We start from the raw sequence: 288,358 nt of genomic DNA, 5'->3' as shown, positions 1-288,358 counted from the left end.
TGATTTTTTATTATCTTTGAATATATTTCATATGAGTCACTGTATTTATTTATTAATCCATTTATTTATTGTACAATGTTTGAGTCTAAATATGCATTTCGAGACATCAATGTTTAACGTTTCGGCCCTTCGCATCACTGACAAGTGCTAGATGGACGAAACATCTGTATGATACAGTTTAATTCATTGTTTGGCTCTACTGTATCTTATCTAAATTTGTGTTAAATGGTGCTATTTTCTGTGTATTTTGTGTACAATCGTTACGTGCCTAATTTATTAAAGAAACATTCAATTTTGCAAATTCCTATTCGAGTGGAGTGTTTTCGGCACTTCTTGTATTTTTAAATGTGTCAATATTTCAAAGCTCTTATACCGTGAAGGGAAAAGGCAAGCATTTCAATTACTAAGTATGTTTATTACATTTTTTTGTGTGGCAAAATATGATTCCATAGCTCAATGGCAATTTTATTCTCAAAAAATAGAGAGAGAGATGATGAAAAAATGTTTGACACTCTTGTCGTTAAATGGCTGCTGCACCTCCTCGTCTTGATTTTGACGTTTCTTTCGATCACTTTGGATTTTTCTCAGTCCTTAGCATCACTGACAAGTCCTGGAAGGACGAAACAGCTGTATGATGCCGTTTAATTCATTTTTGGCTCTACTGTATCTAACTAAATTATTGAAAAGGTGCTATTAATGTTTGTCTTATAGTCTTATAATGTTGACACTATAGAAATTGTCTTACACTGTGCTCATCATAGTTCTAGTTAATAGTTGCCATAACCATTAAGAACAGGACAGTTAAATTCCTATGGTTAAAAGATCTTGACCAATTCTTAAAAATTACTATTTTAACAGACTAAATAAAATCTGGTGGTCCGAATTCATTCCATCGACTTTTTATATCGGTCGTGAGTTAATGACTTTCAGACCGATATCAAAAAGTAGACGTATACAACGTCAGAGCTATTCGGACTCATTCTTATGTTGACATCTAATGTAAAGATGGTCCAATCAAGATGCATATCTGTACCGAAATATGTGTTACTCTAGCTGAAACTATATAAAATATATATTTCTAAGTCACAGCCTAACGACCTACAGGTGAATTATCTATGTGATACATTGCGGTAAGAGAGTTGTTATGATGCATTGCGGAGAGGGAGCTGCTTATCTTGGTTTTTGGTATAAATTCTAAGCATAAGGTATTCCATAGTTTACAAACACTTTAATCACTACTCAGCAGGATGAATTAAAACAATACATTTTCATTCCTTCTGGTATGTATTTATTAACAAGAATTTGAGTTACATATTTTTCACTCAGTCCCATTGATAGCCCCGCCCTCATATGTATTCATGGATACTGAAGAATAAGGACAAAAAATAAACAGATCATAAGTGTTACAATTTTTAAATCTTGAGAGAAGATGTTTGTAAGCACCCATATATATCTATCACTATAGACTCCTACACATTAAGACAACACCCTGAAACCACGCAAAAAATGTTTCAATACAAGCTAGTAAGTGTTTAAAGGAATACATTTTTGTATCATGTGTTTTCTTCTAGATACATTAATACAAGTTTTGAGATTGTTGTCTGAACGACAAGTACCGGTATGTTTTCATTCCAATTTAAATCCGATTAAGCTCCGACAAGGTCAGAAAAAAAGAAAGGTTTACACAAAGAACCATGAAAAAATTCAAGGCGAAAAGACAAAAACAGCAAGCAGAATCAGGCACAGCTTTTCCCATTGTTCAAAAAAGAATAACACAAAAAAAATTTACAAAAAATGAAAACATTCCAACTTGTCAACATAATCATATCCCGGACTTAAATTCAATAAAACTAGGGCAAAATTATACGAAGACTCATGAAAAAATTCAAGGGGAATAAGATCAGGTGTTCTGGAACAGTAAGTGTTTTTTGCTTCACTGACGACACCCATCACGTGCATCTTGGTTAATCCAAATAAATAATGTCGTGTTCCTAAATGAGAACAAGGTTAACATTAAATACTTCTTATCAGACAAGGCAGTAGTATGTTTCTTATAATGATAAATATGGCTACTTTAAAAATCCCCTTCATCAACCTGCATCTCCCGAAACCGTGTTATGAGTTAGTTGTGAGTGTATCTCTCGCTTGTCGATATTTTGCACGAAAATCATGATATTGGAGAACAAAATTTCGATATCAAACCAGCTATCAAGAAATGGAAAAATCACAACAGAGTTTAGCACATCTGTATCTAGAAACTTATCTGAGACGACTTAATTCTAAATTTAAAAAAAAGAAATATGCATACAAAATAAAGACAGATCAATTGCCAAGGGAATTTGAGTTCACTGCATTGATATATACCGTAATATCTATTTTATTTTATTGATAACTTGTGACAAGTTACAGTTATATAATGATTAGATAATTGCATATATTAATTATTGTATGATAAATATAGACGTATATTCTAAACACATAATATTTATTATGAGAAGATTATAAGAAAGCTTATAAAACATTCAACATGTTAAATCTGTATGAAATATTAATGCTGCTTGATCAAGTACTGTAGGCACCGTATCATATAAATGATAATTGAGTGAAAATCTTTTTGGTTGTGTAGAATATTATTTACATTGCTAAGAAGGCTCTGCACGCATTTAAATTTTCGAACGTTTAAGAGTACAGCTTCACACAAGATTTTGAACCTGGCAAGTGCATTATTAGGCCATCGCCTTCCTGGATAGGAATGACATGTCAGCCCCTAGCTGTTTGTATACTACAAGTATTCAGGAGCGATGCACACGTGTAGATGATAATCCACGTGAGCAGTGTTTTACGTACATAGTACTACCCAGTGTCTGCCTCCCCCGGGAGCGCTGGAACCGGAGAAACGAGCGCTGCAGGGGACCCCACAATATCATACTTGTACAATCTCTACCAAATTACTGCCAGGGAAAACTGTAACGGGGTCAACACATGCCAGGGACGTTTTAGCTTTCCATCCTCTCTGATGACTTTACCAACACACCATTGGACGATTTGACAGAAATGTACGTCGATTGTGCGAAAAATGTGATCAATCAAATATGTCTCTCACGGAAGGTTAAAACCCTGCCACACAAAATCTGATCATGTTTGAGTTGTCTTATTTTTTTACGTTTTTTTGTGGTGGGAAATTTTTCATTCACAAATTACGTAAATAACCATGCTTTTGTTTCATTAATAATGTCTGCTATCATTTATCATTCATAAATTGAGTTGTAACTGTAACAGGAAACAGTGATCGTATTACAGCGTATCCTTACCTGCAATTAATACAGCGTTTACAGGATAGGTCGACCCGGCACATTTCCGCTGTCAGTCAGTGTTCCTTAAATGTGTTAAAGTACAAAATCCATGCAAAATTTTCAATTAACAACCTAAATAAGATATTTTGCTTGATTTAAAACTTGTTCACTCTAAACCGAATATAAAAGTAAATACTATGATAAATAATAATGATAAAGACTGGAAACGGATGGGAAATCTGCATTGAAGTTTATCTTCATTTCATCGTAAAATTTTCATCTTTATGATTACAAGAATAATTACATATTGATAGCATTGTTCTCTAAAACAATCGAACAAAAAAAACCTTTAATACAAATTTGGAAATAGATACATCAGAGACAAATAATTCATTTAACTGGATCATGCAGATGTTTCGTCTATCTAGGACAGTTGTTAAGGGATAAAATTTTTATATATAGCAGATGACTTAGAAAGCCAAAATTGACCGATAGAAATGTCAAAATCTATATGGAAAGGTGGAAGTACCCCGAAATTTAATACATTGCGTAATTTACATTTGATAATTTATTCTTAACCTTTCATGGCAATATTCTTATTAATTAAAATGTTCAGGAAGAAAATTATATGTATATGTTTGATAGTGTAAAATTTCAATAGTTGCAATGTTTAAATGTCCATGATAACGGTTTTAATTTAAATATGTAATTTATGAAAATTTTAATTTAGCACAAGCAAATTGAAATCCGTTAGAACTAAATGCTTCTTAAATAGTATTTTGTGTTGTATATTTGACAGAGTATCGAAATTGCCACTGAATCCTCGATATAAATTACAAATTAAGATAAAATTCCCACGAGTTATATTCCTCAATATTACCGTTATAATTGCGATAATAAGAACACACCCAAATCCTACACAGGTATGCTATATATAATAGTGATAATACGAACGCACCCAAACCCCACACAGGTATGTAGATGTTTAGAAACAAGCTGATCTCAACAATCCCCATTTAGCTGGTAACAGCTTGTCTTCATAATGCCGGTATTTTCTAGATGAAAAGGAGAGGGACTATGTTGCCCTACAGCTTAAGGCGTAAGGATACATCCTCCAATACAAACTATGCTGTTGGCCCGAGAAAAAGAACAACAAATGCCAATTGTCAATATTTTAAACACATTTACTCTGAAAGTAAGTTATGTACTGACTCGTGATGGACAGATTTATTGGCGAGAAGCTCGTGAGCACTATTCCTTAGCGGACTGATCTTTGGGATAGATGAAGTAATTAGTCTACCCTTGTGTGCAACTTTTTCTAATTAATACGCGTGAAACGACTTTGGTTCGGAGATCAAAGACCGCACTATACACATTTCAAGGATTGATCGTAGGAAGTTTTCAAAACATTTCCACGCGGACGGTTGCCCAAACTCAACATTTTTTCAGAGCTTCAGCGTTTGTTGCCATCTGATGTTCTTGTCATCAGAAGAAGAGAACGTGGTTGTTAGAATTCAAGCGCGGATGTAAGAGCTGGATACCTTAGATAATACACTCATTCGGAAATGTGTGATTTTCCGATAAATTACTTCTGATCATTTGATATCGAAAGTGTTTATATAGGTGTTCGTGATGAGAAAGACAGATTAAATGAGTATATGCCTTTCAAGTCATTCTCAAGTATGCCACAGGGATTAGTAACGAATCTACTTGCATTTACTTCAATAAATATACAATGTATTTTAATGAAGAAATAAAATGAGAGTTTTAGATACCCATGAAGAACCGAATGGCATCAGCTTATTATACTTTACATATTTTTATTTTTTATTTATTTTCGGCTGAAATAATAGAAACAGAACCAACGACCATTGACCAGAAGCCAATATCGTATCCGTTAATAAAGCTCCCTCTTCTAACATAATAAACATGATATTGTTTTAAAGATAAAAAAAAACCTGCAGTGAATACATCCCCCCACACACACAATATTTGCAATATCAGCAATAGATTAAAAAACGGATCACACATGATAAAGAATCTAAATTAACACATTATATTAAATTATAACAACCGATTCAGAGGTATCAGTTGCCAAGATTCGAAAGTTTCATCATTGCTCTTAGACGCATCTAAGTGTGTAACTAGAGAGCATACAATAAAAAACATATCCACGACGAGGTAAAGTGATTGTATATAGTACAAATATACACTAAACACATACTTATTGCTTAGTCGTTTCAAAATATACACATATATCTGACGTTCTTCTTAAACTATCAGATATATTAAATTTTCTGAATGATTGGAGTAGTGTTCCTCCCTATCTAGATGTTGACATTTCTTTCGATCACTTCTGATTTTCCTCGGTCGCCTCTTAGGTTGAAAATTAGGCCCTTAGCTTCACTGACGAGTCCTAGAAGGACGAAACAGATGTATAGTGTAGTTAAATTTATTATTTGGCTCTACTGTATCCTACCTGAATTTGTTTAAATGTTGCTATTCACTTTTTCACAGCAGGCATTGCAACACAGGAATAATATTGTGTATAGTTATATTGGGACTAGCAATAACAACTCTATAGAAGGTTGTACAAAAGAGAAAAACACTCCAGATCACATATTAAAATTACCGTACAACTTCTATCAAAATGCAATACTGTTATTATTTAAGGAAATTAACATGTATCACACTTGACACCCATCCGTTACAAGCAACGTACTGAAAACAACAGTAGCATATCCTTATAGTACATTCGAGCAGTGTTTTGCACAAAAAGGTATAAATTGTATAAGGTCAATGACGCTTATGATTAATCTACATGTATAATGCACATTAGCTACACTCATCAATCTCTGCAGCACTGTTGTATGCAAACCATTAAGATTTCATCGATTTGATGAATTTCAAGAATTTTCAAGAATATTTTAAGAAATTATCTTTCATTATCTCCCAAGGTTGTGGGACCTACTTCAAACCTAATAATATGGCGATTGAATATTGGATATCGTTTCATAAGCCTCTGTTTGTTAATTAGGCAGACAAAAATCCATACTACCATATATCGAAAAGCATTGAATCATTGTTGGCTGGAGTGAAAGGCCACAAACTTAACAACGAAATATTGTGTGAAATAGTAAATAAAATATATGCTAAATGGTCTATGAGCATTATCTTTTTTACAAATAACTTCTGAAAACAGCCTCATTCCCGAATGGCTTTTTATATTTCTCAAGTTGATTGTTGCGATTCAAGCCACTTATAAACATGATCTCTGTATTAATTTGTTGACAGAGTAGAGACTATCGCATATTCTAGCGGAGTTTACATGTATATGTTTCTATGTGTAACATTAACATGGTTGACTGTATTTAATATTTAAATATTCGTCTTCATAAAATACACTATATATTCATACTAATGAACAATTAATATTTCCTGAGGTTGCGTAATGTATTATGAAAGTTGTCTCTTTGAACCTGGTTTGGGATATGGAGCATATCAGTATGAACTGAGAGTTATAACGATGTCATTTTCATTTCTAGGTAATAGCATGTCTCCGCTGATGCATGACTCCACAACATATACAAACAAATATTATTTATTTTTATTGGCTTTTCATTGATCAATTTTTTTTCAAATTTGGGCGAGAGTTCCAAACTTCAGTAAAGTTATCTTCTACTGAAATCCAATCATCAACATGGAACTGAGAACACTATGACGCAATTTTTTTTTTGTGTCTCTTGTGGTATCTTTGGTCCTGATGTCTTTTTCCCTCTTGGTGACTCTTCTGTTCCTGTTGCTGGCGTATGTTTCGTTGTAGTTTGTGATCCTAGATTACATATCCTAAACATAATATATCTTATACATTGCATTGTGTTTTTTTTTCTAAATGTTGCTGATGCGATCTAACTGTAATGATTGTACTGTTGCCGTAGCGTGTTTTTTTCACTACAAATATTTTATTGACTCCGACAAGACATAACATTAAAAATGTGTCCTCACACAGGAGGGCTCTCATACTTACACACATCATTCACACTTCTCATAATATCAATATTGATATGAAATACATGTACACACATCGACACACACAATTTTAGTATAACATGTTCATATTTCCAACCAAATAGTGAATTATAAGCACTTTCTTGACTAAGAATTAAAATGGCATTATCAATCATTTCCCAGATCAGTAAAATTTGATGATGTTTAAGAACACAAACACACAAATAAGAAACAAAAAACTAAATAAACAAACCAGACTAACTAATTAGTACAATTTATAATAACGTATCACATTAACAATAATAATTGAAGTCGGATTTTCTTATTATGTTAAATATGCCAACATTTTTTTGTTCGAACACGTGTAATATAACCTATCATGTCGTCAGGATAAGATAGAAAAATGACGTCGTGCATTCACAGATTAAGTCGTGACATTACAATGGAGACCATAGTTACCATAAAGTTTGAAGTAACATAAAACATCTTCTATACATTTCGCAGAGTAAATAATTAGAGAAATATATTATTGAATTCGTTTCCAGTCCTTAGATGATTAATGAAACTCATCATATACGTCATACATTTTATTTTAGATCGTCAGAGGCTCATTAAAAACTATCCAGACACTTTTCACATGTGTCATATGAAACAGAATCTGATGTAGGACTCTAAACCTATATATCTGTTTTACTCGTTACAACTGAACAACACTGCGTTTTTAATAATATCAAAATGTTGTGTTAGATCTTGATAACTTATTGAAATAACAGTCGAGTGTTTTCTGAATATTCGTTATGTATAATACCAGGTCTTAACCGCTTTAAAATTTAGAAGCCTAATTAGGCAATAAAAATAAGAGTTTTTGGGACCAAACTGACTTGCTTTTATCGTTAAATAGGAAACTACATTGGAATTATATTGGTATTACAATTAGAGTAACTGTTCTTAAAAGTGTCTAGTTGAATATAGATTGACCCCGCGGTAGGAAGCCTAGATAATGACGAGTTATGGTTTTTACGTATTTACGTAACGGGCAATAACAGGTGAGGACTCACAGAACAGATGAATGTCAATATCAGAAAGTTTAATTTTGTTGCTTAGAAGTAACTTAAAGACTTTCTTGTTAAAGTGCTTTATTTTTATACTTGTCCCGTAAAGAGATTCATTCATTCATTTATCAAATTTAATTGTGTTACTGTTAACCTTTGTTTTAGGTAATCAATTAAATGGTTTACCATAAACATATGTCATGTACATTGTATGAACAAATATAATGCATTATAATTTCACATATTCATGATAAGTCCAAACATCATACTGTATCATATTAAAATATTTGTGGGTATTTTTTCATGATTTAAACCCAAATCATTCTTTCGTGGATAAAACATTTTTGTGGATGTCACATAAATATATATACATTTGTAGTTCTTTCATTTGAAGTCTTGTTCGTTACATTTTATTTTCGTGGTTAGTCTACAATGTAATCATGAGGTACACCACAAGGCTTATTTTACAGTACTTAACTTTTTTATAAGATTTGTGTGCAGGATTGTACCAAATTTTTACATTTTAGCAAAATATATATATCAAAGTGTGTTTGCAAAACATCAATTCATTAGAGAATAGCATACATCGATGCATTGAACAGTATGACATAAGTGTAAGGACAAAATACCTTCACACAGACAAACGAGGGGGAAAATGCCATATCAATAAATAAAAGCATATCTTAGCGTCAACATCCAATCCGAAAACACTTATTAGAAACAAAAAATTTTAGTGTTGACCTTAGATTTAAACAATCAATATGAAAAACTATAAGATAAATGTATTATGAAGAGAATTTCTAGACATCGTAATTATGAATGGCCTCCACGAAAGACAAATGTACATTATGAATGGAAATGTTATAATGGACACGATACGACAATATAAAAGTTGATATTTTCATTCTAATTATTTCCTAAGCAATAACAGTTATTAACACCATCAATGTTATCAGAATTTAAACACTGCTTTAGAACTGTTTCCTTGTACTTTTAATATAGGCTTCAAATTTCAAATTTCGATAAACTTTTTGACTGTATAATTTAACTTTTTATTTAAGAAATTTGATGTAGTGTAATTATCATTCTTTAATGAAATTTCCCTCTCAGTTGTCTGGATACAGACCGTCTGATTTGGCTCTGGTTACTAACGGAGTAGGCGTTTAAAAGAATTAGCAAATAGCGTTTCCTGTGTACAATATGTTACCATACAGTGACTTTTTATCGGATGTAGGTCACTCAACAGGGTTCAAAACAATGAATTTCGTTATTTTGAATTTCACCTGGAAATGACATTGATTGGATCTTTCAACAGCTCGTAGTCACCCTTAACCGTGTCGCTGCTGGGACGGACCGGATTATGTAACACATCATCACGATACCTTCGACTTCTATGCACCAAGTTAAGGGCCATCTTAGTAACCTGTGTTTTATGACAATACATTTCTATATATTATATAATTTTAGTTTACAGTTATATGTAAAGCATGACAAGGTACTGTTATTTGATGAAATTGCTTCACTGTTAAATACTGTTGAATAATGTTAAATGATGCTCATCCATGTACACAGTTGTTGAACAGAATTAATTCATTGCTAATCTGTGTTATTCGCTGAAGTAAAACACTTTGTCAAAACATTGTATCGTTTCAATGCATGTTGACTCTGCGACAATAATGTCTTGTAAAACCTTTAATATCTTACATGTATATATTGTTATATATTGTACATTTATCATTGATATACAATCGTAATACAATGATAAACTATCGTAATACAATTATCTACTATCGTAATACAATGATCTACTATTGTAATACAATGATATACAATTGTGATACAATGATATACAATTGAAATCCAAAGGTATGCTGTTAAATGTTCTACCAACTAAACATTTGCTATGGTCTGTAATTTTAATCGTTACACAATATTGGTAATTAAGTATACGCCCACGTTATCACGATTTCTGTCTAAAACTGTGTAAAAGATCACCTTAAATTGTATCCGGTTTGCCTACAAGCCAACAGCGAGGTGTAATCGAAATAAGATGGCTGGAGCAGAAGATAGTTGAAGATATCTCAATTTGTTAAGGTTTTCAAGTTCGTTTACTCTTGTCTCAGACTTTAATTGACCTTTACCTGTATTGTAACGAGCAGTAACACTTTACTATTAAGCTTGATGATACCATTTGATGTTTTGAGATTTCCATTTCCTTATGGCACTACTCCTGTTTCCTTAAGGGATATGGCGCTGGACATCTTTGATGCTCGTTCATTTGTCTGTAGGTTCCGTTGTTTTATACCTTGTTCTTATTTGAGAATGTGACATTACCTACCTGGATTGACCAAGATTAACATGGCGGGTGTCGTCGATGAAGCAAAAGACGATTACTCTTCCGGAACACCTGGTCTTACTCTCCTAGTACTTTTCAAGATTCTCCGAGCAAATCTTTCTTTTGGTCATATTTTGCCCTAGTTTTATTGAATTTGAGTCTAGATTATGATCATGTTGACATGTTGGTAATTTCTTGGGCTTTTTCATCGACCCATAGAAAGTAAGTGTCACAGTTGTTAAAATGTTCGGGGAGTTTTTCTTTATAACACGAATTCGACTGGTTACAAACAATGAATACAATGATAAACATGAACGGTATCTAATCTATTCTCACTTTGATATACTCTTTTTTCCTGCGCGATTTAAAAATCGTATTTAACTAATTAGAGTTTGGTGTTCTCGTTGTTTGGAACTCAATTATCATATAAACATGGCGTAGGTCACATAAAATATCTGGATAACTAGTGCCGTTAAATATGTTTACCGTTTCACAATACCTGATCTTATTCTAACTATATTATGCATGTACTATACAATGTGATTTTCTTTATCATACCTTTTGACTTTGTCGCGTTTATTTCATTCATAATTATATTTACGGGTATTTCATGTTTCACGTTGTCTCCGTGCAATTTTTTCACAATATCTGTCTTATTGAACAATTAGCATTGTTGGAAAGTGAACATAATCATGGAACAATTTTGATGTGGTGTTTATAGCCGATATAAATGGTACAGATCTGCGAGCGAACATTTCACGAATGACTGTAGTATCATTCAGTGTCTATCAATGGCATAACAGTAAGGTTAAGAGATAAAGTAATACATTACTGGTGAAGATAACGTATCCGGATTTTGTTTTCAGTGATGAAATACAATATCAATTAAGAAGTTGATTCTGACGGTAAGACTCTATCAAATCAAGGGTTGATCGTGATTTATCATGTTTAATTAAATCATTGGTGTAAAAAAGATAACTGATTCAAATTTCAGGATGTTTAATTACAATATCGCTGTAAGAAAACTGATCCTAATTTCATCATGTGAATTTAATTACCGGTGTAAGAGAGACAATTACTTCCAAATTCACTAATGTTTATCTTTTAACAATATCTAATATCGAACCATTGTGTAAAGGAGTTAATCCTTTCCTCATGTGAAATTTAAACTTTCTGTAGAGTCTATCCTTATTTCATGATATTGCATTATAACATCGGTGTTAGATATTTAATTCTGTTGATATATTGTCAAATGTAGTTGTAAAAACTGCTACTGGAGAAATTATTTTGTTTGTGTATTACCTACCATTAAGACATTATAAATGTATTCTGACAAATCCTAAATATTATCGTTTAGCGAAGTGGTAACAAAGCTAGTACTGTTACAGACACATGTACTTACTAGTTCGTAATAAATTAATTACATGTACAGTTCCTTATTATTTTTATAGAAACAAAAACTAGTCGATGTAGAATATAAAAAGGACAATTTGGTAAAATACCAAATTATGAAGATGTAGCAATGTGGTAATGCTTCATTAACAAAATTTGCCGCCGTTTGCGTGTAACTATAGCAATATGAGCAGTTAATCAATTGCCTTTTTCATTTACTGAAAATTTCGAATACAGTTTGAAGTTTGAAGTTAGGAGACATACAGATAATGCAAAATAAAGATTATTATTCTAGTCATAACTATTTTTCCAGATATCTTCTGATAACTGTTGTATTGTTTACTTTGAGTTTAATTAATAAATATAATATGTTTTTCAGAACAGTATACAGAAACTGAACAGCAACCCCATTGTATAAAAACTTTATCTATTCAACCAAGAATACACACTAGGTCAAGAGGAAACGGGGGTTATACATGTACCTTTATGAAGTTTCTCTCGTAAAAACATGTCTGAACGGGCATTTCCTTTTTTGGGAAACAAGATTACGAGGAATTATGTATTTCTGTAATTTAGAATGAAGGTCGATTGAAATCACTTTCTTCTGTTAAATCTTCAATCATGTAATTTCTACATATTTTCAGAAATATAAAATTCATTTTAAACCACCTGGTTTGTCATCTTGTTTGAAAATTTCCGATATTTCATGGTTAGCGTTGGTGACTCTACAGCATAACAGAATTGCATGTAAGTATATTGTTAAATATTCATACGATATCATGCGTTATCATGCAGTATACTAGAGGAAAGTTTCCCTTCCAGGTGGAATCGGTTTGTGATCATGTGTATTGCATTTGCATAGTATTTGGGAAGCATTTCGGGTTTGGGCAATCATTAAGAACTATGTTGGCGAAGTCGCTTCTCTAAAGTCTTGATGCTATCTCCATTCTTCTACCGAACATGTTGGCTATTAAGATCTATCTTGAAGTCCATCGTCCACGCGTCCCAGACAGTGAAATAGGGTTGTAAGACGGAAACGGGGTTATCGTGAGTTTATCGTGTGTCTGTGGGTCGTAACCTCTCTTGAATAATTACTAGAATATCCATAATGAATTTTAACCAACTTAAGCACATACTTAATCCAAAATTGTTTAAACAAGACGGTCAACAATCACCTCCCATTTTAGTTTACCAAGTGAGATGAACAATGAATTCGAGTGTCCACAAATTCGCCAACTAAACACTTTAATACCTACAGAATGGCGACCGTGGATCAGAATTGACAAGGCTGGACATTGGTCATCTATCGTTCGTCCAGCCTATGGACTGGAATATCTCTTTAGCTCCGGACAATACATCTAATTAAAGTGGTTAAATTGACCACTGTCCAGTGTATGTACATATCCCCAAGGCTGGAGTTACGGACAGGAACCTTTGACGACTAAACAATAGCCTTATGTCATTATACACCGCGCACCTGTACAGAAGGATTCGGGGCAAAACTACCAAATTAAATACATTAAAAATCGTATAATCAGTATACTGATTACTGTTGGAAGGTGCGATGTACGTGTAATACACAGAGTGAGGGGTTGGGGTGACGGTGGAGCGGGGAGGGTGGCCGTATTATCAAACCTATTCGTCACGTGTCTACGCTATATCACTAAGCATTCTCCCTTAATTATGCATTGCTTGTATTTTTCATTTTGTCATTGAATCGAACAGCACAGATATTGTCAGTAGGCATTTATACAGGGGACACATGATACACTTAACTGACATTTTATTTAATGGTATTCTTTCAATCCGTATATTGTACACCATTAAATAAAACGCTGGATGCTTTAAGTGTCGACCAAGTTGTACCCCATAGTTACAAGATATCGATAGTTCACTAACCCTGATTGGACCATTATATGTTGAGATGAACTAAATACAAACAAAAAGTTCATTTATTGATAAAATACGTTTTTTTTAAATCTATCAATATTATTTTTACCGCTTTGAATATTACGATATTAATTAATTTCTGTTGTATTACGAGTCTCGTAAAACATTTGAGTGTTACACTAAATACCTTTCCCCTGATTGGTCAATACATCCGAACGTCTAACGACATTTTCAATTTCTTTAATCAATTAACATTAATATGTCTATATATTCACGATATAGCTGAATCTGGCCAAGATGACATTTCTTCGCCTGAAAGTCATATTGTCAAATGGGCGTGTTGGTTTATATGAATCGAACCAATTTTGTAATAGGTGTTTTTATATATTGGAATGCATGAAATTAATCGGATTGATTAATTAATTGATTTTTATGAATCCGATTTAAGACGATAAGAGAGCATCTTAACGTTCCATATAAATATTTCTCTTTGAAATAGGAAAATTACAGTGAGAATTATCGTAAAAGATTTAACCATTGAAAATAATATTTCCCTTAAATAGTATTTATATTAGAAATAATTTATCCTTAACTCCTACAAAACAATGACATCATATAAAGCATCAATTATTAATTTTTAATTGATATACATCTAAATAGCTTATTTTCATAAATAGAAAACTGGTTCTTAATTAGTGTTTATATAATCTTACATCTGAAATATAGCTGCAATATATAGCAATATATCTTATAACAATATATATAGCAATAGAAATATTCATATTGATATATCCGAATTAAATTTTCGTCTTGTTAAGGAATTATTACAACTTTACTTCAAATAAAGTCGTTTTATTTTGTCATGTCTTCTGTATTCAAACAGTTTATAGGACGGTTTTTCATAGATGTTAATTCATCCATATATATATATATATATATATATATATATATATATATATATATATATATATATATATATAGCTTTTAAAGATAATATGTAGGTTTATGAGTATACAATTTATTTCGTGTTGAACTTTTGTTGTCTCCATTGTATGTTAGTAAACAGTTATATCCAATGTACAAATATACACTTTCAAATGCATATACTTTAAATATGATGTAATATAATGATTTATTATCAATTTCCGTATATTGTAGTACATAATTAATGTGTATATATATTGTAAGTGTCGATCACGTGTCTGATATGATCACTGTACTGTTTTACACGCACAGTTGTTCATTTTATGTACTTTCTGGGATACTCATTATTCATGCTTTAGTGATATTTAACAAAGATTCTACATTAATTATAAGTTGTAACAAACTGATATCAAAGATATGTTTTTCTGATGTAAATCAATTAGAATTGTTTAGGAATTTCTAAAACGTGCTTCTTTTCAAAATTCGGAAGTGATTTTGTCGCTCCTGATTTAAGTCAAAAGTAGTAATTGGTCTTCCCAGCCGTGAAATTTTATCGCTGTTAAATGGAAGTAAAACGGGGAAAATCCCGAATAAATCTTAATTTATGTACCGAATTTTTAGGAACATTTTCCATATCTTATTTTAGTTTAAACTTATTTCATTACTTCTAAAATAAGCAAGAAGATTTGGCATAAGTTTTGACAACTTAAAGAAACCCTCTCCTTAACAATTTAATTCAACAATATGACGGCAACAATAACCAGATATGTACATTTTATACATTACAATGAAATTGGAATTTAAAAGAACGAATGCGTTATTTTAAAACAAATATTACTTAATTTAGATTTTTGATAGTTTTTGTCTATAACTTAACATATATTTCATTAGAACCACAAGCGTCCAGTGTCATTTAGTAACAATACCTCTTTATAAGCTACAGCTATTTGGCTTGTGTATGGTATATGTTTAATAAATTAACCAAAAGCTGTACCCTTATGCATAGTATTTTTTATCATATGAAGAACGATATTATAAACATGATAATAGAGCTATATATATATAGCTCGTTTCAACATATTTTCAGATTTTTTTTTACATATTTATAATGTTACAATTTGACGCTTCAACGACTTCGTTTACCATTTTTTGTTCATTTAACAAAGGAACGTGTCAAAAACGCACCAGAACTAAGGAAGGGACCCTCACATTGACTAAGTATAAGACAGGACACTTGTCTAGGGGTGTATGACAGAACACACAGCGCCAGGCTTTCAAGTAATTTGTGTTATTGACAAAATATAATGGTTCATCTCCCCATGTGCACCATGTATATTTAATAAGTAAATTGTTATCTTTTATAAAGTTTATTTTCATTACTTTTATGATTTAAATATGAAAATGAGCTCTGTGTTTGTGAAGAACATGTTTAGGAAAAACAGTAATCTGTTTACTGAACAAACACACGAGAAATAAAATCAATATTTACGATAAATCGGCGATTCGAAGCCAACAACGCCCCCGGTTATGTACCTGAGTGTTAATAACGAGACATCACATTACACATTCACTAGAATTACTGCGGACGAGCTCAGCCTCGCCAGTCGTCACTCAACATTCTAAAATTTGTTTCAGTTCAGCTTTTGTTTTGTTGACAGATAATTTTGATTAAATTATTATTTATATATTTGTATTCACATTGTCATTTCAACTTTATTTCATTTTTATCTATGTAAAAAAATATTTACTAGATAAACAGTGAAATTACTTAACGTATGTGATGATGATGCTGATAAAGTATATCTGTTTTCTTTTCATATTTTAATTTCATTGCGAAAAAAATATTCATAGATCTAGGGCTAATTCAAATTAAATATTTCCACGAAGATTGCAACGTATCCATTATGTTTTAATAACGACATTTTCATACATAATATCACCAGGGTTTCTCATCAAATAACCGACAAAATTATTTAATTTCAGAATATGCATAAAGTATGTTTATTTGAATAGAAAGTTCCCGTTTTTCGTGTCACTTCTTGCAATAAGACAGAAAAAGAACTGAACCGGAATTTGATTACATAAACATTATTTGTCGAAACGTTCAGTTTTTTTCCCCAGCGAGTCCTAGGTTGAGTCATATAGCCTTGTTTTCGTTCTTTTTTTAGGCTTATTTTAGATTTTCACACACTGACAATCAAAGCGTGAATCTGTTTTTAGCTAAACCATGTTTCCTGAATAAGGGTATCAACAAATATCTCACTATAACACGCCCACACGTATATAACATCTTTGTATATGCCAGTGTAAATCTTAGCGCGTAAAAGTCATCCGTAATTCTAAATTTCAAACTTCAACAGAATATAACAAAACTATCTAAGGGACTCCGAATGACACATCTACCAGTAAATGACTCTCAAACGATAGGAAATACTTGTGTTTTATCTGTACGGACATATTTTGTTAAGAATATGCATGAAAAATTTTATTTGTGTAAATAAGTAGATTTTAATCAAGCATTGAAATGCTTTAAAAATACTAAAATAATTTTCGAAATCATTTCTTTCATTTTTTTTTCATTTGAAAAGAATAGAGTTTAAAGGAAGCATTGTGACTGAACATTTACTCCATTTAACAATAACTTACACAACAAACAAGTTACACAATTCTTAAACAATGAAGTGTCAATGTTTCAGTTTGCTCGACCAACTGTTTAACACGTGTGTAACTGTTATTTAGCATCTTTAAATTAAAACGCGGTTTTGAAATACGCTGGCAGTTGTGCATTTACGTAAAATGTCAAACTAAATTAGATTTTTAATTTAACTTACAGATTACATGAGTGTTTCACTGCAGAATGACCATGGTTTAGGTCTCGTTCTCTTTCAGTTTAACCTGACACCAGAAAGGAACGGCCTAACACGCTGGTATGAACGAATGATTTGCTTCTAGATTGATATCTAACAATTCAGTAATACCACTTAAACATATTCAGTAAGTTTAAAATTTAATATATTTCTGCTGTAACTATGTGAAAATACACGTTAGAGTCATGTATCGTAATTAGCTTTCCCAGCATAATTAAGTTTTTCTAGATTCCAACTCTGAACAGAAAACCATCGACATAGATGTGAATGAAAGGAGTATATTGAAAAGAACAAGATATCTCCATGAATATTTTAAATTGTGAAATTTATCTTATATTCCATACAAAATAAACATATATATATATATTTGTGCTACAACTGATATTTTCTTATGTAATCATATTTTTTTCTATAAGGAAATGTCTTGCACACACCATACCTTAAAGCTATCTTTGAGAACCACGTTATATGACCAGGAGGTCAAACAGTTCATTCACTGCTCCAGTAGTCTTCTGAAAACAGTACACTTTTTCCCGTCACTTTTAAAAGTCACTGAGATAAAAATCACGACAGTCAGATATTCACTTTAAAAGAAACAACAAAAAACCCTAACAAATCCACATTTATGAGTTATTTTGCACCATGAACTAGCGTTAAAAACTCTAGGTCAAAACTTACTATATTCACAAGTATACGAACTTGGGGACTTATAGGGCGTCCGAAAGGCTGCTAGTTGACAGCTCGCAGAGGTCTGCCCCTGGGACCCGGGCTGTCCACCCAAAAGTCTCTGACTGTCGAACACATCCCGAACCGTTGAGAAGGGCGAGGCAGATGAGAAGTCCGTACTATGAGGAGAAAATTCGCTCGAGGGTGGGGACATGTACCATGCACTTGCACGTCCGTAAGTCTGGTTCTGTGACATGGTGAACATGGCAGAGTTAATTCCATTGGTTTGAGAAATTGTTCCATGGGCATGGGCATGGGCTGGTGCTGGCTGGGGACTAGCGCTTCCCGTGCTCCCTTCATCAGCCCCGGGGGAGCCAACCTGAAGAGAATGTACCCCCGGGTTTCCAAGAGCAGTCTGTCCCAAGAGAGACTGAGCACTGCCGTTCGCGGGGTAAGAGTATCCTAAGGGTGGTGACATATTTTGATTACACGTGGACACGTTCCTGTAAATGTCAGACACCCGCGTTCCCGTGTATTGTAGGACGGACGGACTGATGAGCGGTGTCTGTCTGTTTGAAGCGAAGTTACAATTGTTAGAAATGTCACAGGGCACGCTTGTATGAGTATTGGTCATCAGGTTTTCCACGGAGAAACTGCTGGACGGAGGGTCCAATGGATCGGTAGGAATAGGAAGCGAGCTCGGACTGTGATGAGAATGTCCGGTGTTCATACATTCCGGACTGACCGGGTCCAAAGGCTCTAGCTTGGTCCCAGTCATTGGAAGCATCCTTGTCCCGGGAGAGTTTGGAGGAGTCTCCAAGCCGTTAGTTGTTTTCTTGAGATCGTATTTTTGGGGACTCGTTGAACTGTCGGAATATTCTGAGGTCACAGATTCCCCATTCCTTGGAATATCATTGTCGGCATCGGACTTGTGGTCATTCGAACACTTGCGTTGGTCCTTGGTATCTTCGGGGTCGCGGTCATGTTTTTCCTTCAGAGCAGTCTTCTTTTTAAACCGTCTCCTACGCCTGAGGTAGCTACCATTATCAAACATATTGTAACTATCTGGATCCAAACTCCAGTAAGACCCTTTTCCGGGCTTCTTGTCATCCCTTGGTACCTTGATAAAACACTCGTTTAGGGACAGGTTATGGCGTATACTGTTTTGCCATCCCTGTTTATTTTCCCTGTAGAATGGAAACCTGTCCATAATGAACTGATACACTCCATTGAGGGTGATTTTTTTATCCGGTTGACTCTGAATTGACATGGCGATGAGAGCAATGTAGCTGTAAGGGGGTTTTACCATATCCTTGTGGACCTGTTGTGGTGGGCCGTACGGATTGTAGGGGTTTGAGCGCCCCATGTGGGGATATTGGTCCGCCGCTCCGTACATAGCGGCCATTCCACCCATGGTTACGGAAGTGTATCCGCCGTGCCGGTAGTAGTTCTGGTCCCCAAACAGAGCGGGTACCACACTGAGTCCTGTCCCGTTTCCGATCCCGGGGACATTTGTAGAATGATGGTAGCGATGTTGAAGAGGTCCTGGTTGCATCTCCCTGCTCCCAACAGTATAAATATTATTTTTGAAAATCACTTGTGTATAGTAAAGTCCACTTTCAAGTGATAAAATGTCTTTTCCACCAAAACAATTCCAGCTCGTAAATTTCGCCTGTCGTTTTCTCACACGCAAAGCATGTGTTTATGCTGTGTGTGTGTGTTTCACGCCGGTCTCGTCCTCGTGATCAAGTGTCTGTTATTACAAGCTAAGATAGACGTGATCCCGATGGCCTTATGATCAACAACGTTAACTATCGAGTGATTTGTTGTGACTAATAAGCTACAAATATGGAACAAGTCTCCGCCTACAATTTTCGCCGAGCCAATCAGAACGTGCTGTAATCTTATCTGCGAATCTGCTGGCCACACACAGGGGTTGACGGGATACGGGGCCTGTCCGCGTGGGGAAAGGCCGTCATCGACTTGAGTAATTGACAATTTTAACAGAGATCTTTCTCTCGTCTGTATAAGTACGTATTCAGACGAACACAGCCGGTAGAAAGGGAACCAGTGAAAATTTAAATACTGTGTAAATTTTATTTGAATCCCGTGTGTTGAAGGGAAGCACCTATTCTTGTTTATAACATATCCCATGTTTTTATTCAGAAACCTGTGCCATTGTTGTTAGATCGACACACATTCAGTAGTTTAATGAAATGAACACGTATGCCTGCAAGCAAATTGGATCTAAGAAAATTGTCTCTTTAACGTACTGTCAAGTTCGGTAAACTTCAGCTGAACGGACCGGCAATGACATATCATATCAGAAATCACAGCATTACAACAGTGACACCTTCCGATCTTGTCAGTCCTCATCTGATCATACACAAACCTATTTATTTACTTTATAAATACTCAGGTTGTTTTCTATAAATATTTTCAAATTTAGCTCAATACATGTATAAGTGTTGGGCAGGTTTTTCTACATAACATAACGGCAGTAAACGGATTTACAAATACTTCTCAGATAGCAGAATAAATATTGACCGACAGCAAAGTGTTGTTAACAAGTCAATGTAGCAGGTTGATATAACGGTGTGACTCAAACACAATAAATATACAAGCTATTTACATTGAACATTATTTAACATTAAATGGTGTTGTGGCGTTATAGATTTGTTATTAGGGCACAGCTCTACTGTTCCTGTACATTACTATAACTTACAACAGTTGACACAAGGAATTAAAGATACCCAACTCCGAGATTTAACGAGAAGTCAGTTTCATCATTGTTTAAGACAATTCTGTGATATACTTGTTAGCTGTTATAGCAGGCTCTCGTGTATATATCACGGCTAGTTAATTAAATATATTCTTGTTTATTTTAAAACTCTTCTGATGTTTATTGACATGACCAGTAGAAACCCTGCACCACACTTTACGTTTTAAATAAGGAATATTTGTCTTATTTATAGAAAAATAATATGATTTTTGCTTACTTAATGTATGAGTCGTGTAAAATAAATAAATAAATAAATAAATTTATAAATGAATAAATAAATAAATAAACAAAATGACAGTGCCGAAACCGGTATAATTAATAAAATGTACAGCACACTATCCCTTTTAATGTATAAGGTGCATATGACACCATTGTAGTCTAAAGGCAAATATTTTTATCCTGTTCACCAGATGAAAAGTCATCTGGTGAATGTGTTGACAACTTCATAATCAAGTTGTAATTCTAGAAAAGTTTAAAGTGAAATCTACACAAGTTCAAAACGGAATCCATCTTATTTTAAAACTCTAGAATTACTCCCATCTGAGTTACGGTCATTAATCATAAATTTGAGAAATGTACTTTTTTCCTTTGTACAAATTTCTTCTATAATTACCGCGGAAATAGTTAACAGTAGTTCATGAACAATAATCACTTTTGAATAACTTGGTAGTGGTCATCAATCACTTAAAGCGGGGGGCCTTGAGAAAAAAAGTACAAATATTCACTATTTTCACACTAAATTTCACAACGTTATGAATAATCCAGAAATTGGCGTTTTTCTCCCGGTAGGGGTGCCATTTTTCATGAACAATCGAAAATACAGAATCAGTTGTGGTCGGTCACTAGCATTTGCTCCCGTCGAGTCGACCTACAACAGGTGGAACACGTTAGCGTAGGGTTACCATCACCTCGGCTCGGGATCTCTCTCGGCAGGGAACGCCACAAATGTACACAGTCTTAAGATTGGGGACCCCCACCAATCTGACGTCTGATAAGTTTCTTGGAGAGTGAGAAACGCATGACGCAGTCATGCACGTGCATGGGTATATTTTTGGAACACAAAAAGAACCCAAAAGAATTTTAAAACAAGACAAGCTCAAAAGATTTCCCGCCGAGAAGATTGGATTACAATTTATAGTTCAACTGCAAAGAAACACAATTCCCAGACAAAACAAATTTCATATAATGTCAAAATGAAAACCTGTACATTATGACACGTGTCTATGGATTTCGTAACCGATCACAGTCAATTTTTCCTGATTTGAAACCATCCCTGCTGTTATTATCTTTATTATCTTGATCCAATTAAATACTTAAAATAATATGTGTTGTTTTTCGTGAATATTCTAACAAAGTACAGAAATGCATGTACAACGTTTGTAGTAAGTTATACAACACTAATTACAGAAACGGTCATTAAGGAGATCCGATAGAAAGGACGTCTTTGTTGAGACTAAAATTAGATAAAAAAATTAAAAAAACAAAAAAACAAAACAAAAACAAAACAAAAACAAAAACAAAACAAAAAAAGGTGAAACCATCAATGCCGTTTAAACATTTTTAAAATCAGTTTTTAATTTTGTTACATATTATTCTTAAATTTAATTTCTAAATAATTATTTCTAATATGAACACGAAACATCATACTTAAAAACCGGAAATAAAACATGGATACTAATTATTCCGGAACTACAATCTATTGATATCAAAGGTCAGATTATTTTGGACACAGCTGGTCACTAGGGTGTGTTGTCCAGGTGCTGACCAGTCGGATAACTGTGTACTGCACACGTGTTAGATCCAACCGTATTCAAACAATATTTATACAACGCCAAATTTTACCAATTACATAGATTTGGTTTCAAGCGTATCGATGGTGTAGGCCGGAAAAAAGAGCAACTCATTTTTATCCGGAACGAGTCACAGATTTCTAGACATAAAAGAGAAAGTGATTGCTTGTGTAAATTGTCTATAGCCTTCTCAAGTAAACCAAAGTGATTCCTTTAGATGATGAACAAACCATGGTAAACTGTTTCTTAATCTTGATAACAAAATATCACTGAATTAATTCGTATCAAAAGTACGGGTCGGGGAATACCTTGATGCAAGTAAATAGTTATATATATACAAAACAAAAATATCAATGCATAATGATAACAGCTATTGTTCTGCAACTTGTTAAATTATGTTGGAAAATTAAAAAAATTAAAAAAAAAATCGTAGTTCTTTATATAAATATCTTGTGCTACTGAATAAATATTTCTATAATTAACGTTAAAAAAATTATGGAGGTACTTAACATTTGTACGCACCAGTAACATAAGCTTAAGACAATATCGATATTTTCTTATTATCGAAGGAATAGCACCATTCTATATCGTAAATTAATAACACAAATAGCTTCACCAAAATGCCAAAATTTAAAGATGGCCTATCGTAATAGAAAGATATACAAGAATAACTTAAAAAGAATTACTCCGAGAAATTCTGCATCACCTGGAACCATTCTAGATTGCGTAAAATTCGTTGTGGTGTGCAGTAGAATGTATTCGTAGTTATGCCATTAAGCGTTTTATTTTTATTTTGGTGTTTTTTTAATTGACCTTGTTGTATTTCCTTATGTTTTGGTGTCGCCGGAGTGTTTTAATCACTCGAGGTCTAATTGGGGCAATTTCCAGGAATTGGCCGCAGGTTGGTGGTTTTTTTTCTCTTGGAACTTCTCCTTTCCTCTACCAACCAAATCTGACACATCCTTAAATGATCCTGGCTGTTAATTGGACGTAAAACAACAATAAACCAAACTAAATTAATTTGTTGTCGCCAAAGCTTTCACGTTGTCTTCCCTTTTCTTTTGGTGTCGTTTACGCTCATATTGTTGCCTTTGCTTATATTTTGGTGTCTCCTTAATTCTAATTGTTGTCTTTATTGTTCTTGTTTCTCCTCAAGTTTTGCTATTGGGTTTTCTTTCACTTTTGTTTTTTTTATCTCATATCGAAATTGCAAACAGATTTTGTCCCTGTGTTAACTGTGTGGTATTGGGTTTTTACATTCAATTACGTTGTTAACAATTAAAGAAAAGATCAAGTAATGAAGATTTGGGGGGATATCTAAACGACTCATGTTTTGTTAAAGAAAATAAAATTTTACATTCTGAGCAAGGTTACTAAAGAATGATTACTTGTGTATCTGCAAAAATCAAAAGCTACTATTGAAGAAATGGCCACATTGTCCATTGGGATCTAAACGATCGCCGTGGTTAATACGTTATCATTAATTAAAGTCAAATTATCATTAATACTTCTAAAGTTATACTACAAGGAATAATAAGGTTTTTGTTAACAGGTCTGACAAAACTCTTTGGTCAATCCATCCTCTGTCGAAAGCAAACAACAGTTGGCCAAGACAGGGGTGTAGTTTGTTCTATGGCTTTCTGTAAAATTTTCTTATCAGCTGAACAATAATTCAATTTCAAAGCGTTCCTTAAGGTTTTTGGTTGAAAGTTTACTAGAAACAGATATATAGGTTTAGTTAGAAAAGTCTATGGAGTTTTGCATTTAATTAATTTCACTTATTGAAAATCATAATGTAACCTAGCGAACGGAAATCAGCTATACTGATTTCCTTAATCTTTCATAGTACTAACTATAAAACGTTAAAATGTGATGTATCCTTGAATTCAAAACATTTATGCTGAATCAATACTAAAACAACAACAACAACAACAACCCTTTAAAAAACAAAAAAAAAAAAAAAAAAAGTAAATTATCATACTGATGTTGAACACCAGTAATTGCTGAAATGTGCTGTATCTAGTATTTAAAGTCCCTCTATCACACATCAAATCTGGCCGACGGTTTTTACTTTTGTGTCAAACAGTAGGACGTAACTATAAATGAAATAATTGTTTATGGAAATTAAATATCATTGCATCAATCGATATCATTAATTCAACAAGACTAAAGGAGCGGGTATTGGGAACTAAATCAACAAGACTTAAGGAGCGGATAATAGGAACTAACTCGATAAGACTTAAGGACCGAATATTAGGAACTAACTCAACAAGACATAAGGAACGGATATTAGGAACTAACTCAACAAGACTTAAGGACCGAATATTAGGAACTAACTCAACAAGACTTAAGGACCGAATATTAGGAACTAACTCAACAAGACTTAAGGAACGGGTATTAGGAACTAACTCAACAAGACCTAAAGAAGCGGGTATTAGGAACTAACTCAACAAGACTTAAGGAACGGGTATTAGGAACTAACTCAACAAGCCTTAAGGAGCGGGTATTAGGAACTAACTCAACAAGACTTAAGGAACGGGTATTAGGAACTAACTCAACAAGACTAAGGAACGGGTATTGAGAACTCACCATGAGTAGATTTACTGCACAGCAATAAACAATTACATAACATAAAACATTTTGTTTTGTTTTTTTGCTTTGTTTTTTGTTTTGTTTGTTTCGTTTTTTTAATTTTTTGTTTTTTGTTTTTTTTTTCTTTTTGTGGGGGGGGGGGGGGGGTCTGATTATTTCGATGTTTAATTACATTATCTCAAAAACATGGGAAAAAATCTACATAACAACTGTTATAGACCACTATCATGTACAGCAATATCGTATGTTTTAAATTCGACGTCACACCATCATTGTGTCTATCTTCATAACAACAATCTGAAGACTTCTTTACACTATCATCGATTTGCTCCCCAAGAAATTGATCGCTGTCATTGATTTCCCGTCATATTAACTTTACATCTCTAAGTAGGATGTCACTCAACGCTAAGTACAGACATTTCCACCCAGACAAAGCCTTAAAGCGGTACAGAGTATCACAAACGGAAACACAATTGTGAAAATCAAGAAGAAAATTGGACATATCTAATTTCTTTCCAAACAAAATTAAGATTTCATAATGTTTGTGTAGGTTTATTTTAGAAATCTTCGGTCGTTTGTTTTTGTATCTTATGTATCTGTATATTCTAGTGAATTTATCTTTAAAGCCTATTACGTAGTTTACAGCCCGTCATCAATACCAAAATAGCAAGTGGTTTATTGTGTGTGTAGATTTCATTTCATGCAAGTAAAATACGAAATAAAACTAAATAATGTTCAATATTAATCTATCTACTTTCGGTTTATAATGTAAATATATAAATAAATAAAAAATAAAAATTGGAAACAATTACAGATAGGATAAAATTATACATATATTTCTATCACATTCAGACACATTTAAAATCCGCGTTTTTTGTTTTGGAACACCTGGTCCTATTCTATTTGTACAATTTTAGAAGTCTTCGTTCATTGTTTTCTTTTGTTCATATCTTATCTAAGTTCCATCGAATATAAGTTTGAACGGAACCTCTGTAAACACGTCGGTCGTCGATATTTTCTTTGCGTTTTTTATAAGTCGTAATTGTTTATACATTTTTGATTGCCTAAAAGCTCAATAATAACCCGAAAATTATAGAACAATATGCATAATATTATTATCTCCATCAGAATAAGTGGTTTACCACTTGAGCTCTGTGTCTGGGTATATTATACATCAAGGACGAAGCGAAAAATATATCTAGCATTGTCATTTTATCACAAGAGAAATAGCATTGCAGACATGGTAACAACAACGTCCACGATGTTGTATAAACATTTTTATAACATAAACAATATCTTAAATGATGTATAGGCAATGAGCACGAAAATACGCCACAGGACTGCAGTGCTGGTAATTATAACTCTGTCCAGCACCGCCCATAATGGCTTTGTAATAGAACTGCATAGCATAGCGTAATTCATAGTGTTGTCATTACGTAACAATAATCTTACAAGTTAATTGTCATTCGAATTAATGACCTTTAACAACGTTTGTAAAAAATAGGTTAATAATAGAAATAATGATATCAAGTTTATTTCTAAATTCGGTTAAAACATGGAATATGATAATGTATAAGATTAACACTGATAACGAAAAGAAAACAAATAACGGTTTATCGAGAAACATGTGATCTTTGGTACTAGTGACTTTCAGCTTCACTACATTAAGTCACGGACGTCGTCCACTATATTGATGATACAGTGTCAGTTGTAAGTGAACATGACTCATAACGAGAAATATGTGTAGATATGAAGGGGAAATTCAGGGTAGAACCGTGTCTTATAACATTGACAGGGCTGACATCTCACACTGATACAGCGTAGGCATTTTACAATATAATCACCCGTGTGGGAAGCCTATAGTGTTCGACCTAGCCTTGAACATCTCCTATTTTGAGAGAAATTGATGTGGATATATGATAATGTGTCATACTGTGTTACTTCATATATATATACTGTAAATACGTTAAATTTAGCGATAAGCATATTTCCGGGTGAATGCTCGAGCAAATCGAGAAAATAATGAAGTATGTGACATACTATGATATCCCGGTGATAGGTGCTTTTGTTGTTTTATATACCAGAATATTTGTAAATATCTAAAGAAATGAAAGGTAACATATATGTAGAGAAAAAACCACAGGTTATAAGGACTATGTTTACGTTCAACATTTATACCCCTGCTACAGTACATTTGTCAAATAATTATAGAAGTACATTTAAACTCCGTCCTTGCCAGGTATACATCAATGGTGATCGATATTTGATCCAAAGGTAAGTCTGTTCCAAAACCAAACGAAACACATGTAAATTCAAGATTACAATTCTTTTTTTCTTTCTTTCTCTCGTTCTTTCTTTCTTTAATTACAATCTATCCTGAAAATGTCTCTCTTTGATGTACCACATTTCTTATGTATAATCTTTATATCATTAATTATTGTTTATTATTTTTTTGTTTTTGTTTGTTTTATTTATTTTGCTTTCCCTTTTCATATTTTTGTTTCTTTGTTTGATATACATTGTTCCATTTCCTATGGCTAAGTTTGTATATAAACTAGTAAGGTATGTAAAATTTCACTTATTATTCAAGTCAGATGTATCAGCTGGTACAAAAGTTCTATTTTTATTAACAGGTGTTTACTATATGTCTTTTATTAAGTGCATTTTCCCATCTTTTCTTGCAAATTTGACGGGTATTGTGTTAACATTTTATTGCATCTATTTGAGAACTTCAATAACAAAATACAAGTAAATCGTTCCATTTAAGAATTTTTTGGGGTCATATGAATAATTGCCGTTTAATTCATTCAATGTATTTGCTGTAGTTGTGAAATAGTGTATCTTTGGCTAAAAAGGCCTTGCATCTCATTTCTGATTACTATTTAAGTTTAATACCGACATCTGTATAATTTCGTATCTGTGTGTGGCAGAACAAGGTAATCTTAAGTTTCACCTGTCCTATATGAAAATAATTCTTCATCATTCAAATTCTCACCTGTAACGTTCAAATGTCTACCATTGTATATAATGGTACACGGGTCGCTTGTTTCCTGTTTATAGTCATGCCTCAAATAGCTAGATGAGCTCGCACGCTGTACGATAAACACGTCAATGGTTTCATTTTGTTCCAAATTAAAGTTCTCTGAAAAAAAATATCCTCGGAGATCGAGACCAAAAGTCAGGAAACTGATACAATCGTAATTTCCAATGTTAAGCCCTTTTAAATCGTCTGCCGTGTGAGATAATAAGTGTTATTTGAGAGTCGTTTTCATTTGGATTCGTAAAAAAACAGATAGCAGTGACTGGTTTTGTATAAGGTAACCCGAGCAGTGTATACCATACCTACCTGGCTGCCCTAAACGGCATACATGTCGCGGCCAATAAAACAGCCATTATCTAATAAATGAAATCACGGGAAAATCCGTAGGGAGCTTAATGAAAATAATTTCATAACAGTGACATGTCACGAGGCCTGGATCACATTGCTGTCAGAAAACGACGAACAAGTGGACAAATTCGAAATGAAGAGTTTATGAAAAGAAATGGTTTTATCATTAAAGTGAGCGTCTCGTACTGTCAGTACCGAGTCCGGTCCGGCATTTAGAAACGTATGAATGAAACCTGAGTGTTGTAGATTTCATACTTGAATTGATTGACACTCGAATCATGTAGATGCCATTTCACAAAATGTCAGTGTGTAGCGATTTTGCGCTCTGCCAACTTGTTCGTTTTACACTGTACCGCCAGCCGTGTCGGCATTCTTGCCCGCAGTCTGTTTGTTTACCCCTTTGGCTATCTTCGGAAATAAATAGTTTTCTATGCAGATGCGATCGACAAAGGTAGATACAGGTAAGAAGAATATATATACTGATGCGAGAAACAGGAGGTAGGCAGACAGTATATCTGAATCATTCGTTTGCTATTTTTAATTATTTTATATTGCAAACAATCTTTTTCACATTTGCTTTATATCTAACAAATTAGCAGCAAATTAGTTTGATCTTTCACTACTTTTAACTAGCAAAGAATCAGACTGAAAATATCGATATAATTTGCAAAATTGATAATTCTCTATGCAACTTGGATATGATTTAATATGACACTGAAATGCTTCTTTATAAACCATACCATTAATCTTATTTGTCTCTTATTAAACCTGTTATGACCTTCTCCTGTCTTGATGGTTTATCTTACAGAAGTGTCACGTAACAGAAGTCAATTAAAACAGTTAACTGAAATCAGATTACCTGAAATCAGGTTAAGTTTAGTTAGTATTCAAAATAGACATTGAAATGAAATCAGATTTTTTTTTTTTTTTACTTTTTCAAGAGCAATTTACTTATTTTTTCTCTATCAGTAAGAACAGTAACTGAAATCAGATTAGTTTTTTTCTTTTCAATATGAAATGTTAACTGTCATCAGTTACCTTTTTTGTTCTTTTTCTACATCAATCGATTATTATATTTAATAAGCTGAAAACCACCTTTGCTTAAGAAATAACTTTCATAATCATGTTTCTTTCACAGTACTTCTGAAAATTGATAAATATTTATTTGCCCTATTTCTTATATATAAACAAATTGGAAATAAAGAAATGTTTTCAAATCGAATAGAAAATGTGCCCTTTCGTAGTAGCAGATGAATTATAATTTTTGTTATTTTTATTTGTTGCTTAGCAGAAGAAAACATATTATAAACAAATCATTATATTATTATTATATATATTTTTTTTTAAATATTTTTTTATCTTCGTTTGATATGTTGATATCCCAAATAAATACATAATATGTATAGCATTTTCATTTTATAATATTTTTTCAGTCATTTGTGGTAAAATCAATATCATCAAAAAATGACAAAAAGGAAAACGAAAAGTACATTTTAATTACCAAAGGTTATATGGATTCATCTTAATTTGCTGTACATAAAATCATTATATAATTTGTGTGAAATGAAGGCTTCCAACACCTTACCACCCGCTTAGATCTTACCAGTTTTCCTGAGGTGTAGGTTTAATCCACCTGCCTTTCTTGTCTCAATATTATCAATACGGCTGATGAATTCCCCACCCCTTCTATCACAATCTTCTAAAGTCTACATTGTATTCACCGTAACACAACACAGGTTTCAAAACCTGTTTCCATTCTTATAAAAACAAAACATTTCATGTAGATCATAAACCATTTAAGGTTTGTTTTCATTCAATCATTCTTCTTTGGAATTTCCTGTCAATTTCAAATTTGTCAATGTGTTTACCAAACCATAATAACCCTATTTCTTCGGTAAATAAAGTGAAAATAAAAGTATAAAATACGGTTATATGGTTGTCCTACAGCGTTCGTCTTTGACGTGAAAGGGAGATCGGATTATTTTTTGTTGATCTAGGCGGGGACACGAGTTCCAAACTCAACGAACCAGCAATCTACAGAAGATATGAACGCCAACTTAAGTAAGCATATAATTGCTTTAGTTTGGTGATAAAAGGAAATGAATACACTAGACTATGATATCAAATGAAGTTTATATACCCTCCAAGTGGAGCCTACTTATCTCTTGGCCACTGAAGAATAGGGAGTTAGCAATAGATCACGAGTTACGCTACATCAACATAATATAACATTATTTCTCAAATATATACATTTTAAATAGCGTAAAATGATGTTTGTTCGACTTTATTGAGTAAATAAATATATCCACTGGTGAAATAAATAGTCAGAAAGTGTCTTGTAGATGATCCCCGTGCTCGAGCAACACGGGCTGTTTTCTCAAACAATAATTCTGTGTTGAGAATCAACCTTTTAATTTAGTTTTCCAACAACCTTGGTTTATGTATGCTGTCTACACAGCCATAGAGGCACTTTGCTCCCGAACATACGTAAGTATAGCAATGACCCTAGAGGGCCCCCTTAATGCTATTTTCTCTGTGGAAAGTTTCACACCTTTATCCTCATATTTCTTGCAAAGACCTGAACGCCGAACTCGTTCCAGATGCGGTTTGTATATAAAGTCGCACTCCGGTGCCAATTTATCAGATATGCAAAAGCCCCTTCCCAGAGATTCTGCTCGTTGTATATAGTCTAATATACAACAACCACGTCAAAATAATGTTAACCAAAGAACGATGAACACCGAAACTTCACGAGGTTTTCTTGTCTTTCAGATATGCATAGAAGCATAAAAAGTGTAGTTTTGTCTATCACTTTTAGGTGTTTTTTATTACGATTTCAGATGGGGCAGTCATTTTCTGGCTCATTCCCCAGATAAAGAGAGACGAAATAGACATGTTTATTCTTGATCCAAGACAACTCTCAGTGTGCATCCGAAACCGAGTACATCTAAAAACGTTTAATTTATCATTAATTTTTAATAAACAATCTCATTCATCTTTGTAAAAGAGTAAATAATATGTAAATGGAGTTATTTTGTGAAATATTGGATTTCTTAGATGCTAAGTGCACAATCTAATTAACACAAATACGGAGATTGATTAATTACAATAAATAGTACATGAACTTAATCGAATCTCAATTATCCTTTACAGAGTCTATATGATACCTTTCTCTTTCTGACTTCAGATATTGTGGGGTATGTATGTATGTATGCATGCTTTTTTTGTTTTTTTTTTTCAAACAGTCATTAGAACCGAGGAGGGTTGACTTGAATTCTGTGTAGGTCTATGCATTGATGAAATAAGTTATTTTATTTATTTATTTATTTATTATTTTCCTTCAAGTGACAATGTAACTACACAAGAGAATTCAAATATTTGAATTATTTTTGTCCATAAACCTGTTGTAACCAAAGCTAGGCAGATGTTTTGAAAACAAAAAATACTTCTTAACTTTTTTTTTATCGAAAGCATTCAGTGCTTCACGTCCGTTTTGTCTATCAGAAATTTAGAAAGATCGGATAACTTCAACGGAGACAAAGTAAAAGGTTGGCCTCATCTAGGAGATAGGACCATTTTAATTAGGTACAATATCACAGCCAGTAATGCCCATATAACAACTCACCACCACCTGCATACGCTTCTTAACAGTCTATCACGTGATAAGCCCTAACCAGTCCCTTGGGAGTCAGGTCGTTTCCTACTTCTCCGAGTGTGAAACCTTTATTTTTCTTTTACCACACTGGCTTCAAAAGGCCCCATCATGAACCCATCACGACTCATTTCAACGCGCGCTACTTCCCGCGTTTTTGTTTTTATCTCGATTTGTCTCGCGGGATATGAGATGATGATTATCTCGATTTGTCTCACGAGAGTCAGACTGATGATATTACAACACTACAAGGCAGCGTTTGTTTACGTTGCAATTTAACTGACGCCCTGCAATGGTGGACAATGGGGTAATTTAGAAGTTTACTTCTCAGAAGTCGGTCTCGGTTGAGTTGAACATCTTTAAAATCAAAGACGTTTGGGTTGTGAATGTTCTAGTTTTGATTTTCAAGAAAAGGGGATAGTTACTGAATAATAGGGACACTATTTTCAAGGATAGGAATTATAATCTACAGTGCCCTTATGTCAGTTTTGAAATGTGCACAGCTTTTGTTTCGCAATGCTCTGACTGCTTAATTAGATTTAATATGTTTCAAAAATAAAATAATGCAAAATAAATATTTTCTTTCCTTGCGTTATCTTACTTAAACTTGTTAGATGATAAAATAACGCCCCTTTTTATAAATAACGTTTTTCATTTTTCTAAATTGTAACAAAAACATACCTTTGTTTCACGAGTAAAGAGCATTCTTAATTGTTTGCAGTTCTTTTTTATTTATATTTTTCATTTCATTAATGAATTAAGTTTTCATTTCTAATTATGAATTAAACGACACCTGTCATTTTATAGTGTACCCAGTAACATTTATATAAATAAGTTTTTAACGATTGTACAGTAATTTATTCTTCCCGGTCTAGATTTCAAATGACACAACTGTCACCATACTGTTAAAACTGTTAACAGGTTTTTTCGGCAAATTTTATTTATTTTCTCGGTTATATTGACACATTGAAATATCTCCATTTCGCCAGTAGATGTCTTGCTAACACAACATTAGTTTCTTTTTATAATAGATTGTGATTAAAATACTGATATTTCTGTCGTGATGCATTGTTCACTTCAGGTCGAAAGAAGACATTAAACATTTGAAGCAATTTCTGGTAAATCATTTCATCGGAAGAAAATATACTATAACATGAACGCTATAATTGATAACAGGCTGCTTATTTGATTCTAATACTTTCTGTAAAATTTATTATATTCGCGAGACTTTAATTTTGCATTCTTCATTATTTTGTAGGCGTTTCTAGAATAAACCGTGCCCAAGAAAACAAACGATACTAAGAATGTGTGTAAATATTCATGAGAATATTGATATGATAATTACTGAAATCAACGAAAATAAAAGTCCTCAAAAATAATCGTTTCACAGTATGTATCAACTATAATGACGTAATGCAAAAGATGAAATATTATATTTGTATGTACATTTCTAAAGTTAAATTTATAATTACTCATGACTGATTATCGTATGCATTGGAACATAGTCAGTATATAAATTATAATACATCCAAAAATTATATCCAACAAATTTTGTAAATAGTATTACTATCAAAGACGACCCGAATAAACATTTCGATTTATGAAATAATATTCCATGGTGTATGTATAACCATATTACCCAGTCAAAGATAAACATTTCAACACGTCTATGAGATAGCATGCGTTTATATACTTTGCTTTGCTTCAAATAAATTATTTAAATCATTGTAATTAATGTAACCTCATTAGACCCTGAGCGGCCATGTTGTCAGGTACTTGGCAGAAGAGTCTGAGGACGAGATATCTGCTTGTGTGGCACTTACGTCTAACACATACATTTCAGCGTTACTAGAACGATATCCATTTATTGGTATATATAATATGAACTATAAGCCAACAAATCTTGTGTTTACTTTGGAGTTGGAGGTGTAACTCACCCAATCTCTCACATGAGCGCCGTCTGTCGTCAGGCTATTTCAATCCCAGTACGGACAACGCACGTGCAGGGTTGACGTGGCAACAGACTTGTATATATTTAATGATAAAATGTGTATACACGTCTTGTTGATTCAAAATTATCAAATATATCATCCGCTAATAGGTCTGTATCCATAATGGGTAGGACAGTAGTGTCTCATATTTTGTCTTAATTTCGTTTACATCAGTAACGGTTATTTCATGATACTAAATGCAATAATATGAATCTATTGTTATGAAAATCATTTGAAAATTGAAATCTTTATAGAAGTTTTTTTTTCTTTTGTAACAAAATGTATCTGGTGTAATGCTAAGATTTTTTGAAAATGTGTACATGTAATGATATATTTGACTCGTGTTGGCTAATTAAAATTTAATCATTTATAGAGAAATTAGTCCCTTCGTTATGAAAATGTCTTTCTAATCATTCGTTCAAATTGTGAAAATGTTTTTCAATTATTCGTTCAAATTGTGAAAATGTTTTTCAATCATTCGTTCAAATTATGAAAATGTCTTTCTAATCATTCGTTGAAATTATGAAAATGTCTTTCTAATCATTCGTTCAAATTATGAAAATGTCTTTCTAATCATTCGTTCAAATTATGAAAATGTCTTTCTAATCATTCGTTCAAATTATGAAAATGTCTTTCTAATCATTCGTTCAAATTATGAAAATGTCTTTCTAATCATTCGTTCAAATAATGAAAATGTCTTTCTAATCCTGACGTATTGACAGTGCATTAAACTAAATAAAGATTGCTATCAACATGATGATCAATATAATACAATGTCACTAATCAGTTTTGTTGTGTGAACAGACAAGTACTAGTTGGCAAGTATAATTATATAACAATATTAGTTGATTGATGAAAATAGCATGGGGATATTCAACATGACATTTAGACACCACAACATGTATTCAGCGACTTCTGAACTGAGGTAAATTTAACAGTAAAAAATGACAGAGAATACAGGCAAATCATCGAAATGGTAATAGAATTCAAATTCAGTAAAAAGAAGCGAAATGTTGACAAAGGTACGTGGAGAATAAGTGAAACTTGTTATGTTGATAAAAACATTTGCAATAATGAGAGAATATCCTTTTGGTTCCCGAAAAGGAAAATCTTCCTTTAAATGTGAATTGATAAGTACATTTAAAAAATAATTATACGCGAGTAGTATTATGTCGGTTGTTTTCCGAGTATAATGTTGAAAAATAATTGCCTAACTTCTTTTCTGTTTTTGTTACTCAAGATCCTAGTTTCTCGATTCTCTTTCAAATAAGAGTAGTCGATCGCTGATATAATTCATCCTCGCAAAACTTTCATGATTCTTCTTCGGAAACTGACATATTTCGTGCGGATGCAATGAAAAAGTTCTAAAAATAGTCTCGTTTCGAGTCATTTTACAACTTTTTCAGTTCTTTCTCAATGCATTAATATTCTTATGACAAAACTACAAAGTTGTGTTCATTTGGTTTTGAAATCAATATCGATTCACATTTCCATGAAACTTCCATAATGATATTTCTTAAAAATATTTCTGTCTAATCTAAACTTTAATATCAATGCTTTACATCTTTGTAATTCAAATCCATAGGATCTCTATCATTTGATGACTGTACAAATATACAAGTCTACTATTCCTCATCGACAATCCACATTTTTCTCACGCTTAGACTTACCTCTTGTGTTTGCAGTAATTTTTCTACATGTGATAATTATCTTGATTATGACGTCACTGTAAAATAGTCAGACAACCTGGTAAAATCAGGTTGATACATAAAAGAAAATACATTGGAAGATTGTACAAACACATACACCTTAATAACACCTTTCAATGTAAATTTAAAATCAGATACAGTGAAACGTTTTGATAAAGTAAACTACATGGATATTATACAGCTGTTTCTCCCTTCGTGGGTTCGTCGGTGATGACAAGGGCCGAGTTGTTGAAACCAAAGAGGCGATTGACTGAAATACAAATTGGTTGAAATAAATATCAACATAAAAACAAGGTGAGGAGCATTAATACCAAAACTGGATGACAATGGATGGATACATTATGACTTATTATACTTCAGATAGGTCATGAACGATTCCATAGCCAATATATCGAAATCAAGGGTATCAACAGGACATATTTACCATATTATGATTCCAATAAATCAGATTATGGAATTATTAGTGTTTCTGATATTTTTTTCTTGAAAATAGAGATGACTATAATGAAACATAACTTATGGAATTAAACAGCAAAATAAATGCATACAGATAAAATGAATTAACGTTATAAAGTAAAGTGATTGTAAAACAAAAAGAATGAGATTAAACTTATATTAAACCTCGATTTCGGTAAGAATATCCTAGAATACAATCATAATTTGATTAAAACATTCATAAATGCAAGTTCAATTGATTTATTCGGCAAAAGAAACAACGACAAGAGAGACGTCAGGAAATATCTCCTCGTTAAAAACTACAACAATAACACCAACAATAACAACAACTGTAAAGAATATAAGTGTCAACAAACAAAATTAAACTCAAAGAAGGATACACGTCATCATCTGCTTCATCGACTTCACCCTTCGTGTAAATCAGGTACCCTCAGTCCTCCAATTACCTACCTGGCAAAAATCAGGTACCCTCAGTCCTCCAATTACCTACCTGGCAAAAATCAGGTACCCTCAGTCCTCCAATTACCTACCTGGCAAAAATCAGGTACCCTCAGTGCTCCAATTACCTACCTGGCAAAAGTCAGGTACCCTCAGTGCTGAAATTACCTACTTGGCAAAAAACAGGTACCCTCAGTGCTGAAATTAACTACTTGGCAAAAATTAGGTACCCTCAGTCCTCCAATTACCTACCTGGCAAAACTCGGGTACCCTCAGTGCTGTAATTACCTGTTTGGCAAAATTTAGATACCCTCAGTGTTGTGATAACCGATTTGGTAAAAATCAGGTACCCTCAGTGCTTTAATTACCTACTTGGTAAAACTCATGTACCCTCAGTGCTGTAATTACCTACTTGGCAAAATTCGGGTACCCTCAGTGCTTTAATTACCTATTTGGCAAAATTTAGATACCCTCAGTTCTGTGATAACCCATTTGGTAAAAATCAGGTACCCTCAGTGCTGAAATTACCTACTTGGCAAAAATCAGGTACCCTCAGTGCTTTAATTACCTACTTGGTAAACCTCGGGTACCCTCAGTGCTGTATTTACCTATTTGTTGTGGCCCCGTGCATGCTATATTCCACTATTGTGTACCCTGTCATAACTAATTACGATATCTCACTATGTTACCTTGTTATCAAGAAATTAATATAGTTGTATTTTATTAATATTTTGTTTCTTTGCAATAATTCAGATATTTTTTTATCTCGCTACTGTATAACATAGGTATAATATGTTATAGCTTCAATGGAGGCGACTAAAAGGGAGGCAGTTGCAAAGGATTGAGTATGTTTCATAAGGTCTTTTCACAACACATAGTGGTACACATTTCCCACATGCAGGAAATTGATTAAATCCCGAGACCGATGCACTTCCCAGTCTTGATTTTGATATTTCTTTGACCAATTCCAATTTTATCCGTCGTCTTCTAAGTTTCAAATTAATGTTGTTTTATTCCCAATTTGCCTCTTCTGTATCTAATTCTAAAGGTGTTTTTTTCCTGATGAGTCTGCTTCACACGCCCAGAGTTCTGAAGACACAGAAAGTGTGTAAGATCAATCATTTTTGCCTTTATGAAAAATAGAGCAACGTGATCCTGGATCATAATATAAAGTTTGACATTACCTAGAAGGACCTAGCGTCGCGCTAATGTAAGCAAGATTATTTGTTTGATATGGCACTTACAGTTAGTAAATACTATGTTCACAAATTCAATATATACACTCTATAAAGAAAAGAAAATTCAATATCAACAGTAGGGATTTTTTAAACAACACCAAATCTATGTCACAAAGTCAGATCATCAAATTATTTCAATAAATCCAAAAACGGAATTCCAAAGTAGGAATATTTTCGCTCTCTGAAGGGTTTTACAAAAGGATGCTAGTTTAAGTATGACATTTAAGCATTAGTGACAGGTTGGAAAGCAAATTTAAGGCATTATTTAAATCCGATATTGACTGCATCTTTTAACGATGACTGCACCTCGTTTTCTACAATGAATTATTTTAATGGCAAAAAAATATTACAAGAAAACACCAACATGTGACCATCATCATAATCCAAAGTCGAATCCAATAAAACTAGGACAAAATATGAACGAGAAAAGATTTAAAGGAAGACTCATGAAAAAGTACAAGGAGAATAAGATCAGGTGTTCCGGAAGAGTAAGCGTCTTCTGCGTCGACGACGAAAACGACCATGTAAATCTTGATCAATCCAAGTAAGAAATGTCACGTTCTTAAACAAAAACAAGATATACAACAACAGAACCAATAGACATGCCAATGAGCATCAAACATGTCCAGCATCATATCGTACAATGAAATAGAATATTGCTCAATGAGATCTTTCAACAAACTGCTCCACTTTTTAAAACACTGTATAACGAAGTTGATAAAATCCTACACGAAAATAGTGATATTGAAAACAGGGCTAAAGATGTTTGGTTGGGGATGCGGGAACGTTGCTATCCAGGATTGGAAATATCACAATAGCAAAATGGAACCATCATGTTTATCATACAGCTTGGTGGAAAGTTGTCTGTGTTGGTTTCGTTGTAGGAAACGATCGATATAAGCGGCTGATGTAGAAGACACTGTCATTTCCCTTACCCTTGACAGGTAAATCCACGTTGTCCCAGTGTAAAATTTCCTTGTCTCACCCAAGGGTTGCTATTTGGAAATAGAAATACTTTTATGAGGTCACAAAAATACATTTGTTCGTCTGCTACTGAAATCTTGTGTTATCTTCAAAACATTAAATCTAACGTTATCATCATGATTGAAAACCATCTTAATCCGCAATTTATTATATAATATCAGTATAATTTTGTTTTGTGTTGTATTGGTCCTTGATTTTACTTTTCATGCAAATCTTGATAAATCCAATAAATTAGTGTCGGGTTCTTAAACGAGAATACTGTGAACAACAACGGTAGAGCCAGGCATTCTAACAAGCATTTAACACATCTAACTTAATACCACACAATAAAATAGAATATTTCTCAACAATTTTATGATGGCGACCAGAAAGCTTAGTCAATTTTCCATCAATGGTTGTTGTTAGAATATCAGAATCTGACATTCAAAATACTATTACCTGTATATACTTAGAAAGGAGATGATAATCGTCAAAGATTGAGCTGTATCACTTAATGGAGATGTTACAGATATATAGAACTTACAAAGAGATGGATAGAGTGTGGAGCGACCACACAAAGAGTAACTCTCCGAACCATCAGCTGTGCTGGTATCATCAAACCACCTCACACGTATATGTATTGTTGTAGTCTTAAGATAGTAGTTTTACTTTTGTTTTAAGCAATTTGGATTTACCTACTTCAACGTAGGATCGCTCAAGCTTCTTAAAGATAAAAATAGAAAAAAAGATATTGATAAAAAATCAAAAACCTTTTCAGCAAAAATCAAGAAAATCTTTTAGTATGATAAGCAACGCCCGTATCGCTGTGAGGGCACTATCTGATTTTTTTATCAATTACATACGATATGGGCGTTATCGGGCAAATGCTATCTAAATAACACTTCAATTGTACTGTTGGTAGATCTTTTTTTCCAATTTATTCCTAATCATAGTACATGTATAAACGTGTGTGATTCTTTACTGGTGAGGATTTAAAAGAGTTCGTACAGGACAGGAAACGGAAATTCGGTAAAGAGCAAACATCAACGTCACTGCCCTTATCATATAAATGCAGTTCAATGTTTAATTGCAAAGCCTTTCATCATGAACATTGCTGATGTTTAAAAAAAAAGATCGGCCGTCATGGAGATACTTTCACTACTACGCAACAATGAGAATAAAAATAATTATTATTTGTAGTTATGATTTTTCACAGTTTAAGTAACAGTCAGTGTGTGTAAAATTAGATAATGACAGATATCAAAACTGTCAACCCGAATAATAAGTGTACAAGACTTACAAGTGTTCAATACAAAGTCATATTTATATATATATTACATTGAAATATCTTATTTAAATGCAGCTGTTTCGCCCATCCAGTGAACGTCAGTGATGTTAAGGTCTAGATTGTTGAAACCTAGTTGGCTTTACTAACGAGTTTGGTCCGAAATAGATGTTGGGGGTTATAGAGGTCAGAATTACATTATCGTGCTGTGTTTTGGATTCAGAGATGAAGATACTGAACCAAGGGTAGGTCGGTAATCGTGTGTGACATTCCTCAGTAATGACCAGCGCTTAACACGTGTTTGTGATGGAACAGCAGTTCTGACCATCAGCATTGGGAAGGTCTCAGAAAACATATTGATATCTATAGTAAATAACATTACCGTACTCCAGTGTATGGATTATATACATGTCTTAATTAGACAAAACATAATTCTCACCAGACGAAAAACAAACCCTTATTGTTTGCAGAAACTTGGGCCAGACAGAATAAGTACAAATTATCATTCATTAATTACAAGTAGGGGTCTCAGTCACTTTCCCATTTATTTCGAGCTGGTCACCGTTCACAGACTTAGATACTGCTAATATCTTTTTATTATTTTTTTTCTTTTCTTTGTTTGGGTTAAGACAAGGAAAGATGCATTTCTAACTTTTCCTAAATTACTGGTTTGCAAAAATGAAAATATCGATCATTGACGATATTTTTTTTTCAAATTTTGTGCAAGGTCAACAAAGAATCATAAACACGGAGAAAGAGAGAGAAATAATAATCACGTGCCTCTTTTTATTGAAGGATGCACGCGCATCGCGTTTATATTCATGATGATATGTAGCGTTTTTGTTGTTTGAGCATAACGCAATATGATTGATAATCAATCTTATTTTATAGGTTTGAATGGATCACGTCAATTTGAAACCACTCGGCAATTTCCGTTGTTATTTGTGGCGTCCAGTTTTGATAATTAGTTGAAGAAAATGACAGGAAACGTTACCTGCCTCCGATTGGGAAACATAAATGGGAAACAGTTTTTGCTTAAGCATTAGACTAAATGGCAATTTCGCTTGTCGGTGTTGTCAAAAGGCTCTAAAACTGAAGCATATATAATGCATACATTTATCCATACACAATATACATACCCCCTAAAGAAGATGTGCATGCTGTAGTGTATAAAACAGGAAAATATTATGTCCTCTTAATTCTTATCAAGATGTTCAAGACAAGAATAAAGAAAATACAAGTATATAATGAAATTTGTGGTGACAGTGGTTACTTTGTGTGTAAGCTTGTTTGTTTGTTTTTTCGTTCCCTTCGCTACCCAATATATCCAATATCCAGCAGACGATCGGGAGTTGCAGTTGTACAAGTGAAGGCTGGTGGTTAGACCCACCCTTCCGATAAGTGTGCTAATATTTTGATTATTTACGGCCTCGTGCATGAGTCAGAACAATCTTTATTGAGTCCTGTCATTCTCGCCATCCTACTTCTGCTTTCGATAGTCTTACCCCCAGCCACTAATCCTTAGTAAGTCGTCGACTACGTATAGACAGATAGACTAATCTCTTGCTCCCCCTCCGGCTCCAAAAAGCCGGACTATCTTCGTGCAAGGTCAATCATTAGTATAGTATGACTACTGTACAGTACAAGATAAGAAACATCTACCCGGGGGACGTACATACGGCCATCACTTAGTTCACGCCTTTTGAGTATCTACATATCGTCAGTCCAGTGTACATAATATTTGTGGGTGATAACGAACGGGTTGTTGCGGTTAGTGTTTGGGAGGGTGTCAAACGTCTGATTGTAATTGAAAGAGGCGTGTCTGAGTGGGGATGAGGGCAGTAATTACATGCAACAGTTCGGTTAATGAGCCGTGAATGTGTGTATAACCCGATACATACTGCTGACAGAAGATGGGCCTGTAGATATTTGCTTTACCTTTCATGACAACTGCCAGCGCTAGCTAGGTCCAGGCTACCAACTGGACACAAGACAATCATATGTATGTAACACAACTCGGCACTCTGTCCGAAACGGCTTCAGGGCTTAGTGTAATATACAGAAAAGAATTCAACCGAGTTCCGGAAATTAATGAAGCACGAAAATGACATGTCTTAATCAGAAAAATCTATAAGTGTTTTCATTACTATCATGATGTAGGTCGGTGACACCAAACAATGTGACAAACATGTTAAATTCTCTTAAATATTCATGTAACATGTCAATATAATACAGTATATATATATACAGATACATATATACAAAAATGCAAATTTTATAAATTATCATTGCTATCATCATACATAAAAGTGGTGGCAGACAAGAATGTGTTTTTCGTAAATTTGATTTCAATAATTCTGACAAAACAGCAGTTGTATCTAAAGCCCCGAGTACAAACAGAGGAGTTGTTTAATATGTGTGTTGTTGAAGAAATTCATACATGACGGACACGATCTTCGAAAATCTTTAGTCATAATTACCCCACGATCGAGGTCTGGGATGAAAAATGTACTGAAATATCTTTCAGATAGTTGATAGATAAGAAGCTCACACGCACGTGTAAATAATGTGATGAGTAAACAAGAGCGCACGTGTGTTTATTTGTATTTGGTGTAAATATATTGAGCACAAATACAACTATTAATAGTGAAAGTTATAGTAAATGTATAACAGGACAATGATGACAGTCTGATTGAGTTATAAATGTATCTCGGATGATCTCAATACAAGCTTACTACACGTGCACGCGCTATCATAACATACAAGCAACTTCAGAATAACACATACGGATTAATAATGATGTGTTGACGCTGAGATATTTACAGATATCGTGAAAACGACACTTAATGCTCATCACAAACTTAATATATAAAAATCAATTAAAACAATCCAAATGATATTAATTTAATTTTATATTTATATCATCTAATTAAAACATAATCAAATCTAAATTATCCTAAAAGATTGAATAAAAGACACAATGTAAGTAAGACTGTACAAAAGACACATGGGTGAATATCAATTAATTATAAAATAGTGAAACGAATCATATAAGTAATTAATTAAACTGGATCGTACAACTGTTCGTCCTTCTAGGAGTCGTCAGTAATAAGGGCCTATATGGTCGAAACCGGTGAGGTGAGGAAGTACAAAGCTGATGTGATGGAGTGGTCCCCTAGCCCATAATTCAAGAAAATTGTAATTTTTATATATCTGGTTGTTTCAGAAGAATTTTGAATTATGTATTCTGAATTGTGACACTCTTCAATTGAAAAAGTGACAACCCCTTGGTGTTACTAAACGTCCAACAGCACTGACAACATCCAGCCCCCCCCCCCTAATTTTCCCCCATCCCCCTCCCCTGGTACAAAGATTAGGTAGGGAGAAATCCTGAATCTACATCTATGACAAACGGTTGAGATCGGAAATCATGAAAGAAATAGGTTGTACATGTTCGTGGTTAAGAAATATGTAGATTAGTATCAACATGGGGGTATGATCCCCCAAACTGTTCTGGTCCGTCACTGGTAAAGGAAGAAAAGGGGGGCAGTGTCCTAGGTACTTAGTGTCGCCGTGACTGTTTGACATGCATCTCAGAGGGATGCTAAATACATGATCGAAGGAAGGGGTGGGGCGGGGGGGCTACTTGACAAGTAGATGTTAACAGCATAATAACCTACATTGATATAGAGATGTCCTGCTGAGAACACAGTGGCTCGTTTTCACTAGTGCCGAGTGCAGGTGTTCGGTTATTTGTTTTAAACAACATTAAAAGCGCTAAAATGCTAATTTCATGTGTAAAAGAAAAACCAAGTATTGCTTAATGATCGGAAAAGAAAAAAAAACGCACCAATTTCTTGTCGGTGGCCATTTTGTAATATGTTATCATGGGAACCAGAAGTATACAGTGTTGTTAATCGAATCTATCACGCTTCGTATAAGAACAGTGCTCAATTATGTGTACATAAATAGATAAATAGATTCTTACACTCTTGTAATCATTCTAATAGGATAATGGTTGTTACGTCAGTTGACTCGTGTCAGCATCCGCAACTCCTTGGGATATGGCGGCGACAAACGTAAATATTATACTGTATGCACGCACTGGTTATTACTCAATGTCACGGTTCGTTTAACGGAACATGTCAAATAAAACACATTACAGTGTCTACAAAACAATAAAGAAACTTTCTAGAAAACAAGAGGTGATTAGTTTTGTTGAGTATAATGTCTCGTCCAGATGCAATGCCTTTGTGCTAGAAAAAAAATTATAAGACATGAACGATTTGAACGTTAAAGTATCGGTTCGCTGCACATCATTGATTTTAATTTATACGCATATCCTTAACAGATCGAGACATATTCAATGTGTATCTATATATGTATCTCCGTTTGCTACACGAACCCGATTAATCTAAAATAAGCTATGTACAAATGTATATGAATATATATGATTAATGAAGTAATAGCAACAGTAAGGACAAGCGAATTAAAAATTTTCGAGGCAACCTGCCCCTTTATCAAGACATAATTATTACATAAATTACATCACATACATAGAACATGAAACAAATACAAAGTTATAAATTTAAATCGAGAATGGTGGTGTAAATTTTTGCGTCTCGATAATATTTTCTGCCGATGGACACCGAAGGACCTTTATAGCGGACAAAAAACCATCCCAAGTAGTTGTATGTATGGTGGTGATTACAATATCAAAAATGTTTTACATAAATCTAAGTATGTTTTGCACTCTAGACACTGAACATATATGAGATCGCTACGAAAACAATTGCACGTCACACTCCGAGGAAAGTGGTCTACCAATACATATATATGTATAAATTTAAATGTGGACGGAGCAATTAGCACCGTCAACGTCGCGTCAACGTCACGTCAACGTCACGTCAATGTAGTGAAATTAACATCACAGATCCGTCAATCACTATGAAGAAATAGTATACATTCATTCATTAAGTAATGACTTTTTCGTGTTCCGAAAGGCTTTGTGGTGTTCTAACAATCATTGTATATGCACTTCATACACAAAAACAACTGAGCATTTTAGACATACGATATATTCCTAAACTTTCCAGATAGCATGCGTGGGAGTTGTGTGTTTACACTGCCTGCGGCTAATGTTTCAGGGACGTCTCATTTAATAAATTAAATCACGCATATATCATATTAGTTGATATGATAAGATCGTCAACAAATTCAAACATACATATGACCATGATAAGATCGACGTTCATCGCTGTCATATAAACGCATGCTTTAGTGCCGTTTCACAAGTTGTCGTTAGAAGTGATGTCATGATTTGTAGATAGCTTATCTTAAGTAAATATTGAGTTAAGTGTGCAGTGTTTATACAACACACATATGCCATTATGAGATACCCAATTTCTAGTCATGAAACACACACTTTTGACCAAATTCTAGATTTCAGTTTGTCTCACCAAAGTTCCATTCGCTTCTTATACGTATCCAGTCTCTGAAAAATATTGCATCTATTAATTTATTAATATTATGAGTTTTGTTTTTAAAGAAATTAATTACAGTGTGTTAATTATTTATCTAAAAGCACGAAAATGGGTATTGATAATGCATCTGAATAACTTTATATCTTTTTTTTCTGCTATGTACGCGTGTATCAAACACTAAAAATCTGGTTTCTTTCGCATGGCTATGTCGTTGTGTGTCAAATTCAATCTGAAAAAGACGTACTTCACATTTCATTTCAACAAGAACTTTATTTTTACGAGCATCCCTTGATTATGAGATTCTGAACGTCCGTTCAAGCTCCAAATTGTCTCCGCGCGCTGTTCGGGACCGGTGTCGCGTTACTAATATCACATCCATACTGGCGTCCCGTCCCACCCCTCGGGGCCCGCGCAGCCTCAGACACGTTGTCTGGGGGAAAACTGGCGGACTATCTTATCTCGTGTTACACTGAAGTTGATGAAACATTGCTAACCAAATTTTGCGCAGAATTAGCTCTTCAAGCAAAAATGTTTGGGATGTGTAAATTGTACAGTCAATGAATTAATTACAACATCGGGACGGTTTAGACTGGGTCGATTGCAATCCCGGAATAGTTTTTCGTGTGTTTGCCATCAGCAGTTTGGGATTTTCCTGACAGTCACCCTAATTCAATCTGATTCTTTCAAACGTTTGTCCGCGACCATCCCCTAGTGCATTGTGGGTAATTAAATTGAACATCTTCACGAATTAAAGTGATCCGTTGGTGACTTGCTTTGAAGGTGTACAGGGCTATCATTACATAAAGAGTTGTTTAGTAAATCAGCCCCAGGAGTAAGTGACACTCCAGTTCTGATGTCAACATTAGTTTAAATCTTGAATGAAAAGCCGGAAAAAGTAGGACTGGGTATTGTAGTGTAGGATATCAGGAAGAACTACCCCATATTATGATAAAAAGGTTTGAAATGCCATTGAAAATCTTCATTTTCAATGTTTATCGGGGAGAGTGTCTCAAAAATATAATAAAAAGTGACTATTCCATCTTCATCAATAAAAACACTCCATCATCATCATTGAAACTATCGGAAGTATCCCCCTTTTCGTCGTTCTTTTTCGTCATGGTACGACTGTATACTTAATGAACGACTGTAAAAGGTTACAACAACATAACGCATGACATTTTTGGCAATATCTTAACCATATGTACTCTACTGTGTCATTAAGGAATCCCAACGTCGCCTCTCCATCGCACGTGCAAATCGTTAGTGTGCTAATAATTACATTGATATAAGATACACCGGTCCCTATTGCGATATATATGTACCAAACGATGTCACCCAGTGAACCCGCCTGAATGCACCTGAAGCCATCAAAATACGTCCAGTGCGCGTATACCACGTGACTTCTGCTTTGACAATCACGCGCTAGAAAACCATCTTGCTTTTCTCGTTAAGAATATATGAATTTCAACACAAATTCCAACGTAATAATTTCATCATTTCTAACATGTCCTATTTTCGTATGACCAGTCAAGCGTGAAATGTTTGCATTTTATATACAACTAATTACTAATAGCTACTACACACATACCCAATTCGTGAACAGCAATTCAAAACAAACTCGACAAAAATCACCTAACCATATGGCATTAGCAAACTTCTTAAAATAAGAATGGAGCTGTCATTTTTATTAGGCAAATGTTTTCTTTTCTTTCAGCACGCGCAAGGCACGGGCAGGAAGCTCTTAAAAACCTATAGCCAATCAGCAGGAAGTCCCTGTCGTCTGCAAAAGCCGCCTGGACGTGCTGTGATCTCAACCTGGAGGGATAGATTTGTGTTTTCCTACCTGAAATACAATACCATGTAAATTCGAGATTTTCACTTGTCCGAATATTGGATAAATAAGAAAAATCCTTCCCTCAAATTAACTTTCTTACCTTCTGTTGTCGAAAGTTCTTTAAAGGGAAAGAGATGTCAAATGCACTCGTAGAAAAAACAAGAAAGACAAATTAGAAAAACAGTGTTTAAACAGATGGAACGTGTCCCCACTCTCCTCTCTCACCTTATAGCTTAAGTTCAAGCCAATAATACTTTGATTTTTGTTATTTATTTTGAAAAATATGTTTTAGTGTGTCGTGCAGTTTGTATTGCAATATGTATGACGGTACAGGGAAATTTTCCCGTGCTTTAATTATCACGTAGAATCTCTATTTCTTTGTGCGATTTGAAACTGGACGTATTTAATGCTCGTTAATTTGCCTGTTGGTGCCGTTGTTGTATACCTTGTTCTCATTTCAGAACGTGACATTACTTACTTGGATTGACTAAGTTTTACATGGCGGTTGTTGTCGGTGAAGCATAAGACGCTTGCTCTTCCGGAACACCTTGTCTTATTCTCCTTGTACTTTTTCAGGATTCTCAGTGTAATTTTTCATTTCTTCCTTTTTCGCCCAAGATTTATTGAATTTGAGTTCTGATTATGATTGTGTTGTCATGGTGATATGTTCATGTTGCTTTTCGATATTTTAGTAGATATCAGAGTGATTTTGTGCACATCTTCTCCAGTTAAGATTTTATTAAATATTTTTCTACATTTCCACACTTTCATTTCCTAGAATTACTGAAGGGTTTCTAGAAGTTCAAAGACAGCTCTATAATACATTTTAAGTAGTACTAAACTATTAATTATCTATCACAATTGTTCTCTGTTCAAATTCACAGATGTTGTACGAGATTTGGGCGATGCGCTGAACTGCTGTTGGACTTTAAAATCTCCAAAGTCTCTCATAACCTATACTCTATGTCATGTCTATTGCATTAACGAAAGTTGAGACGGGTTTAGAATATCAGTGTATTTTTACAATTCTTTTTTTATTGTCCAATATCCTAAATCATCGTTTTTATGAAATATCATTTTTACAGTACTCGAATAAGGATTTTTTTTCTCTTTTTTATGTCTTGATTTTAAAACTTCGCGGTTGAGTACTCGACGAATGAAACATCTGCACGATACAGTTTATCTGTCAAACGGTGGAAATTTCGATAACTACATGTAGAAATGGGCCGTAATTAATTTTATATCTTGACTATTAATTACAATTGTATAGTCTCCCGGTACAAATACGCTTCACTTTGGTGCTTTGTCTAAAGGTGACAGTATAGTCATCGAAACATCACGTAATATCTTAACTGGATGTGATCAAAATACTTTACAACCAAACTGACGAAAATGTTCCGAAATCTTTTAATATATGATAGTTTATTGTCCATTGTTAGTGGGAAAAGATAGCCTACAAACTTTCATCAGAAGTAGGAAAAAACCTCATACCCGAAAAAAAAAGTTATCAACTGGATAATTCCAGTAAAACCACACTTTCCGATCATTGTATCTTTGTTTCTGTTAAATATTTTTCCTTTAGTGAAATTAAATACTTTCATGGTACTTGTCTATTCGTGTGAGAAATCCGTTAATCTGTGATTTGGGATGATGTAGTGTATTTTTTTCCCGATATTTCTGTGTTATTTCTCCACCTAGTTTATTTAAGTTCAAATGAGTTCATGTCACAAAAAAATTGCAATAGGGATCCTGATTACCACTACAATGATGGCAAATCTTAATGGATCTTAAGAATTAAATGCTGATTATCACGTGATCCTGTACGCATACGTGAAGAATAAGGTAGCATACATCCTTAAGTTTCTTTGATGATCATAAATATTCATTACAAATGTGGAGAAATTGCATTGAGTTTCGAATTCAATTATCCATTCAATAGACAAAATATCTAGTTGCTGAAATTTTCTAGAAAAAAATCCTTTGTGATTGTGTCATTGTTTGGTGTAAAAGTACAAATTCTGACCTTGACCGATATTTTTCTTGTCTCGTGTTTGAGTTGTTTAATCACAAAGGAAAAGTGCAACAACTTGTTTTAAATGACGTATTAAACCATTGATACTGTGTTACATAATTCCTTTGACCACACAAAACGTTCTTTCCTGTTAACAGCTGACGGTGCTGACATCCCGAACTCCTCGCAGCTGTACTGTGACATTAGAAACTTTCGGAACGTCATGTGGATACATAAACAAAACGATCATTGCGCACACCAGGCACACTGTGCATCAACTGATCATGTCACACTCCGACATAAGAAAAAGTCCCTTGGGAAAATTGAAGCAGACATCCCAGTTAAGACAAACATCGACTACGTGATGATTCATTTGGATATGCTTTGTAATCTAATAAATTTTTTGAGAGAAATTGTTGAAGCTTTCACCTCAAAGGTCATTCAAACTGATTTTGATAAATATGTCGAACGTGTCGAAAAACCCTGATTATTACATTAATTAATGAAAAGTAAAGAGATATAAAACAAGACAGAAATAAAAATGAATTACAAAAATTAAATCTAAACTGTTCTGTTATATTTCATAGGCATACATACTGAATTTTCAGCGAGTTCTTGAAAGCACGTACCGGCAAATTTCTGAAAAGCGATATTGTTACATCTCCCTGAAATGGTCAGTTGATGATACTCTGACAGTTCCCTCGAGTATGAAACCTGATCAGTCGTTGGTATAAAATCCTATACCAGTATTACGCCGAGGTGACTAAAATTTGTTGTCATAAATGCGCACCAAACACATCGAGTAGTCCCCGGACGGCAAAACATCAAAGACAACGTGACAAGGTAAATAAACCATTAATAACTCGACTCCCCTCCCGCGTGGACTGGCCCCTAATTCTCCTGTAAATTAAAACAACTAAAATAAACAAAATGCAGACCGTCAAAGATAATTCGTAATAAATCTACTTTGAATTGCTCAAGGAAATTGACCCCGAGTGTAGAAGGTTTACTAATGAGAAGACCTTTGGTATTAAGGTTGGGCAAGTCATCAGCTCAGCTCTAGTGGTACTACTGCATCACCCTTCCAGTATAATGTACAACATAATCTAAAACAAAAATACGTGTTTATACACTAAAAAATCGCTGATTAGATAAATTAACTTCCCACAAGCAAAATTTGAACAAAATGAAAAAGCAATAATGAAGAATATGATACGCTCCTTTACAATATGTTCTTTAACCCATAAAGATATTTATCGGATAAATAGTCTTAAGTATTGTTATTTATCAGATAAATTGAGGATTGTTTGTGATTTATTAGATAAATCAATGTATATTTGTAAGTTGGCAGATATAACGATACTTATTTGGAGTTAAGTAGTCATGTCTATGCCGTTGTCTATTCCATCAGATATACAAATACTTATTTTTATTTATTATATAATCCCACTGTTATGCAGTTAATTCACCTATGTGATAATTTTGCATATACTTTACTAGTGTAATATACCCGGCGTCGTTTCCCTTGGTTCTGCACGAGTCAATAACTGATTGTGGTGTCATGGCCTGTCGAAAAGTAACATTTAGTTTTTGAGTTTGTGGAAACAGTATCTTAAGTTTGATGTCATTTCACGAAGTTTGATGGAAGTCGTTTCGAAGCTTAAATTTTTTGTTCGTCGTGACCAAAAATAAAAACTGTTATGACAGGCTTCAAGAAATCTCACACGACAGGAATACTTATCTAATTATTTATTGAATATACAGACATATCATCTTAACTATTAGCTAGTCAAATCACTATCTGTAGATAGTAGGTATGCCGGTACTTATTAAATTTTAATTAATATAGATATTTATACGTACTTATATATTTACCGATGCTGTTATATTGTATTGAATATACTAAATATCCAGTTATTTTCATTGGTCAACCCAAAGTCTTAACTCAATCTAGTGACGTCACATGACCGAAAACAACATGCACGAAAACCATTAAGGAATGCGTACTCAAAATATGGCTCTCGTATTTCTCGTAGAAACAGTTCCAAATAGTAATCACAGAGAAACACCTTGTCATATATTGGAGAAGAATTCGGCTGGTCGTTATTCATTTACAAATAGATATAATTAACGGCCTTAGAGGGACCTCCAAACACTACAATGTTTCCAGTCCAAACACAAGCTCCCCCTTCTCCTGCCCAAACGTTTATTTGTTTGTCGCCTCGCGATGTTTTCACAAGCTTTCGATGTGTTTTCCTTGACAAAATATTTACTTTTTGTTCGTTTTTAAATGATTCATGAATAAGTAAAGAGGGTATTTTTGTTTTCCGCTTTCCTTGCTGAACCTAACATATTTTGGTTTTCATTATCATATCGTTATGTGTTATTTTGACATGTGTGGTGATAGAGCCATCTTGTCGTCTGCTTGTCGACGTGATAACCACATCAGAGAGCAGCATTACCATGGACTATTCCGAAAAAAGTTACATTTTCGAGAATAATGTAATTATGTTTATTTTAGTATTTTTTTAGATAAAGAAAACTTTATAAGAATTGCTCAAAAGAAACAAATTAGTGGTTTATCGTTTAACAATCATTTACGCTATGAACGTGCCAAAATTAAACACAAGTTGAATTACATGAAATATATTTACTTCATAAACAAATTCAAGAATACAGCAGTTTTCCCCGGTAAACAGTTAATGGTTGCCGGTCATTTTCAATATCAGTTGATAAATGTTAATAAAAGTTATGATATAATAGATTTATTTTCGAAACACGTACTGATTAGAAAACTCGTGTCTTAACAAACAAGGTCATCACTTTTGTTAACGTTATACAATATCCGCTAGACGCTGACGTAACAGTCCAATTAAGTCCGTTACAAACAAAATGTCCTTGAGGTCGATAGACACGACTTCCGGTTTTATAATTTACATGTTTAGTGTGATATAAAAATTATGCAAACCCCACGAGGCGAAAACGTGAATTAGTATTGAATGTTGCTGAGATCAGGAGCGCATCACGCCCGTATCATATGTATACACGCACAATACACGGGTTTTACTCCAAACAAATGAAAAAGGTGACAAAATATTATCATGAAGAATTTTGCAACACGTTTACACTTTCTGCATTAAAAATTAAGTTAAATTTGTGCTCATGTGTTTTCCTATTATTTAACTGACGCCAGTATTTAAGAGGGACATTTTAAACTGTTTATTTTGTTTCAGATTACGAAAGTCATCGATAAATGTACTTATAAGCTTGCAGGTGACATTCTTTATATCTGTTATCCTATCAACTGTACACTACCATAAGGTACAGTTCCTTACGTAAGTATACTTGCCATATGTTTTCCCTACAATTCTGTTTAATATATTGTCGAATGGTCTAGTTAAGGTATTCCTTTGCATGTAATGCTTAACTCGCAGTTTATAATTTTATATAAAACACATTCGAATTTCGCTCTTCATTTAATCATGAGGCTGATGCAACTCCTCGTCTTAATTTTTACTTTCGATCATTTTGGTTTTTCTTCAGTCGCCTCTCACACTTCGAAATTTAGACCCTTGTCATCACTGACGAGTCCTAGAAGAACAAAACAGCTTCATGATGCATTTTAATTCATTGTTTGGCTCTACTATATCTAATTAAATTACTAAATGTTGGTAATCACTTTTGTTTGCGTTCTGTACAATCTTCTTTCATACACATTGGTGTAACACAACATTCTATTGAAAATCTAAGTGAACCGTTAACAAAAAAACATCATCTCACCGAGAGATGATTTTTGAACGAGTAAACTTCAGGTGTGATGTCCAGGTAATATACATTATCCAGCACTTCATTGGTCAGATCACCAAACAGTTATCATTGAGGAGTATTGATTCTATCTCAAGGTGAAAAAACCCCAATATGTCTACACAGTCATAATCCAAACCCAATTGCAATAAACCTAGGGCAAAATATGAACAAAAGGAAAATTACACAGAGACTCCTGAAAAAGTACAAGGAGAATAAGACCTGGTGTTCCGGAAGAGTAAGCGTCTTCTGCTTCATCGACAGCACATGTAAACCTTGGTCAATCATGTAAGTAGTGTCACGATCTGAAATGAGAACAAGGTGCACAACAACAGAACCAAAAGGCAATCTAACGAGAAACAAACATGCCAAGCTTCATATCGCCCAAAATATTAGAATATTTCACAATGAGATAACTATGACGACAGTAAAACTTCTTAAAGATGAAACTGAAATCCTCACGTTTTCGGTGAACATTATTGCCAGTTGCCCAGTCAGTTACGTTGAAATTAAAAATTGCAGTAAATGTCTTATCTATAAACAAGACTGTATTGTCATTTATGTCACTTGAAATGGCTTTATTAGATGGAAATCAGGATTTTTTTTAATCTGATAATGTCTTTGTTATTTAGTGTGATAAGTTGTTAAATAAATCAATTTAAAAGTTCATGTTAAAATTAAAACATATGATCTGTGAATTGGGATGGCGGGGCACAAAGTTGAAGATTACACATTAATTTTTAACAAAGACGTTTTCTGCAAGGAATTCAACCATCCTGATGATCCCTTTTTAATAATGTTATGTGGATTTTCAGAAAATATGACCCAGTATACAATGTATATAATTAGCATATATTTCTAAATAATATTTTATAGTCGTTTTAGTATATAGTTATAGGATGTCTCAATATTAATCGTGGTTTTCATTTATTTGCGCGGTTATCATTGAACATTTACAGGCAGTATACGTTTTGATGGTCTGTGTGTTATATAAGACAGACGTTTTGATTAAATCTGTATACATGCACCGAAAATCATTTTGACAGTGTTAAGATTGTGCATGATTTCATATCGTTCCATATCTAATGTTAGATCACAGACCGATTATACATCTGAGTGATGTAAACATGTTATTATTGGTATATAAACAGACGTAATCATTCAGTATGATCGCGCGCGAGAGCACGTGAACATGCGCGTAATCTTCACTCGGATATTGTTATAATGAAAGTGATGAGCGCTTGTTATTGTTCAAGACAAAACCTCTCAAAATATTATAAATTTGAACATAAACATTAATAAAACATGAAAATAAGTTTAAAACTCATTATTCTCATTTTAAACATTTCGTGTAAACATGTCTCTGTGTTGTATACAACAGCAGAATTTTTCTTTCCTAAAATTAGATTTTACAAATATCACACATGGTACATATGCACCAACAAAAGTTTTTTGTACAATATCGAGCAGCATCTCATCGTCTGTACATACGTTGTTAAGGGTGTTGATAGTTCGGATGATATGTTTTACTCTGTGCCACATGGATTGTATAAGCTAGCGGCGCTTGTACTTGGGTGTCGACTGAGAAAGGGCATACGCTTGTTAATACCATTCCCTAGAACAATGAAAAATAAATTAATTTTGTTTTGTAGGTTTATATAATGAAAAGTAGAGTTTATGAGAAAGCATTTTTTAAAGCTAAGTTGTTTTTATTCAAATTTCATTTCCGATAAACAAGCATAACAGCTTTGTAATTGCGGTGGTACGGTATAGACCTGATAATGGTTACGACACCTAATAGTCACTCTGAGTTTCCATGTCTGTCAGAGCCAATACGTGTTATTTATTCCTGGCGATGTTTCTGGGTGTGGATAGGTTTTGTTTACTCTCTGTATGTTAAAGGGCAATTACAATATGTCTGACTGTACATCTTTGTAACTACTTTACAACCTTTTTTTTCAATTCGTCCTCGTGCTCTCTTGCTGTGTACAGCTTTATGTCTGTCTTTGTTCAGACTTTCGCTGTATATTGATTAAACTCTGCACCATATGTTCTTAAAATTCGCAAATCTCAGTTTTGGATCTTCAAATTGAAAATATTATTATTTTTTTTTTTTTTTTTTTGTATTTTCCTACTGAATTTTAGTTAATCTCTTACACATTACCAACAATTCGGTTCAAAAGAAAACTTTGTATCTAATATAAACGACACAGTATTTGAAATGTTCATTTACTATTTTTACCATAAACAAAAAGCAATCTTTCATTTATCTATCCATCCTAATCAAATACCAGTTTTTAATTATTGAATAGTATGTATCTATCTAACAGTTCCGATCTCAAAACTTTCATATGCTGAACAATTCTTATCTAGATTTTGACAACTCTTTCAATCAATTTCGATTTTCTTCAGTCGTCGTTAAGGTTTCAAGACGAAATAAGAAAGACATAACATATAACTGATATAAAACATATACTATCTCGTTTATTTCCATCCTATCATCTCATCTTTTCTTCCTTCTGACAAAATGATTTAAACAATTGTACGTCTGCGAATTACTTATCTTCATATTTATAGTATAAATATGTGTCACGTGCAGTATATAGGTAATTTGTCATTTTATTTATGGAGAAGAGTTCATAAGTTGCTAGAACTTGTCTCTGATCCGTTTATATAATACTGATCATAAAATATGTTTAAATCGTTTATGAAAGACAATGTACGTTGCTAACAACGGATAAGTCTTCGTGTCTAAATAGTGATCTCTGATATCGTAAAGTTCCGTCTCCCTCACATAATCACTACACAGCTAGCTCTTCTCCTCTGCAGGATGAAGAACTCTAACAAAGTCCTTGTTTATATTTCGCGAAATGCACCTCCTTGAGTTTTCGTTGAATCACGTGATTCTTTGACAAAGTCTGGCAAAGCTCACGTTCGGATCTGGAAAGTTTTGCCGAACACAACAGGTGCGCTAGGTCTTTCGACTGTGATTTAAAACACTTCACACATCCTAGATTCCGATCATTTAGTTAGTCTGGAAATAAATGCACGAAGTTTGATCACCTGTGACGTAATCTTATCGTATTGCGAGGGGTATTTTAACGGCACTTAAGGGAGATAACCAGTGTCGGTTCACTCGATGTGTTTACTAAACAATACCATGTTTACAGATTGCGTAAAAACATGCATTAAGATAAGAAAGGAAATTTAAACCAATGCCTGTAAAGTATTTATTACACATCGATAGAAAAAAAAGTGGAAAGGAAATTATATGTTTGGTGGTCCTAAACACGGTACACGCATTCCAAAGTTTCCTGTAACACATTGTACATTTAATCAGATAAAAAATATCTATGCAAAAAATGCGTCGTAAATTTTTGCCTTTTTCTACTGTGCATTGTCTTCGACATATGGTTGAATTTCTAAGAATTAAACTGGCATTGAATATCTCTTTTTTTTCAAATTGTGCATAAGGTAATTTAAACAAAAAGTGATTTGTGTTCAATCAACCGTCGTTAATTTGATCACATTGCTATTAGCTATCATTTTCTCTAATTTTCATTTTCTTTCTTACTGTTTAAAACGAGATTTTTATCGCCCCTGTCCAAGAGGTTTTGTTCCCGTTATGGTGTAGAACGAAAACCGATATTTTTTTGGTGTCATAAGACCAAGAATTCAACTTACCAAACTTCCTCTGCTTACCTGTGTACTTACTTTAATTCATAAATTGGAAACGCAGTTTGATTTCCCATTAAAACAACGTTAGATTACAATGAGTTCTGACAAACTCCACAGTCTCTCTGTTTTGTTGAATAAAGTTACTATTGTACCCCACCTTAGCGTACTTTGTTCATCAGTAAGACCTCGGCTCCGTGCTTTAATTGACATTTTATTTTTGGATGAAACATATAATTATAAACAATCCCTTTGAAAGTGGGTAGTAATTATTACCTATAATTAACTACCCTCGCGATGCTTCCCTTAGTTCCTATGATTTCATGCGCAATCATTACTCGCCTTTAAAAGTGATTTATTTCCGGCGTTTGATGCCGATTTCAGCACGGTGATGACACCTAGACCAATCAACGACCGATCTTCAAAGCGAGGCCTGCCAAGTTCATTACGAGGCGTACTCCTAGGAGACTGCTTCAGTCGGGCATAACTCAGTCCCAAATATCCTTGATGAGGGACGGATGAAAATAAGGGTCCGAGTTTAAAGGAAAGGGAGTTTCGTGTTAATGAACCCTGAAGTGATACAGCCATTTGCCTCCAACCAGATCCTTTATACTAGGTGGTGTTGCTCACGCGTGAACACAAATCGATTGTGTAAGGAATGTCCTTGTCCAGCTAGTACAAAAACTTGGAAACTTATATTTTATAATTATTATTATTGTCGATCTATTCGTTTGTTGGTATTTAAACACTTAATTTAGTACAATTATATAGGAAAAGGTTTTGATAACAAAATTTGGTTTACACTCGTTATTCATTTAATTTTTAACCAATAAAATTTGTTTATGTTTATGTAAAACAAAATGGTTTGATTTAACATTTTTCATCAAGGTATATAATATAATAAAATAATTAAATAAAATCATTGAAATTCAAATGCTTGTGTATTACACGGAAACAATCTACAATACTCCTGAAGGAAATTAAGTGCTAAATAAAATTGATGTGTAGTATGAATTGTGTTTTCTTTCTTTCTTTATTATTGATATATGTTCAATTATTTATTCTAATTAGGTAAACAAATAGTTCAATTTTTTAAAAAATCTGTTCAGAAAAATACATTTGGACATAATCACCTGTCGCTACCTTTACATATAACTTCACATCCTATTTTTATATTTATTCTCAGACGTAAAGTGTTCTTGTTGGTGTTTTTACATCCTCTGTATTTATTGATATTGAGTGGTGCGATATACGAATTAAATATATTGACGTAGAACACATCCATGCCTACGTCATAATTTGTCGTGTCCGATTTCGGACGTAAATTGTAACATTTCTGTCTATTTGTTTTGTCGCTACATATCGTAGTTGGAAAATGTTAAATATCCACTGTCGAGACTAAACTCATATCAATTTAAAACTATAATGAAGGTGAATATTTTACCAAACCTGCAGTTACAAGAATTTTACATTGATCTAAACACAAGTTTTAAAGGTTAAAATAAAGTAAATAAAATACATATATGTATAAGAGATTATAAAAATATTGAGCTAATTTGCCTTACAGAGATAAATAAAGAAAACTGATAAATGTATTACGTTTATCAATATAAATTTAAATTGATGCATAATTATAAGTTATACTATACATCGAAATAAAAAAAAAATGATTTTGGCACCCCTACTCCAGCTAGGTGATATTTTAATATAGATTTAAATATTCTTGAAAATGGTAAATATAGTAAATGGGTTATTTTCTTTCTAGTACTTAAGCTAAAGTACTACGAGAGCTTCTCAGTTTGTGAGATAAATTACAGTGACAAAAAATCATAATGACTATTCTCATTTTATCTGTTCGAGTTTTCTCGTTAAGACTGACGAAACACAAATACGTGGAATTAATGCTTTTCCTACCGTTGAATTAAAAATATGATGTTTTAATAAATACAAGCAGTTTTAAGGATATCAGTAGGATATTTATAATCAGTTCCATTAGCCTGCTGACACTGAATCTATTTTCACAGATGGTTGATACGTAACAGGTTTGCCGTTTCCGTGAACTCTGTCGCGAAAGTCAGATTTCGTGCGAACTTTATTTTAACAAAAAGATGTCAGTAATATATTCACTATTTCATTAAAACTAATTAAAATTAGTTTATCTGTTATTGTTATGAAATATAAAATAATTATTTGATAAAGAAACAGTTAAAATGAAATAATTTGTATTTGGTTATTTATATATAATATTTTGATAGTATGATTTTGCTCCCTGTATGGTAAAACAATTAAAAAGTAATCTCCCCTGAACGATCATTATATCATCTAATTGAATTAATTAAAAAAAACAAATGTAGATATTGTCGTTTTAGAAGCGATAACAAATTTTCATACAGATTTAAATAAATTCAACATTCTTTCAATGAGATCACAAACTGTCGAATATATTCCTAGATACACCACTTTCTCTCATGCCTTAGATATCGCTGTATGTACTTTTTCCACATTTTATTACCTTTTTGATTTACGATGAGAAATTAATTATAGACAAATAAATATATTAAATCAAAACCAGAAAGACTGAATAAAAGACCAAACATCTTTTAATACAAATTTAGAGTTAGAATCAATTAATTAAATGACATCATACAACCGTTTCCTCCTTCTAGTAAATAAGGGATTTATCTGTAATTTCATGCATGGACTACCGATTTTTTCCTTTATACCTAGTATTGAATGATTAATGACAGTAAAAAAGTAAACAAAATCATTTTTATGTTAAGTGAGTTTAACATCCAAAAAATGCGAAGCTTTACATGATCATTAAAGTTTCGTTCAGCAAGTATCGATGTAAAAACAAAATAACATTCTAGCTTGCCATCATTACAAAAGATCCGGAAAACAACCTTTTTTCCGTTTACAATTCTCAAACTTTTTGTCACGAGGACTGGTGCTAATCTATAAATAGAAATGAAATAGACTATCAGATAATTATATATATATATATATATATATATATATATCAACTAACATATAACATATGTATTATAATAAAATTGGTGTCGTGATCTCAGGTATTTACATAATATATCTACAACCGGTATGCCTATAAATTAATCCACGAATTTACAAATTATATATAAAAAAAAAAGACAATTTAAACGTAAACAAAATATTACAGACTTTTATAAACATGCCTCAGTGCTAAATTTACAATGAACGATAAAAAACTGTTTAGCACGGGGGAAATCATACCTATGTCATGCTCTGAAGGCTCTCGTATAACAATAAGTGGTCAGCCATCTGTGGCCGCATCACACACTTCCGTTTTCAGTCCACTATCTTTCTTATTATCCGCAGATTTAAAGGTCGTGATCATTGCGATAAGATGATATTCAGGACTCTGTCCCGACAAATACGCCTGTTTGTCGGGTCAAACAGTGTTTAAACTGGGGGTCAATTTGGGGGGTCTTCAAAGTCTTAAAGAACATTATCATTCATTTTTATTGAAAAATATCAGAATTGAAAATGCTAAATAATTAATATAAGAGAAAGTTGACACTGAATCAATTAGACTACTTGATACAAGGGTACATCCGCTATTGTCGTCGGGCGCGAGATTGACGCGTGATCTGGTTTGGACTGTGTCCAGTCTGAGTGACACTGACAAGGGGATATGGACCCAAAATGGACTGTAATAAGCACCTATTGTGTCCGGAGAATGACCATGCCAAAATACGGTTGTCCACACAATGTTTGCCGCAAGTGCGTGATGCGTCGAACAAAAGGGACTATTTTTCTTCTCTGAATGACACCCTGGCTCTCCTCCGCCCTCGGGCTCGAAAGTGATCTGTACTCTGTTCAGGTATGAACATCCTAAATACCTGTAGAATAGAGCCTAATCATGGACATGAATTGAAACATTTAAAACTTTAATTACTTGTCCAACTGGTGAAATGGACAGTCTTTGCGATGTCCAGTCACTTGGACATTGACAAGGACACTACTGACCATCGCCCAATTTGTATCGTATTGCTGTAGTGGACACCTGATGTTGTGGTCAGTAGGAAGGAATGTCCAGTTTCATACATTCCACTACCTGCCAAGAAAAAACTGCGTGGTCATTGAATACGTTAAGTGACAGGAAATTAATTCTGTAATCTACCTATTCTGATGAGGTTTGGTAGGAAAACACCGTATGGTTTATTGTGTTAGATAAAAGATATTTGTGGAATCCGGGAGGGACTATTTTGTGACAGTCATAAGGTAGTAATCACCGGGTTGGTCAAACTTTGTTGGATAAGAAACAGATATTCAACAACAGAAAAAAGCAAATAAATTTAATTACGTAACTCACGTGGTACATCTTTAGGAACGTTATGTTAACCATCCAAAATGATCAACTATCTCTCCTTAAGCCAATTTTGTCCTGTCAATTTTGCCAAATGTAAAAAATTCGAACAATTAACGGACTCTTTATTTATACAGGTTTATCATGACAAGCCTGAAGTTATATAATATTGTACAAACGATTCAAATGTGAATTGCACAAATGAATACAAACTTTGAGTCAGAGACATGAATTAAACTGCATCATAACACCTAGACCCCGTCAATGATGCTATATCATATATCTGTTACGTCCTTCTAGGACTCGTCAGTGATGCTACATCATACAGCTGTTTCGTCCGCCTAGGACTCGTCAGTGATACTACATCATACAGCTGTTTCGTCCTTCTAGACCTCGTCAGTGATGCTACATCATACTGCTGTTTCGTCCTTCTAGGACTCGTCAGTGATGCTACATCATACAGCTGTTTCGTCCTTCTAGACCTCGTCATTTATACTACATCATACAGCTGTTTCGTCCTTCTAGGACTCGTCAGTGATGCTACATCATATAGCTGTTTCGACCTTCTAGGACTCGTCAGTGATGCTACATCATACAGCTGTTTTGTCCTTCTAGTTCTCGTCAGTGATGCTACATCATACAGCTGTTTCGTCCTTCTAGGACTCGTCAGTGATGCTACATCATACAGCTGTTTTGTCCTTCTAGTTCTCGTCAGTGATGCTACATCATACAGCTGTTTCGTCCTTCTAGGACTCGTCAGTGATGCTACATCATACAGCTGTTTCGTCCTTCTAGGACTCGTCAGTGATGCTACATCATACAGCTGTTTCGTCCTCCTAGGACTTGTCAGTGATGCTTCATCATACAACTCTTTCGTCCTTCTAGAACTCGTCAGTGGTGCTTAGGGCCTAAATTTTGAAGTCTAGAAGACGACTGAGGAAAATCCAGCGATCGAAATAAGGTTGAAATCTGAATAGGGAGTTGCACCAGCCCTATCAGTCAATAAATTTCCTTATTTTTATATATATATATATTTGATAATGTTAACTATATAAGGACGCGAAGAACAACCCAGAAATGTAAGGGACAACAACAGCGCCAATGAAACAGAGACCCCTATGCGCTGTAATCGTGGCCCAAATCGATTTGAAATTATTGGACAAGTATAATACTCTCTATTTGCTGTTTATAAAGGCTGGCAGCTTTGATTTGGTCACTGTTCATATTTATTAAGAAGCGTTTAAGTGTGGTCAACCTAACAGCTAAATTTTTTTTTAAAAAATGGATCTTGGCAAAATTATCCACTATGGAAATATCTACGAAACATGAAAAACGTCGTTCTGGCATAGCTTTCGAAAAAATAGTTGTAATTTATCTGAGTATCTATAGAAAGCAGAGAATTTCAACTTGTAAACAAAGGTGTACGAAAAATGGTAAATTGAAGGATAAGGAACAAATATCGGGCCTACGCTAGGTATACAAAGTAATCACTGGAAAAAATCGTATAGGGTGAAATAAGTTGTTTTAGAGATAATACCGCACACTAGAGATCACAAGGAAGAAAATGTTGCTGTTGGTCATTTTAAGGAACTAAATGGTCAGTTTTCCACGATACAACCAACGGAATCTAACCATTTAATCCTCAATTATATGCTTTTACAAATATTAATTTTCATATTGTGGAATGTCAATTTGAAGAAACAGTCAAGAAACCTGGATTCAGTAGATAAATAGGATCTTCATTCTTTCCCCTCTATCTGAATGACAAAGTGGAATACAAGTCACTCGCGAAAGGACTCACAACTCACTCGAGAAAGGACTTGTCTCCAAGGCTATGCCAATCGACGCATTAGCAATATGGTAGGCTAGGAGTTCAACTATTTACACGAATTTGCCATTATGATTTTTCATCTTGACCTGTGCGTGCTTTTCGCTAACCATCCTTTTTAATTGTTTACGATAGCTTCGAAGTATTTACCATGTTTCCCTCGAATAAAGCAAAAAAGTGAAAACAATCGCGTTTCATGTAGAATAAGAAAATATTTGGACAGAGGAAACATTTTTGAGGGGAAATATTATAGGACTGACCAAATATTTTTTTAGTTATCATACTCTTTACGTGGAAAGTGTCACAGTACAACTGTAGCCCAGATTTAATGGTACTTTTTCTCAGCCTCCATCGGCTGTCAAGCGTATTTCAAAAGAGTGAAACAAAGGGAAGTAACTGTAGGAGATCAGAATGATGGTAATAAGAATTATAGTCAGACTAAATAAACATATGTTTATCCAGTACAAAACAGATAGTTTGGTATCCATAATAATCATTTCAAACGTTTCGTATCTTACAACAGCCTAGATCATATGACGACGGTGTGTAGAGATGATGGGCACCCCTCGGGACTCCTAGAAAGGGTTAGGGCTAGGGTTAGGGTAACACCGTTACACAGCATGACACCAACACGGCAGCAAGGTAAGATATTTACTAGTAAATTAATTGCTGAAATGCGTACAGGTAGCATAAGGTACCATTTTAAATCACAAATAAAAGTCTTCTTCCCGTGGGCGACAAACTTGAAAGTAAAAATTACAACGGTATGAACAACAAAGATACAAGGAATAAGAGATTTCATCTCAGTTTGGGTCGGAACTTCTGCATTATCAATTACAAATATAATAATGTTAAAATAATATATTACTAATTGGTTTTCTTTCCCCACTAGTCTCTTTTACTGATATAAACATCGTGTCACCGTCTTTTTACACATATACTAAATCCCCGTGTAATAGGCATGTTTACTAAAGCTATCACGCAAAACACTTATACACATATCTTTTTTGTTTGGTTTTCATGCTCAGTCAAAATATTGTTTTAATAAGATTACGTCAAATTAAGTGTAAAAATTACTTCCCGCTGTTATAGGTAACAAACACAGTTATCCTTAGACGAGGTTGACGTTTTACTCTCAACTGCGTTGCTATGCAACAGCGTGTTAATGCAGTATTATTCCACTACTGGAATCAAAGATGGCGGCATTAAGTGATTATTTGTCATGTTCCACTTTATTTTGTTTCAAAACATGTCTTCCATTAGAAGGACAAGAATTTGACCATATGTTTTGTCAACCATAGACGGACGAAACTGAGCTTCAGGGTTGCCTACCGAGAACCGCGACATCCATATGTTTTCTCAACTCTCGGAAGATATCGCATGCACGAGATCTTGTATTATTTTAACCAAGACACCATGTGAGTTGGCATGGTGCGATGAGATATGGTTCGCGTAAATAAACTTATTCAGTTTATTGAATAAATAAGACAAGGGATAATTTATATCTACGGAGGCACGTGATTTTAACACTGTACGCTCCAATAATCGGTCAATATAACTGTTCAATACCTATGAAAAATAATTTATTTATTCCTAAAAAAGCAACAACCATGAATTCTCCAACAAATTTTGATGAGATTTTTACAATATTCTACTAGCTTTTGATAAAGTCCGTTATTAAAAAATAATGGTTCCAACCTCTTCAGCACTTTTGTGCCATTTTGCATTCGTTGTTGGAGACAATGATTATTTAACTTGACTTGTGGTGTTAATTATCATAAAAGGTCATGTTTTCTCAAATTATCGCGTTCCAGTTTCAAGACTATACTGACTGGATTATCAAAATATGCCTTCATATAATTATATTTATTATCTGTGTACAGTGGAAAACCTGCTGGATGATGGGTTTAATTTTGTGTATCAGAGAATTTAGAATTCTTTCCAAAAATTCATCAGCTCATGATCAGTTGGACGATTTATAATACAAGCGTTTCTTAAACCCTGATTACCGTTTTCTGGAAAAATTATTGGTAAGGGGAAATCTTGAAGAATCTTTAACTAAAATAAAAATACAAATACAGGTGTGCATGTATAAGCCTTTCAAAGGCATTTTCCACTAAGTGTTTGTCATTATAGTATTTCCAGTCCAAACATACTAGTGTTAGAAATTGGCTAGTTAAACGTAACATCAAAAGACCTACCCTGAAAGGTCATTCAGGGATACGTTTTCCTTTCGTGTCTATTCGTTGAGTTAGTTATTTTTTCTATTTATTTAATTTATAGAAGAAAAAAAGATCCAATTTTGTGAGATATGCAAATAAGCTAATATACAGGTGTGATAGGTAAGATAAAGTTTAATGGGTATGAGTTGAGTGAGGTGAAGTGAAGCGAATTCAACTGAATACAAGTCTTATTCCGATAGCTATTGAGAAAATTGTTTGTTTGAACTGATATTGACCTACCAAATGGTTAGACATTTTACGCAACCAAATCGAAATTTTAAACTTGGTCATCTAAGGGTAATGACCAAACCAATATATCGGCTGCAAATAAATATTATATATATCTCTTTCATATTATGATAATTTTATCAATTTGATTAAAATGAATTTGAAGACAATCTTGGCATACGAACATATTCCTACACGACTGACCGTAATCAGATCATATTAGCAAGCTGTTCCTCGGCTTTTCAATTTAATGGAAAAAATATATCGTCTGTCTAAAATATCAAATCTGTTTTGTTTATTTAACTTCACAGATAGCCAATATAACTCGATCTGTATGATTACAGACACCTCTACAACTGACGAGTTCGGTACTTCTTCAAAACGGCGGTATTTATTTCTTTTCCTCCGTCCGATAAGAGCGGAATCCAGGGGAGATAATTAGTATCTGAACTCTTGGCATGCTCCTCAAGAGAGTGCCCTCTTGGTGCGTTTCCATAAACATGGAGTACAACGCATTATCATATTTCCTACTTTTAACATTCTTTGACTGGAGGAACTTGAAAGTATCGGGTTCGTCAATCTTTCCCGATTAGCTACCTTTAGTAATAAATATTGCCATGTGACCTGTGTTCCAGATATTATTTTCAGGTCATGATCCGGTTTACTCAGAAAGTGTCATTTTGTGATATTTTGTTATTGAAAGTGTATTCATAATTCGATGACACTTTACAAGGTCTGAAATCCAGCGTATGATCTTGAAACAATTACAGTGACAACATATTTAAGATTTGAAATAATTTGCTTGTACTATCATTCCACGAAACAGTTGATCTCCGCGCAACTTGTAAAGCAACTTCATTAACGCTAGAAAATGCTGAGACAAGTAAAGCCTAAAGTTCACAAGGAATAAAGATAAGCTTAAACATCTTGATATATATATATGAGTGAATTTCATCTTCACTACAGATTTTATGAATATTTCCATCATTCAGAGTTTCAGCTTCTCTACAACAAAATCTTTTAAATTACAGTGTACCAGAACCCAGAAAAGGTAAATCATGTTCTAGTCTAATTAAGATAATCAATTATGACAATTAAAAGAATAAATACGATATACATATTTATATAACAGAATGGGGTGATTTATTTTATAGAAAACAAGCTCCCTGTTTTGTCCTATTTGGGACAAAGGTAGATTAAAGGTCATCATTGGGATGGTATAACAAATTCGTCACCAAAAATCCTTTATCATTACAATCTTAAAATGTTATTTATTTCAAATTCTAGCCATTCCTTAAAACTCGCCTCCATAGGTATCATATTCTACATTTGTAAGTGTCGTCGTGTCATAAACGGACAGGTGTCATATTTGTGGTATTCGGTTTAAATTGACCCATGTTTACTTCCGGTCAACGTAATCTGACGGTCATCTGAAATAAATAGTCTTCAAGGTCAGCCCTGTTTTGTGGGTAACGATGATAAGTGATAATGTTGAGTTGAGCAAATCAAGCCTCTAGCTTTACACTAAATCGACTATCGTCTATAGTCCACGCACTCGAGCGCAATGCCACCCATTCTGCTCGATCCTAATTGATTTTTGCGTTCTTTGAATTTGGGTCTTTTTTCCCCAATCTTGAGATACGATGGCTTTATGTGGGGTGTTGGTATGTAGGTCTGGTAAGCCCCGTGCCCAGGTGCGCGAGGCGCGTTGGCAGGGTGCAATCTAATATATGTGTGAGGTCCGGACTTGGAAAATCCGGCACACGTTTCAACATAGATATTACACTGATTTAGTTGTATACCAAGTGCCAGGAAAATTGAATTCAACAGCTGTGAGAGAAAGATTTCAAAACAAAGCCATGATCAAGTTAGGCGTTCAAAAATAGCGAGATTAAGTGTTGAAATGATGGGCCTCCATAAAAAGTAGGTCGTTCCATAGTAACATTTCCTCAATGGAAATTGCAGCTTTTTATAAATATCAAAATTAAGATTATTTTCTAATTGCAAGCGGTAAAAAAAATTCACATCCTAAGTAGCAACAGAAATCGTTCGGTTTACTCTTTTTAATTCAATTCGGAATCAATATTTTGGACATTTTCGAGGGTACTCATTCTGAAAAATATTGGACCTCAGAGCCCCTACCTTCATAGTAACTATATCTCTTAATGTTTCGAGACACTGGAGTTTTGATCGTGTCTCTCAATGCTTTTTTTAATAAGAGTATTAAAATTAGAACTTTTTCGTTGTTATCATATTCTTTGATACAAAATTTAGAAATCCCTTCAGTTTTTCAGCTTCGCTGTTTTCCTCGACGAATTGAAATTTATATCTATTTATTTATTCATTAATTTATTTATTTGTTTATTTATTTATTTATTGTTTTGTTTATTCACTTATTCCCTTAGTGTTTTGATTTTTCTGGGTTAAGCAGTTTAACTTACATTTTGATATCCTTTCATTTCCTTGCATTGCAGTCAATTTTTACAATACCTCTTTTGATTGTGTTTTTTATGTATTTTTTTTAAACTTACATTTGTAGCACAAACTGTTATTACGTTCAAAAATTATGCATTTCCCATGGAAATTTCTGTAAATCATGAAGCCTTCTGTTTTTGTTGGGATCGACCCACCACGTACGAACCTATAAAGGGATATTCTCGCGCTCACAACTCCCTGGGAAGTTTTAACGAAACCCGACAGATATCGTGTCGGATTTCTCCTGCAATTGACATCTCGTACCCAGAAGAAACTGACAACTGCTGACTTCCAATCTTCAACCTGGCCAAACTGAACACTAAACATGTGCCGAAATATGTTTGAAATTTCTCAACAGCTGCAGCGTGAAAAAGTGTCAATAGTATTATATAGTCAGCGGTGGTTCTCTTCTTATCCCACTCCTTCATTTACACTCTCTTTCCCTCTTTCCCTCTCTCTCCCCCCCCCCCCCTCTCTGTCTCTCTCTCTCTCTGTCTGTCTGTCTGTCTCTCTCTCTCTGTGTCTGTCTGTCTGTCTGTCTGTCTCTCTCTCTCTCTCTTTTCTGAAGAGTTCCTCACCAGAGACGTATTGAAGAATTTACTACACAAGTACAATTTTTACAAAGAAAAAAATTCTTGAAATTTCTACATAATCAATTTTCTCTACATTCCAACTAACGTTGTATTTCCTGAAAATATTCATGCTACATAATAAATATGATAATATGGTAATTTTATTTCTAAAGAATGATTTTAGTGTTATAGCTAATCAATAATGATTTGTCAATTTATATCATTCAAAAGATGAACTTAATTCTTGAACTCACTGAGAACAGTAAATGCTAATCATCATTCGTTATATCAACTCATGTCAGAAATAATTGGAAAACCCGTACATTTCAATGCATTCCTTATTGACTAAAACAAATTAATGTAAAAAATCACATTTTTACCCGTTTTTATGGTTAAGTATTGAATAAATTACATTGTATTTGATTTCAATAAAAACAAACAAACAAACATGGGTTGTTTGCCAGGGACCTGCATTTTAATCTAAATTACACGTTGACTTAATTTTCAAAAAAAATAATTGAAATTTAACATAATTTAGAGATTTTATAAAGATTTTCATCGGGGCCGTGGAGCGAATTGACTACAAGTCAGTCAAAATCATAAAGAGATCTGTCGCATGTCCGTCAGTTTTATGACAAGATGAAAAATTACTTTTTTTGTCATGTAAAATCCTCTATCATCTCCTAAATCAAATACCAGATTTAAAGTCAACAAAGTTAAGTTGCGGGACTACAACAGGCTCAGTATTTAACCATAGTTGAGGTTCATATTATCCAAAGCTTATCATAACATATCTCCTCATAGTTAGGGGATTAGCCTTGTCTGTGTATTGTGAGCGGTTATATATAAAGAAATAATGCTTTTCTAGCTTCACTTTGTTCAAATATTTTCCTTGGAAATTGACCTGGTGTTGTAAAAGATAAGAAAAAAATGAAGAAAAACTACATCACTGTTTAAAGAGAAATGTGAGCTTCTCTGGAGTGTGAAATTGATTTCAAATTTATGTCCGAGTTAGCCGTATGACGTTCTGACTGTGTTTTAATGAGAAGTACACCCTTGCTCCGATAGACCTGGCCCCTCCTTAACAGCAGTTCTTGCTGTGTATATTACTGAAATAACGGCACTTACATCGTGTAAAACCCATAAACAGTGACATTTTATTACGTTTATCGGAGATTTTAGATATTTAGTTACCATAGCAATCAGAAAAATTTAGAAACATTCTTTATCTTCCGTTAAGTAATAAAAATGACAGTTGATAGGGTTTTCCACATTGTTTAAAATTGTTTAGTATAATTTTACAAGAAACCGGATGATATGAAGTACGGATCCACGCCCATTGAAAGAAAAATTGGACGTCCGTTTTTTTTTTATTACTTTAATTTATTTACTTACTTATTTATCTGTTTGCTAATTTGTTGATCTATCTTATCTGTAGTCCTTTTAATTCTTACCTGAGAGAAAACAGCATCACCAACGTAAGTATTGCAACGTGTTTTAAATAGACATGAATACATACACTAAGTGTTATAATGTACACTTAAGATTAAAAACATGATTTACATAGCATATCTATTTTTTATTTCCAAATTGAACCTGGAAAATATAATTTTTTTGAAAACTCAACATAATCAAGTTTTTACAAATTAGTAAATGTCATGGTAACCGTTACCTCATATTTCCAAATCATTATCTACAGAAACGAACTTGATTGTACTTTGCTCTTTAATTCAGACAGATCAAACGTTTTTTCAGATCCTTCGATTTAGAATATTCAGTAGATGAAGTGAGATATGAGGACTGGACAAAAAAAGATATGTTTGTTCAAGGCTGAAATTATGAAGAATGAATTGATTTAAAGATGAAATAACGGGGTCTCAATGTCGACATAACGACTTTAATTGATTTATTGTCGATATAGCGGGATTACCTTGTTTTAATGACGAAACAAAGGAATGTTTTTATGCTGTCAAAATATTTTACTGAAATTTGGTATTTTTACTAACTTAATAAAACTGTTTAATTGGTTACCGTTTTAATGTCACACGGCACGTGGAAATTTTTCTCTTTTAATGACTTAATTAGAAAATTAATCGTTTTGCTGTCTATAACCGTTATACTGTCGACAAGACAGGACCTGACTCTTTTACGATCACTACACGGTATTTCTCTTCTTACCACCGCAAAAAAACGAAGGGAAGTAACTCCGTCAGTCTTCTCTAGAAGCTGTTCTTTCAACTACATTAAAGGATAACAATATCGCATTTTATGTCTTCCTTATGAAATTTAAGATCCATAATATTATACACATATGCAATAAAGTAAATAAAAAAAGTACTTATAATATAGTTTAAACAATTATACTAACACGTGCAGCGTTCTCAAGAGTGCACGTGATGTATAGGCACACATACAATATAGACCACAGAGCCATCAAAACGTATCCTGCTACTCTTGTATTATCTGAAGTGGTTTGGAAAACATTTTTTAATAAAATAAATGAATTAAGTTACAATATGTGCATTTTCTGGTATTTTTTGTCTCAGGTATAATTCCCGGATAATGACATTAAATGATTTCTGTACTCCGGTTATAATAATTTCTACTAGAGCAATTTACACTTTTTATAACGTTTTTCTATATTCAAGGAATTTACATATAGTTTTGCAGCAGTAATAAAACTGATGATATATAGGTTTCCAATCAAAAGTTCAGAAATGATGCATAGATACCTATTTATCATAGACAGATACTCAAAATGAGATATAAAGTTATATACAGGTATTTAAAGAGAAGAGTCACGTTAGTGTAAAATCTGGTTCAATTTCATAATGAATTACAAACTAGTATTTTAAACTGAAGTGGAATTAAATAGTTCGCGATAGACTTGCTGCAGTCCCCGATCGCTGGTGTAGGTAAATGAGGGTCCGAAACGACTGTACAGGTGTGCTCAGCTGTGCTCACCTTTCACTTTCCTCACCTGGTCAGAGTTTATATTTCAAATAAGGAAAGGTAAATTCTCATTAGGGACGATAAAGATCGCGTCTCCCTATAAAGGCACTACTGTGTGTACTCTACATCATTTGTTGACACATTCGTCAGTATTATGATCCCCTCACACGCACATGCGATCGAATTTCGTCTAAGGTCTAAGGGAGCTAACTCTGTCGACCTTAATAAATTCTGATATCATAAACTTATAAAATTTAAATAAATTTGACATTTTGACCAATTTTAGTATGCAAATATAATAATTTAATGCTAGTTACGCCGCAGTGTTACAATGTACTTAAACAATGCCCCATTGTAATGTCGCGAGTGTCAGGACAAGACGTATGTACATGTACTTTTTCATAAGTTGTATCTCCAGTGGTGTACGTGCAGTGTGTTGATTGATGTAGGCATATTAAATACTTTTCTTGACCCACTAAAACATGGCCTCCATTAATAACCTGTTAATTAACAAATATGTAGTACTATATTTATATAAACTTTAAGGCGAGGACGGAGAGTCGATTGGGTTTTATTTTTCAAATTATCCCAAAAATCCCAGCTGAATATAGGGTACGCTTTAGAATCATTGATTTAGGTTTGATAAATTACACCCAAACTAAGACGAAATCTGAGCTATCATCGACATTTATAAAGGCGACGTTCTTTACAACAGTAAAACATTTAAACAATTGAGCTCTTCACACGATTTTTTCTGTAATTACTAAAATCAATATTGGTTCTTTTTTCCTTCTTTTCTTTTTTCTCCTTCTACATTTGACAATTTTTGCTTTTTTCTTTTCCTCTTTTTCCAGATTTCGCTTTTAAACATTGCACCAATCAGCTGTTACCTGAACCGTCATCCTTGGATTATTGGATCACACCAGCTAAAAGCTTCATCTAGTCGGTCGATATGCACTTCTTTCTTATTTTTCCTGAAGCAATTTTATATTTGTGTTGGGGATGAAAGTTATTTTACATTTATAAAAAAATTCATCGTAACATAAATCCAGTTTTGATACAGGAGGATAGACTGTTCAAGTAATGTTTTAATTCTAATGGTCGCGATTTGCACTCTGTAGGATTGTATACCGCAATGTCGGCATTGATAGAAATAAAGGTAATACGCGTTTAGATGCAAGCAACGAAATTCAAGAATAGGGAAACCTTACTTTTTGAAAGATCGTTTCCTGTTGAATAGCAGTTCATACAGGTTTTAGGGACAAACCAACTAAAGTGAAACTGACTACCCGATACCGATCTTCAGTAAAGTGTCGTTATAACGAGACTCAAACTTCTTATCCAAAGTGGTGTGAATCTGTAATAAAAGTATTAATGAAAAGTGAGGGAAATTATATATCACTATTTATTCGGAATTTCACATAACCACAGTTCGTCCTGTTTGTATTGTATTTCTCTGTACGTCATGAATGTTCGTCCTGTTTGTGTTGTATTTCTTTGTACATCATGAGTGTTCGTCCTGTTTGTATTTCTCTGTACATCATGAGTGTTCGTCCTGTCTGTATTTCTCTGTACGCCATGAATGTTCGTCCTGTCTGTATTTCTCTGTACGCCATGAATGTTCGTCCTGTCTGTATTTCTCTGTACGTCATGAATGTTCGTCCTGTTTGTATTGTATTTTTCTGTACGTCATGAGTGTTCGTCCTGTTTGTAGTGTATTTCTCTGTACGTCATGAATGTTCGTCCTGTTTGTATTGTTTTTCTCTGTACGTCATGAATGTTCGTCCTGTTTATGTTATCTTTCTCTGTCCGTCATGAATGTTCGTCCTGTATTTCTCTGTACGTCATGAGTGTTCGTCCTGTTTGCATTGTATTTCTGTGTCCGTCATGAATGTTCGTCCTGTCTGTGTTGTATTTCTCTGTACGTCATGAATGTTCGTCCTGTTTGTATTTTATTTCTGTGTCCGTCATGAATGTTCGTCCTGTTTGTGTTGTATTTCTCTGTACGTCATGAATGTTCGTCCTGTTTGTATTGTATTTCTGTGTACGTCATGAATGTTCGTCCTGTTTGTATTGTATTTCTCTCTACGTCATGAATGTTCGTCCTGTCTGTGTTGTATTTCTCTGTACGTCATGAATGTTCGTCCTGTTTGTATTTTTTTTCTTTGTCCGTCATGAATGTTCGTCCTGTTTGTAAAGTATTTCTCTGTCCGTCATGAATGTTCGTCCTGTATGTATTGTATTTCTCTGTACGTCATGAATGTTCGTCCTGTATGTATTGTATTTCTCTGTACGTCATGAATGTTCGTCCTGTTTGTGTTGTATTTCTCTGTACGTCATGAATGTTCGTCCTGTTTGTATTGTATTTCTGTGTACGTCATGAATGTTCGTCCTGTTTGTATTGTATTTCTCTGTACGTCATGAATGTTCGTCCTGTCTGTGTTGTATTTCTGTGTACGTCATGAATGTTCGTCCTGTTTGTATTTTATTTCTGTGTCCGTCATGAATGTTCGTCCTGTTTCTAAAGTATTTTTCTGTACGTCATGAATGTTCGTTCTGTATGTATTGTATTTATGTGTCCGTCATGAATGTTCGTCCTGTTTGTAAAGTATTTTACTGTACGTCATGAATGTTCATCCTGTATGTATTGTATTTCTCTGTCCGTCATGAATGTTCGTCCTGTTTGTAGTGTATTTCTCTGTACGTCATGAATGTTCGTCCTGTTTGTAGTGTATTTCTCTGTACGTCATGAATGTTCGTCCTGTTTGTATTTCTCTGTACGTCATGAATGTTCGTCCTGTTTGTATTTCTCTGTACGTCATGAATGTTCGTCCTGTTTGTATTTCTCTGTACGTCATGAATGTTCGTCCTGTTTTGTATTGTATTTCTCTTTACGTCATGAGTGTTCGTCCTGTTTGTAGTGTATTTCTCTGTACGTCATGAATGTTCGTCCTGTTTGTATTTCTCTGTACGTCATGAATGTTCGTCCTGTTTGTATTTCTCTGTACGTCATGAATGTTCGTCCTGTTTGTACTGTATTTCTCTTTCCGTCATGAATGTTCGTCCTGTTTGTATTTCTCTGTACGTCATGAATGTTCGTCCTGTTTGTACTGTATTTCTTTGTCCGTCATGAATGTTCGTCCTGTTTGTATTGTATTTCTCTGTACGTCATGAATGTTCGTCCTGTTTGTATTGTATTTCTCTTTCCGTCATGAATGTTCGTCTGTTTGTATTTCTTTGTACGTCATGAATGTTCGTCCTGTTTGTACTGTATTTCTCTTTCCGTCATGAATGTTCGTCCTGTTTGTATTGTATTTCTCTTTCCGTCATGAATGTTCGTCCTGTTTGTATTGTATTTCTCTTTCCGTCATGAATGTTCGTCCTGTTTGTATTGTATTTCTCTGTACGTCATGAATGTTCGTCCTGTTTGTATTGTATTTCTCTTTCCGTCATGAATGTTCGTCCTGTTTGTATTGTATTTCTCTTTCCGTCATGAATGTTCGTCCTGTTTGTATTGTATTTCTCTGTCCGTCATGAATGTTCGTCCTGTTTGTATTGTATTTCTCTTTCCATCATGAATGTTCGTCCTGTTTGTATTGTATTTCTCTTTCCATCATGAATGTTCGTCCTGTTTGTAGTGTATTTCTCTTTCCGTCATGAATGTTCGTCCTGTTTGTAGTGTATTTCTCTTTCCGTCATGAATGTTCGTCCTGTTTGTATTGTATTTCTCTTTCCGTCATGAATGTTCGTCCTGTTTGTATTGTATTTCTCTGTCCGTCATGAATGTTCGTCCTGTTTGTATTGTATTTCTCTGTACGTCATGAATGTTCGTCCTGTTTGTATTGTATTTCTCTGTCCGTCATGAATGTTCGTCCTGTTTGTAGTGTATTTCTCTTTCCGTCATGAATGTTCGTCATGTTTTTGTTATATTTCTCTGTCCGTCATGAATGTTCGTCCTGTTTGTATTGTATTTCTGTGTACGTCATGAATGTTCGTCCTGTTTGTATTGTATTTCTCTGTACGTCATGAATGTTCGTCCTGTTTGTAGTGTATTTTTCTGTACGTCATGAGTGTTCGTCCTGTTTGTACTGTATTTCTGTGTCCGTCATGAGTGTTCGTCCTGTTTATGTTATATTTCTCTGTCCGTCATGAATGTTCGTCCTGTTTATGTTATATTTCTCTGTCCGTCATGAATGTTCGTCCTGTTTGTATTGTATTTCTGTGTACGTCATGAATGTTCGTCCTGTTTGTATTGTTTTTCTCTGTCCGTCATGAATGTTCGTCCTGTTTATGTTATATTTCTCTGTCCGTCATGAATGTTCGTCCTGTTTGTATTGTATTTCTGTGTACGTCATGAATGTTCGTCCTGTTTGTATTGTATTTCTCTGTCCGTCATGAATGTTCGTCCTGTTTGTATAGTATTTCTCTGTACGTCATGAGTGTTCGTCCTGTTTGTATTTCTCTATACATCATGAGTGTTCGTCCTGTTTGTGTTGTATTTTTCTGTACGTCATGAGTGTTCGTCCTGTTTATACTGTATTTCTCTGTCCGTCATGAATGTTCGTCCTGTTTTTGTTGTATTTCTCTGTACATCACGGGTGAAGATCCGAGAATCGACTCCCTCTACACCAGTCAAAGTTTGCCTTCCACATATCACTCTGATTCATCTTCGTCTTCCATCTTCAAATATGTAACTTAACATCATTGTATTTATTGTATGAAAGTCAGTCGCATAAAAACCAAAACTAATGCTAGTACTACGGTTTAGCATAAGTCATTGCTCTTTTTACATCTGCTATTATGGAATACATAACTGGAAATTGTCTATAATTTGAGGAAAAACTGTTGAATAACGGGAAAAGATCGCAATAAAGCGGCATTCAGGTGACGATGAAAAGTCTGCATTTCGACGGTTCCTTCTCGCGGGCGGTTTTTTTTCTTTCTTTTGAAGCTGAGTGACGAACAGTCAAGTGGTGTTGTCCTCCGATATGACACTTTAAATAATTTACTCTGGATTGTATGGAATGGGCCTCCCGTATGTTGTTCACTGTTGTAAGAAGTCACCAGCTTTTTATAATTCTGCTGCGTCTGAGATAAATAAACCTTTAAATCATATCTTTTTTTATTTATTATGTTATTTTTAATTAAAAAACGACTGTTGAAATGAGCACTTCCTTATCTTCAAATGTTTACCCGTAAGGAAATTATATAGTTGAAATAGACCAGGGCCACAAAAAAGATAAACTGACTTTTGCATTAATTTATAAACTGAAAATTTGAAATGAGTCTTTTCGCCATTAATGCACTCTCTATGTTGAAAGTTTTGTTTGTAAAAGCGAGAATTATCCTTCTTATATGTAAGATCGGGTTTTTGTTTTATTTATTTATTGATAATTAAAATAAATATCTTGTTTTTCTTATTTATCACGGAATAGGGAAGATAGTCATTCCATTGTCGGTCGTCAATATCAAGTTATGCAATCATCTTAAGTGAATGTTGTATTGTATTATAGATAATTATATCTGTTATTTGTGTAAGAGTTATCCCCCTTAAATTTGTGTTGCCATAAATACGCGTTAATAAGGACTTTGACGGCGTTTGTTGGTAGACGTGAAGTAATTCATGTCTCCTATCTCTATCAGGTCTCACACGTTGATAGCGATGTTTCGTTAGGGCACACAGACAAAGTGTTGACGTCAGATCGTGCAAAAACATGTGTACAACACGGATATTGACACTTAAGGGTTTCGTAGCCCCGGGCTGTGTCTGGTAAGACTACCGACCCCGTCGTGTACGAGAAAGAGGGGAATATGACATTCGTTTACACGTGCTTGTCATCGCTGGCCCCTTACACGGTGACGGACTGGTCGTGTTAGGCATGTGTAAATCACGGTAAAATTCATTCATAAGTGTTAGGTAGGCATGTACTATAGAACCAGGTGATAGTGAACGTGGATCGAGACATTCCACAGGCTACAGTCTGGGTTACGGAGTGTTTGCTTACATATAACGCTCCTCCATTCGCCCCACACATCAGAAAACAGACGTCGATTTTATAATTGGATTTTTATTTGTGTAAAATATCTGGTTTCTATATATATTAGACTAGACCCGCTCCTTGACTTCCCTCAATCACCCCTGTGTATGCCTTCTCACATCCGGAGTCTTTTCTCGCTTCTGTATGTTCCTTTAAACATCAACGGAGCCTTCCCACAATCACTCCTATGTATACCTTCTCACATCCCCGTAGCCTCCCCCAATCACCCCTGTGTATACCTTCTCACATCCCCGTAGCCTTCCCTCAATCACCCCTGTGTATACCTTCTCACATCCCCGTAGCCTCCCCCAATCACCCCTGTGTATACATTCTCACATCCCCGTAGCCTCCCTCAATCACTCCTATGTATACCTTCTCACGTCCCCGTAGCCTTCCCTCAATCACTCCTATGTATACTTTCTCACATCCCCGAAGCATTCCCTCAATCACCCCTGTGTATGCCTTCTCATCTTCCCGCAGCCTTCCTTTATTAATCCTGTGTACGCTTTCTCACATCCAGGGCACTTTCTCACTGACTTCCGTGTGAGCCTTCTGACATCCTAAGAGCCCTCACTCACTAGCCCATGTATGTACATTTATTTTTAATTCATAGTGTGTATTACTGTATGAGTGGGAAAAATTTGAATCGGTTCCTCCCATTATCAAGAGCGGGGACGGTAGAGCGTTGGCCAACGTGACCTCAAATTCAGATCGAAGTGCGCATTTTAGTGACGATTTGTATTTCTAGAATCTATTAATAGAACTAAATGGTATGCGATGGGCCTCCCGTATGTTGTTCAGTGATGTTGTCAAAAGCTGCTACAATATACACTAATTAAAAAAAACAAGAACAGGTAAGTTGACCGTACGTTCCCCTTATTATGACGCGAAACATCAAACAGAACAAACATTTTACTGAAACGAATCTGAAGAAAAAATATTCATGAAATCCAAATCAAATCGATTAACTGAACCGAGTTCGTTATCAAAAAATACCTTTAAAAATATAATTTCGGATTTTTCGCTATTTACTTTGTTTGTAGTGAGTGACCTTTGTAAACGACCTCACCGAATAGTGATAGGCTTTTAACATGAAGCAAGCGAACTGAACATCCTAATTTTACCACTGATAAATGATCGCTGGAATATAATTCGATTGCGCATGCTCCAACCATGAACCACGCTAGAGTCCAGTTTTTTCGGACTTGACATTTAAATAAATCACAGCTGACATATCCTGTCTGGTAGTGACCATTTGTACTATTTACATTTACTGGACTTTCTGATGGTCAGTCAACATTCCGGACAAAAGCTACTTAGTGACCACTGATTGTTATAACTGACCAGTCCCCCAGTTAATAATACTTGTATTGCTTACTCGAACGTCCACATCAAAAGACACCAGCTGCTGAAAGATCTATATACAAATAAAATTGCACCTTGATAACTTTATTAAATGTTTTCTTTCTAAATCTTATTTACATATAATGAAACAGACCTTTCACGATGACTACATTGCTGGTAAAACCAACACAGATTTCTGTAAAGGTCGAAATTCGATCATCTGCAAACACAGGTATGTCAATAGCGAGGTGAGAAAGCTGACTGGTTCTGGTGCTGACAAACACGACATATTATTCTGAGATTAAGATGTATCTAGAACATGTTTACCAGGCTAACATAAAACTGTATTAGTTTGATACACCTAAGGATATAAATAAACATCTATATATATATATAATCACACAGATGGCGCTTCAGTAGCTGTGTTTAAGATGTTTTGATAAGACCAGGTTCCCCATCTGTATTGCTTTGAGACTTCCTGTTGTACATAATGTACCCGGCCTGATTTGGCTTTATCTGATTACGAATTTCAGACAAGTTACACAATCTTCACACATAGCATGATTACCTCTTAATCCGTCTCCTTGTCAGTTACGAATTGCCAATAGAGAAAATCCTGATTAATGTTACACATCAAATACTATGTATGTCCAAATATCTATAATTTAGTGCGATACTATAAAATAAGACATCTTGAGGAGTATTTTTTTTTATTCAATTTTCATTCAAAAATTTAACACATAAATATGATACTAATTGGATCGGAAAATAAGCTTAGAGCTTATATCATTTCATTTGGGAAAGGAATTAATATAAGCTTTATGCTTGTTTTCAGTCTGTCTCCTAGTCATTTGTGAAATGCCAATAAAACAGCCCTAAAATTACATCTCACAAACATCCAAATATCTTCAATTCAGTGCAATTCTGTAAAATTAGACATTTTGAAGGAGTAAATATTTTCACGCCCATTTATATCTACATGTATATCTAAACTCAAACGTTTAAAATATAGATACATTGTAAGTACACATACATATATGGGATATGAAATAGTAATTATGGAAATAAAAGATTCCAAGTTTCAATATACCTATTGCTGTATATCTATCAATCGTTTAGGCCAAATACATGAGGTTTTTTTTTTGTTTTTTTTTAGGATTAAATGGGAATTGAAAAGAATTTATTTACTTAGAATGTAAATCAGACGGTTGCCTAGAGACACGGTATAGCTTCGGACAGCGTACGGTATAAAAATGAAAGAAAAATATTATAAAATTCAATTTTAAAAGTAATGTCTTCATTACTCCTGTGAAAAGGAGAACTTATATGTCATCTCTTAATTAAGAAATTGGCACTTTTGAAATATCTACCATAGAGTAAGCTATATTATTTTCCGAGGTGACACAACATATAATTCTATTTCCTTCAAAAATGTCATTTGATAAACCACTATGTAATACGAGAATATTAGGCGCGAGAACAAAAAGTGACATCGTTCACAAGATCGTCAGACGAGAGAACAACATGTGACATCGTTCACGAGATCGTCAGACGAGAGAACAACATGTGACATCATTCACGAGATCGTCAGACGAGACAACAACACGTGACATCATTCACGAGATCATCAGACAAGAGAACAACATGTGACATCGTTCACGAGATCGTCAAACGAGACAACAACACGTGACATCGTTCACGAGATCGTCAAACGAGACAACAACACGTGACATCGTTCACGAGATCCTCAGACAAGAGAACAACATGTGACATCGTTCACGAGATCGTCAAACGAGACAACAACACGTGACATCGTTCACGAGATCCTCAGACAAGAGAACAACATGTGACATCGTTCACGAGATCGTCAGACGAGAGAACAACACGTGACATCGTTCACGAGATCGTCAGACGAGACAACAACATGTGACATCGTTCACAAGATCCTCAGACGAGAGAACAACACGTAACAACGTTCACGAGATCGTCAGACGAGAGAACAAATAATGACATTATCCGCGAGAGAACAACCAGCAACTTTATCCGAAAATGAAGAGTCTACAAAAAACGAAAATGTTAAAAATGCTGAAATTAGCAAGTTTAGTCATTGCTTAGTGAAGCAAGTCATGTTCCCTTCACGCCTCGTCAAGCCTATTAGCTTCGCATGGAAGCTGCACGATAGTCGGTTAGCGCGAGTGGTCAGTCTACACCGCTCCTTCTGCCAGCCTGCTGACGTTTATGACTAAGTTACACCCATCAAATTCATGCGACTGTAGGTAAAAATTGCCTTCGTAGTTAATCATAACAACATATGACAGAATAAATAATGATATAAAACAGAATGTTTTGTTGTTTAAAGTTCACTGAAAAAGACAAACTCCCGAAACACGTTGGAGCATTAAATCACAACTTCTCTATTTAAAATAACAAAATGTGCTGACATATCGGGGCCATACGGTCCTATGTGACATGAGCCGCTCTTGAAGCAAACTTAATCAGCCATTAACGTAACTCTTCAAAAAGGAGGTGCGTTGTGGTAGTGGAGTCATGTGATGTCTGCATCATTCGTCAATGTCAGAGGTTACGCGATGCGGCATGCTCCTTGACCAGAAAGGTCAGCTTCTTGTCGTAAGTTAGTACCACTTCTAAATACAAACATCCTTCATCTTTCTAGTTTAGCTTTTTTGTTGGAGATGTACACACTTTTCAAATTCCCTTACATAAAAATACGGGAGTGATTTCATATTCCGGTCCACGCTTGCCCCCTGAGATGAATGTGTTTATAAAAAGTAGGGACACCATTTGATATCGTCTTTTTTTGTGTGACAGGGGCACGAGAAGATAAAACGTTGAATGACCTTGTCGTGGATATTACATGTGTTTATACAACCTTCTCATACTTACGTTATACTAAGCACGTAGTGACTCTGATTAGGTTTAGTCACTGAGATGACGTGTCAGCAGGTTGCTAATTATTATTCGAGATTTCTTGATTACGCTAATTAACCACCGTTTAGGTCGTGGCAGAAATGTCATGTGATTACCCAGGTTGAAAAATAGTTCGGTTATTTTAAGTTCATAACGGAAACTCTTTTTTCAAGAAAACATACAGTTGACAAGTTTCTGAGCTGCTGAATATTTTATACAGGAAAAAAAATGACATTTTTATTTATTTTCGTAAACTCAACTTTACAACATAGAGACGTATTTAAGACTTATATATATATATATCATAATGAGTTTTGTTTAAACATATATTTTGTCAAGTTTAGAACAAGGGATAATTATGTACAATTAAGCGTTTTTCTTATATACATCGGCGTCATAAGATGATTGTGTTAATTTTTTTAGAATACGATATAATTTTAAATTAAAGTAAATTGCAGGATTTTGACGATCGTTTGAATTTTTCAGAAATGTTTTGATAATATAGCCAAGTTTCCATAAACCCACGCATAACTCTCGAATTTATTATGACGTCAGCATTCTATTAAAAAAAATCAATATCGATAGGGACAGTTACATCCCATAATCTTTAAACATTTGTCCCCGCTAGCTTTTGTATCCCTGGCACGCCTTGTCGATTCCCACAGTGGTTTCCGTTAATATTACTAACGAGTCCTAAATTGACGAAACATGTTGTAGTTTAATTAACATTGAGATATAAGGCTATACAATATCAATTTCAAAATTTATATTGAAAAATACGCAATTCACCTGTGGACCAATGAATGATCCCACACATTTAGAGGAGAGGCTAACTTTTAATTGTCTTTGAAAGGTCTGGAATAAACTAGATAAAGGTTGTGTTTTAGATAGTATATAAAATGGTGTTACGCTTTTTTTTTTTTTTTTTTAAAAAGTAGTACAATCATCCCCCTACTTCTCAAACTTGCCAAATGAATTTCCAAGACAGAATTATGACCGTTTTTTTATCTCCAGACACGATATCAGCGGAATTTAGTGAAATTTTATTGTGTAAGTTGTTTAAAGTACAATCTGAAAATGTAACCCATGACTTATCATTCTAAACATTATGTTATTTGACTTACACACTATGTTTAATTTACGAAAGCAATTAACACAGCCGTTGCATCAATCACGCTTACTAACCAGATGTTAGTTCGCGTGAACTTAATATTGAATATTAGTGCCAAATTCACCAAATACACGAGTTTCAGTGTTTCACTTGCAGGAATACATTTGCATATTTTGAGAATTTTCTAAAAAGACGCACAAGTACACTGCACCTTTCAATCTAGTGCAGTAAAGTTAAATTTAATTTCCTCTTAAAATTGCTTACATATTTCACATTCATTTAGCAGAACAAGTTAGCGCATGTAATGATAGTATTAATGTGTCATATCCTTTGCATTTCATTATGACACATGTCATTTGTTGTCGTCCTCAAATATGAAATTTCAAAATGTATCTTAGACGAGAATTTTCTTTTCTATTTCATACTCTCCCTTTTGTTGAAAAGTAAGATGCGGTGGAGAGTTTTGTTAATATATTTATTGAATTTTTCGTATGTACAAAAGTGAACTAAAATAACCCTCCTGAACTGTGAATTTTAGTACATTAAATGTAGTAAGGACAGGTAGCAATTGCCCCTTTGAACAATATTTTTTTTATTTTTTTTTTATTTTTAAAGAATTTTCATTACATATGACAAAAACACCCACACATATACACCCTCATACATACCCACACATCATCATCATCATCATCATCATCGTCATCATCACACACACACAACACACACACACACACACACACACACACACACACAGAGCGAGAGAGAGAGAGAGAGAGAGAGAGAGAGAGAGAGAGAGAGAGAGAGAGAGAGAGAGAGAGAGAGAGGGGGGGTGGGGGGGGGGCGCGAGAGAGACACAGACAGAGACACAGAGAGAGAGAGGGGGAGAGAGGGGGAGAGAGAGAGAGAGAGAGAGAGAGAGAGAGAGAGAGAGAGAGGAAAGAGAGAGAGGGGGGCTTTGAGTATAATACGATTTTACCAGAGAGAGAGATTTCACTTCTTGATTCATCAATGCGCGTAACTACATAAAAAGATTACTGTAGATGAGTTTTTTCCGGTTTCAACAATAACTTCAGCAAAATATCTGCATTTTTCACAGGGCTATTGATTTGTTTATCAATTTTTGTATTGAGAGATGTTATTATCCTGTGGTCTCACTTAATAAAATCACGATTTATCTTATCCTTTAAAACGGCGAGATAAGAATTATTTCACTCAAAAGATTATTTATCTTACAACAATTGTGGAACGAGTTCTGCCAACTTACATTCATTACCCTTGTTGGCCTGCATAGAACAACATTTAAATTACTGTAAAATCATCAATTTTCGTGGTTGGTTTATTTTCATTGGCCTTATGGTTATTCTTAATCCACGAATTTATATGTCCATGAACTGTTAAAATAAGAAGATTAACCGAGCAATATCTATCTATGAAATCAGATGTCTGGGAAAATGCCTTTATCTAGAAAGATCGCGAAATCTGAGCCCACGAAAAGGTATGATTTTACAGTATGTATGATGTTTGGACAAATGAGGACTTCGAATGGATTTACCTGGGATATAACACTATATTTTTACCTACTAATGCAAAAAAATGTAAATATTGTACCGTGCGATTAATGTACTGTATTATTATTAGTTTGCGTGGGTAATTTATTTTCATTGAATTCGTGGTTACTCTTTATCCACGAAATGATTACAAGATAAAATATATTTGTCCGCGAAATCAAAGGCAACGTTCTCCTTTTTTTTCAAAAACCACGAAATTTGAGCCCAACGAAAATGTGTGTTTTACAGTAGATGAAATGCTGAGTTTTTACAGCACCGGATAAAATTATAGACAGTATTCTTGAAAGAATTGTAAACTTACCACTGCCTAATAAAGTTGACAGTGTGTACAATAAAATCCGGCAAATTGTGACTGTATCAAAATTAGGAGTATATATTACCAATAAATTCTAATATTACATGCACTTCAACGCTAAAATAGTTCATTAAACTCACAGAATGATGACTGTGTAATAGTTGGTACACACTATATCAATGATTGTACAAAAAAAAGCACACACACACGAGAAAATAACAGTTGTTTGTCCCTGTAAGAATCGCCTGTGATGCCATTGGCCTAAATTATGGTGATCTAGGAGCTAGTACAATGTGAAAAAAACGAAACAGAAAAAAACACACACAAAAAAAAACAAAAAACAAAAAAACGAAAACAAAAAATGCACTTACACCATCATCAAACACATTTCCTCATTAAGATATGTAACACATTCCCTAATTAAGATATGTAACACATTCCCTCATTAAGATATGTAACACATTCCCTCATTAAGATATGTAACACATTCCCTCATTAAGATATGTAACACATTCCCTCATTAAGATATGTAACACATTCCCTCATTAAGATATGTAACACATTCCCTCATTAAGATATGTAACACATTCCCTCATTAAGATATGTAACACATTAATTAAGATATGTAACACATTAATTAAGATATGTAACACATTAATTAAGATATGTAACACATTCCCTCATTAAGATATGTAACACATTCCCTCATTAAGATATGTAACACATTAATTAAGATATGTAACACATTCCCTCATTAAGATATGTAACACATTCCCTCATTAAGATATGTAACACATTCCCTCATTAAGATATGTAATAGCTTTAAAAAGAAGATAAACCAAGATGATACTCCTTGATACCTTGTCAATATGATTAATCATTAAGACATGACAGGTTAAAGTAAAACTTCGGTGACGAAACCATTATCATTACTCCTACAAATATCAAAATGACAATGATATCTTATTTTACATATGAATGATAATTGTGTAAAAAAAGGAAAAAGAAAACAAAAGAAAACAAGATAACATCAACATGTCAACACAAACTTAATCGCAAGTAACATTCAATAAGAAAACGGCAAAATATGAACAAAAGAAAAATTTACACCGAGACTCCTGAAAAAGTACAAGGAGAATATGACCAGATGTTCCGAAAGAGTAAGCGTCTTCCACTTTAGTGACGACACCTGTCGTGTGAATCTTGGCGAAAAACGAGCATCAAACAAGCAGAATATTTTTCAATGAGATCTCTACGACGATCAGAAAACTTCCCCATAATTTTGGTCAACTTTCAAATCTCAGAACCCCCGTGTACTGCGACATGTAATCACGAAAGGTTAAGAGTGCAGGCATGTTGGAACCCAGAAATGGAAAATTCAAAATAAGACAATTTATACAAATGATGGTGAGACCAATAAGATCATACATGTGAAAAGTAACGTTGTGTTGTACTCGTGGAGCCCTTGATGTGTTCATTCTTTTGTAAAACGATGAAAATATATGCAAGACAGAAAAAAACATAGTTTAGCTCTAAATCGAGATTGGAAAATTATCTGATTTAAACACATTTTATTATCTGTAGCAGATAAATGGATCAGAGACAGGTTCTAGCATTTTATGAACTCTTCTCCATAAATAAAATTACAAATAATTAATATACTGCACGTGACACATATTTATGCTATAAATATGAAGATAAGTAATTCGTAGACGTACAATTGTAAGTTTAACTAATTTTGTCAGAAGGAGGAAAAGATGAGATGATAGGATTGAAAGAAAAAAGAGACAAAGTGAGAGTATAGATTTCATATCAATTTTATATCATTTCTATATCAATTCAAATTCTATATCTATATGACAAGGAATAATACACCCGAGTCTAACACTCCAGGATAACATTTCCCAGGATGAATCCAGCCCTCTACTTCACAATCACAACAAAGATCTAGGGGAACAGACAAGCTCCATTTGTAATCAGGCACGCTTCGAAAAGCGCTTATACTGAGCACACGTAAACATCCACTCAACGGTATGGATATTATACATCATCTTGATTTCTGCAACAAATATCAGCTTAGTTCATATTCATCAAGGTAAGACAATACCATGTTGTAGAGGAAATTCAATGTCAGACAAGACATTGTTCAAATATTTCAAGAGATAGGAAAGCAAAAAAAATACTGACAGCGATTTAGTATTGCCCGTTGTGGTCAGAAAGGTAATTATTTACCAAAGTAATGAATGAACTCACATTTATCAGCCTCGATGGCAGTAGATATATCAATCTTCATGACTATCACTAGATGTAGATATAGTTCACTTAGAACTTAAAACCAAATACCATCGAACCCAAACTTTTGTATTCCATGCCGAGAGTTTTATTTCTTGCTCAGGAGAAAAGTATTCATGATAATTATTAGTGATATTTTATGTTAGTTTGGACATAATTTCTGTTGAACGTTAATGTTGCCATAAGGATTTTTAAATATCTGTTTAGTTAATTGAAGATACAATATGTCATTGACACTATCACGTGGGTGGTCACGTGATAACGCATGCGTATTCGCCTTCAGTCACCTAGGCGCTTCCATCCGGGGCCATCAAGAGTGATTAATACAAGCTGACAGCTTGTTTCGCAATTGTTGTAAAGTAAATTCAGTATGTATTTGTCACTGTCATTGCCCGCATGAATTCATTGGACTTGTTGGAGCAAATATATTGGTTTTTAAAATGTATAAAAAAAAACTATGCATTCTGTTAACAAAACCAACTCTGCTCATGGTAGAAAACAGATGGGTTAAAGTTTAAATAGTTTATTCATAACGAAAGATTAATCAAAAGGACACATTGAAAACCACTTTTATTATGCGTACGTCTGCAATTATGTTACACTTGTTTGTACATAACGAAACCTTTTTCATGTTGTTATTATCTTACAATAGTTTGTAGAACGAATGTATGACATTTTGCTGTCAGCTTCAAAGGAACAGTTATGTGTTAATACTAGTAGATTTGTATGTCGCGTCTGCCTACATTGGCTTAGTTTCAATTGGTTTTTTTTTCATTAATTCGAAATAATCTTGGCAATAAATGGGCTGGCATGAACTTTACTGACTATATCATTATGTACAGTTCTCTGAACTACCAGTGAATTCTGTCGTAACTGCCACCTGGTGTTATAGCGGATAATTGCTAGTCTCAAAATCGGTATTTCATATGCTTTGACCAATTTCTTTTTTATAAAAAAATTTAATAAATAAATGACGTATATTGTAACAATGTCTTCACTGTTGTCTCATCATAACCTTCCTGTGTATTGGTTTTACCCTTACACACCAATTGATTGATTGATTGATTGATTGATTGATTGATTGATTGATTGATAGGACACGACACCAATTCAAATTAAGACATATCCTGATATATATAATCTATATCGTGTCTACGCATGCTCATCCGGAAGTGCTGATGTAGATTGGAAGCTGTATGTAGATAAAACAGCAGTACTTATAGAGCCCTTATCGATGGCTCTTGTCTACAATTGCTGACAGAGATTGAGGGAGATCTGGCGTTCTGACAACCATCCTCACCTGCAAGGCAAACGGAAAAATAAACAGAAGGTCGCAAGAATAACTAACAATATTGAAAAAAATATTGCTGATGGCAAGCTGTTGATGGGAGAGGAGATAAAGACAAAATTATTTACACAACGTTCCGCTGAATTAAACGGCACATCTTGCTAGTTATTGTATATAGTACAGGGATAATATCTATATATACTCAGATAGGTTAAAAGCTCCACATTCCATGATAGGTGTCCAGTATGGAAACAGTTAAGCCGAATTTTACTCACGTATTTTTAACTTACAACACGTCTATTAAAATTGAAAATTTATGTTTTAAACTTAAGGTTTCGACTATTTCATTTTTTTATGTTTAATAAAAAAATTTATTTTAAAATGCTATTTGATTCAATATTCATAGAAATGTTCCGTCATAATCATAAAACGTTCTTTACATACACAATCAGACATATATAAGCATGTGGTATGAAAATATAGGGACTGGATATGTTCAAATAATTAGACAAGGTAATATACATCTTTTACAATGGTAACACTGCATACCTGTATAAAATTAGAAATCGGACAAGAAATACAATGTATGAACTTAATATTTCTAAAGAATCAATGTCATTCTATACATTAACATGTAATGTTGACAATCATGAAGTTGTTTACATCTTCCATTTTTTTATATTTACATCAGACGATTTCAACCAATAATGAAATTGTGCATTTGTATTCTGACATTATTGAACGCCACAAAACTCCAACGTTAATAAGGCACAAAACCATAGCGTTAGAAAGACACAAAACCACAGCGTTAAAAACACACAAAACTACAGCGTTAGAAAGACACAAAACCACAGAGTTAAAAAGATACAAAACCACAGCGTTAGAAAGACACGAAACCACAGCGTTAGAAAGACACGAAACCACAGCGTTAGAAAGACACGAAACCACAGCGTTAAAAAGACACGAAACTACAGCGTTAGAAAGACACGAAACCACAGCGTTAGAAAGACACAAAACCACAGCGTTAAAAAGACACAAACCACAGCGTTAAAAAGGATACAAAACCACAGCGTTAGAAAGACACAAAACCACAGCGTTAAAAAGACACAAAACCACAGCGTTAGAAAGACACAAAACCAAAGAGGCAAAGAACTGAAGGACAAACCAGTGAACACAATAATCACACCGCATTGTCATTATACAAAGACGAAATAGCCTCAGCGTTCAATACACAGTCACATATCATAAACAACGACACAAACAGAAATGAAAAAAAAAACTCTTTAATCAAATACTAATCTTTAAGTTCCCGAACTTCCATAAAACGAACTCCAAAGCTAAAGAAAATGTTATCATGATATATGATTAATTCGAGATATCAGGTTATGAATTAAATATCATCACGATCTAGTTAGTAAAACTCTTTAACATCCCACTGTACATTTATTAGAACAGGCATTACCTATGCCATATTCAGAATTTCAGTTTAATGTTGTGATAACATCAATTTAGTCATGTGGCTGACAATCCAAAGTATATATATTTATAATCTGTTATCATAGATAACGAAAGTCATTTAATCAAACATATTTCGGAGAGATAAAAATACCATGATCAATTATTCATTAAATTTACACTAATTTCATGCTAAGCAGAAATTTAAAGCATTGTTGAATGTAAAATCATGACATGTAAAATTACAACTCATCTAAACAGTTAACATTAGAACATTAGGTAGAAGTCGATTTTATATCATTAGGGTCTCATTTATATTAGGATTTCAAAGCCATCAGCCAATATTTAGACCAAACTTCCTTTTAATTCAGATTTTGTCTCGTTTTCAATATAGTTTAATCATAAGATGAGAGAGAGAGAGAGAGAGAGAGAGAGAGAGAGAGAGAGAGAGAGAGAGAGAGAGAGAGAGAGAGAGAGAGAGAGAGAGAGAGAGAGAGAAACACAGAGAGAGAGAGAGAGAGAGACACACAGACAAAAAGACAGAGAGAGAGAGAGAGAGAGAGAGAGACACAGAGACAGAGACAGGGAGAGACAGAGACAGAGACGGAGAGAGACACGGGAAGGGAGAGAGAGAGAAGGGGGTGGGGAGGTATCATCAGCGGAATATCGAGATTTAGAGGCAAGATTACAGGAAATATCATTCATGTATGTTAAGAAAAATCAGGGCCCGAGAACAGAACCTTGTAGACAGCCAGCATTTATACAAAGATAACGAATCCGTGATAAAAAGTGTTTGTCCACTGTTACATGGACAACTAGCTAGACATCTACCGAAGTGGCCCTGAGATACCATGATTGTCTACTGCTACCTGACAACTAGCTAGATATCTACCGAAGTGGCCCTGATATACCATAATTGTTCCGTTTATGTAAGACCTGTAGGCCATACTCGAGCGAAAGCGATAGATCTCAATAAGCTGATGCATAATGAAATGTAGGAATCCTACATGATATTTCATAAATAAGGTTATTTACAGTAAGAAACTTACATGAACCTATAAACCACGCGCTCAAATAGTTTACTTATACAGACGAAATCTAATCATAATTCAAAACTCAAATTCAATACAAAAAAGGAGGGGCAATCACGAACAGATTCTGGTGTGGTTATTTCCTTTATCAATGTGTCATGATATTCAAAAGTAGAAAAAGAATTATTAGATATAAGAGCTGTCCAGAAAGTTCATTTGATAACAGTGTAAGCACTTTATCACTTATACCAACAAAACCTGATACCCTTTTCTTTCGCTGTCGTGATTTTTAATTTTTGTGTGTGTGTGTGGGGGGGGGGGAGTGTTACTGTCTCTTATAAAGAGGGATACTTCTGTATCTGTTGTAACTTTTAAAATATTGTGTAGAAAAGTCCATCACACTATCCAATTGCTCTATATGTTTATCTTTAACTGCATCTGTGTCAGCATAGAATATTTCTGTATCGTTTTTGCAACTTGGCACCTGGTATATTTGTAAAGTTGTCTAACTAATGGATACTGTTCATAATGACCTTACGTTCATCAATATAAACATGATCATAAAACCACTCCTTTTTTGTTTAAAAAAACCTTTTTTAATTTTACAAGAACATTAATACTAAAAATGCAGCATCGTGGTAATTTATGGTTCACGTAGTTTCAATGACGTCAGAAAATTTCATATCATTGGTATCGTTTACTATAATTGGATTAGAAAATGAGGAAAAACTAATGATTTGTGTCTTTTTTTTATCAATAACATGTTATTGAATTATAATTTGTTAAAATAATTCTTAGCACGAAAGAGATTTTTCAAGAATTTTCTATCAAACCTGAAGTTTGTTCCATGTTCTAAGTTCCGTTTAAAAAAGGGGAACCGGAAAACATATCGTAAACCCGTTAAAGAAAAATATATATGTTGGGAAAACGAAAAGTTCTGATTTTGTAACAAATAATACAGAAATACTATGACAGTGTTGAACAACACAGCGACAAGTGTCACTCAATTAAACCTACTGTTAAGTACTTATTTAATTAATGGCAATCAGTCATAATTGAGAAAATTACATACGTATTTTGTAAATAATTTTATTTTAATTGATCCAGTTAGATTTCTCATTCTGTAATTATATTAAGTTAATAACTTAATATGGACAGCTGGTTTTTGTTCTTTCACCAAAATGATTGGACATAAATTATTTAAACTCTGAATGAACAATTAAGATAATAATTTACCAATACAAGAGGTTTGGACCGCTGAACAACTACATGGCTAAGTTGATTTTTCTCTCTGTCTGATCTATATGATAAATGATACTTACATCAGTATATATACACTGATATATGATACATCTTTTACCTATTTCATTTCTATTTCCTCCCAGTTGACCAGTCAAACATCACGGAAACTCAAAAGTTTGAAAGTAATTTTAATCGCGACCAACAGGAAAAAGTTAAGGAGTATCTCTCTCAGATTTCACCAATAAATAGGTTGATATTTTACAAATTTTTTGTTTGCTTTTTAAAAAAAATGTTTTGATTTTATAACTTTATAAGTCGCGATCAGAGAAAGTGTATATTTTTTAACTATTACAATAATGTTTTTCGACCTGGTGAAAAAAAAACTCGACGAGACCACTTACTAAATGATGCGGTTTTTACTCAGAAAAATGGTAACTATATGTTAAAACCTGAACACCCAAGTTTCGTTGGTGAATATTAGTGTATATTGTTTCTAGTATATTGATAAATTGAACCTGCCTTAGGTATTAATTTTAACTTATTCAGAGATTTTATTCCATGTTATCGTTTTATTCATCAGTGTTTATATTTCAGATTTATATAATGGGACAAAACACACTAATTATGTAATATTCTTTTTCTCTGGGGTTCAGGAAAGTTACTGTTCAAAAGTACATCATAGATCATATTTGATGGTGTTAAATTTACGCCATAGCCCCAACAATACAGGTGCCAGTTCCAGCTGTACGTGGCTGATTCTCACCCAACAGAAAGACACTATTTTCCCATCAGATTACCCTGTTAAATCACATTAATTAAGGGGCTTTATGACTGGTGATAGTACAAGAATAAGATCCGGACACCTTTTCCCCCTTCACGATTGAATTTCCGTGGCTCGGGGACAGGAGGGGCTTTAGAAATGATTATAAAACAAGTACATTATATCCTCTAAATCCCATGTAACACTTTAACCTTCGGGAGAGGGGGGATCTCCGTGAGACTGTAAAAACAAAACTTGTGTAAAATATCACAAATAAAACGCTATATATCAACTGATTGGATTTGGGTCATTACTTAATCTTGGTTTCCGGCTTCCGTCTCATCTTCACAGGTGGATAGTGACGATACACTGACCAGTGTCCACTCCCGGCTTAGGAGTGATAGCCGAGGGGGCAACACCGGTCAAGCGGCTAGTCCTGTCGGACCGTAGTGTTTTTACAACAATTTCTCAGTAAAAGGGAACAGATTGTATGTGTGGAAATCGACACACCGACACAGTCAAAATTGTTATCATATGGTTTACGTAATAACAACTTATACTACGTTAACACTAATAATTAAAAAAGTGCAATTTATATTTTAAACTCAATTCAGAAATAACCTTTTTATCATCTGTTTATATCGAAATCTTGCAAAAAACATATTTCCTACTTATTAAAGACTAAAAATGAAATAAAAAAATGAAATTTGATTAAAAATCTGAAAAATATCTATGATATAATTCAGTATCACAATTGTAATTATCTAGAATTCTGTTATTCTTCATTGAGCCTGGTGTAGAGGATTTTAAAGGTTCAATGTTGGAAACAAATTTAATTTAAAATAAAACTGAGTATAAATGATGTAAAATTGCATATAAATGCCTGTATAAGTACTTTGTGTTCTACGTTATCGAGAGGAGACCGAAATTAAAAACACACCCCTTGGATATCATGAATTCATTCAAAGGGTACATATATTCAGCCTTTTTGTGATGTAGCAGAGTATCGGTAGTTGAGAATAAATAAATAAATAAATAAATAAATATATATATATATAAATAAATAAATAAATAAATAAATAAATAAATAAATAAATAAAATTGTAATGTCTTCACGTTGATAAATACAATGCGCCAAATTAGGTCAATCATCAAGGAAATGAACAGCCTAATATATAAACATGTAATATATATATATATATGTCTACATATTTATCGTTGTTATTATTCATTTTTATAATTTATAAAATAGAATATCACAATCATAACAAAATGGAGTTAAGGTTTATTGGTACAGCTGAATTCTATTGACGGATTCATGTTTTTAAGTCCGAACAAATTATTGGCAGTTGTATTTCTTTATATCAATCGATATGTATTTTGTTTTCATCTTGTAAAAAGGAATAACATTATTACAGTTTGAAAGTAAAAATCTGTCAAATACACATTTTTATATTTAAATTCGCCAGGATATATAAGTTAAACAGTTTAATTACCTTTAAAAAGACATGTATCTTCAGAGAAGTTGTCTTCTTTTAAATGTTTTCAAACTTCAGTAATTTTTTACTTTCCGTCTAGTTAAGAACACAATATTTTAAAATTTTGATTTACTTGTTTCTTATAATATCAATAAATACTTTTGACGATAAACCCAGTTCAAAATCGCGTATGTGTGAATAAAAATTCGTTCCAATATTTCCACATTACTTCCACCATATAATTTATACGTTTATCTTTTATTTCATTTCCTCTATAATTTTAAAGTTAAAATGTGCTTTATTACAAAATAAATGATAAAAGTTAATACAACTTGTAAGCGCCAATATCTTGGCAAATAAATATAATGATATTTCAGAACCTGTCGCTGAGAAAACAACAACGAAATACTCAATTAACGTTGTATGAGGTGTTTGTAATGACGTAGGTGTAAAATCTATAGAAAACGGCGACTGGGCAGTCGGTGTGTTTTTTGCTGTAGACGTTTTGGTCGCGCAGACAATTAGCAAAGAAAGGTTGTTTAAACAAAATATTTAGACAGTAGAAAGTGGCCGAGTACACCTTGCTTACAGTGGTCAAAGAAAGGTGTCCGGAGTACTTGGACATTCGCACATCATTGATACACAGATTGACCACACTGATCAGGGTAATTGTATTAGTGTGATAACAGATGAGCCGGATATTTGGTCCGGTAACCGGGGTGTCTTTTATATAATCCCCCGATCAATGACCAGGTGTTTTGTTTGCAATTTCCCGAAGGGAAGGGTTAAATCTCTTTAGCGCCCTAGTGTAGTAAGAAAAACAACATGGAAATTGTGGGAAAATAAAGATTTTTTTTTCGCATCTAATTTTTTTTTTTTTGTCTAATTAAACCAGAAATGAGTCAATGTATAACTAAATATATTTCAAAACAGATTTTAAAGTACTAAAAGGCAAAGGCAAAACAGAAGGTTATTGGTATTTTTTACGCTTTAATATAAACTGTGCCAAGAAAAACGCCATATCCGCAAAAATGTCTCTTCTAAATTTTTTTTTCAACCGCAAAATGTTGTAAAAAAATATATCAAATTCCTTATGATTTCCAAAACACGCGAGCCAGGTTTTGCAACAAACTCGATTTAGACAAAGATAGATATAACATTTAATGTTAATTTTACTGGTCAAACAACAATACTCTGCCAGACAGGTCAACACTGGCCGGACACTTCTTTTACAATGTTTATTTCATTGGACACATTTTTTAAAATAATGAAAAATGATTTGCAATGAAATGCGCAAAACGTTAAAAACTTTTTCATTTTTGTTTTTTTTTTTCAATTAAAAAAAAAATATTGTTAAATATCATTATATCTAAAATATTGGTAGTTAATATAATCAGTATTTCATTTGAAAAGTATTCTATCAAAAATCAGTAATACTTTAAAAAGTCAAGGAAATTATCAATTATACATACTTATTTACAAGATATATGCAAATACAACCTACTGAACTGAAGCAAACCGTGACAGATAGAAATGATGATAAATAAACACAGAATAATATTTACTGGCAGTAGAAATACTTACTATAGAAATGTGTATTTTCCAAATGAAATTTCACACATTAGAAGCTGGAAAATTCTTTACAGACCCCGATCATGCGTTTAAGTGAAACAGACACCTCGTAATGGCAATAAGCATCGATCGAGCGAAGAAAAGTGAACATTCTTACATGGAATTTGTATATTAAAGTAAACTAAAGCATGCATGTATATTTTTTTTTATTTATTTTTTTACTACGTGAAGCTACAGTGCTGTTTATATTGTGACAAACGAGTTTGCCTGCCTCCAGGACGGGACCGCTTATGTCTGATTTATGTCCCAGTAGCCATTACCATACTGTAGTAAAACATACTTCAGACCATGATGTACAGGGGGGATCATAGTAAAAAAAAACGAGAGAAAAATGGTCAGTCGTGTTATGTAGAAACGAATGGGAACGTACCTTGTAACACCGTGAAAAATAATTACGTATCTTTATAATGTTTTTTTTTAATCGGTAGATGGAATTTCATTTAAATTGTGAAATAAAGAAATATACAAAATTTATTTTATTACTGAAATCATGTAAGATCACATTCAATAAATTTGAAAACGTACCGAAAAACTTTAACAACAAAAAGAGCTAAAATTACAATAAATTTGAAAGTAAAAGAAACAAGAGCTGTATGTGATTCTAAGTATTATTTATCTGAGAAAGAGATTTGAAATGAAACAGTAACAAGTGATCGTATATCTGCGATTAAATATGTTCACAACAGACTGGCTCTTGTGAAAATCAGTGTAGCAAAAGATGTGGTAGATTTTATAGCGCTTGAGTAAGGTTTTATCAGTGTGTATATGCGGGGAGTATATCGTGATAAAGATCGTTTATGTTATAAGGCCCCGCTGTCTCATCTCACCCAATACCGTGGTGTGCTGATACTATCAGCGTGAAATTCGATTGTTAATTAAATAGCAGACATGCGAGACTTAGTGTAAAAAACTTCCAACTGCGTGTTTATACACATGGTGGTCAATTTCTCGTTTTGAATTTTCAAAATAAACACTTGTAAACCGTCATGGGTGGGCACTAGTTTTGTTAACAATGTTTTATAAACATTTTCTTAACGTACGCGGCTTCTGATTGGCTGGGACGAATTGTGTGCGTCTATCTGTATGGCTGACTGACAGGCATCGAGCCTCCAGGACAAAAAGCTACTTTACAAATGTTTACACGCTGTACGATTTATTTTAGTCATCAGTAAGTCAACTTACTCGAGAAAACAATAACATACAACAATGACGGTATGTGGGTCGTACTGAGCCGACTACACCCCCGGCACACGCCTCACGACTCCTCACTTTCACGGCTAACCTCCACGGGAGCAGACGTTTATGTAATATAGTACATTGTGATGGGCAGATAATTGACACCGAGACAAATTTGTCGTGATAACCACGTCAACATTTATCATCGTCAGTGTGAAGACGGTTTTTTTTTCACTGAAACCACCTTTCTATATTTAAGGACAATAATTTTTATCCCATCGACTTTTGTGTCCTCGCCATGACGTCTCCAAATGATCTTGTTCCGACCCCACACCATACATCACCAAGCCTTGCTCACCCGGGTGTTGTCGGAGGATTTTACAGCCCATTTGGGGCCATGGGACCCGGTGTGACCCCTTATTCGCATCCATCCTCAATGTTCTACCCACCATTGGACTTCAACAGAGCTTATGCTCTAAGGATGATTGAAGAAATGCAACGACGAGAACAGCCACAGAAACCGCCGTTTTCCTACATTGCACTCATCGCCATGGCCGTCAAAAGTGCACCGGACAGGAAAATCACCCTTAATGGAATCTACCAGTTCATCATGGAGAGGTTTCCATATTACCATGACAACAAACAAGGATGGCAAAACTCTATCCGACACAATCTTAGTTTAAATGATTGCTTTGTCAAAGTTCCTCGAGAAAAGGGCAAACCAGGAAAGGGAAACTATTGGACCCTAGACCCTAACTGTGAGGAAATGTTCGAAAATGGCAACTACAGGCGACGAAAGAGACGTGTAAAATCATCAGGAAAGGACGAAAGGGAAAATGGTGACGAAACGTCGGGTTTAGGGGACGAATTCGGGGATTCTGATGGAGGCGAGGATCGTTTATCCGACGTTGGAGACGATGCATCGAACAACGGTGAAGATGATAGTGGTATTAATATCTGTTCGGAAGACGACAATTCGCGAGATTCTTTGGACGCTAGGACGGATGTCACTAGATGTGTTCGGAGTGAACCAAATAACAATTGTAATATCAGAATCGGCCAGTGTCCGGAAACTCGGAAAAGCCTCTTTACTATAGACAGCATCATAGGAAATGACAACCTCTCCGATCGGAAGGATCCGGAAATGGGATCTATGAAAAGGAAATCTTCTACTTCCGACGATGATAACGGTAATGAAAACATTAAAAAGAAAAAGTTTGATATATTTGATAGAATTCCAAGTCCCCCTCCAAAGATTATTGATTTGAAAGGACAAAATCCAACATCACTGCAGCTATCTTTAGCAACAGCTAGTATGTACGGACACGGAGGTCTCATTCGAAACACGCATCAGGGAATTCCGGCTAATATTTTGTCCCTGCCAGCATACGGGCACTTAGGGGGGTATTCCCACCGTCCCTCCCAAGAACTGATCATGCGACCCCCGGGAATTACGCACCTTCCTGTGAACATGGCTCTTACTTCTCTGTGTGACAGTGAATGGAACCAACGACAGACAGGACTTTCTCTCAGGTAATGGTAACATTAATAGTGATAAAAAACGAGGGAAAAAACATAAAATATTTTATTGTGGTGTTTCCGAATAATGACTCTGTGATTCAAGTGTAAAGCTGACACTAGAAAACACATGTGTGTGACTAAGGTGTATGTGTTGACTCTGAGCTGTGACAAGACAAATGGATGTTTCGGGTTTCAACATATGCTGTGATATTTCAGGAAAATCAGAAATACATGTATATTTTTCTGACAATGGTATATATCCACGATGGCAGAATGTAGTGCTCGTTTTGTAGCAAAAGTTCATATTATAAATAAGAAATCTAACAAAAACATGCAAAATATGTATGGTGTTATTTTTTTTTCTTGAAAATGTAAATATGCAAAATTTAATTGTCGCTATAGAAAAATCTACTGACTGATATATCAAATATTGATAAACATATGTTGAAAGAAAAAAATAAAAAGAAAATCATTTGAAAAAATATCTTTTCGTGTTTTTTAGTATTGGGAGATTTCCTGACACGTTGCATTTGTAAGAGTTGTATTTTGATGTTAGATATGTTACAAGTTTTCAATCGGATTCTTTCGGAATATTATATGGTGGAAACATCTCTATCACTGGTGATTTTTTTTCATCTCCAGTGAGATGTGTATTTTTTATTTTCGGAAAATCATTGTGGACGAAAATAAGAAATAAAACAACGAGTTTTCAATATTCCTTCACACAATATTTCACACTTCACTTTCAATCAAATAAATGACTATCAGATTCTAAATGAACTTACCGAGAATATATATTTATATTTCACAGAATTTGTTTAAATCATCTATGCACACGTGACATCTTTTTCAGACCGACACTAATTTTTTATTATAATTTCCTTCTTTTAATCGATAAAGAAACCCGCCTTAATTATACCATAATGATAATTGTTTTTGATAAATGTGGTGTAGAAATGTGATTATATTTCATTTCAATTCTATAACAGGTAAACGTTATTTTAAATACCTGAAATATGTGATTAGTATTATCTCACCCTTTCTTTTGGCAATATTTGGTTTTTAACTTTCCCGTTTTAAAATCTGAGATTAGAAGAAAATAAAATTACACGTAGTTTAAATTTTATTGAATTTCCAAATAAAATTAAAAATTAAGAAATTCAGAAATATGAACGTACACCAATACATTTTTAAATATATATATAATATCCTATTGCAAATATGTACATATAATTATTTTCTTGGTCACACCCGAAACAAATATATATAATTTATGTTATCACTAATATTGAGACTTGGCATTTAATTTCTTTAGAATTCACCATTATGTATATCTCATATGCTGTATAAGTTAGGCTAGTTCCTTATTAGTAGGAGTTTAATTTCTAGTATCTATACAACAAATTTTATAAATAATTCTTATCGTTCAGAATCTAGGAATTTTGGGATAGGGGCGAGGAATATGACGTATTTATTCATAAATTAAATAGTATACTCAAATTCGTTCTATTGTATAAAAAGTACATACAAATTGTTGCTGTAACATTGGTGAATTAAATTGTGGTGGAGACGGTTTCTGTAAATTGTCATAACTTGTGCCCAGTCTTCTTACTTATTTTAGAAGCAATGAAATATGTAAATATATATATATATATATATATATATATATATATATATATATATATATATATATATATATATATGACTGATTCTAATTAATATAACAAAATACAAAAGTATTTTATATAAATTATAATGATAACATATTATATAGATAAAATTCACAGTATAACTGATATCTAGATTATTTCATGTCCTATACAGTTGGCACCAATGTCTTCCTGAAAGTCTTCTTTAACTGTTCAGAACATGACGTAAGTTTGTAAAAAGACAGACCACATAACATTACACAGATACTACATATCTTCAAAGTTTTCCCCTAAATCACACATCGAAATTCAAAAAAAAAAAAAAAAAAAGAAAAAAAATCTAACAAATTCACACAAATATAAACGCACGAGATTAAGTCATACATTTTAATTAGAAAATGTTTCAATGAATTTATACAAATATTAAAACATTAGAAAACAATTTTAAGTCTCGGATGAATTTCTCCCTAATAATACAACCAGACAGGTACCCTTGTCTACTGTCTGTGATTTAATCAGAGGGTCGCTATCAGTTTACAAAGAAACTTTACACCATTGTCAATGTTACCAATCTACCTGTTTTATCAGGAAAAATGCTCCTAAATACTCGCTGTTTTCTCGTATCGCTTTACACAATAAGTTAAAAAAAAGTTGGAAATTCTTAATTTTGATAAATGCAGTTCATCAGTTCGTTAAGTTGTTAAGGCACGGTTAAGAAAACACGATTCCAATTTCAAATAATCCGAACTTAATATATATTTAACTCAGTACTGTAATGAGCTGCACACTTCAAATACCTACTCTATGTAACACTTTTGGTATTTTGAAAATCTGCAAATTCAAATGTTTTAGAGCAAAGTTTAAGTTAGATATATTACAGATTGCTATTGAATTCCACCTATTTTGAGTTAATTTTACACAAAGAAAGAATTATTTCACTTAAAAGAACCTAAATATCGCCATGATTTTGCTTGAGTTCTTTTCTTATAGTATCTACAAGAACAAGCATACACAATTATGTATCAACACGTATTGAACAGAACTACAAACTAATTAGCAACAAAGAAACCCAGTCATCTAAAAGTCAAATACATCGTTTGTTATCTTCTTCGTCGTCTATATTTCATATTTAATTAATTAAGTAAAAAAGGCAAGAAAAAACACTCAAAGAAATACGATAAAAAAGAAACTTTCAAATTCAGTTAAGTATGAAGAATATTACAAAGGAAGGAAAATCACTTGCTTCTAACACAGAGTTAGGACTGTTGACTGTTACTTCTGATAGAGAGTTAGGACTGTTGACTGTTACTTCTGATAGAGAGTTAGGACAGTAAACTGTTACTTCTTATAGAGAGTTAGGACAGTTGATTGTTACTTCTGATAGAGAGTTAGGACAGTAAACTGTTACTTCTGATAGAGAGTTAGGACTGTTGAGTGTTACTTCTGATAGAGAGTTAGGACTGTTGATTGTTACTTCTGATAGAGAGTTAGGACTGTTGAGTGTTACTTCTGATAGAGAGTGAGGACAGTAAACTGTTACTTCTTATAGAGAGTTAGGACAGTTGATTGTTACTTCTGATAGAGAGTTAGGACAGTAAACTGTTACTTCTGATAGAGAGTTAGGACAGTTGATTGTTACTTCTGATAGAGAGTGAGGACAGTAAACTGTTACTTCTTATAGAGAGTTAGGACTGTTGACTGTTACTTCTGATAGAGAGTTGAGACTGTTGACTGTTACTTCTGATAGAGAGTTAGAACTGTTGATTGTTACTTCTGATAGAAAGTTAGGACAGTAAACTGTTACTTCTTATAGAGAGTTAGGACAGTTGATTGTTACTTCTGATAGAGAGTTAGGACAGTAAACTGTTACTTCTGATAGAGAGTTAGGACAGTTGATTGTTACTTCTGATAGAGAGTTAGGACAGTAAACTGTTACTTCTTATAGAGAGTTAGGACTGTTGATTGTTACTTCTGATAGAGAGTTAGGACAGTAAACTGTTACTTCTTATAGAGAGTTAGGACAGTTGATTGTTACTTCTGATAGAGAGTTAGGACAGTAAACTGTTACTTCTGATAGAGAGTTAGGACAGTTGATTGTTACTTCTGATAGAGAGTTAGGACAGTAAACTGTTACTTCTTATAGAGAGTTAGGACTGTTGAGTGTTACTTCTGATAGAGAGTTAAGACTGTTGATTGTTACTTCTGATAGAGAGTTAGGACTGTTGACTGTTACTTCTGATAGAGAGTTAGGACTGTTGATTGTTACTTCTGATAGAGAGTTAGGACTGTTGACTGTTACTTCTGATAGAGAGTTAGGACTGTTGACTGTTACTTCTGATAAAGAGTTAGGACTGTTGATTGTTACTTCTGATAGAGAGTAAGGACTGTTGACTGTTACTTCTGATAGAAAGTTAGGACTGTAGATTGTTGATTGTTACTTCTGATAGAGAGTTAGGACTGTTGACTGTTATTTCTAATAGAGAGATAGGAATGTTGATTGTTACTTCTGATAGAGATGTAGGACTGTTGACTGTTACTTCTGATAGAGAGTTAGGACTGTTGACTGTTACTTCTGATAGAGAGTTAGGACTGTTGAGTGTTACTTATGATAGAGAGTTAGGACTGTAGATTGTTGATTGTTACTTCTGATAGAGAGTTAGGACTGTTGAGTGTTACTTCTGATAGAGAGTTAGGACTGTTGATTGTTACTTCTGATAGAAAGTTAGGACTGTAGATTGTTGATTGTTACTTCTGATAGAGAGTTAGGACTGTTGATTGTTACTTCTGATAAAGAGTTAGGACTGTTGATTGTTACTTCTGATAGAGAGTAAGGACTGTTGAGTGTTACTTCTGATAAAGAGTTAGGACTGTTGATTGTTACTTCTGATAGAAAGTTAGGACTGTAGATTGTTGATTGTTACTTCTGATAGAGAGTTAGGACTGTTGATTGTTACTTCTGATAAAGAGTTAGGACTGTTGATTGTTACTTCTGATAGAGAGTAAGGACTGTTGATTGTCACTTCTGATAAAGAGTTAGGACTGTTGATTGTTACTTCTGATAGAGAGTTAGGACTGTTGACTGTTGACTGTTACTTCTGATAAAGAGTTAGGACTGTTGATTGTTACTTCTGATAGAAAGTTAGGACTGTAGATTGTTGATTGTTACTTCTGATAGAGAGTTAGGACTGTTGATTGTTACTTCTGATAAAGAGTTAGGACTGTTGATTGTTACTTCTGATAGAGAGTAAGGACTGTTGATTGTCACTTCTGATAGAGAGTAAGGACTGTTGATTGTCACTTCTGATAAAGAGTTAGGACTGTTGATTGTCACTTCTGATAAAGAGTTAGGACTGTTGATTGTTACTTCTGATAGAGAGTTAGGACTGTTGACTGTTACTTCTAATAGAGAGATAGGAATGTTGATTGTTACTTCTGATAGAGATGTAGGACTGTTGACTGTTACTTCTGATAAAGAGTTAAGACTGTTGACTGTTACTTCTGATAGAGAGTAAGGACTGTTGATTGTCACTTCTGATAAAGAGTTAGGACTGTTGATTGTTACTTCTGATAGAGAGTTAGGACTGTTGACTGTTACTTCTAATAGAGAGATAGGAATGTTGATTGTTACTTCTGATAGAGATGTAGGACTGTTGACTGTTACTTCTGATATAGAGTTAAGACTGTTGACTGTTACTTCTGATAGAGAGTAAGGACTGTTGCCTTTAGTATCGTGACAGGCAGATTTGACTCACGTTTGAAGAAATAAGTGCATTCTCTTGGAAATTGTTGTAGAAAACTACCGACGTAGCGTGAAATACTTTAAGAACTGTTTTTTTGACTGACAGAGAGGTCTGTGGCAGTGATATATATCACCTTCTGTAATTATTAATGCTTCTAAAATTAATATATCTGGAAATTTCATTGTTACCATTGGTATGAAGTAACTTAAAACACAAAGCCTCAACACTATGTCCGACCGGATCAATTTATTTAAAAAGAAACGAGATGAAAAAGCGGAAGGAGTTGGTGTAATAGTGAGCATAATTATGTTTTCCTCAGAAATGAATTTCTTGAAATGATTGGTAACAAAATTTGACAATTGAAAAAAATGAAAAATGTTTTAACCCATATTCATCTTGGGCGGTACGAAACTCTATATGAATTCATATTGCAAGTTTGTTGTAAGTTTGCAACTATTTATTATTTCTCTCTTGATAAAACGATAAAAATGAAAATTGATATAGTTTTACTACATTTTTTAGCCGATTGAAAAGAAAAATGTATCTTTGTTGTGCTGTAGAGAAGTAGAAAATACTGCCTAGTATCAAACTGTTTCCGGATGACAGCCCACCGGTGAACTAGTCCATTATTAGTATTGCATGTTAGCCTAATCGGTGTGCACGAAGGGTTCCAGTGAAGTGTAATGACTGTTAATTTATAATTCATTAAAATTCCGCCCGTTCAGACTGTTTGTTTATATATACACATATATACACGAGAGGGTGAAATCTGACGAAGGAATAAAACGACCGAGGTTATATTTATAAATATATATACTAAATGATTTATCTGTTTAGCAGCCTGGGAAAACGGGCTGTGGGCATTGTGTTTTGTACAGAAATATAAATAATCATTGTTTTTATTAGTATCTTTGAAGTCTACAAATAGAGTTTTAAGTATTTCATCACGAACATGGAGCACTCGCGAACACATCGACTTCATTCAACGCATCACGCTACATAGACAATTAACAAATAGCTCTCTGGTAGGCGCACGCTACGTTGACAAGGATGTACATTTTCATAATAAGACTCACACTACGTTGACAGGGATGTAAGTTTTCATAATTAGGCGCACGCTACATTGACAGGAATGTACGTTTTCATAATTAGGCGCACGCTACGTTGACAAGGATGTACATTTTCATAATAAGACTCACAGTACGTTGACAGGGATGTAAGTTTTCATAATTAGGCGCACGCTACATTGACAGGAATGTACGTTTTCATAATAAGGCACAAGCTACGTTGATAGGGGTGTACGTTTTCATAATTAGGCGCACGCTACGTTGACAGGGATGTACGTTTTCATAATAAGGCGCAAGCTACGTTGATAGGGGTGTGCGTTTTCATAATTAGGCGCACGCTACGTTGACAGGGATGTAAGTTTTCATAATTAGGCGCACGCTACGTTCATAAGGACGAACATTGTCATAACTTGGCGCACGCCACACGCGTATAGGGAATGATGCCATCTTAAGAACAGCAATACCAAATTGAGCAGAAACAGGTGGTTTTATTTTCACGACGAACAATACGTTTACAACATGCACGTGACGCCACTTTAATTAAAGACATGCAACTCAATCTAATTGGGAAAATTTGAGCACGGAATTCAATATTTTAATTGACATGCTCTATTCTGTTCCAACGGCAAACAACATAAAATCCCATTCAATTCATTTTGCATCGTTTTAGTTTTCTTGGCTTGCATGTGTACACTAATCAGGCTTACACTGTGTATGACAGGACGTACAATGAAGTTTCATCAAGTAAAGAGAACTTAATCCAGCTCTGTTGTATAGTTATCACAATTATTTGCATACGTACACAGTTTCGTTGCTCAGGGAGTGTACAGTTTCGTTTGTCAGGACGTGCACTATTTTCATTAACTTGGTGTACACTGTTTCGTTTGTCAGGACGTGCACTATTTTCATTAACAGGGTGTACACAGTTTCGTTTGTCAGGACGTGCACTATTTTCATTAACTAGGTGTACACTGTTTCGTTTGTCAGGACGTGCACTATTTTCATTAACAGGGTGTACACTGTTTCGTTTGTCAGGACGTGCACTATTTTCATTAACAGGGTGTACACTGTTTCGTTTGTCAGGACGTGCACTATTTTCATTAACAGGGTGTACACTGTTTCGTTTGTCAGGACGTGCACTATTTTCATTAACAGGGTGTACACTGTTTCGTTTGTCAGGACGTGCACTATTTTCATTAACAGGGTGTACACTGTTTCGTTTGTCAGGACGTGCACTATTTTCATTAACTTGGTGTATACTGTTTCGTTTGTCAGGACGTGCACTATTTGTCATTAACAGGGTGTACACAGTTTCGTTTGTCAGGACGTGCACTATTTTCATTAACAGGGTGTACACAGTTTCGTTTGTCAGGACGTGCACTATTTTCATTAACAGGGTGTACACAGTTTCGTTTGTCAGGACGTGCACTATTTTCATTAACTAGGTGTACACTGTTTCGTTTGTCAGGACGTGCACTATTTTCATTAACAGGGTGTACACTGTTTCGTTTGTCAGGACGTGCACTATTTTCATTAAAAGGGTGTACACTGTTTCGTTTGTCAAGACGTGCACTATTTTCATTAACTAGGTGTACACAGTTTCGTTTGTCATGATGTACACTATTTTCATTAAAAGGGTGTACACTGTTTCGTTTGTCAGGACGTGCACTATTTCCATTAACAGGGTGTACACTGTTTCGTTTGTCAGGACGTGCACTATTTTCATTAACAGGGTGTGCACAGTTTCGTTTGTAAGGACGTGCACTATTTCCATTAACAGGGTGTACACAGTTTCGTTTGTCAGGACGTGCACTATTTTCATTAACTAGGTGTACACAGTTTCGTTTGTCATGATGTAGACTATTTTCAGTCACTATGTGTTTCGTCATCTTTATATATCATAATTTGATGCCCTCTAATCACGGTATTGTGATAGACTAGATGTAAAGTATATGAAAGCGCAGTGGCATACTCCGTCTATTGTTTGGGAACTTATCTATACCTCGTGTCTATTGTATTATAGTGTATTTCATACCATCGCTTAACACCGCGGGTGTTTTTGGAGTAATGCTGTACTACCCCTGAACACCTTGAATGCTTTCTGGGGTATCGTAGTTCAGTGTACAACCCTGAACACCATGAATGCTTTCTGGAGTACTGCAGTACAGTGTACAACATTAAAACACGATGAGTGTCTTTGGTGTACCGCAGTACAGTGTACAACCCTAAACACGACGAGTGTCTTTGGTGTACCGCAGTACAGTCTGCTACAATTAATCACCGTGGGCGGTTTTTTTTTATTCAATTACACGATACAGTTACTAATTTAGATATATCTTACCGAACAAAAATATTTAGATTTCATTCACAGATGCATATGTTATCATAATGATGACTTGCAAAATGTTCTTTATGTTTACTTATTAATAAAAAATAAAATGAAGAGATATTTGATCTGTACTCCATCAAAGAAGGAACATTTTTGCTCGGGTATGGAGTTTCTGTTCTGCACCAGAGAGCTAGCCCTGCACCGAGAGGCTTTCGTTTTAATGTTAGTTATTAAGATATAGAGTTTGATACAGAGTACCTTGTGCCACCCGACTGTTAAACAGGTAGTCAAGACCACATATCTGGTTAATAATTTTCTCGTTAATACTGTTTGGTATTTAATCTGGTAATAACATTGTAGTTTTCGTTCCGCATAAACAATAGATCTTCTATCAGCTCTGATTGCTTGATAGGTCGAATTGGTAATTTTTTTTTGAAATGGAAAACTCGTTTTCCGATTGATATACGTGAAAGATTGTAGAGTTCTGTTTTCATCACTGTACATTCTTGTTTAGTAAAACACATTTCTGACTATTTCACACCCTTCTCGTGTTGAAACCTATTAGTGTTGAGTAGGCCTCTGTTAAGGTATCTCAGGCTATCACTTACCACGACCTCGCCACTGTTTCATATTCTGTCCTCAGTGTTGAAAAAAACACTAGGTTTTGTTTGTGCACTTACAGCTCCATTGATTTGGTGTCAGAGGTGAAAGGAGGGACTTCTTTTTCCACTGAGACAGATAGGGAGTAATGCGGCGTAACGCAAGGAATTCTTCCGCTCCAGGAAGCGTTGTTGAGAAGTATATTGGTTTCGATTTGATACACTGTGGTAGGCTCATAGTTACTGCTTCTGTGGAATGTGTAAACATTTGTAAACTATAAAGGATAAAAATCTGATTTATATAAAATTGAATCTAACGAAAATCTTCATTTTTTTACGGTGTGGTAATACACCGGAAGTACATATTTATAAAAGGGAGAAAATTTAGACAAATAAAGATGGAAGCATAACTTTAGTTACAAATGTTTAAATTGTCAGTTTTACTTGTAGACAAAAAAGTTTACTCCCTATCAAACCTAATAATTCGACGTGCGCCAAGCTGATACAACGGCACAAATTTTGTCATGTTTTTTGTAGATAGCTTATGGAGTTGGAGATTGAGCTGTTGAGATACCCATCGACTAGAAAGAAAAAAAATGTAGAAACAGATAATAGTACTAAACCAGTGGTAAAAGGAGTCCGACAGGGTTCAGTACTGGGCCCGCCGATTTTTAACATTTTTATTGACAATATCTTCATTTTCACACCATCTTTCGAAATACATAATTATGCTGACGGCACTCTTTCTGTTATTCATGACAAAAAGTCAGTTATTGTCGATATATGGGGAATGGAGAGAAAAACACCGACGAAAAGGTTGTCAGATATTTAGATAAAAGAATGTGTAACTTTCAAGTGGGAACTATTTTAGATAAACCCATTCAGCAAAAGAAGTTAAATCCTTACATATTGGTGAAATAAAAACCCATTATGAAGATGTCACGATATCACTGATGAATTTTGCCAAATATGTTTAGCCTTTGTGCACTGGAGGATGGCGGTGGGGGAAGGGGTATGAGGGGGAGAGCCAAGGTTTTATTGTCTGTTCACTAATTTAGCAATACCAACAAACTTGAAAAAAACCACTTCAAATTATATCTTTTAAGATTTAAATTCACTGTATGAAGAGCTCCTAAAAACTGTATGACAGTTCTGTCATAATTAAGTGTTACATATAATAGATGTAGGAACTTTTAAAATGACCTTTGCAATCTACAATAGTTTACATATCTCATACACATACATAATCTTTTTCAGATGTACAAAGTGCTAAAACGGTAGTGTGGAACTTGGATTTAAATTTCTAGCTACCATGTATGGTATTGGATTCATTGTCGGCGAAAGTCAGAACAATTGCATGTTTGAATGATTTAAATAAATATTAAAAATTTAGGCTGCAGATTTTTTCTGTATAACGATATTAATAATTTTGATATTTTCTAATCCATTGTCCTGTCTTACTTACCGTTTTCTGCGTGCTTTGGCTAACTTCTAGTTTAAGTCAATGCCTAGTTCATGTTATCAAACTGCGGTAGGGAGTTGCCCAACCGTGACTTCTGAATAATTCGTAATACATATGAGGTAATACCACTGTGTGGAGTGATATATATGTGTTGTAATGTGATGTATGGTAGGTTTGTAATTCTTATGATATGTATTGTTACCCTCGTGATAAGCGTGCATGTTCAGAATATGTGAAACAACTATGACATTTTCTCTGAAATTCCCTAGCAAATTCTTCCGGAATGGACGAGTGACTCACGGCACTGAGTCAAGATCTTCATGGCCGACACGGAGACCGACCCGTTCTCAGTAGTCTATAGGTAATTCTATCAACCCTAGTCTTAAATTTCAAACTCTATATTAAACTAAGTTAATGTGAAAGAAAGTTCGTTACTCCATTTACAGTCCCAAAAGCTTTGCACTCATGCAATATATGCACTCATCTCGATTCCCGCGGGAGATTGTCCTTACACAATCATAGCTGTTGATAGGACGTTAAAAATATAAACAAAACCAAACAAAAACAATTCCAAATATTGAAGTAACCAGTGTTATGTATTTAAACTATAAATGTGATTAATCAAGAATTACAACATAAATAATAAACTTATATTTATCATTTTGATGACCCGAATGGAATCGAGCATGTGTCTAACAACCAGAAGGGCACCAAAGGGAACCGGAGTGCTCAGGAGAACTCGCATGGCAGGACTGTTGACCTAATGCCCTTTTCCTTTAAATCTGAGGGATACCGCTATAAGATAAATCATCACCAACATTAATTTTCACAAATGTTGAGATGACGTAATTGTTGAGTGAATTCTGGAAAGATGTTTGCATGATAAACATTTGAGTATTTCTAGGCACTATATACTGACTTTAAATATTTAGTATCTCTCCTTCAATATATTCTTTATTTAGTATCTCACCTTCAATATATTCTATATTTAGTATGTCTCCTTCAGTATAATCTATATTTAGTATCTCTCCTTCAATATACTCTATAATTAGTATCTCTCCTTCTATATTTAGTATCTCTCCTCCAGTATATTCTATATTTAGTTCTCTCCTTCAGTATATTCTATATTTAGTATGTCTCCTTCAGTATAATCTATATTTAGTATCTCTCCTTCAATATACTCTATAATTAGTATCTCTCCTTCATTATATTCTATATTTAGTATCTCTCCTCCAGTATATTCTATATTTAGTATCTCTCCTTCAATATATTCTTTATTTAGTATCTCACCTTCAATATATTCTATATTTAGTATGTCTCCTTCAGTATAATCTATATTTAGTATCTCTCCTTATATTCATATTTAGTATCTCTCCTTCAGTATATTCTATATTTAGTATCTCTCCTTCAGTATATTCTATATTTAGTATCTCTCCTTCAATATATTCTATATTTCCTATATATTCTATTAGTATCTCTCCTTCATTATATTCTATATTTAGTATCTCTCCTTATATTCATTATATTCTCCTTCATATTTAGTATCTCTCCTTCAATATATTCTATATATATTATAATCTATATTTAGTATCTCTCCTTCAATTATATTCTATATTATATTTAGTATCTCTCCAGTATATTCTATATTTATCTCTCCTTCATTATATTCTATATTTAGTATCTCTCCTCCACCTCTCCTCAATATATTCTATATTTAGTATCTCTCCTTCATTATATTCTATATTTAGTATCTCTCCTCCAGTATATTCTATATTTAGTATCTCTCCTTCAGTATATTCTATATTTAGTATCTCTCCTTCAGTATATTCTATATTTAGTATCTCTCCTTCAGTATATTCTATATTTAGTATCTCTCCTTCATTATATTCTATATTTAGTATCTCTCCTTCTATATGTTCTATATTTAGTACCAGTATCAGGTGATCAGGAGAGGAAAATTCACTTGGTCATCATTTAGCGCCCACATACCTCTTCCTGTGTATCCATTGTCAACATATATGGACGAGAGTTTATGAGAAAGTCCTCTCAGCAATATGTATCATTTCCTGTGAAACCATTGAATGGAGGATTAATATTTTGTTTATTCCACGATTATTCTTAATCCATTAATTCATATGTCTACGAACTGCAATAATTAGTTGAAGAACCTTTATCTTTATCCACTAAATTAAATGGCGAAGAAGTAGTTTTTTTAACCACGGAAGTTGAAACCCAGGAAAATATATAATACTTATAGTATTTTATTAGATAGCAATACCCTAATAGGTACAGGTACGGCTAACTTTCATTTTTTTTTTCAAAGCAGAATTTCTGTTTTTCTCCCCGCTTCTCCTAGCCTCCGTTTTAGCTCTATTTTTTATTTTTTTATTATTTTTTTTCTGTTATTTTATTTATTTATTTATTTATTTATTTTTTGTTTTTTCCCATATACTAGCTTTGGTATTTGTTTTTTGTACATGGATATGAAAACATGATGTAGATATTAGGAAGTTTGTATAAAATACACACAAATGAATGGCACAATTTTATACAAATTTAGCGTTAGATACAGAAGAGCCACAATAATGAATTAAACTCCAACATATACAGCTGTTTCGTCCTTCTAGGACAGTGATACTAAGGGCCTAAACTTTGAAGCCAAACAAGCAACAAAACGGATGTTTTTGTAACTGATGTCCAAACCTTTTACTGGGAAGAGAACATACTGTTGTAGTTACAATAAATATTTTGTTAAACTTGTCACTGTACTAGTCAGAATTACATAGAAAACATCTATCATCAGTGGCCGCGACACAAGGGACAACAACATTTACGAGACTTCCGACAGGGTCTCGTTACCGCGAACAACACACAGTATAAATCATGTGGAGTATTTGTAATCATATAAAGTATACAAATATGTGATCGCGCGACTTTATTAAGTTAAAGTCACGCAATCCAACACATGATATTACCGCGTGTTTTATCTTTCTCAATACGACTTAACGATGTTTAGACATATTTCCTTCTGTTAAGTGATGAAGTTTTTATCATCAGGCCCCAGTTGCTTAAAGCTTGATTAGAGTTAACCAGTGGTAAGTGTAGATATGAATTAAATAAAACTGGGAAAAAAATCTTTATAATTTTACAGGTGTAGGTTTGTTGAGACTGATCAGAATGATATTTCGAGTGTCACTTTTGATTTAAAAGTACTTGTTTTTTCCTTTGGTAACAAGTAATCTTTTTCACAAGCCAATAGTTCAAATTTACCATGTTTTAAACAACTGATGTCTGACTAAAACAAAAACATGGAGTTGTAAAACGCAATTTACATAAGCCTTGCTTTTTTATCAATAATTCTTTTGAACAACGTGGAATTAAACTTAAGGAATGTCATCAGACATATAAAGGCAACGATGTCTGACACAGTTTATGACACCGATGTTTCGTGACAATATTTATCATATAAATGCTTTTGGGCATTTACCGATACAGATATAATTTTAAAACAGCTATGCTGTAAGACTTAAAGACAACAGCGATGTTTTAGGACGTAGTTGATAATAGCGATGTTTTGATACATTGTTGATGAAAACAATGCTTTAAGACATAGTTGACGACAAAGATGCTTTAAGACATAGTTGACGACAACGATGCTTTAAGACATAGTTGACGACAACGATGCTTTAAGACATAGTGGACGACAACGATGCTTTAAGACATAGTTGACGACAAAGATACTTTAAGACATAGTTGACGACAACGATGCTTTAAGACATAGTTGACGACAGCGATGCTGTAAGAGAATGGTGGTTACCGAGTTACTTTAATCTTGTCAATAATAACTGTTTCGTTACATAGATAAATATAGAATACTTTAAGACATGGACAAAATCAGACGCTGTTAAGACAGGGATAGATAAAGGGTTGTTTAAAGCCTTGAGCAAAGACAGCGATACTTTAAGACTTGAGTGATTACAGCAACGAAGAAAGGCTACAAAACATGTACATTTTGTTTTTAAATTTAATTTTTTTTTTACAAAATCTTGTATTATTTGCTACATCATTTAAATAAAATGTAAATATTTGAGCATTTAACGTTTCCACTGCAATTTTACAGAAATTTTAATCATTCTTTTTCCTGCAAATATTTTGTTTTTCGTAAACAAAGTTTTATTGCCAACTAACCAATTTATATTACATTGACACACATGGAGTTATTTCTAAGTGGATAAATTGCGGACCACAGGGGCACGAAACAATTTTGAAAAATGTCTCTGTAGATGGAGTAAAGGATGATCGATACTTAAACCACGTCCTTACAGATATCTAAGTCCGTGTAGGCCAAGTTTCGACTATTTTTATATTTGTGTTCCATACTTACCATTATGTTGTTTATGCCTGATCTCTGATTATCTTTTCGTCTGACAAACCATTTAGAGTGACGCGTTATTAAGATGAACTGTTTTCCTAAAACCACCCATAGAGATATGTCAACATATCTTGTACGTAATTTTAATAAATTTTTGTCGGTGACTGTTTTACATACAACATATATCAAAACATAATTTTATTTTATCACCAAGGTTGATGCACCATTCGTTTGCTACTAACGTTGGACTAGTAATAATCCCACATTTGTAACTAAGTGTCAAGCGAAAAATTAAGTGACTTCAAAATGCTGTGTGTTCTTGACTTTCTGCGGGAATCCTGTTAAGATGTCAGTTAATTATGTGTCGGTTTTAGGGTCGTGGCTAACGAATGCGCTGTTAGAACTGTATACAATATGTAGCTATGTAGAAAATCATCTAATGACACTTAAAGACATTTTATTACGGAGTGTACCGGTAAATTTATCTTAAGCTGTACTGTTCGGACAAAAGTGGTGGGTTATTATATAAGGTACAGTCACATCTAGCCTGTCAGAAGTTCTAATCTAGACCATATTCAAAGAGAATTTTTTTCAGATTTTAAATTCAGTGTTCGTATTAGAAAAACAGCACACACAAAAAACAAACAAAAAACGGAAAAGTCGACTTCATAAAGAAATCTACAGACACGGAAAATTTACGCTTTCTCCATGGGATTTTCATTCATAAATTCGATTTAAAGCAAGAGAGTCCTTTTAAGGAAATCGAAACATCATAAAAGTATCATAAAAGTATCATGGATTATTGGGAAAGACTCAAAGACTGAAACGGACTTAGAATCAGTGGACATATCTATTCATCGCTTTTTAATCACCTCCTCTCCCTCTATCTACTTCTGTGCTGGTGAGGTTTGACATATACATATCCATGTTAGAATTTCAATATTTTGTATAATGTATTTTTTGAGTCTGGTATAGAGGACTTGTACATAAGTCCTGAACCGTAAATAAACTTATATTATCTTATCAATAATAATGCGGAGAAAACCGATCAATTACGATTCTTTACCGAAATATACATTTAGTTTTGACATATATTAAGTAAATATCTCCATTTCAATTGAACCTTTTCTATTTTGTATTCAATTCTGTGGAATAATGATGAAAATGATTTATATAGTGGTCACAATTAGAATCTACCAAAAGCAGCAGAAATCAATAACACACTGTCAAATCAACTATGAAAGGCAAATATTTCTAATAGGAAACGACCATCGGTTGGCTCTTTAATCTTCCATCATATTTACTCACCTGTTTATAAAATACCTCACAGTCAATTTCATATGCTTTTAGTGTGTATCTTGGGTGTGATGTCTTGTTCCTGTGTTTATAACAAATGGATATTATGAAACAAAGCTATAAACATGATCAATTTAAATGAATGAACAATGACTTTAAAGCTAACGAGTATTTCGACTATGTCCCGCTTAAAAGGTTTCGATTTTTTCTAATTGACACGGGGAACAATGTGTCATTGTCGTCAAAGAATTACTAATTTACTTCCGGAATCATGAAGTCAGTCGCTGGACCAACATTTAGTTTGATTGTTTCCGGTTTTGACCACCACTGCCGACCTCTTCGAAGTTTGTTGTCTGCTGATGTTTATCTAAGTCAAAAGTTCAATATTTTGTAAATCACATTTCAGCTTCAAAATACAAACAATATTCTGTGGTATAAATCCGAAATACGAAACCTCTTTATCAATGAAAACAGATTTGTATATAAATTTTCCGTTTTATTTGATGTGTCATATTACAGTTTTTTTGGTATGCGCTAGCGTTTGGTTATATCGACGTTTCAGCTACAAATACAAGTACCTGTCTTTTTTGTTGTGATTTTTTTTAAAGCAGCACATATGTATGTAAGAGGGTTGATTGTCGGTTCAGATTCAAAACACACCGGGACATTGCTCTATTACAAATCCCAATTCGAAAAGTCCCACAGTTGTTACGGGGCACAGAATAAAAGACGAGTTGCTGCAACTGGAGTTAGATTAGTCTCTATTCCAGACCGAAATTTTCTGTCTCTAAAATGATAATTTGACGTTAATATCCACATTTATAATACTTTTATTGATATTTAATAATTTGTTGATACATTTCCACCATTTTTATAAACAGCTCTGGGCGGTCTCTCATATCAGAAATACAAAAATGTAACTAACAAAAACAGTACAATAAATGAAAATACTGACATTAAATTATCATTAAAGAGAGAAATGTTCGGTCTATCTCTATTTATACATATGGATAAGGAAAAATCCACATTTGATCTACTTTAGTCGATATTCCGCTAATTTTAAGCAGAATTTGTAAAACCTTTATTTTAACGAATCTTCACTGTTTTGAAAATTAAAAAAAAAAAAATACGATGGCTATTACAGACGACGGGTTGACTTATAAGTACACAACGGTTCGTGTAACAGACAACAGAACATAGATTCCATATCTTATCAATGCCGAATTCCCCTGTATAGTCGACACCGGCATCCATTGTGAGATAACGGGCAAGGGGAAAGATATAGCCTGCCCTACACCATTCCATTAGCGAAAGAGAAAATCTGCGTAGGTTCACTGACTTGGTTTTCTTCTGTGTCCTTTTGTCTTCTACTAAAGGGAAATTAAGGACAAACTAGGGAAACTACCTTTTCTCGAACTTCACTGTAAAATGTGTTGTATGATTTATAAGTGCGGCCTACATTGTTTCTCAGTCTCGGGCTAAGATCCCGTTACATCCAAACCTCGACTAACGCCTCGGGATTATGTTACAGGATCTTAGCCCTCGACTTAAATACTCCGATTTCGCTCGGTTACAGGTAACAAATTTTATTAATCTCATTGCATGATTTATTTCAGAAGAATGAGGGCATCAAACAAGGGACAATTTTGTTCCTCCAGTAAAGGGACGGAGTAGCTGGGTTAGCTGGGTTGATAAAGCTGCGTCTTGGAGGAATATCTCTTCTTATCGGGCAGTGTCCTTCCTTAATCATCTTCTCTGTATAAATATGATGTTGTGATGAAATTTTACTCGGAACGAAATAATTAAACCGATACAGAGTCTGACCAACAACAGCGTTAGATCGATCGCGGTGTTTGGAATATCACAATACTACAGCGTATGAACTTCTATAGAGACTGAACAACCACAGCGTCAGAGCGATCTCGGCGTCATAAATATCACGGCGTAAGATTGACTCCGCAGCGTCAGAAATGTTACAACGTCAGAACAGCTACAAGTCAGAAGTACTACAGCGTCAGAACTTCTGTACAGGGATTGCACAATCACAGCGTCAGATTAATAATAGCGCTTCCTCGATCACGGCTTCAGAACTATCGTAACGTCAGAACTATCACGGTATTAGAACAGCCACAACGTCAGAATTGACCACAGCGTCACGGCTAACACAACGTCATTACTATCACGTCATCGACATGCAGATAGGCCGTATAACCTACCTGCTGTTGCCATTGTATCATTCGCAATAAAAGACAAAATTTTGGTTCAAGTATTTTGGGTTTTTTTTTTGTTTTGTTATGTTTTCTTATCATATATTATGTCCTTGGACACTCTCTCACTTTTTGCTGTTAGTTTAGCGTTCGCCTGCGAGAGAAAGAATTCTCATTGTCATGGTACTGTAACCACTTGCCTACCTATTGTAATTCAGTTTGGTTTCACGATAAAAATCATCATCGTTTTCGTATTATCACAATGAGACAGCGTATGACAGTTACTGTAAAACATCAGTACTCGGTATACACTCACTTCACATACACAGAGAATAGTCTTTAAATGTACCATATATATTGATAGGACGTTTGTCAATGTCAATCTTACCAAACAATCACATATTCAGAACCATTATATACTTAACAGGAACTATCATAAACTAGAACGATCGCAGCGTCAGATCTGTCAGAACGACAGAACGTTCAAAGCGTCATAACAATAATCTAGATAGATCTAACAAAGTATCAAGCGTCGGAATGGTCGCATTATCAGATCTGTCAAAGCCTCATAACAATTACAGCGTCAGAACTATTTACCGTCAGAACGATAAGAGCGTCAACTCGTCATCAACGTCAGAATTACCACATACAATGTAGTAAGAACTATCATCATGTCAGGCCTATTCAGGATGGAAATGATTACAGCGTCAGATCTATCAAAGCGTTTGAAAGATCACAGCGTCAGATCTATCAAAGCGTTTGAAAGACCATAGCGTCAGATTTATCAAAGCGTTTGAAAGACCACAGCGTCAGATCTATCAAAGCGTTTGAAAGACCACAGCGTCAGATCTATCAAAGCGTTTGAAAGATCACAGCGTCAGATCTATCAAAGCGTTTGAAAGACCACAGCGTCAGATCTATCAAAGCGTTTGAACGCTAGAGCCAATCACAGTGTTAAAACTGTCGTTCCTGTTCAGTGTCAGGACTATCACACCATCCGCATCAGAACACTGTCAGAACGATCACAGCGTCATAGCTATAACACCATTAGCATCAGAAGGGTTACATGTACCAAAGTGTCGGAAAACTTGAAATTATTTAACTGACACAACTATCCCGCGTCACCGTGCCGGAACGACTAAGGGTCAAAGATATTCAAAGTCAGAACAAACACAGCACAATATCTATCACAGCGCCAGAACGACTACAGCGTCAGAGATATTCAAAGTCAGAACAATCACAGCGTCAGATTGATCACAATGTCAGATCGATCACGGCGTTAAATAGACCACCGCGTTAGAACTATCATCGCCAGGATCCGAAATATCATAGTAACTTACCAAGCCATAGCATCATTAGTGTTACAGATAGGATGTTCAGAATGAACTTACAATTAATTTTCATCAGAACCATACTTTAATATCAATGTATTAATCAACGTGTTTCTCAGTCTAAAATAAATTCTCATGAAACACGTTTAGTAAATAGGCATGACACTTTCATAGCCGTTCTCTCTCTGATTATACCAGAGGAACTATAAACTAGCTGGCGTCTGACACGGCCATCAGATATGGGGACGTTTATCGGGAGGGGCGGGGGTCCGCCAGACTCAACAACCTAACGTGACGCAAGCCAGAGACACTTCACTCTTCAAAAATCAATTAATTTCTGTTATGTTTAAATATTTACTTATGTCTAAAATGAATTACAGCGAAAATAAATTATGTTTTATTTAGAGATAAAACCAAGCAAAATATAGTCAAACAAGACAGAAAAAAAGTAATTCTCAAAAACCAGACAAGCTTATGTGAATGATATGAAAATTTAAAACAAATATTTGGTCTTCTTTTTAATTAATAGTTTTGACCCAAAGTTTTACTGTGACATGTATAACCGTTTATCCCACGACTCTGTTTATGTAGCTCGCTAAAGTCTTTTTTATGGCAATTATGGCCCCGATTGCATCAAAAGCTTCACAGAAACACAGGAACTATGGGCGTTTTTATGTAAACTGATAAACTGTTTTATAATTGAGAATTAATGTGTTTCTTTTAAAGATATGATTCTCAATACACAACAATATATATATTTAACAGATTTGATATTTACTAGAAGTTGTAAATAAAAAAATGAGCGGAATGTCACGTACATTTCTTATTTTTGTTTACAATATATTTGTCGACTTGCTTGTGTTCCTTATTTCATTATATGAAAACAAAAAATATTGCAAATCACCAAAACACCCACGCGAAAAGCCGTGAGGAACAAAATGATCACGATCGTTGTGATATTGCGTCGTAATGACACAGACCTGACTCAGACGGGTCCACAGTTCCCATTCCATAGCTACGAGAGAGGGCGACGCTATCACCAACACCTCCCCAGGCCTGTGTTAGAACCCTGCTGTTTGAAATCTGAAGCATTAAATGAAACAATAGAGTTTATTTCTTCTTACATAAGAACGATTAGATAAGTTGACATTTGTAAATAATCAATTCCGGTGAGCCGAGAACACCGGCGTTGCGTGTAAACTGTATGGAATCCAAGGGGCGCCATATGTTTTACGAAGAAATACCATCAGGAAACATATACAGCACATAGTTCGACTAGTGTAGTGGAATCTATAGCAAAAGGGCTGTCGGAGATTCCAGAAAATGCCAAACCCGTGCCAGAAATCAAACAGTTGTCGCTTCAGGTGAGCAATTTGACCAAATTAGCACATACCCGGAAGCTACCTGAAACACATTTTGAATAACACCTGTGTTATCTGATAGCGTTCAATGTCTACAGAGAACTATCTCCCGACAATAGAACACCCGTGTTATCTGATAGTGTTCGATGTCTACAGAGAACTATCTCCCGACAACAAAACACCTGTGTTATCGGATAGTGTTCAATGTCTACAGAGAACTATCTCCCGACAGCAGAACACCTGTGCTATCTGATAGTAATCAATGTCTACAGAGAACTGTCCCTGAACAACAGAACACCTGTGTTATCTGGTGGTATTCAATGTCTACAGAGAACTATCTCTTGACAACAGAACACCTGTGCTATCTGATAGTAATCAATGTCTACAGAGAACTGTCCCTGAACAACAGAACACCTGTGTTATCTGGTGGTATTCAGTGTCTACAGAGAACTATCTCCCGACAACAGAACACCTGTGTTATCTGGTAGTAATCAATGTCTACAGAGAACTGTCTCCCGACAACAGAACACCTGTGTTATCTGATAGTATTCAACGTCTACAGAGAACTTTCTCCCGACAACAAAACACCTGTGTTATCTGATAGCGTTCAATATCTACAAAGAACTATCTCTCGACAACAGAACACCTGTTAGTTGACCTATCTAAAGGCAGGCTGAAAGCATGGTCGGTGGAGATTCCATAGATTGAAAAATATAAAAATAAAAATTCTCACGACTTAACTTTAATGAGAAAAAGGTCACATTTATAGGGTTCATAAACACAAAAATTCTTCAGCAATTATTAATGTATGCTTAGCAGAAAAGAACAGACAAAAAGGACTTAGTGTCAAGTTTATTTTTAACTTGTTATGTGTGACGATGCGAAACAATACAACCAGCGTGAAATATCTGTTGTTTCAAAACCTGCAGTCACATCAGATCACACTTCTGCTGAGAATGTCGTTTTATCATGGATTGACGAATGTTACGTATTGACAATATAAACTGTTATCCTGACAGCAGTAGTGACCGGATATGGCTACATCGTGCACAAATTTAGACAAGGACGATACCCTAATCCCGGATCACACAAAAGAGCGCCTCCCTTCCGACGGGGCACATTGCAAGAAATTCCAATATATTTTGGAGCATTCAAAATCATAAGATGAATTTCTTGATTGAATTCTTAAGGAGAGGGTTGTCAAACGCAGAGGATGCTCATCGTGTCTACACTTCCGGTATTTGTTTTTATTTGGGGTATATCATTAATATTGTTCGTATTGTTATTTTCCAAGTAAGAAATATATTCTTGTCCAGTTGAATGATGGCTATCCTTTCAAAGTATGGACGGAGAACCCAAGCATCACATCATGTCCATACGCCATTCTGAAAATTTCAAGACGTACAACTGTACGAAACAGAAAGTTAAAAATCTTTAAACCGAAAGAAATATTTTACATCACAGAAATGTTTTTAGATATTTGTATGTAAATGTGTCCGTTCAGATTTTTTTTTTTTTTTTGCTTTTTCGTATTCAATCTTTTAAATCCAACATATCTAAAAGAGAGAAATATTCCGAATGCGTCTAGCAATGAATAAATTTAAATGGGGTCCTCTTCCAAAACGCAAATACTCGTAAACGAGACAGCTGTTGGCTTTATAGAAATAAACAAACAGTTCATCGTCCATTTTTATCTTTCCAAAAGTATATATTTATCAAAGTATGTATTTGTGAAAAAAGTGACAATTATATTTAACAATCAAATGTGACATCAGCTGGCTTAGGCAAGGTTCCGTAACGATCGTGACGTCAGCCACCAATCGCATAATTTACATAAAAAAAGAATCACCCTCCTCAGATTGGGCGGTACACCACCTAAAGTTATTTATTAAGGACCTATCCAGTATATGTGAAATATAGCGTTTCAATAGAGAAAGAAATGTTCTGTTTATTTTCGAAACATAAAAAGATAAATATCTTCCCTTGAATGAACGAGTAAATATGTCTGTTTCTCAGTCTCCGGCAATCTGTTTTCGTCTGCGATATCAGCCTCTGTGTGTAGCCATTGACAGGTATGATGTGCGTGAAGCTCTGTGTGGTCTCAAACCGTGGCATTTATAATTACTATGTCGGTATCGTTATAATGAAGCTTTGTTTCGTACTGCTATCAACGTCTCTGGAATATGTTTGTAAATAATCCTACTTCTAATATTGTAAATCTGATAGATAAATAAAGATCGCTACAATGTGAAAGTATCTTTTTTATTTGAATATTTACGATGTTATGAATTTTTTTTAAAATAGATTAACAAAAAGTGTGCACGTCATCAACGGTAGACTCCAGTTCGTGGGAATATTTCCTTATTTCATTGAAGTAAATTCTAAAACAATAAAATGTTGTATTCAAATTTTGAAAATGATTTATCAGTTGAAAAAAAAACGAAATAAAATTACTACGTTGAAATTGATATGTAAAACGAAAGTCATTGGTGGGTATGAATAAAAACGCTCCGCGATATTAAATTAAAACCTTGATATATTGAAAATCAGCCATTTTGGATGAAAGCATGACAAATAGAGGTAATACAATGATGAACTAATGCGCATGCCTGAAGTAAGAATTTTTTTATTTTTTTTTAAAACTCATAGAATTCAAAAATTCACATTTCCATAATTTTCAGTAATTATCAATACACGATAAGTCCTGTATTTAACACATATTGCGCTGAATTTCGAATACATTTCAATTCAACATGTACTAGTGTATTTTCACAAGTTTGTTTTAAAACCGATATTTTATTTAATTATACCAAGCTAAGTAAACAATGATTATATTGGAAATCTTTTTTATTTGAAGTTACAATTGTAATGCTGATTGGATGATCGACTTGATTATATAAGGTGACATGAACTTGAACCTATGTGTAGCGGTGTTTGAGTCATGTTCTTGTTTTTTTTTTTATTATTATTATTTGAAAAACATATCATCGAATATCATGTGAATAAATAACGTTTTAGCGAAATGGACTTCAAGACGGACAATTACAGTCATATATTAGTATACACCTTTTCACTGTTATGTGAAGTTAACAAATGTAAGTTTTGCTTCCAAAATTTTAGGAATTTAATTATAATATCAGGAATAATTGGGGAGGGTGGGGGAGGGGGAGTTGTCGTTGTTATATACAGGTATATATAACAACCTGAACTGTAACTTGGTACCGTTGTATTTCGGTTACCTGTGTAACTATAAATAAACAAACGCACTTTCTGATAATTTATTTTAACTCTATAACTGACACGTTGTCAGACAATACGTCACTGTACACACATAGAAATATGTTATGTTGCATATTTAAAACTACAGATGTACTATTAGGCAATGGTTATTTTACATATGTTATTTAGCATTCGACTTCCGTTGGCATAAGATCGATGGAGTCATGACAGGAACAAGTGAAAGCGAATTCTTACGAAAATATTTAATGGACGTCAGTTGGTCGTAAATATTATCGAATGAAAGTGTTTGTTGCTACAACCAGGTAGCGAAAACGTGGCATGTAGATGACACTTTTCTTACCAACAATGGCCACGTTTTTATGTGTTCGCGTCAGAAACAGTTGAGTCAATATCCTGTTCCGTGTCATTGCGCATGTCAACAGATCAATGCAGTGAGATAAATAAACGATGATGGTAAATAAACGTTTTGTTGAAAAGCGACGTTTGACAATATTATCGCTGGGACGTTAAACTTGGCGTTCTGGTGTGAATCTGTTACGAACACACGAACGCACCGTTTAACTCAACTTCCCATTGTCCGATAGTATTAAGTATATGTAAACCGAAACCATTTCTTCCTAAGTAGCAGTAAATAGCGACAATATACTCAATAAATCGACACTGGACTCCGGATTGGTCAAACAAGCAAAGTAAATAGAGGTAAATAAGCTTCTCGTTAATTCCAGTGTGCAGTGTGCATTCATCAAAGACTGATGTAGATAATGTGACCTACCATTATCACACTAGCAGCAGCAATTTCAAACCAGCAAACTGGGAAACCTACCTCAGAGATTTTGTAATCTTCTTTCGATGATATAACGATGGACATATCTATTTGCCTCTAAAACAATCTGAAATACCTGATATGATAAATAAACAATTGTTGTTTCCTCAAATTTCATTGAGGATAAAAGAAAAAGAACGCCGGTTCATTCCAGGTAAGAGATAATTTTATTTCGCGGTAAGAAATGTAATGCGAAAATAAAATCTGTTAACATTTTATTAATTATTCAGAAAACGTAATCATAATTTATCCTATTAGTTAATTACCCACAGACTATTTTCGTCAACGCATCTTTTCAGCTGGACAAGGCGAGCCATTAATTTTACCACACAGACATCGCCTATTTCCTGCTGAAAGGGACGTGAACTTGAAACAAGATAATTTGATGATGATTTATTATTTAAAACTTAATCCATTGTATGGAATTAAGTTTGTTTTTATCATTTCAAGACAATTGTCACCTGGATGTTTTGTTGATATGACAATAGTACAAAAAGAGAGGGAATCACGTTAATTTTGCACGTAAACAAATCATTATTACAACAGATAAAAGAGTCTCGTTTGGATGAAAATATGATAAAGTAAACAATGTGTAACTCAACACTCAGACGCGGGCCATTTTCTATTTCATTTTTCAGAGGAATAATTACATTTTATGATTTGTAAGCAGGAAATGAATATATAACATATATATTGTAGGAGAAAAGCTGTCGCTTTATATAAACAAGCATTTAATGTTTTCAAATCATGTGATATTGAGACTGGTAACTTCAGTAAAATATGTACGGTAAACTTTCAGTAGGATATGTACGGTAAGATTTCAGTAGGATATGTACGGTAAACTTTCAGTAAGATATGTACGGTAAACTTTCAGTAAGGTATGTACGGTAAACTTTCAGTAGGATATGTACGGTAAGATTTCAGTAGGATATGTACGGTAAACTTTCAGTAAGATATGTACGGTAAACTTTCAGTAAGGTATGTACGGTAAGATTTCAGTAAGATATGTACGGTAAACTTTCAGTAAGAAATGTACGGTATACTTTCAGTAAGATATGTACGGTAAACTTTCAGTAAGATATGTACGGTAAACTTTCAGTAAGATATGTACGGTAAACTTTCAGTAAGGTATGTACGGTAAACTTTCAGTAAGGTATGTACGGTAAATTTTCAGTAAGATATGTAAGGTAAACTTTCAGTAAGATATGTACGGTAAACTTTCACTAAGACATATACGGTAAACTTTCAGTAAGATATGTACGGTAAGATTTCAGTAAGATATGTACGGTAAACTTTCAGTAAGATATGTACGGTAAACTTTCAGTAAGCTATGTACGGTAAACTTTCAGTAAGATATGTACGGTAAACTTTCGGTTAACTTTCAGTAAGATATGTACGGTAAACTTTCAGTAAGATATGTACGGTATACTTTCAGTAAGATATGTACGGTAAACTTTCAGTAAGATATGTACGGTAAACTTTCAGTAAGATATGTACGGTAAACTTTCAGTAAGATATGTACGGTAAACTTTCAGTAAGATATGTACGGTATACTTTAAAGATACGTACGGTAAACTTTCAGTAAGATATGTACGGTATACTTTCAGTAAGATATGTACGGTAAGTTTTCAGTAAGATATGTACGGTAAACTTTCAGTAAGATATGTACGGTAAACTTTCAGTAAGATATGTACGGTAAACTTTCAGTAAGATATGACTCATGAACTTGGCCCGATATCAAATTGATTCAAACAAATGTGTATTTAGTTAGGAAAATATTAATATTTCTTCGTTGTATCACTCATTCATCGTTTACTTAATCAATTATTTAATCCAATGAAAACTGTTCAAGGACTTTGAAAACGATATTCGATATTGATGAAAAAATAGAATTACGACCAAAGCATAAATATTTTATACCTTGTGGCATGAAAACGTCCACTTGATGTGCCGACAAAGGAGTCTTAATATCATATCAAAGTCCAATTAAGTATAAATATTTCGAATTAGTGTTAATGGTCATATGACAGAGAGTCATTGTTAAACGTTAATCTTAAACATTTAATTAAACATATACTTTAAAAAGTCGAAAATCGGGAAGATCAACAGCTAAGCGAACAGTAAAACGACACGTGTTTTATAAAAGCAAGCTTACAGGCACAATTCTATTGATAAAAATAAAGGAGAGAGTGTATTTAAGTATATATAATATATTCGTGTATATTTTTCACTCTTACAAGTTAATGAGAGAGATCAAGATTTAATGGGCATAACACAACATCGATATGTTTAGAATACAATGGCCTTTGGTCAAGATTTCGTGTTGATATATTTGACCGGTGTGTCCACTTCCTCTGTAAGACTAAGGGGACTTTTATGCCTTATTTAGGTATTGACACGGAGACTTTTACAGTACCAACAACCACACGGTGTTTCTTTTAGCATTACAATACCATGAAAAGGTCTCTGTGAATTGGATAACGAGGTTTATACAACTGAGCAATTTATTGTACAAATAGTTATCCAACGAAAACGACAAGACGATCAAGTCCTAGATAAATACTATGGTCAGTTTGGATAGTTGAAATGACCGATGTGTCCGAGAATCGCAAGATCGAGCACGTGTGGGATTAATCAAGAACGCTCATAGTGCGTTTCTCAGGTTTAAACAGAAATTTGAATAAAAACCAATGAAAAAACCCGTAAATATGATTTAAACAAACATCTAACATATTTAGATCTCGGCAGAAATCAGAACTTTTAAAATCAAAATTGAGACTTTTTTTTATTTTTATCAATTTCTTTCAATTAGTTAAGCACAATACAGTCAAATATGAACAAGATTCAAATTATCGTGGTTTTAAATTATTTAGGAGCACTTCATAGAACCGATATCATCCAAGAATATGTATTTATATTTTCTTATTAGATTTAAGATAATTTACATTCTTGTTGACGACAACAACAATGAAAATAATAAACAGCTAAAATAATTGTATAAACAGTCGACTATGATCTTTCGGATTTTTAAAAATTATTTTTTTATGTTACAATACAGAAAGAATCGAAGAGATGACGTTGAGAGTTAAACATGACTCTGTAAAACAAGTAGAAACTGTCCTTTTAATTCTAAACAACGATAACAAGAAACAAATCCTGTATTCCAAACGTACAGACGTCCTAAGATTCCATTTTTATATATCATGTTATTATAACATATTCCAAGAATTAAAGAAAAGTTTACATATCATGTTAAGCTTAACAGTAAGTGTCTCTTCTGTTTGTTTCATTTCAACGATATGATACTATGGTAATTTTACAAAGGCCTCAATGCTTTTTTTTTCTTGTTTTTTTCTGTATTGAAATTTTTTGAAATTTTTTGGAAATTTTAAAATGAGTGAAAGCTTGTTTACTAATAAGTAAAAAGCATAAGTATTTATCATTTTTGAGATTTAAGTTATCATTGTAAGGAGTCATCGTTAAGTGATCAACACCTGGATATCACCTGTAGTATATACTGTATAACTTATATCTTCACATTTACACTGACGATTTGGATGTTGGAGGCTCTTGTTTGAGACGTTTTGACTGTACGTGTGGAAATATCCTCTAGCGATAATCACATATCACCTCTTAGATTGTAACTCTTAGTCAATACCATGCAGAGTGACAGAGATTACGATGTGCCGGGAAAAGTAAACAAACTGACAAATGTTTATCTAGGGACTCAATTACCAAGGAAAACTGCGGACCCCACGTGTGTGCTGGGGTTACTTCCGGTTGTTTGTATTACTGCGCGAAATTCAACACCTACCAAGCAAGTAGAGGGCGAAATCTTTGGCCTTCATTGAATAACCCTACAAACTGTTAATTTTTCAGGTTATGTATACAAAGAAATTATATAAAACGATATTTGATTTCAATAATTGAAAAATGAAGAAAAATAGTATTCCTTGTACTTTGTTTAAAGAGAATAAGTGTAATTTGCTTGTATGAACACATTACTATGTCACAAATGTTTGGTGTTGTTCGTTTAGAATATGCTAAGTGTATTGACATTAAGCGAAGTTAAATATATAAAGCGGATATATCGGAATGAATTGAATTCTATAGTAGTTGATAATTTGCCTCCCTAAACTTGAGTAGTTCCCAGTGTTATTTACAGTTATCAAACAGTGATATATTTCTTGTTGATTTGAACTGTACGGTTACAAAAATAAATTTTCCTCAGAAATTCGAACCGTTTATATAGATATTATTCTTTTCTTCGTGAAATTATGAAAAGTAAGACATTTCATATATCGGAAACACAGATAATGGCGTTAGGATATCATACCACAGGTTCAGTGTTAGTGTTTATTGTTGTGCATTATATGATATTGTTTAATACGGCTTTGGTGTACTAGATATTGATAAGACAACAACGTCAGTAGTTGGGTATCCGATTATTACGAAAAACACAAGAAAGTTGCACAAAAGATAAAAAAGAAATAAATCTGTCATTCTGTCTTGATTTGTTCTGTTTATGGTTCGACCTGCTTCGATAATGCCAGATAAATGGTTTCTCTTTCATCCCAGCAGATATGAATAAATAACTTTTATCAGAATGAAATAAAATACACGAGTATTCAAAAAGGAAAGCAAAAATGACGTTTCTACATCTCTCGCAAAAAAAGGTAAAAGTAAGTGCGAATATAAAAATTCAGGAATCTCAAAACAGAGAAAACGTTTACGTTGACGTTGTTTAATTGAGCGAAGGGAAAGATTCTGTATCAAAACGTATGTTTCTATAGTTATGCTGAGTTATGTTTTAGAACGAAATATTTTTAAGTTAATATAAAAGTAGTTCCGATATAGGGGGGGGGGAGGGAGGGGGGGGGCGTTGTCATGTTGAAAAAAACAACAAATAAATTCGAAGTAAATAAATATAAATACTGAAATGGAGAAAAGGCCGTGAACATATATTCAATATATTTAAAGCTTATTGTGTATTGACCAAATTTTCAAAATCTCAATTACATTTTAAAATTTTAGATGCAACAAATTTAACACAGGGTTCATTTTTCAATTATTTGCTCAAAGTGTCCTAACTACACAGCCTCAATTTTCTTCATGTAATTTTGATCTAAGTTCAATACAAATTGCTAAAGATTGTACAAAAACGACACAAGTGAATCGCACCTTTTTGATAATCTAGAGCTAGGTACAGTAGTAACAAGCGATAAATTAAACTGCGTTAGTGATGCTAAGGGCCTAAATTTTGAACCTTGGAGGCGATTAAAGAAAATACAAAGTTATTGAAAGAAAAAGCCAAAATCTAGACAGGGAGGTGCAGGATCGAGTTATCGTGCGAGTTATCAAAGTTTTCATTCGAGCTATCAAAGTTAACATGCAAATTATCGAAGTTCTCATGCGAGTTATCAAAGTTAACATGTAAATTATCGAAGTTCTCATGCGAGTTATCAAAGTTAACATGCAAATTATCAATTCTCATGCGAGTTATCAAAGTTAACATGCAAATTATCGAAGTTCTACAAATTGCGAGTTATCAAAGTTAACATGTAAATTATCGAAGTTCTCATGCGAGTTATCAAAGTTAACATGCAAATTAAACTGCGTTCTCATGCGAGTTATCAAAGTTAACAGTTAACATGTAAATTATCGAAGTTCTCATGCGAGTTATCAAAGTTAACATGCAAATTATCGAAGTTCTCATGCGAGTTATCAAAGTTAACATGTAAATTATCGAAGTTCTCATGCGAGTTATCAAAGTTAACATGTAAATTATCGAAGTTCTCATGCGAGTTATCAAAGTTAACATGCAAATTATCGAAGTTCTCATGCGAGTTATCAAAGTTATCATGCAAATTATCGAAGTTCTCATGCGAGTTATCAAAGTTATCATGCAAATTATCAAAGTTCTCATGCGAGTTATCAAAGTTATCATGCAAATTATCGAAGTTCTCATGCGAGTTATCAAAGTTAACATGTAAATTATCGAAGTTCTCATGCGAGTTATCAAAGTTAACATGCAAATTATCGAAGTTCTCATGCGAGTTATCAAAGTTAACATGCAAATTATCGAAGTTCTCATGCGAGTTATCAAAGTTATCATGTAAATTATCGAAGTTCTCATGCGAGTTATCAAAGTTAACATGCAAATTATCGAAGTTCTCATGCGAGTTATCAAAGTTAACATGTAAATTATCGAAGTTCTTTGGAGAATATCAAACACACACGCAAATTAATAACACTTTTTAATACAGTTATCAAATATATACATGTAAATTATCAGCTGTTCTCATGCAATGGTATTTTTTGTGATGCAATTATACAGCTGTTTTCTCCTTTAGGAATTCACAATACATGCTGCTTCATACACTTTTTAATACACTTGAGAATATATACATTAGATCAAAATATCAGCTGTTTCCTCCTTCTAGGACTCGTCAGTGATGCTACTTCATACAGCTGTTTCGTCCCTCTAGGACTCGTCAGTGATGCTGCTTCATACAGCTGTTTCCTCGTTCTAAGACTCGGTAGTGATGCTACATCATACAGCTGTTTCCTCCTTATAGGACTCGCCAGTGATGCTACATCATACAGCTGACAAAAAAAAAAAAAATACGAAATGAAATTGTCCCCAAAATTGTTAAGCATTCCACCTTTTTATCAGCTGCACTTTTAATCATGCTTTTTATTAAACCTATGTCATCTTGTTCTATTTCTTTGTCCTGGAAATCTACATAAATAAATGCTAGTTACAAAAGTAAGGGTAATGAAAAATAAATTAGAATAACATGTCGGTTGTCGTCGATGAAGCAGAGGACGCTTACTTTTCCGTAACACCTGGTCTTATTCTCCTTGTACTTTTCAGTAGTCTCCGTGTACATATTTCTTCTTTCATATTTTGTCCTAGTTTTATTAAATCTACGTTTTTGATTATGATTATAACACACCGATTTTTATGTTGTTCGGGGCTTTTTCTTTGAAACGAAATATTTGTGTGAAACTCTAAAAGTGTTGTGGTTTCTTTATCGCATGTGGACTATAAAGTAAGTTAAGCATACCATTGTAACAACGATAGAAGTGCCCCAAAACTACCAGCGACAATAACATATGAAATTACATAAACGGGTTTTAGGAGTCCTCGCGAGATACCATTACATCTCTGTGTGATGTCATCGGGGACCATCAGGATAATAAGAGTATATGGTTACTCTACATCAAAAGGAAATCAAGCTTTTAATTGGGTCATCATAAGTTAAGATGCATGTCATTTTATTTTGCTAACAAGCGTGATATATGTGATTTAAATTATATATATGCACTCCGTGTTTAATTTGAATAAAAAAAACGAAAGTACTAGAATCTAAATCTTAAATTCTTTTCTTTCAGCCCTTTTTCACATAATTTAAATTTAATTAGGTTGTATTAAACAGAGCGGAATGACATTGGTTTTTGCGGTTTGCAAATCGTTTTGTATTTGCTTCATAACATCTTTCCTTTTGATATTGCTTATCATCATGTGAAATTCAACTAAACGTGAAATTAAATTGTTGAATGAATTTCAACATATGTTCCTTAATCTTTTAAATTGTGTTCATCATGCAATTTCTAAATAACTACAACAGTGAAAGTTCAAAATGTAACAAAGGTTAAAAAAAATAACAAAAATAGCAATCGTTAAGCATTTCAATGACAGCGACTGAACAAAAAATATTTAAATATTGAAATCTAAACGTTTTACAAAGGTAAAAAATAACAAAAAAAACCAATTGTTAAGCATTTCAATGACAGTGACTGAACAAAAAAATTTAAACCGTGAAAGTTAAACGTTTTACAAAGGTAAAAAAAATAGCAAAAAAAAAGCAATTGTTAAGCATTTCAATGACAGCGACTGAACCAAAAAAATATTTAAATGTGTCGGTAGGTTCAATATACACAACACGTGTCGGTTGAGCGATATATTAGTAATACACACGCCAGTGGGTGACTCATGCATTCTTCAGAGTACATCATAGACACTACAAGTCTACATATCATTTCATATATACAAATAATTATGGGACGGATTAAGATTAAATGTGAAATAAATGGATTTCTAATTTTTATCAGAAATAGCGGTCAGATCAAAGCGAATATCTGCGGTGGATTATATAAAATCCAACTACTCATATCATATAGTTTTAAAACGTTTACCTGTGAATTGTTAACTGACTCATAGAACTCCTTTTGTAAACATGTATCAATTTTTAATAACCAAGAACAACTATTTGGAAAAACCTCGAATTGTCCATAGATAAATGTTGACGAGAGTGTTATTGATAGTAAATTTGTAAGGGCGAGCTTATATAAGACTATAGATGTTGATAATAATGAATTCATTGTCCGGTATTTCAGATTAAATGATTGACAGTGTCCAGCTGTAATCCCGTTTTGAAGACTATTTACACTAACAAATCCCTGTACATGTAGTTGACATTTCGTCTTTAAGATTAAACGTCGGTGCTTTGATGCGATCCCTATCTCAAAACGATACAGAATGGGGAACATGAAGAAGTTTAAACTTGTTTAGTTCAATTTAAAATAAATATTCACTTTCGAAAGTTTATTTTCAATTCAGTTTTAAGTCCTAACAAAAATTCAATACAAAATAAAACAAAAATGAGTCTTTCCAGTGCTTTTCAAATATTACCCCGTGGGTCAAACGGTCATTGTGAATGAGCTGACCATCGCATTTGACCACGGGATGAAGAGCTGTGCTCACTTGAACACCACTTGAGTTTTAATTTAATATGCTCAGGTGTCGTATATAAACAATTTGTGTTGCCAAAGGGCATCCTACACCGGTAGTTAAACAGTGGCAAATACAAGGACACTTTATGTTACTTTTCACCGGTGACAAACAGGAAAATGCAAAAGTACAATTTTAAAAAGTCTGGACAAAAGACAAATAAATAATTGAAAATAGGGATGATAATGGTGATATTTTCTAATCACAAATTATGCTATTTAAATACTAAATGATGTTATATTACTTTTACATAGAACATAAAATTATTATTTTTTATATAAAAAATATTGTACATATATTTCTAAGTAATTAATTCGAGCGAGAATTACATATAATATTGATGAAAATAGGACAATAGAATATAGAATGTATTTATGGAGTTATAAAACCAGTACTATCAATTATATTGTAGTAGGGATTGGAGACAATGTATGGTATGTGATCAGAATATTGTTTGTAATGAGAAACCGTGTGTGATGAGAAGTTTGTGTATTATGAAAGATCGTGTGTGATGAGAGATATCTGTTATGAAAGACATGGGTTATGAAAGATATGTGTTATGAGAGACATGTATTATGAGCGATATGTGTTATGAGAGATATGTGTGATGAGAAACGTGTGATGAGAGATTGCGTGTAATGAGAGATTGCGTGTTATGAGAGATATGTGTGATGAGAGACATGTGTGATGAGAGATTGCGTGTAATGAGAGATTGCATGTTATGAGAGATATGTGTTATGAGAGACATGTGTTATGAGAGACATGTGTGATGAGAGACATGTTTTATGAGAGACATGTGTGATGATATATATATATAATGAGAGATATGTGTTATGAGAGACATGTGTGATGAGAGACATGTGTTATGAGAGACATGTGTGATGAGAGACATGTGTTATGAGAGATATGTGTGATGAGAGACATATGTTATGAGAGATTGTGTGTGATGAGAGATCCTGTGTTATGAGAAACATGTGTTATGAGAGAAAATTATTATGAGAGACATGTATGATGAGAGATCGTGTGTTATGAGAGACATGGGTTATGAGAGACATGTGTGATGAGAGATATGTGTTATAAGAGATATGTATGATGAGAGATCGTGTGTTATGAGAGATCGTGTGTTATGAGAGATCGTGTGTGATGAGAGACATGTGTGATGAGAGATCGTGTGTTATGAGAGATCGTGTGTGATGAGAGATCGTGTGTTATGAGAGATCGTGTGTGATGAGAGATCGTGTGTAATGAGAGATCGTGTGTTATGAGAGATCGTGTGTGATGAGAGATCGTGTGTAATGAGAGATCGTGTGTTATGAGAGATCGTGAACATTTTAAAGTGTTCGTATTTCCCAATTTTTCATCCTGTAACATATCTTAAAATGAAACCATAAATAACCTTTATTGACGGTAATGTGCCCAATCACATGAACTGATAATTTATAAATTTTACTGCGATAAACAAAGCGTGTTTGCTGTGGATAATTCTATTTATGTATTCTTATGTCTTGTGCCTATTTATAAATGTTATAAATTCGCGCCAGATTCTTGTTACATTTTCCAGTGGTTAGTAACCCTCTGTTGTCATCTTCTTTGTCCGGAAATTAATGTATTCAATTAATGTGCGGTACCGTAATGTTGTTGTATATGGATACATAACAAAAGAAAGTATGGAAAACATGAAAATATTGTATATATATATAAGTATGGAAATGTAGAGGTTTTAGATTTATAAACAATTTTTTTACCTATCTGAACGATCCCCCCTCACATATGATATTTGGTGACGTGTGCTGAAGAACTTAATAGATTTCGTCACAAAATCTTTGATCAACATAATTAAAAGAAAAAAAACATAACCATGACACTTTTTTTTGTTTTTTTTTTTTTGTTTTTAAGATTTGAGATTTTTTCCAGTTCTAAGTATATTTACTTCAAGGATTACAGAAACTGATCTCCCTATATATCAGCTGATAAAATTTAACTCCGTTTTTTTTTTCTGGTTACAATATCAACTACCACGGTTTTACATTTTCTACTTTTCTTTCTTCACTGACTAAGAAGTGATTCATATAATGGTGTGTAAGAAAAATATGAAGTTCTGTGAGTGATCCAAGTCCTGTTGGTTTACACTCAAGGTAAACGCTTTCACTCACTTACGTGTCTCTATTTTACACTCGTTGCAGAGTGAGCATTTGAATTTCGAATTTCTGAATATACGTTGGTATTTTTTCTTCGTGTTCTCGGCTTTAAAAGTTATAACGTTTCAGTCCGATTAATTTCTCGTCGATTTCTTTTTTTCTTTGATCTAGGGATGGTTTTCATTAAGAACTATATAAGCACATTCATATTAAAATTCTTTATTTTTCTGTGGCTGTGTTACAAGAGGTCAATTTTACAAAACGATACGCATAGCAGATAGAGTTTTAAAAAAATGAACATAAGAAATACTTTTCAGCATATAAATAATTATAATTAATGGCATATCACTTTAAATATTAATATTTTTATTATTTCACACATACGAGGGCAATAAAGTAGTAATGCAAATGTATAACGAAGATGATGTGGAATATTGATACAATCATTTGAAAAAGTATAGGTTTCCGACTTTTTACGAAAATAACTCTAACTACAAAGGGTCGGTTGCAAAATTCAAACATCCCTCTAAATCTTTCTTTTGTTCATATTTTGCCATAATTTTATTGAATTTGAGGTTGAATTATGATTATGTTGACATGTTAGTACTTTCTTGATTTTTTTAATACCAAAATACCCATCGATAGGACGTAAGAAAAAATACGAAAATTAAAGTACATCATACAATTGTTTTGCCCTTCTAGGACACGTCCGTGATGCCAAAGGTGCCAATTTTAAAATCCTATGAGGCGACTGTGGAAAATCCAAAGAGATTTGTATTGTGACAAGTATTGTGTCTAGTATTAGATGTTCAGACGATTTTCAGTCGTCTCCTGTACAATCCGTTCACGAGACAAACAAGTAAAAATTGGAACTTCGTCAGATCCAATATTTGGGAGTTTCACGTTTTGATAATGTCTTCAAACATATGTAAATATTTCTTCACCTATGTAGTGGGCTCGCAGCGTTTTTTAAAGAATATTAAAACATGTTATGCGTGGAGTTAAACCGTCCAAAGTCTTTTTCTGAAGTTTAGGAAATTTGTGTGTATTATCGTCTGTTACCAAACATTGGCGACGGGTAATGTGTTCAGGTACCCTAACATTCTAACTGCATTTACTGACTCTGATTAATTATTAATTCATGGTTTTAGATCCAGAGAGAAGTAGCGATAACAAACTTCAACTGTCAAAAGCCAACATGGCAGCCCGTGGGTCATTTAGTTTCACTGACCGAGACTCAAAAAATTAATTGATACAACCAGGGACATGAGAAATGCCCCTCCAGTATAGCGATAACACACTTCAATTGTCAAAATCCAAAATGTCTACTAGATGGTGACACTTAAAAACACAACACAACTGGGGACAGAGAAGAACCTTCAGGTAAAGCTTGAGAAATGTCCCCCTCGTACGTCTCAAGAAATGCCGATAAGTACGATTGTTTACCGACAGACGGCGTAACGACGAGAGACGTTGATTATTTGACAATCCAACCACTTGATGACGGTGAGCTAAAAAATAGGATTTCTCTAAGAATACCGAACTTGATGATAACAATTTCATGCAACATAATTTCTCTGACAATAAATTGAACATTTAGTGAAAACACGTATCACAAATGTAGCTTATGTAAAAATTTATTTCCAGAAAAAGAATAGAACCGAGATACATACATTATACATCCCACATGTACATGCCCATTTTCCTAGTCAGAAGTGACTGCAATGATAATAAACTTGTGTCTGTATTGTACTATATAATGGATTTCATTCACACATAAAATACCTACTGGTAATTCCTACATCACGTTGGTAAATGGTGTTTTATTTACAAACGTGTTTCATTTAACTATAAGGCATTATATATTAATATAATTATTACAAATAAGATATTTAAATATTTTTTCCTTTAAGAATAATAACAAAATATTCAGTATCTATATTTCTCAATATTTCACCAACAGTTATATATTAATATGATTATCATAAATCAGACATTTTAATATTTCTTTTTTTTCCCTTCTGAATAATAACACAAAATTCAGTATCTATATTTCTCAATATTTCACTAACAGTATCTGACAAAATTAAGACAGGGCATTATTTTTCCCAATTAATGAACACATCAGATAATACTTTTATAAGCATATTTTCGTTCACATGTATTTCTAAATTGAATATTATGAATGATCAGTTTGTGATTGTCAGCACACAAATACAAAATGAGGACAGTTAGATAATGACTGGTTGGCTACTGGTCTTTTTCCTTTATTTCATGGAATACTGTAATGTGCAATGATTGTGAAATAGAGGTTAAAGCTATTTCAGATGGTAAATAAACATCAGGGAGCAAGTCTATTATTAAAAAGTTTTGAATACATACTGAATAACTGTGCCACCTTTTCTTCAACCATTTGTTGACTCAAGCCTCTTTTGTGTAGCCATCTCTTTAACTTTTTTTTTGTCATCAAGTATAGTCACTCTCGATTTAGAATTACAATCTCATTAATTACGATGGACACCAGCAGATTGTTCTTTGTCTATCAACAGGCATAAGTTTCCTCTCTCTACCTTGCACTGAGTTAACTACATAGCCCATTTATACACTAGTAATATCATCTAAATTAAAAGCCAAGCATTTGTGAATAGCAATACTAATCAATATGGCGGCATATTTATAAACCTAACTATGGAAGAGAGAGAGAATTTAATTCATTGTTTGGCTGTACTGTATGTAACTCTAAAAATATTAAAAAAAAAAAAAAAAATACGAAATTTATTTAATTTATTGGGCTTGTGCACCTTAATATGTAGAATTTTACATTTCATTTGATAACTTGATTATTCCCGAAAACCTTCATAATTTAGGCACTTAGAATCACTGAAGTGCCCTCAAAAGGACAAAACAGCTGTATGATGTAGTTTAATTTGATGTTTATTTTACTCTAAATTTGTATTAAAATATGCTATTCACTTGTGTGTCTTGTACAATCTTTTAGATAAAAATTTCCCTACCAAATATTCAATCTCCCTATCAGCTATCCTTACAAAACAATTTTACATCATCACATGAAATCTACAGCTCATGTTAAACTTTTGAACTCCCAATGAAAAAAATTATCTTAATTTCATATTCTAAATAAAAAAAAAATTCACTACATGATTTTTATGGAATGTTGTTCAACAATTCTTTGAAAAAAAATTAATTTAACACCCGCTAATTGTTAATATTGAAAAAATTGGTGAAAATCACAGATTCTAAGTCATACGATATATTTACATACATCAGCCATCCACAACCTGTATATTTCTGTTAGTTTTAACAAATTACATAGACAAACAAAGCACTCTGTTGGGACACACATCAGAAATTATATATCCTAACTGAAATATGTTTACTTGAATATGAACACTATTGATAATTGTATTCCGTTGATAAGTGACATGCAGCCATATTGCTATGTGTGTCACAATGAGGACTTATAAACACTTCATTGAATATTTCATAGTTTTATGGTATTTTAGTTATAGATAGGATGTTAAATTACTTCAATTTTCAAAATCTTTGTTGTCCAGAAAATTGACATTCACCATAGTACTTAAAAGTGTTTCTTATTTCATGTTTTGTTGTAAAATTAACTATTGATTCAGGACAATATTTTGTTGTCTAATTCTGATTGTGGAAAAAAAATCTTGTGGTCTAATTTTGATCCCGGTCAATATCTCAGTCTAATTTTGATCCTGGACAATATCTTGTTATCTATTTTTGATCCTGGACAATATCTTGTGATATAATTTGAGGTGTTTTTTTATCCTTGTCAATACCTCATGGTCCAGTTAAGATCCTGGACAAAACCTTTGTTACTTGTAGATCTAAATGTTAAATGAACTTAGGTATCGCCCACCTAAAACATCTACATTGATGATATGTAACAGACATCTAGAAATGAACTTGTGCAGGAATTGGACCAAGGGACTCTTTCACTCAATAAATGTGAACAGTCAGTGATGCCCAATTCATATCTATTTCTTCAAAGCGTAAATGCTGATAGCAAACATACACTTGCATGTAAATAAAAATAAAAAGTACACAATATCACACTTAATTATTTCATACCGTAATATACATAATAAGTTACTTGTACTAATAATACAAGTTTTACAAAAACAGGGATATTGAAATCAAATGAAATCTTCAAAAGAGCTGATCACATCAGTATTTTGAATCTGAAAATATTACTTCATAGATTTAATCAACTTTTATTATTAAGACATAAACTCGATTGCCAAACAAACGAAAATGGTAGAAATAAAAAAAAAAAAAACAAGTTACTAAGCACTGAGACGTAGACAAAGGAAAACATATTCTATAAACATTACCATTTATTTATAATTGTGAAGATTTTAATTCAATGCATTCCGTTGATTTTAACACACCTATTCAATTTGCATGTCAATGGATTTTGTAGTTATTGTACATAAAAACAACCATATCATCTTCAGGTGTGTATATATTATGCAAAATATCTGAAACACAAAAACAGATTGGTCCTTTAATGAAAAACATTATCTTAATATCGAGATTCAGATTAATGAGAAATAATAACGATTTCGTTTACAAGTTATTTGATCATATTTTATCTTATGTCTACGAATAAATAAAAAACGACAAGTACTAGAGCCAGATTATTTACTCTCTAACAAACGTTACACTGTGTTGATCAACATGTTTCATCCGTTTTATACTGGTATACAAACTTAACAAATGTGTTGGAATCCCAAAAATACTAGATTCTGTAAATGAAAAAAATTATGGTGCTACATCACACCAAACTGGTTAATGTTAATGAAAAAATCTTAATTTTGTTTCAATTCCATCCGAGGCATTGCTCTCCCAACAGTTTTATGTTGATGATAATATGTAGTTTTCTAGATAAAATACACCTAATGCAATACCATGACGTTAGAAAGAAATATTTTTTGTCTTCATTGATAAATATAAAAAGGTAAAGGACCCCTGTAACTTCTAGAAACTTCAAATTTGACTAAAATGCATATTTTTGTAGAGAATATGATTTTTTTTCAAACTTTGAAGATCGCTTGGTCAATACGAGGATACATTCAACACAAATAATATATATATTGGCAGAAGTGGGTAGCTTGATTTATATAGGAATGTTGAGATCACAGGGAACTTTTTAACTTAGTATACAAAATAATGGGACTCTTTAGGTTGTCTATTCTGTGTTTACCTTATTTATTCTGCAATAAGTCCATCTTAGCAATAGGCCCACTGGTGCTTATTTGTGTTTCACAGTCCTGAGATAACCCCATCCTCTGATTTGAAGTTAGAACGTTGTGTTGACCCGTTTTTTTTTTTTTTTTGCAGGATAAATAAGGTCACACCACCCAAAATCTCAAAATACATGAACTACAGTGAATCAATCTTACAGACATGATCTAGCCTCTCCCTCATAAAACACTACTTCCTATGGCATCACCAAGGCCTCATATGTTGAAAGGTACATATATATACGAATATTTACATCTATAGATTCAAATACTTAGAGAGGTAGAGACTTAAAGTGAAAAGATATATTATAATGTAATTTCCAAACCTTAAGGACAATATACGCCATCATGTGTTCCCAATGGACAGGCCATCTGTATATCATTGTTTTTTTTTCTATTTGAATAGTGTTTAACGTAACTTTCAAAGAATACAAACTTGCTTGCAGAATATTAAGTAAAACAAGTAAATTGTTTTACAAAGAAGCTCCACAGGAATTTAAAATAAAGCTTCTCGCTAAAATGTAAGAGCTGTAATGATGCAGTTTATCTCTAAAATAATGTGCATCATGATACAGACCCTTTGATTCAAAGATCTTCAATATGATGTACTCGCTGTAAGTGATATCTAAAAAGCTGACTTTAAAAGGTTAAAAGGAGCCAATGTGACATGCATTTTCAATATTTGTTTAATATTTAACCAACAATGCTAAAAAGTAGAGTATAATTTAAGTCTTTCTTGCTTGTTATTGAGAAAAACAATACAAAAACCCTTGAAATGAAAGTCATTTTGAAATGATATATAGAGGGAGTGGAAACATTGTGATACATATCAAATCCTGATGAATTGTTTACATACACTAAAAAAACAGTAGCACTAAAAATTATATTATGCAAGACAACCTCTTCAGCAGCTATGAAAACTATACCTACAGATAATATCTCGTGTAATTACTACAAAAAAAACCCACAATATCAGTTTAACATTTATAAAACTGTTACGGTTAGTATTGTCAATTTCCATACAATTTGCAAATTGATAGCTCTAATCGCAGCCATGTGTATTACAAAGATGTTTCCAAAATGGCACAGAATCTGTCAAAACTCAAATGCTTCATTCTTCTCATCATCTCATCTCACACCTGCAACTGAAAATATTGACAATGTATTGAGTTAAAGGTACATTTTAGTTAGTAATGAGAAAATAAAGTCACTGACAAACTTCAGAGTGAATTCAAAATCCTAAGATTTCCTTGAATAAACACTTTACTAATTGTATAATTTTGTCCCACAATCTCAAGATATAAAGCAAATACTTTGTACAATGTGAAATTATATTTTATTATTTTTTTCTTGAATTTTCAAAAACCATCAAGAGCCGAGTGAAGGAATTCAAGCTGTAGCATACACAAAGGGAGGTAATCCCTGTACTGAAAGGATTGAAACCTACTGGAAAATCAATTTTAATTTAGAATTACAAGAAGTCTTATGTCTTACTTAAAAACTAAATTGTCTCTCATTCATCATGCTGTTGGATTGGATTTCATTAGGTCTATATCACTCTTCACCATCTCTTCAACAAGCATCTGTGAAACGTAAATTGTAAAATGCAACACAGTGACAAAATAATAGATTTTATGATATCATTCAGATGAAAACCTAGTTGGATATGCATAACTTACTTTAAAAAATAATTCCTGAAACAGAGTCCATATTCACAGTTATAAAACTTATATAAAAGTTTGATAAAGAAACAGTTCTTATATTCATCACATGTGTACTTACATCAAATGAATACTTCGGCTGCCATTTTAGGTTTTCTTTCGCCTTTGAACAGTCTCCTTGAAGGAATTCCTGTAAAACAGAAAATACAGTATTTATCTTTTGTAATTTGTATCCTTATGCCAAAGATTATACAATCAACTTAAATAAACAGGAAATATTTAACAAAGGTCTGAATCAATGATACACATCTTTAGGGTTTAGGCTACTTCAACCATCATCAGGGACAGGGTTTAAAGGGGGGGGGGGGGGGGAAATTGCATAATAATCGGAGTTATTACAACCTTTATCCCATCTCTAGTTTTTTCCTATTTAGGTAACAGATATAATTACTGCTATTTTTTTTGGTCTTTGCAATTGATGTGCGAAAATTACAGACAAAATAGATAATACATGTTCCAGGATGTGCAGCATCATTACTTCCTAATTATTGCACACGATCATAATCCCATCACTTATAGAAGATATCTAAATCTGTAGTCTCTGTATTTCAGGATAGATCTACTTCTCTTCGACACTCCAGTGAAACTTGAGATTTGGACACATTAATTCAATCTTCATCAAGACCCACTTTACCTGTTACTGGAGATAACAAGGTGCTTTGCTAACGCGACAGCTATTTATTGGTGAAGACACTGATATTGTTTTCTATCAAAACTCTAAAACATTAGAAAGTCAGATCTTCCATTGAGTGTTATTGTGTTGCCATGGTGATGCAGACGTGTGTTTCCTGTAATGTTGTTTGTTCTCACAACATCAGTAATGGCTGGTCCAGACAATTACACTGCAGCAGTAATGGGGATTCTAGCAGGCCTAGTGATGAGAAGCATCCTAATACTGCACGTTCACACCATTAGCAATATGTTCGTATTCACTTTCATTGTCACGATCAAGGAAAACTATTGTTAGCTAGGTCAACCAGTGTTGTCCAGACTAGCCACTGATGTCCAGGCCAACCATTGCTACCTAGGGCAACCAATGGTGTCTAGGCCAACCAAAGTCATCAAGGACAACCAGTGGTGTCAAGGTCAAAAGTTGTGCTTCATAAAATTAATAAATTTTATAAGTACAAACATATTTTCCCTTAACTCCACATAATTTTGCATTTGATCTGCGAGAAACCATACCAGATTGAAGAAAATAGCAGAACAGGGAAAAACACATTGCTGACAGGAATTAAATGAAGGTCACAACCTTATAATCAATTATTATACTAGCTCAGCCAAAGAAGCAAGCTCATCAGCTGAGTGACATAGACCATATTTAACACCACGTACAAGCCACATCAACTTACTACCACTATATACAAACACAACTATGCTCATTTTTCTTGAGATTTCTTAAATTTCAGCCCACTCCTTCCCCACAAGACTCTTAGTGCCACACCCTGAGAGACTTCATTCTGGGTCTCCTGCATGATAATCCATGTCTCTATCAACTCTATCTGACTTTATATTTATATCAACACCTATATTCATAAAATTCTTGTATTAGTGGCCGTTGATATGACCATAATTCCCTAGTCAGTATCTGTGGATATCAGTATGATATCCACCGTTGGTGTCAATATGATTCCTACATCAGTCGTCGTTGATGTCAGTATGATTCCTACGTCAGTCGTCGTTGATGTCAGTATGATTCCTACGTCAGTCGTCGTTGATGTCAGTATGATTCCTACATCAGTCGTCATTGATTCCTGTCAGTCGCCGTTGTTGTCGGAATGATTCCTGTCAGTCGTCGTTGATGTCAGTATGATTCCTACATCAGTCGTCGTTGATTCCTGTCAGTTGTCGTTGTTGTTGGTATGATTCCTGTCAGTCGTCGTTGTTGTCGGTATGATTCCTGTCAGTCGTCGTTGATGTCGGTATGATTCCTGTCAGTCGCCGTTGTTGTCGGAATGATTCCTGTCAGTCGTCGTTGATGTCAGTATGATTCCTACGTCAGTCGTCGTTGTTGTCGGTATGATTCCTGTCAGTCGCCGTTGATGTCAGTATGATTCCTGTCAGTCGTCGTTGTTGTTGGTATGATTCCTGTCAGTCGCCGTTGTTGTTGGTATGATTCCTGTCAGTCGTCGTTGATGTCGGTATGATTCCTGTCAGTCGCCGTTGTTGTCGGTATGATTCCTGTCAGTCGTCGTTGATGTCGGTATGATTCCTGTCAGTCGCCGTTGTTGTCGGTATGATTCCTGTCAGTCGCCGTTGTTGTCGGTATGATTCCTGTCAGTCGTCGTTGTTGTCGGTATGATTCCTGTCAGTCGCCGTTGTTGTCGGTATGATTCCTGTCAGTCGCCGTTGTTGTCGGTATGATTCCTGTCAGTCTTCGTTGTTGTTCGTATGATTCCTGTCAGTCTTCGTTGTTGTTGGTATGATTCCTGTCAGTTGTCGTTGATGTCAGTATGATTCCTACATCAGTTGTCGTTGATGTCAGTATGATTCCTACATCAGTCGTCGTTGTTGTTGGTATGATTCCTGTCAGTCGCCGTTGTTGTTGGTATGATTCCTGTCAGTCGCCGTTGTTGTCGGTATGATTCCTGTCAGTCGCCGTTGTTGTCGGTATGATTCCTGTCAGTCGCCGTTGTTGTCGGAATGATTCCTGTCAGTCGTCGTTGATGTCAGTATCAGGTTTTCGAGTGTACAGGTTTCCTGTGTTACTAATCTACATGTGCCTCCACTTTGATCCTATATCCTGGGCGAGTCTTTTGAACCTCGAATGTACATCGAGAAAAGGACAAAGAAGGACACTAAAAATCGGGATTCTTTTACATATGGATAGTATTGAAACCAAAGGGAGATAGAAAGATAAGGAAAACTTTGGGCTGATAGTCAGTCTATGATCATTTGTAATGTAGGTTAAACTTGGAACTGCCGGTCTAAGATGTTTGGCATTATCTCCCAGGGAACACCATTAACTGAAATCTCAACATACCAATAGCATACAGTTTCACTTGGCAAACATTTCCTCTCCCTCTAGCCCTGTGCTATCAATTTTCACACAATTAGCTGCCAATTCTACATGGCTGGACATTCCTACCAGCATCAAATAATGCTTAGGAGATGTGTGAAATGTGATTCACATGTTTCTAATAACTTTGTAAATCCACAGACAGATCAATTAGCTTCATTAGGTCAGTGCCATGTACAATCTGATAAACCATCAACAGACTTGATTTCAGGCACAGATTATTTGCACACATTTACTTATTTGATGTCAGACAAACCACATTGTGTTTCATTTTCTGTTCAACATTTTACACAAATCTGTTCTTTCAAATATTTTTGTGTTTATAGCTAACCCTTTCAAAAAGGAGGGTAACAAATCAAAGAGTTTATGTTAATCATTTTTAATAACAAATATATATATGCTAGATAAACAGTCTTGTCTGTATAAGCCACAGGTCTGAAGTCTTGATATTTGATCCTGATGTAATCACATGCTAAGGCAAGTACTATCAAGTTTGCTCAAAAATTGACCTTGACCTATCTACTTATTGGTCAAAATATAATTATATGTTCAAACAAATGAAACATTTGTTTCCCTAAAATTTCCTAGGTGTAGAGTTGTTATAACTTGGGTGCAGCCATCAAAATTTATTTTCAAACAAAAGCATTGATAGTAGGTGCCTAAACCAAGGATATATTATGTAGTTCTAAATAAACCTATCTTTCTGTAAAACTGTAAAAACTCTATTTTTCAGAAATTTGAAAACAAACAAACAGCTTATGTTGATCATCCTCATTGTACTGAAATGTACAAGGACACTAGCTGAGGGAGAAAGCCAAAGTAACTGTGGAAAAAATCCATGCCATTTAGTAGGTGATTTCACAACTTTTCACTTCCTATTGGGAATCAAATCTGTTGCCACTGTGTAAGGCAAATGTATTACCACTGAAGCAATAAATCTTCCACCTTTCTAACATTCTAAGATATAAGTAGCATTAAAACTGATGAACGTTCCCCAAAAAGAACTTACCGGTAACTAGAAATAAAATTTTAACAAAAGGCAATAATTTGTTATTAAGGCATTGCAGACCTTTCCTTTGAAGTGTATCATTTCAGATCAAGAGCAAGCAAAGTTATGATCCAAACACAAAAATTTTACAAAAAGGCAATAATTCTATAATTAAGAGGTTGTCAGCCCTTAACTTCGGTAAACTGCACATTGTGTTAGTTTGACAATGTATACATCAAGTTTCATTATACCAGTATAAATGCAAGCAAAATCATGCTTCAGATAAGAGATTTTACAAAGGGCAAGAACTCTTTAATTGAGGGGTTGCAGGCCCTGACTTTAGTAAACTGCACATTGTTTTAGTATGACCAATAAGTACAGCAAGTTTCATTATCCAAATTGAAATGCAAGCAAAGTGAAGCTCCAGACAAGCAATTTTAATAAAGGGCAATAACTCTGTAATTAAAGAATTGTAGGATTAAAAATACTGAACATTGTCTCAGTGTGACAAATGTATTAACTAAGTTTCATGGACCTTGCCTAAATGTTGGCAAAATTATCCTCCCGACACGAAAAGATGGACTGAAAGACAGATGGAAAAAACGGCAACTCTAAACTTCCCCGAAAATTTTTGAAAATTTGTTTACCTCAGAGTTATGATATGGAAAATGTTTTGTAGGTGCTGTAATCACATTGCATGACCATCCCAGTGATATTTTCATATACCTGTAATTACCTTATAATTGGTCCTCATTATCTACATGTGAATTACAACCAATTATTGCCAATTCTTTCTGATGATTTTACATTTGTGCTCCAGATGGAATTGTTTTTCAAACATACAAAAAATTAAACTTAATCCTTTTAACATGTTATAAAACATCACTGATATAAGAGATGGAATCTTACCATTGGTGTAAAATAAAAATCACTCCAAAAATCTCACAAAGTCTACCCTTAAAATAATTGTTAAATACGATATATTATGTTTTTGAAATGATATCGTGTTTGTTGTATCCTTTCTGGATAGATATATTAATATTACTTAGATTCACAAGTGTTCTAAATAGCCAAGCTAGAAAATGACATTTCTAAAGCTTCGTTAGAAATAGGTGTTAAAATGTTTTACACTAGTCGTGATAATAGCCCGTGAAAAGAGAAGTGTTTTCGTGTGATATATCCCGTGGTAAATGAGTTGTGAAGACTAGAGTAAATAATCTCACTCCAGCAACATAGTCACAAAGCCTTCCCTATCATCTCAAATAAATATTTCCCACTGCGGACCAAACTCATTGGGAGGGTTGAGGCACCTGCAGACTTAAACTCCAGCATATTGTTCTAATGGATATAACAGAAGCCTTTCCCTCACATCTACCGGGTCCCGCTAAATGATTCCACAGACTGGTTTACTTCTGTCTAGGAACTAACTCTATTCTCTAGTACAGAAAGAATATGGTATACATGTATTATATATTACGACCGTCATGCTAAAGTTGCAGTATTTTGGTTTTGTGTTGATGTGTATGTGTTTTATTAATATTATAACTCAACAAACATCCTTAATGACAGTGTATACATCTGTATTTCTTCAGAGCATGTTTTCTGAAATGGATTTTTATTTCTTTAAAAAATGCTATTTTCATTTTGTTTTTTCACATTTTCAAAATACCAAGATTTTAAAATCAGGTTTATAGAAAAAAATTTAATAATTTCAATAAGCTGCTGTCAGTTCAACGGTTTTCTTTTTTTTAATTTTCAAACCACATATTAATAGATAAAAACTAGGCATTGTACAATACATCATTTTAATAGCAATGTAATGTCAAGGTTTTCGTGACTGAAACACTACATGTTTAAAATTCCTTTCGTGTGAGAAAAATTCAAGATATCTTTTTCAGGTATTTGTTTCATCGCTTTAACTCATGCATTTCAAGGAAATTTCTCCACAGCGCGCCAAGATCTTTCAAGCGTTCACCAGTCCCCGATTCACATGTCAAAAATATACATCACTCAGACTAGAGAAAAGTTAATCTACCAGTGACAGAGTGTGTGGAAACTGGTGGCAAAAAATGTAATGTCTGTCAAAAACCTGCTCCCATCATTACGCTCCAGCATACACTTGTATATTCTATCAACCTTTAAATTACACAAATCACACCTATTATGCTTGTTACATAACTTAACGGGAAACCCATCAACCAGCTGCTCCTGAGGACATCACACAACAACACCCTACTCCGTCCGACCCCTAACTAGCCAAGCTTCGCTATCCCAGATAAAGACATCTATCAGCCCCTACCAAACGTCTTGTCCAGGCTTCGTTTACATGCACTCTTGTCAACAAGTGCAAACAACTTGCTTTAAGCTTGTTTTTCCTTATTTTCTCGCTTGTTTTTCTTTGTTTTTTCCCTTTTCCTTCGTGTTGCTGATTAGTCTAACATCTCTGTCTGTTTTCCGTGTGCCACGCAATTTACGGCCGTTTTTTCAGTGTGTGATGCGATTTAAATGATCAAAGACTAACTCAGTTTTCACGCACAATCAGTGGCCTCAGAATTGGGTTGTATTTCATAATGACTGATAAACCATGTGTTTCAGGAGAACTAATTTTACCATGTTGGTTTTTTAAACCAATGATGACCCGTTAGAAAAACTAAAGAGATTCAGTCAAATATTGGCATTACCCACGATCACAAACGTTACATCTCTTTCATCAATTTATTATCCATCCTCTTGAATCATTAATCCTAATGATTGAAAACTGAAACACATTGTTCATAAAAACAAGTGACTTATAATATTGATTACAAATGGTAATCAATTGAAACAGTCTTCGGAGAAATTGATTTTTCGATATTATTTCGATAAGATAATCAATTTATCCCAAGCTTTTTGCCATTTTTAAATTGTACCATTATTTCCACCACCCCACAATTATCGTGTGGTATCCAGGCAAGGAATATAAGCAATAAACCCAACCTTTGTTAAAGTTACAAAGCCTTGGTTCTATCCTTAATATCTATAGAGAGACTTGATGCTAACAATGTCTATAACTTATGGTCAAGGGGAAGTAACTCCTCCAGAGCACCATCTCAGGTATGCTGAATTGCAAACCACATCAGTTTCGAGAATTGTTAAATACGGTATTTCTTGAACAATATCTGCATGAAACCACAGAAGGGCATTACCATACTTATCCTACAATCAGCCCGGGAGGGTAACAAATTAGCATTGTGTCATAAGGTGGGCATGTTGCTCAATAAATACTGTACCCACGGCCTTGTGTTCACCTTGTGTGAAATGTGACATATAAAAGACTATGACTTACCACTTCTGTAGGTCTGTAGTACTTAGGATTGATCCTTACTCTGACAACACCAGTTGCCTTGTCTTTGCCGACCTCTTCAACTCCATTGCCTTCCCATCTATAACACATGAACATCAAATATGATTTCTTTACACCTGGTAATGCCACCAGATCAGGACCTGTTGTCCAAACTTTGTTTTCAAAGATCATTTAGCTGTCAGAAAATATCCAGTGTCATGAAACTCTATATGTTAAAAGTTTCCCAATTTTTATCCTGCAATAAATCCATGGAGCAAATGCCTTACCACTTACTAGTATGGGGCAGGATTATCACAGGACCCAAGGGAGTCAACATATTACCACTTACTCAAAGTATGGGGCAGGATTATCAAAGGACCCAAGGGAGTCAACATATTACCACTTACTCAAAGTATGGGCAGGATTATCACAGGACCACAAGGGAGTCAACCCCAGGGAGACATATTACCACTTACTCAAAGTATGGGCAGGATTATCAAAGGACCCAAGGGAGTCAACATATTACCACTTACTCAAAGTATGGGCAGGATTATCAAAGGACCCAAGGGAGTCAACATATTACCACTTACTCAAAGTATGGGCAGGATTATCAAAGGACCCAAGGGAGTCAACATATTACCACTTACTCAAAGTATGGGGCAGGATTATCACAGGACCCAAGGGAGTCAACATATTACCACTTACTCAAAATATGGGGCAGGATTATCACAGGACCCCAGGGAGTCAACACAAAACCACTTACTCAAAGTATGGGGCAGGATTACTACAGGACCCCAGGGAGTCAACACAAAACCACTTACTCAAAGTATGGGGCAGGATTACTACAGGACCCCAGGGAGTCAACACAAAACCACTTACTCAAAGTATGGGGCAGGATTACTACAGGACCCCAGGGAGTCAACACAAAACCACTTACTCAAAGTATGGGGCAGGATTACTACAGGACCCCAGGGAGTCAACACAAAACCACTTACTCAAAGTATGGGGCAGGATTACTACAGGACCCCAGGGAGTCAACACAAAACCACTTACTCAAAGTATGGGGCAGGATTACTACAGGACCCCAGGGAGTCAACACAAAACCACTTACTCAAAGTATGGGGCAGGATTACTACAGGACCCCAGGGAGTCAACACAAAACCACTTACTTAAAGTATGGGGCAGGATTACTACAGGACCCCAGGGAGTCAACACAAAACCACTTACTCAAAGTATGGGGCAGGATTACTACAGGACCCCAGGGAGTCAACACAAAACCACTTACTCAAAGTATGGGGCAGGATTACTACAGGACCCCAGGGAGTCAACACAAAACCACTTACTCAAAGTATGGGGCAGGATTACTACAGGACCCCAGGGAGTCAACACAAAACCACTTACTCAAAGTATGGGGCAGGATTACTACAGGACCCCAGGGAGTCAACACAAAACCACTTACTCAAAGTATGGGGCAGGATTACTACAGGACCCCAGGGAGTCAACACAAAACCACTTACTCAAAGTATGGGGCAGGATTACTACAGGACCCCAGGGAGTCAACACAAAACCACTTACTCAAAGTATGGGGCAGGATTACTACAGGACCCCAGGGAGTCAACACAAAACCACTTACTTAAAGTATGGGGCAGGATTACTACAGGACCCCAGGGAGTCAACACAAAACCACTTACTCAAAGTATGGAGTCAACACAAAACCACTTACTCAAAGTATGGGGCAGGATTACTACAGGACCCCAGGGAGTCAACACAAAACCACTTACTTAAAGTATGGGGCAGGATTACTACAGGACCCCAGGGAGTCAACACAAAACCACTTACTCAAAGTATGGGGCAGGATTATCACAGGACCCAAGGTTTATTTTTTGTTGGTTTTTTAATTCACACAAATAGTTCATTCTGTACAACTTATAACAACACAAACCTGTTATGACACAATCAGGGCTATATGAATGTTTGTAAATCAATCTTGCTAGATCAAGAATTTCAGCAAATTAAATATCATATGTTTATTTAAATGGTAAACTGAGATGTACAAGTTTTGTAAGACCATATAAGGAGATGCTTTAGTGCATTTTTCTTCAAAACCATCCTACGAATTCCAAACATGTGTGCCATACCCCTTCAGCATCGCATCAAAGATGGCGAAGCTTATGACAGTGTAAAACATAGACATATCTAAGCAGATGCTATACTGTATATATGATGGTTTACATTGGCACACTCAATTAAATCATCAATGAATTCAATATGTGTGGAACTCTTTTACAAAAAAGATGCATAACATGTGACAATGAAAAGGTAACATACCTCTTTAATATCTACTCTTAGCCTAAAACACTCTTTGCAAGAATAATGAACAAAGCAGTATGACAGATAAATTTATTTACCATTTAAAAGTCAGCATTTTAAGCTCCGAATTCATATTTTCAAATTTTTGATAAAAATTTAATATAAAACACATCAATGAATTCCATATGAAAACCACCTGTCTTAATATTTGGTTATACATCCCCTGAGAAAACCAGGAAACTTTGTTTATTTTCCCATAACATTTTTTCTGTTTTAATAAAATGTTGCCTGTTTATTGTGAAACAGGGGTCACATCACACTAAATAACTACACACATGAGTCTATAGCCTCGCGATCTACTGCCACAACTCGGTCTCAAATTTCCCAGGACTTTGTAATATAGCTTTCAGATATGTATACTTATTGATACAACCAACTGTGTGTTATTCATATGACTGTATAAGCATGAGGCCTTCTTTTTTAATCACTGCAATAAATTAAGCCAATCTCTGTGAGGTCCCAGAATTTGAAAACATTTGATATCCATTGATACCTTATTAAAGACATCCATTATTGCGGCCATTTGCTTCATATATGTAAACATTTAAAACCTTTTTGGATTTTTTTTTTATTATGAAATAGTGATTTATTCATAACACTTTATAAACTTTTTGAAACTTTTTTTTTAATCTTGAAAATGTCTGTTCTTTTTCAAACAATAAATCAAATTGACATGGATTTAATAAATTCAAATCTGTACTTTGACAATGATTTATCATGTGTATATCTTGTATGGAAATGTTACCTGCCCAGTAATACAAATCCACAAGCAAAAGGTTTTATTTGAATTTTCTGTTTAAACAACCATCAATGATTAACACGTATTACATTATGAAGCATAATTTCAATTCATTAAAATGAAGTATGTTACCTAGATAAACATTTCATCAACTTAAATCAATTAGGAAAATTCCAAAAGTTACTTGGGTTAATATGTATGACAATTTCAGTAACCTAACATTCTTAGGAAATATTCCAGAATTTTTTTTTGAGAATTTTCAACAACTAAACTAAAGTTACCCATAATTTCCTGGGAACTTTTTTGATACTTACCTAAATGTTACCCAAAATTTCCTGAGAACTTTTTTGATATTTACCTAAATGTTACCCAAAATTTCCTGAGAACTTTTTTGATATTTACCTAAATGTTACCCAAAATTTCCTGATAATTTTCTACAATTTACCTGATGTTACCCAAAATTTCCTGAGAATTTTCTACAATTTACCTGATGTTACCCAAAATTTCCTGATAATTTTCTACAATTTACCTGATGTTACCCAAAATTTCCTGAGAATTTTCTACAATTTACCTATGAATTCTATCATTTACCTTAGAATTTTCCCGAAAATAGCTAATCTTGTAATGACATACAACTAATCAAGTGAACATTTTCTACAATTTCCACAGCTTTCACAAATATTACATCATTAATTAATAGTATTTTTCAAGCCCTTAAAAAAAAATAAAACTACGATTTCACAAATAAATTAATCATATTCCAAGTGCTAAAAAAATATTTCGGAATGGAAAAGTAAGAGCATTCCACTGTAAATTGCAAAATGCAGCAAATCACCTTCTAAAACTTACCCAATTTCGATACCTATCACTTTGAATGCCTTTTCTACAAACTCCCGTACGCTGTGACTTTCTCCAGTTGATATCACAAAGTCTTCTGGTTTTTCTTGTTGAAGCATTAACCACATAGCCTAAAACAGACAAAATATTGAACATTTACCGACACGTTTTGTCTGTAATTAATCACAAACTCTAAAATATACAAAATAATGATGAAATTTATTTTCTTGTTTTTAGTAAAGATATGGTTTTTTATATCAAGATTGGCTTATTTCCAAGGTCGTCATAATTTCAAGAAGTTTTGGATATTGTCTGTGATTTTTTCAAAAGACTGTTACCATATGAACTATATAACTTGTAATGTCCCATTTCGTCATTGAAAGCATCTATTTTTTTCCTGCAATAACTTCATGGCTGAATTTTGAAATCAGTTTATTTTCAAAACAGCAATAATTTATGGCTTAAATTCATAGCTTATTTTTCAAACTGGCCAAATTCTCAGGCTCAGTTTCAACACTGGTTTGTTATAGGATTTTAGAGTATTTTTCAAATTTAACAATAAACAAAAAAATCACAACACAATGAAAGGAACATGTAGAGAAAACCTTATAGTAAATCAGTTCACCTTTTTAGCCTCAATTTTCATACAACTGTCTTAAAGTTTCATATACATGAAGCCTATTCACACTGAACACATATTTTCTTTTTTATCACCTTTTTCATATGAAAGTTGTTTAAACAGAAAAAAATCACTTTATACGGTAAAGGAATGGACGATCTTCTTTTATTTGAAATATATATTATCTCATTATCTCTCACTTTAAACCAACATATCTTAATTCTACTGACTATCAATTCATAATACTGACTTGGTAAACAATTCTGCAATGATCAAACTCTGCATATTCCATCATTTATACAGTAAGATATGCCATCATTTCATCTGACAATCAGATTTTTCACAGCAAAGTGAAAGAATTGTTAAAACAATTCAATAGTATAGTTACTTTGCTGTACAGAATATGTTATTTTTCTGTTGTTCATGTTTGTTTCAATTTCTCAACACAAAAAAACTAAATCATAAAATTTGCAATTAAAAAAAAAAAAAAGAAAGAAAAAAGGAAGAAATTAAAATTGAATGCCTTTATTTTTCTTCTCTTTTAAAATTATTCTGATGAAAGGTGCATCACAAGGATTAATTTTGAGTGACCCTTCTGCACTCATTATCACTAGATTGATCTGTATAAATATGGGTCAACCCAAATGTGTTGGTGATGACACAATCAGAAACAGGGTCAATTAACTGGAAGTTAACTTAAAGATCAACACATCTATCAATACTGAGTCATCTTCTCTAGACAACGTACAATGAAAATTTCCCAAAGCTACTTATGTAGTCAAAATTTCAAAATATTGATTTAAGGATTGAAGAAAGTTCAAATATTTATAAGTATCATTTTTTCTTTTTCTTTTCTTTTTACATACATTCTAGGCACTTGAAAAAAGAAATTCTTTTCGCTTCTAAGACTGAAGCATCAACTTGAAGTTCTGGTCGAGTGATTAAGTTCGCCGAAAATTTATTATGATAGAATTGATATCGGATTGGATAAAGTTTTGTCTTCAACACCAATTAACTGACTTAATATTCCACTTCAATCAATTACTTATTGCAAGTCAACCGTAACGAAAATATCTTCTTCTGTTTGTGATGAAAAATTGCAGATTGCAAGAATTATGTATGGCTTAGGAGGACAGCTGGATCTTGTATACAGTACGTATGCACTCCAATTATCATGGGAAATTAGAAATGAATAACTAGCTCTATCGCATTTTTTTATAAAATGATTTCCTAAAAAAGACTGCAAATATTAAACAAGTTTTTATTTTTCTTAATAAACATTAAATAAATTGGAAAAATAAAAAATATCAACAACTGCAGAGTAAGCACAATATTTTCTTTAAATAATTAAGCAGAGATTGCAGCTACAAACCTCAAATTTAAATACCGTGTAAAATCCATTTAATCCAGAAGAAACAAATTCAACGTATGATATAAATATTATCCCATTATGAAAGAAAAACTTTGGTGACACTATTTGAATCTGAAATTCCTCAGAAATTGTAACATATTGGCTTCATCTATTATTCACTACATATTTCTTTTAGAAATATCATTATTCCCTTGATTTGCCTGTTCACCACGTAAATTGAACAAGACCTGGAAAACTGTGTGTCTCAGATTTTCTCTTGCTTTATATACTCTCTTTCAATGTTTATTTATGAAAAAAAATAATAACTTGATTCTGTTCTGTACTGGTAAGGATAACAAGGATAAAAACGTGTCTATTGTTGGTGTAGCTTGTAGGGTGTTTGGGTTGAGGGGAGACTGTTTTGTATGTAAATGCTACTGTGTATGGAATAATGTTTACTTTGAAAGGGTGACAATGTTTATTCTAATAATAACCTGTGCAGGATCTGTATCACAGAAACTGAAGAAGGAGAAAAAAAATTAGACACCATCCCATCCTAAGTCTGTGTTCACTGCCTTGTAAAAATCACAAGACTGTTGTTGCAAGTTATTAAATTCAAATCTCCACGGTTACATGACATGCTAGTCTTCTAAAATCTGATTGGTCTGTAAACACAAGAATGTGAGATAAGCTGATTTGGAAAACACTGACAATCGTTTTTTCTGTACAATGCAATATTTTTGTAACATATCTGCTTAAACCTGTTGTTGTAGCGAGACTGTTTTTCTCAGGTTGTCTCCAACCTTATACTTTTGTATAAAAAGGCAAGGATTAAATGTCTTCCCTGAAGCATAACACAATTCTTATAATTATGCTATTAATTTCAGTTCCAATAACAATAAATCAGTGATGCATGAAACTCTATCTTTATATGCTAAATAAAGAATGGTTTCGCTACTTTCAATATCAATTACATGTGCCTGAAATAAGCCCAAACAATAGTCAAATCATCACCCTAATAAAGTCTGATAAATATTTACATAAGATAAAATATAATTGTAAATATAACAACATTTCATGACAACACCAGTAATATAAAGATATTTAATGACAGACAGTGTTAGTCTATAAATGGTACAATGTACCAGTAAAATAAAGACATTTAATGACAGACAGTGTTAGTCTACGAATGGTACAATGTACCAGTAATATAAAGACATTTAATGACAGACAGTGTTAGTCTATAAATGGTAGACTACAATATACCAGTAATATAAAGATATTTAATGACAGACGGTGTTAGTCTATCAATGGTACAATGTACCAGTAATATAAAGATATTCAATGACAGACAGTGTTAGTCTATGAATGGTACAATGTACCAGTAAAATAAAGATATTTAATGACAGACAGTGTTAGTCTACGAATGGTACAATGTACCAGTAATATAAAGACATTTAATGACAGACAGTGTTAGTCTATGAATGGTACAATGTACCAGTAATATAAAGACATTTAATGACAGACAGTGTTAGTCTATGAATGGTAGACTACAATATACCAGTAATATAAAGATATTTAATGACAGACAGTGTTAGTCTATGAATGGTACAATGTACCAGTAAAACAAAGATATTTAATGACAGACAGTGTTAGTCTATAAATGGTAGACTACAATATACCAGTAATATAAAGATATTTAATGACAGACGGTGTTAGTCTATAAATGGTACAATGTACCAGTAATATAAAGATATTTAATGACAGACAGTGTTAGTCTATAAATGGTAGACTACAATATACCAGTAATATAAAGACATTTAATGACAGACAGTGTTAGTCTATGAATGGTACAATGTACCAGTAAAACAAAGATATTTAATGACAGACAGTGTTAGTCTATAAATGGTAGACTACAATATACCAGTAATATAAAGATATTTAATGACAGACAGTGTTAGTCTATAAATGGTAGACTACAATGTACCAGTAATAAAGATATTTAATGACAGACAGTGTTAGTCTATAAATGGTAGACCACAATATACCAGTAATATAAAGACATTTAATGACAGACAGTGTTAGTCTATGAATGGTACAATGTACCAGTAAAATAAAGATATTTAATGACAGACAGTGTTAGTCTATAAATGGTACAATGTACCAGTAATAGAAAGATATTTAATGACAGACAGTGTTAGTCTATAAATGGTACAATGTACCAGTAATATAAAGATATTTAATGACAGACAGTGTTAGTCTATAAATGGTACAATGTACCAGTAATATAAAGATATTTAATGACAGACGGTGTTAGTCTATGAATGGTAGACTACAATATACCAGTAATATAAAGATATTTAATGACAGACGGTGTTAGTCTATGAATGGTAGACTACAATATACCAGTAATATAAAGATATTTAATGACAGACAGTGTTAGTCTATAAATGGTACAATGTACCAGTAATATAAAGATATTCAATGACAGACAGTGTTAGTCTATAAATGGTAGACTACAATATACCAGTAATATAAAGATATTTAATGACAGACGGTGTTAGTCTATAAATGGTACAATGTACCAGTAATATAAAGACATTTAATGACAGACAGTGTTAGTCTATGAATGGTACAATGTACCAGTAAAATAAAGATATTTAATGACAGACGGTGTTAGTCTATAAATGGTACAATGTACCAGTAAAACAAAGATATTTAATGACAGACAGTGTTAGTCTATAAATGGTACAATATACCAGTAATATAAAGATATTTAATGACAGACAGTGTTAGTCTATAAATGGTAGACTACAATGTACCAGTAATAAAGATATTCAATGACAGACAGTGTTAGTCTATAAATGGTAGACTACAATGTACCAGTAATAAAGATATTCAATGACAGACAGTGTTAGTCTATAAATGGTAGACTACAATGTACCAGTAATAAAGATATTTAATGACAGACGGTGTTAGTCTATAAATGGTACAATATACCAGTAATATAAAGATATTTAATGACAGACAGTGTTAGTCAATATACCAATGTACCAGTAATATAAAGACATTTAATGACAGACAGTGTTAGTCTACGAATGGTACAATGTACCAGTAATATAAAGACATTTAATGACAGACAGTGTTAGTCTATGAATGGTACAATGTACCAGTAAAACAAAGATATTTAATGACAGACAGTGTTAAACTATAAATGGTAGACTACAATATACCAGTAATATAAAGATATTTAATGACAGACAGTGTTAGTCTATAAATGGTAGACTACAATATACCAGTAAAACAAAGATATTTAATGACAGACAGTGTTAGTCTATAAATGGTAGACTACAATATACCAGTAATATAAAGATATTTAATGACAGACGGTGTTAGTCTATAAATGGTACAATATACCAGTAAAATAAAGATATTTAATGACAGACGGTGTTAGTCTATAAATGGTACAATGTACCAGTAATATAAAGATATTTAATGACAGACAGTGTTAGTCTATAAATGGTAGACTACAATATACCAGTAATATAAAGATATTTAATGACAGACGGTGTTAGTCTATAAATGGTACAATGTACCAGTAAAACAAAGATATTTAATGACAGACAGTGTTAGTCTATGAATGGTAGACTACAATATACCAGTAATATAAAGATATTTAATGACAGACGGTGTTAGTCTATAAATGGTAGACTACAATATACCAGTAATATAAAGATATTTAATGACAGACAGTGTTAGTCTATAAATGGTAGACTACAATATACCAGTAATATAAAGATATTTAATGACAGACAGTGTTAGTCTATAAATGGTACAATGTACCAGTAATATAAAGACATTTAATGACAGACGGTGTTAGTCTATAAATGGTAGACTACAATATACCAGTAATATAAAGATATTTAATGACAGACAGTGTTAGTCTATAAATGGTACAATGTACCAGTAATATAAAGATATTTAATGACAGACAGTGTTAGTCTATAAATGGTAGACTACAATGTACCAGTAAAAATGAGGAAGAACACTTGGCTCTATCAAGCTGATGTTGAATCAGTAAACACTGGACGAACTCAAGATAATTATCAAAAACACTTCACACAGAAATATGACAAACAAAAATGTTCTCTACAAACACTTCCAGGAAATATGACAAATGCCAACTAATCCTTGAAGATATGCATAGTAATCTTTTTAGTACCCTGGAGTCTGTAGCAGAAGGATGCTCAACTTTCAATGGAAGGACTATTTTTCAAATCCAAACTATAAATCTGACGACAGAAGTGTATTTATGATAATTTTACGATATCTACCTGATAGCTGATTCATAAGAAAAAAAATACAACACAAAAATCTGAAAATATAAAAATTCTAAAACGAAAATTGATAAATATTCATTATAACATGTCAGTAATATGTTGGTAAAGTTAACGAGACTTTGAACACCTGTACAACCACGTAAGTACGTAGAAAAGGTGAGGAGGAAGCTGATCTGGAGCCTGAGAGAGAAAGATCGGCTTACCTCAACATAATCCTTAGCGTGGCCCCAATCTCTCTTCGAGTCGAGGTTTCCGAGCTGAATTTCTTCCTGCTGACCAAGCTTAATTTTGGCCACAGCTCTTGTTACTTTACGTGTCACAAATGTTTCACCTGAAACAAAAATAAAACATTTTTCATTGGTTATGCCAGTCAGACAACAATAGCAATGTTATAAAATGGACAATGACGATACATCATGAATTGAAGATGGCGCAACTAAACAGCTGCATCCATTTCATTTTACCCCCAACATTTTCACTTTAAAACCTGTCAAAATGTAACTTTCCTGGGTTACATGATAGAATGTATTTCAGATTTGTTTTCATTTTCTTCGAGATTTTCTGAAACACACCTCAAAGTCTTAATTTTTGTTCATAAAAAGTCACAAAAATAAAATCTTTAATCCTTGTTGCCTAAAAGTTTTCATATAAAATGAAACTCAGTTGAGATCCAATGAATAACAAGCTGACACCAATTTTACATTGATCTTGATATGTAATTTTCACACACACACAGCAATTAAAAGCAAATACTTTCCATTAGAAATTACTGTGTGAAGCTTGAGAACAATTGGCCGACAGAACCTCGGGATATTGTTGAAGATCAAACTTCAAATCATAGTACATGTAACGGTAAACTTAATCTTGTCTTTAGCCTTTTTAATTTAACTATAGCCAACAAAAACATAAAAAGATGAGAGGGAACTAAATAAACGCCCTGCAGGACACAATCGTATGGACACTTTGTATCTCAGTGCAAAATGAAAACAATTTTACAATGAAAAGCATCCCATCCTAGGAGCCATCATATTGCTTTTGTCTTCACACTACATTGTTCCAGTCAATGATACATGTATATTTATAGTTTGAAGCCTTATTGTACATCTCTTACAACATTCTGTCTATAGATTTTACACACCAAAATTTGTACAATTTTTTACATTCTACAAATTTTACAAGTTCAGATTTCAGGTTCATTTTGGGAAGGAAATAAATGAAAGAGAAAAAATTTCAGAACCCAGAGTAGATTTCAAATTTTGGGACTTGGCTTAAATTTCAATTGGGAACGGGGCCCCATTTTTGGCCCCTTTTTTGGCCCCATATAGCCCTAAATAGAAGCTCTGGATTTGTACAGTTTTCTTCGACACTGGAAGAGTTTTATAACACTGACTGTACACAATTTATTTCTTATGTTTACAGCAGTATAGCATTGGATGTTCAAAAGTTCTATAATCCTTATGAGCTTTGATAATCTGTACAATTATTGCCAAGTTCTATAATCCTTATGAGCTTTGATAATCTGTACAATTATTGCCAAGTTCTATAATCCTTATGAGATTTCATAATTTGTACAATTATTACCAAGTTCTATAATCCTTATGAGCTTTCATAATCTGTGCAATTATTACCAAGTTCTATAATCCTTATGAGCTTTCATAATCTGTACAATTATTGCCAAGTTCTATAATCCTTATGAGCTTTCATAATTTGTACAATTATTACCAAGTTCTATAATCCTTATGAGCTTTCATAATCTGTACAATTATAACCATACATTAAAGTTCTACATCAATATACAAATGTTTCAGACAATTTCATACAAAAGACAAATTAATCAACTGCACAGAAAAAAAAACCAAAATAATTCCACATCCCCTGAAATCTTTCACTGGGATCATTTCTGACATATTTCACATATTAGTCATGATTTAAAAAAAAATTTTTTACACCATATTATTTTGTAATTTCTAATCAACATTTCTCACTCCACCCAAATCCGATCCCTTCTATCTCTCGAAAAGTACAGAAGCCATCATGACAACTTAGTAGGTTATCAAAGTGACCTTTGACCTCTCTTAATAAAGACTTGACAATGTATAGCATTGGATTTTGTCACAGAAATTATGTCTCAATCATTGCTTGTTACTGACTGACAGAGATTCGTCGAGCTCTAACACATAGACCTGCGGTATTATTACCGCGGTTGTTATTGCGCTGTCAGAACCGTCAACACACCCAAGGCTCTAACACCCTTGCTGTGTACTCACATCACCAATCATCAATACCTTGTTTTTCTAAGCCGACAAGTAGCAGGAAATCGCTGTAGAGCTGTGCCTGATCGGGATACCAAACACTCTATAACATATTAGGCAATGTCTCCAAACACATATCAAAGATACAGTCTTTTGTACAAAGGCTTGCTTAAGTGGGTGAGAGGACCAGTATCAAAGACACAAAGCCTTTTGTACAAAGGTACGTAGGAGTGGGGCAACAAAACCAATATCAAAGACACAGTTTTTGTACAAAGGCTTGCTTAAGTGGGTGAAGGACCAGTATCAAAAGACACATAGTCTTTTGTACAAAGGTACGTAGGAGTTGGGCAAAGAGACAAATATCAAAGACACAGTTTTTGTACCAATATGCTTGAGTGAGTGAAGGGATTAGTTTCAAGAACATCTATTGTCTTTTGTACAAATTATGATGGAGCCGGCAACAGAAAAAGATTTTTGTACGAAAGCACATTACTTCTTTTGTACTACGTAAGCTCGAGAGGATGGCAGAACAACAATAACATACAAACAGTCTCTTGTATACAAGGACATGCTGAAGCAGAGCAAAGGGACTAGTAAATTAATTAATACAATACAAAACTTTAAATTAAATTAAATACACTATAATACACTGATATATTTAATGGACAAAATGGAATCAGGGCACAAGTTGTACACTGAAGTATAATTATATACATATTATCAAAATTATATATATATGTCAATCTTTGATGCCTAAATGCTCAACAATGATAAGAATATCATTGATTCGGTGTTCCTAAATGCAGAATATTTATCTCGCCTACACATGCATTCATGACCTGAGTCTTGACACAGATTGAGCAAATTAATTGGAAATATTACAAATTATTAATTTCTTTGGCCTTCTGGTTCAACGAATTCCTCTGAGCTAGCTGGTATTTTGTGACAAAAACTACACACTCAGCAAATCAGGGGTAAAAAGTCAAACACAACACAACTGAATCTATAAAAACCTAATATGGCTCGGATTGTCCAGAAAGTGATCAGTGACAGATGAGATTCCCAAAGAAAACAGAGTTTGTCAAGTAGATAAACATTCCAATGTGGCTGTACAATGGGGACAAAAAATGACAGCCCAGATGGAGAAATGAAAACCAATTACAGCAATCAGTAATTCACGGCCACAACTTGTCACAGACGACAAGGAGATCATCATACTAATAGTGTCAGGTGGACACAGTGACCAGAGGTCAAGCGTCTGTTTCATGTTTCAGTGGTCACTTTAAGACAGGTGATAACATCCAGGAGTTAAATCAACAGAATTGATTCTTGAAATCAATCTTCCTTTTCTGTACTAAGTAAAGCCCTTACTACTTATCCCTCTTTATACATCAACACTTGATAATGAGTTGACGAGGTTTCAAGGCGATCAAAATATAATTCATTATGATGAAAGTTACAACTTGAATACCAAATTTGACAAAATATTTTGTCCTTTTTTTCAACATTTTGATAAAATATTTTGTCCTTTATTTAACATTTTCTAAAATTTCATTAATTGATCTTTTTGCTATAAAAATATATACATAATGTTAAATATGTACTTATGCTTTGGCATGTCAACAACGCCAATTTTTCTAATTTACAGGATATATCTACATAATAAAAGGATTTCCAATCAACATTTTTAAGAATGGCTGAGAAAACAAAGAGAGTTCCTATGAACAAACAGTCAACATGTTTCGACCACGATTTATACAAATAATTACATTATTTTAAACAGGGCTGAATAACATTAAAAAACACATTAAATGATAAGTTTAATTCATTATTGATTTATATTTTGAAATCTGACCTGGATATATTGTTAATAGTTGGTGATTACGGTACATGTAATGAGGTTTCGTTACAATCACATGTAGGGGAAGGATACCTGAATATGCAGGGAGTTCATAATGGGTGCAGTTTTCCATCAATACCATCAATATTCTACAAAATTATTATTTTTTGTGGGGAATTATTGTTGTTAATTTCTCATCATCATTTCATCAATGAATTTAGATTAATGAGATAAAATTTCCTTAAAATAGTGATATTTTGATAAATCATGAAAATTTTATCCCCACAAAAATAACACAATTTTACAGTATGATGAGTGCATGCAACTTATAAAAAGCTTACCTCTCCTGGGACTTTCGTGGTTGAAAAGGATTCCATTACATGCATACATGTCATATGCCTCCCTGTAGTTCACAACTATCCAGTAGGCGTACACCTTAGCCACACCTACAAAGGGCAAGGTCACAAGACAGGGTTACGGTCAAATAATTTCTTTTTGCTCCCCGTTAATCACAGGTTGCCAAATATACTTCGCATATATTTTTTTTGTTCCTAAATTAGCAACAATGAATCTTAAATTGAAAATTATCATAAACTTGAAATTTAACAGCACATTCTGAAAATTCTAAAGTCATTATTCAATTGCTCATTAAATTTCCTGTAAACATCATAAGTTAACAGCTAGCACTACAACCCTAAAAGTAGGTTTTCACAAGAATTAGCTAATTTACTTACTTATAAAGTAGATTTAGCAAACATTGAATTTTTTCATCATCAAGACAATAATTTTTCCATGAATGCTCAGTATTTGTATTTACCATACGGGGATCGTGGATAAAATGGCGTGGTCTCTTTCTGCGGGATTTCCTGAACTTTGCCGAACATTTCGCTGGTGGATGCTTGGTAGAACTTGACATTCTCGGGTAGAAGTTTCTTACAAGTACGCATGGCATCTAGTAACCGAAGAGTTCCCACAGCGTCAACGTTAGCGGTGTACTCAGCAAGTTCAAATGACACCTAAAGAAAAAACACCATTTAAAGGTCATAATCAAAAACCAATCTGTTTACACTTATACATACAAACAAACAACAAATGCTTATTTTGTTATTCTGTTTTATCCAGATTTTGTTTAGAAAATAAACACTGCAGTGCAAATATGTAAAATATGTTTTGCATACCCCGTTGTTTTTAAATGTAATTAAAATTTTCAAGTTGTAAAGAAATTATGTATACACATAAAATGAGAGGGAACAAAAGTCGAATAATTAAATATTCTGTCCCTTCTATATCTAAATATTTTCCATAAAAATTTTTATGCACAGAGTTAAATTTCGACTATTAGTTTTCACATATAACAATGAATATTAACCAAAAAAGAGACATATTGTGTTATAAATGTCTCTGACCGAAACAATTGCTTTTTTTAATCCAATCAGAAATGAAAAAAAAAAAAGACTTAAAGTGTATATTCTTTCAACCAAATATTTTCAACCCTGTATCAACTTGATTATTGGTGTCAAAAAGTAATTAAGTTTTAACAAATTCCTTTCAAAGCAAAAAAAAAAAAAATGCAATTCACCACATAATCTGAACTAATTTGTATTAGTTACACCTAGAAACAAAGAGCAGGTTAAAGAAATGGATATCAGATGAAATCGGACAGTTTTAGCGATCTCACTTAGTGTTTTACTGAAGGGGAAGCCATGTAACGAGTCTGCTTCAGACCAAATCTTCCATTACGTGTTTGAATGCAGCAATTTGAGGGAAGAAAACTGCCTAGTGATGAGGACAGTTGTGTAAACATTGAGACTGATGGTTAATCAGCAGACTGACAGTAGAAGTGACACCCAGAACCCACTCTATTATCTCTCATTCTCACTACCAGTGGGATATCACTTCTTCTGTTATAGATACCCTACAGCAGTGTCCCAAAGTCTCCCCGCTACCACAAAGGGAAAGGGCCAACACGGCCCCTACAGCTATGGTATCATACCAAAGTTAATTTGAATACATAATGTAACTCATTGACAGTATGATAGTTATCTTGGCCAGTAAGAGAATCACAGTGGGAGACAGGACAGCAGTATTTAAACCTATTAATTAAGAATTTCATTCACTAGTTTCATATCTCACCAATGTATATAGATAAATTTACTGTGATAAGCAGACTATTTTTATAACATTGAGAATCTGCACTGATCTTGTACAAAAATATAATCTTTTATTAATCCTAGTTATTTCTGATTTTCAGTAGCTCACTCGCTAGCAGATGTCTAGATTAAGATTGAATAGTATTTCAAATGACCCCCTCAGCACACTGGGATGGACGCTGTTCAAACTAGCCCCAGTAGAATCAATATCTTTCTGTGTATACTATATGTATAATGAGGACAATGAATAGAACATCCAGATTCTGCTGTCCTCACAAAGGACTTTCTTTTCTTCTCTTGTGATCTTCCTCAGCACCAGTCCACATTTGAAACACATCGTCTGATAACCAGAAACAACTCCAGGCATTTGCTTAAACTCTCTTGTCACTGCAGGATACATATCTGGCCACTAGCAACTGTCATTGAGAAACAAGTATTTGGTCACCGAGTCCAAAACTGTCTGGTGACTGGGTGACAACTTTCTAGTCACTGGGCAACAAGTGTCTGGTCACAGGGTAATAATAACTATTTAGTCACCGAGTGACAACTGTTTGGTCACTGAGAACAGCTGTCTGGTGACTTGGTAACAACTGTCTAGTCACAGGGCAACATATATCTGGAGACTTGGAAACAATTATCTGGTCACTGGGCAAAAACTGTTTGGTTACTGGATAACATATAAGTGGACACTTGGAAACAATTGTCTGGTCACTGGGCCAAAACTGTTTGGTTACTGGGCAACATATAAGTGGACACTTGAAAACAATTGTCTGGTCACTGGGCAATAACTGTCTACTCACTGGGCTTATCTTCTAATTTCTAGAAACATGACATAATATTTTTAATCCTTGATCCCCATAAGCAAAACCTCAATATCTGTATAAGGTAAAACACTTCAGGTAAAATGGTGGTGCAAGCTGTTTCATAACCTTTAGATTTGTCAATACAAGGAAATAAAGTTGTCAACGTAGGCAATACAAGCTGGTGTGCAATGACAATTTGTCATACACAAAAGGAAATCCATCAATAAAGGGATTTACCAGACATACAAAAGTACGACTGTTTTTAATGTTGGTCGATTATAAGGACCATATGTTGCCTACAGTATCATATAGTATGATTCACAACAGCGTAAATAGTGTTTTATGTTTGTTCAAAGGTTTCAAAGTACCATTTACAACAAATTATACTTCTCAGTTGTATGTTCCTACAAAGCTTATCCATGTTTAAACACAAGTAATCCTCACTTATCCAAACAGAACACATTGTCATAAGCTTGATGGTTAAAGGGAGATAACTCATACATATACATAAAAAAAATGGAAATTTGCCTTTGTATTTTTTCCCCATTTTTAATAACAACAATTGTAACTTTATCTGTAGTAAAAACTAGTAAATACTTCTTTTATATTCTATCATCGAAGAGTTTAAACAGTCTCTCCGAATTCTTTATAATCACAAAGAGTTCACAAAACTTTAAATTAGGAAATATTTCAATCAAATGTCCTCAGGTGGTTGAGGATGAGGTATCATATCCTGTAGAACATGGAAAGCGTGTCTTTAAGTCAAAGGTTTGGACAAAAGTTTTGTAAGAGATAGATCATTATCTCTGGGTGATATAAAAAATAAATTTGATAACCATACTGAGATTTGGAATGGAGACCAAGAGTAAATTTGAGTTTTATACCCATTAATACCACTTGCATATTACATGATAATTGTTAAAAAGCTGATTGGATAAGATCCATAGACATGTAGTGACAGTTTCAAGTCTTCCTTAATTATGGGAAACTATACCAAACAACAGAACTTTGAAAACTAATTCTAATCAGAATTCTGATTTGTCATCTATGGCAATCACGGAGCTGAACAATGACGTCGTTTCACATATCTCGTCATTTTCAATTTGACTAAATTAAAATTCTATGTTACTTATTTAAAATGTCATGTGACATACTAAAATCTATTGTGGCCTTTTTCTCGGAGAAAAGTTCATGGAGGAAAGGTTTATAACAGACAAATACAGATTTTGATATCCACATCTTAATAATACCTACATATATAATATTCATGTACATAATATCATATATCATTATATTGTCATAACTCAGTAAGGTTATCTCCCTTACCTTCACATGACTTTGCGCACCAAGATTGTAGATTTCGTGAGGCTGGACTACGCTAATGATCTTCACCAGACAGGTACTGTCTGTAAGGTCTCCATAGTGCAGATGCATGGCTGAAATTAATAGTGTATACTAAGGTACCATGTCACAAAAAGTTACTTTCACTTTACAATATATATATATATATGTATACTTATATAAAGTGATAACTTGATTTCTTTATGTAATAAATAATAAGGTGCTGAGAACTATAATTCAATGCTTGATATTATTTAAATTGAAACGTATTAATATAAAACAAAGCAAAAAACTTTGGAAAAAAATGGAAAACACATAAAGCTTGAAAAACAAAGCATACTGACATCACAAATATGGAATGGTGTTAGTATATTTGATAATGTACTACAAAATGTGAGACTGGACTGATATTGTCAGTGATGTTAGGTATATATTTAACATATTTTTAACAAATTTCACCGACTTGTATATTGTATACACAGAAATATCATTTCATTGAAGTTATCATTACCCTAAAAATATTAAATAATTTCAAAAGTTTCACTGTCATTGTAATTACACAGATCACAATCAGAAAGTGAACATGACTTTAATCTGTTGCCTATATAACAAGAAAACAATTAGTTTTGACCCCAAAGAAATCTTTTGTGAAATATTTTAATTTTTGAGTAAGTTGTAACAGATCATCACTAAATATACATTCTCTGACTCTTGGTTAAATATGAATAACAATAATGGTCATCTGAATATGAAACAAAACTGAACGTAAATTTCACATTGTTTACAATTTTAACAGTCAACATCAGCTGGGTATTATATCTCATGATGATAATCCTTACCAAGTTTGAATTTCTCCTCATAGAAATGAAGCAATGTACCCCAAGTATTATTTTCCTATATATCTGGCCTAACTTTTTTTATGATATTACATCCAATAGCATGGGAGAAATGTGAAATCCTCGAATCACAAAATTCACAAATTTGAAAATTACTTTCCAAGAATGGGAATTGTTTCTTATAAATCTTTGTATAAAGAAAAGTTCTGAAATTTAAACCAATTTTACCCCTTTTCCGCCTTGTCCCTGAGTTTTTAAGGGTACAAATTTATCAACCACCAGTATTGGTTTACCTTTAGGCATGGTAGATTTCCAAAAAAAATTCATCATATATTAATTCAAATTTCATTGGTTCTCTGAGAGACCAGATGTGTTAGACAATGCCACATAAAGGCAAACACCGGTCATGTGAGACTTTGTCTCAGATGAACTTAAAGTATAATCAGGACCCAGATTTATCTTCTTTCATAACCCTTCCTATGGACTAACTCTCACATGTTCTTACATAACCCTTCCTACAGACTAACTCTCACATGAATTTAAGCATAACCAGGACCTAGAGTTTTCTTCTTACATAACCCTTCCTATACACTAAGTTTCAAATGAACTTAAAGCACAACCAGAACCCAGATTTGTCTTCGTTCATAACCCTTTCTACACACTAAGTTCCACATAAACTCAAAGCATAACCAGGACCCAGATTTATCTTCTTTCATAACCCTTTCTACACACTAAGCTCCACATAAAGTCAAAGCATAACCAGGACCCAGATTTATCTTCGTTCATAACCCTTTCTACACACTAAGCTCCACATAAACTCAAAGCATAACCAGGACCCAGATTTATCTTCTTTCATAACCCTTTCTACACACTAGGCTCCACATAAACTCAAAGCATAACCAGGACCCAGATTTATCTTCTTTCATAACCCTTTCTACACACTAAGCTCCACATAAAGTCAAAGCATAACCAGGACCCAGATTTATCTTCGTTCATAACCTTTCCTACATGTCAAACCTCACATGAACTTAAAGCATAACCAGGACCCAGGTTTATCTTCTTTCATACCACTTCCTACACACAAAAAGTCTCACATGAACTTACAGCTCAATCAATAAACAGATAAAACTATAGCTATGGTGACAGATCCAGAGGGTTTCCTCAGAAGAGGCTGCAGTAACCTGCCAATCTTTGGATTAGGATTACAGCACCTTAAAGCTATTTGGCTAGGGAACATACCATACAGGATTTTCAATTACCAACTTCTGGATGATTTTTATTTTAAATTATGGCACGAGTCACATAAATTTGCAAAATAAAGATGCCAGTACCCTATTCCCAATATAAGGAACGATCTGATATATCTATTTTGTTAAAAACACTCTCTTGACATCTTGAAATAAATGATGTTTTAGTAAAAGTTCTGGGTGTAACAAACTACTATATCACAAAACGTGTTAACAGGTCTATTGACTGACACTAGCTAGCTAATTAGCATTTAATGAAAAATCTACAATTAGGTAGTCAACAGAACAGATTCCTAAGTTTTGTCCAAAACTCAACGACATGACAACATTCAGATTTGTATGATTAGAAGCTATCTGAGGTCAGTTCTCATTTAAACAAATGATGTCATCCTATTATTATTACACAATGAGAATTATAATCTACTTTTTAGTAAAAATCATACCAGCACTGCCACTTTGAGATTAAATTGAAAGTAAGGTAACAAGACATTCAGAAAAATGAGGCATTTCTGAACAATGAATCCCATCCCAAAACTGGTAACTCAAAATCATCCCACTCCAAACCCAAAATCACCTGTGGCTCCACCACTGGCCGACTATTGCTATCCAATGGACATTTTGATATACAAGTGCACAAAAAACAGGAAAACTTCCAGTGGTAGCTTCTTGGTCAGCAGCACTATAGAAAATGGCTAAATATCATCATACAGGCAGCAGGAAAATAGAGCAATCTATGAAATACTGGTATCTGCTTAAGATTTTTTCCTGACAATTTCCAAAATGAATTTGCCTTCCCAAACAAATGTTTACATTTTAAACATCAACATTCTGGTTTTTCATTCTGATTTTCATTAAGAACCACAAAATTTAGACCAACATAAAACACCATAATGGCATTCATCAGCTATCCCATGATACACCATAATGGCATTCATCAGCTATCCCATGATACACCATAATGGCATTCATCAGCTGTCCCATGATACACCATAATGGCATTCATCAGCTGTCCCATGATACACCATAATGGCATTCATCTGCTGTCCCATGATACACCATAATGGCATTCATCTGCTGTCCCATGATACACCATAATGGCATTCATCAGCTGTCCCATGATACACTCCAACCAAAGTTCATCATTTAGACATGACAAAAACAAAGTACATTATCAGTACAATATCAAAATGAAATCATCATGTACTGACAAAAAATCATTTTGGAATATCTTTATTTCACTCTAACTACATTAGTGTGTTGAAAACTATCAAAACAAAAAAAAAAGACTAAGACATTTTCAGACTGAAATGTTTTCTTTAAAAGTTGTCATGTCTTAACCTTAAGATCCTACCTCATGGAAGATTAATGTTCATGCATGCAAAATGTTTCATTTACGATAGAATGGTGATCAGATAAATCTATCAGTTTATCAAACTAAGAATATTTTATACCAACCATTTATCTAAACAGTAAATGGTTTGATAAATAAATTTAACAATTAGTTATGACAAACGCTCTGATCAATCTACAATTTATTTCCATGAGTGCTTTTCAACTTTACTGCTAAAAACAACTGGTTCCACAATGTAAAATTCTAGTATTTCTTGAAATTCTATGAGTCTCGTTAAAATTCCACGAGTACAGGGCTTAGGACTCACACATAAGATTTATCACTGCTATGGTAAGTGTTAAATTTAGTTCTGGTAAGTTAAAAAGGGACAGAGGGCAAGACAAAGAATAAGATGAAGTGTGTTAGAAACATCAACATATTAGTATAGAAAATCATTCACTCATTGACTTGGCCATATTTCATTGTTAATACAAGTAAAAAACAAATTTAGATATGTGAGAAAGGTGTTAGAATTTGTACAACAATTACACCGGTACTATCACCAGATCTGTCAATACTAAAACCAAAGACAAACAAGCAAGAAAAGAATTTCTGGTTACAGAAGGAGGGCGTAAAGTGATGTCTATTTCGTTTGCCATGACAACCCAAAACATTTATTTGCAACAAGAGTTTGTTCGTTAAAAAATGCAGTTGATGAACATCCTACTTTGTCTTTATTCATTTTTTTTTTGTTTTTGTTCAGGTTTATATTTTTTTTTCTTGCAAACTAATCTGTTTTGTTAATCTGTGATATTATAAAAGGGATCACTATTATTTAGAGGTATACTTTTACCCAAGGAATCCACGGTTTTATTGGAGTGGTATCCTCATAAAAAATGTTTAAAAATCTAGCAAATAGCCTACATATGGTATGCATTATCTAACGTTCCATCTCCTTCTTTGTACCTTTTGTATATGACATCTGAATGTGAAAAAATCACTTTAAGCCCACAGAAGTATGTAAAGATAGAGCTACAAGTAAAGTGTACAGAATTTATCATATATATATTGTTAAGTACTTACTGCCTCTCCCCACTGTGGAGGAAAACAAACACTACATATATATAATCTGTATGACAGGCTGACATGATGCTTTCTAGGTCACATGATCACTCGTGAAGGATACAGGCAAATTAATACAAAGTCATTTCACATGATGCAACATAAGGTAGATCTACTAATTACATACAGAAAAAAAATGATCAGCACACGATGCAAGATGCAAAACAAAATTATCTATCCACATGTATACCAAATTCAAGCCCAAGCATTTGTTTAAATTACTTTTGATAGACAAGCTTATCATTCCTATATTGCCTCCTAATCAAAGATATTTTCATGGCAAAAATCTCTCTTATCAACTGGAAATATTTTAACGACATGCATGATGATTATTCTGAAGAATGTAATAAAAGTGTGAGGTTAATGATTTTATACCAAAAATGGGCATGAAGAATTAATTTCTAACCAAGACTAGAAAATATGACAAAATGTCACGGGATGGAACTCTAAATTGCCCCCTGCCACAAAATGACAGGGCATAAATATGTGATCAAGGGAGATAATCTTCAAATTTTCAGGAATCCCTACAGGAAAGACGTTTTCATGTTTTAACACATCATGTTTCTTGGGACCAGCTAAGTAAATTCATATCTTATAATTTGATTACACCTACCGACTCCATGGTCCAATTTTTAATTATTTGTCTCCAATCAAAAAGATTTCAAAACAAAATGTTCTGATAAATCTGAATATCATTTAATTTCATCACCGATACTACAAATGCAAAAGTAGATATAGATAAGTACTTTGGTAAATATATACGATATACAGAATATAACAGCAAAATGCACTCATTACTTTGAAATATATCAACTGTTTACATAATCAATTAGAAGACAATGCTTAGATATTTCCATCCTTAAGAACAGGTTATAAAATGAAATTTTTTTGTAATAATGTACATACAAACAATACTTATTGCCAGAATATATAACAGTAAATATTGGAAAGTAGTCAATCTATGTGATTGAGCAAGCACAATCTGTTTTCGTTCTAAAAAATAAATGTTTATACTTACACCCCTCTGTGTGACATTTTGGGTCGGCATACAAGTGTTCTATCCTTGAAGTGTTGAATGTACTTGCTCTTCTGATGATACCGTGCACCTAGAATTAAAACCATCACAGAGCATGTAAATTGACAAAAGTCATCCAACATTGAAAATTCAAAAATCCATGTAATGTGTGTTGCTTTTTACTATTTTTTTTCAAGAAATTAAAGATCGAAAATGGGGGGTACTCAGAATTTACCAATATCCATACACAGGTCACTTGTAACACACCATACACAAGTCACTTGTAACATACCATACATAGGTCACTTGTAACACACCATACACAGGTTACTTGTAATACACCATACACAGGTTACTTGTAACACACACAGGTCACTTGTAACACACACAGGCCACTTGTTACACACCATACACAAGTCACTTGTAACACACTATACACAGGTCACTTGTAACACACCATATAGTCACTTGTAACACACCATATAGTCACTTGTAACATACCATACACAGGTCACTTGTAACACACCATACACAGGTTACTTGTAATACACCATACACAGGTTACTTGTAACACACACAGGTCACTTGTTACACACCATACACAAGTCACTTGTAACACACCATACACAGGTCACTTGTAACACACCATACACAAGTCATTTGTAACACACCATACACAGATAACTTGTAACACACCATACACAGATAACTTGTAACACACCATATAGTCACTTGTAACACACCATACACAAGTCACTTGTAACACACCATATAGTCACTTGTAACACACCATACACAAGTCACTTGTAACACACCATACACAAGTCACTTGTAACACACCATATACAGGTCACCTTTTACACACAATATACTGGTCACTTGTTACACACCATATACAGGTCACTTGTTACACACAATATACAGGTCACTTGTAACACACACAGGTCACTTGTAACACACACAGGTCACTTGTAACACACCATATACAGGTCACTTGTTACACACCATATACAGGTCACTTATAACACACCATACACAAGTCACTTGTAACACACCATACACAAGTCACTTGTAACACACCATACACAGGTCACGTGTAACACACCATATAGTCACTTGTAACACACCATACACAAGTCACTTGTAACACACCATACACAAGTCACTTGTAACACACCATACACAGGTCACTTGTTACACACCATATACAGGTCACTTGTTACACACCATACACAGATCACGTGTAACACACACAGGTCACTTGTAACACACACAGGTCACACACCATATACAGGTCACTTGTACACACACCATATAACACACCATACACAAGTCACTTGTAACACACCATACACAAGTCACTTCACTTGTAACACACCATACACAGATAACTTGTAACACACCATATAGTCACTTGTAACACACCATACACAAGTCACTAGTAACACACCATACACAAGTCACTTGTCACACCATTTTACACACAATATACTGGTCACTTGTTACACACCATATACAGGTCACTTGTAACACACTACACACCACACCATATACACTTGTAACACACCATATAGTCACATGTAACACACCATATAGTCACTTGTAACACACCATACACAAGTCACTTGTAACACACCATACACAAGTCACTTGTAACACACTATACACAGGTCACTTGTAACACACTATACACAGGTCACTTGTAACACACCATATACAGGTCACTTGTTACACACCATATACAGGTCACTTATAACACACCATACACAAGTCACTTGTAACACACCATACACAAGTCACTTGTTACACACCATATACAGGTCACTTGTAACACACCATACACAGATAACTTGTAACACACCATATAGTCACTTGTAACACACCATACACAAGTCACTAGTAACACACCATACACAAGTCACTTGTAACACACCATATACAGGTCACTTGTAACACACCATACACAGGTCACTTGTTACACACCATATACAGGTCACTTGTAACACACTATACACAGGTCACTTGTAACACACCATATAGTCACTTGTAACACACCATATAGTCACATGTAACACACCATATAGTCACTTGTAACACACCATACACAAGTCACTTGTAACACACCATACACAAGTCACTTGTAACACACTATACACAGGTCACTTGTAACACACTATACACAGGTCACTTGTAACACACCATATAGTCACTTGTAACACACCATATAGTCACTTGTAACACATTTTCCCTTTACTCAGTCAGATGATATGCTCATAACAGAACAAAGAAATAGGTTTTAATTATAAGTTTTCTGAACAGTAAGATATTTGATGACTTTTATTGGCCAAGGGCTTATAATTATTACTTGATAAATATATTTTACAAATGTACATGTATATATTCATTTTACCAAAGTTTAAAAACTTTTTACCACACATTCACATAAAAAAGACAGATTTTATTAAACAGTTAACATCAATAAAAAAATTCCACACTTTATATTATACAAAAATCCATATAACATAGATGGAATTTCTCAGAGTAAACAACATATGGTACAGACCATAGCTACAGTCATATATCAATACTGACTGCATTGATTTGACTTTCTTAACTAACATCAAAATATGACAGGCCGTTTAATGTTTTACAGAATCCAAAAAAGACTCTGTAAAAGGACAAAGCCATTCGTAAATAATTCTTTATTTATAATATATATTTAAATTCATTTTTTCAAAATGTCATGGATGACTTTAATGTAAAAATATCAAAATTCAATTTTTTTTAAAATGTCATGGACGTCTTTAATATAAAAATATCAAAATTCAATTTTTTTTAAAATGTCATGGACGACTTTAATATAAAAACATCATCTAATAAGTTTTAAATACAATGTTTATTGATAAATGGATGATGATATTCATCTATGAAGGCTAATAGTCTGTACAGTCTTCATTAACACTGTGCTGTAAGTACCTACTAGTAAACAAAGCACAAGTATATCAGACATAAACTTGATGAAGAAATTTTTGTTAACAATAAATGAAGGCATTATTGAAATATGAAATAGGGATCAGTCTTGATTTGATACCCTATTATGTTTTCAAAATTCTGTGTGAAATCAGAACTGATTTCTGGACTAATGGTGCCCTCTAGGACATATGGCCCACAGGCAAACATAGAAAATCCACTGGTCAAAGAAAATATACAAAGACTATCAGTGAAAATAATGAATCCTCTCCAAAAAATTGGACAATAAAGAATGGACGGACGGACAAAGCAGTGACTATATGGGGGGCATAAAAACTGTAAATACATTGTATTGTTCTTTCAGCATCGTATTTTTTTCCTGTCTCAAAACATTACCTCATATCCTTTACCAATCAGGAACTCTGCCAAGTAAGACCCATCCTGTAATAAAAGAAAGTATTTATGAAATGTGAATACCGGTTTTTAAAACTTTACCATTAAATTTTGTAGAAAAGAATCAACACCTAATATATCACATATGTACTTCAAGATTTAACAGAATATAGGTTTCAATCACCAATTTATCACTAAAACTTACTATCAATGTCTTTCATTTTAGTGTTCTACAGAGTTAACTGGTCTACACACAATTTTATTATCAAAAATATCATCGAATGTTTCCATGCACCAATCACTTTCACAGAGTTTTTCAATGCACTCGGGACCTGAGTCCTTTTCTTGATCAACACATGCTACAGTGACGTACCATAAGTATTTCACATTTAAAAAAATTTTGTGATATATTCTTTATATTTCTAAATTTTTTCATTGAATTTCCTTGTCTTTGTTTAGGGATGAATTTTGGAAATATTTAGCCATTTTGTACAATAATATCCATACTTTCTTCTGATAATATTAATTTAATTTTCCATGCTTCATTTCAGGGGTAATAATAAATTATCTACGCTGCTAATTTCCATGCATTTTCCTATCTGCCGTTACCAAAATGATGTCAACATGGCATTCTGAAAATCGCATGTCGTAAATAAACAATCATTTTCTTGGTATTACAGAACAGAAAACAATGGAAACAATATTAAATGAAGCATAAAACAATTCTCCATAAGTGTACAAAATTTCATTAAAAATTATCCATGAACGAAGTCAAGAAAAATTCAATGAACAAGTTAAATACAAAGTAATATGGTAAGATAAAAAATGTGAAATATTTATGGCACATCACTGTATATAGTTTATTACAGGCAAACGTCATGTGACGGTATGGACACTACTAGCAAACTGTTGCAACCTGAAATTGTATAGAATGCTGATATCTTTCTCAATTTGCTTGGGAATATTACAATAGGATGTAACTTGTATGGTCAATTTATACACGTTATTGCCTACTATGAGTAATAGTAAACTGATATCAGATTCTTTGTAATCATAACAGTATTTTTTTCTTAATATTTTCATATTTGAGTTTTTATTCTAAAACCTACTGAATAAAGCTAATGTTTTTGCCTATGTTAGTAAAACCAAGTCTGGTGACCATGGTAACACACTTGCTTTTTACCTAGTCAACCTGGGTTCAATTCCCAAATGGACATGAAAACTTAATAGTGGCACCTACCCGGGTATATGTGTTTTCCAGGGCTTCCATCCCAATTAACAAATGATTAATTTTAGTTGGTCTAACTTCTTTCATAATTGTTGTTTGAAAAATATGTAACATATCTAATATTTCACCCCAGTGATAGGGATGGATGCCAAAACAAAACACAGAATTGTATGGGGTCACCTTCTTAACTATGCGTCCAGGTATGTTGGTGTCCCCCCAACAGCATGCCCCATGGCAATTACAGTAGCACGCTTCAAATTCAGTTCCAGAGCAGTCCCAGAAAGCAACTTATTTTTCAAAGGCAAAGGTGGAATTGAAAAGAGGTAGAAGGGATTAAGTGTAGTGTTGGAGTCAGGCTCAAGATGACCAGAAGGTTTTTGAGACGAAGTCACGAAGGTAACGGGTACATTAGGCAAGAGGTATTCTAAATGCGATTGTCAACACCTCCACGGGGTAGGTTTTTTGTTTTAAGTTGAGCTACATGCCAAAGGAATCGCAAAATATGCAAAAGATATTAAGAATTGAATAAATTTATTATGTGCTACATTACCTGTCCAGTTATGCCTGTGATAAGGGCAATTTTCTGCGAAGAAGCTCCGGTCGCCATGCTGAAGAGTGTAAACGTGGATGAGGAATTCCTGTCAACGTCAGGGAGAAACCGGAAATGGAATTGTAGGCATTTCATTGGTTTAGAATAGAAGTGATACTAAATGCCAGTTTGACATACCAATTTTACCGGTAGCAACAAAAAATTCCAAGTATCTGTTTACAATTCGTGGTTGATAACTTATAGAAATGGTTAATTCATCGATTGTTAATAAGAGAATCTCAATCTTATTAATAATATGACAACATTAAGGCATATTTGTCGCCAGTGCGTAAGGAACACAGAGTGCCCAGAAAAAAGCCACAGTGGTCAAGAAGGTGACCCCTTCAATTTTAAGTCCGTTTGGGGAATCCAACTGAAGCCAGCTGGGTGAAAGGTGAGAGCGTGACCTAAGCGCCACTCGACCATCCATGTACCAACAATTTACATCCCATATGAAACACTTTGAAGAGGGTCATCGAAGCAAAATCTTTAATTTGTGATTGAAGTCAATGGACAATGCTTCAGGATATATCACAGGAAAAACTTAGCTAATTAAGTGAAAACATTTGTAAACGGACGAATTCATCGGATAACAGGCGGATTATGAAATATTATCAAAATTCACGCGATCAGAAATAAAACAGAAATAAAATTTAGAAGTTTCTTTAATTCTTATGTATCTTCAAGGCATTTTTTTTTTAATTTGAAGACATTGATATTTTCTTCTGGTGTAAATTAAAAGGGAGTTAACTTGTCATCGGCTTATGGCATCTACAAAATTAGGAAAACGCCATTCCTTGATCTACATTTTAAAAAAGAGAGGAGGTGATTTAAACGCAAGGGACGCAACTCGAGTATTAATCAATTGTTTAAAAAAAAAAACACTTCTCCGATCAACCTAATAAAAACACTTCTTATCATTAAACACAATTATCTGACTGTGGCCGGGAAGGGAGTCAATAAATTGAAATATTTCTTTTCTAATTGAATAGAAATCAATTGGAAAATTTTTCAGCTTTCTACTACAGTTAATTTTTTTTTAAAAAAAATGCTATATAAATGTGACACGTTAACTCAAATTAATTTGCTGCAGCTTTACAAATATATATAGACAATATCTTAACCTTAATTATACATTCCTGCTGGAAACAAAATAGAGTTTTCGAACGCAGTAAAGGAAAAGAGAACGACACATGTGCCCCAGCGCTTCCGTTTCTCCTATGACAGCATCGAAGGCATTTAGTACACCTCGGTTATTTTTAGTCAGGGGAAACACTTATCACAAGCTATAACAAGCACATAAAGCTCAGTCGTCATTGGATACTATGAAGCGTCCCGATAGCATATTAGCCAATCAGATTCACACAACTTCGTACACATACACAGAGCTACTGACGGAATGCACCTTTACAATATGAATGGCGTGTGATTACCTGTGTTGATTGTAGGACACGATCCGGCTGGTACCTGGATGTGTTGATCTGTGGGAGATAGATCTGCTATACAATGGTGTAGATATGTATAATGGGACTAAGAATGAGAATTATGTGACGATGACGGAAGGCGTACAAACATTTCTCGAAGATTTGGGGTTGCTGCAATATTTTGACATGTTCGTCATCAAAGGCTTTGATTGTGAGGACGATTTATGTCATATTGACAGTGCCGACCTAGATTCCATGATGGTATCGGACCCCGACCATCGTCGACAGATTCTACACGCAGGTGAGTACCCGTTGTTTAGAACAAGTGCACCACACACGCCCACAAAGCTGGTGTAAACAAGTAGCCACGTGCTTCAGGGGAAGTAATTCAGGGGTATGAGTCTGTCAAAGTTATTGATTCGAGCTATGCTCATTTTAGGATCGATATCACGTGTCTGTTGCTTATCGCGATTCATAATTAATGGGTTTAATAACAATTGTAATTGGACGGATACTGCACATTCCCTGTAGAAATAGCAAAGCAAGTTCATGTTTAAATTATCATTAAGCATTTTTTTCACAGATCATGTTTCACCATTAGCTAAATTATCATACGGTATTGTTGCATTATATTTTAACACAAAAGTCATTGCAAGCTTGTGTAGTCCTGTGATATCTGACATTTTTCTTATTTATTAATTTATCAGCAACCTACTTTTCTTCAAACATTAAAAAATACCAAGAAAACACAAGGCATGGAAATTCTCCCAACTCACAAAATGAGAATATTTTTCAATGTTTGATTAAATGTTGTAGCTCGTCGTTTCAAACCCAGCCCCGAGTACAAGTTGTTGGAATGGCTCAAAACCAATGGCCTGGATTACTATTTCCCAAACTTTGTGAACAGCGAGTCTGCCAACGACTTGGACCAAATAAAGACTCTAAATCTACCAGACCCAGACGTTTTTGACGAGCTAGAAATCACACTACCTGGACACAAACGGCGACTCGAGCGAGCAGGTGGGATTATTATAATCATTTTTTTTTTAATTTAGTTTTTAAGAATAGCAAAGCAATGCCATAACATTTAAAACAAACACATTAAGGCATACACATACAAAGCGATAATGATGTACAAGCGTGTTATTATTACACAGAAATTAAGTACATGTACTTATACTGAATAGAGTATGTTTGACTATACTGGATGTCGGCAAAATGAAAGTGTTAGAGAAGACAGCTTTCACAGTATCAGTGTATGGGAAATTGGTTTGAGCAGGAAAGTTTCATGGTATAAATGTGTAAGGAAGGGGTTAGAGAAGACAGGTTTTACGGTATCAATGTGTAAGGAAGGGGTTAGAGAAGACATGTTTCACGATATCAATGTGTAAAGAAGGGGTTAGAGAAGACAGGTTTTACGGTATAAATGTGTAAGGTAGGGGTTAGAGAAGACAGGTTTCACGGTATAAATGTGTAAGGAAGGGGTTAGAGAAGACAGGTTTCATGGTATAAATGTGTAAGGAAGGGGTTAGAGAAGACAGGTTTCACGGTATAAATGTGTAAGGAAGGGGTTAGAGAAGACAGGTTTCACGGTATAAATGTGTAAGGAAGGGGTTAGAGAAGACAGGTTTCACGGTATAAATGTGTAAGGAAGGGGTTAGAGAAGACAGGTTTCACGGTATCAATGTGTAAGGAAGGGGTTAGAGAAGACAGGTTTCACGGTATCAATGTGTAAGGAAGGGGTTAGAGAAGACATGTTTCACGGTATAAATGTGTAAGGAAGGGGTTAGAGAAGACAGGTTTCATGGTATTAATGTGTAAAGAAGGGGTTAGAGAAGACAGGTTTCATGGTATTAATGTGTAAAGAAGGGGTTAGAGAAGACAGGTTTCACGGTATAAATGTGTAAGGAAGGGGTTAGAGAAGACAGGTTTCACGGTATAAATGTGTAAGGAAGGGGTTAGAGAAGACATGTTTCACGGTATCAATGTGTAAAGAAGGGGTTAGAGAAGACAGGTTTCATGGTATTAATGTGTAAAGAAGGGGTTAGAGAAGACAGGTTTCATGGTATAAATGTGTAAAGAAGGGGTTAGAGAAGACAGGTTTCATGGTATTAATGTGTAAAGAAGGGGTTAGAGAAGACAGGTTTCACGGTATAAATGTGTAAAGAAGGGGTTAGAGAAGACAGGTTTCATGGTATTAATGTGTAAAGAAGGGGTTAGAGAAGACAGGTTTCATGGTATAAATGTGTAAGGAAGGGGTTAGAGAAGACATGTTTCACGGTATAAATGTGTAAGGAAGGGGTTAGAGAAGACAGGTTTCACGGTATAAATTTGTAAAGAAGGGGTTAGAGAAGACAGGTTTCACGGTATCAATGTGTAAGGAAGGGGTTAGAGAAGACATGTTTCACGGTATAAATGTACAAGGAAAGTATACAAATCTTGTACTACAATGCGTATGGGCATTATAATAAATACTTACGTCTCGCCATTTTCCTCTACTCTACAACAGGGAATTAACAACAAACATCAGTAAATATGAATATCTTGAAGTATACACTTTGTCCTGGACTATCCAGGTACGTGCAATGATGGATCCCTGTAGGAACACAGGTTATTGATCATTAACAGCAACCGTCAATTAGATCTTAGATAGGTAAGAAATGAAGATTTTCTTACCTTCGACGTTTGGTCGGCACTTTTCCACGAGGCATTTTACTCTTCTTTCATGCACAGGACTCTGACAATCAAAATGTTCACACAATATCAATGTACAAGTATGTGTACTTATATGTCAGGAAACGGTATCCGGAAATATCGCCGGGACTTATCGTATGTCTCGTACAACAGAAGAATGGATACTTAATATAACCGGTAGATGAATGCGATATATAATACAGGGACTTGTGATGGGTTTTTATTTTTATTACTTATATACACAGGGGCTTAAAATAATCTATACTTGGAATATATATTGATTTTCGGGACCTCGTGTTATTGGTGATCTGATTTGTGATGTGAAATAAGTCAAGATAACGACGAAATTGCTTTCACAAGTTAACATGGCCTCATATTAATTGTCTTGTTCGACTAACCTACTGTAGGGTATTTTATTGTGTTAGAAAAATAGCTAACTAGAACACACACAATAAAAATCTGTTCCAGTGTGCAAGTTTCCCGTCGGTTGTTTTCGCGATCAGACGATGGTCCCGTTTACGCGTTGCCCATAATATAGGCTGTCGTGCCGTCGTACGCGCGATCGATTTACACCTGCCGGCATTTCGTGTGCTGCATGTCTATGAAACCGTAACGTTACTCCGGTGATAGATAATTGATGCTGCTAGGTCCTCCACCTCCCAGCTCTCCTCCCGCACCCGTCTAACAACTAAGGAATGGCCGGGACACGTACCTAGCGCGGAGTTACATTTACCGTTAGGTTTCATATATAATGCAGGTTGGTTATTTACATGAAATCAGCGTCCGCAACTAACGATAGTCAATACAGAATTATCGATGAAATAAACAGGTGTTTTACCTGTGTTCCGTAATAACGACCTTTACCAAGGGGACACGCCTCAGTGATTTTATTACTGTATCGCTCTCGGTCAAACACACGTGCACATGAATTAATCAATTTTACAAGTTACTACAGCAATAACGTCACGCTAAGTACCAGACAAAAGCGGATTGTGAAAGGCATGTGCCCGATCGGTTATCAAGTCTTATTATGAAGTGGAGAGAAAGGGTGATGGTGGTGGGTGTGTGGGAGGGGGAGGAGGTCGGAGGTCAGCCAACTCAACAGCTGATAATGAAGCAGCATACCTGTACGTTTTCATTTCCCAAGACTGAGATTTGCTTAAATTGATTTTGAACTAATTAATGATGTGAAATCTAACCCCAAATACAATTCGATTCAATTTAATCTCTATTTTATAATTACACAGTAATTTGAAGCAAAAAAAATAAACAGATAAATAAATAAATAAATAAAACTTCATATTCGACACACACACACACACGTAAAAATTATATGCATGTACCAGAGACATATATAACACGTTATATACGTCTCTGCATGTACTTATTAACCCCGATTTATTATCCCGGACAATATTACAGCTCTCTTTCCTCCGTGTCTGTTTTATTAGTGGTGCCATTATCAATGACAGATTGAGATGTAGTCGGCGAATCCGTGAATCTGATCTCATATGCAGTTTTTGGTTGCTTGGTTGGTTATGTTTTCTCGTCTCCTTGACTTTCTATCACTAGGCGTTGTCTCACTGTCGAACGTCAGAGGTAGCCACCAGCTACTAAAAACACGCTTGAAAATGACGCTGACTGCTCATTGGGCGAGAGACACATTTTCATACACATCAAGTCCTCGCTTTTCATATCGAAGTCTGTGTTATAACATGATATATGATTTTTACGTAACATATTGAAAAGTATGTATAAGTGACACTCAAATGAATAATTATGTGTGGTTTTTTTTTTAAAAAAGTTGACTGTCGTACAACATGTTTAGCTATTTATGGCCGATATTGCTAATGTATATTATCAAAGGGACTCTGAGCATGCCGTGATTCCATTTGTTATGTATGTGTTATACTGGTCGGTCAGGGGCGTATCTACCTAAGGCACGACTAGGCACGTGTCTATACATAAATTTTACCATGCATGTTTTATTCCATTTTTTCTGTGTTTTTCTCTTCTATTTTTCAATTGTAAATTTTCAATTTCTACATCAAAATCGTGAATGTTTCCAATCAGACATATAATTTCAATGCGGATTTTATAGGAGCCGGATACTCAGTACCCATGTCCGTATCCGTATTTAGTTTTCGCAAAAAGTTCGATAACTTCCTCATTACAAACTTCCTAGGCCAAGATGGATAAATTTGTCGTCCGCTACAAGTCAGGACCTAGGGACCCCAGACCCCTCGCCTTTAAATGTGCCTATTCTTTATTTCAGTTGTAGCTACGCCCCTGTCTGTGATATATCTAATTAAATATTTTACAACATAAGGGGAAATAACTCCATTCCGGAATTTAGTTTTTTTTGTCAATAGTTTGTACATAAATCCGGATAAGTTTACCGGGACATGTTTTAAAGTCATAATCCAGATTTGAAGCTAACTAAAATGGCGTCTAATGTACTTTGATAGTTGCATTTAACGTTTTATTTTAAACAAGGATATAATTTTACATCCAAAGTTCACAACACTCTTAAAACATCCTCCCGCGATCTTCTGAGCCTCCTGCGTGACTTAATGGCAATGCCTGAGTTTACGGTCATTGATCAATGCATATCTAGATGTGTGTGGTGTGAACGACATTTTTAAGATATGTCCGACTCTAATGATGAAAAACAATTTTTGATATCACATTTGAAATGAATACAAACATGCATGTAACAATACACAGACCGTGATAAAAAAGGAGGCCTGTTGTATACCAATCTTCTAACCGACCATCGACGTGGCATTGGTCACTATACAAGGGCATGTTGGACACGATAAAAAATCCGCCCGTGTCGAATAACTCTGACCTTGAACACACACACTATTGGTATCAGTGTACATCAAAACACATTAAGTTTAGAATACAAATTCGCAAGCTAAAGGTTTGCATAATAAGATACTTTCCCTTCTTGAAAAGTACAGTACTATGAAGCATGCGCACCGTTGGCTTGCGAAGTCGATACATCGTAAAACATTTTTTTTTTGTTTTAATATAGGTTCTATGCGGAAAACAAACAAAACAAGCAAAAGCAAACATTTTTGAATCTGTTTTTCTTCAGTTAATACGGAAATAAAAATCCACGTTTTCGAGCTCATCTGAATAGCATATGAATCATGCTTGCGAACAATATTACCATTTCCGTTTTGATTTACTGGCCATAAGAAGAAAAAAAAACAACAGAATTTAGAGTTTTATTTATAAACATGTCTATATGTTTTTATATACGCTTAAGCGTGACACACTACTTAAGATTTATAAGTGCCTTTTATTACCAATTTTTGAGTACGCTTGTGAAGTATGTGATGGCTGTACTGTATATGAATATATATGAATATAATTTATTAGAGAAAGTTCAACCTTAGACTATGCGTATTATTATATGCTGAATCTGGATCAGAACCACCCTCTGGAAGAAGGCAACGACGAAAACTCTATCTTTTATATAAGATGAAAAATAATTTAACTCCAGAATTTCTAAATTCCATCCTGCCACATACTGTTGGTCAAGACATCCGGTATCCATTACGAAATCGGTCCAACTTTTCAATTACCAACTATAGACTTTCTAGTACAAATTCCTCCTTCCTTCCCTCAGGTCTTCGTGCTTGGAACGAACTGGACATATTAGTCAGATCATCCCCTACTTTAAGTAGTTTTAAACATTCTATCAAGCCAAACCAATACCAGCCCCCCGTATATTATAATTTTGGAGACAGGAAACTAAATATAGTTCACACTAAATTGAGGCATAAATGTAGTTCATTGAACCATGATTTATTTCGTGCTCATCTCACAGAAAGCCCAGAGTGTGGTTGTCACTTCTTTTTTAGCTGTGTAAATTATAGTAATCAGCGGCGAATTCTATTTCAAAGCTTAAACACACTGGATACAAACATCGATTTTAATCTAAATATCCTCCTTTGTGGAGATCAACACTTACCCGTTGACTTTAATGTGGAAATATTTAGAAATGTACACATCTTCATCAAAACCAGCAATAGATTTTAATTTAAGTGAATAATTTAATGTTCATTTTGAATGAACGAGGAGAGCAACCTTAGGTCAGGACTTGAAATATGTATGTTTTGTGTCTTCTTATTTGCCTTAATTTTTACTTGTTATAATGTGTAAAGAGGGCTTAAATAATGTTGTAATAACTTGTGCCCGATCCGTTTGCTTGTTTGTTGGCAATAAAATATGTTTAAACTAATGTTTTAGTCAGCCGATTGAGGAAACGTATCAAAGTAATGGACCCGTCACCGGAAGAGCCCCTTGCGCATGGTCGGTGGGCGAAGCCAATGTCATTGCAAGATGGGAAATTTGATTTTCTGGTGTTGGATGCCACAGTATTTTCTACAAGAGATCGGAAAAAGTCTCATACACTGGGTAAGACATTCCTTCCTTCTTTTCCTTCATCCCTCCCTCCCTCTAATTGCAAAATGTAATGGATTTTCTTTTCCTAAACTGGAGAAAATACATACACAGAAGTTCGATCATCATTATTCAGCTTGTGATGTGCCATATATACCATATTCTACATCTGAGATTAAAATCGTGAAAACATTTTGTGAGCTCAATCTGTGAAAAGTTTGGTGTATGTAAAATGGTGGATATTAATATGTCTTTCACTCTTTATTTTTTCTTTTTTTTTGTATAAATTTTAGGATTGAAAATTGAACATTTTCTTCTTCGTCAACTTTTATTAGTTTTTTCTCTCTTCTTGACGTTCATCTTTCTGTCCTTTTCTTTTTTTAGAATTTATGATAGATTCTGGAAGTGACGTCACCACTATACGAGAAGAGGTTCTGGAGAACCTAGATTTGGAGTTATTGGGCAGAATACACAGTAAGGGGGTTCACGGATCCAAAAGTACCAACCTGTACAAAGCCTTTCTCCGAATAGGCAACCAGGAACTTCAGATAGAGGTGTGTTAAAATACGATAGAGTTCTAATGAGGATGATATTGAGATCTCAGTTGTTTTAAACAATCAGCATCTTCATACAGTGATTCTAAACGACGTACAGTAAATAAGATTGAATTGGACAGCTTTGTATCCAAATGCATGTGTTTTCCTATATTTTCTTCTAACATTAATATTTCTGTGACACGGAAATCATAGTATATTTTATTTACTGATAATTTATTGATAATTAATGTGTATTTTAGGACTGGCTTTGATTGAATTTCGCCGTAATCATATCACAGTTTACTTTCTCGTGTCGACGAAGAGTGCAAATGATTTTGATGAATGTTGGATTTGGAAATTTAAAAACGTGTTTATATCATCAGTTGATAAAATCTTTTATTACAATCTTAATCTATTCTCAAAATCTGTCAAAATTTTTAGAATAGCCATACAATGTATGTTGTAGTTTTCACCAAGACGCTTTTCCAATCTTCGTCTCAATGAAGGAAGTAGTTTTAACTGCATTAAAACAAAAATTAACTAAATCTGAATAACGAATGTTGAGTAAAATTTGATTTCATTTTTTAACCACTTCTTGAATAACTCCCCCCTAGTGGCAACAACAAAACCATGTGTTGGCTGTTCACAACGCACTGACCTGAAATGCGACGCCATTAATGTAATTTTGAAACTGATTTCTATTGTTTACAGGTTATGGGAGAGTCTTATGACTCGCTTGGAAGTCGTGTTGTTCGCCACTTCAGACATTTTATCGACGGTAGCCGTCATTTGTGGTTGAAGGGAGATTACTGTGATCCGGATATGACGCCACCTAGGACCGTCACGCCCTCTCCGTCGGATTCTTCGGTATCTCATCGACTTCAGACCCAGTCTTCCTCATCCTCATCATATCTGCAATCTACCTCATCGTCTTACCGAAGTACATCAGATTCACTTTCCTCATCGTCACAAAACCTCTCTCAAAGTCAAAACGGTTCACAGGACATCACACTACAACCGGAAACGGAAGTGACGGATGAAATAGCTGCAACGGCAACAGATAATTCGCAAGAGATAGAGGAACAGTTGCAGGTAGAACTATCTCAAGACAGCGATGAAGAATTGTGAACGATGGCGTGTCTGAATTCTTACGTATATTTATTTTATGTATATTGTGTATCGAAATAATTTTATACTTTATACCATTCCACATAAAGTTATGTATTTTTGTACTGAATAGTGTATGCAATAAATTGCCAGATAAAAAGTGTGCAATCCGTCCGAACACTGTAAAGGGGACATTTTACTATATACTAGAAGGAACCACGTCCTCAACCAGTGTCTGTGATCAGTAGAGTGTCGCCTTATGTGGAGAAAGTAAAGACACACGTGAAGAATTTGTTAATTTCTACAAGAAAAGATAATTAAGACTTTCCGGTTGGGTTACAAGGTCTACACTATCAACCAATAACAATGTTTGTATTTGTCATGTTGCTAATAGTTTGATAGGAGGTGAGGATAATGAGGTATGTTTAGTTACCTTTAGGAATTTTATTAGTCTGTAAAATTATATTGTGTTAAATTATACAGTTACAATAGAAACATACAGTCTACAACATCCTCCATGCTCCCCGGGTTACTATAACTTGCGCTCTCTGCACCCCTGGAACGTGTCCTGGAAAAATTGAGATTCCACGAGCGACACATTGTGGACAAGACAAAAAGTCTAGTTTGATCCTTTATTGTACAACAAACGAATCTCTGGGTCGCATAAAGGTGTATTACAATGGCTTCGAATTGGGTGTCGCTCCTTTGTAATCTTCAAAAGGATCATATCAGCATGTGATTGGTCAGTTTTCTCTTCTGGAACAAATCAGATTACTTCATTTGTGCCTTCAATTTTGCCATGACACATAATCCTTGGAATATCGAGGATGAACCCCACCATTGTAAAACTGAAATCTCAATAATAGAAAGCCTGTACCTACCTACCACTACAACACAAACGAAAATGGCTTATACCTACCTTCTACTTACAACAAGGACAATAAAGAAGGTCTTATACCTACTGTAGCCATATTGACCTACCTTACCACGTTTCTTGAAATAGATACACTCTGTTATCTTGCGTGAGTATTTATTTTTTGTATTTATCATTTATCTCTATTGGGGGGGGGACTTAACATCTCATGTGTGTAGATATATAGTATATTCAACTTACATTAACTGCACTAGATGGTCGTTACCATTGCACCATTACCGGCAGTATCACCCCTACAAACTAGTTCAAATCCCACATCGTTTTGTGTCTGATTCTCGTGTTTGTAATTGAAGATATATGTTTGTTGTGTATATTTATAAAATATATATATAGTGTTGTCCATAATTTCATATATTTATTAAATGGTTACAATATATGTGATTAACCGATTATCTTTGTTGAGAATATAACATCAAAATATAACAATATTTATTATCTTTATCATATAAACACTGTATATATAACTATCATATGATATTTATCATAACAATTGTTTTATACTTCAGTGTTATTTACCTGTAGGTGTTGAATACCTGTATGTGTGATATGTGTAATATTTACCTGTTTGTGTTGAATACCTGTATGTGTGATATTTGAAATATTTACCTGTTTGTGTTGAATACCTGTATGTGTGATATGTGGAATATTTACCTGTTTGTGTTGAATACCTGTATGTGTGATATGTGGAATATTTACCTGTAGGTGTTGAATACCTGTATTTGTGATATGTGTAACATTTGAGATTGTTGTGTACAGCTATATTTAAATTTGGAAGTATTTAATCTTTTTTTCGTAACTACACGGACAAAAGTATCTTTTTCTGATGAACAAATACCAATTTTTAAGCTTTTATTCTAGTCACCAAATACATGTGAAAGTTCATTCATGTTCCAAACTTATTTTTATGACTGACTTCATACGATTGCAAAATGAAAGTTATCTACATTATTAATATTGGTTCAGGTAAGATTTAAAGATTTTTGCTTTTTATTGTTGGTTTTTTTTAGGGGTGGGGGAAGGGGGTTGGGGTTGGAGGGGGTAGATTTACACAATACAACTTCAAGCACTATGCAGACAGATGTACTTAGTATTCTGTCAGAGTTTCTCTGTTTTATGGTTTTGCTCTTAATACCAGGAAGTTGTCCAGAACTTTTAAATATGTATAATTACTATTTTAGACATTTATAATTATGTCAATTTGTCTGTTTTGTTTATTTAGAGAAGTGTACGGTATGCGACTGTGCGTGTCCATGTTTACCATGAGTTTGGTAGAAAGTGTAACTTTTAATACAGTATCATGATATGTCACTGAACAAACTAGTGTGATTTAAGCGTGTGTTATTTATGTCTCTGATCTTAGTGAAAATTGAGGAATGAAATTTACAAATAATCCTACCGGGACCTTCATTTCTTCATTAGTTAGATTTGAACTTACGTAAACATCCATTACCAGACTTTTTAATTTGATGTGTGTTTAATGTTTTGTAAAACATATATAACGATTCTTAAATAAAAGCTCTGCATTGACCATTTGGTATACTTTGTTGGTTTTGTTCTTGTCTCGGCTCATCCCAAGTTTCCGGCGTTATGAAGTGAAATAAGGGCAGTAACTCGTGGAGATCAGAATGGACCCGCCCTGAATCCAGAACGTCGCCAGAACACCGACGTTCATTGATGAGACGATACCTGGCAACGGGAGGAATCATGGAAACGGAAAACCCTGTCAATCAACCAACCAGCGACGGACTGTGATGATGAAGACAGGCCTAGTCACAGTCCTAGTAATAGTAATTAAGACGCTGACCAAAAAATTGGACGAGGTATTCTACACCAATGAACTTGCTTTTTTACCCCCATGATAATCTGGCTTTAGACCACGGATGAATCCACTAGGTGCCACAGCAGAGGCAGCTGAGAATCTGCACCAATGCAAGATGGCCACTAAAAACTAGAGTGTTAAAGACAAAACTAACCCTTTAAATTAAACAATCTGACAAGTATCAATACATCCACAGCTGTGAAATTATGAATAATTTCCCAATTTTGTTTGATTCAGTTTGAAAATTTTCACTAACCACTTGGTATCTCTTAACTATCGTTTGAACAACGTGAGTCAGTAGCTAAGGTCTCAAATTCATTTTGCTGCTTTTTTTTCGCGCCGATATTTCAAAATTAAATAACTTGTCTCTGTCCACGACGTTGAGTTGTTGCTGTGATAAAAATTCAAACGAATAGACTATTATTCTCGATTCAAATAGTATTTAAATACATTGTCAAGTAAGTATGTATACAACATCAGTAAGCATAAAATACAACGAGGTCACTGTGTACAGTGTGACGAGATATTAATGAGAATGTGTACAATTTCAAATATTTGAGCATATTAAATTAATTCATTTCTATAAAATGAACTTCTACGTCGATCTAAAATTTGTTTTACGTTAGGTTTGGGCACTGTTGATAGATATATCGCTGTCATGAAGTATCATCACAAGAACACTAACGTTCGTCGTTGAGACGATACACAGAAACGGGAGGAGGCGGAGACGGAGACGGAAAATCCGTCAACCAACCAACCAACCAACCAGCAACCAACCAAAGTATGAAATATATTTCAATAAATACACCGACATGTGAACCTGTGATCTGTCAGTACTGTCAATAGAGCTCAATGTACGACAGGTGTGATCTACGACATCCATTACGTAATGGTGTTACTGGCACAGGTACCTGAACCAGTAAACAGACTACGAGACATGTCCCTTTGAATCAGTGTATTGCCTGCATGGGCGTATGGTACATACATTGAGTAATGTGCGGCACCACTAAAACTATATATATGTTTTCGCTGGGAAGATCTGTTCAACTGGTATTTTTTTTTAGTTAAATAGTCATTAAAATTGACTAAAAAAGAGGGTTGGTCAGATTGCTGAAACATAGTTTTTTTGGACCGAGATATAATCAGACTCATATCAAAGTGACTTGTTTCAAATGTGGTCATTTCTCACACCTTTTCTCAAAATCTTTGATATCAAATAATCACGTAACTGAACTTGATATGTAAATCATTACCTATACTGAACTGTTATATTATCTATTCCGTCACAAGGCAAACTTTTTTCATTAATTCATTCATTCGTTTATTCATCCATTCCTCTTCATTCATTCCTCTTCTTTCATTCATTTATTCATTCATTCAATCCTCTTCATTAATTAATTAATTCATTCATTCATTCATTTATTCAGTCCTTTTCATTCATTAATTAATTCATTCATTCATTTATTCAGTCCTTTTCATTCATTCATTCATCCATTCAGGTTCATTCATTCATTCATTCATTCAGTCCTGTTCATTCATTCATTCCTCTTCATTCATTCATTCATTCAAGATGAAGAGTTACATTATCAGTATAATTACAGAAAGGAAACACATAAGGTACAGAAGAAGGCATTCAAAGTAGACAAAACAAATATATATATATATATATCTAGATCTTCTGTAAGCTTGTGAACGATAAAAAAAAAAGAGTAATGATTTAGTCACACAGTCGAAACAGACTGTGTTATATACGTCTCTGGGTACAGGAAAAAGATGTTTTGCACAAGAGGAGAATGAAATGATTCAAGCAAGATTACCTCTGGTATTAATGATATCACACATAAATTAAATGATATCAAAAATTTAAATAAATAATATCAGGGACGTATATATCACTTAATATAGGTCCCTGATAATATCAATGAATGAATAAGCGATATTAAAGTGTTATTCCGAACAAGCTGCAAATCTTCTGGCTTTATGTTCTGTAAATTTTAATCACTCGCTCTCATGATTTTTAAAACTATGGTTAACGTCAACATAGTCTCTCCTAGTCAGTTGGGACAGCCTGAGGCGAAATTGGCGGGAATACTCCCGGCCAAACCGTCTAAATATAGCGCGTAGGGAAATCCGAAACAGAAAACAATAGGATCGCGGATATTATGCAGAGTACTTGGTAAATATAAAAGTTTGTATTCTGTTCACTAAAATTTCGGCTGGGATTAGAATTTTGTTAATTCCGAAAGCTTATTTTCTGTTGATTTTGTAATTTACACAATTATTTCATTCTGTCCGACGTATACCAACTCCAAACTGTGTGTGCCGCAATCAGAGACGCGCGAACGTTGGTAATCGGATCCAGATAGATCTATGAAGAATTTCCACAATTTAAATATCATATGTTTGTTAAAATGGTAAATTGAGGTGGACGATTTTCATAAGAACATCAGTAGATAATTTTGTATAGTTTCCTCCTTAACATCCCCTAAAATCACAACGTCTCTGGTGTATGGAATAATTTAGATAAGTAATATCACATTTTATAAATGCTAAAACTTCCACTTGTTGGGTGAAATAGAATTTTTATATTCAAAATTCTATCTTTGTTTGAAACCTTTTTAAATGAATTTCATTTCAGTCAGCACATTATTTTTATCTTCCCCGATTCCGGTCAACAGATATTTATGCATTGTGCACGCATTTAGTAAAGCCCCAATTCTGGCGGATAAAAAGTGATAAAATCAAAGCTTCTCCGAAAAGGTATTGAAAGGGAAAGTACCCTTGGAAGCGACATGCTAATGGCAGCGGGCGCGAAAACAATTATGTAAGTTCCTTATTTTGGTAATGCCATGTCAGTAAAGCAGTAACAACTTCCATAAATATCAAACTCATCGAAGGCATAAAAAGTGCGCAAATGGGCAGTCACACTGTCCCGATCCAGTCGATCTCTGCACCAAAAATATGGCGTCAAAAAGTTTTTAAGCTCCATGTTTATCTTCATTGGTCATGCGACTACTACCCTAAGGAATACATGACCATTTCTCTCATTTAGTCACCGTAATATGTCCCAGCTTTTTATACGCGATCATGCGAAATCTTAAACTTCCTGGACAGCTGGATACACATATATGTTATTTAATGAACCATAAGGATAAACATTATTTTCAAATATTGTCATCAATTCATCTATCAAAAAACTGTCAAGAAGTGACCACAAGCATCTTAAATTGTCATCAGAATAACTATTAAAAGAAAACTGTAGAACACTCAATAAAGTTATCGACATTAGCAGACATGTTATAATTGTAGAAGTTGTGAGCACAGGTGGCCTTACTAACCTCAGCTAGTAGGCGTTTCCCTTTAGTCGAGCGGTAGAGTGTTTGGCTATAGACAGAGGGATCACTAGTTTCAAACCTCAGGGGTGGCAGAGTGTTTTTCATTACTCCTTCCTATTGAAGATTTGGTCTAGTTGACCACTCCAAGGGTAGAAGCTGTAGGAGATTGAGATGCTGCCTTGGAGATATTGAACTTGGGTTGTTATTGTCTTCGTGGTCGAAGACTTTGTGAAGGAGGGAGTAGTATAGAAGTTGAGAGTACAGGTTGCCTTACTAGCCTCAGTTAGTGGGAATTTCCTTTAGTTGAGCAGTAGAGTGTTTGGCGAGAGAGGGAGGGTCGCTAGTTTGAACCCCAGCGGTAGCAGGGTGTTTACTCCTTCCTATTACATTATTATGTCCATAACATACCAATGTACTAGGTGTCATGTCGATATTTGAAAAATTGGTTGAGTTGATGAGAGTGAAATAATGTATTGTGTATCACAGCCTAGGCATACTTTAGATTGTATACGAAATACAATTACATACAAGAAAAAATCATTTCGAATAATTTAACTTTCCATAGCTCAACCAGTTCTATAAACATCAACATGAAACTTTGTACATCGGATATGGCTGACATTCAAACATTTGCTTCAACCAAAAGAATAGTTGTCAATCATCCCATATTACTCTGGGGTAGCCCCTGAAAATCGCCAAATTTAGTAATTTCTCTAGGTTTGGTACATCCCCAGAATTGAGATAAAATCTACCCCGGATTTCAGAAACGAAAAAAAATCACTAATACCCTGGAGCATGACCATTTATGCCTGAGTAAAGGTGTGTTTGACACTGCTGTAGTGTTGACAGGTGTAAGTTCAACACAGGAGCCTATTATTTGAGGTTCTGGTTTGTAGAGGTGTATCAATGGGTTGACTTATAAATGTATTGCAATTGATAGCATATTGTCAAGTTAATAACTATCGCAATAGTTTGGTCAACTATTGATTGTTAACGATAGTTTCTTTAACTGAACAAGAAAAAAGCTACTCGAAAGCAAGATTTTTCACAAAGTTATTGCCAAATGGCTGCAAGCTAGCCTTCGTAAATTTATAAAAGTCTTTGGGACCTCAGTCAAGGGTAGCACTAAGTACAGGAACAGAACAGTTACCTACTTAGAATGTAAATAAAATTTTAAGCAGAAGTTGTTTCATTGATGAGAATTTCTTTTCTAAATAAGTGTTATATCCTTGTTTACAATATGATCTAATTTCGATAAACAATACAGCGTAAGGTAACAGCATTTCAAAAGTAGTTTCCAATGAAAAGGTAAAGAAGAGTGATAGGACAGCATTTTGGTAACAAAGTGTCTTAAAACTTATCGCAATTAAACTCCCATTTGTGAAAGAACAGATATTTTTATCAGGTAAATAAGTACCTTATATATATATATATTTCCTACCTTTACTAGTTAGGGCTACTGACATATATATATATTTTTTTTTTTGACAAGGTTCTGCTAACGATGTATGAAATGTGTCAAATTTTTGGTCAAAACGAAACAGTTATATCTTTGTTGAAGTAATTAATCACATTTTAAAACATAAAACAAGTTAATAAAGAGGAAATTTTTAATAATAATAATATTGTACAGTCTTGAGTCCAGCTGTGTATGAGTTTTACAGCAAGTACTATCGGTTAGCATGATTATGTATAAAAGAAACAAACATAGAAATATATTAAAGTGTTACAAATATCACATAGCAACAAAGGAAATAAGTTTTAAAGGTAAACAATTTTTGTGATACTAGTATCATGATAGCGGTTTTAGCCTCAATACTGGTACGTATCTGGATGCTGAGTCAGTGTCACAATATTGAGAGGGTCTTAATATCATTTCTAACATGGATGAATGATCAAGGTAGCAAGACTGAAGATGTGTAGCTCGTCAAACATACTAGATATAATGATATTATTATGAGCAAGTCTTTGGTGTCTTCAAACATTTTTTATGTCTGAGACAACCATTTTTGAACATTTAAAACAAGGTGAAACACCATGATGTGGTAGATTTCATATCATAAAATAATTACTTTTTATTTAAATATATTGCCATGAATATATATGTTCATTTAGTTTTAGGCCATCAAATAAGTTTTAGTTACAAAAATAATTTGTGGACATAACAGGACATGAGTTTGCAATCAAAAAGTTTTTTTTCATGTACAAATAGATGAAGATGCATTTTTTTCAACAAATGTCTAGAAAAATTTTCGAAAGAATGTTTAAAGAATTTTATCTCTTGACAATGCTTTTATTCACCAGTTGCAATTATGGTGTCCTGTGTTACATCCAGTTCAGAATCCAAGTCCGTGTTGCATTCAGACATATTTAAAAAAAAAAAAAAAAAAATAGATACACCTGTTATACACCAGAAAATTTTAATGTTAAAAGTAATGTCATGTAGAGTTGCTTTACATAGAGTATCTACATTTCAATCATCATCAAAAAAGTAAATATATTGCAGAATGGAAAGACGTAACGGAGACCATGATTCATGTTTGGTGTCCTGTGCGTCCAAGGAACAATTAACTAGCCATATAATCTGCCACTTGATTCTTACCCACCACTTGTAAAATGTGAAAAGGTCTTTCTTTTATATTCTATCATTTCAAACAACATTTTCAACGGTTGGCCTATATATTCATCTAATGTCATGGATGTAACATTGGACATGCATCACTGCCTTGCCATTATATAAGTCATCTTTTGCATCCTGGTAGTGCAGACATGTATTAAACAGTTGGAAACCGATCAGTGATATACACCTCTAACATTATATCTTAAGATATATATACCAACGTACTCGTTTTAAGAGATATAATTGTTGTAGTTTCAATGTCTGGGATCTAACATAATGACATGATTTACACAAGCACTGAATGATTTGATTTCTTTAAAACATGTTCAGAGTTTTCCACTGCATTCCCTATTATCAGGACACCAATCACTTCAGGAAGGATATATGCACAACCACAAGGTGGAAACACAACACAAGTTAACATCATTCTAAGTATATCTTGGAGGTATCATGTAAGACATGAAATGTTAGTCCAGGTGCTAATTTTTTCAAGATGTAAATGTAAATTAATGTACATTTCTGAAAAGTAAATATGTTTCATTGATCTTTTCAATCTTTATCCTTTCAACTTGTCTCATAACATTGAACAAAACGTATATGTTAACAGTTACTTTTGCTTGTGAAAACACCCTCCACTTGACCATGGACACCAAATAATGGCTTGGTGTCGATACGAAATGAGATTTAAAATAGAAATTGTGATTTAGATATTTCATAAAATTACAGAATGTTTTGGTAGTTATATCCTTGTTTAAGGAACTTACAAACTATATAACTGATGTTTCATTCAGCAAACAAGATTTGAAGATATATTTACAAAGAGCGGATGTACCAAATATTTTTTGACACCAAAGACTTGCATGTATATATATATCTATTGTATCAAACTGTTTCAATTTAACTAGGCAAGCATGAATAAACTACATGTATAAAAGATCAAGCTGAATCACTGTTTTTATTTATTTTCATGTCACCAAACTGGACAGCAGTTTTCCTTGGAGAGAAAAAATGCTGCGAAAATTGTCATGCATTTTTCCCCTGCTTTCCTATGTGATACAAGGGAGATCTCCCTGATAGGTTTCAGAGGGACAAACCTGTGCAAATGACCAGTGCGAAATGTAACAGCACTAGTGTATATATGTAATGAATGATATAGTAGGAAATCGAACAACTTAACACCATTTTTGTAGTTCCACTCCTGTTGATTACAACTAGACTTTGATCAGTTTAATATGAAAATGGATAAAATCATGAATTGCAAATTTACTTTACACCGTTTTCTTCCATCAAAGTTTCCATTGTCCCATGGAGGGAGTGCCTTCGGAAGAAAATCACTTTGATGAACTGATATAAACCGTAAGTTTTGTGACAACACTGATGTGAAGAATGTCTGGGGAAGGACGATACAACAAGAGTGGTCTCCCCATGTTCCATCTACGGCGGATAGGGCCACCTGCCACAAAGCCTGGGGTAGCTGATATTATGGAGTATGTATTTCAGACTTTCATGTTTACACTTGTACATTTGATGCCATTTTGATGACGGTCTTGTGCAATTTAGTTCACGTAGCAAAGTAGATACTGTCGTGTAAGACCCCTCAAATGCATTATTACGTTTAGGCTAATGAGTGATAAGAGGAAATAATGCTGTTTTGAAATTGTTGTGAAATTACTTACTTTTTTTTTTTTTTTTTTCGTAATTCGGGAGTCAAATACTACGAAAATGACGAAAATGAAACAACCTCAGAGTTTATGGTTTTCCTTGAAAATAGCATTTCTTGAGTACTTGATTATCGTAGATTGATTATCATGGTACTTGAAAAGACCCCGGTCATTATATCTTAATCGGAAAAGTTTAATGAAATTAGTTGTAGAAAGAAGAACATGTAGATTTGTACTCATAGAATGAAATTGGTCATGACAGTGTACAGATAAGTTAACTTTATTTTGAATATTGTGTCCTGTACAAATATGCTAATAACAGCTTTTACACTGAAGTGCACATATTTGAGTTATTTTATCTGTTCACAAAAATGTGATTTGATTTTTAGAAAATTTGATGATAAAACCTTAATTTATGTTTTTTTTCTTCTGTGTTTCAGCTTTTTTGAAGTTACCACAATGATAGGGAAAAGTGCTCAGTCCATGTACCAGATAGATTCAGCGTCGGAAATGCGTCGTTCATACATTTCCCGAAATCATGCCAGAGTTGTGATAAGATCGCCGAACAATGACCACATGATGTTTGATGACAGTATGAATGGGATTTTTATCAACAATTTGAAAATTCTTCGTTAGTAGATTTATTAGATTTCTTTTCGAAGTACATATGTACCAATATTTTTCGTGAAATTGTCTTTTGCACTAAAAGAGAACGTCATTTATGCAATCCATTCTCTTTCATTTCTTATCTCTACAAAGAAATTTATATGTGTGCACTCCCTAATCCCGGTTTATTTTCATCCTATATAGGCTGTTGAAATAGCCCTTTATCAGTGGTGTGTGATTTCATCTTCTCTCAGAAGACATTTCATATTATTGTTATTTCTTGAGAAGTAGTAGATCTATCTATTTCAAATTTCAGTCCTATGCTCTCCTATATGCCTTTTGTGCTTGTCCAGTTTTGGGATTGATTTGAAAGCAAAATGGCTCATGGGTGGCCATCTTGAATTTTGAAATAAAATTTTGTTACAACTGTTTATTTAGATGTATGGGATAGATCTTTCTCAAATTTCTCGAAGACACCCCTCTTACTATTGAAAAACAAAAATGGCTATCAGGTTGCCATTTTAAAAATTTACATTTTGAGAAGTACCACATAGATCATTTTCAAATTTTGTAAGTAGACTTACTATGATCTGCTTTCATGTATGCTTGATTTTTTATTCAGAATTATGAAAACAAAATGGTTGACTAATAGCCATCTTAGGTTTGTCCATTTAAGTTAGTTGATGATATTTTGCTCGTTTCCCTTGGTCCCTTATTGTGCATGTTCTATTTTTGAATTGACAGATAAAAGAAAAGACAAGTAAGAGGACAAATTAATATAACAGAAACAAAGACTATAGATACAATAGTGAATGCCATGATCCTCTGGTAATCTCTGTCCATATTGACTAAAATCTGCATAAAATGACTCTCACCATCCATGATTGTCGCTATGGAATCATGCATTAAGTAGGTATTTAGAAACTCTTCTACACTCCAGGTTTTGTAGAGTTATGTCTGCTAGACTACATTGCGTGTTTATTCTTTTTTTTATGTCGTTTTAAGAGACAGGGTCATTTCTAGACATGCCAGATTTGGTATGGTGATGTCCATTGTTTGAACTGAAGGCACAGCTAAAGGTGCCCAGAGTTATGCCTGTTGTTTACAACATGTGTCATATATCAAAATGAAAAGATGATATAATTTTTTGTTGAATTTCAGATAATGTTTTGTTATGTGAGGGAGATAAGGTAACATTTGGCCATCCACAAGGTGCCAAAATCCCATGTGGAATGCGGAAACTCCAACCTGACTCGGAATATCAATTCTTGGTACGTTTGATAATCAAGGGCAACTTTCATGTAGCTTATTATATTACTGTATTCGATCCAATAAGGGCCCAGGGCACTTAAAAAAAATTGCAATTAAGGGGGGAGCTTATTAGAGACCATCTTAGATGTAAAAGAAACACATTCAGTACTATAAAATCTGCTGTACGGTTCATGTATTTATAAAATCACTAGATTTTTTACATGCAATAAAACCATCTTAGATACAGGGACATGGGCGCTTATTGGGTCGAATACGGTATCCTTCACTTCATTGCGACATACAGATCTAAAAGCATATTCCTGAAGATTGCGTTAAGGTAAAGATAGGAATAAGGAATGGAATGTATGTTAGGATTTTCTGTTAAAAAACAATAATCCGTACCATGATTATAATGTATCTAATAGTGATGTTTATGTTTCAGTTTGAAAAGTGCAACTGTCCAGGTCAGATGATAGTATGTCGTGTAAGTACAGCAGAACCCTATCAGTCTTAGTTAGATGGTAGTGTGTCGTGTAAGTACAGCAGAACCCTATCAGTCTGTAGAATATTTCTAAGGCTATATGTTCACGAGACAAAAGACCAGACACAGTTTGAAGCCTTGAATTATTTTCAATTTTTCTGTAGAGAGAGTATGTAGGTAGACCTACCTTTTGGAAAAAAGGGAATGTAAATACCTCCCACTTTCATTACAGTCCCGCACGAAAGTGCAGGTGCCCTATAGTAATCACTGTGTCTGTCTGTTTGTCTGTCTGACTAAAATATTAATTAAGTTTATGATTTATGTTCCTCTACATTGGACTCAAAATATAAAATTCCAACAAGTTATCACAACTGGGATGAACATTTTATAACATAAATTTCAATTTCCAATGAATCTGTGACAAACGGGTGTTTAAAGTTCTTGTCCAGCCCAATGGTTATCTGATCTGATAAGATAATTCTGAACTAATGCAAGTTTTTGTAAACAATATTTAATGGTTCTAACTGAAACAAAAATGAATTCTGATCAATTCCTTACTGGTTTTGCAGAGATCTTCTGTTAGTGGAACCTTCGTTGTTCCGGAAAGTCCAGTGCATGCTGGGAAATCCAGTTCCAAAAAGCGGGATAGAAACACCACCCAAATACTCACTGCTGAGGATATACTCAAACTTGTAAGCATGGTAATATATATCTTCAATTAGCTTATCTGGTAGAAAGCAATGCCATGAATTTATAAGGTGACTTAACATGCATCATTTGTCTGTTGTCTTCTTACAACCGGCATCCATAGTTTATTTTTCTCGATTTTAGTGAAATTATTGAGCAGGATTTAACTTCAGGTTTGATGATAAATGGTTTATACCATTTGGTTTATTCAAAGATAGAAGTTGCCCCACTCAGGCATTGAGATGACAGATTTGAAGTGGTCAAATTTAGTTACAGGCTTCACAAGGAGTTTTGTAATCTTTTAATCAGTACACTTGTACAGTTTTCTTGAAATTATTTTTCAGAAAGAAGAATTGGAAAAGAAGTCACTAAGTCAGTCGTCTGCTACTCCATCACAACCTAGCACTGCTAACAGTCATAAGATAAACCAATCAGAACCAGACCCACCTGCCCTTCAAACTGATGACAATATCACTACCAGTGTTGTTAGTTATAAAGATGAAAAAAATTGTGATCAGATGATATCTGCTCCAAGTGTTAGTAATAGGGAAGGTTCACAAAGCTGTAGAGATGGCACAACTGCTATTCACAGTGGTAGTGACAGCAGAGGTTCACAAAACCATGAAGACATGACAACTATTCACAGTGGTAGTGAGAGCAGCGGTTCACAAAACCATGAAGACATGACAACTATTCACAGTGGTAGTGACAGCAGCGGTTCACAAAACCATGAAGACATGACAACTATTCACAGTGGTAGTAACAGCAGAGGTTCACAAAACCATGAAGACATGGCAACTATTCACAGTGTTAGTGACAGCAGCGGTTCACGAAACCATGAAGACATGGCAACTATTCACAGTGTTAGTGACAGCAGCGGTTCACAAAACCATGAAGACATGACAACTATTCACAGTGTTAGTGACAGCGGAGGTTCACAAAACCTTGAAGACATGACTGCTATTCACAGTGGTAGTGAGAGCAGCGGTTCACAAAACCATGAAGACATGACAACTATTCACAGTGTTAGTAACAGCAGAGGTTCACAAAACCATGAAGACATGACAACTATTCACAGTGTTAGTGACAGCAGAGGTTCACAAAACCATGAAGACATGACAACTATTCACAGTGGTAGTGACAGCAGCGGTTCACAAAATCATGAAGACATGACAACTATTCACAGTGGTAGTAACAGCAGAGGTTCACAAAACCATGAAGACATGGCTGCTATTCACAGTGGTAGTGACAGCAGCAGTTCACAAAACCATGAAGACATGACAACTATTCACAGTGTTAGTAACAGCAGAGGTTCACAAAATCATGAAGACATGACAACTATTCACAGTGTTAGTAACAGCAGAGGTTCACAAAACCATGAAGACATGGCTGCTATTCACAGTGTTAGTGACAGCAGCAGTTCACAAAACCATGAAGACATGGCTGCTATTCACAGTGGTAGTGACAGCAGAGGTTCACAAAATCATGAAGGTATGACAACTATTCACAGTGGTAGTGACAGCAGCGGTTCACAAAACCATGAAGGTATGACAACTATTCACAGTGGTAGTGACAGCAGCAGTTCACAAAACCATGAAGACATGACAACTATTCACAGTGGTAGTGACAGCAGCGGTTCACAAAACCATGAAGGTATGACAGCTATATTAAGTGGTGGTGATAACAGTAGTTCACAAAAAGGTCAAGAGAGCATGACAGCTATTGGTGGTGACAACAGAGGATCACCAATCAATGATGTGGACACAACAGCCATTCCCAGTAATAGCAAAACAGCAAAGGAAATTAATAGAGACACTCCAGACCTACACATACCTGAAGATTCATCTAGAGTGTTATCAGAGGACAATGGTACAAAAGTTAGTGCTATCGGAGAACAAACCATTGTTAACAAATTAGAGGTAGAGAAGGATGTAAGGGAGACAAGCTCACCAAGGGAGAGAGAAGTATTCTTCGGCTACAAAGAAGAAAAGGGCACTGCAAATCATTCTGGTCCTGCTGAAGAATTTTCTATTAATAGTACTAATCCTAAAAGAGAAGACAGTTTTGAAATTTTTGAGAATGTTCCTGATAAACTCTCTAGTTCTGATGAGGAAAATTCTGTAGAGAGATTTAGTCTATCGGAAGACGACAGTTTTGAAGATGCTAATATGCCAACTAACACAGGGAGTCAGTTATGTAAAGTAATCCATTCACACATGCATCCATGTCTAGCTAAAACAAGTACCCCAAAGCCGAAACAGACAGGATTGAAAGGCCCAGGACCAGTTGAGGTTTGTCAATCTAGAGGTAATTGTTCACAGAAGTCCACAATATTAAAGAATGTGTCACAAGCAGGGCAAGCCGATAAAGTCTCGCAACAGGATGCAGCCATTCAGACCTCTCCTCTTGTCCCACTTGTTGAAGAAATCTCTTCCACAGATGCCCAGCAAGAAGGGCAGTGCTCGGCTGATACAGAGCATTATAAGGAAGAAGATCCCATTGTACAACCCATCCAAGCTGATACCACACGACAGGCAGGCCATTCACAAACCACGAAAAATGATGCTGATCATACAAGCACATGTAATCAAGATTCTGAGCCAGGACTTAAAATTGATCCGGAGGTTAAGTCATGTGAAAGTCGGTCAACCGATTCTGCAGAATGTCCTACAGAGGTCATGATGTCAGACACCAATGACTTGGTTGGTGTATTTGATGATTTGGACATGGAGGATGTTGAATTTTCAAGTGATAACATTCATTTGTTGGGTTGTGACAACTTTAATGAAACTGTTCAGTATCAAGAAGGTGGAGTTAATGATAAGACAGAGACTAGACACAACACTAAGGAGGGGTCCATGAACATGTCAGATAACATGGGCAAGACTGAACTTGTTTCTGATGATTTGGATGAAATTGAACCATTACCCGACAATGTTGACAAGACTGAACTTGTTTCAGATGATTTGGATGAAATTGAACCATTACCCGACAATGTTGACAAGACTGAACTTGTTTCAGATGATTCGGATGAAATTGAACCATTACCCGACAATGTTGACAAGACTGAACTTGTTTCAGATGATTTGGATGAAATTGAACCATTACCCGACAATGTTGACAAGACTGAACTTGTTTCAGATGATTCGGATGAAATTGAACCTTTACCAGATTTTGGTAACAAGACTGAACTTGTTTCAGGTGATTTGGATGAAATTGAACCTTTACCGGTTAATATTAATAAGACTGAAACAGTTTTAGTGAGAGATTTGAATACTACAGATGACCATGATGAAGATTTGAACAAGACAAAAGATATTTCATATAGAGATGTTGAAGGAGAGGTTGATGGTCAATTAGATAATACAAAAACTGAAAATATTCCAGAAAATTACGCTTGTTCAACGGAACCAGGCAAAACTGAAGACATGGATGAAAGCAACAATGTAGAAACAGAACTGGACAAGACTGACAGTGATGATAGAACTGTTGTGGAGCCACATGGGGTTATCACACCTGACAAATGCATCTCTGAAGACAATGAAAAGAACATTCCAGAAAGTACTCTGTCACATATTATGGAGATGACTTCAATTGATTCTCTTGAAACTGTTCCAAACAGAAGTGCAAAGACATCAGTTGTAAATCAAGACTTAGAATTTTGTGAGAAAAATTTTCAAAATTCTTCAGAAAATTTACCTAGAAAAAAAGCGGGACCTGTATCTTTGGTTTCTGAATCTGCCTGCAATTCTGCTGAAGTTTTCTTTTTTGTTGAAGATGGTGAAGCTGAAACAGATAATCCTGAACAGAAAAGTGCAGAAAGGGCATTCAGCAATGAAGTTAAACAACAGAAGGTTGATGAGCTACCTGAAGAAAATAGCAGTTCCAGTGGTATCAGTATGATGGAACAGAATTTAGATGAAGATGAGGAAACAAAAAACAGCGACGATTTAGTGGAAGAAGTCATTGTTCCCATTCAGATAGCCAAACAGGTCAAGACTGAAGCAATTCAACTTAGTAATGTTGATATCAATTCTAGCTTTGCAGATACTGAACAGAATTTGAATTCTCATGCCAATAAATCTTACATTGTATTTCACAATTTGTCTACTAACATCTGTGATGTGGAGAATACAAGTTTCAGAAATGAAGACAATGAAAACAATGATAATGACAAAGATGGCATTGACGGATTCCGAAATGCAAACAAGAGAAGACTTGTAATGGATAGTGACAATTTGAACGCTGACTTCAGTTGTTGCCCAGATCCAGAAAAGAGAAAACATTCAACTGTTGATATGATAAAAAATGAGGAAAACTTCGGTTTGACCTGCAAAAATATTAAACAACAGGAAGAAAATGGAGGCGTTACATTCATTCCCAGTTGTCCCGATGTGGAAATGGTTAATACCAGTCATACTAGTGATGGTCTTTCGCAAACAGATGAGGTGGATGGAAGCGAATTGGGGATTTCCAAAGACAGTGTCTTTGTCACTGCGAAAGATGGCACCGTCAAGCCAGTTACAAATCAAAATCCATCTCTAACGGATAGTGCCTCTGTAACATTTGATAAACAGGAAGGAGATGAGAGCAGTTTATGGTTGGGGGAGGAACTAGCTACAAATGTCAAGCAAGTTGAGGAGACCACAAATACAAAGACGGTGAATACAGAACAGATTCTGAAAAATTGTCAGGGTTCCCAGCAAACCGATTTTGGAGCTGAGACAAATAGCGTGATTATAACAGAACAGATACCAGAAGTTTCTTCGATAACAGGGAAAGAGAAAGCTGTGATGGATGGTTTGACCCAAGTGGAACAGACACTGAACCGTCCAATAACAGGTGTCAATACGAACACTGTGACAGATAATTTGTCACCTATGGTACAAATACCAAAGTTTTCAACATTAGAAAGGAAAAAGGACTCTGCGACAGCTAGTTTGTCTCCTACAGAACAGTTAACAACAGGTGTGAACAAGGATGCTGTGACAGATGGTTTGTCCCCATCACAGCAATTAGCAGAGCATTTAACAACAGGTTTGAACAAGGATGCTGTGACAGATGGTTTGTCCCCATCACAGCAAATAGCAGAACATTTAACAACAGGTGTGAACAAGGATGCTGTGACAGATGGTTTGTCCCCATCACAGCAAATAGCAGAACATTTAACAACAGGTGTGAACAAGGATGCTGTGACAGATAGTATGAGCCTCACAGTACAAAAACCGAAGGATTTAACAACAGGTAGCAATATCAACTCTGTGACATATAAATTGTCCCCTTTCGAACAAATAACTAGGGATTCAACGACAGGCAGCAATATTAACTCTGTGACATATAAATTGTCCCCTTCCGAACAAATAATTACGGATTCAACAAGAGACGGTAATATGGAATTGCCAACAGATGGTTTGACCTTAACGGGACAAACACCAAAGAATTCAACAACAGGTGCGAATGTGGGTGCAGAGACAGATGGTTTGACCTTAACGGGACAAATACCAAAGAATTCAACAACAGGTGGGAATGTGGATGCAGAGACAGATGGTGTTACCCCTGTAGTACAGAGACTTGAGTGTTCCGCAACAAATGGTTGTAGGGAGGCTGGAACTAATAGTTTGTTACCCATGGAACAGATCCTGCAGGGTTTTCAGTCAGTAGATGGGAATATGGAGATCTTGGAAGATGATAAGAGTCCTGTTGAACAGATACAAACGGGTTGTCAAGCAGATGGGAATGTGGCTGCTGAGGCGGTTGGTCTTACTGGATATGCAGAACGAATGCCAGCATATTCTCCAACAGATGGGAATATGGAACCTGTAAAAGATGGTATGAACTCCGAAGCACAGATAATCAAGGGTGTTCCAGCAGATAGCAATACGGAGAATGCAGATAGTTTGATCAATACGGATCAAACACCAGAGGCCTCTTGGCCAAAAGATCGGAGTAGAGAGGTTGTGACTAATGATATGGTCTCTGGAGAACGGATATTGGAGAGTCCTGTAGGAATTGTGAATGAAGAGTCTGTGACAGATGTTACGACCACAGTAGGACAGCTATTGGATAGTTCTCAGCCAGAAGATACAAACATGGAGGCCTTGACTAAGTATATGCCTACATTAGAACAGAAACCAGAGACTTCTTGGGCAGAAAATGGGAATATGGAGGCTGATGACAATATTATGTTATCCAAGGAAGAGATATTGGAGAGAACTCCAGCAGATGGGAATATAAAATCTATGGCAGATAGTCTGGAGACAACAGAAGCAATACCAGGAGACTTTTTGATTGAGAAGAAAGTGGGGTCTATAATAAATAGATTTATCCCAGTGAAACAGATACAATGTGACTCTCCAACAGGTGAGAATATGGAGGCTTTGACTCCAACTAAACTTATACCAGAGGATTGTCATACAAGCAGGAATAAAGATGCTGTAACGGATAGTATTACCCCTGCATTCAAGAGTCTGGAGGGTTCACAAGCTACAGATGAGAATATAAATATTAATGATGAGAGTGTTACTCAAATAGAGAGTAGTTTTACAGAGGCAAGGATGAAGTTTGTGACAGCTGATATGACTCCAAAAGAACGGGTTCTGGAAAGTTCTCCTACAGGTCAAATGTCGAACACGGATGAAGGATTTGATAATTGTGTTTTCACTGAAACATGTTCTGTCGGTAGTACCTCACCAATCTCTAAAAATATACAGGCCATTCAAGACTTCTGTCAGAGTGTCTCTCCCCTCGTCAAGACAACAGAAAATAACAGAATCGAAGATGTATATACGTCTCCTGTTAGCAAAAGGCAGCAAGATAAATTGGATGCTTCAGACATGATCACTTGTCTGGAAGATTCTATAACATCTGTTGACATTTCCGACCAGGAAGATGTGTCTGTCTCTTTTCTGGAGATCAAAGATATCCCTCCAGTGTACATATTAGACAAAGAAGCACTTGAGGAGGAGAAAGATCACGATGACAGTTGTACAGACCAAGTGAAAGAAAAGAAGAATTCTACCAAGACGCCTATCTCTCAACACCTTACAGAGGGCCACCGTTCAGACATTACACAGACAGAAACACAAGTAGGAGTGCAAGAAAGTGTTTCTGGAAATTTTCCATCAAAGGAAGGAAAAATCTCCTCTAGGGAATGTACCCTTGAAAGTTCAGTGACTGATTGTGATGGTTCCATCCAGAACAAAATTTCTGATGCAATATCGGCAAAGAAGGACTCATTGCATCAGGAAAATGATCTTAAGGCTGATGTAAACAAAGAAAACGTTGTAGAGAGTAATGGAAATATGGAGAGGTCCGAGATGACTGAAAGGAACAGTATGGATTCTCATCAAGAAAGTTCGTTGGGCATCAGCAGCTTGCCACTTACAGACAGTTGTACCTCACAATTTAGTGAGAGTGACCTTGTACGTTTCTGGGAAGTGGACAACCGAAAATTGGATAGTGCCAAGTCAGTTGAAGCGATTGATGTCGGTTCTCCAACCAATGAACCTTGTACTGCTGTTGTCTCAACTGCTGATTATCTGTCAGCGGTAGTGTCCACTGTTGCTTCAACTGAAATGCTTGTTGCTTCACTAGATGTGCCATCGGCCATATCTACTAATGTGTCTGCAGATATCTCAAGTGATTTTTCGAAAGGTTTACCAACTCAGATGTCTTCAGAGATATTGGAAGATGTTTCAAATGATTTGAATATTGATGTGTCCAGTGGAATGAAAGCTAGTGATGAAGATATGAAAGAACCAATGCAGGACGTGGAATCTAGGTTGCCAATAGAAAGGGAGGCTGAAGATAGGCTTGATGAATCGGAGGAGATAAGTTCTTCAGACCAAAGAGGTCTGTGTTTAAAAGACACTAAAGAACAACCTGCTTGTAGTTTAATTGAGAAACTAAGCAATGTTGTCACAACACCATATACCAATATCGAAGCCTTGTATCAGTGTTCACCAGAGACAGATGACGAACCTGATCAGCAATTGGACAAGAATTTTGATGATACTGTCTCTGGTAGACATGCTTCTGGAAAGAGAAAGCGTAAATTATCAGATCGCACCTCTGAGGAGGATGAGATACACTCAGCAAAGAAGAAAAGGACCGCATGGTATCAAAGTGTGAAAACTACATTGTCAAACTTTTTTAACATCAGGCACAAAGTCGTATTCTCCAAAAAATCTCTCTCTTCTAAAAAGAGCCTGAAAAAAGAAAATATTGCCAAGATAGTGAAACGTTTCTTTGTTCTTAATGACAAACGTGCAGAATCTGATATGATTCCAAAATATGGATTTGATGATAATCAGGACTGTGATAGTGTTTCAGACGATAATAATGACAGAGGCGATATGGAGTCTTCAAACATGAGGGAAGATGTGACCAAATATTCTGTGCAGAAGACTCCTGAATACAACAGTTATAGCTCTGGTACAGACTCTGTTTTAACCAAACCATCAGAGCAGATCTCGACTTGTTCCACGGGTCAGGAGCCAAAGATAGAAAATGAAGGACTGTTCTCCGCTTTCCCAACAGATCTGACTGATGAAGCAGGAAGTGATGAATTCGGTGGATTCACATCCTTCTCAAGCAAGCAATGTGAAGGCTCAAAAGTTCCTGAGGAAACTATTGTTCAACTTAGCAGTCTGGTGAAGGAGGATGTATCTGTCAATGATAGTAATGATGGAAACACATTCATGTCTACAAAAGTTTATGGTGCAGCAGAATCTCCGCAAGGAACAAATGAGGCTACGGAAATACAGACTGAACGGGAAATCTATAATGAGGCTTCCATAGATGAGATTCGCTGTAAGGACAGTAGCCATGGTGATGTGGATGAAGATGATCGTGATGTTTCAGGAGAATCCAAAGGATTCCATCCTTGTTTAGATACTCAACACGAAGATCGCTCTGTATCAGAAACAAGATATGTAGCTGAAGAAATTGCTACCCAGAAATCAGTCAATGAATTTGAAAAAATGGAGACAGTTTTACAGAAAACTACAGATAGTATGGCATGTAGTGCCGTTTCTACTGAGAATGATTTGGAAAGGAACCAACAATCACCAGACTCTGTGAACAGAAATCAGGATTTTACCCAAGATAGAGCTTGTGCGAATTCAGAATCTTCAGAACTACCTTGTATTGATACAAAGGAAAACTTGGAGTCATTGCTTGGCCCAGTGGAAGACTGGCTATCTTCAGCAAATGAGGAAGAGACTCCAAAATCTAGTGATGAGGAAGAACAGGATTTTGATTCAGATTCTGAATCAATCTTAGCTCCAAAATGTACAGTAGAAATTAAATCATCTGGAGATTATGAAAAGCATACAACATCTGATTCAAATCAGGAGAGTTTGTCGGAACTTTCGTCAAAAAGTCAAGATACAGAAAACACTGAGGATGATCAAGTGCAATCTACTTCTGACAAGTCAGTTGCCAATATCAAAAAGAAGTCTACCAAGAAAACAGAAAATCTTAAGAAAGACTCTCAAAATGTACCAGAAAAAAGTCTTCTTAGCAACATACCAATGCTTGATCCCATGGCAAAGACATACAGTCTCAGTGAGATGGATTCCTCTGATATCTCAATCATCACACTCCGAAGTTCTGATGAGCTGGAATATTGGGAAGGTAATGATTTGAATGAAGATGATATGAAAGGGATAAGTACTAATGACACAGACATTGTCCTTAAAAACAAAATTAATCTTAAACAAGAAATGGAAGAACCACCAATACAGGTTCTAGCATCGAGGGACAGACATGTGTCAGTGTCGTCAACAGATAAGGTTAGTAGTCAAGAGAAAAAATTACATGATTCTGAAGATTACACCCGTGATAGTGAAAACTTTAGTGATCACTGCGATCCAATGAATTCCATGGTAACTGTTAGCAACTCCGAAATGACAGAGCAGAACACCGATTTGAGCTCCATCAACTACTGTCCTCTGCCAGATTTCGAGACAGATTCCTCAGTGGATGACACCAAACCTGCTGTTGATTTTATCAATCAGAAAATCTCTCCACGTCAAAACGAAATAATGATATCAGACTCAAGTGATGAATTACCTGAAGTTGTGTTCTTGAAAGAAGAAAGGAGAAATCCAAATATCCAGATAAAATCGGAGTTTACAGATGTGTTTGTAAAACAAGAGAGAGTTACCCAGGAGTGTGGTTCCAGTGTATCTTCTACACAGGAAAAAGACACAGACTATCGGCCCGTGGTACAGAAAGGTCTGAACTTACCATCAACAACTCGTAGTACCAGGTCATACGTGCCCGAAAGAGGTTTAAATTTGCCTGCCTCCGAGATTAGTTCAAGCACTAGTAAGTCTAGTTTTGAAGACCAGGGGGAAGAAAAGAAAGGTTTGTCAAGGAAGAGGAGAAAAAAGAAGTCTCCTGTCAAAAATAAAAACAAAATACCAGAAAAGAAACAAACTACACCTTCCAAATATAATCGACGACCTCGAAGAAAGAAGAAAAGTGGAAAATGTTGTGATAAGGAATTGATTGAGTTGATTACGGACAGTGATTCTGATAGCGATGGTCCGTCAAAGTCCAAAAGTCCAGCCAAGTCAGTGGAGAAAGAAAAGGATAAGGTAAAAAAGTGTGAAACCAGCTTGTTGGCCCGACATCCTGCCAAAAAGTCTGATGATCTTCAAGATGATATTCAGGTTGACCTGGGAGATAACTTTGTGGTTGACAGCCGAGGTGAGCATGAGGACGACCCTGGCATGGCTGAGGAAGATCACAACACTGAACCAGGTTAATATAAATTTTGTATCTGATAATCTTATTGTAAGTTAGGATTCTGCCCTGAGATGGTTCAGGTTTGTATATTATAATTCTACCCTGATTTGAGTACTAGTTTTTACAATAGGATCCTGCCCTAAGTTGGGTTCAAGTTTGTTCATTCCAATCCTGCCCTGAGTTGGGTACTAATTAGTACTGTAGGATCCTGCCCTGAGTTGGGTACTAATTTGTACTGTAGGATCCTGCCCTGAGTTGGGTACTAATTAGTACTGTCGGTTACTGCACTGAGTTGGGTGCTAATTAGTACTGTAGGATCCTGCCCTGAGTTGGGTACTAATTTGTACTGTAGGATCCTGCCCTGAGTTGGATGATAATTTGTACAGTAGGATCCTGCCCTGAGTTGGGTACTAATTAGTACTGTAGGATCCTGCCCTGAGTTGGGTACTAATTTGTACTGTAGGATCCTGCCCTGAGTTGGATGATAATTTGTACTGTAGATTCCTGCCCTGAGTTAGGTGCTAATTAGTACTGTAGGATCCTGCCCTGAGTTGGGTACTAATTAGTACTGTAGGATCCTGCCCTGAGTTGGGTACTAATTAGTACTGTAGGATCCTGCCCGGAGTTGGGAACTAATTAGTACTGTCGATTACTGCACTGAGTTGGGTACTAATTTGTACTGTAGGATCCTGCCCAGAGTTGGGTACTAATTAGTACTGTCTGTTACTGCACTGAGTTGGGTGATAATTTGTACAGTAGGATTCTGCCCTGAGTTAGGTACTAATTAGTACTGTCGGTTACTGCACTGAGTTGGGTACTAATTAGTACTGTAGGATCCTGCCCTGAGTTGGGTACTAATTTGTACTTTAGGATCCTGCCCAGAGTTGGGTACTAATTAGTACTGTCGGTTACTGCACTGAGTTGGGTGATAATTTGTACAGTAGGATTCTGCCCTGAGTTGGGTACTAATTTGTACTGTAGGATCCTGCCATGAGTTGGGTACTAATTAGTACTGTAGGATCCTGCCATGAGTTGGGTACTAATTTGTACTGTAGGATCCTGCTCTGAGTTGGATGATAATTAGTACTGTCGGTTACTGCACTGAGTTGGGTACTAATTTGTACTGTAGGATCCTGCCCTGAGTTGGGTACTAATTTGTACTGTAGGATCCTGCCCAGAGTTGGGTACTAATTAGTACTGTCGGTTACTGCACTGAGTTGGGTGATAATTTGTACAGTAGGATTCTGCCCTGAGTTGGGTACTAATTAGTACTGTAGGATCCTGCCCTGAGTTGGGTACTAATTAGTACTGTAGGATCCTGCCCTGAGTAGGATCCTGCCCTGAGTTGGGAACTAATTAGTACTGTCGGTTACTGCACTGAGTTGGGTACTAATTTGTATTGTAGGATCCTGCCCTGAGTTGGGTACTAATTTGTACTGTAGGATCCTGCCCTGAGTTGGGAACTAATTAGTACTGTCGGTTACTGCACTGAGTTGGGTGATAATTTGTACTGTAGGATCCTGCCCTGAGTTGGATGATAATTTGTACTGTAGGATCCTGCCCTGAGTTGGGTACTAATTAGTACTGTAGGATCCTGCCCTGAGTTGGGAACTAATTAGTACTGTCGGTTACTGCACTGAGTTGGGTACTAATTAGTACTGTAGGATCCTGCCCTGAGTTGGGTACTAATTTGTACTGTAGGATCCTGCCCTGAGTTGGGTACTAATTAGTACTGTCGGTTACTGCACTGAGTTGGGTGATAATTTGTACAGTAGGATTCTGCCCTGAGTTAGGTACTAATTTGTACTGTAGATTCCTGCCCTGAGTTGGGTAATTACTGTATTAGTACTAATTAGTACTGTAGGATCCTGCCCTGAGTTGGGAACTAATTAGTACTGTCGGTTACTGCACTGAGTTGGGTACTAATTAGTACTGTAGGATCCTGCCATGAGTTGGGTACTAATTAGTACTGTAGGATCCTGCCATGAGTTGGGTACTAATTAGTACTGTAGGATCCTGCCCTGAGTTGGATGATAATTTGTACAGTAGGATCCTGCCCTGAGTTAGGTACTAATTTGTACTGTAGATTCCTGCCCTGAGTTGGGTACTAATTTGTACTGTAGGATCCTGCCCTGAGTTGGGTACTAATTTGTACTGTAGGATCCTGCCCAGAGTTGGGTACTAATTAGTACTGTCGGTTACTGCACTGAGTTGGGTGATAATTTGTACAGTAGGATTCCTGCCCTGAGTCAGTTATTAATTAGTACTGTGGGATTCTGCCCTGAGTAGGGTACTAATTTGTACTGTGGGATCCTGCCCTGAGGATCTCGCCCATCCTCAGAGTTCACAGGGACACCCATAGTGACTTCTAGCACATTATATTGTTATATTGTAAAGAAATGAATAAATCTATTTTAGGTCAGGAATCTTCTGTACAAGACATTTTCAATTCTGATGAGGAATCTTCTCTACTAGCCTTGTACGATGAAGAAGACATGTTTACTTCCAGCATTGGATTAGAAACAGCCTTCGAAGAAACATCCTCAACTATTGAAAGGCATGACATACAAACAAATGCAGAGAGGCAGACTGTATTAGAATTAGTTGACACATTTATTTCAGAGGTACCCTTTGTTATGTTGAAAACATTGATTGTCTAGAAAGCCCATCTTCCCACTATAGGAGGTTTAAATTGTAATTGTCCTTTGTCTGGTGTTGATCTTTCTCATATCTATATGTATATTTAATTTTGTAGTGTCAAATTAAGAAAAAGAATTTTCTGAGGTGTCCGTCGTGAATTATAAAATTAAATGTTGGTTATTTTCTTAGTTGAATAGTGAAACCTCATGTTTCATTCACCTGTCAATAGGACAAATAAATTGAATGAAGTAGAGAAAACAATGAAACTTTCCTGAAAACATTTAAGATCATATGGCTGTGTTAAGATTTGTTGAGGCCTATAAATTTTATTTTATCAAAAAGCTATCTCTTAAATCTTTTTTTTTATTTATTTTTTGCTAATTTATTTTAATTTTAATTTTTTTTCCCCCAAAGCTCCCAAAAGCAACAATCAAGTACTTTTCAGTACAGTAACAAGTGCTTGTTTTAAATTGAAAATGTATTTATAGATACATTTCATCCTTTTGTATTACTTTGTTGGTGACTTTCAGGACACTTTTGACTTTAGTGATGAATTTTCCTGCCAAGGAGATCAGTCGATGGATGACTTTGAAAATGTCTCTCTTTCTCCACCTCGCCAGTCTTCAGTCGGTGATGAAGACGATGCTGATGACAATTTGCCTCTCTCTCCACCTCGCCAGTCTTCAGTCGGTGATGAAGATGATGCTGATGACAATTTGCCTCTTTCTCCACCTCGCCAGTCTTCAGTTGGTGATGAAGATGACAATGTTTCTCTTTCTCCACCTTGCCAGTCTTTAGTCGGTGATGAAGATGATGCTGATGACAATTTGCGTCTTTCTCCACCTCACCAGTCTTCAGTTGGTGATGAAGATGACAATGTTTCTCTTTCTCCACCTTGCCAGTCTTTAGTCGGTGATGAAGATGATGCTGATGACAATTTGCGTCTTTCTCCACCTCACCAGTCTTCAGTTGGTGATGCTGATGACAATTTGCGTCTTTCTCCACCTCACCAGTCTTCAGTTGTTGATGAAGATGACAATGTTTCTCTTTCTCCACCTCGCCAGTCTTCAGTCGGTGATGAAGACGATGCTGATGACAATTTGCCTCTTTCTCCACCTTGCCAGTCTTCAGTCGGTGATGAAGATGACGCTGATGACAATTTGCCTCTTTCTCCACCTCGCCAGTCTTCATTTGATGATGAAGATGACGCTAATGACATAATTCCTAACACGTGCGATGAAGATGATGACAATGATATGTCTGTACCTGTTCTTCATCCACTTTCCTCTTTGGAGCCTCAGGAAGAGTCTACTCCCTCTCTTTGTATGTCGCCAGTTTTCCCTGATATAACAATGCCATTTGACATGCAAGCCCAGGCAGGTGGGAAACCAGCTGAGAAGTTCACTGTTAGTGCTTCAGAAATGTTTGACTCAGAGGATGAATTTAGTGTTCCAGATTTAGATTTGAAAGCCTTTGAAGACAGCAATGATAAAGTAGACGAGGAATCATCTGAGAATGCAAAAGATGTAGAGGAAATTGAATGTGATGATACTAGTCCATTACAACATATGGAAGGAATTGATAGTGATTGTAATGAGGACTGCGGCATGTCTATCAGTGTTACACCTCAACCTGATGATGTCAGTTTGCAGTCAACCACAGGCATAAAGAAACGTAAATTGTTTAATATTGGTGACCTGGAAATGGATGAAATTCCATTACCAAAGCGATCAAGAACAAAACATCCAAGTAGACCAGATTTTCCGAAAATTTCGCCAGCCAGCAAGTTAAAAAAGGCCTTTGATGATGACTTGTCCATCAGTACCCAGTGCCCTCTCTTAGCAAATGTCAACGAAAGCCAATTCAACAATGCATCCAAACAATTTCTTTCCACAGAAAAGAATTCGGAAAGTTCAGCTAAAAAGAGAAAAGCTAAAGAATTTTTGGTAAATGTTAAAGCTAAGTTGATGAAATACAAAACAAAGAAACAAACAACACTGTCTCAGTCAGAATCTGTCCAATCTAGTCAGGAAACTCCTGGTGAAATTCCTTCAGCTGGTTCAGTTCAGCGACGCAGTCTCACTGAGGCTGAAATTTCTAGTAACAGAATAGCTGATTACTTGACAAGGTATGTAAACACAAGGCAATGAAATATCTAGTCTAAATTATAGCCTTTGAGATTTGAAAGGGAAAGGATGTTTCAAAAGGTTAGAAAAAAATTTTTTGGTTTTATTGTATAACATATTGCGGCAACACCTTTGTGTATTTAGGTAATATTCTATGCTAATGTTCACACCAATTAGTGAAAGTTTGGGGAGGAGGATTATCCTAATCACCTTCTCCATGTAAGTAACTTTATATACAAGATAGGTCATGACCCCATGGGCAGGGGTTAGATTATACTTATATCTGAACAGTTTTTGATTTTCGATAATCATTGGTCAAGATTAAAAGTCTAAGGCCCATTTTGAAATCAGAAGCTTGTGTGCAAGATATCTCACAATCTCCTCAACAGATGAAGTTTATATTCACACCATCTAGTTTGACACCAAATTATATCTGGGTGGTCATTATTTGAAATATTCAGAGTATGTATGCTTTGTGGTATTAATGTCTGTTAAGCTGTAATTGTTGGTTTATGAAATGATCAAACAATCAAATGTTGTACATATTTATCATATGATAAGCCTAGGGGATGAACACATGGCTCTTAATTACTCAAAGACAGTGGATGGGTTTGTTAGGTAAGGGACAATGAAATTGCATGGGTTTATGTTAAATGTTGTCAGACTGCACAGTAGTTTGTATAGAAGTGGGCTTATTGCTTTGTAAGTATGGTTTTGTCAGATTGGGTATGATCTTGATTTTGGTATTGAATGTCATTTGTGAGGTTTTACAATCCAGTCTTGGTGAATTTAACACCTTGAATGTTAATATTTACAGATGTAAAAGTGTCGTTAGCAGGCTTCGTGAAGCTCTGGATGGGCACAAACTCGGCACCTTCCCGAGAGTGTCCCAATGGAGGTATGTAGATAAAGGATCTCTACACGAGTCAACATTTCATTTTATATTTATCATACAAGGCTAAGATTTTTTCATTTTGAGGTGAGGTCACATGAAAACTTTGTGACAAGATGAAATGGAAACTAATGCAAGATTCTGTTTCTCACTTAAGATAGCTGTATAAGCTTTTAAACATAGGTCCTTGAGGTCATATTACATGTCATGGCCGAATTGGTGTAATGTGTGTTATTTCCCCAAAATAAGGAGTAGATTTGTGGTTTATATGCCTTTAGGGTTCAGTTTCCTCTTTTGATTAAAAGATTTACTGGTAGTATCAGGGGATCCTAGACTCTTTCGTTTTCATGATTTCTTGTGAATCTTGTTGAAGTTTCATGATTTGCTGGAAAACTTGTCTTCAGGAACGACTTGTTGGGGATAGAAGAAAAAATGGTGTTACCAAACACGACCATCGCTGTTGTCGGAGATACAGGTTCAGGGAAGTCAAGTCTGATGAATGCAGTGATAGACCAACACAACACTCTGCCTACCTCAGGGATGAGGGCCTGTACAGCTGTTGTAGTGGAGGTCCTTGCTAACACTACTAGTGACAACTACGAGGCAGACATCAAATTTCTGTCTCGCAAGGTAAATCAAAGTGTCACTCCTCAATATAGGAATGGTATGATTAAACTACACTCAAGATTACTACATCAATAGAGTGTTTACTTCCTCAGTAAAGTGTTTACTTCATCAGTAAATCATCAGTAAAGTGTTTACTTCATCAGTAAATCATCAGTAAAGTGTTTAGTTCATCAGTAAATCATCAGTAAAGTGTTTAGTTCATCAGTAAAGTGTTTAGTTCATCAGTAAATCATCAGTAAAGTGTTTAGTTCATCAGTAAAGTGTTTACTTCATCAGTAAATCATCAGTAAAGTGTTTAGTTCATCAGTAAATCATCAGTAAAGTGTTTAGTTCATCAGTAAATCATCAGTAAAGTGTTTAGTTCATCTTCATCAATAAAGTGTTTACAGTAATCAGTAAATCATCAGTTTTACTTCATCAGTAAATCATAAATCATCAGTAAAGTGTTTAGTTCATCAGTAAAGTGTTTAGTTCATCAGTAAAGTGGTTACTTCATCAATAAAGTGTTTACTTAATCAGTAAAGTGTTTACTTCATCAGTAAAGTGTTTACTTCATCAGTAAAGTGTTTACTTCATCAGTAAATCATCAGTAAAGTGTTTACTTCATCAGTAAATCATCAGTAAAGTGTTTAGTTCATCAGTAAATCATCAGTAAAGTGTTTAGTTCATCAGTAAAGTGTTTACTTCATCAGTAAATCATCAGTAAAGTGTTTAGTTCATCAGTAAATCATCAGTAAAGTGTTTAGTTCATCAGTAAAGTGTTTACTTCATCAGTAAATCATCAGTAAAGTGTTTACTTCATCAGTAAATCATCAGTAAAGTGTTTACTTCATCAGTAAAGTGTTTAGTTCATCAGTAAATCATCAGTAAAGTGTTTACTTCATCAGTAAATCATCAGTAAAGTGGTTACTTCATCAGTAAATCATCAGTAAAGTGGTTACTTCATCAATAAAGTGTTTACTTAATCAGTAAAGTGTTTACTTCATCAGTAAAGTGTTTACTTCATCAGTAAATCATCTGTAAAGTGTTTAGTTCATCAGTAAATCATCAGTAAAGTGAGCTTGATGTTGAGACAGAGTGCGACAGTTTCAATGATATTCTCATCATTCCATGACAGTCTAGTTTTTATGTATAAGAGTGGTGGGAGATAAATGTAAAATATAGTATTTTATGAAATGAATTTTTGTGGCCTTGCCATTTTTTACTTGTTCTATGTTACCCATGTTCATTCCAAATGAATACTTTTTACAATTGCAAATTCATTTCTGAAAGCATTTTGAGTTTCATTATCAAAGTCACTGCTTCTCTTAAAGAGATTTGTCAAACATTTAAACTTATGTAGGCATTTGAGTGTGACGCATTCATGTTTTACATTTTGTAGTTTATTTGCAATTAAAACTCTGATTGGTTGAGAAAAACTAATGACCAGTGAAAGATTTGGATTTCTCATGATTTCAACAGGAGTGGTTTGATGAGCTTAAATTGCTGATATCTGACTTGACAACTGCTGACGGGAAGCTGAAGAAGAGTGTGCCTGACCTTGAGTCAGAGGCTGGAGTGGCTCTCCTCAAGGTCAAGGCTGTGTATGGTAAGGTCGACACTGTGGCAGTTCTGTCACATCTTACTGCTGTCACAAGGATGTTGGACAAAGTCAAAACCATCAGGGCTACCAATGTAAGTCTACTAAAACTCGGTTCTTTATAATTATAAATGACAGTCTGAACATTTATTGCAGAGAATACTCTTTAATGAATTATAGGAGTTCCAAGATTTCCTTACTATTGGTGGAAATAATGTTTTCTTGTACTTTCAAGTGTTTGCAAATTAGAAAATAATATTTTCTTGTACTTTCAAGTGCTTGCAAATGAGGAAATTATGTTTTCTTGTTCGTTCAAGTAGGTTTCTCAACGAAGTTGTGTGATCAAAAGTTTGTGATGATTGATAACAATAAATTGTACTTGTGTTTAGCCAAAAGACTTCCGACGACTGATTGATCGTTATATAGAGACAGCTGATCCAGGAGCCGGTGGTCAGTTTTGGCCAATCGTGAAGCAAGTTACCATACGCATGCCAGACTGTGATGCCTGCAGCAGTGGGGCTGTCCTTGTAGATCTTCCTGGTGTATGTGATTCAAACGCGGCCCGTGACCGCATAGCCAGAGAGGTGAGGACAAATTAATACAATACATGTAGCCACAGAAAACGTGGAATCATTTATTGATTTCTGACAGTTCTAATCAATAGTAATCAGGTAAGCACTTCGATGTATATTTTAGTAGCAGCGATGACAGTTTAAAAGTTGAAATATCTCACATGAATTTGGATTAGATATCTTTTCAGCCTTCTTTTACTTCTAATAGAAAAAATGCTAGATTGATAAAAGTTACTAAATGTTTGCTGTAAATCCGCATCCAACTAAGGTATCCATGCTGTAAACATTCACAGCAATAATTGATGTTTCGAAATTTTATTTAACATAAACTTGCTTAATTTGCTACAATCTAGATTACATGAATGATCATTTACTGACATTTCAACTCAATGATGAATTTATGCATTTGGAATAATTATCGTATGCACATTATACAGAAAATATCATTAGTAAAAAGATGGTAACTGCTAAAATATTTACAGTGATAGTATATGTCTTACAGTAATCCTTCATAAGCAAGTGTTAGAGTGAACATTTAGACTTATCACCTTTAACTTTTTATTCCGTTGAATATTTTATGATAATTTGGCTGATTGTGTTTAACAAATCTTTTAAGTAGATTTTAAGTTCTATTAATGGTAATTGAAATAAATGTCTTGTGTATTTTATTTCAGTACCTTAAAAACTGTACAGTCGTGTGGGTAGTAGCTGCCATACACAGAGCAATCAATAACAAGACGGCCAAAGACATGCTTGGAGAAAACTTTCGGCGACAGCTTCTTATGGATGGACAGTACGGCAGTGTAGCATTCATTTGTACCAAGTCAGATGACCTCATGCCATCGGAGTTAATCAGGTATAGCCTCCTTAATTATGCCCATAATTTCACATTTCTTACACTCAGAAATTCTCAGAGTTAATCAGGTGTAACCTTTTTAGTTACACCCTTGATTTCACATCTGTCTCCATCAGAAAGTTCATAACTTTGGAATTAAATAAATCCCTCTTAATCACACTCTATAATTGTCAAAATGCCCTAAGGCAGTTGTCACCTAGTGACCGTACCAATAGGACAACAGTTTGATTTTATTACACCAAGAAAAAGAATAGTATGTTTCCACCTGGGATCGAACCCATGACCTCCAGGTCTCTAGGCGGATGCTTTACCACTGAACTAAAGGAAAATTCCCCCAGGGTTAAACTAGTGGTTGACCATGATCCTATGTAAAAATAAAAGCTGTCACCAAATTATGCCCGGAGGGCCAATAAGACGTAACATCTTGCTCAAATAAGAGCATTCTCAATTTTAAAACCCTCAATTGACATGTTCCAGGCGTGCAGAGAGTTATAGTGATCATAAACCCTGGAGTATCGAGGATGAATTGGGGGCGTTGACTAAATACATGAAAGTGAAACAGCATATGGTGTTATTTATACTATAACAGCAATAAACGATGGTGAGCTTGTTACCAGGCATAGGATTTTTGTTTGATAAATACAGTTAGTGATGTTAGATTGAGACTTCTAAACCCTACTGAAACCTTTTACCAGTATTGAGATACCTAGTGGGTGGTCGGGTGATGCATTGGTAACATACTCGCCTTTCACTTAGCCGTCCAGGGTTCGATTCCCTGAATGGAAGTGAAAAGGTATGTGGTCACCTGCCAGACCACGTGGGTTTTCCCTGGGTACTCCGATTTCCTCCCACACTAAGACCCCTCGTGCGCTTCCATCCGAGCCAACAAGAATGATTTATATCAGTTGGAAAAACTTGCTTCGCAATTGTTGTAAAATAAACATAAAGTTTATTATTATTATTGAGATACCTTGATAAGTTTTCTGGTGTAGGCATAAACTTACTGTTTATATTTTGCTTACAAGGAACCTTCATCTGGAGGATGTTTGCGAACCTTTGGAAAACGAGATACAATCGTTGTTAATGGAAAAGAAAGACGCTAATAAAACTGTAAATAGACTCAAGAAGGAAATTCGCACTGTTAAAAAGGAAATCAAGGAACTGACCACTGGCATAGCCGACTTGAAGGAAACCATGGAGATGACCTATGTCCTGGATGGGGATGTCATTGACCTTGACAGTGAAGGGGTAATGAGCAACAATTTGACCTTACCTAACATTGTATAACACATGTGCATTAAATTTTGGCTTTGAAAATAAAAAACAAGAATTTGATATTTTCATGAATGATTTGTAGAAATTACTGTATACATACATGTTTCGGTGCAATAAAATTTTAAAATGAAATCAACTTTTTGCAAATTAAGGCAAAGATGAATGTGAATACTCAAAATAATTTCTCTGTAAACAATATACAGACACTACATAGAATACTCTCTGTGTGACAATCTCTCATCAGACTACTGTGACAGTAACATGCAATAGTTGAATGAAGAAAGTTCATGCAAATCTATTGATTTTTTTTTTTTGCCTTTTAAACTAACATGTGTGATAACATCTCAATATTGCTGACAGTGTTGATGTTTTTTGTAATGTTGTAGGCAGATGGGTTGGAATCCCTGGAGGAACTAAGACAAGTTGTACAGGACAAAGAGGAGTCTTTAAAGGTGATACAGAGGGAAAAGACAGACAAGGAAAGGGGGATGGACCAGGCTACTCGTGAGGTAAGTATTGACACTTGGGAAGGGTGGGGGATGGACCAGGCTACTCGTGAGGTACGTATTGACACTGAGGTAGGGTGGGAAATGGGCCAGCCTACATATGAGATAAGTATTGACACAAGGGGAAGGGTGGGAGATGGACCAGGCTACATGGGGAGGGTGGGAGATGGACCAGGCTACATGGGGAGGGTGGGAGATGGACCAGGCTACATGGGGAGGGTGGGAGATGGACCAGGCTACATGGGGAGGGTGGGAGATGGACCAGGCTACATGGGGAGGGTGAGAGATGGACCAGGCTACATGGGGAGGGTGAGAGATGGACCAGACTACATGGGGAGGGTGGGAGATGGACCAGTCTACATATGAGATAAGTATTGACACTTTGGAAGGGTGGGAGATAGACCAGGCTACCTGTGAGGTAAGTATTGACACTGAGGGAGGGTGGGAAATGGGCCAGGCTACAGGGGAAGTAAATAATGACACAAGGCTAGGGTGGGGGATACATCAGACCATACGTGAAGTGAGTATTGACACTAGGGTAGGGTGGAGGAATGGACCAGATAACAGATAGTGAATATTGACACTGGGGTATAGACCAGGCTACGTGTGAGGTGAGTATTGACACTGGGTAGGGTGAAGGATAGACCAGATAACACAGATATTGAGTATTGACACTTGGGTATAGACCAGGCTACCCAAGATTGACCTGTGGGTGTCCCTCCCAACATCTGTCCTCATATGATCCTGGCTGTTGCAAAGATGTTAAAACCAATTAAAAAACAAAAAAATAAAAGGCCAATACATAATGTAATTTAATAGTTTGGTAATGGCACATACAAGTCGTTTTAATATGAAATTTTCAAAGTAAGATTTCATTGTTAATGCTAATCATATGTTACATTTGACCTTTGATATTAAAAAGCATGTTATGGTATACCACATGACTACCACACTACACATCCATGCCATTTTCATCTGTCATATTTACATGTTTGTTCAGTCTCTGGAAATCGACAAGAAAATTGATATAAAAAGAAAGGAGATAGCAGTGATATGTGCCAATGCCAGGAATGAGTACTCCAAATCTACTATCAAGCGAGACTTCAAGGCTGGACTTCGGGTTAGTTCAATACTATCATCCCTACATTAATGAAATGTTAAAGGTCATTCTGTAAAAATTTCATTGTGGAATCTTCAACAACATATTCATATTCTAAGTCATAATATCCGTTGTAGACAGCTTACAATAATTAAATTTATCTGAAGCTTAACTACTTAGATATTTTACAGAATGATAAAATTTATTGAAGATGGGCAAATTCTTGCAGTTTAAGACATTTTTATACCTGTCATGGCTTCAATACTGGAGATCTCCAGTTTGAAGTTTTTTCACAGACTGTTGGTGAGGTTTCCGAAATTCTATCATGTTTATGTTTAGACATGTAGCAGACATCATTGTTTATTTCAATGCCTGTGCTAGGATTCAGAGCCGGGACTCTTGGCATGTTAGTCTGATGATTAACAGATTGGTCTAAAGAGAAGTTCTTTTTAGCCAAACTGTATATTGCGACTAGTGTTTATACATGTTACATACTACCACTCCAGGAAATAATTCATCCTCAAGTTTCTAGAGGTTACAGCGATACTTAAGAAAGTGTTACTGAGTATCATTCTTAGGTCCCAACCTGGGTGTCACTGTAACAGAGATCATTATTTATTTTCAATGCCACTGTTAGGATTTGAGCCTGAGACCCTTGGTTTACTAGCCTCATGCTCAATTGATCAAACTAAAGAGAAGTTCTCCCTAGCTTAGCGGTATATTGTGGCTAGTATTTCACCAGGGTTTCAAACATCTTATTATAATCTTGTATGCTGTACCTATTCTATAATCAACTCAGTGTATGAATGAAAAATATTTAAGCGAATATGTATTCATTTAGTAAATGAAAAATATTATTCAATGGAAAACACTTAGTTTAATATTATTCAATAAATTATTTGAGATAATAGAATCCGTTTTCAAAATTCTTCTGTTTGGTATCAAAATTTTATCTTTGAGATAACCTTATTTAATGAAACAAAACTTCAGGCCCAGGGGAAAAAATGGACACTAAACAGGTATCCATATTCAGATGTTTTAATGTGAATTGAAAAATTCCCAATGCAAAATAGTATCTTTTTTTCAATTTAGATACCCTTCTAAGGAAAACACCATTATTTTTCCATCTTCCCTATTGATACCCTGATTCCATCTTCAGCGTAATGATTAATCACAATTTTGTTTTATATCGGACTTGTTTTGAATAATAAGTACATTTTAAATAGAAAATTGATTTCTTTGTGCCCTTGATCAGGAGATGAAAAGAAAGGCGGGACTGACTAATGCTGATGAGGACGATGAGATGGAAGATGAGGACCAGGATTACAATAGTGATTATGATGATGATGAGATGAGTCAGACTGCTGAAAATCTGAGAGTGTTCTGTGTCAGCTCCATGGAGTACCAAAAGATGAAGAACCTCTTGCCCAATGATGGCCCAGCAAATGTAACTTCCCCTGGTTTTTTAAAATTATACTTTAATAAGTTGATATGTGTATGATTTTCCACAGAAACAATTGTATCTAGGCATAGTCAGCAGCTCCAGTCTGTGATTGGTGTGGCATAGTTGTACTATACCCCCAAGTCTTCTAACTAGGCAACAAATTATCAACATTTAATATCTTAAAAATCAATATTTCTTTCACCTGGCCTCTCGGTCACGAGTTCGAGACCTAAGTGGGGCGGGCGCCAGGTACTGGTCGCAGGTCTGTGGTTGGTCTCTGGAAACTCTGACTTTCCTTGACCACCCAAGCATGGCACATCCTTAAATAACTCTGGCTGGTGATTGGATGTAAAGAAATAACGAACAGTAAAACTGTTATAGCAGGTATCGCCTAAACAGCTAATTGGATGAAGTATTTTTATACATTTCATCGCTGATGCAATTCAAACTGTCTTTTTAGCCCACCATCTGATGAGTACAGTGTATCCATAGTCGGTCCATCCAATAGTTTTAGCCTATTTCAGGAACTACATAGAATCTACTTGATTTTTTATAAGCAATTTCAGAATGGGTCTAGCTCTACATGATGAGTTTGCAAAGATCCCTTTATGACCTTTTGTGTTGGAACTCAGTTGTTTAAGAGATAATCGCAGTAAATCCTTTCATTGGTTGTTCCTTCATGTGTCATCAGATGTTCCTTCATGTGTCATCAGATGTTCCTTCATGTGTCATCACATGTTCCTTCATGTGTCATCAGATGTTCCTTCATGTGTCATCAGATGTTCCTTCCTGTGTCATCAGATGTTCCTTCATGTGTCATCAGATGTTCCTTCGTGTGTCATCAGATGTTCCTTCATGTGTCATCAGATGTTCCTTCATGTGTCATCAGATGTTCCTTCATGTGTCATCAGATGTTCCTCCATGTGTCATCAGATGTTCCTTCATGTGTCATCAGATGTTCCTTCATGTGTCATCAGATGTTCCTTCATGTGTCATCAGATGTTCCTTCATGTGTCATCAGATGTTCCTTCATGTATCATCAGATGCACGCAGAAGTCTGTTGTGATTATTTACAATGGTTCTGTACCATAAGTATTGTATCCAGTTGTGAGTGACTTGTATTTGTAATTGTAAATGTGGTTCAGTGCTGTATAATTGTGTTTTTGAATGTGTATGCATTGTCGCAGATATCATTAAGTGTCAAATTCACTCAGGAAATTTGACGTTACAGTGACTAATGAAACAACATTATTTTCTTTTCATCTTAGCTTTGCTATCAATTTAGATTTCTCTTGGTTACTCATTGTAGATATTTAGTACTACAGAAGATACACAGATTCCGAAGCTGCGTCGCTACATCCATGAAGTGACGGCGTCAAGGCGACAACAATATGTAGACCGGTTGATCCGCACACTCGGACAGTTTGTGTTTGATGTGCAGAACTACATCATGGCGGATGGCACGACAGTATGTACACATTCCAGTCAAAGTCATTCCAAAAATAAATAAAGGTCACAAAGATAATCACCTGAGAAAAGGACTTATTTACTGTCACTGGGTCAAAACTCTTCACATGTACTCTGATATGATGCTAGAATAAAGATTATTGTCTCATCAACATAGAAAAAATTGTGAAAGAAATATTACATGCTTCTAATTTTCTGTTGGCAACGCCATGAACATTTTAGTTTAATCCATTAATATATTTCTTTTAAAATCTTTTGGCCATTTAAAGGAAGGGAAAAAGTTCTATTCTAACTAAACATTGAAAGATAGGTTGATGGAAATACTATGTGCTTTTAATTTTCTGCTGGCAGTAAAATCTTCCAATATAAGTAAAGGTTTGTAACCAAACTTGAAATAAAGGTTGATGTTATTGTGAACTTCTCAGTCCTGTAATCATTGAGAGAATAATGATGAGATGTTTACAGTACAGACTTTGAGAATTAAGAATGTGAAATGTTAATTGTACTGAAAAATGATTGTGTTTCATTTATTTTTCAGAAAGTTGAAATACAATTCCAGTCAAACCTTTTTGATCATGGGAATTTTATGTATTTGATTTGTGTAAGAGCCTTTTTTCTTCAAGAAATGACTGTGAAGGTTTCGTGGTTTAGGCTCATTGCTTCAGATTGGTTGAAAAGTCATGACAAAACCTTTCATATAGGTTTTTTCCTTAAATTGTACCAAAGCTGAATTTTGAGGGCTAGAAATGTTGAAGTGAATATCAGTAGGAGGGATTTCATGAAATTTGAGGCTTACATTTGAAGATTGTCAATACTCAAACTTTGAAAACAATGTGATGCCTGTTTGGAATTACTAAGTGGTTGTTATGGAACTTTGGTCACATTCCCTCTTCTGTTGTATTTTGTATTTAGTTGATCAAATATAGGTCAGAGGTCACTGTCAAGGTCACATAGTCTAAAAGTTTGGTAAACAATTTTGATGCCACTAGAAAAATCAGGTCACAAGTAACACACTCGCCAAATATGAAAGTCCTACCTCTTATGGTGCAATAGTTATGGGCAAGGTCAAAGTTGACAACAGAAAAACAGACGCCACAAAAACAATATACCCACAATCTTTTGATTTGGGGGTATAAGGGAAAAAAGCTTTGCTTGGGATGATAGAAAAATTGGTATAGATGAGAATTATGAGTAACTCTGGTGTCATGTTTTAGTGTAAGGGAACTCGGAGGGATGCCAAGTCAACTGTAGAAGAAAACTGTAAGGACTTGGAGGGAAAGTTTGAGCCAGTGTTATCTCATCTGAGTCAAGACATTGAAGAGATCTTCTGCAACAGTATAGAGACCAAGATGACAGATGGAGTCAACTCAGCAATATCCTCGGCCAATGAAACGGTCTCCAAATGGGGAGCTAAGGTAAACAACTGAGGTATCCTTGATCTCTGTCGATGATACTGTCTCCAGGTGGGGAGCTAAGGTAAATAACTGAGGTATCCTTGATCTCTGTCGACGATACTGTCTCCAGGTGGGGAGCTAAGGTAAACAACTGAGGTATCCTTGATCTCTGTCGACAATACTGTCTCCAGGTGGGGAGCTAAGGTAAATAACTGAGGTATCCTTGATCTCTGTCGACGATACTGTCGCCAGGTGGGGAGCTAAGGTAAACAACTGAGGTATCCTTGATCTCTGTCGACAATACTGTCTCCAGGTGGGGAGCTAAGGTAAACAACTGAGGTATCCTTGATCTCTGTCGACAATACTGTCTCCAGGTGGGGAGCTAAGGTAAACAACTGAGGTATCCTTGATCTCTGTCGACAATACTGTCTCCAGGTGGGGAGCTAAGGTAAATAACTGAGGTATCCTTGATCTCTGTTGATGATACTGTCTCCAGGTGGGGAGCTAAGGTAAATAACTGAGGTATCCTTGATCTCTGTCGACAATACTGTCTCCAGGTGGGGAGCTAATGTAAATAAGTACGGTATCCATGATCTCTGGATACTGTCTCCAGGTGGGAAACTAAGGTAAATAAGTATGGTATCCATGATCTCTGGATACTGTCTCCAGGTGGGAAACTAAGGTAAATAAGTACGGTATCCATGATCTCTGGATACTGTCTCCAGGTGGGGAGCTAAGCTAGGAAAAAACAAACGTTGATCTCTGCAGAATGTTGAAAAATAATTTCTACAAATTTACAAAGTTTACCAAGGAAATATCTCATCTTAATTCTGTGATTCACTTTGATTTTGCAAATATTTTCTTTTGATAACTTACCTCTTCAAAAATATTCGCGAATACTTGATACAGGTGATCTAGAAATTACTTTAAATTTGTGAATGATGAGCTGATAGATATATATTGGTAACCAAATCCGTATGGGTTTCATCATGAGTTATTTTTGTAATAATAGTCGCAAGGGTTTTGAATCCACAGCTAACTCTCCTCACATATTGATGGAAAAGTAAATTTTACACAAAAATAAAGTGATTTGAAATGTATGGAATATTATAGTTTTCAACATATTTTTTATTGTGAAATTTTTGCCCTGCCATAAATGCTGACTTAATCGTTAATGTTTTAGCAAAATAAAGAAAGGAAGTCGGATGGGGGACTTCATTGGAAGACATACCAGTGTGTTGTGAATCGCCATGGAGTATTCAACTCCAAAACCTACGGCCCCATCAACTTTAATGAACAGTTATCAGAGCCAATGTACAGATGTATCAGTGTGTGCTGGGACAAAGTTTTCAGGTGAGAAAATACAGTAAATTTCATTACATTTCTGTAATATTGTACGACAAATGACGTTAATGATCAAAGTTATAGATGCGACAGATTATTTTTGGCAGGAATTCTACTATTTTACCTGCCAAATATTCTAATGTGTATAAAATCATAAAGATAGTAATTAGGTCATCCAATTAGATTAAAAATTAACATGAACACTGTAAAATCACATATTTTTGTTGAGCTCAATTTTGACAGTTTTCAGAACGTTACAATTTGCTGACACTTCAACTTGTGAATAAATTTAGCTCAATATATTTACTTATACTTATTGAACAGTTCATGGACATATGAATTGATGGATTACAATTCAATCAATGGTTAGTAAATCAATATATAACATCACTCCCCTTGAAAATTGATTTTGGCAGTAGGTGATAGTGTGTAGTGTGCTGCTGGTTTCTCGAAAATTTCAGTCACGTATTGCCAGATTGTAGATGTCCAAACTGTACATTTGATTTATAATTTTTAGGTCATCTGACCGATGGGTCTGATGACCTATTGCGGTCGACTTTTGTCCAGCATCGTACATCTTACGCAGTACATGTCCGCCGTAAACATTTTCAACTTCTTCTCAAGTTCTACATGTCTCATTGAGCTGAAACTTACCTGAAGTAATTGTGACATGATCCTGACCAAAGTTTGTTAATTTTGGGTTGGTCCAAAATCCAACATGGCTGCCATCTTCAAAACACATTTTCGACTTCTTCTCAAGTTCAAAATTTGAAATCTTGTATTTTATGTCAGATGACCGTTAAGACCCATGGGCCTCTTGTAAGATTTAGTGGTGTGCTACATAGAATATGTAGTGTTATTGTTGAGGCAGCATTAACGAAGAATAAAGTAATTCAATAGCAACGCCAGCATCAATGTGGGACTTTTAGCCTCAAAGTGAAAACTGCTGTACTTTGCATGATGTATTTTCACAGTGGCTTGCTTTGGAGAACTCTAGAGGATTGCGAGAGTCTCTTGCTTATTACTCTCACAGTGTTTGTGAGGGAGTTGTGTGAAAAACTTCAGACCTTAGAGGTACAAAGGAACCAGACTGATAGGGTCAGCACCCAACTGTGCCATAGTACTAAGGACAAGGTAAGAATCAACAGACATGTTTAAGAATAATTTAATACCAAATTTGTCATTGCTGGTAGACATCTACAGAATTACTGTTGTTATATTTTGAGAATTACGGGATGGATCTTTCTTAAAATTCATCAGCTTTGTTTCATTGTGTTATAGCTGTCATTCATGGTGAACATCTTTCTTTTGTAGTTGGCCGAGATGCTGGCAAACCTGAAGGAGTTGGTTTTGTCTCGTCAGCGTGATATAAATCGAATAATTACTCCAGCTGTCCAGGTAGTCGGTGCTTTACATTGTTGATATTTTAAAAATTTCCAACATATTGTTTATCTTATTTCTAGGTCACACACATTTAATATGTAGTAATTTTGTTTTATCTTAAGATCAAGCTATAAACAATAATCTATTTACAGTTCATTTTCACAAGTTCATTTAAACTTTATTGTTATGACAATAGGTCCCACAGTGTAAAATTTCAGTAATTCCAGAAATTCTACACATCTTATTAGAATTCAATAATGTCTCTGGACTGGCATGTAGATTTATCACTGTACGATGAAAATCATAAAAACCTGAAATTAACTTTCATAAATGGATGTTTCAAAAAGTAATTATGACGCCCATCTCTCTGTTTCTATCTACACTTTCTTTTTACTAATAATATGATAGAAAAGTGAAATGTTGTTTAATCAATTTCAGGTATTTTACAGAAATTCACTGCACTACAAACTTTAAACTTTATCCTTCGACAAAGAATTAAGAAAAAAAGTTAGATCTGTTTTTCTGTAGATTGCAAATCTCTGAAAACCAATAAAAAAAAATTATTAGATGACCTCTGAAAGATGATATACAGTTTACGAAGCATTCTAAAACAATTTTGATAATTTAGATTCAATCTTGAAGGAACCTTTACATCCTAATACAACATACTCACTCTGACCATTTTGATCATAGGAAAATCTTGACCAGACTTACAATCTCTGCGAGTCTGAGGCGGGTAATGGGATGTTTACGAGAATTAAAGAGGCCATGGCAGGAGGGGTGGATTTCAAACGTCACAACATGTTTAGTGAGGCGTCGCTGTCACTTCTTCAGAACCTTGTACAGCTTAAGGTATCTATCATCTTAGCTAGTTCAGAAGTTTTGTAGTCCTGAATTTTGAAGATTACTGTAGCTATTTTCAAAGAATAGCTAAAGGGATCTTGCTTGTAATCAATGGATAAGCTCATCATGGGTCCTAGTTGTGTAGGTCATTTTTTGAATTTCATTGGATATTCAAGACAGTGGCCAGTGACTTCTTTGGATTTTGACATGTAAAGTTTGTTACCACCTCTTTTGCAGGATTACTTGTAGGAATCTTATTTAATATTAATAAACTTTATTTTACAACAATTGCAAAGCAAGTTATTGCAACTTATATTAATCACTCTTGTTGGCTCCGACTGAAGCGCGCGAGGGGTCTTAGTGTGAGAGGAAACCAGAGTATCCGGGGAAATTCCACCTGGTCGGGCAGGTGACCCCGTACCTTTTCATGTCCATTCTGGGAATCGAACCACGGATGGCTAGGTGAAAGACAAGTGCGTTATCACTGTGCCACCTTATCTAACATACTAAGTAATGATTCTCTTTCTGCATACCAACTATTGAGTATTGTTTGGTATTCAAAGTGGCAGCCATATCATCAATTCAATATATATCTGTAAACCTGGTTGATAGTAATGTACAGTTATGGCCTGTTACTGTTCCAGGATGATATAGTGTCACATGTGAGGTCGGTTTGTGCCTCACTGTGTCTTATGCTCCAGGCCGCATTTGAGCCATTGTGGGAAGCGCCCAGTCAAACAAAGCTGCTCAAGGATCACTTATTTGACAGTAAGTATGAAAAATATATAAGCAGGACTTAAGTATAGTTACAGGTTTATAATATCTAGTAAAGGGTTTAGTATAGTTACAGGTTTATAATATCTAGTAAAGGGTTAAGTATAGTTACAGGTCTATAATATATAGTAAAGGGTTTAGTATAGTTACAGGTTTATAATATCTAGTAAAGGGTTTAGTATAGTTACAGGTTTATAATATCTAGTAAAGGGTTAAGTATAGTTACAGGTCTATAATATATAGTAAAGGGTTTAGTATAGTTACATGTTTATAATATCTAGTAAAGGGTTTAGTATAGTTACAGGTTTATAATATCTTGTAAAGGTTTTAGTATAGTTACAGGTTTATAATATCTAGTAAAGGGTTTAGTATAGTTACAGGTTTATAATATAAAGTAAAAGGTTTAGTATAGTTACAGGTTTACAATATCTAGTAAAGGGTTAAGTATAGTTACAGGTTTACAATATCTGTTAAAGGGTTAAGGATAGTTACAGGTTTATAATATCTAGTAAAGGGTTAAGTATAGTTACAGGTTTATAATATCTAGTAAAGGGTTTAGTGTAGTTGCATGTTTATAATATCTAGTAAAGGGTTTAGTATAGTTACAGGTTTATAATATAAAGTAAAGGGTTAAGTATAGTTACAGGTTTATAATATCTAGTAAAGGGTTAAGTATAGTTACAGGTTTATAATATCTAGTAAAGGGTTTATATATTACAGGTTTACAATATCTAGTAAAGGGTTTAGTATAGTTACAGGTTTATAATATCTAGTAAAGGGTTTAGTATAGTTACAGGTTTACAATATCTAGTTAAAGGATTAAGGATAGTTACAGGTTTATAATATCTAGTAAAGGGTTAAGTATAGTTGCAGATTTACAATATCTAGTAAAGGGTTAAGTATAGATACAGGTTTATAATATCTAGTAAAGGGTTTAGTGTAGTTACAGGTTTTTAATATAAAGTAAAGGGTTTAGTATAGTTACAGGTTTATAATATCTAGTAAAGGGTTTAGTATAGTTACAGGTTTATAATATAAAGTAAAGGGTTTAGTATAGTTACAGGTTTATAATATCTAGTAAAGGGTTTAGTATATTTATAATATCTAGTAAAGGGTTTACAGGTTTATAATATCTAGTAAAGGGTTAAGTATAGTTACAGGTTTATAATATCTAGTAAAGGGTTAAGTATAGTTACAGGTTTATAATATCTAGTAAAGGGTTTAGTATAGTTACAGGTTTATAATATCTAGTAAAGGGTTTAGTATAGTTACAGGTTTATAATTTCTAGTAAAGGGTTTAGTATAGTTACAGGTTTATAATATAAAGTAAAGGGTTTAGTATAGTTACAGGTTTATAATATAAAGTAAAGGGTTTAGTATAGTTACAGGTTTATAATATCTAGTAAAGGGTTTAGTATAGTTACAGGTTTACAATATCTAGTAAAGGGTTAAGTATAGTTACAGGTTTATAATATCTAGTAAAGGGTTAAGTATAGTTACAGGTTTATAATATCTAGTAAAGGGTTTAGTACAGGTTTATAATATCTAGTAAAGGGTTTAGTTACAGGTTTATAATATCTAGTAAAGGGTTAAGTATAGTTACAGGTTTATAATATCTTGTAAAGGGTTAAGTATATTTACATGTTTATAATATCTAGTAAAGGGTTAAGTATAATTACATGTTTATAATATCTAGTAAAGGGTTAAGTATATTTACATGTTTATAATATCTAGTAAAGGGTTTAGTATAGTTACAGGTTTATAATATCTTGTAAAGGGTTAAGTATAGTTACAGGTTTATAATATCTTGTAAAGGGTTAAGTATAGTTACAGGTTTATAATATCTTGTAAAGGGTTAAGTATAATTACATGTTTATAATATCTAGTAAAGGGTTAAGTATAATTACATGTTTATAATATCTAGTAAAGGGTTAAGTATAGTTACATGTTTATAATATCTAGTAAAGGGTTTAGTGTAGTTACAGGTTTACAATATAAAGTAAAGGGTTTAGTATAGTTATGGCTTGATGATACCTAGAGAAGGGTTTAGTTTAGTTTTTCTTTGTCCCTTTACTAGGCATACCAAAACTTAGAAAAGTGTATAGAACCTGTACTGAATGCGACACAATTTCAAATAGATGGGTTGAGAATACATTCTTACCAGTAGTAATATATACAAGGGCTAGTTACTGATCCAACAGTCCAGGGTCTTTTTCAATTATGCAGACAATCAGTTTGTGAACATAATAATTTCAGCATAAATCATGACAGTCCTGCAAATACCTCAAAAGGCTTAATCGTAGCTTGTCAGAAAGAAAAATAAGATCAATAGGTCTGCTCTTATTTGATAAACAACTTTGTTCCAGTTGGTCAAACCGATAAACGAAAACAGACCAAATGATTGGTAGATATCTACTCAGGCAGCTCTCAACTAGATCTTTTACTTATTGTTGTTAAATTCTGACTGGATATGTACTTGACAGTGTTACCTTTGTCTGTCCGTCCCCTTCTTTTGTCATAGCCTGGGAACTTTTCAACAAATTTGGTTCATATTTTTCCCTACTGTATTATAACTTCAAGCTCTACACCTTGTCATACTAAGGTGATAATCTTTTGAGATCAAAAGATACTTACATGCATAAGAGCATGCATGTTTATTTATTACAGACGTTTTGTAGTTGTACACTGAGAAATTGTATGCATGGGATCGAGGACATTTATTTATAGCCATTTTCTATATACAGAAATTGTATGCTTGGGATCGGGGATGTTCATTTATAACCATTTTCTATATACAGAAATTGTATGCTTGAGATCGGGGATGTTCATTTATAACCATTTTCAATATACAGAAATTCTATGCATGGGATCTGGGATGTTCATTTATAACCATTTTCTATATACAGAAATTGTATGCATGGGATCTGGGATGTTCATTTATAACCATTTTCAATATACAGAAATTGTATGCATGGGATCAGGGACGTTCATTTATAACCATTTTCTACACATAGAAATTGTATGCTTGACTAGACACTGGATTTGTGTTTCAGGTGTCACAGAAGCAGTACTGGCCATGACTAGTCTCCACACTGATGCAAACCTTACCCTGCCTGTTGTACCATCCCAAGACTTGGAGCCTGATCAGGACATTCCTACAGCATCTGATCAGGTTTCAACTGAACAGGGTCCTTATGCTGATCGCTCCCTTCCTGGTCCCCCTGGCCTACAAGTTGCCACAACTACCTGTGTTGGTCCGCAAATGTATACTTCAACATATCGGACGACGCAGAAAATGGCGACAGGTGCCCATAGCAAGACTTGTCATGTTTCCATTGAAAAATCAAAGTCCACACAAGTTACGGATGTATTAAAGCACCTGAAACAGGAGCCAAGGTCTCCTAAACTGATGTCTCCATCTTCTATCAAAAAGGAGTGGGACCCCTCTAGTGAACTTACAGGTCAGTAGACACAACATTCAATTACCTACTAAGGTCATTTGCAAGTTAAAAGTAATATATTAATATAAAATAGATCCTTCCCTTTTTAGAGGTAAATAAACAACAAATATTTTCAATATTCTAAGAACACAATCGTGAAAGTGAATGAAAATCAGACTAAAACCTTGAGTACTGTAAGTCACTTATATTTCTCACAAGATTTATTTTCACACTGATTTGCGAGGAGAGCAAACGCGTATTTAAATCTCTCGTGGTTATTTGTACAAAACTCTTGATGACGTCCTTGTTACTCTATTGTTATCTCAACTTGCTTTTACAAAACTTCCATAGATTTTATTTACCTCTTCATATTATCACAAACAAATCAGAGTTTAAAAAATGGAAAATATGTATTTTATTGAATTACAAAATAAACAGTAAACGGAAAATCATCATAGAAGTTCCTATTGGGAAGACTACTGTATAATTAATGTAAACAGGCTTGTAATGTTAAACACTACACAATATGTGAAGCCTATTGAAACCCTGAAAATAAGTCATATCTGTCATGTCACTCTCCAAACATGAAAGCATATGGAGTGTTCATATTTGTTTCTTTTGTCTAAGTACTAGGCTGGACTCTGGTAGATACAATTTACAGTATCACATGACTGAATCACTATTCAGGTATTGTCACGTAACTCTCATTAGCAATGGTAGCCAATATTAAGCTATCAGCTGCTGAAACAGAAGCATTTTAGAGTCCATGACTTTTAATAGCTCATCATTCGCAAGTCCAAATTAATTTCTAGATTAGCGTTGGTGAAATGATACATTTGTTAATATGGCTGCAGAGATTAATTGTCGAAATAAAGTATTCGTGGAATCTTAAGTAATTTACAGTAAGAAAGATATATCAGTTCGTTGGTAATTTCACCTACTACTTATTATGGGAATCAGTTCTGGTCATGCAGGTATGCTCTCACTTGCTTTAATTTAAGAAGATATGAACATGTTACCTTTAATTTAGTGGACAGATAGAAGCACTGATGAAACCCTTTGATGATGAAGTAGACATTATGTGTACCTAGACTTACAACTTTTACCCCTCATCAGCTTGTTTATCATCCACAAACTGATAACACTGCCATTTATTTCATTCATATCATGCTTATGTGCTGGAACTGAGTTTACCTTGAGTGGTTGGAGGGCACATTGGTAGCCCATTCACCTTTGACCTAGGTAACAGGCGTTCAGGTCCCAGGTTGCCCTATTCGTGGGTTTTCCCGGAGTTTTCCATTTTATTCCCACAGTAGCCTTATCTACTTACATTCAAGTCAACAGGAATTGTTGATATAAGCTACAAGGTTATTGTGCCATTTATAAAATTGATAAAACAATTAAATGTGGAATTCTTTTCTTTTAGAAGTTTCAGGTCCTGAGTTGAGTTGGTTTCATAATGCCTTGCCTGACTTGGATTCATATACTGGCCAAGCTAGTCCCATGGGAATGCTGACAAGGTCCTCAACCATTACCCAGACTGTAGAACTCCCCAATTCTGGACTATCACCTGGAGAGTCCTCATCTATACACCAGACCCAGGCTAGAGGATCACCTCAGATCTCATCCACTATGCCACAAGCTAGTTCATGGTCTACTGGACATAATAGAAGTGGACTGTCACCCCGAATCACATCAACCACAACCAGGCCCCAAGCTAGTTCATGGTCTACTGGACCCATACAGTTTGGCCAATCACCCCAAGTCACATCAACCACAACCAGGCCCCAGGCTAGTTCATGGTCTACTGGACATAATACAGTTTGGCCAATCACCCCAAGTCACATCAACCACAACCAGGCCCCAGGCTAGTTCATGGTCTACTGGATCGGTTCAATTTGGCCAATCACCCCAAGTCACATCAACCACAACCAGGCCCCAGGCTAGTTCATGGTCTACTGGATCAGTTCAATTTGGCCAATCACCCCAAGTCTCAACAACCACAACCAGGCCACAAGCTCATTCACCATTTGTAGGACAAAGCAGATCTGAACGATCCTCTCAGATCTCATCTTCTGTAACACCTCACAAGGGCAAGATGTCCTCTGGATCAGCTGATCGGTTCAAATCAACAATAGTCAAGCCACAGACTACAGGAACCATAAGATCTAATGTACCACAATCTGTGCCTATACATTCACACAGGATTGTCATGACTAACAGTACTGCCACCATACCTGTCTGTCAATCACCTGACAGTATCATCAGGGTGCAAGGGAATATGGATCTTGGAAACAAATTGTGTTTTTCTGAAACTAGTGATGTAACTCAGAAGTCGAAACATTCCAGGATGTGTTCTGATGTTTTGAGGGATTTGCTGAATTCACCACTAGAAACATCTTCAGCATGTGTAGTTGGTTCACATGCAACACAAGGAATTTATAAGCCAATGCAGAAAACAGGCAGTGTTTGTTTGCCACCTAAAATCTACAAAATCTCCAAGACACAACCTGAAACTTTTCAACCTCCTAGAAATAGTCAAAGTCTGGGGGTCACAAACGGTCCTGGTGCTAAACAAGTCTCAATTGATGTCGTATCAGCATTAAGTTCTCAACCTGTCAAAGGGCTTGTATCAATAGTCAATAGAGACCTGATAAAACCACAGAGACAACTTAGCTCTCCAAGTGTAGCAAATTCACAGGCAGCTCCTTCACAAACAAGTGGTGGTCCTATTGTAAGTAGTTCTCAGTCTGTTCCCAGGACGTCTCCTTCGAACTCCGGAAGGTTGAAGCTGAGTTTGAGAAAAAGATCTGAATCTCCAACACAGTCTCGCATAACCGTCAAACAGGAACCAACGGAGGGTGACACCAGCCATCAGCGCAGAGTCCGGAGGTTCAACAACCGTGAGTTTATTGATCAACTGATTAAACTTAATAGCACAGAAATGTATTGCCTAATATTGTATCTAAAACATTAACAAACTTTTAACTCTATGAAATACTCTGTCCTGAGTTTTGAAATTTTAACCTAGTTCCTTGGTACGCAGTAATAAAATTGTATCCTTTTCTTCCTTGAAAAGGGTACAGCAAAATGTCATATCTAGTGTGTCATAAATAGTAAGAAAAATTTTAATATTTATTTATGAATATTCGTATTTGATATAGGTCTCTCATGGAAATTAATGATTTTATATAATATTCTGAAATCCAAAATCATAGCTTTGACATAGTTTTTGATTACAGGAGATAAAAATGTCGTCTAACACTTACTAAGCCTTTGTAACATTGTTTGATGTGTTATATAATCAAGGCAATAGGGGTCCGTAGTTTATAGCACAGTGGTTTATCATTTCGTCATAAACATTGAAAAAGTATTAAGCTGGAACAAAGATAAAGATTTATAGAGAATATTGATTTATAATTTATTAAAGATAATCCTTACAAATTCTTTTGCATGGTTATAGTGTTAATTTTTTATATTTTCTTACAAGTAATTTTTACACTGCGTTAATGTAATATGTGTATCCTGTTGACAACAGCTCACAAGTGTGAAACACAGGCTGACATCAGTTTTATTATCATTTAATAAGAAGTGTTTCTTATGTTATTTCAGATGAAATTATAGATCTTTGTGACAGCAGCGACAATGAAAACTGAGGATCAAAACATAAAATTCTTCTGACAAATGATGATAGGAGGCTTAGTCCGGGAAGCTGAGAACAACTGAGTGTATTTCACGATGTTATGGATGCTTTTTAACTCACAGTAATTTACACCAGGCTTTCCCTTGGATCCTGTAGTGGATGTTTTACACCAGGCTCTCTCTTGGATCCTGTAGTGGATGTTTTACACCAGGCTTTCTCTGGGATCCTGTAGTGGATGTTTTACACCAGGCTCTCTCTGGGATCCTGTAGTGGATGTTTTACACCAGGCTCTCTCTGGGATCCTGTAATAGATGTTTTACACCAGGCTCTCTCTGGGATCCTGTAGCGGATGTTTTACACCAGGCTTTCTCTGGGATCCTGTAGTAGATGTTTTACACCAGGCTCTCTCTGGGATCCTGTAGTGGATGTTTTACAACAGGCTCTCTCTGGGATCCTGTAGATGTTTTAATCCATGACTTACTATAATGATACATATGTTAACTACATTATTTTGAAATACAAACATGACTTCCTTCAATGACTGAAACAGGAACACCTGTATAATGTGGTGTAGACTATCTAAAAGTGTTGGTGCTATATCACTCTGTACAATGATTTGTGTAGAATCTGTTATTGGCTGTTCGAAGAACGTTGAAAATTTTTATAAGCACGTTTGTTGAGATAGTTATGTAGGTGAATTTTGACAACTGTTTGATAATGGCTGGGGCATGATAAGATGTTCTTCCATAAGTAACATTAATTGTTTTTTTTTTTCATTTTTTTAAGGCAATACAGTCAATCTACACATGATTTGCATAAATCAGTGGTCACACCTTTAAAGATCATAACAGGAATACCTTAGCTTTAAATCAAGTCAAAACATGTTCTAACAATTTCAGTAAGTCATTGTTAAATTGAAGAAGGGCATTTTTACATGAATTTCTGCATTTAATTCGGTTTATAATTGTGTAAAAAGAAATCTACATAAATTTGTGCCACATCTGTATCTTTATCGAACAGATTGTTGCACGAATGTTAAATATAAGTGATGAAGGTTTGTCTTCAATACCTACAAATGATTAACATTGGAGCAAACTTCTAAAAAATGCCTGTGCCAGATCGTTTACATATATTGTAGACAATGTTAAATATGCTTTCAGTTACAGAAATAGATCATGCTTCTAGTCTTGGTATGTTCTCTCTTATCTAAGGATATTATGGCTACTCATTGACTATGGGTGTGTTGATTTCATGTTGTTTATCGTTTCTTTGAGAAATATTACATAAATTATGATCACTAGCTAAGAATTTAAGAAAGAAAGAAATTCAAACAAAGATATTATAGATAGAGCTGATAATCAGTTTTTGTTTTTATTGTTTTCTTTTAATCAAATGAATCATGATTTCATTTACCAATGTATGATTTTTAGATACAAAATTTAGAAGTACATTTTAAAAAGTATGCGATATACTTGTCATTACACTCCTCCTGTGACTTCAACAAGAAAATGCTGGGTGCTATATATACTTAGTTTCCTTTTTTGAAAGTTTACGTGTTCAGAATCATGTTATACAATTTCTCTTTATAACAATTTTTTATTTGGCATTATTATTATTGTAACAAACCGTTAAATGAATGTTTCTGAAAATTACGACAGTTTTTCATTGTTTTTTCCAATAAGGTTGAAAAGGACTCATGAAAATAAACTATAGGTTGAATACCGTTTTTTTATAAGGTGAAATGTAGATGTGTTCACATTTATTTGCTTCACATAAGTTTTCATTTTTTTATTCCTTCATTCTGCCATTATCATAATCATGTTTAGCTGAATATGTTGCTTCTTTTCCAGTGATGGTGGGGGTCATGATTTATAAATTCATATTCCGCGTCAGGAAGAGAACTGGACAAGATGTCCATAATCTTTTTGGTGCAATTACAGATCCCCTGGCCTGTGGTCCATATATAATTCACAGGTTTATGTGTGCTTCATGTTAATTCTTTTTTCTAGAGAGTATAATTATATGGTTTGTGTGATTTTTACATGTTTACATTCCTTGTAGATAGAAAGATATGTAACAAAGCCAATGTATTTCAGTGGAAAAATCAAGTCAGCAGGTTTTTAACTAATCATGACAGAAAGATGTTATGTTACAAAACCTATGTGTTCAAATTAAAAGATTTAATCAACCGGTTTTAGCTATTCATATTGAAGACAGAATGACTTTTATATAAATTTACTTTTAATCTTGTTGAATATTAATTGTTTTATGAGGTCAAAAGTTTGGAACCAACGCCAAGGTGCAATGAAGTTCAAGCTAAGGTCCCTAGCTGTGGGTGTGGATACCTCTAGGTGTGCAGGGCGGTTGTGAAGGTGACAAATAGAAGTAATGACATAGAGCCAGAACATACCTTGATAGTTTCTGTATCTAATCTAAATATGCACAAACTGCTGAAGTGTGTTGTGGTTGTATTTCATTACCTAATTGTTTTGTTGTACTAGTTATATTGTTTGTGTTGAAAGGCAATGTAATCAAAATCTTATGCAAATTTTAAAGAAGCAGGTTGCTTACAAATGTGCCAATATTTTATATTGATGATTCTAGTGCATTAAAATAAAAGTGTTTTGTTAATGGTGTCTTGTTCCATGAGTACATTTTTGAAGTAACAAACTAATTTGTAGTTCTGGGTTGATAAGTTTCAAATCTCAACTGGGAAAACTTCCCAACAGAAGGATTTGAATAGTCACAGTTCTTGTTGAAGTGTCAAGATGACCTAAAGCTCTCATCTTTCCTATGTCGAGCACTGTCTGCCTACAGACAGTGCACGACATAGGAAAGGTGATAGCTGTAGACAGTGTGTGACATAGGAAAGGTGATAGCTGTAGACAGTGTGTGACATTGGAAAGGTGATAGCTGTAGGCAGACAGTGTGCGACATAGGAAAGGTGATAGCTGTAGACAGGCAGTGTGCACATAGGAAAGGTGATAGCTGTAGACAGACAGTGTGCAACATAGGAAAGGTGAAAGCTGTAGACAGGCAGTGTGCACATAGGAAAGGTGATAGCTGTAGACAGACAGTGCGCACATAGGAAAGGTGATAGCTGTAGACAGACATTGCGTGACATAGGAAAGGTGATAGCTGTAGACAGTGTGTGACATAGGAAAGGTGATAGCTGTAGGCAGACAGTGTGCGACATAGGAAAGGTGATGGCTGTAGACAGACAGTACGCATAGGAAAGGTGATAGCTGTAGGCAGACATTGCGTGACATAGGAAAGGTGATAGCTGTAGACAGACAGTGCGCACATTGGAAAGGTGATGGCTGTAGGCAGACATTACGTGACATAGGAAAGGTGATAGCTGTAGGCAGACAGTGTGCGACATAGGAAAGGTGATGGCTGTAGACAGGCAGTGTGCACATAGGAAAGGTGATAGCTGTAGACAGACATTGCGTGACATAGGAAAGGTGATAGCTGTAGACAGACGGTGTGTGACATAGGAAAGGTGATAGCTGTAGACAGACAGTGTGCAACATAGGAAAGATGATAGCTGTAGACAGACAGTGTGCGACATATGAAAGGTGAAAGTATAGGCTTTCATGTTTACAAAATGTGACGTAACGAACCGACAATCGTCCGGGTAAGCTTAAGGACAGATGATCGATTCAGGCCCCTTCTGCCTCTCGTTTCTGGGATGTTAACTTTTGACGTATCATTAACCTGTGTGGATTATATATTCACCAGAACATCAGGTGTTACCCGCCTGGAACTCTTATTTGTTTCGTAGCCTAATTAAAATAATGACGTTTTAATCTTTAAAGGGAGAAGTTACATTTTAGTCAAATAGTCTAGATATTGTTATTGAAACAGATCTCGGCTGGTTACGTCCTGTCAATAAAAGAAAACGATATGTCGACATTCAGATCAACAGAGGGCACACCCCACACTGCCAATACTAGTACATTGTTCGGTAGTCGTTTTTTATAAATACTTACCAAGAATGAACAATTCACGGACAAGGGAGGCGATACAAGTCCGCGGCACTCGTAATATCAAAACTTATTAAATATGAAAATTATTCTCTATTTAATCATAATGTGTATAATTTAACAGACAATGTGTGATATGTTAAAACTTTACAAAGAACATACATATATGTTTTTGTGATATTGCAAACATCTGCTTGTAGCTGCTTTTAGATGAGAAACATTAAAAGTACATTTGTGAAAAAAAGACATCGGGGGATATCACTACTAGTAGACTACATTAATCGTGTCCGTTCCATATTACTAAATTTTTAATTTAATATTTTTAATTAATATTTTCCAAACTTCTAAATCGATGTCTGGTGAAACGGTTACTTTATTACATTGTTCCATAATTTCATTATTTCATGAGTGTTTCATCTCCCACACGTGTTGTAAATGAATATCATATGTTGTGCGCGTTTAAATTACAGCGTCAAATATTCGGGAACACCGGTGCCGTGTCATGCATCTCTGACGACACGGAAGTTTCTGCACGATGTTTAAATGACGTCATACAAGAGATGATTTTTACGACAAACTAATATTAATGTATTTTTTTATAATTTGATGAGTATCGTGTTCCTTATTATGTACTTTGTAAACATGCAGATTCATTGATAACAAGCAAATTCATGGAATTTATATCCCCCGCTTTCCAAACATATTGCAAGTAAATATTTTGGAGGTTAGGAGTAAACATGTCATAATGCTGTGTAGAATGATATAGTTTAATGATAAACTGATAATATTTGTGGGACTTCAAGTTACATCTAAATCAGATTATATTTAGGACAGTTAGAGCACAAAAACTGACCGACCAAAGAAATGAAAGGATACCTCATTAGTATGCATAATTATTAACAGATGACACTGATAGTCAAACTCAGTCTTAATGGCCCCAAGATGCATTTGCTGACCAAGTTTCACCTAAATTGAATGATATTTGAGGAAGTTATAACACGGAAACGAAAGTTTGACAGGCAGACGGATTGACGGACGGACGGACGCCACCCTGCACACATACCAAAGCCCTGTTCACGTCCACTACCAGTCACTTTCCATCTGACTGCTGGACGATCATGATCAAGACTCTTAGAGACAGCTGTGCCACGTACCTCATGGGTCTCTGGTAAGTCTTAGGAAATAATCAAATATTCCAAACCAATTTATATTGTCGCGACAGTTAAATGTATATCATGTGTTCCTACAACGAAAGTAAAAGTAAGTTCCTTAGTTTCGTATTTATTATGTTGTAGGTTTTCTTAATTATTGATTAAATGGAAGTACCAAACTTTTGAGTCGTCTCATCACTAAAGAGCTGAGGGGTTACAATTATAAGAAAACACACATTAAGGTCATATATTTATTTCATTCCGAAATCAAATTTACAGAAAAATGTTCACAGTGTAAGATTAATATTGATAAATAATGATACTAAAAAGTGAATAAATTAGATAACAAAATCAGGTAACAACATTGGGACTAAGCTACGAGGTCTTGTGTTGGGAGGGGAGAGGAATGCTAAATCGTGTGTCAGAAAAACGTACATATTAAACAAAACAGTATATATTATATACTTTGTACATTTCGGGAATTAAGATACAGCAAACAACAGGGGTTACAATACATCCGGGGAAGTAATGTAGACTGTACCGGGAGAAATCAATAAAATATCTGTTTGACCTGGATTCCATGATATGATGTGATAATTCGTGATACACCATGTGTTTTAGGACCAGTGTTACTTGAATAACACGATATCTCGAAGTATTTGCATAGTTGATGTTACCGCGTTTGATTTTGTGCTCAAATTTGCTTTAATTCAATTCAATCTTTCTTTCTTTTTTTTTTTGCTCACTTAATGAATCAAATAGTATCATCGATACAAATATATTCCAATATTAGTTCACATACAAAGAATGGATTTATTTTTAAGTCTTAAGAAGTCTGGACCGAAAATGTATGTCTCTAAATTTGATTAGTCAATAACTGCATAATAAATATGAATATTGATGTAGAATTATTATTTTAGAGACAAACTTTTTTAGTCTAACAGAATATATCGAGACTACAGTCCAATCAATATTGTAATGGAGTACGTCTTTCAGGAGTTTGATGTAGGTATACATCACTAGTATACAATGTCTGCACGAGATGCTTCTATACACGTTCTCTGTGCATTTTCCCTGTCTCGATGAAAACAACCTGGTTTCATGTATGTTAAACGTCTCTATTCTACAGTAAACTGTTAAACAGATTTATAAAAGTTGAGTTGCCATTTGTATATATTAAACAAGGATACAACAAAAACAAGAGGGGAGGTAGGGAACTATTGTAAGTTTTGGAATGGATGGGAAGGGAAGGGGACGGTGGGTGCAAAAAAAGTCTTCAAAATGACCAATATACATATATATACAAAAACACTGCCAGCTTGCTGAGCAAAATCACAGGATGACGTCACAGACTTATTGGTAGAGAAATCTCAAAATAAATAACACATGTGTCATTCGTAAGAATTGGTGAGCACGTCTTCATTCAATTTGGCTTATCACATTCCGACAGTCTATATCAAAACAAGTTCACGACATGATATCAAGCCGACGTAAAAATAAATGGGTATCAGCATTTTCAACATAGCCTGAATGTTTCTGTATTTCAAACAAAATGATATTGTACCCAAAATATAGCACATTTTAAAAGTTACATTAGTCACACAATTTAATCATACACGTCACTGCACCAAATTCGTTCGAATGTATATACAAAAGTTGATATCACACTATAAATCACTCTCACATGATATGGTTAATGGGTCAAGGTCAGAAATATGAACAATCTTGGCGACCGTTTATCTCACCGTGCTATTAACTACCGTGAACTAGGGCCACATCGGTCCCAGTGTCTGCAACACTTGGTGGCGATATGCAAGAGTCGGTCAATGCCATTTTAACGAACATGTTTACAAATCTTTATCTCATTATTGAAATTTTGTTTTGTGACCTTTAATATGATCACGAAAGTAGACTAAGGTCATATATCTGACCTTCAACACAGCAAACATATGGCCAAATGATATCACCAAAAAAAATCATATTTTCGTTGACGATGAACACAGCACCAAGGTATAATTTCACTTGCCATTCGGGCCGTTGAGATAAATGCCGATGATGTTGAAGAATCGTTGTCTCGTTTCACCCATGGACGCTTTTACATCTACACCGTTGCCTGTAGAGCATAGCTTAGCTTAGCTTGGCTGGGCACTACAGACATCTTGATAGACCAGACGCCTCACGAGATGTCCGAGTGCTTTTCTTGACATATCTCTTTGTGTCCATGATTCCACGCTTTTCGTTGACAGTCTACTGTGCAGTACCACGCCTTTCGACATTTGCCACACCCCCTAAATGGATCTTGGTTCATTGCTTTCTTGTGGCAGCTTGTACAGATATAGGGGTCGTCACCCTCGTGCACACAGCGTGGACAGTGACACCAAAAATTAAAGGATTTATAGAGCCACGCCCTCCTGAGCTTTCGGGGCATTGATGTGTCGATGTAAGTCGTGTATAGCTCCTCCCCTTTCGTGATGTCTCTTTTGGCGCGGACTATCACACCACCGCGATCATTTACGTAACCGTCACACACCTCGACGTTATTCATGCACGAATGATTCAGACATGCGTGGAGAGGGAAAATGCCACAAAAGTCCGCTGATGGGACCTTAACTTCGAGTGGTTTCAACAGAGCTATGGCTCTCATGTCCTGTGCGTCGATATTGGACAGACGGTTGATGAACTGATGGTGGGGAGTCACTGGGAAGGAGAAAGTTTGGAGATTACACGACGCCTGGAAATACCTGCCCGTAAATTCGGAGTCCGTAATCTCATACTTGATGCCGTCACCACAGTCGCTGAAGATGTCGCGATAAAGCTGTAAAACCGTCGCCATCTTGGCTGTAACGTCACCAGAGCCGAAAGCAATAAATCTGAAATAATGATAAACATGATTTTTATTTATTTATTTTCAAAGAACCTATTTCACGTAATTTTGACACCACTACAAGACACACAACCGCGAATATGTATGGAACGGAAACCTTCAAAAACGCTTTCACTTCTCTACTCTTAATTACGTCATACATTTCGATAGCGGCAAATTACCCTTCGCGGAACGGTAATCGTACCGAACAGGCAAAGAACAACGTTATTAATAATTTGCAATTGAGCCAATTTGAAAATGAATGTTATGCTGTATAATCGAATATGACGATTAATTTTATTTTAGTTATATTGTTTAATCATAAATCCTGATTATCGAAAACTTACTTCCTGAAAGGAGCCTTTGCTCTGGCCCAATGCTCTACTGTGGGTTCCGTACATTTGTCCTTCTTCATCAGGCGTTTGGCCTCGATGATTATCTGTGCCCACATCCGTGCAAGGATAACTGGGCTGAATGACGCCAGCCACAGGTTGACTTTCTCATCTTTCTCGTTGTATCCATAGCCATAGTTATCTGCCACTTCGTACAGGGTTTTCGCGGCGGCGCACCTGGCAGGACATATAAGCTGATGATATTCATCCCATGCACGCTCTTTACAAGTGTCAGTGCAAAATTTTACCACATTGCATTTTTCACACATGACGGGTTCAACGTCCGGCCACTGACTTTCTATCAGGTCCTGCACGCTGCTGTCGAATGTGTCAAGTTTGTCTCCGAAGTATCTGCGTGCTGTCAGAAGTGATGTGGAACAATAATCACAAGCCGGCACCACCTTGTCAACATCCTTCTCCATCACACGACCAAACACTGCGGGAGAATCCTCGAATATGATTTCGCCCTCGGGTATGTCACGCTTTGCGTAGATACCACGTCCGTACCCGGAGAAGTCCACGGTTACGGGATAATCTGTAGTCAGTGGACCGTAAATTCGACTGGTACGCACCTTCTGGAATATAATGGCAGCTTCTTGGTCTTTCTTGCCCGAAAGTGTGTATGCCTTCCTAAGCCAGAATTCCGCCGCTATCGGATAATTTATCTGGCCCAATACTTTACCTGAAGAAACAAAATGTTTTCATAGAATTTTCGTTAATTCGCTTTTGTGAACAAACATATGAGGAGCGCAATAACACTTGAATATTAGATTTCTGTATTGAAAAACGTACTCAAAATTTTCTTCGAACACTTCATATACATATATACCAAGCTCGCGTAAGCATCGAAGTCTTGATTTGCTTTGGTTTTGTGATACGGTCCTTACCTCCTAACTTCCATGAATCTGCTGTCCGTTCTCCCTTGGGGATCACCCACAAGTCTTGAATAGCACCTATAAGGTCTTCGTTCAAGAAACGCACCTCTGCCCTCAGTTTTCGAAGAATTTTGTTGGCTGGCTCTAGCTCCACTGCAAGTGTAAAGTATTGCAAGGCCTCAGGAAACCTTCCAGCCATCATTGCCTTGTGTGCCTCAACGGCTATCCTACCGGCCTTTTCCGACCTAATGAGATCAATAGGGGGAGCAGGTATGTCCTTCTCCATATCGTATTTCCTCTCTAGTGATGCATATTCCGTCCTTAGCAACACATCGTCCCCGGGATAGTAGTCTTGCCCACAGAAGTTCACTGCATCATATCCTTGTTCGTCTGTCTCGCCTCCGCTCTTTTCATAGTCCTCCAATATTACCTGTTGTAATTTTTTCAGATCTTCTGTGATTACCACGTGTTTTGAGTCCACGTCGAGCCCAGCCTTGTAAAAGTGATATGCATCTTCGTACTTGCCAAGTTTGGTGGACGCGCGACCCCCGGTGATGGCGCCCTCTATGTTTTTTGGGTCAAGGTCGAGCGCCTTCTTGATGTCATCTACGACATCACTGTACTTGGCCTGTTGTAGGTAGCACTTCGCTCGATTCACGAAATGGTAGGCGCACTTCGGTTCGTCTTCCAAGAGACTTGTGTAAAGCTGTATGGCACTGTCGTAATTCCCCATCTCATAGTCCTTAAGGGCCGCGGTATTCAAATCTAGTACCTTCATGTTGGACACGTCAGGTGGCCGCGGTTAGCAGAAGTGTATTTCACGTGCGTTTCTGAAAATAATACAAATGTCTATGAGTAAACTTTTACTCTTATCAAACATGCGGAAGATCCGCCATAAACTCAAAAGGTAAGTTTTGGTGTAGTCATTTCCTAATTGCTTTGTCATGGATATGCACGTGATGATGTTTATTTATAAAAGTTTACAGATACTTCATTTAAAATCAATACATTACCAATTGTTATAATATATATAATTCTCAACTTTCACGATGTGCGATTAATTTATCCTTGTATCCAAACTTTAGAGTTAAACTAATCGTTCCCAAGTGAAACGATGGGAAAATAAACTTGAGCTCGAGACCATATCAAAGAATCAACGTTGACATCACTAAATATCACAACAAGATGTTACTTAATTGCTAACAAGGTCAAATAACGGCCTTTTCGAGGTACACCTGTACGGATGATGACAAACCATAAACCTACATGTTACTAAAGAGGACGTTTTGATGTTGTATCCAGATCTATTGAAGCCACAGAAGTTTATGATGATGTTTTAGTATGCGGAACGCGGATTGAAACTGCTCCCCCTACAGATTTTCATTTCTTTAATGTGTTTTAAACCTGTTCCTTAGTCTAACAATTATTTATTGGTATGCTGCTAAGCAAGGACATGTTTCAAATACAATTAAACGTTCCTAAAACAAAAAATAACATTAAGATACTTTTTTTCATTTTTTTTTTCAGTTTTGTATTTTGTTATGTACGGGTATCTTGCTGTATCTGGAGGTTGAATGCGTACCAAAACATTTCAAATATCATCAACTTTAACTTTGATTTGAAAGTTTAAGTTTTTAAAAAAAAAATCAAGTATTCTTGAACCTGGTCATTCCTTCACGCTGCCAAACGTTCATTGTATATTTTTCAACATCTGCATTAAACTCAAAATAAAGTTATGTCATCAGTTTCAGTTCAGAAAAAGCAATCCAATAAAATTCTACATTTCGATCAATGCCTTTGAAACATGTTTTGACCCACCCTCGATACACCAGGGGTAACAATCACTTTCGCTCTCTACACCCTGGGACATGTGATGGATGATCCTGATCCGTCTCTAGAGGTGAGAAAATTACCTACAACCAATACTGAAACAAATCTAGAGGAGGTAGTTAAATATTTCGTAATCGGTTTGATAATGGTTAGGTCACTTGCACCTAATATTCGTGTTATCAGGGGAGTTAACTCGCTCTGACATGCGGTAAAATACTAACTTATTGTCACTTCCCTGTGTCTGTACAAAAAGTTACCTTCCTTTCACCACAACTGAAAATAAGCTCACCAATACACATTCACTGTTTTCAAAATATATTTTAAACTATTTAATGGGTATATAGTTTTTGTTTGTGTCAAAGTTTGAATATTATGAGTTGAAAATAGGAAAGGAGTCAATTTCGATATACGTTGAATAATGAACGCGAACACGTATACACGTGTGTGGGTCGGCTGTGATTATTAGGTAACACTTTTTGTATCCATATTCTACAGTTTATATTAATACTATTATTTACTTATTTATCAATTTATCTATCTATTTATACTCTTGTTTGTTTTATCGCGATTGTACTAATATAGCACAACTGAAAGGCAGTAACAATTAATTAAGTATTGGTCATGTTTCTAGTGTTATGTTGATGGTCTCTGGCATCAGAAGGACCCGACCACTGGACCACATGTCACGTGGAGCTTAATGAGCTAGTGTAAAACGGGGGGAGACGGGGTTCCCTACCATGTCAACATATTGGGTTACTTAATTACCATAATACGGAGTTAGATATCCCCTTCCCTGACATGTATCAGGGACTATCATCAAAACCGAACAGTTTTGAATATTAGAGCATTGTTATCTTTCTATTGCACGTAAAGGCCCTTTAGACTTAACAGTGTGGAATATCACATGAAATAACTACAATACAGAAATAAAGTTATCAATTTGTTAAATATCGCATATGGAACCAAATCACTTCTTTTCTGAATTTTTACATTCCCTTCAACAGATTCGGCGTTTTACATGTTTACGGAATAACCTGTATTAGTTTCATTAATAGTACGAACTATAGGAATAACGATATTGATTATGTAGCCAGGAGATAAAGAAACTGGTACAAGGCGAGTTTAATTTAAATTAATTAAACACAGACCTAAATAATCCGGTTCGCTGGACTAAATGATACAATGTTTTTTGGTCAATTTTCTCTGATTTTTGAACGACTTTCAAATTTGTTAATTTCCTATCATTTATATCTATAAAGTCCTTTTTATCGGGAAATTAAGAATGTGATAGGTTACAAGGTAAATATCGAAACACATCTTCGTATACCTAAACGTAACATTTACACGTGAAGTGTCAGATCTGCTGCTGCGTTTTGGTAGAACGCCAGAGCCGTAATGTACATTTCTGAAAATTCTTTTGATTACGAATTTAAAAGCCCCGGAATAGAAAACGATGTCTGTATATATGACTGTTACATCATGTTGTGTTAAAGCAGAAATACATAAAACACGGTACTTGTCTACGATAAACGCCTGCACGTGAGGAGCACACCGTTTCGCCATCTTTACACAATATATAAACATTGCTCGACATTCCAGCTCGTGTGTAGTAGTAGTAGTACATTACGTACTCTACAAGATTAATATCTCACTAATTCAAATTTCAATATTATGTTATTGTATTGATAAACAAAACACTTACCTCTTATAAAAGTCCTTTAAGGTAGACACTCTCCTATGACAACTGCAACCGGTTTCGGAAGCCCCAGTACAAATGTGACGTCGAACTGCTAAGTATGGAAAGAAATCCGATATCAAACACATCTGATCCTGGGCAGGAGAAAGTTGTAGGGACTCCTCTTCTGTTGCTGCTGCTGAGAGCGGGGCCCTGACGGGGGTGGCGCGTGGCGTGGGCGGGGCTCACAACAGGGTGTAAATGATACTGTAAGCGTGTATATATACCCCGCCTCGTGTCTGATCAAAGTGAGACCATGTGTTCTCACTCCATCACAGAGAAGATGTCTGTTTATGCATGTTAAAATCTAGCCATCTTTGCTATCTTTAAGAGAGTAAACATGTTTTGAAGTTGTAGAGTTTAATCTTAAATTTCCAGGCGCCTTCGAAAAAGCTTAAAGTAAGAAAATATTCATTTTCCTATCTAATTAAAATCACTTGCCTCTTTTACTTTACTTTCTGTAACCTAGTACACTTAACCAAAAATACAGATATCCGATGTTGTAAGACAGGATTTAAAAAAAAAAAAGATTTAAGTCTTTTGTGCATATGAAACACTAACTTCACAATATCATCAGATGGGGGATATTGTCAAAGTCATCTTTCGTTCGCATGGCCTGTCCTGAAAATATCCCTCAGTAAGCACTGAACAGACCTTTCTCAGCTTTTACGACAATCGTTTGTTACCTGTTCTACTTTGGAACCTCATGAAAGGTGTATATAACTGCCAGATGCCCAGCTACAAGTTTCAGGTTTCATTCAGGCGAATTACTTGCAAATCGCTAGCAATTATTATAACGAATAACAATGAAAATTATCATGCAAGAGATTATTTGACAAAACAGTGTTTATCTATATACAATGTAAGAGCTGGATATGCAACGAGTAAAACATTATGGAGACCTAAAGAATTATCCTAAATGAGGTTCCCTGGTAGGAAACGAATTAGAATATCAATTTAATCTCTGAGTGAATCACGATATAGGTATACATAAAACAGGTAATTTTCACGGGTTTAAATTTTCGCGATTTTCTTTCAAAATGACCTAATAGTATATTGACAATTTAAATTTCGCGATCTGGAGGTAGACGACATCTAATAAACTAATGTCTCGCTACTTCAACGATTAAATTTTCGCGATCAAGTTAATGAACAGCGTAATAGTGAAAATATCATACACGCGAAAATGCCTCGACCATACAGTATCTAATGTTAAATTAAGTCACTTATTTAAGTCTATTATGTAAAAATTGTCCATAATCATTTTGACTGCCATTGCTCTGAGGAGAAGTCGAGAGGAATTGGACAATATATACCGGTGTACAGGCGAACAAACAGACATCTTTGAATGTCTTCATCCAAAAATACACGACACGGGAACACTTAAACATTCTTTGATGAATTGGTCAAAACATTGGTTAAAAACTAGTTAAAAGCCAAACCAGGTAAAATAATCATATCCGGTTTCAAACTACCTAAAGATCAAATCGTTCTCGGCTTACGTTTGGTTAACTTTTGCCAGCTGGGACTAGAGAAGTAGTCAAATGTGTTTATCTCTACATTACTATCCCAAGAATACATGTAATATTGGCTGTGTTCATTAGTACTGTATACCACCTACAGGTCAAGTGAAATTATAGGAAAATTGTAGAAAACATATAGAGAGGATGTTTTCAGTTAAGATCATTTGTGAACCATGCCCAACTCATAATTGGAAGCCCAATTTTTATGTTTCAGGTAGTTCAGGTAGTGATAGTAAGGTATTTAAAGATAGCAGCCTCTTGAATGTAGCACAGATATCAAGTTAAGTAAGGACCATTTATGGGCCATTGGCAATTCATTGGTGGAGGTCTCGTTTCAAAACGACATTTTTTGTCCAAAAAGTAGCAATAAGATTTTCAAAATCACAGCCATCTTGAATGTCGTACTGGTCCGAATTTCAGTTTTGATTACCTTCAGACCATGCAGAAATTAAAAGTGGAAACTGTAGCATCTATCGTGCTTTACATGTGTGGATGACTGGCTCATCCCCGGATTGAACCTGATTTTGTCTTGTTGTAAAATCAGCAGTTAACACGTGTTAATTTACTCTCAACAACTTTTTTGACTTTCAAAAACTGAAGAGTTCAACAATTCATATAGAGTTATGTCCCTTTACCTAACTGGTATTCTCATTGACAGATACCACAGAAACCTGGTATCAGTATGAAATTTTTGTCTAGGTCTATTGAACTATGTCCTACTCGCTAGTGGATGACCTGGTTCTGTATGAATTGTTTGTCCAGGTCTATTGAACTATGTCCCACTCGCTAGTGGATGACCTGGTTCTGTATCATCATTTAATCGCCAGTAATGATAAAAGTATTTTGTTTAGAAATGGACATTGCCGCTGGACCACATGCCATGATAAATGATCTTTCACTTTTCAATCAGTCAAACCAAAAATTTGACAGCAAGCATCAATAACTAAAACCCAAATTTAGCAAATTTTTTTGCTCAAAACATTCAAAATCGGTATTTGTATAATGTCAAGTAGGCTTACTAAATCTCTCAGTTTTGTATGTATATACACACTGTATAGGGAGCTACCAAGAGATGAGCTTTACTTTGTGCATGTATCTCACTGATGAACTGCCCCATTGAATGCATAATGATAATACACAGTGACTGAAATCATAACATCAAGCATCTGTTTACATTTTAATGTTTAAATTCTCATCTATTTCTCTATAAATGTGACAAGAAAGGAGTGGTGTGTCAGGTTTTAAGTGTACATAGGCACATAGTCGCCTTCTATCTTAAGTGTACATAGGCACACAGTCGCCTTCTACCTTAAGTGTACATAGGCACACAGTCGCCTTCTACCTTAAGTTTACATAGGCACACAGTCGCCTTCTACCTTAAGTGTACATAGGCACACAGTCGCCTTCTACCCTAAGTGTACATAGGCACACAGTCGCCTTCTACCTTAAGTGTACATAGGCACACAGTCGCCTTCTACCTTCAAGTTAGAGAGAATTTAGACTCACCAGTAAAGTGACTCCCTCGAAAGCCAGGAGTCACCAGTTTGATCCCTGGTGGAGGCACATTACTCCATTCTTGTCACATGTGTAAGCAAACAACAACAGAATATTGAAATTATACACCTCCTGCTAACATTTACTATAGATAAAACCAACGAGATGAAAATGATAAAAATGTTTAGAAACACCGGGTATCACAAAGTAATATCACACAAGAGGTAGATACACAGCTCAAGGCATTATACTCTACATTATGGCGTGTCTTTGCTAGCTAGATTTATTGCCCTTTGAACAGCCATGATCGTTTTGAGTTAGGATCTCCTTGAAGTAACCAGTGGCTACTTCACTGAACAACATACAGGAGGCCCATCACATGCTCTCCAGTACAATTAAGGTAAGTGTCTTTCCCAAAGAAACAACCATGTCAGCACCACCTTGTCCATGTCTAAGCTCTGCAAGAAACACAACCTGCCACAGGTCTCACTGCTTATTATACATACCAACAACTACAACCTAAATATACATTACCTTATATAGATAGCTCTTAGTCTCCAATATATATACTGTATATATACAGTCGAATCTGTTATCTCAAACTTGTCGAAACTGCAGTAAAACCTTGATTTATCCGAGTATTTGATATAAATGAGATTGAATGTTAAGAGTGAAGTTTGGCTGTGACCAATGAAATACTTTGAATTAAAGGGGTCTTTGAGTTATATGAGTTTGAAATAACAAAGTTTGACTGCATCCTCAAATTAAACAGGATATTCCTTATTCAGTTACTGTTTATAGTTTGATACAAGAGAAAACATACAGGGTTATATATATATATATATGAAGTACATTTTGCCTATAGATCAGCAGTACGGTGTGTTACGACACTCATGAGCAGGTGTCTGTTTTTCTTTTTATTGACAATCATTGGATCGCGATAAAAATAGCCTGACTGACATAGGAAGCCTATACTTATAAGTATTACTGAACACATTTTAAAGTTTCATATAGATTATTGTTCCTCTGATATTAAGAGTTAGGAGAAATTATATTTCAGGGTGTTTTTACGACTAGCATGTGATCAAGGGCTTAAAAATGAACAAAAGTAATTGGGTTTGGGTTCGACATGCTGCCAGATTTGAGCAACAGAGACAAGGTTGAACTTTGAGGGTTTCACTATAAATTTGCAAAAATATATTTCATTTGATCATACCAGGCCCTCTAGTTTCAGGGTCATCATTATGACCAAACCTTTATAAAACATACATTTTATTATGCATTTAAAAAAAATCTGCGAAATTTTCTTATTTCAACTTTGTCCTTCATGCCTTTCAGTTAATCTATCAAAAATAATTTAAGATCTTTAATACATTGGACCATATAGAATTAACACTTGACAAACAAAGTGTCCAGATGTGGCCAGTTTGATGAAACATGATAATTACTACTATCAATGAACAACAGATAGATATTTCCTACTGATTTTAACAAATGCTGCGATTTTTGGGACTCAGAGATTTGAGTCCTGGAGTCAGAATTTTCCTGTGGGACTCCATTAGATTTTGGGGATCCAATAATATCTCTTTGTAAAAATTTAAGAAATGATGTTTCAGATTGGCATGAAAAAAGTCCTACAAAAGTTCCATAAGTGGCTTTGACATTTAAACATATATTTCTTACCATCACAAAGGACATAATAATTTTCTTTCTCTCTACATAAATAGCATTGTTCTGTCTTTTTCAGTGTGGAAAACACATAAAAAAGTTGGTGTCCATTTGTCGATCACTCCTTTCACATACAGCAATCACAGTAAATTTATTAATCACTCATTTATCACAGCAAAACATTTAAACACCTATATTAAATTCTCCATAGATACATATTCAGTCAACCTTAATAATTCCAACATACTCACACTCACAGTTACAGTTATACAACAAAAAACTATTCTTCTTCGTTACTCCCTCATACCCATAGTTTCAGTGATCTTAAAAGTAATGTGGCTGTTCCTATTAACTCCCTCCAATAATATGGCTGTTCTTGTTAACACCCTAAATATATGGCAGTTCCTGTTAACTCCCTCATATAATGTGGCTGTTCCTATTAACTCCCGCCAATAATATGGCTGTCCTAAATATGTGGCAGTTCCTTTTAACTCTCTCAAATAATGTGGCTGTTCTTGTTACCTCCCTCACATCCCTTATCACAATATTGTGACTATTCTTGTGAACTTCAACTTCCAGTTAATATAGCTCAATAATTTAATTCTCTCACATCTGTTGTCATGGTGACCATACAAACTGGTTGAGTTGCTGTAAAAGTCAACTCACTCTTACATCCACAGTCCCTGGGTATGGTTGTTCCATTTAAATATCCAATATCTAAAGACCCATTAACTCCACAATCAGCTCGACTGTTCTAATAAAGTCCTGTACATCAGACGTCCACATTAGTCTATAATTAGAATTACTGTTCAATTAAATCCTTCAGATCAAGAATACAATGGATTTCCTGATGTATGTAGACATTCCATCTAACTCCCTCACATCTACGGTACTATTCCTCATCACACCAAGGTCTGGATTGTCATCCTATCATTTCCTTACATCACCAATCGTAAAAAGCCCAGACATAGAGTGGCTGTTCCAGCTACAGCACCTGTCAACAAAATTAAGTCCACAAATCATGTAATTTTAAAGCTTACTAAGTTTCAAAAGGAATTGGCTAAAAACTGAGGAATGATAAATCTGTACAAGATAAAATACAAATACAGTTGAACCACACTGTCATTCAGGAAAACAAAACTTCATGTCATGTTATTAAGCCTACCAAGTTTGAAAGAAATCCATTGAAATCTGTGAGAGAGAATATCCAGACAAGACAAATATGAAAACAGCATGGGAAGTAACTCTTCCAGATACAGTGGAATAAAACTGTAGTTAAGGAAAACATAACTTAAAAGTCCTGGAGATTATGCCTACAAATTCTAAAATAAATCAATTGAACACCGAGAAAGATCTTGAATAAACTGCAACAAAAGTTGAATCTCTTTGCTTCTTGAATCATCTTATCAAACTTGAAAAGAATTGAATGGAGGATTTAAAAGTTATTGCCTTTTCTACCCAATGCTCATATTTGGTGTGTAGAGAAAGTTGAGACCAACTTTCTGCACATTTCAAGTCTTTGTATGTAGAGAGATTAACACCTACCTGCTGCGTATTTGAAGACGTCATTACGACATGTTTCTATCTATGTATGTAGAGAGATTAACACCTACCTGCTGCGTATTTAAAAACGTCGTTACGATATGTTTCTATCTTTGTATGTAGAGAGAGTAAAACCTACCTGCTGCATATTTGAAGACGTCATTACGATATGTTTCTATCTTTGTGTGTAGAGCAGCAGTGTCGGTCACTATTTTGTTGTTTAGGACTTGTAGCTCCTTCCTGTTTTCTGCATGCTGAGGTAGACCACATACATATTTAATAAGAATGAAGATGTATCAAAGGGGTATGAATATATTTTGGCAGAGTATATATCAGAATTCAGATCATACCTCTCACATGATGATATTTTATATAAGTTGGATTTGTTAAGGTCACATTACCGAAACATTATGGATAAAGAAATTACTGGAATACCAGGACATTCTGTATAATTAGTTTCATTTTGGCTTAAAGAAAGAGATTTAACTAATATTTAGATCAAGGTTGACATAAAATACATGTTATTATTGTGTCTTCTGTATCTGTCTTCATACAAGATACCAAAAGTACCATTTCAGGATGCAAACAGAAATTAAATCAAACCATGGATTTGTCATTTTAAGAACTTACTCAATATCAAAAACAATTTTGATAATAGAGAATCATTGATTTGTAAAACCCCAGGGCCTCTAAATCAAGATTTATGAAAGAGGCTGGAGTCAATCTACCAGACAAAACCCCAGAGCCTCTAAATCAAGATTTATGAAAGAGGCTGGAGTCAATCTACAAGACAGTCTGGTATCTTGATTAGGTCCATAGTTCATTTAACCGGGCCATGGTGAACAAGAGGAATATTTTGGAAAAACATACCTTCAGTCACAAAAATATTCCAATGTTTCACTAGTCACATTGAATAAATGTATTTACATGGTATTATCACAAGGTATTTTATAGAAAGAAATTTGGAAAAAATGTCTACATCACATGGATTTCATTCCTTATACATGGTTTAATAAGAAAAAACTTTGTAAGTGCAGATCCGTATGAAATCTGTTATGGATCATAAAAATTTGTACCAAACTATAATATATATAGGGCTCTACATGATACTGATTCTGTTCTGTGTAATTAGAAAACCAGTACAGGTTTCTGAGATTTAGTCTGTGTAAAATGTAACACATTTTGATGCTAACAAAACTCAGCTATTACAAAGTTATGACTCACAGCTTCAGTACTTCGACTCTTCTCCAGATTAATGTCCAGGACAACATTATTTTTAAGTTTCCCCATCTCGTCTTGTAAGGTCTGCTGGAACTGTTTTATCTGCATGGTTTGTTTCTGTTGATAGATCATACCAAGCCATTATTTTACATTTCATGTATACCTACAGTATTAAAGTAATGTTTAGGTTGAGATGTTTAAAGGTTTTTGTAATACTTGAGAGACAGATAACTGTTTTTCTTTAAAGAAATCTGACATTCACTTCATAACAACGTACCTCTGCTTCACTCCAATGCATGGAGGAATCACTTATCAACAACCTACCTCTGCTTCACTCCAATGCATGGAGGAATCACTTATCAACAACCTACCTCTGCTTCACTTCGAAGCATTGAGAATTCACTTATTAACAACCTACCTCTGCTTCACTTCAAAGCATTGAGAATTCACTCACTTCAAAGCGTTGAGAATTCACTCACTTCGAAGCGTTGAGAATTCACTTATCAACAGCGTACCTCTGTTTCACTTCGAAGCATTGAGAACTCACTTATGAACAACCTACCTCTGCTTCACTTCGAAGCATCACCATATCCTTCACCATATCCTTCTTCACTGAGGCAATATGTGACATTAACTGCTGGACAGTGATCTCCTGTCAACATAATACAAGTTCAGTTGTACTTTCTGTAGGAGAGTGAATTCAAGTCAGACCTGAAGAACAACGTCATACAAACAGCAGAAAAGATAAATTGACTGCAATATTTTATGTAAATTTGGCTCCGTCTAAAGGAAATTTTCCACGTAAGGTTCAATTACACTGTAAAACTGTAATAGGAAGGAGTAATGAAAAACACCCTGCCATCGCTGGGGTTCAAACTAGCGACCCTCCCTCTCTAACCAGATACTCTATCCTCTCCACTAAAGGGAAATTCCCACTAACTGAGTCTAGTAAGGCAACCTGTACCCTCAACTTCTACACTACTCCCTCCTTTACAAAGTCTTTGACCCAAAAGACAACAACAACCCAGGTTCAACATCTCCAAGTAAGCATCTCAATCTCATATAGCTTCTACCCTTTGCGTGATTAATGGCACCAAATCTGTTATAGGAAGGAGTAATGAAAAATATCCTTCCACCGCTGGGGTTCAAACTAGCAACCCTTCAGTCTCTAACTGGACAATCTACTGCTCGACTAAAGGGAAATTCACACTAACTGAGGTTAGTAAGACAACCTGTACTCACAACTTCAACATAACTACCAATTTTCACAACCTTAAATGACATCCAAATGTTGAAATATTTTTCTAATGTTTAATTTGAATGTTAAAAAATCAACATTATTTGAATCTAACAATTCAACATTGATTGATGTTGAAATGATGTTAAGAAATATTCACATTATTTCAGGGTTTAAATTGACATTTGTAACCTAACGCCTGACACATATAGGGACCTTGCAACTATTCCATGATCTACAAAAAACAATTTGGGTTGTACAACATCAAGATTTTACAAAATTTTGCCATCAATATTTCCAATAAATAATGATGAAAACCAGAGTTATTAGCAATACAAAATCATCACCTGTCCGTAGAGTGTTACCTGCTGAGACTTAGTGACCATGTTCTTTGTTTGGTGTTCAATACTTGTGTTAAGGACCTCTATGAATGCTTCAGTTACAGCTGTAGCCTGCTCCTGTGTGAAGCCTGTCATTGAAATCGTAATAACAGGTAATGATTCATACACAGAAAATAATTGTAGGCTTTTCAACATGAAATTCAACTTTACAATATGCTTTTGTGTTTTTTGATGAAAATCAATAGAAGTAGAAACCATAGGCCTATATGTGATATGTATGAAAAAGCTTGATTTGCTTACCTTGTGACATGAGTTTGTTAACCAAAGCCTGGGTATCAAAGTAAAAGATTCTGGATTGGGCTTCTAATGTTGGGTTGATGGATCTCGCTTCTGGGTTGGTACAATATCCTCTCTTAGTTACCCACACTGTAAAATGTAAATTAGCACGTTCATTGCATTGGTATCCTTTTCTTTATCGTAAATAATAATTCACAAATCTTGTGTATTGACAGATGAATCTAATATTTGTTACAGCACATATGTGTAGGTCTTTATTCTTTTAACCCATGCAACAGTTTTGGTGTACTCCAGCACATGCAAAACACAGGAACTTGGTTTCAGGATTTTGGGAAATGTACATGACATTGGTAAATATCCTGAACACATGAAAAATCCAGTAATTATACAGGTATCTCGATGTTTTGCACTAAACCAAGTTCACACCATGTCCTTCAACACAAGCACCATTCGCAACCAGTGCCAAGACTGTTCACACCCTTGGTTTTACTCTCTTTCTTTCCTGGTACTATATTTGTAAATAAATATTTGTTTGTGATTTAAGACATTAATACATTTATAGGCTTTGAATATAATTGTTGAATGTTTCATCATTATGATCTGTATATTTCAGTAATTTGGACCCATTATACCCAGGGTTACTGTAACCTTACAAAGTAAGTACTTCTTGAGAAAAAGCGATAACAAAAATTGTTCACTGACGGACGGACAGACAACAGACCAAGAATTGAGTGATCTGAATTGCTTACCATCTGATAATGGTGGGCTACAATTCAAAATATATTATCAAACACATATCTAATATGTATCAAAACTTAATATAATTTTGATTTATTTTTTTATCTCCTTGGAAAATTTGATAATGTATCATAATGTATGTAAAAGTGTATAGGCTTGTTGATACAGTCTTGTCGCAAGTTTGGTGGTCATCCTTGACATGTGTCACTGGCAACAGCATGCTGTTGCATGTATAGCCATCACTTATATCACCATTTACTTATTTTACTTCAAACATCAAAACATTATATATGAGTACTGCTATTTCTCCGCGTTTCATCTTTCCTTGTTGGGTTAGTGCTCATGCCGCAAAGAGCAGGCACATGTGTGTGTCCACATTATTAACGGTTATGATTATGTACTTCATCACAACACAAATGAATGAAAAAAAAAAGAAGTGCTTGTATACTTTTAAAAAAAGTAGTGAAAATATGCAGGAATCTCTTGGTAAGAGGCTTCCCTTTAGCCTGTACAAACACAATTGGGGCCTTCAAAGACACCACTGCCCTGTACATTTTAAAAATTCTAAAGTATGTCAGTCTCAAATATATTTCATTTCTGAATTTTCATTTTGGGACGAACCGTCTGATGTGGGTGCAAAACAACTTGTGGGAGAAACGTCTGACATTTTTTAAAAGTGCTCTGAAACCCTAAAAATGGTATCAGTGTATGGCAAAACGTCTATTTTAATGATGTTTAAGTGTGTGTATAAAAACTGGATTTAATGTGTCTTGTGGATATTAAGTGATGTCATTACTCACAATCCTAATATCGACTAATCGAGCAACTGTGACTTTGCACTGATGAAAATGTAGGTCAGTTGCATGTTTCGCCACATAGTCCGAACGGTTCTGACTATTTATCCGCAATTCGATTTTGGTTTTGGTTGGGAGGCTCTCCTGACCTAACATATATAATTGGTAAGATCACGAATTTATTATATATTGAAGTCCGTGGTCAGATATTTAACCATTCAGCTTAACATGATCTAGACCGAAAACTTATGTATTTAAAATGATTATATATAACTTAATGTCAATATTCATTTTATAATGCTGTTATTGATGTTTACACTTTTACTAATAATGTTCACATGTGACCACTATCTGACGCAATCTGACAATACTGAGATTTTACCTGAGCTTCCAGCCAACTCTTTCGATTGCGGCGATAAAATCGTTCGATGTGGTACCAACATCTGTCTTTGAATACACCTGCTACATCGTAATGTTCGAGACAGCTGGTCTTCCGTTAGTGTGGCATACAACCTCAGCATAGGCCGAGAGAAAAACAGACGTCGTGATTGCAACATCTTTCTTCTTGAAACTCTTTTGTGTTGAAAGTTACGAAAAGCATCTGAAGGGAGATACCATTATTTATAAAATTTGAATAAGTATTTAAATTAGCAGTATATTGACCATATGCTCCTTTTCTCATGTTATATACAAATTACAGAATTTTCTTTATAATTAACCTTATAGGATTTTGACCATACCTTATACCATGTCTATTTACAATTATGGCATGGGGAGAAATCATTATTTGTGATATTTCAATGGAATGGAACGATGCTCATAAAGGGACAATTTTTTTTTCATTTATTTTTTTCGTACAAAATACGTTTAAATACTAATATTTTGTCTAGCTAACAGTGTATATTAGATTTTGATATGTGAAAAGTTTGATTTGAAAAACATTTATTCTGTTTATCTTCAGTTATATTACTTGTGGATGAGTGGAGATGTCTGTATGTAATACAAGATGATGACTGGAGATTCGAGTAAAATACAATGCTGAATGGAGATTCAGAATGTAATAAACAATGCTTGGAAACATTGGTTCAATAATTGGTGACAGGTTGAGATCCAATTTAATACCAACTTGTATATATGGCGTTACATGATACTCACAAAACATCAGTCTGTTGGTAACACATGGCGACAGTTTGAGATTACATTATCCTCAATGATATATAATTGAATAACCATTCATGCGATTTAAAGGATCTGGAACTTGCTTAAATTTCATATATAATTTATGAAACTTGTCACAATTTTCAGGCGAAAGCATACACTAAAATGACCAGGGGGTCAAATTCATCATTTGAACAAACTTTGTAGTCATTCATTTCAGCATGCTACTGACTAAATATTATGAACCAGGGGCTATTAAGCTATATAAAGATTATTAGCATGTTTGTCCTCTCCGATATAGAAAGTATGTCAAGGTAATTCGTTTGGACATACTACTGGCCTTTTGTTTATTGAGAAGTTGTTTGTAAAAGTAAAAGCAGTGCCTATGATATCCTTGCAATGGATGCTCTGCCAAAGCAAAATAGGCAGATGTGCTTATAAACTAAATATGCATTTGTAGAACCAATATACTCCCAGATAAAGTGCCGAGATCCCAAGGTATGCCTGCATAATCTGTCCATGATAACATAGTTTTCGTTACAGGAAGTACATTTGTCATGAAAGTGTTAAAATGAATGTACATTGTAGATATTATATAAATGCATAAAAAAGCACACATATATATATATTATGGTAATTCATTTACTCATTCACCATTTGTCTAGAAGAATTTGTGCCAACAAGATTAACCACCCCTCAAACTTGTTTGTTGCGGTAATAATGACATGGAAAATATGCTGTGTTAAGTGGGTCACAGTTTTCTTACAGACAGCAGTCCAGATAATTCTGACATTCTATTGACTTCAACCGATATGTAAAAATTTAAAAGTAGGTCAGAATAATTTAGACTGTTAAGAAAGCACACAAAGACAAATTTTAGAAATGAGAATCAAATTTTATTTGGAAAGCCAAAGAATATGTAGGTGTAAGATGAAACAAAGATATATATAAATAGACACAATACAAAATATACAAAATGAAAAGAGAAAGTTTAGAAGGTAAAACAGAACACTGATGTAAAAAGGTCTAGATACCCCGGTCACTTATACACTGCAATATCACGTGGTAGATGGTGACATACAGGATGATGAAAACTCAGATATCAAGTTCATCTCAACATTCCGTACATATTGTAGAACTTATATACAGTATCAAAAGGTAAAAACTTTCAAAGTAACTGATTTTTCATCAGATGACCTTTCTGTTGATATAGGATAGGAAAAACAAACATATGTTCTTTTCTGCATTGAATTCAAATCTTTCTGACATATAATATTAATCTTCTGAAAGACAAAAATGATTCCTGTACAAGCAGCATTAACTATGAATTCAATATCGGATGAAGACAAACGTGATGGTTCTTAGATTTTAAAGGTATACTAGCATTTCTAAATCCTAAATGTGCAAGATGAGGATATTTGAGTTAAGAAAGAAGTCACAGAGTGGTAAAATCAACTCTACATTTGCTTATTTATACTAGTACAAACACATCGAGTGAAATGTGGAAACGTAGAAAATATTGTCTTTTTTTAAACATTGTACTCTTCAAATCACAGCCGTGGTAAAATATCTTAAGCACATGTTTAGTATCTATATACAAAGAACAGTTAAGACGATGTGTTTGAAATGAAAAGATGGACATAATTAGTTTCAGTAGGGGAGGACAGATAATTAAGTAACAGGGGTACATTTATTGCGTTTTTTTTGTCTATCTGCCGTCAAAAAATTACTATACATAATAGGACATTGAACTTATTGTTCTCTGCCTTACTAAGACAGCAAAGACATGACACAGTGACGTGTCTGGAAAATGGAGTGATTCATGATCATTCAATCAGATAAAGCAAGTTGTCAATGCAATAAAAGAGGCAGCCACCATACAAATCATTTTTGGAGTGCATATAAAATTGACTCAAGTTTTCTTTCTTTCTAAATGACAAAACAAACCTTTCCTAGTACAAACATTTCTAGGGTTTGACAAAGTTTCACAGTTTAAGCTCACTGATCTGAACTAGATACAGAGCTTAGTGGTTAGTACACACCTTCCAAGTTAAACTGGTAAGATGCTAAAATGATTTTACCCAGTTAATGTTTTCTGATATTTTACATTACTTTTATTTATCCAACATTTATTATCAGTTTTCATCTTTATCTGATATTCAAATATAACTTGACTCTGAATCTGGCATTACATCATAAACATACAGCTTCATAATTCTAGCATTGTTGGCGATTTTCAAAGTACAAAAGTTTTTTCCTAGTAAAAATATGAGTGTCTATGAACAGTCAGTTCAATATCTACACCATCAAATAACTCAATAAATTATTGCACAATTACCATAGACCGGTGTAGAATTTTTATCTTAGGCAGCTTAAGTCAGCTACGATGATTTGCTGCGGACGTCTTTCTCATACTTTTCATGGAGGTATTTTTTGTAGGCTGTCTGATTTTTCCACAAGTCTGCTGCATGTATGTTGAGGGGGCTGTCAATATTTGGCTCTGGAATTTGAAGGCAATTTTCATGAGCTAATGAAAAATTGATAACATGACGTTTTGTTAAATATGTGTCACTTTTTACATTTTCCGATACTACACATTAGTCATACTTTTCCTGTAATTTCTAAACTGATGAAGTTACAAATCACTGTGATTTCAATGTTGCCACCACAAATACACTGTTCATAACATAAGATTTGAAGGCATTTTCTCAAATATCCTTTCCATCTAATGAATTCATTGATACAATAAATGACTTAAGACCAGTAAAAAGTGTGTAAAGTTGATTGCTTTCCTTATCTATCTTTTACCATGAAAGAAAATAGTACCCTCCAGCTTCACTTTATCATTTAAAATTGATTATAATATTCCCGGGAAATTTTTAATTTAAACCCAAATCCTGAAAAGGAGGCTTTGATTTCATAGTTTAGACATCCTGTCAATTCATATTTTATCCTCACATCTTCTGCATGTCAAAGTTATGGACTTGATAATGACTTTGAACCTTGGTCTTAATGTAATCATTGCCTTCAGTTGTACATTTTAATAAATGTTAAGAAGATATGATATTGACAATGGATGAACTTTTAACCATGTGACCTCAACCTAGCATTGACATACAGACCCAAAAATAGTACATGAAACATTATTCATGCTATAAAATTTTACTGACTGAACTTCGGCGAGTCAGTAGTTATGGCTCAAATAATTGTCTTTAACTGACAGTTGACAAAAATAAAAAGGTACATAAAAACAGATAAATAGAGAAAAAGGAATTAATTGTTGTCTGTACTAATTTAGAATGCTACTCATTTCCATTACCAGAAACATAAAAATATAGTTTTAATTGTAAACTAAATATTAACACTTCTGCTCCAACATCATCACAAATTAATGATGATCAAATCCACAAAAAAAAGAAAAGAAAAAGAAACTCATAAGAAAGGAATAAAACACAGCTTCTTTCGAAATTGATCAGTGGCATCATAATCAAAGTGACCAAATGCAGACATAAAGGTAGACACAAACAGCCATCTAATGGATAGTATTTGCCAACATCGTAGTTTCTTTACTGAATTTATTGCCTCAACAACAGACAGGTCATTTTAAAGTGGAGTTTCCTGGTAGTAGCTGGTGACTACCAAACTGGACAAATACACTTTGATGCAAGCGTTGTCAAATGCCATCCACAGCAACTGAGTCTTGCTCAAGGACACAACCATGACAGCACAAATCAGTTCTTTTCTCAGCATCCTGAGAAACGCAAATCACCAATTTGGTAGCTGTAAACCAAACACCTTGGTCTTCACCAGAGGTCATGTAAACCAAACAGATGTTGTAAGCCAACATTTATCTCAGCCCCCACCCCCTCAACATTACAGAAATTAAAAAAAACATGAACAAAAGTATAACTTGGTAATTAATTTTACCTCCTAAAAGACTTTGGAGTGAAAGAAGTATTGTTCTAACATCATACAGGGCTGACCACTTCTCCTTCAGGATGTCCAGACAAATGTTTCCATGGTGATCCACGTTGGGATGGTAACAAGGTGAGTCAAACTTGACGGTTGGCGCTTGGTAGGGGTAGCTGCTAGGGAACTCGAGGATGAGCTTGTAACGAAGGCCTTCGTATACCTATTTGATAAGATTGAAGAAGTGTTGTTTTACATGATGCAAATACACTGTACTCTACAATCAAGAGATCTGCCTAATCAGGTCAAATAGTTAAATTCAAATTCCAGTAAAATTATAACAATGAACACTCCACAATCAGGGACTCTAAAAAACGGCCAAATTATTTGGTCCCAAAGGTGTCCGGTTTAGACAGATTCCACTGTATATCTAAAACATAAATATAAGAAGTTTGATAATTTTTTATTTAGTTTCTAATAATATTTCCACTTAAGTTTACCAATCTTTTATAAACAGTTTACTTGAGGATAGATATTTGATAACTATTTGATGTACCGTTCCAGTTGCTCCGTCTAATGTGGCTATCCATTTGAACAAATTATCACCATCAGGAAATGCTGATATTCCTGTATTGTTGGATGTCTGTAAGAAGATAAATGACAAATTAAAAAAGTAATTAGGTGCAAAGATGGGGAAAAAATCATAACCTGAATTCAGACTGGGCACGCTAGTTTCTTCACTAGGTATACAGCAGTCTTTGAACCTAGCTAACTACAAATCACATTTTTGTAGCAAAACCAAACACAATGTAGAACACAAAGCTATTTAATAGATAGGTAATATTGATAGTAATCTTACAGAATTTTCTTTCTTATCCCTTCATTGCTATGGCCATTTTTAACAAAACAAAGCTGTAATGTAGGTATATTTTGACATTCTGTCGTTATAGTAATTTTGGTTCACAGAGGAACAGTAGACATGTTTCAATACATCATTTCCATGATGTCTTTACATTGTGTCATCAGAGGAGGCTTGGCATATTTAGGTAATCATGAGTCATGCTTACCAAAAGTGTCATCAACTCCTGCTGTAATCTGTAAATAAAAGAAAAACAACTTCATTATTCCTCAGATGGATAACACGACATCCAAATACAATAAAATACTGAGCCCATGAACTATGTATTAACAAACTGGACAGTGATAGGTAGTAAACTAAAATTTTTTTATTCCATTGCTAGATCCAAGATGGCCGTATGTTAGCCATTTTGTTTTTCTGATCAGCCTTAAAACAAACAAACAAACAAACACAACTAGTGACAGAGTGGAACCATCAATGAAATTTGAGAAAAGATCCATCATGTACTTCTCAAGTAACAGACAGTAATGTGATAACAGGAATTGTTAACAGACAGACCAGGGCAAATGGGCAATATGAATAGCCTTATCATCAGGAACCGAAATATGTCAGAAGAACAGTATCAATGTCAACAGATTTTACCGTTTATCCTGTAAATGGCACTGCCATTGTCGGAATAAACCAGCCACACATATTATTGCTGTACTTGACAGAATAACTTTCTTATTTATTTGAATGTTTCATTCATTCAATAATATAAATAACTTTAAATAAGCTCAGGACAGAAAGACAGCATGTCACTTTTATTCTCTATTTATCCTGCAACTTGCTCTGGTATTATCAAAATGCACCTGCCACATACATTTTTGCTGTATTTGGCAATGACGGAAAACAGCTGTATTTCAGAATGTGCGTAAATTTGACAGAATTACTCTGAATATACTTAAATATTATGTTTAGAAATATGAATATTGTTGAAATAAGCAATATAACATGTTGTCATGAACAAGTTGATTATGAAAATTCATAACATTGCTGTTATATCTGATGAAGATTGGAACTATATTTTTGCGGAACACAATTATTTTGGTGTCACTAGACAAAACTCAGCGTAATGTCAATGTCAAGTAAACACAGGTTCATCAGGTTGAACATCAAAACTGTGTAAGTTTCAATAGTCTGATTTTCAATTAATGTTGCAAGATAGATAGAATACATGGTCAGTGTCTAAAAGTATATGTGGGATGCAGCAAGCCACTTTTGTCTTTCTTCATCCTCGTCAAAATACGGGTTATAAGACACTGACTACATATTCTTTATGAATGTCTCAAATGCATGCAACACATCTGGTTTCACTTTATATGAATAATCATCATATTCTGTCTCCTTCGTTCAGACTGAAAGATGAAATATGGTCAATCAGGATTTGTTCTGACCCTCAAAAACCTTAACATTTCGACTCCTTAACTTGTCAAAGCCGCCCCCACCCCCTATTCATCAATTATTTCAAATATACAAGACTCTTAATTTGAGGGTTCAGTGGAAAACTATGTCTGAATGATTCAAGATGATGTAAAACATGTCACCTTATATGTCGTGAAATGCAGGCTAGGTTACCTGGCATGGTATTACAGGAGGGTATAGTCTATATTATGTAGTAGGTCTTTACTATGATATAATGTACAGTAAGGTTAAGAAAACATAAATGAGATGGGGTTTTAATTTTTATTTGTATATTCCAGAACACACATACACACTTGCTGTGATATTTTTTATGGGCATTGTAATTTGCAACAAAGTGTCCCTGTGCTTAGTGACCTGTGCATTGTGACGGAGTTCAACGTGGGGTTATTGCTGAGGCCGAAGATACATGTGTACGACGCTCGCTTTTAAATACCTTTTTTATATAAATGTAGTAACTTCTCTGTCATGATAAAGCATGGACAGAATAGACATACCAAAGCACATTACTGTTAGCAACGAGCCTCTACACTCTTCACGACACCTCCTGAACAGCTGTCTGTTCTGGATTCGAATTCGAGAACGCAGAATATCACAAAATACCTTTTGCTGACGGAATGATTATCTTTTGCTGAGCCCATTCTTTCTGTGTTATCCTTGTTTCTGTTGGAAGTGGATGCTGCCATTGGGTCTGTATTCTGGCTTGCCATGACTTCTTTTTCGTCTCTGTAGATTTACGTGTTTGAAATTCGTATCTAGGATTCGACAATCCAATCAAAACTGACTTCCGGTTTTATCAACCAATCATTTAGAGGTTTTCATACCAGCTTTTATATAGAGCCAGCAAGTCTGTGTCCGTATATAATAAGAGTGATAATGATATATCACTGAATACACAAAACAAAATGTATACATAGGAGGACTGATTGGTGATCGCTAAGTCGAAAATAAAATAACAAGCCTATTATATTCATTTCTTGCAGCTGCTATAACATAGAGGGGAGATAACTCATACAACCTTATGGGCATTTTCGACTTTTTTTTTCCAATGTGAAAAGTTAGTTTGTGCAGAGACGTATATATCACTGTGTTATAAACGTCTCTGGTTTGTGATACATATTCAGATTAAAAAAAGAAAACACCGTGACAATGCCCAGCGATAACAAGAGTCGTGAAAACGTAAAACATGTATTTAATTATTCAGTTAAAGAGACATACAGCAGGCAGTTTCAATGGGCACATGAATATATACCTGCCAAAGATAATTCAGGTTTTGAGGCCAAATTTATATGTTCATCTTAACCTATTTCCATTTTCATCTCGATTTGATGTATAATCGTTTTACCTATTTCTAGTCTAAGTGGTATACTGGCATATTTTTGCATATTTTTGAATTCAATAAAGCACGAACTTGTATTCCTCAAGAAAATAATAAAAAAATATCTTGCATAGATATATTATCCACCAGTCTATTATCCCAGTCAAATCGCTTACTGCCTTATTATTGCTATCTGTTTACAACGTCAAGTAAGTTGGTAGCGAGGACAGGGTCATACTTCACTTCAAATTTTCAATAAATCGGAGTCTGTATCTATATCCTTAGCATTGCAGTCACGGAATTGCAAATTTAATGTTTCTCTTTTCAAAGCTAGATCTTTTCTCTTCACTTTTTATTTTCCTTGTTCATGCTTTTGATCATATGGAAATCCAAATTCCTTCTTAAGAAATAGCGATAATAATTTCAGTTGGCAAATGCAAGATGGCCACCTTTTGACCATTTGGTTTGTGATCAGTACCAAAATTAAAATGCAAAAAGTACGGACAATGTGAAACATACAAATAGTATATGAGAACGATTCACCAAGTGCTTTACCAGTGCTTCTACTTTCCACAGTTGGAGAGGTCTTTGGTAATTGGTTGGTCAGTTACAGATTTTCCGTCTCCGCGACTCCTCCCGTTGCCGAGTATCGTCTCCACGACGAACGTCAGTGTGTGTTCTGGTGACGCGTGGAAAGGTCTTTGAATTACAATTATTTTATAGTAGGCATCGATCGGGTTTCATGCATGGTCACGCTACAGTTCGCGAACATATTGATATCTATTACTATATATATGCACTGCATTCAAGGAGAAAAGGTACCTCTGTAGTCTTTTTGTGACATTTCAGAAGCATCTGATAGAGTATGGCTTCGGGGTCCGTTTGGTAAATCAGGCGAATGGTATTTCTAGTTAGCAAAAGTATTTATCTCAGAGATGTTAAAAGCCTTTTTAAAAATTCCTATTCTTGCGTAATTGAAGCAGGCGTTCCTCAAGAATATTTCCTTGCCCCACTTTTACTTTCAATCTATATTAACGATATTGTAGATATCTTTCAATCAGCATCTCGTCTATTTTCAAATAATACATCATTATCTAAGTCATCGTTGCCTTTCCTTGAAATTCAAGAACATTTGGAAAGGAGATGGTGATTCGTTAGTAAAAAAATGGTTGGTTACTTTTACTCTGGAATCATGAAAAGAATGATGGACTGTTGATTACTAATTCTGCGGATAGTGATGAATATTTAGGGCTGGTATTACTAATCACCACAAACATTTAAATACGAAGACGCGGGGTCATATCAACAGGATTACTATTTCTGTTACGAGAAAATACATGTTTTAAGTTGGATCTGAAAAATTAGAGAAGGCCCGAAGAGAAGTTGTCCGTGATATTACAGGTCTTCCAATGCCCTACTCTAGAAACTCTTTATAACCGTAGAAAACGAAGAAAAAATGGATACGTCACAAATGAACTACTGACCTATTAAACCGTTTATTATCACCTATCACTGGTGAAAATGATAGTTATACTTTGCGTAACAATAATAACTACAGTCAATCTAGACCCTCTCTTACCCGATCATCTTTATACTTTCTACTCTTCAGAGTTGGAATACCTTAAATGATGTGATTTGTGTATTACCTTCGCTAGATCTATTTATACCCTCTTAAAACCAAGATGTAGCATCTCCCCTGCATGTGTGTTTTAGTGTCAGCGATCTTGAGTTGAATATCTTACATCCTTAAATTATGATCCCTTTAGGACAAACATTTGAATGATTTCAAATATGGCCAACAGACAGTCATCTACGTAATGTCGAGTCTCAGAACTGACCAAGGACTACCTTGGTCAAAGCAGAGCCTACCGTATGTCGATTTTGAGACTAAATAGTTCTTTAATTCAAGATGCTTACAAATCATATATACATATGTATATATATAAAATATTGTTAATGACGATACGCAAGTGATAATATAAAGAAAATTGTTAAAAAAACACACAAGAAAAAGTTAAGTTAGTATTTTGCATAACGTTTTCACAGCTTAGACATTGCACTGAGGAGCAGCTAAGCTGTGAAAACGTTATGCAAAATGCTAACTTAACTTTTTCTTGTGTTTTTTTTTAACAATTTTCTTGATATATATGATTGGTAAGGATCTTGAATTTCAAATCGCCTATCCTTCGTCTATGTATATATACATGTATATAGGAATAACTTAAAACAATGTCGAATTAAGCATTAGCGCTTTCATTCCTGAATATTCATGAAGATTCAGGAATGAAAGCGCTAATACCTAATTCGACGTGTTGTTTTAAGTGATTCTAATATATTTCAGCGGACACTAAGAATTCACTTTTTATATTTGAATATATGATCAAATCCCCAAGGCAACCAAAGAGGAAACGATTCACTCATGTTGGTGCTGAGAGGGCGTTCGCTCAAAAGTCAAAAATCATCATCCAAAAGTCAGTTAGATGATTAGAAGGGAATTTGCTTCTAACGATCATACTAATGTTGGGTGGAAAACAGTTTCGTTTCGACTTGAGCAGAAAATACATATTTTCCCCTCAAAATCCTGGCTGCAGGAGCTCGCAGGTCGTCAGCTAGGAGAAAACATTAGTTCCAGTTCATAAGATATATACACACACACACGATACCATCGTTATCTTTCTTTATAAGGGGAAAAGATGACGTACAATACAAAACCAAACATGTACACTTAACACCTAAAGACTATCTGATGACGAAAAAAGAATATGCCTGGTGCATCTTAATGCATGTCGCTCGAGGCGACTAATTGTGGGCACCATTGCAGACGGGGATGTTTTTCACAATTCCTGATGTTCAGGAGACATTGGAGAGACCGAGAACATAGCCTGAGACGACTAATAGGTAGCCTCCCTCCCCACTTCCACTACATCATTGTACCTTCTAAAAAGAAAAATTATAATTAAAAAAATCTGATGTCTCCGTTGCAATCCACGAGATCTCGATACTATCCCGCTAGGTGTCCGTTTTGACATCCATTCTCATACGACCCCTGCTGTGGCGAGGTCGTTATACTAGTACAAGACATGCCTTACGATAAAATGTGTTATTGGCAGAAGCTAGCAAGAAGCAGAAAAAAATAAAAAATAAAATAAACTCCTCACATGTAAAGCAGCAAACCTGAGTTAAATAAAACTTTAATTTTAAACAATTTTAACAAATAAGTTTTTAAACTAATAATTTAAACAAAAAAATAATAAATAAACGAGTAATTGATGTTCAGGGCGAAGGAGTGGGGATATCAACATTAAATATCCTATGACGAAGCATATCATTGTCGTACATAAAAAAAGACCGGACCCAAAACATCTCCCTGCTGTACACCAGAATTTATTAGACATAATACACCGCCGTTGCCGAGTTGACTTTGCATTCGTCCGACTGTGTTTACAGCGTTTTGTATTTTGCGTTAACATCTCTGTAGACAAAGACCGAACTTCCAGACCTGTGATAGTTAACCGTCTCAGTTCGGTGTATCCTCCTACGCTGAAAAAGGCCCATATTATCACTGACGAGTCATTTAGACCTAAGGTTTGCCATAACCAGCATGCCTCGTTTCTATTCATTAGAATAGTAGCACGGTTCAGAACACACACATGTGCTTGACGTTGTTATAAAATTATCTGATATACGAAAAATTACCAAATTTGTTTATTTATGGGGCTGCTGCACCTCCCCGTCTAAATTTTGAAATTTCTTTCGATCACTTTGGACTTTCCTCGGTCGCCTCCTAAGCCTTTAGCATTACTGACGAGTCTTGGATTGACAAAATGGCTGTGATACAGTTTGGATGTGATGAGTCATTCACCGTTAAACATCTTTTAATAGACAGCATTGACCTGTATACTTGAGAATTTTTTTTATCGTAACGTTACAAGTCAAAAGACTTTTTTTGAAACTATTGAGGTTTATAAAATTCTAGGTTATGTGAAACTGCTGTGTTTCACCGGTTGATGACCCTAATGACCTCACATGTGTTGACGGGCATTTAAGATAATAATAGTATGGTGCAGTTTAATTCGCCGTTTAGCTCTACTGTATCCAACTCTAAATTGATATTACAAGTTGTTATTCTGTACAACCGAGAAGTAGGATGCAGTTTATGAAGTTGATTTATTGCTTGGTTTTACTGTATGTTTGTATTGAAAATGCTATTCACGTTGTGTAATTTTCGAGATTCGAGATTTCGGTTGGCTTCAAGCTCTGCTTGTGGACTCTTAGTCCCTAGACCGCGAGGTTTGCCATATCCTTGATGCCACTTTTACATTATGTCTCTTTACAATAGTGGCACGGTTCAGAATAAACATAAGTCATTGACGTTGTTCAACGGGGATAGTGCACATGGTGTATTTGTTTTTATTGAATAGATTAACTCTCTTCATAGATATTCCAAGACTGAAATGAAAAATATGTCATCTGTGATACACTTTCTGTTACTTGTTTTCTACTCTTGTAGTTGAATGATGAAAAAATTGATGGTTATATTAAAAAAGTCAAATTTACAATAGAAGACGATTTAAAAACCAGGATTTTCTGCATTTTGATTATATTAAAAGAGCAATCTGCTGATAGTTTTTCCCAGTTCAGCAAGTTTATATGCTTCAATACTGAGCAGGCAGCTGTCGATGCAAGGAGAAAAAACCCCATCCTACGCGAGTTGAAATCCCGGGCTATGAATACGATAAAGGATTTGTAAATAGGATCACTATATTGTGAAACAATAGTCAAGTTTTCATTTAATAAATGAGGGACATAAACGGAAAATCACTTCATTGGCTGCTCGCCCAATCAGAATGGGAGATGAATTCGAGGATATTGATTATATTTACAATTTCACCTAATTCGGGGAGAATAAATTTAGTTTGGGGTCTATTTCAATTTAATTCCAACATTATTTGCACAATTATAATAACACGTGTAATTTGATGGCTAACACAAACAGAATAGACACAAATAAAGCTGGAGAAAAAAGTGCTCCACTGCCCAAGTCTAATATTTATGAAGACACGTGCGAAGCTTTTTATCCGCGAGAAAACTATTCAACTGATTTTGCCACCTGTGTAATTTAATTTTTTTCATATTTTCTCCTCTCCACAAAGCCAAATACAAAATTAAATTTTACAAGTATTTTCCAGGCTGCACCTCAAAAAGCATTCAACTGGTCATTATTATTATCATTGCATTCTTAACGGCCCGTCAACACATAAAAGGTCTTTAGGGCCATCAACTGGTAAAACACAGTCAACAACTGGTCACAATGAAAATTTGCTTATATAACACACTAGTGACCCAGTTTTTTTATTGGTAAGATTCCATTAAAATTTCCCGTATGTAACCATGGAAACAAATTGCATCATGCTACTGGCGAAATTTTGATATTTTCACTGTAACCATGGAAACTTTTTAAACGTCAAATCTGTACCCTGATAGTTAAGTTTTGTTATATTTCTGGACAAGAATACAGTTATTAACACAATCAGCCAATCTAAATTTGAAAGGTTCAGGAATTCGGAACAGAAAATTGACCATTGCAAAACCTTGCGGTTCAAAACAACCTTTAGTTCAGCCCGTGTCGCTTCAGGGAGCTCAATCGAACAGTTGATATTTGGTTACTTACAACAGAAACTGGCTTATAAGGAGTGGAATATATTGGAATGTTGATCAACAGACTGCCAGTACGTGCAGCTCGCTGTCTCGCGAATATACCCCCATAGCAGGCATATCTTGCAGGTAGGGCACAAAATTGATTTTTTGTCCTAATGTCTTCTGAGCTGGTAGGGCGGAAGAACTCATCTGCTGGCCACCATTATATGATCGTGAGATGAGATTTCACTTTATCTTTATATTTTCTCCCTTTTCTACCCATTGTCTTTCTGGATACTGTCTCACATTTTTCAATTTTCAGTTTAGTGTTCGCCCTTGTGAAAAAGACTTTGAATGGCTATCTATCGTCCAAGAAAATAAGTTTTTATAACCGGTATATAGTAACTTGTTTCACGTTCAGATTTGTTGTAGTAGTGTGACGAATGGTTTGCTCATTGTCGCTTGAATGTATCTGGTTGTGGTTTCCTACTGCCTCCTTAAAACATACATTCAACACATGCACTCATCTCGCATTAACCGGAAGCCTGTCCTCAATCCTGGCTGTTGCTAGGACGTTCAACAATATAAAATAATCTTCTTATGGTCTCGACATTGTCTTACTTTTGGCGTTTTAGTTGAGGATGTGGAAGGCGTTGTGTCCGCTCCCCTAGTCTGCATATCCAGAATTTTGAAACAATAGTCTAATTTGGTTTAATAACAGCTCTATATTCTTAGCAAAACTTTTCTATCAGCTCCCCAGTCAGTGTCGGGAACAGTAAGGTGTTGGACCCTACAGGGAGACTTGACACTTCGACCTGTATGTTTGAAATACACATTGAAGGAACAGTTGTACGAGTGGATGTTCGCGCGATTCCTACGTTTGTGTCAACAGAGAAAACTGTATCAGAGGAAGGTTCTTTACAGGGCTCACCCTGAACCAAAATTATCAGTAGCCAAAAAATAGCCAAGTGTAATTTTTGGTAACCAATTTCTTCAGAGAGTAGCCTTGGCATATTGGCGCGTAACGTTCGATTGAAGAAGCCCTTTCGAGAAATTGAATCAACTATGTCTAATTAATCTTACATTATGGAAAACTAAACACTTAAATTTTAATCTTCTTTATTACAAAGCACCAATAAGTAATACTTTACAATACATAACTAATATAAATAACAAAACAATTTTACTTTAATTAATTATAATCTCATTAAATAAGTTACACTTTTCTGTATTGACACTTGTTTGAAATACACTAGCTGTCCTTGAATTCATTTCTGTATTTGCATTGTTCTTGTACAGAAATAACTAGAGTTACTGTTTTGTATAGTATACGAATGTCACTGTAGTACACCTTTCGGGGTAAAAATGTTCACTCAACAATGTCTTCAAAAAGTCTACTACTTGGAAGGAAAAAATCCTCCTTTTGCTGGCACTCCAGTGTTGGAAGGCTGCTTCATACAAGTCAGCTGCTGCAAACCTTGTGTTCCAGTGAAATCCTCATCAGGTTCTCCAGGCTTTGGATGCTGAGGCTGTTCCTTAGATCTGTCATGATGAGGTTCTGGCGACTGAAGCCTCGATCATAATCTACTGTGGACACTGGAACTACTAGCAGCCTCTCAGCAGCCCTTGCTCCAACTGGAAAGCTATCTCTATGCTTAAAGCACAAATGAACAACATCCTGCACCTTACAATACACCTTCCTATTCCCTAACACCCGAACTTTAGCTAACTCCTGAAAACTGAGAAACTCCTGTCTTACAACTGATACTGACCCTGAGCCTGACCCTACAACTGTGCCTAAGTACTTGGCAACTACCTCTGCAGAATCGACAAGCAACACAACAGCATCCCCTTTGTCAGTAAACCTATCTCTAATTCCCGCAACCAAGAATGTGACAAACTGCACATGCTGACTCTGCCTCTGACCTCTGACTAGCACCATCTCTGACTGTATGACCTTCAAACTCTTGTAGTCCTCAACTCTCTACCTGAGGTGACCCTGGAACCTGACTCAGAAACCTGTGTAAGTTCTCACCTGACCTATTGTCTGACAACTTCTCTACCACCTGAACTGTAGACTCAAGAAGGGGGTTCACCTCTGTGAAATCTATCTGTGACCTCTGGAATAACTTGCACAACTAAGGAAGAACATCCGAAAGGAAATGTGCCACATACAAGAACTTGTAACAAGTGATAGGCTTGTGCAAAGACTGAGCTTTAGCACTTTTGTCCTCCAGAAAAACACTAAGGCTTAATATGTAATGTTTTTGATGATGTGTTAAAACAGCACTGTGAGCTTCAAGAAAATCCATACCTAAAGTGAGGGATTGGTGATTTTTTTTTTTAGAAAAATAGAAATTTTGTGATATTAACTATACCTCCCAAAGAAACAGGTAGGGATACAAAACTAAACTGCAGTGATTTTTACCGCCAGCTACTAATACACTAATGGCAGAACATTTTTGTAACGTTGACATATCAAAGTTAATTCTATCTAACAATGGTAAGGCTACATGGGATATAGCTGGAATGGGGGTTGGCTTCACTATAAAAATAACCGCACCCATCCACGGTATTACTGTGAAAGCCGTTACTAGCCATAACGCTCTGCTACATAGAACGAAAACCTAACGATAAAAGAAATAAAAAATTCAAAAATTTCATTCAATTGCTGTGAAAAAAGCAGGGTAAACACTGTGTGAAAAAATTTAATACAATGCAATAGAAAAAAACATGTAACAGCAACCAAGCACGAAAAAACAACGAACAAAAAATAAGAAAAGGGCCGGTTTCCAAAACGGCCCCTTCTCTGCTTCAAATTTCCTGTTGGTGGTGCATTGCCCATGCCATTGTGGTCACAAATCTATAAAGTATAAAGATTTAGGTCGCTTGGTTTGTTTTTTATGGCTCCTCAAAGTTGTAAGTGTTGATAAAATGTTATGTAAAATATTAATGAAAATCTAATCAAATGATAGTCACCGTAAAGAATACATTCATGGCATGATTGTGACAAAAATCATGTTTCCATCGCGCCATTTGGCTGTTTTATGGAAGAAACAATCTCAAAAATGCCATTTTCAATGATAACATTTTAGACACAAAAACTGTGTTTTTTAGAGAATACACCCTTTTATGGGCGTTGGATGCAAACCAATTTTTATCCTATTAAATAGTACGTAATATGGTATTGATGAGAGGAAAAATCATCAAAATGTAAGTGGTGGAACATTTTCAAATGTTGGGTTGAATTAGCCTATGGTTGAATTGCAGATTTACGACTTTCTTTAGATAATTAACAAAAAAAACCGAGTATTTGCTCGGTATGTTGAGAATATGTACACAGATATGAAAAAAAGTGAGAGAAACACTTTTTCATAAAAAAATCCAAGATGGCTACTTCACAAGTCCCCGTGGTTGAAGACATTGGCTGACAAATAGACAGAACAACAAACAAAACGTGGTCCTTATGATTTTGGTTGGTTTTCGCATTTACAGGAGTGTTCATAGCTACGGGCGATTGTATAATACCTATATTTATAAGTTTGGTTAGTCACATGGTAACGGGGATCTTTCATATCGAGTCCCAAACATACTTTCGACATATGCACTCCGTTGCCGCATGGAAAACTATTTCAAGTTTTGTCGGAATTTCTTTACCTGTGGTTGTAATGGTCGAGGGTTTTCCAGCGTCCTGTAATACCCAAGGTAGTACAAGAAATTGGAGATGTGCGCACACATTCCCATCGTTATCTCTCCAACTGGGCACTGGCAGTAGCAGTCCTTTATTGGGACCTCAACATAGGGTTAAACGGTGAACCGTATCCAAACGTTATATTTCGTTTGGCTTTTGTGTCGAGAAGGTCTGGGGAGTGCTGGTAAAGCCACACCTCATAGTCTCCATCATCACTTAAATGTTCGGCGATGTAACCAGGAGCCAGAGATATCTGATACGTTCCACACATAATGGTTCTCAAGTAATCAAGATCGAGACGGGGAAACAGTACGGAAGATGCATCCATCTTGACAAACTCGGACCTTGCCCGTCTAGATAGATCCGGATCTATCTTGACTCTCTGAGCTAAACCATTCGGTGTTGTCAAACCGTCCTTCATACGTTCAGCCATTAGCCTATCTTTGGCATCTCTCTCTGGAGATCTCTGGTAGATCGGTCCTCTAATACCATTCAGACAGACTGTGACGGTTCGAAGTAAAGCCTCCATGACATTGATAAATCTGTTAGACACTAATTGCGTTCGGCCGACAGGTGGCCATCTTGGATTTTGGAAGTAAAAGTTTGTTACCGCTATTTCTGGAAAAGGACTGGATGGATCTTTTTCAAATTTCATATGCAGTTTTCCCTTGGTCCCTAGTTGTGCGTTGTACCTTTTTTGGACTGATTCGAATTCAAGATGGCCGACAGGCAACCATCTTGGATTTTGTAAGTAAAAGTTTGTTACTGCTGTTTCTTGGAAAGTGCTGGATGGATCTTTCTCAAATTTCATATGCAGTTTTCCCTTAGTCCCTAGTTGTGCATTGTACCTTTTTTGGACTGATTCGAATTCAAGATGGCCGACAGGCAGCCATCTTGGATTTTGGAAGTAAAAGTTTGTTACTGCTATTTCTTGGAAAGTACTGGATGGATCTTTCTCAAATTTCATATGCAGTTTCCCCTTGGTCTCTAGTTGTGCATTGTACCTTTTTTGGACTGATTCGAATTCAAGATGGCAGACAGGTGGCCATCTTGGATTTTGAATGTAAAAGTTTGTTACTGCTATTTCTTGGAATGTAGTGGATGAATCTTTTTCAAATTTCATATGCAGGTTCCTTTTGGTTCCAAGTTGTGCATTATACCTTTTTGGACTGATCCGAAATCAAGATGGCTGACAGGCAGCCATCTTGGATTTTGAGAGTAAAATCTTGTTACTGCTATATCTGAGGAAGTCCAGGATGGATCCTTCTGATATTTCATAGATATTGGTTTCCCTTGGTCCCTAGTTGTGCATTGTACCTTTTTTGGACTGATTTGAAATCAAGGTGGCCCACAGGCAGCCATCTTGGATGTTGACAGTAATACAGCACAAGCATATTGTCCATTATCCACCTGTAACTGACTGCTATCTAATAATACTTTGGGATCTTTTTCAAATGATATTTGCTAATAGGTGCTTAATAAAAATATCTTGTGCCATCATTGAGTACATTCAATGAAGACCAGTTCATGAACATTTACAACACCTGTAACAAACAAAAAAATCTTCAAGAACTGAAAACAGATCCTCAAATGGTGGGCGCCAAGATCCCTCTGGGATCTCTTGTTTTGTAATTGTAGCATCATTTTCGCTGCCAGTGAATGGTCCTACGGTGTCCAGAATGTAGCCATCTGGTAAGGCGATGCTCATGAATTTGACATAGTTTCTCTTCTTCTGGCCACAGTAGGACATTCTCTGGAGCTTGTGGTCGGAGCTTTTCTGGATATAAATATAGGTGCCATCTAATATGGCAGTTGCTTTATCTCCAAAAAATGCTTCTGAAAAGACAGTATTGTTCCCGAGCAATTGTTCTCTTGTCAAGTGATCCGGACCTAGAAATTGTGAAAAGGGTTCAGGTTCAGGCTGATTTTTGTTCCGAAGATACTTCATGTAGCACTTTTGGCAAATAAATGCTTGCTCCTTTGTTGACATCAATCCTTGTTGCGCCAGCGTATCTAGGAGCCATTTATATTGTGGACTATTTACATTGCGTGCACTTCTGTTCTTATTGCCACTACGTTTCTTGAAGTATACTTGACACTCTTCTCCAACACATTTACCCTCCATCTTGAAACAATAACGATTGGTTTATGAAGCGTCGATAAAGTAGCAAAATAGCAAGCCATCGATGATTGCTGTAAACAGCTAATACTTAGTAGTTTGGTACAATTATGCGAAAATATGTGATAAATAACGAACAACTAATTACACAAAATAACAAGACAATATAATAAATCACATTCAATACCTCCAAGAAGCGCAGAATTGATTGATTACTTAGAACAAAATAAAGTATTTCATATGGATAATCTATCTATTCGATGTGGCGTGGTCGGAAAGCACAAAGAAAGTGAGACAAGTCAGGGTCCCAACCCTGACAGAGCCACAACGCTTTGGAGATAGGACAATAAAACAAGGAAATTGAGACAAGAATAGCTAGCGTCGAGTGAATGATTTCGTAAACGTATAGACAAAGACAAGAAGATACAGATAAATGTACAAGGCCACACGATTTGAAAATTCAGAAGAGGACAGCTTGAGATAAAACAGTATTCATGTATCAGGGTGTCCTCAGTGTAAATCTTTATATCGATACTATTCATTTAGTCGTTACACATCATAAAACTGTCATGAAAATATCCGCTGTGATATTCAATATAAAAGTTTGTATATAATAAGCTATATAATAGGGTTTCAGACAAGGTTGTTACTCATTTCCCCTTTTCTTTCAATTTACAACCACATTCAGGCGGCGATATGAGAACGTTCCACCACATGGAATTAGCTGGTTTTTGGTACACATATGAAACAAGTAAAGCTCTATCCGATTTTCTGATGGAAATTTGCATCCAAAACGATATAACGGGAGAAAATTGCAAATTTATGGCATTTTTCTTCATAATTGTGTCGCTGCAAGTGCATTTTCATCCGAGAATACTTTTTTTTATGTTTTATGAATAAACACGATGTTTTGGAAATATTTATCAAAAGAAATTTATACTATGCTGCGAATTACAATTTCTAGATAACCTTCTTTTATTTACGAACTTGTGTTTTTGATGCTGAAATTGACAACTTTATAAAAATACATTTTCACTGAAATTATGAAATCTGGGTGTCGGAAAGGTGTAAAATGATTTTTCGGAAAAGAAAAAAACAGTAGTTGAGCTAGATAAGAAATTATACGGGGGCAGGCTCCTATGGAGAATTAACATCACATTAAAAAAATGCCCTTTACTGACATTTGTCTGAACGCGCCCATTGCCAAGCATAGTCCCCGTTTCCTTCTGTATCGCCCGTGGCTTTTCCAAATCCCCCGGAGGAGGAAAGAAAATCAGCTCGGTGGTAAGGGGCGGATGCCGAAGAAGGGGGATAACTAGACCCTCCTTGACCACTAACAAAGCCGAAACGTCCTCCGTAATCTCCTACCACTGGGGCCCTGCCAAACCAGCGAATTGTCTGCCCACCCGGAGCCTGAGCCTGTAGGAGAAGGACAAGTGCCCTGAACGAAAGGACCACCGCCCACCCGGCCAGGCCCTTGTTCTGTCGCAGCCAAGGAGGAGTCAACAACCCTTCTTCTTGCCCCAGGAGGTTTCTTAACCTTTTTACCCTTCCCCTTGTTGCCCGGCTGTGATTTGGGTTGCGCAGAAGACTTGCGCTGACCCCTGCAGGGCGCTGGCCTTCTCTGACTGAAACCTCTTCACCAAAAGTGCTGAGGCCTCCTCCATATTCTTCTAAACAGAAGGAAGTGCTCCCCCGAACAGGGTAGAGCCAGAGAAGGGTGCGGGAACGATAAGGTTCCTCGACTGGGCGATTCTGCAAACTGAAAATTGCCTAGTCAACACGACATTGGCGAGCGTGGAGATCTATTGGCCGCCGATGCCCTCAACGCTGCGTTCAGGGCAGCTTTGAGCGTATCCTGAATGTCGGCTTGCTCGGTCTCTGGTACCCGACCCTCAGGCAAGACCCTGTGTAGATTCAGGAAGTCTATATATGACAGAACTTGGAAGGAAAGACGCAACATCCTCTCCATCCTGTGGTGCTCTCTTGCATCAAGCACCACCTGGTCCACCGATTTGCTGGGCCAGGCAGCCAGCTCTCTCGACTCCAGCCAAAGACATTATAGTGCCTTCTGGCAGAGTCCGATCGGATCAAACGGAAGCCTGAGAAGCCACCTAAGAACCTAGAAGGGTGGTGGATTCAGGCACCGACGATGCAGAAGGCGGTTGGCATACCTCCACCCCGAAAGCACATGCTGAGCCTCGGCATCAGCGGTCTCGGGGAGACAGATGGATCACATGATCTTCCTCTGCCGAGCCAGTGCCCTCAACGTCCATCTCCTCCACAATAGCGACCAAAGTTGGCCTGGGAGGAACAGGGGCTGCCAGAGGAGCCATCTCTGGATAGGGGGACTCCTCTACACAGCGTTTAGACGCAGAACGTCTTAACAGCCGTAGCTGTAGGCTTGGGTCTGCGTGGGAGGCGGAAGTCCTGAAGGTCCAGTGAACCTTTTAAGGACCGGCCAATACAGCCCCTGAAGTAGCAGAACGTTGGGGGGATTCGGAACTGCTATATCGTCTCCTAGAGGGAGAGACCATACCCCAAGGGTACCATGGGGTTGAACCCAAAACGTAATCAAGGACACTTACAAACATTTCAAAGAGTATTCAAAATAAAGATACAAAAATATGTAATTATTTAGTTATTAATACCAAGCTACTTTGCATGATAGGAATATCAATATCACAAAATGTTTATTATGAGTATGACATAATTTGTTCGGTGATAGAATTACTACACAGTTTTACACATACTAGATCATTGCTTTTAACATTGCACCAACCTCTGTACATCGAATGTGTCATTGATGTCGCCACTGATGCCGTGTACCACTGTAACTACAAGAACCCCAATCACTTTATCC

At 34.9% G+C, this 288,358-nt stretch overlaps 8 protein-coding genes across 9 annotated transcripts; 3 read left to right on the top strand and 5 right to left on the bottom strand.

Annotated features, from left to right (window-relative positions):
- Positions 1–18,428: 18,428 nt before the first annotated feature.
- LOC132559332 (forkhead box C1-A-like) lies at positions 18,429–19,982 on the bottom strand. Its single transcript, XM_060223944.1, has one exon. The coding sequence runs from the start codon at positions 19,980–19,982 to the stop codon at positions 18,429–18,431; it is 1,554 nt and encodes a 517-aa protein (XP_060079927.1).
- Positions 19,983–98,079: 78,097 nt separating this feature from the next.
- LOC132559336 (forkhead box protein C1-A-like) lies at positions 98,080–99,318 on the top strand. The gene has a single exon (XM_060223949.1). The coding sequence runs from the start codon at positions 98,080–98,082 to the stop codon at positions 99,316–99,318; it is 1,239 nt and encodes a 412-aa protein (XP_060079932.1).
- A 42,461-nt stretch (positions 99,319–141,779) lies between these two features.
- Positions 141,780–179,453, bottom strand: LOC132559325 (GDP-mannose 4,6 dehydratase-like). The gene is made up of 12 exons (XM_060223936.1): positions 179,388–179,453; positions 177,613–177,657; positions 174,250–174,337; positions 168,682–168,791; positions 165,220–165,418; positions 164,744–164,848; positions 160,514–160,641; positions 154,013–154,131; positions 150,058–150,154; positions 142,787–142,855; positions 142,499–142,587; positions 141,780–142,149 (listed from the first exon to the last, which is right to left on the bottom strand). The coding sequence occupies exons 1-11, from the start codon at positions 179,442–179,444 to the stop codon at positions 142,525–142,527; spliced, it is 1,080 nt and encodes a 359-aa protein (XP_060079919.1). The 5' UTR covers positions 179,445–179,453; the 3' UTR covers positions 141,780–142,149; positions 142,499–142,524.
- A 1,490-nt stretch (positions 179,454–180,943) lies between these two features.
- LOC132559324 (uncharacterized) lies at positions 180,944–189,624 on the top strand. Its single transcript, XM_060223935.1, has 5 exons — positions 180,944–181,151; positions 181,667–181,870; positions 187,808–187,975; positions 188,345–188,514; positions 189,208–189,624. Exons 1-5 carry the CDS (start codon positions 180,944–180,946, stop codon positions 189,622–189,624), a joined length of 1,167 nt encoding a protein of 388 aa, XP_060079918.1.
- Positions 189,625–199,697: 10,073 nt separating this feature from the next.
- LOC132559335 (serine-rich adhesin for platelets-like) lies at positions 199,698–244,290 on the top strand. Its single transcript, XM_060223948.1, has 29 exons — positions 199,698–199,798; positions 200,413–200,564; positions 201,740–201,849; positions 202,272–202,313; positions 202,880–203,011; positions 203,342–213,767; positions 216,171–216,376; positions 216,923–216,988; positions 217,517–218,520; positions 219,336–219,416; positions 219,815–220,040; positions 221,499–221,711; positions 222,006–222,200; positions 222,863–223,044; positions 224,070–224,292; positions 224,706–224,828; positions 225,826–225,945; positions 227,180–227,371; positions 228,678–228,836; positions 230,050–230,250; positions 231,413–231,582; positions 232,548–232,707; positions 232,888–232,971; positions 233,650–233,808; positions 234,444–234,567; positions 237,627–238,034; positions 239,440–239,815; positions 239,886–240,916; positions 241,626–244,290. Exons 1-29 carry the CDS (start codon positions 199,698–199,700, stop codon positions 241,667–241,669), a joined length of 16,710 nt encoding a protein of 5,569 aa, XP_060079931.1. The 3' UTR covers positions 241,670–244,290.
- Positions 244,291–247,030: 2,740 nt separating this feature from the next.
- Positions 247,031–254,562, bottom strand: LOC132559328 (uncharacterized). 2 transcript variants are annotated; one of them, XM_060223938.1, is made up of 4 exons: positions 254,456–254,562; positions 250,936–251,753; positions 250,004–250,730; positions 247,031–249,663 (listed from the first exon to the last, which is right to left on the bottom strand). In XM_060223938.1, exons 2-4 carry the CDS (start codon positions 251,699–251,701, stop codon positions 248,970–248,972), a joined length of 2,187 nt encoding a protein of 728 aa, XP_060079921.1. In that variant the 5' UTR covers positions 251,702–251,753; positions 254,456–254,562; the 3' UTR covers positions 247,031–248,969. The 2 variants fall into 2 exon arrangements, with proteins under 2 accessions (XP_060079921.1, XP_060079922.1); XM_060223939.1 differs by lacking the exon at positions 254,456–254,562 and adding an exon at positions 252,742–252,836.
- Positions 254,563–257,188: 2,626 nt separating this feature from the next.
- On the bottom strand, positions 257,189–265,900 carry LOC132559316 (mitochondrial calcium uniporter regulator 1-like). Its single transcript, XM_060223926.1, has 8 exons — positions 265,726–265,900; positions 263,815–263,940; positions 263,539–263,642; positions 262,523–262,588; positions 262,452–262,478; positions 261,940–262,053; positions 260,855–260,969; positions 257,189–260,167 (listed from the first exon to the last, which is right to left on the bottom strand). The coding sequence occupies exons 1-8, from the start codon at positions 265,898–265,900 to the stop codon at positions 260,112–260,114; spliced, it is 783 nt and encodes a 260-aa protein (XP_060079909.1). The 3' UTR covers positions 257,189–260,111.
- Positions 265,901–267,417: 1,517 nt separating this feature from the next.
- On the bottom strand, positions 267,418–273,440 carry LOC132559319 (ubiquitin-conjugating enzyme E2 C-like). The gene is made up of 5 exons (XM_060223928.1): positions 273,334–273,440; positions 271,478–271,505; positions 270,967–271,053; positions 270,429–270,633; positions 267,418–269,001 (listed from the first exon to the last, which is right to left on the bottom strand). Exons 1-5 carry the CDS (start codon positions 273,438–273,440, stop codon positions 268,883–268,885), a joined length of 546 nt encoding a protein of 181 aa, XP_060079911.1. The 3' UTR covers positions 267,418–268,882.
- Between the last annotated feature and the right edge of the window lie 14,918 nt (positions 273,441–288,358).

This window comes from Ylistrum balloti, unplaced genomic scaffold (genome assembly GCF_031769215.1).
Source record: "Ylistrum balloti isolate Yb309-2 unplaced genomic scaffold, AGI_CSIRO_Ybal_v1 Utg370892, whole genome shotgun sequence".
In the NCBI taxonomy this organism is placed as follows: Eukaryota; Metazoa; Mollusca; class Bivalvia; order Pectinida; family Pectinidae; genus Ylistrum; species Ylistrum balloti.
The sequence above is the reverse complement of the archived record's forward strand: the minus strand, read 5'-3'. Positions and strand labels throughout refer to the sequence as shown.

Excerpts from the sequence above, each read along its gene's own strand:
- LOC132559332 (XM_060223944.1), bottom strand. The coding sequence starts at position 19,982 with ATGCAACCAGGACCTCTTCAACATCGCTACCATCATTCTACAAATGTC.
- LOC132559336 (XM_060223949.1), top strand. The coding sequence starts at position 98,080 with ATGACGTCTCCAAATGATCTTGTTCCGACCCCACACCATACATCACCA.
- LOC132559325 (XM_060223936.1), bottom strand. The coding sequence starts at position 179,444 with ATGGCGACCGGAGCTTCTTCGCAGAAAATTGCCCTTATCACAGGCATA. Across the intron at positions 160,642-164,743 it reads CCACGAAAGTCCCAGGAGAG|GTGAAACATTTGTGACACGT; the intron begins GTAAGCTTTTTA and ends TTTTTGTTTCAG. Across the intron at positions 142,856-150,057 it reads ACTACAGACCTACAGAAGTG|GAATTCCTTCAAGGAGACTG; the intron begins GTAAGTCATAGT and ends TCTGTTTTACAG.
- LOC132559324 (XM_060223935.1), top strand. The coding sequence starts at position 180,944 with ATGTATAATGGGACTAAGAATGAGAATTATGTGACGATGACGGAAGGC. Across the intron at positions 181,871-187,807 it reads ACGGCGACTCGAGCGAGCAG|TCAGCCGATTGAGGAAACGT; the intron begins GTGGGATTATTA and ends CTAATGTTTTAG. Across the intron at positions 188,515-189,207 it reads ACCAGGAACTTCAGATAGAG|GTTATGGGAGAGTCTTATGA; the intron begins GTGTGTTAAAAT and ends TATTGTTTACAG.
- LOC132559335 (XM_060223948.1), top strand. The coding sequence starts at position 199,698 with ATGTCTGGGGAAGGACGATACAACAAGAGTGGTCTCCCCATGTTCCAT. Across the intron at positions 216,377-216,922 it reads TTGACACATTTATTTCAGAG|GACACTTTTGACTTTAGTGA; the intron begins GTACCCTTTGTT and ends GGTGACTTTCAG. Across the intron at positions 220,041-221,498 it reads TCAAATTTCTGTCTCGCAAG|GAGTGGTTTGATGAGCTTAA; the intron begins GTAAATCAAAGT and ends TGATTTCAACAG.
- LOC132559328 (XM_060223938.1), bottom strand. The coding sequence starts at position 251,701 with ATGAAGGTACTAGATTTGAATACCGCGGCCCTTAAGGACTATGAGATG. Across the intron at positions 250,731-250,935 it reads AGATTCATGGAAGTTAGGAG|GTAAAGTATTGGGCCAGATA; the intron begins GTAAGGACCGTA and ends TTGTTTCTTCAG. Across the intron at positions 249,664-250,003 it reads GCAAAGGCTCCTTTCAGGAA|ATTTATTGCTTTCGGCTCTG; the intron begins GTAAGTTTTCGA and ends TCATTATTTCAG.
- LOC132559316 (XM_060223926.1), bottom strand. The coding sequence starts at position 265,900 with ATGTTGCAATCACGACGTCTGTTTTTCTCTCGGCCTATGCTGAGGTTG. Across the intron at positions 263,941-265,725 it reads AGAGTTGGCTGGAAGCTCAG|TGTGGGTAACTAAGAGAGGA; the intron begins GTAAAATCTCAG and ends TACATTTTACAG. Across the intron at positions 260,970-261,939 it reads AGAGTCGAAGTACTGAAGCT|CATGCAGAAAACAGGAAGGA; the intron begins GTGAGTCATAAC and ends GGTCTACCTCAG.
- LOC132559319 (XM_060223928.1), bottom strand. The coding sequence starts at position 273,440 with ATGGCAAGCCAGAATACAGACCCAATGGCAGCATCCACTTCCAACAGA. Across the intron at positions 271,054-271,477 it reads AGGAGTTGATGACACTTTTG|ACATCCAACAATACAGGAAT; the intron begins GTAAGCATGACT and ends ATCTTCTTACAG. Across the intron at positions 269,002-270,428 it reads ACTCCAAAGTCTTTTAGGAG|AGCCAAATATTGACAGCCCC; the intron begins GTAAAATTAATT and ends TTCAAATTCCAG.